Source organism: Thermobia domestica, chromosome 10 (genome assembly GCF_964235325.1).
Source record: "Thermobia domestica chromosome 10, izTheDome1.hap1.1, whole genome shotgun sequence".
Lineage (NCBI taxonomy): Eukaryota > Metazoa > Arthropoda > Insecta > Zygentoma > Lepismatidae > Thermobia > Thermobia domestica.
Genome location: NC_137463.1, coordinates 182,930,703 through 183,219,060, shown reverse-complemented (window position 1 = coordinate 183,219,060; position 288,358 = coordinate 182,930,703).

The following is a 288,358-nucleotide window of genomic DNA, read 5'->3' as shown; positions in this document are numbered from 1 at the left end:
ACATCAAAATAACTTTTTCGATATGTGGGGACGTGAAACTTGAAGTCATTGAAATCTCGAATTCGATTTTTATCACTATTACTACAATTTCTTCTTTCGTCGCTTGAACGTGAAAAAGAATAGGAATACAACGACACGTAAGGTGATAATTTGTAATTCCCAAAATTTAATGAGTTACGTTTAATGTGTTGCCATGCTAGAAAAAAAGCTTATGCCTGTTTGTTATATCATTTTAATATCAGTTTTTCACGCTACTATATAATGTAGAAATATGGTATGATTATCGTTCATATTCATGCTATCTTTTGGAAATATTCGTGTTCGGCATACATAGATCTGTATAATTTAGTTACGTTCAACGAAAGCATTCTTGCACTTGTGGATATGAAACAAAAAAAGAGATAGAGAAAGTCAATACTCTAAAAAGCAAAAAACACAAGCACACACACACATAAACGATAATTTAACATCAGGTCGATGTAACAAGGGGTAAGACTGGATAGGCTGTCAAGGTCGCGTATGTTCTTTTTCCTGTTCCAGACACACAAACCAGAAGTGAGTTGTCTGCTGTTCAAGAACGGGAAGTAACATACAAGACTATAAACTGAAAACAATAACTGTTTCCAATAGTACACGTATTCTAATACAGAATAAATACGTCAATTAAAGGATACTATCAATAAATTATTTCCTTATTATATTGTTTCGGTTCTTATTAACATCAAAATTATACACTTCCTATAATGTTTTGTAAAAAAAAAAAAAAATGGGATGGGATGGGATGGGATTCGATGTGGTGTAAAAATAATGAAATAACTACAAGTCCGCCACTCTATCCACCTAACCACGGAGGTTACGTTGTACTGCTTCTTTTTTTTTTTTAAGAAATAATCTTCATAACCATGGTCCGTATCGCTTCGAACCTTAAGATAAGAGTTTTTCTGTTTAATTCTATATTTTCGTACGACATCTTAGTTACAGAAGCTAATTTATATTTGGCAGGCAATCTACACACTAGGTTTTAACCAATAAATGCAACATTTTAGTCCACTATCCAACTCCTCGACTCCCCTACTGAATTCCCTCCGCAATCATGCTCTGCTACTGAAAAAATCCCTAGAAATCATCGTTGCCAGTATACACAAAACCGAGCATAATTTTGTTTTTTGCTTATATTTTTATTATTTTATTATATTTTTTGGAAATATCTCCTTAGATGGATTGCTTTCTATTATCTCCACATACTAATAACTGAATTTTACCTATAAACGTAAGGAAAATGGATTAAATACGAAAAATCTTCAGTTACAGTATACGCGCAATTTTTTTTGCTCATGGGAGTACAATACGAAACTAATGAAAAAATGAAATGAAATCTTTAAGTTTTACGTCCCACGGTTATGCCGGTTAGGCTAAAGGAGACGGTGATGATGAGAGATGAGGAAAATGGTGGAATGAAGAGTGGGAGGAAACCGGAGAACCCCGAGAAAACCCACGAGCACGGCGTTTGTCCACCACAAAGTCCACACGGCGCGAGCTGGGATCGAACCAGGGACCCCAAGCACCGGAGGTGAACGCTCTACCACTGAGCCACCGCGCCCGCCACGAAACTAATGAGAACTGCATATTGTCATACCAGAAAAATACAAATGCAGCGGAACCTCATGTTGAAATACAATTAAAATTGAAAGCTAATGAGATACCTGAGCATGGTGTGATTTCACCAGTGCGGCGATGTCCGGTTCAATCTACGTGATGCACATTATAAAGCCATTTAAAATACTCAATAACGTTTCCAACAACTGTTCATTTTTTTAAAAGAAAAATTACAAATCACTTTGTTTTTTTATCATATGATCCAAAATTAAGGAAATTATGAAGTCTTAATATTTTCGAATGGCCTCCATTTTGAAACAGTATGACGGATCGGATTCGATATTTTTAATATAAAGGAATTTATCAAATTTGGTTTTAATCCATTCGCTTTTAGGGAAGTCATTGTATGCACTATATATAAGAAATAGCTTCTACTATTATAGAAGTAGATGGATATCGTGAGATCTCCGCAATATGTGTATTAAAAATCCCACACAAGCTTATTACAAACCAGAAATTATAAGGAGGTCGCTGGCAAGAGGATGTTATATAATGGGGGTCGTGATAGGAATTAGGTTGAGAACCGCTGGTATAGAGTGTACACTGTCCTTTGTTTGCATCATAATTAGAGATCTGTACGAGAAGAGACGAGACAAGATTTAAAACTATATCGTCTCGAAACATATGCCTGTCTAATATTATCTCAATTTTCGAGTCGAGATATCTCGTTTCCGAGACGAGACAAAAATAATACACTTTAATATACCTAATAAAAATAGGAAGTGTGGCAAATCTGAAACTTTCTGATCAATCACCTCACAAGCTATGACGGACGTAAATGATAATCAAAATTACAAGAATGACGAACAATGTTTTTAACGAGGCAATGTTTTTCTGTGTTTTTGGGCTATCCGACTTTCAGATCATCAATTTTTTATACTTATGATTTTCCCTCCCCTACTCTTCCACGTTTTCAAAATGTTAACCTTGTCCGGGCAAGCTATTTTTGTAACGTAGACGTCAACTGGGGCCTTACCAACTCGATATGTTCATGACTTTAACTTCGACTAAAGATAGAAGAATTCAGAATTTCATCGAAATATTTATGGTTATTGAGAAATTCGAAAAAAAATGAAGCTACTGGGCCTGGGAGGCCCCGCTTGTCCGGATAAGGGTTAAAGTAAAAAATAATTCCGAATTTCTGTAAGTAATTATTTTATGTAGTCGTATCTTATTTAAATTGTTCAGTTTTGTTAAAAGATAGCAGTTCATTGTAACTTGTTAGATGTAGAAGAAGAATAGTCGAGTAGATACTTGAAACCATTGATTACCCTGATGAACCACTTCCTATATTCCTAATGGAAATTTAAATCGTTCCCATAATGCAACAAAAGTGACTTTGACACTACCGACTAGAGTTGTAACTAACTGCATCGTCTGATACTGGCAGTATGTAAGTGTATCATTGGCTAATTTTATCAGACTCACGCGCTCCGAATGATTTAATTCATTCTTGCTTTTAGTGCTTCGTAGTACCCAACTTCCTTGAGTGGCTGCGCCACAGTTTCTACAGTTTCAGCGGGAAGAGCAGCTGAAACCTCTTATACTCTACTGTATTATTACTTTATTATTACTTTATGCTTGAAACTGTGTAGAATAGTAGTCTGTTTAAGTGTGCGCGTAGCCTACAGCCACAAGACAGTGCATTTATCAAAGAACTTAAAAAGTTCGTTACTGAATTCTCTGTATGTCTGTCTATTTGTCCGTCTGTCTGTTATTTGCGATTTTTTCAATTTTGAACTGTGCATTTGATAGAGCTTCTAAAACTATCAGAGAAAGTGATTAAATTTTTCGCGTCACTCTTACCGTTCCCGAGATATTGGCCAAAACATGGCCGACTTCCAGAGATTTAAGGAGCTATATCTCGGGAACCGTAAGTCATAGAGAGATCATATTGGTGTTGTTCATTACCTAGGAGGATGGTGAACATTTTGGTACCAAACAATAACCGATGGCCACTGGCCAATTGGTCACTGGTTTGGCCAATGGCCAGTTGTATAGTGGCCACCAATCAATATCGGTATCAAAATGCGTACCATTCTCTTAGGTATTGACAAACCGCAATACCATATCTCTATGACTTACCATTCCCGTGATATTGGCCAAAAATGACAAATTTTTAGATATTTAAGGAGTCATAGCTCAGGAACCATAAGCTGTAGAGAGATGATATTGATGTTGCTCAATATCTAAGAAGATGGTGAACTTTTTAGTACCAAATAGTAACCGGTGGCCACTGGTTTGGCCAATGGCCAGTTGGCCAGTGGCCACTAATTAATATCGGTACCAAATTGTTTACCTTTCTCTTAGGTATTGATTAACATACATATAATTTCTCTATGACCTACCATTCCCTTGATATTGGCCAAAAGTGACCAATTTCTAGATATTTAACGAGCCGTGTAGCTCGGGAACAATTAGTTGTAGAGAGATGATATTGATGTTGACCTAAGAGGATGGAAAAGATTTTGGTACTAAATAGTAACCGGTGGCCACTGTCCAACTGAACCACTAGTTTGGCCAATGGCCAGTTGGCCATACCATCCTCTTAGGTATTGATTAACACCAAATTCATCATAGGAGGGGAGAAAATCTAGGAGTAAGTGCCTAGTTTTCGATACCTGAGTAGTAATATTAGTGATGATGTTAAGTGTGAAAGTGAAATAAAACCAAAATAGGAATGATGAAAGAAGCCTTTAGGAGGAAGAAAAAACTATTTTGTGGGATCTTGAACAAAGAGTTCAGAAAAACTCATATAATGCTTCGTGTGGAGTATTGTACTTTTGTGTCAGAAACATAGATATTATGCAAAAATTATGAAGAAAGGCTGTAAGCTTTCGAAATATGGATGTGAAGAAGAATGGAGAGAATTAACTGGGTAGAGCGAAAAATGAAATACAATGTTAGAAAAAGCAGGGGCGAAATAACAGTTTTAGATATTATTAAGAAGAGGAAGAGAAATTGGTTGGGACTTGGCTAAGAAGGAACTGTATAATGAGAGACATTTTAGAGACTATGGAGGCAGGAAAGAGAAAAAGGGGCGAAGAAGACTACAATTAATGGACGATATCAAAACAGAGAAATCTTACGTGAAGAAGAAGAGTTCAGCGGAAGACCGTGAAGCGTGGAAGCTTCTCTGCTACGGCAAATTACCTCCCAATAATGGCAGAATAACTCTGATGATGATGATACCTGTTTGAGATTTTCAGCTGTGGTGTGAGATACACAATTCACTTTACTTTTTTTTACTAATGTTTAATTTACTACGTAAGAGGATCACAAGAGTACATCTCGAGAACCACAGTTTGAGAAATCCTGCAATAAACCATTAATAAATACAAAATATTTAAAATTCAGCACTGAAGAGACCCGTATAGGGGAAAAAATACCTTTATATCTGTTACCAAATTACTTTCTTTTCTTGCTTATTTTAAAATATTAGCTGCATTGCAGCCTGTTTGAACTTGCACATTTTTTTATCCTTATTTCAGTTCCTTCCTGATTTGGATTCGTTCATTTTCTTCCCTCTTCTAACTCTCATTTTTCTCATCTCTCTCTTTTTTATATTTTCTTTTGAACCTTATTTCCTTCATTATTTTTAACTTGAGTAGCTTCAGACCTTCGCACATTATCAATTCTTCTTTCACTCTTCTTTCTTAAATTATAAAGGAGAAAAGAAAATGGTGATGACCAAAAACCCCTCTCTCTTTTCCCCTTTTAAGGATTCTATTATTTTTTTTAAAACAACTAAGATATTGGCTGAGGGGATTTTTTCTTAACTTGGGGGAAAACGGTGGGATTAAAGTAACCCTAATCCTAATAAGCTTACTTCAGAATTGTTGTCTTCTCAAGGCTGAATAACTTTTTTTATTGCTGTCGTACCTGTGATTATAGCACTGACTCATTTTTTTCTTCATAACTGCAATAGAATAATCCGGAACTGTTAGATTTAGTTCTCTTGAATTTTGTATAAAACTAAAGTGGAGGATACTGTTTCTCTCTTTCCATACAGTGATTACAATAGCGGATGAATTTTCATTCATTATGAATACCGTCTCGGGGTTAGGAGGGGGCACGGTGGTTCAGTGGTAGAGCTCTTAACTCTGGTGAATGGGATACCAGGTTCGATCTCCTGCCAGGTAAGTTTCTGGTACACAGTAGTATGTTGGGTTTTAGTGGTAAAAGAGATCGCATTAACGGTAACTTACGTAATTGTACTGGTTTCTGAGATGTTAACGTGGTATAGAAAGTGTCGTGTTGTTAAGTGGTACATGGGAAAGTAGGTTAGGATTTTCCTGTAAGGTGAATGGTGATTTTTACTCTTTTGCAATTTACTCGTTAATAAAATTGATTGTGATGTAATAATTTTTATTCGATCGCTTCCGTAGAAAGCTCAGCTTCTGTAATAATTTTTTAATTGATCGCTTCGATATAAAGCTCATTAGAACAGCTATGCTGTGATCATACAAAAAAATAAAATTAATCTCGAACCCAGCTTTTTAATTGGATGGTATCTTTTGTTCTCTCGTAATTTACTCGATGAACAATCTCTAATGGTGAACATATTAATTATTTGTTTTTTGCTACGATACGAAGGTCATTTACGTATAATGTAGACCAATCTTTGATTGTGATCGAATAACAAAGATGGGAGGGAATAAACTTTATTCATGCGGGAATTATTTTGTTGAGGTACGTATGAATAGCATATTAGTTGTTAAGAACTGGTAGAAGCTCGTACTTGTAACTGAAATTTTCGCGGGATTTTGGAACCCGGATGGATGGGCGGAAGTCGAAGATGGTGGCGTAGGTTATTGACCTTACTTGTATGTAATATCGCAGAATGCCAACGATGCAATAGAAAAGATGTTTGGTGCCGCGTAGGGTGAACACGTGATTACCTTGTGGGTATGAAAATTAAATACAGGTTATAAGAGAGAAAATATATAGACACATCATTCAGTCCTATGAGAAAAAGGGTCATTGCAATAGTAATATTGAAGCATCATCATCGGATGCTGAATCAGAAATATACGAATCATCGTCATATGAAGAATTTGATAATGAAGCAATAGAATCACCAGTGAAAACAGTTCCAGAAACCCCAACAGCATCTCCGCCTGTATTGTCAAGAAAAACTAGATTTTGGAGTTTAGACTGTTGTTGTAATAGTCAAAACGTGGACCGTGAATGTATAAAGAAGGATATTGAAAAATGAGATTTCAAGATACATTAATATGTGATGGTTGTAGAGAAGGATTCTATCATAATTATGCTCATGATTGTATGAATGTACCCCCAAAGTCATTGGAGACCCGTACATGGAGTATTATAGTAAGTCATAGCGTTGAACAAGATGTGTTTTACTTGTATGCAAAGACACATATATTGGAATATTAACAAGAGAAAAATTCTATGAAACATATGGAGAATTATTGAATGATACAGACTATCAACCGGAATTACTGGATGTTTTATTATGACAGACGGAAATCTGATATTTCAGAGTGAAAAAATGTTTTCGAATAGTGCTACTGTTTCATGTTTGTTATGTACTGCTGAAAATATTAATGTAAATTATGTATTAAAAGCAATAAAAGTACTCTTACGTAATAATAACCCAATTGAATGTGTGGAATGCAAATTAAATATTCTTCATGACTGTACTCATCTTCCTAATACTGGAACATTTGCGGCGAAGTACGTTTCTCTTGATAAAACTCTTAGTGAACTTTTTGAAGTGTTCGAAAAAGAACATAGTGAAATCTCATTTATTTGCTTTATGCGTAAAACTCGTGATCTTTTAAAAATACAGAATTTATTGGACAAATTATACCGTTCTTCATTCAACGCACAAATGAAATTTCACCATCCTTAAATCAATATATTATTGATATTCAAGATTTTAAAATGTCTGATAACGAATTTACTACTGTTAAGTTTTAGTTGCAGCAAATATTGATTTCTGCACAATGCATTAATTTCAATTATCTAATTATGATAGTACAAAATTTTGAAAATCAATCAATGGTGCAAAGTAACACTAATCGAAACCAAACTATTAACAACCGAAGCCAAGCCAATCATGTTCCAATCTGATATATCAATGTGCGTGAAGAATTTAGTCCTAATGTAACAAGTAATGATAGACTCAATTATACCGGTAATAGAACCGAACCCAATTAAAGAAGAAATAGAAATAGTAATCGTACATTTATAAATCAGGTAAACAGTACATCTAATTTTCTCAAATGGACTAGGTGGCAGAAATTCTCAAAATAGAAACCAAGGTAGCGTGGAAGCAAATAATACGCAGAACTGTATACAAGAGTGTGGTATGCAATGTAACTTAACGGAATTCTTTGGTAATATAACTTAAGCTAATGTTGTGGCGTCCGAGAAAAAGTATTCAATTGATTTTTGATTTATTTCACTTTAAATATCGTAATGATTTCATTTGTCATTCGCACTTTGATAAACAGATAATACAAATAATAGATACAGATAATATAAATAATGTTCTTAATGTAAATGAATACGAATTTTGCCTATCAAGGTTATGCTAACTATGCCTTAATAAATAAAAAGGATTATATTATATTCTAACCAACATAAACTTAGCTAGTTTTTAATATAATAATTTCTTTATTTGTATTATTCCGTTATATTAACCAAGTCTTCTTTTGTTTCAGTTTGAGTATTGTTATGATTTCTTTGTAATTCGCTTCACTTTTCAATATTGTGTTTTCAAAATCATTTGTAATTATCTTAATTATGCCCAAATGGAAGAAATACGTTATGCAACATTTCAATATACTTTAATTTAATTTGTCTATGAGCTCCGATAATATTGAATTAATCTATTTTAGGACCTAAATAATCAACAAAAGGATCCGTAAGTCCTCTTCGTAGATAATTTTATAGAATTAAAATGGATTTAATTATTAAATGAATGTAAGATTATTGTTGAGACAAAATAAAATTAATGTATATATGTATTATATTTTATATATGTGGGGGCTATTCGGAAAGTAAGGTAACCACGTATGTAAGATATGTAACGGTCCAGTTTTATTTCTTCAATTGAAATCAATTTAAGAAATCCTTGTCGGTGATATTTAAAGGGTGATATGTTTATGTACTGTACGATAAATTACACATATCACATCCACACCTAACGAACTATATGATTAAACCTATTTTACTGATTCACCCAGATATCATGGAGGAAAGAGAAATAAGACTTAACGAATCTTTTAGATGTTGCTTCTTATCTTACTCAATAGTACATGCTTTAATATGATAAATTTAACATCCTTTGTTCACATGTTAATGTAATGATATAATACTTAAATATTAGTACAATGAATTACTTACGTTAACTTGTTTCTGCAATAATTATTTGTCTACATGCTTGCTTGCTAAAGATCACACAATTTTGTCTTTGATCACACATAAACTGAGTAGCACTCTAAAACACTGTTAAGAGCATGTAAATTTTGTATATTAATTAATACGAGTGTTTTTCTAAAAACTATGAATAAATATGCTTTCCTAAAACAATGAATGAATACGCTTGCCTAGTTGCACTTCACAGCACATTGTCGAATGCACAGACATCACTTGAATAGAACACTGAAGACACTGTTTCCAGCCAATGGAAACACAATTCCCTAAAACTCACCAAAAATCACTAAAAGAAACACAAAGAATTCACTAAAACCACTAAACTATATACAAAAAATGAAGCTAATGTAAATAAAAATAATGCACATATGCAAGCTTATCCAGTCGGGAGCCATATATATAATGATATTGTATATCTGACATATTGTATGTCTGACATCTCTGAATTACTTTCATTTCTAATTGTAGCTATCTTGGGCCACGGTGCTTAAAGTTGCACAATATGTTATGAAGAAGAAGAAGAAAAAATGTAGAATATGTGTTGATATAGATATCATTCATGTAATGGTAGTGGCTATAACTAGAGATAATTGTGTTTTCGTGTTGCTATGACAAGAGAAAGATTATTATTCATAGAGTTTTGAGAATAAAAGTTAGTTGTTCTATATATTTGACGAGCCTATTTTCCAAGGTATGCAATTGTTAGTTTTTGCAATCAAGTGTAAAAATTAATGTACTGAATCGTGTTTACTTATTTAGTGATTCGAATTGTGGGCAGTATATGTTACAAAAGGAATCATAAATAACGTTACATATTTTCAGGAGGCATTAAGCAAAAGTTATCTTTACTGCGGTGTAACTTTACATGAAAAGTTACTTTATTGGGTAACATACGATCTAAACTTACAATGTCAATATGAAGACGTCCGTACATTTCAAAATATTTACTATTTATCACCTTATTAGCACGGTTTTGAAAACCAGCATTTCATTATCTAACTTATTAAAATGTTTTGCAGTATATTTATGCCACATGGTACATGCTAAATGTGTTTGAAAAGCATTATAAGGATAATTTAATAATGTTTCAATGTATTCCCGAGAAGGATAAGATGCTGATGAGATAGTCCCCTCTGAGGTTAATGTAGAAATAGGACGATATTCCCCATTAGTAGTTGCTTCAATAGCTGTTTGTGTCATTGGTATGGAAAAGAAATCAAATTCATTGACACAACAATCAAAACTGTCTGAATTTAGGAGTACTATACTTGTTTATATGTTTACGTTTTGTCGGTGATCCAGAGTACAATTGCAGGAGCCTTCCCTTTTTCGTGACCGTCTCTTACCACTACAAGTTAGGAACTGTCCAACTTTATTAATGGCTTTTGTCTTTAAACTATCACCAGCTTCTTTTACACCTGCGTGTACAGTTTCTTTAAAAGGATGATTTTCCAATACATCACCCGCAACTTTTATACCCGTTTGTAATGCCTTATGCTCTAAAGTTTTTGCACCTTGTTTAAGAAATGGCAAAGCAAAACGAAATAACCATTTAAAGAAACTACATATACCATGTCCCTTTTGAAATACAGGTCCTGAAAAATATGATATTCCACTTCCACGATGATAAAAAAGACGTCCTGATCTCATCTTTATTATTTAGCAGATGCTGCAGACCGTTTAAAATGTAGTGTTAAGGTCAGTGTCCCAGATCGAAATGGAAAATTTCGCACTACGTGATCTTTTAGTGGTATTTCGGTTGTGTTAAAACAAAATTTTGCAAATTGCATATAATGAATATCTTCAAAGGTAATGGTTTGAACTTTTCCGTACTAACATCAGAGATTGTTGCTTAGGTAATAATGGTGCTTTTGTGTCGGCTAAAATTGATATTGTATAATATCTGTATAAATAAAAATTTGATGTGGATATCCAATATCTACGTATGGTTGTTTGAATCCGCGACGTTCTTTAACAAGATCCGGTTTTTGAGAAAAAGACCTAATTGTAAAGCTAATGTAGGTGAGAATGTAACTGATTCAACAAGTTCATCACATTGAACATGTACAATATTTGAAAAACTAAATCTTATAAATCTAGATACGGTGTTTAATTCATCTATTAAATGATGAATGGTTGGATAATATGGAAAAATTTTTATTTTCATAGGCTCTGCGTTTTTAAATCTGTACCATATAACATTTTCATCTTCGGTAACACTATAACATGTTAATGGAATATATATTTCATATACCCTATGTACCAATCGAATTCTGATAATCGTATATTGTTTTTAATTGAATAATAAAATGTGTTGGACTATTTGTAGGATATACATTTGCATTAGAGTTTGAAACTAATGTAATGTAAAACTATCATCAACACTTTCAGAAATGATTTTCGTTTAAAGCGTAGTGACAAGTTCGAAGTACCAAAACGAAATGGTAATTTTAAACCGCGTTCATGTTTTAACTTTACTTCTATCATATCAAAATATTTCTTTTCAACTTTAACATAATGCGGTGTGTGAAACACAAAACATTTTACATGACCGTGTTTTACAATACATACACTAAGTTTTCGAGCTATCGGTCCTATATTTTGTTGTTTTACAATGTCAACGCATACAATAATTGCAATGGGAATATTATAATCTAAATTACACGGAAAGTTTCCATCAAATCAACATTTCTAACTTTTGTGTAAGCAACATTTTTAATATCATGTGTATTTTCATTAACAAATCCAAAAATACATTGTGATTTCTGTATAAAACCAGTCATACATTGATCTCCTAATTTTAAAGAATGTTTAATGACAATTTGATATTTTTTTGTAATTAATGTAGCATACGAACATTTTCAGGAATCAACTGAAGAATAGATTCAAAAGAAGTATAATATGGTGTTATTTGAATATGATGACGTTTAGCTTTATCATCGATAACACTAGTAATTATAATTTCATTTTCACCAACATTATAAAAACTCCTATTGTTATATTAATTAGTTAATTTGTGTTAATGTAACACCTCATTCCCCATCACTTAAATCAATAGATTGTGCTAATTAAACTCGAAATGAAGCTATAATATTATCATCATTATATTTACTACTTGCACTTGAAGGAAGAGTAACGTAAAAGTCGCGTGTAAAGTTTGAATTGATATTGAAGACTGAATGGAATCTGATCTAATCCACGAATTCATACTGGACGGATATCCCAACAATTTTACATACATCTAACCGTTTTTACGTTTTAATACTTTTTCAATTAGATAAGTTTCTTTGAATTTATAATTACTTTTTGTAATTCGTGTGCATAAAATATTCCTTTAATTTCTTCGCCACTCCAATCTTTTAATTTATAAGTGACAGGATTTGATTTAATACATTTATCAACAATAAAAATTCCCTGTGACCATTTAGGTAAATATCCTTCTTCTAATACATGTTTAACTTACAATCAGCAGGACTAAATATACAAGGTATATTCTTTTAGTTTAGTGTGTTTCCGTATAATGTTTGACACACTTGGTCAACATTGGAATCATTTACTTGTGCAGGTGCCATTTTAATACTTTAATGATGATGATTATAATTATTTGCAATTTGATCTAGGACATTAATATACCGATAAGTATTATTTGCAGTAAAGCAGCGATACAATTGTTCTTTTAATATTCTTATAAATCGTTCTGCTAAAGCACATTTAATTTCTGAATTAAAACCTTAATGATTTATTTCATATTGCTTAAGGATTATAAAATTCACCGCCTAAATCTATTTGTACGTTAAAGACGGGCATCTAGAAATTTTTAAAATTTTTGTTATTGCTTTTCCCATATTAGTATCTTTCTTTGTTTTTAAGGGAACAAAATATGCATAACGTGAAAAATATCAATACAACATAATATATATTTATAATTATTATTATACTTTGCAATATTTTGCATATCTGCTAAATCCATTTTTAATGTTTCATTTGGTGCACTAACATAATATTTTTACGTTCAAAAACTTTACAAGCTGGTGCATATAATGTATAAGCAGCTTGACAAGCTAACCATTTTTAATTTTCTTTTAGACAACTTTTATTTTACGATGTAATGTTTGTATACTTGATAAAGAATCAGAATTTGGATAATCATAATATATTTCAGATAATTTTGTAATTTTTGCATACTATATTCTTCCCATTGTTTAAATAAATTAGTTATTTGTGCACGGCTAGATGATTTTCTTCCTTTACGAGTACATTGTCTTTTACTACTACTACCACTAATATTCACTTTTGATGGTGGTGGGCTAATAGATGTACCAGTAAATTCTTTAGGAACATTAAGATCTTCTAATAAATTTTTAAATTGTTGTATACCTATAGGATTTCTTGAATATTTTCTTGTACGAACGTCATTTACTAAATCTATATTTGAACCTGGTACATTTTTCTTGGATAAGTACTATACCAAACTTATCCCACTGAATTTTATCAGAACTCTTCAGCTGTTTTAATAATAGATCTGTTTTCCTACGTAGTGTTTTCGGTACTGATTGTAAAACGTCTGATACAAATGGTAAAATAGAAGTATTCTTATCATGTTGGAAAGTTGACGATGGTGATGATTTTTCTTTTTCTTCTTCTTCCTGAATAACAGGTAATGTGTTAGGTTTATGTGAAGATGAAGTATTCTGTAAATAATGATGCAAAGCCTGTTGATATAATTGCCGGTTTTCTTGTACACTAAGATCATGACGTTTTAAAATATTATTCATTTCTTCATCTAAACGTGACTGATGTCTATGTATGGATTCAAGATTGGATTGAATTTCATGTATAGCATTTTCAGGAATTAAAATCATTTTACGTAATTCTGATATGGTTATCGATTAGAAATACTACTTCCTACTGCTGGAAGAGGTGGTCCGAAGATTAATGGTAGAAGCGCACCACCTTTTTGTAATAACTTCTTCTTTTTCTTTAATACAGGACACTGCTGAAATAAAGCACGTAAGATATTTTTGTCTACGTAAACGTTGCTTCTGACAAGAATTTAAAGGGGTGTTTGCATTTATTGTGTTTTAACTTCTGAGAAATTGTTTTTTAAATCGCCTGAAGCATTTTGTAAAATTTGTTTTCGTTTTGTACTCTTGCATTTGCACAGTGCACGGAGGGTGTTGGTGTGCTGTTTCTCCTTCAACATCTTGACTCAGACTAAACAAAAATTTGTGTATGAATTGTTTTACGTTAGCGTACATATACACGATTTCATTGGGAAAAATATTTGTACGTATTCGCAATCCATCGTTTGTTTTCTGTGTCAAGTCAAATAATAAATAAGTGTGAGGCTCACGTGTTACTTCTTCGAACACATTCACGACTCCCTTACTATATTGGGGCATAATTTGCTTAGCTAAACATTGTATTTGTAATTTGCCACGTGGATTTTTAAATACTATAACATAGTGTTCCTTTAAACTAATATCACGTGCATGTTTTCCTTTTGGAAATACATTTTGAATAACAAATATTACAGTCAAATTTTTATGATGTGCATACTTTGTTAATAAATTAGCAAAATCACCATTGCTTTCTGACATTAAATAATCATGTATTAATAATGAAATTTCTTTAATTTCATAATTATCCATATCCGGTACTGCTTCTACAAAACGCATTTTTGCATTTGCATCTAATTATGGTATTTCTGCCCCATAACACCATACAATATTATTAAATTTTACATTAAACATTTGATCACGATCATTAAATAATCGATTTAAAAACAGGTGTTTCCAGCTCTTGACGGACCAGCGATTAAAATAGTAGAGGGATGTTGAAACTTCAACATGTTGTTCTAAAATGAGTGCATACTATAGAGCATTTACTTTATATGCACACACATCCACACACAGAGTGAGAGGAAGGGAGAATGAGAGAGAGAGAGAGAAAGAAAACATAACTGAAATATTAGAATATTAAAGGTTTCGAGTTAATATAATCACACACTCATATACTTATATCCTTATATGCTTCTACAAGAACAGTTAAAATATATTAAGAATAAATAAGAAATAAATTCGGAAAAATAAAAAATATAAAAAATTAAAAGGGTCACAGCATGAAAAGAGACTATCATACAGCTCACATTCACTCGTTCGTGGGCCTATAACCGAAAGGTACATTTGCACATTTTCGTATGGGTGCATTGTCTGTCACGTCATGTTCGTCAAGACGTTTAATTTTTTGTTTACCTCACGGTGTGTCTTTGTCTCTGTACAGCTAAAGATGTGGAACCCTGGTCTACGAACGATACCACTTGGATTTTCTATTACTGTGGACTCTAATTGTCCAGACATTAATTTATAGAAACCCTCAAAGTTAATTTCCTGAGAGGTCCTATCGTTTAGTGTAATCCCCCAAATTTTGAGTATATGCCAAACATCCCCTTTGATTATTAGTTAGAATTATCCCGTAGTTCTTGGCCCCTAATTCCATAAATGTTGTAAACTTCCAACCTTCTGGAATTTCATCTGTTAGATCACCCAAATAGTTTCCAAGCGGTAACAAAGGTTCCTCATCTTTTTTATGTGAGAACACGATACTGTCGGTGTCACAGTAAATTGCTGTCTGGTCCTACAGTCGTCAGTAGTTCGCACAGTTTGTCTAGCCCACGAAGTAATAAATACGCTAGAATCACATTGGAAAAGTAGCGGCACGTTTTCAGTTTCAATATCTCTGTAAGTGATGGTCATCATTAATTGGGACCACTCTTTGAATTTCATAACGTTCCGTTGTTAAATACCTAAGAAACGTAACTTCATCACTAACGATTATTGCCTATGGGATATGTGAATGCGCTGACCCTATTAACCAAAGAATGAATTGAGCTTTAGTTTTTACATTGAATCAATTCCGGTTTCGTCCGAATTCTATCATAATTCAACTGTATGCCTTCATAGGCATAATATTCCTCGATGTTTCTTTGTTTGTCTTCTTCTGTTTTACAATAAACGGGAAAACCAGAGGCTTCCTGCTTCATCTGAAAGAAGGAATTCACATAAGTTCCGAAAAACTACCTGAATTTCCCTCTTCAGAACCCATGATTTCGAATTCCCATATTTCTTGTATATCCAGTATTTTGTAAACTTTTTGAAGAGAATGGCGTTACTCTGGAGTGCAATATGTCCTTGTGAGAGCACACTCAGCGTCACTTTGAGTACAATCGTTAGTGTTTTCCTCCTCCATACATGTACGGCAAAGACCGAAAAGTAATCAGACTCCCGCAAAGTACGGAAGTATCGGAAAATGTCTTATGGAGGTAATATAGTGTATTTTACTACACTATGAATGCTTTTCACATCTGGAAAGTCCGGCCCCGTATGTATCTTAGGTGAATTAACCGGCATAGCTTTACGTGTCGTGACATACGGTTAAAAGCTCGTGATATCTAAATAATTGATGACGTCATCACCCTTACTGTTGACGTAATAACGAAACACTTGAGTGCGGCTAACGTTGTAACAAATATTGGGAATAAAGAAATCAGGCAGATTAGTAAAACGTTCTTTAATAAACATTTGTACTTTCTTATCCGTCTTTACCATGTTATCCCAAAAGCAATCCCACATTTAATATAAGTTTATACTTATACTTTTCAGGTACTTACGGCGCAGCATTATTTGTTCGTATCTTTTTTTTCTCGTATTGTACGAGTCATGAGCGTCATGCCAAATGGCTTCGCGGTTAAGAGGAAAACAAAGCTTACAGGCATGCCAGTAACAATTCATAAAGTCGAAGGTAGCGTTGAGTACTTCGTGCCATCCATCGACCTTGTACCTACCAATATACCTTTCTCCACCTCTCCTAGCATGCTGGATTTCTATCCCAAGTTGTTCTTCCATATTCATAAACCATTGCATAGCTTTAGTACTATACTTGATCTTATGATGGAAACCCAACGCGGGAATAGTATTTTCAGGTAAATACAAGGTACGATATGTACGCATCGCAAGACTTGCAATGGCGGATGAAGTAATGAAAAATTATAAACCATTAGTTTTCTGTTCGATAATGTAGCTAAATTTGATGATCGCTTCTGCTAGAATTCTAACGTCATTCTCACAATAAGGGAGTATTTCCTTTTTGAGGTTAAACTCCCCGCCACTTAGCACACGTTCTTTGTGTCAGGCTTCCAATTGTTGTTTTTCTTCTGTGCTTCACGCCTCAGTGTCATAAAACTCAAGCGCGGGATAGGGATATAATTTTGATTTTCTTGTGTATTAAAAATATGGGAAATCTTCCTATAAATTTTGACTAAGGCTTAAAGTTTTGATTAATTTTGATAGTTTCACACCAAGGAAAAAAAGAATCTCTGAAAAAACGATTTTCAATGTTAATATTAAAAATTTTCTAAACCTGGATAAGTACAATGGGAATGATATGTTATTAGATTTCTAAGGCAGAGGAGGCCATCGTAGACCACTACTATTATGAGCAATGGCTACTATTTTGCTAAAGACAGGACGCTCTATTAACACATAATTAATAAAAGAAGTTAAAATCATAAAAGAAAACGAACGATTTCCAACATCATCACCGCACGTTTTACATCGATGCCTTTACTTATACAATTGTGACAGATATGCTGACAACACACGAGCACTACCTCATGTTCCCTTTCACCACGCTCATTCGGAGCCTTGAATTCCGTCTCTGTCATAGACGATGTACACAAATGTAATAGTATGTAAGAGCTTTTTTCTCCGAACAAAACATGTGGCTTATATCAACATACATACGACATGTCGAACAAAAATGTTCAACACACACGTGATGAGATTTTCGACGCCTGTTATCAAAGATGACACCACAATCAATGCAGATCTTAATATTATCACATACAGATCAACCCACATTATTAGTCTTCACATGATTCTCAAGACGTACACCCTCTTCAAACTTTCTATTGCATGCATCACATTTAATTTTCTTATTAGTATATTCGCGTTCGTGCTTGTGTTCGCGAATAGAACAATGAGTTTCACACTTATGTTTATAATAGTGACGATTATAACCTTCCAAACAATAATAACGGTACTTCCTGTTATTGAGGAATGTTTTTATATTGCGAATAGGTTCGAAATGGCCAACAGTGTCAAAGATAGTAAATGCAGATCTTATTTTCAGCTGGCTCTCCTGGATAACGAACTATGTATTCCAGGTTATTCCTTTTATGCTCCTCATAAATTACAATGTGATTGGAGAGCATCAACATCGCTAAAGTCACAGCCTCCCTTAATTTCAACGTTAACTTTGGCCTTCTCACAGAGAACTTCTGCTTTAACAAACCATGTAACAGTGTCTATTCTTTTTATGTTATATAAATCGTATTTTGCGCCGTGAAGCTTTACTTGCCACCAAACAATTGCAAAGGGAAAATAATAAACATTCTTATTTTCTATGCGTATTAAACACCTTTCCAAATAAATTTGGTGCTGTGAATATTTCTCAACTGCATTCGTTTTATTAGTTCTTCAGCTTCCATAATGCTGTCGGCAATGTGGAACCGAAAGAGTACTTCATGCCCCAAAGGGAACTCCTTATTTAAATTTAATAGACGTTCAATTGAGGTAAGGAACGTTCTAGCAGATAAATCGCTCTTTCTTCTCCATGGAATATGCACAGGCTTGTTATTTGTACTGTTACTGCCATCGATGTATAGCCCGATATAATCCGTGCGGAGCGGGGTGAATAACACATGTTTCAACGCAAAATCAATCAAGGCCAGTGGATAATCAATGCTTCTCACATCACCCACAGGTCTGATGGCAATTTCATGGCCAGTAAGATGAAACTAACGAACATTTTTCTGCTTTCTCTAACTTCGAAGTTACTACTACTGCGACTTGTATTACTAGCACTAATACTACTATTATTACGACTTGTAATATTACTATTATTGCTCCTATATACTACCAATGTTGGATCAGTGTCGTATGGCGGGCCAGACTGAGGATCAGATTGGTTCCCATATCCATGATTATTGTGTACACAATGTTGAGAAGGCGGGTTGTATACAGGATTTTCCCCTGGAACTGTTGCGTGGATCTAACCACAGCCTCGTCCTCATTTTCAACCAATCTTTTCATTTCTTTTGCACTGGAATTGAGATTACGAATTCCATCTAAATCATCTAAAAATGTTAAATCTTCATTAGTTAATTCATTGATATTATTACTCAAGTTATGACTTTCTTGAAGGGATTCGAGATGGGATTAAGCATTACTCCGAATCAAGCTGCGTCCTAAATCGAAAAAGTATGACAGCTCCGTATCCTTTATTCTGTCTACCTGACCTTCCCCACAAGATAATTAATATATAAGCTTTTTCCGAGCATGATAATAACTTTCATATGTACGGAAAAATCCGTGGACAAATAGATTTAAAATGTCCGCACTGGATACACAGTGCTGCAGAAATACTATGTCATTACCTTCGAAAACACGAAGGGCGCGAAGCAGTGCGCTCTCCCATCCCAGATGTTCTAGACTTTGCATCTCCATCATCCCTTTTCAGACGCTAAAAACTCTCGGATAATCGTTCAGGCCTTGCACCAACTTCTGAAGGTAGACTTCATCCACTACGTTCAGTTCTTCAGTTGGGCAGAAGAAATCCATCTAAAAAAGACAAATTGAAACAACTATTTTGAGTTATCAAGTTCACTTTAGTAATAATATTAAAAATCATTCACTTATTTTCAAGCAACAATTAAATATTGTGTAAAAAGAAAAAAGCAATCAACTATTTTCAAACTGCAGTTAAATATAGTGGATAAAGGATTAATTAGTTATTTTCAAGCTTCAGTTAAATAATAATACATATAAAAACGAAACAAAGCAATCAAATTACTTTATGAAGAATGGCTAAAATTTAAAACGTCTCACTCTGTTTACTAATACTGGTTAAAAGGAAGCCAAGAAAATTGCAAAATGTATGATTTCTTTTTTAAAAATTTAGTAACTATAAGAAATATAAAATACACACCTCTTAATCTCTAGTTATTCTCTGGTAAATACGTAAAAACAAGATGATGTGATCACGTCGGTAGTCCTAGCGATTAGCAATCAACAAAATGGTAGCCTCTCCTTAAAAACTAGATTCTTTTTTTCACTAGTGCTGCTCCCACTAATGCTTCATCAAGGATTAGCTCAATGTAATATAATAATAATAATGGATCTCATTAAAAAATCTTCTCTCCTTTAAAATTCTCTATATATTTAATAACAACTCCTTGAAACAACTGCAATTGGAAGTTGTTTCAATCTTTTAGATATGATCTCGTAAAAGGAAATGATATAAAAACCAGGTAAATAGCTATTATATCACCTCGTAACATATATGCCGACACTAATGGTAGTAGCGACACCTGGTGACAAATTTTTGAAGTACTGTTCAGTTTACTGTTAAGAGTTGATCAGCTCCGATGTCTGTGCGTATTATCTCCGTGTTGAGGTAGGTAAACACGTTTTGTGACGTAAAATTATTCTCTAATATGTAAATTTATTGTAACAAATGACCATTTTAAAAATTATCGTACCTAATGAGCATTTTAAAACAATTGCACGAATTTAATAATTAAAGGTGTTTGCGTTCCGCTTCTCCTCACATCCAATTATATACAAAATCTGGTATATATATACATATATATATAGTTTTAATTTTAATATTATTACATTCTTCATAGGATCACAAATAAATTTGTTCAGAACTTGTAATGAAGCGAATCAGCAAATTATTAGTGTACTCACACTGAGTGTTCGAGTAATTTAATAGCATTTGTCTTACTTCACATATAATATTGAACCCCTTCTTTCTTATAAACATAGTTTCTCTTTAGAATATCGAATAATTATGACTTTTTACTAACTTTTTAAAATAACGTTTTCTTACTTCTCTATTGGAGCCCTCCTAACAAATGGTTATTACGTTCCTCTCGAAAAATTCGGGGGTACACGACAATTACAGGGTGGGTGTCCCTATTACATAATCTGAGCTTTGTATCGAAGCGAAATAACAAATAATTATTATTTTCGGAACTATTTTAACAACGCACATGCTTTGGCATACAATCTAATACATAAACTGAGTTACCTTCGGCAAGCAAATCAACAAATATTGAAAGCAATCCGTAAAAAGACACAAACTGGTTAATGTACACATCTTCTCCGGTAAAAATTTAAGTTTGAACCTCGACGAAATCCATCGCTTCTTCTGCAGTAAAAGATTTCAGTTCTAATCCCAGCAAGAGCATCGATGCCGTAAAAGTTTACGATTTGGTCCCTGGCGGGGCAGCGTTTAGTGTTAAAACCTCCGGCAATAGCGCGTGTGATTTGCGCCTCTAGCGTGAGAAGCCCTAAGTTCAAGCCCGTGTACAAGCGTCTATCTATCGCGTCTTTACACTAAAAACCCAAGTTCAAAACCCGGATTCTGACCGCAAATCAGGCCGCCTCGTGCAGTAGGTCATATAGTTCACAACTTTGGTGTGAAATTAGCCGGCTCAAAGCTTAAACAGCAAAAATTATGTGGTTCAGTTCACTCCCAGAACATGTTGCTTGTTAAATATTAAACTAAAAATAAAATTGTTCATCAACCTTTTTCACCACCAATAGTTACTTTTCCTTAAGTATTTACTTAGCTATTAACAAATTGAAAATTGATTGGTAAAAAGTTTAGGTTCATGTCTCGTATAAACGTGATGTTGAACAATAAACTACATATAAATGTAATTCAACTCTTAGTTCCAGAATATACCATCCAGCTTATAAAACAAGAACTAGGTCAGACATAAAACATACATTTTTAAAAATACAAGAAATTCTCTATGATCGTGAGTTTTCTCGGGGGTTCTCCCATATCCTCTAGTTTTCTTCAGTTCAATATTTCATTCATTTCTCAAAGTTTAAGTTATTATTCCATAAGTGTATGCTAAGTTGCCTCTCAACAAAATAGCTTTATATTATGCAATGGGCTCTCCCCGTGGTTTTTCCCGGGGGTTTTCCGTTTCCTTCTACTATTTAGTCTATCAATGTTTCAAAGATACTATCACATTACCGCGTACATATGCATCATGTTATTTCTGAACAATATTTATACCATACAATAACTTTGTCCCTAGGTTTCCCCGCAGTTCTCCGGTTTCCTCCTGCTTTTTTCAGTCTCTCATTGTTTCAGATTGTAACATATTACAGCATATGCGTATGTTAAGTTGGTTCTCAACAATGTAGGTTTATAGTATAAAATGCGTTTGTCCTTGTGCTTTTCCCGCGGTTCTGTTTTCTCTACATTCCCATCCCACCAGTTTTTCAAAGATTATAACTTATTACTGTGTAAATATGTGCTACGCTACTTTTCTACAAGAGCTAGGCTTGTACCATACAATAACTTTGTCCCCTAGGTTTTCCTGGAGTTCTCTTGTTTCCCTTTACATTCACATTACACCGTTTTTCAATGATAGTACCTTATTACTGCGTACATATGCGCTAAGTTAATTCTAAACAAGTTAGATTTGTACCATATAATAACTGTGTCCGTGGGTTTTCCTGGGGTTCTCCCATTTATTCCACACTATTATTACATCATTTTTCAAAGATTATAACTTATTAATAAGTGCATATGTGCTAAGCTACTTCTCTACAAGCTAGGTTTATACCATACTATGCGTTTGTATCCATGGCTTCTCCTGGAGTTCTCCCATTTTCCCCAGATTCACATTCCATCAGTTTGTCAAAGATGCTACCTTATTACTGCAGAAATATGTGCTAAGTTGCTGCTCAACAAATTAAGTTTGTACTAAATAATTACATTATCCCTATGTTTTTCCCGGATTTCTTCCATTTACTCCCACATTATCATTTTACTATTCTTTCAAACACTGTAAACTCCCTCTTAATCCCTTTTCGTACAAAAAGAAGACAATAAAATAAGGTACAAAAAGAGAACAACTTACCTGCATCTTCTAAGTCGAAGAAAAAATAGAGTTTAATCACGTAATCAGGAAAAATATCGTAAGGAAAAAGGGAAGGAAGTCAGGGTTTATATAACTTTTTATTTCGTACATTGGGAGGTTATTCATCCAGCATCATTTACATTTTCTTTGCAAAAATTCATAGACGATTTCAAACATTACAAAATACAACTTTTCACATATTTCAAATTTTTAGTGCAAATGAGAGATTTCATTTGCATCTTGTCTGGAAAAAGATTTCAAACTGACATCTACTTGTTAATCTCCATTATTGCAGACATATTTTTCATAATTTGGAATTGCGATTCGCAGATAAATTGAATATTCAGTTCGCAGGTTGACAATTTATTTAAATGTAATGTGTTGATTACAAAGGGTGAGAGTATCATTTTATTAATGCATTAAAGTCAAAATTTATGTTCATCTACTTTCAACAACAACAAATTTTAGTCAACTTTCTACCAAGACGAAAGTTGGTTGCAACAAGGAATAAAAGTATGTAGGCCCAGTCATTGACAAAAAGCAGACACGTTCTCAATGATCGAGGAGGAAGGAACTGTCTGCGTCATCACTTTCTCATCACTTGTACATCACAAGTCGCTTTGTCCCCCTTCACTCCTAGCACACATCATACTGGGAGGTCAATCACATACACTATGCAGAAGGAGAAAGAGAGGGAGCGGGTGAATTAAAGAGCCCATTGACATCAGAGGAAAGTTTCATATGCATTTTTCCTCTAAGAGACACTGGAGACTAGCCAGATGGCAAGGTCACGTAGGTTATACTGACTTCACACAGAAACTCTTTCACTCACAACACTCAGTTTTTCCTGTTAGCTTTTAGTTAGTAGTAAGCAGCCAAGCAGCGAGGAGATCCATACCTGGGTGTTCAGAATATGCTTATGCATACGAAGTAATGCAATTTTATTATGATCACGCGTAGTGTTCTGAATATATAAAGCATATGGACAATAAAATGAATGAAGAAAGAAATAATTATTTCCACCTCACAAGTTCACACATTTTAGTACGATCACACTCATCGAGTGTTCGAATGAAATGCCCCTCCCAATATCATCCATAGCTTACTATGCTTCCTTTGCCCTGGGAGTCCCCCGTACGCTACCCATTTTAGTACGCTCACACAGTGTTCGAGTGAATTGTTAGGGGGGAGTTAAAATACAAGTTCACACATTTCCTCCTCCATGGTTAAACACTTACTGTGCACGCCTTTGACGTGTTAATTTTTATTCCTACGAAACATAATTTCTAATCCCACTCATTAAGGTTTCGATTCCCATTTTAGTACTCTTATACAAAGTGTTCAGAATTTAAACATTGGGAACCATTTGGGGAGGGCAGGAACCATTCTCTTTTTCTTTTTCTACAGGGGGTCATTTTTTACATTTGGGGGCTCAGGGCTGCAGGGGTCATTTTTACATTTGGGAACTAAGGGCTACAGGAGTTAATTTTTTACATTTGGGGACCCAGGTGATCATAAGAATCAATTTTTACAACTAATTTTTATACAGTACCTACAATCGAACCTGGAAAGTCAGGGAACAACGAGCTTTTTATTACGAAAGATTAAAAAATCCAGGGTTCTTCTGTGGGCCATTTTAACAATCATGGGACTATAGAAAGTCCCTACACAGGGGCACTCTTCAGGAATCCATCTCAAGCCATGGACCAAGCTCCGAATGACGTTAATGGTCATTCACATCCCAAATGTCATTGACATTTTAGAAATCAAGACCTACTTTTCAACCACTTACCACTTAACAACACGACACTTTCTATACCACGTTAATATCTAAGAAACCAGTACAATTACGTAATTTATCGTTAGTGCTGTCTCTTTTACCACTAATACCCAGCATATTACTGTGGACAATATCGTGTCTGTGGGTTTTCTCGTTTCCTCCCACTTACTCATCTCACCAATTCTTCTATGACCATTTACTTGCCTTGATCATCGTTTCCCTTAGCCCAAAAGATCATAATGGTGGGATGTTAAACTGAAATATTTCATCTCATTTTCATAAATATCGTCTCATTACTTGATCTAATAAATAAGGAAACGAACAACGTGTGAATGGCTCAATTTACCCAACTATGGGACACCAAATACCACTTTGGTAACATTACGCAGCATAATATAAATATTTTTGACTCGATTTTTTAAATGAAATGACGTAGTTTAAAATAATTTTGGCATGCCGAAAACAAAATGGGAAGTTAGATTATATACATCTCAAATCAGGATTTGTTTCTAACTCAACAGTAAGTGTACCGTCTTGTCAAAAAAAACTTTACCCTCCAATTTGATTTAATAAATCATATTCTAGCACCCGAATGTTGGAAATTCTAAAATTTTGGATTTGAAGAAAGATCTTAATTAGCTACCACAAATCCATACTTGTTTTGCATTAATTTCAATTGTGGGTAGGAGTACAGGGCTTCTGGTTAAAAGAGACGGGTGGCCATTTTTTAAACAAGCTTGTATATATACTGGGTGAATCACTTATCTTGAAACACCCTTGTAACTTTTCACCTTATGGACAAATATTACTGGAAGTTCGTACAACTGAAACAATATTATCATAAAGATCTATAGCCCAGTATTATGATAAACTCTTACGGCCTTATACAGAGTCGTTATGACGCATGATTAGTGTAATACTAACGAGTTTGATTAATATATATTTCCTGCAGTAGTCAGTCCTTTAGTATGATGCTAATCATACTTCAAAACGACTCTGCATAAGACTGTTAAACTTTTTTTGATTAACTAGTTATTCAAAAATGAATCACAGATGATTATTTTGATAGATGACATTAAGCTGAACAAAATTATATACTTTAGGATAAAGTTTCATGTGTAGTTTTCAAGAAAAATCGAGAAAAAGTAATTTTTATTGCGCTGAAAACATTTCTTTCAATTCTGCAATAGAAGGTTATTTATTTATGTAACACATAAATAAAACATACACTGTTAACTAGCAGATTGTTGTTTGACTTCTTCTAGTAGTGACACAGATACTCATAACAATGAAGCAATACTTCTAACAGTGATACAAAGAATTAATATTTCCAACAGTGACACATATAGCCCTTACAATGAATTAATATTCTAATAGTGACACAGATACCTCTAACAATGAACTAACACTTCTAACATTGACACAGATACCCCTAACAATGAATTTATACTTCTAACAGTGATACAGATACCCTAACAATGAATTAATACTTCTAACAGTGACACAGATACCCCCTAACAAAGAATTAATACTTCTAACAGTGACACAGATACCCCTAACAAAGAATTAATACTTCTAACAGTGACACAGCTCTAACAAAGAATTAATTCTTCTAACAGTGACACAGATAGCCCTAACAATGAATTAATACTTCTAATAGTAATACATATATCTCTAATAATGAATTAATACTTCTAACAGTGACACACATACCTCTAGCAATGCATTAATACTTCTAACAGTCACACACATATCCTTAACATTGAAGAAATACTTCTAACAGTGACACACGCACTCCTAACAGTGACATAAATATACTATTTGTAAATTGTAATTTTAGGTTAGTAAATTTCATTCCCCATTGAGTTCTACCGCTTTCAGTTTCAGTAAAGAGATAAGGGTTGAAACAGAATCAACTGATAAACCCATATCATAAAAACATTTCTAGTTACGGTTTTCCATTTTCTCTTTAGCACTTGAGGACAGACAAAAAGATAGGTTTGCCAAGTGACTTGTATTTTACCGGCTAACCGGTATTTTTGTGAGGCCCAAATATATTTCAAGATTTAAAATACAACTGTTCTTAATCTGTTTTGAGAATTATGAGCGCGTGCCGGTAATTTTATTTTCAGAGTTTACAATCCTACAAACAGAATAGTAATATTAAAAATTTTCGAATAATTTTTGTAAAAGGGAGAGTCGTCGTTGCCATAGAAACCACCGTTTCTTAATTTTGAACATACTAGATTCGATTGAAACGAGAAAACTTTTTATCGGACTTCTAAAGAGAATGAAATAAAATAACTAAATACATGACCGTGTTTATTACATCTAGGATTCCCAGTTACGACCCCCTTTTCAGTTTTATTAAAAAAAATAGAAGAAGAAGATGAAGAAAGGAAAAGGAAAATAGAAGAGGAAAGAGGTAAAGTAAGAAGGTAATAAAGAGGAAACTGTTACTGAATATTTTGAAAAAATATTGTAAAGAAAGTGAATAATTATCGAATTCCAATAGCTATTGGGTTAATATTTGGTATTCAGGTGATTGAGGGTAGACGCATGTTAACACATACATCCCCGATCTAGATCCATTTAACCCCAACTACTAAATTATCCCGATCTAGATCTGAGATAGACGAGAAAGTTTAAGTTTACAGTTTATTCAATATTTCCAGAAGTTCTAGACTAATATCCAATATTTGAAAAATAAAAGACGAAGTTGATGGCATGTTAGAATCGACCACAAAGAAAAAAAAATCAGAGTATTACATATTCGTAGAAGATTTTGACTCTCATAGTTCTCCCATGCTGATTATTCGTTCAGGCTACTTCAGTCCTTTTTACTTCCTTCATAGAGCCAACTTAAGTTAGTATTAACATTCAATGAGTTTAATTGATAACTACCATTAATTATAATAAATCACACATATATGTCAAAATAATGGATGCACTTAATAATGAACCTACATTTCACTCACACACACATTCATACAGGACAATGTATACTTCGGGTTGTATTTAGTTAAATTAAACTAACCTAGCTACATTACTATATACATTTATTACATTTCAATAAAAGAAAAATTAGTTGGACATAACAGGGAAAAACTTAATACATGGAAAGAATGTTTCATTAACATGCATAGAAATTCGCTAATTTTATCAAGACCAAATAACACATTTCTCTTCCTATATATATATTAAAAGTTGAATTACATAAAAGAGAATTTGACAAAAAAAAATGAAAGACAAAAATAAAAAAATTCAAAGATCAATACATTTAGGATTCAATGTAATGAATATATATATATATCGTTGCGGAAAAGAAAGAAAAAAAAATATAATTGGTTAATCATCCTTAAAAAAAAAATACTTTAATAGCATTTTATTAGGTCTCTGTCCCAAGAGGAGACATTTCGACGATTTTATGAGTCTTTGTTCTCACATCGATAATAGCTCCTTTTTCCAACTCTCTTTTGCACTGTGGTTTGTGTCCATGAGAGTGTTTAATTGTTTTTGTTTTAGCTATAGACAAATAGTCGCTTCATATCACATATATATGTATATTTCTCATTTCGTCACTCGACGCACTCAATATAAAATTTCAAAGTTTATCAAGGTTAAAAAAATTTTGAATCCAGTCACAGACATTGAGAACATATTTCCATATTCCGGTATTCACATTAAGTTATCAACTAAACTTCTCTTCATTAAATTTAAGACCCGTAATTTTCTTTATAGTATAGATCTTGTAGTCAAAAGATTCTAGTCACTGAATAGTTAAATTTCTGATCGTAGGGGAAGGATTCGTTTCAGAGTCTACTGATAGAAGATTCGTTGGTGGGGCACACTGTTTCGTAGGTTATTAATTTCACTTTGATCTTGCGAATAAATTTGGATGAGGATTAGGGTTATTTTATTTATCTTACGACCTGCTACTCGTTTTACTTACATGCGGTATTTAACATTATATTCAACTTTAATAGTTACAGACATCAGTAACCACTCAACAAAATGTAATTTATTACAATATACGCGGTAACACTATATGTCACAAATAGTTGGTAAAAGTCGGGTGTCAAACCTATGGCAACCTAAATAAAACCAGGGTAAATACCGAGCCCATTACATACATACTCGTATATATATATATATATGTTCATATTACTCAATACAATAAATTTTACTTTAATATCCATCGTAGTATTTTGTCGACGTTTAAATTCTACATAACCGTTCATATTCGACAAGTATTCATATTTTATAAATATTTATATTTTATTGGCTCAAAGACAAAAACAAAAACCCTGACTATCAAAAATTCACTTTTTTTTCCTCATAAGGTTGCAACATTGTAATTTATATGTATAAACCCGATAATCAATAATCATTTTCAACTTACTAAAGATCCGCGTAGATATATAAAAAATAGTTGGTGTTATTTAATGACATAAGAGGTGGAAATGCAACAAAATGAGCAGGCACGTAACTTTTAAAACTATGTAAGCACATATATAGATGTATAAAAAAAAATCAATGTTATTGGAAACTAGTGGGCCCAGACTACTAATACATACACACTATATGACCAATCAATAGAAATAAAAACCAGAAATCAGTTGTCAATGGATATAATTTGTATGATCCATGAATAACGAATGTTTCTAGGAATCCGAAAGCATAGTGTACCTTCCCGTCAATTTCTCCAGTGGTGGATTGAATATCGCGAAAATGGTCCTGAGATGTGCTGCAATACCTCCACGAATTGCATCCCTCGACGTCTCAGTTAGTACATACGATCGAAATAAGTGATATGGAATATTGTACATTTTCATGAGTTTCAGAAACCGGGGGGGGGGGAGAAGGTTGAAAAAGTAAAAAAAAAGAAAATCTCGAAGTAATGAAGACAGAGAGAGATAGAGAAGAAGGAAGACGAAGAATAGTGGCGCCAAAGACTTAAGTGAGAAATAACTAACGCTACAAAGACAAAAGTCGAATTTCTATCTCAACAAATCCATAGCCAAAATATTCTTAACATGCCAAAAGGGTGGTCTACTCAAATACGTAGACTCAAGGAACGCCCTGCTGCCAAGGATGCAAGTTCTGTGTCCATCAGATCCCAATCCCACAAGAATTTGGTTGTAAGATTGAAATCCGATCCCCGTATCCGGCCCAAACCAGCAGGTTCCCGGAAATCGTCCGGAAGGTTAGAGAAGGCGCTAATTTAGAATTTCAAGAAAAGAAAAAAAAATAATAATCATCCGACCTCTTGGAAACTAGAAGATTCCAGAATAGGGATGAAATTAGAGTAATAGCTAAGGTATCCCTAATTAGTAATTCGCCAAAATTAAAAAAAATTAAATAAATAAACTGAATTTTGGATCGGTGATTTCAATTACCGAAACATCACCGATGGCTACCCAGCGCAGACATGCCACCGTCTGGGACGTCGTTAATTTCCCTCATCTAATTAAACTAAGAAAAGACATGAAAAATACTTAAGGGGACTAGGGGTCGACGTCCGGGTACGCTAATGACATGAATATTAATTTAGTAGCAGTTAATTTAATCGGATAGTCCGAACTGAGTTATATGAACACTGCACAATAACTAAATAAGGTAAGCGACAAAAAAAAATCTCTGAGAGGCAATGAATGTTAAAGGTATAAATGACCGAAACCCGTACTTTTCGATGATCACAGAATATAGCAGTTGGTTTTCTTAATTATCATTTCTGTCAACCTTTAGAAGTAATTCCCACATGATGCTACCCTATCTATTGAAAGTTTTAAGATTCCGGGGCTGTTATCATGAGGTACATAAATGCAAAGTAAGACACAATTTCCCAACTACAATTTACTATTCAAGTAGCAAACTCGGTTGGATGAATGTACTGGTGTAGAAGTCAAAACGCGAGAGATTTCTTTTTAGTAAACGTATTCATATTTTCACTATATAACATACACTAGGCCTATCCATTTAACTATAGGGGTCATCATCTCATTCATATTTTATATCATATTATTAATATACCATTATATTCATTCATTATCTACTAATTTTCGCGCGAAGTAATATTTTATAGACACCCTATTTCGTACATTTTACACGCAGGCCATACACATATTTACATTACACAGTAATAAATATATATAATTATCACAATCTATCACGCTCAAACCACCACACGATCACATTCATCGAACCACGTACTCTTTGTCTCGAAACACCCAAATTGTATTTACTTCGCAGGTTTAAAACAAAAATCATACATGTATTTACTGAAAGTTAAGTTGTCAACGATTAATCTATTTGCTGATAAAACTAAAGCAACAATGGAATTTTCTACAGCCACGGGAAAAGAGAATTTAATACTACATTTTGAACCAAACAGTAACAGCATACGGGATTTACTTCTATTAAGAAAATAGGTATTCTTTATTTCAGCAGATATTTCAATTTCTACTGACCCTAGCAAGCTGAAATTTTTCGCACAGCAAGATCTCATGTTATTTTATACGAAGGTATACTCATCTGAACCGAAAACCATGTCCAATGAAAGTAATTTTTGAATAAATGACTAAAATCCAACAACCTAGATCACTAAGTTATGCGATGTCGTATTGTCAACAAACAATTGAGTACCGACACCGGACGCTGCGGCGCTGTAGTGGAGGCATAATTTACCGTGTACTGAAATCTATACTTGTACTCATTAATCAGAAATTTAATATTTACTCTGGTTTATTTCTGTTAGGAAAATGGTACTAAATTAACACATATTTATACACTGTCCTAACCGAAATTTCACACACTCACACAAGACTACTAACTACATACACCACTGCTAATACTATACATAAAACAACTAACTAAACCAAACATGCACCATTTAGTTACATGCATGTTGACAAAATAAATACTCCCTTCTGATATATACCGTCGGCTCTATTTAATTTAGAGGGGCAAAATGAGAAAGGTAAACACTAGGTCCAATTGACCTGACCAATTGTTTACATAATGACTACCAAAAGTTGATGCCCGGGGGGCACCTTAACGAGGTTTATGGAGGGACCCTTCCCCTGAAAGGGGAAAAGGCCCTAAAACGAACAATAACTAACCCATTCCCCCGCTAGAACCGGTTCAATTTAGAAAAGGGGATAGGAGCCCTTTTAAGCTAACTTAAGCTGCCATTATGATTATTTACAATACTATCAAACCTACTACATACATGCAATTACGAAATAAATAATAATAAATCACATTTACTTAATACACGACCAACATGCACTAATCAGGTCGTAATTTCCCTAATCCCTAATTGAATTTGAAAAGATAAAAAAAAAAAATCACTTTCCTATATTGTCTATCCTATCTGGGCAGCAAACATGGCTTCCTGCAAACCGAAATCCTGAATCAGATATTTTCCCCTGGTTTTGCAGTTCTTTCAACAAAAATATGGGTTTCCTGGCTCCTGATTGATCACACGACGTTTACGATGACATTTAGTCTAAATTTTACCTGTTTTACACTCGAAATCCACGTCTTTACCAGCCAGTATAGCGTAGTTGATTTCCACGGCTGTGCTCGTAGAGTCGTTCTTGATTATTCCGATAACATTGCGCCGAAAAAGCCAGAGGTAGGAGAATTCCTCCAATCAGAACGAAAACTTTAGCCGCGGAAATTACAAAGCGAATGGAAATTTGGTAAATCCAGATATAACCGGATCTGAAAGTGACTATGGACTACTGAGAGGGGGTGAGGGAAAAGGTTAGGTACCTGACTAAATTCTACATTGGTCTGAAATTAAGAAAATTTATATCCAATGACAGAACTATGTTTCGGTATGACGTCAGAATGGTAAACCTTGAAACTTTTCAACTTATATATCAGAAAATGGGATTTACACTTAATCAAAATGTAAATAAATATATTATACAGTGGGAATATGGTTATTAATGAAACCTTTCGATTCATTATATTTAATTCGAAGTAAAGGGAGTAAATAAATTGTGTAGCTAAACCGAAATTGAAGAAAAAAAAAATTACTAGGTACAGGGTGCGTAAAAAAAAATTGCCATTACTTTCAACTGTAATGGTACATTACAGTTTTCCCCGGCCCATTAACAAAATTTTGTTAGAATAACAAAATTTTGCTAATTGGGAATACTAACTAATGATGCTTGTTAAATTAACACACTCATTCATCCCATTCAAACGTTACCAGTCACTCTAGGACAGTGTATTATATCTACTTGGGGTATTGCGCAAGTAATTCACTACGTTTATCTTCTGTACAATTGAAAATCTTTAAATTTCGAAAATTGTGAGTTCCGATACTTTCACCTTTGAGATTATACAAAACAGCGCAGTTTTTTTTTTCAGTAGTGTTCATATAGCAATAGAACGGACAGAAGTTATAACTGAGAAATCGACAGAGACAATTCGTAAGGCTTCAGCCGTCGACTAGCATATCAGATGACATTAGGCCGCAGTTTCCCGTCTATCACTGCCATTTAATATTGTTCTAGGCTCACCGTTACCACGCACTTGCGAATGGATTGAATTCTGGGGTCGATTTACATTATTGTTACTATTATTGTTATTATTATTGCCCTGACTATTACCGTTCTCCCTTCTTCCGTACGTCCTGTTAAAATTCCTCCTGGCGTTATCGCCCCTATCCGGGTTCGATGCCATGTTGGTACGGTCATAGGGACGATAACTCCGGCGATTGTTGAACATGGGCCGATTCCTAAATAGTCGCCGGCCATTATTGTTGTTTTCTGAGCCATACCCACTAGGATAACGAGATCCAGCTTGGGTATAACTCAGGAAATCTGTCTGGCAACTTGCCGTTACCTTCGTCTTCGTCGGTTTTAGAATCTTTGCCTGTCGGGCGAAGTATCGTTTTGGTGGACCACCAACTTCCTTACCGCACAAGGCAGCTAACCGTGAGGTGACTTCTCGCACCGTCTGGCACAAGTGGGACGCTATGGCCCGGGACTCATCAGGTGGAAGAGCGTTAACAATAATATCTACCAGTTCGGCCTGAGAGGGATGTTCAGCTATCTGATAATATAGTTCGATAATTTTCCAAGCATAGTCCAAGAGGGATCCATACTTGGAGCGATCATACCGGAGTGATTGTAAGTTTCTTTTTTGGAGTCGTTCGATGTGCTCATTACAATATTCTTCTTTGAAAAGAATCAAAAAATCACCGAACGTCCGGATTTGGTATTTAACCGAGGCAAACCATGCGCCCGAAGCGGCGATCAAACATTTTTCAACTATTTGTAGGCGTTCTCCATCAGTAAGTTTGTACATGTCTAGATATTGCTGCAATCTTCGCAGAAAAACTCTAGGTAACCCGTTAGTAATGTTCCCATCGAAAGTGGGAAAACGTTCAATATCCCGGAGGGAAACTTTAGAGCTCATACTATACGGGGCAGGAAAAGAATCTAGTGGAATCAACGCATTATCCTGAGCGGTTGGGGTTGTCACCGGATTTGCCACCGACGGAGTGGTCACTGAACTGAACGCTCCCATATGACCAAGAGAGGTTTTATAGTTAGTATTGACCATGTAAGGTTCGAATTTAGGACCCACCACGGCAGTAACTGACGGTCCGGCACATCTCCTTTCCCCTCCTGGCAGCACGCTGTAAGATTGTACCATTCCAACGGTAGAGTGAGCATTTACGCTAGTGACTGTTGTAGTCACAACACTCGACTGCATCGGTACATCGAAATTACTCAACCATGATTTCGAGGTTGGCTGATGCGGGGGACAATACATGGTTGTGTCCCGTGCATCAGGCAACACTTGACTCTTTCCCGGGAGGACGTTACTCGTTTCTGGGAAATTTTTCCCTATAGAATCGCTATCAGGAAAAAGATAGGAGATGTCAGACTTGACGATTTCCAGTTTAGTAATCTTCCCCTTAATACTGTCTACCTCAGTTTGAATTCGACTAATTCTTTGATCAACCGACTCTAGTTTAGTGTCTATTGATAGGTCGGATATTACAACATTCAATTTACTTATTTCAGCCTGCTGCTGTTCAACCTTTCGTTCGATGTCACCAAATCTTTTGTTTGTACCCTCAAACCTTACATCTATTTCGTTTAGTTTCTCATTTGTTTCGTCTCTGAGCTGCTCGGTAGACTGTTGGGCCTGGTATCTAACCTGCTCCAGTTCAGTAGACGTTTGTTCTTTCAATTTACTAATCGAAGAAGCAAAGTCTAAACAAATCTGGTCAAATTTGTTGTTTAATACCTCGAATCGAGCATCGGTCTCTCGTTTCGAGGTATCAAACTTTTCATTTATTTCACGTCTCATTTCTGCATTATTTTGTTCCATGTTAGAAAATTTTTCATGCATCATTTCCATCATCTGGCGAATTAATGCAGACGTGTCAGACCCTCCAGATGACATTCCTTCCTTCGGGTTTGCCGTCTGATCCCGAGAATCACTGTGATTTTCATTTTTTTCCTCATCGTCGAGGTCAGATATCTCCGCTGGAGATATTTGGCCTCGGTCCTTTTCACAGTCCTCACAATATTTTTCTATTTCGCCGGTTTGCACCTTTTCTGCATTTTCCGCAGTATCATCTAAATTGGAACAAGCAAAGTGGATCCATTTTTGTCCACAACCGTTGCATCTAATTAATCTTCGCGGGGCGCGAGATCTTTTCTCTTTTTCATTTAATGTGCATTGAGTGCACGTGATTTCACACTCGCCCTGTGACACCACAACCTTTTTTGTTGCCATAGTTTTGAGACACTTTACACTTTACAAAAGACAAGATATATATATAGCAAAAATACACATATATTATAAAATACTTATTTGCTATCCAGACAAGTATTATTCATGACTTAAAGGACTCCCATTCTCTTTCCTTCCTTGAAACCCTTCTAGCGTTTAATTCTAATTTTAGAAAAATTTGGACACTCCTTCTCTTTCTCCCCCTTAGAAAAGGAAACAAAAATGACAAAGTAGCCAACGACTCTACTTATTTCATTTGACTATAAAATTTCTCTTATTAATTTCAATGTTGTAATCAATTCAACATGCCTTCAACCTCACTCTTTGACATTCTTAAAAAATTTCAAATCTATCGGTTGCCATTTAAACTGAGATCCGTTGCCATAACAACCATTCTTATCGCGGTTCACCAACTCAAACTGATTGGCATGATAACTGGTATTATTCAATAAGCATTTTCAGATCCGTTACCACAGTAAACATGGTTACCATAGCAACAGTCTTGTCACGTGTCGCCACTTTAAAACTGTAAAAGGGAGAGTCGTCGTTGCCATAGAAACCACCGTTTCTTAATTTTGAACATACTAGATTCGATTGAAACGAGAAAACTTTTTATCGGACTTCTAAAGAGAATGAAATAAAATAACTAAATACATGACCGTGTTTATTACATCTAGGATTCCCAGTTACGACCCCCTTTTCAGTTTTATTAAAAAAAATAGAAGAAGAAGATGAAGAAAGGAAAAGGAAAATAGAAGAGGAAAGAGGTAAAGTAAGAAGGTAATAAAGAGGAAACTGTTACTGAATATTTTGAAAAAATATTGTAAAGAAAGTGAATAATTATCGAATTCCAATAGCTATTGGGTTAATATTTGGTATTCAGGTGATTGAGGGTAGACGCATGTTAACACATACATCCCCGATCTAGATCCATTTAACCCCAACTACTAAATTATCCCGATCTAGATCTGAGATAGACGAGAAAGTTTAAGTTTACAGTTTATTCAATATTTCCAGAAGTTCTAGACTAATATCCAATATTTGAAAAATAAAAGACGAAGTTGATGGCATGTTAGAATCGACCACAAAGAAAAAAAAAATCAGAGTATTACATATTCGTAGAAGATTTTGACTCTCATAGTTCTCCCATGCTGATTATTCGTTCAGGCTACTTCAGTCCTTTTTACTTCCTTCATAGAGCCAACTTAAGTTAGTATTAACATTCAATGAGTTTAATTGATAACTACCATTAATTATAATAAATCACACATATATGTCAAAATAATGGATGCACTTAATAATGAACCTACATTTCACTCACACACACATTCATACAGGACAATGTATACTTCGGGTTGTATTTAGTTAAATTAAACTAACCTAACTACATTACTATATACATTTATTACATTTCAATAAAAGAAAAATTAGTTGGACATAACAGGGAAAAACTTAATACATGGAAAGAATGTTTCATTAACATGCATAGAAATTCGCTAATTTTATCAAGACCAAATAACACATTTCTCTTCCTATATATATATTAAAAGTTGAATTACATAAAAGAGAATTTGACAAAAAAAAAATGAAAGACAAAAATAAAAAAATTCAAAGATCAATACATTTAGGATTCAATGTAATGAATATATATATATCGTTGCGGAAAAGAAAGAAAAAAAAAATATAATTGGTTAATCATCCTTAAAAAAAAATACTTTAATAGCATTTTATTAGGTCTCTGTCCCAAGAGGAGACATTTCGACGATTTTATGAGTCTTTGTTCTCACATCGATAATAGCTCCTTTTTCCAACTCTCTTTTGCACTGTGGTTTGTGTCCATGAGAGTGTTTAATTGTTTTTGTTTTAGCTATAGACAAATAGTCGCTTCATATCACATATATATGTATATTTCTCATTTCGTCACTCGACGCACTCAATATAAAATTTCAAAGTTTATCAAGGTTAAAAAAATTTTGAATCCAGTCACAGACATTGAGAACATATTTCCATATTCCGGTATTCACATTATGTTATCAACTTAACTTCTCTTCATTAAATTTAAGACCCGTAATTTTCTTTATAGTATAGATCTTGTAGTCAAAAGATTCTAGTCACTGAATAGTTAAATTTCTGATCGTAGGGGAAGGATTCGTTTCAGAGTCTACTGATAGAAGATTCGTTGGTGGGGCACACTGTTTCGTAGGTTATTAATTTCACTTTGATCTTGCGAATAAATTTGGATGAGGATTAGGGTTATTTTATTTATCTTACGACCTGCTACTCGTTTTACTTACATGCGGTATTTAACATTATATTCAACTTTAATAGTTACAGACATCAGTAACCACTCAACAAAATGTAATTTATTACAATATACGCGGTAACACTATATGTCACAAATAGTTGGTAAAAGTCGGGTGTCAAACCTATGGCAACCTAAATAAAACCAGGGTAAATACCGAGCCCATTACATACATACTCGTATATATATATATATGTTCATATTACTCAATACAATAAATTTTACTTTAATATCCATCGTAGTATTTTGTCGACGTTTAAATTCTACATAACCGTTCATATTCGACAAGTATTCATATTTTATAAATATTTATATTTTATTGGCTCAAAGACAAAAACAAAAACCCTGACTATCAAAAATTCACTTTTTTTTCCTCATAAGGTTGCAACATTGTAATTTATATGTATAAACCCGATAATCAATAATCATTTTCAACTTACTAAAGATCCGCGTAGATATATAAAAAATAGTTGGTGTTATTTAATGACATAAGAGGTGGAAATGCAACAAAATGAGCAGGCACGTAACTTTTAAAACTATGTAAGCACATATATAGATGTATAAAAAAAATCAATGTTATTGGAAACTAGTGGGCCCAGACTACTAATACATACACACTATATGACCAATCAATAGAAATAAAAACCAGAAATCAGTTGTCAATGGATATAATTTGTATGATCCATGAATAACGAATGTTTCTAGGAATCCGAAAGCATAGTGTACCTTCCCGTCAATTTCTCCAGTGGTGGATTGAATATCGCGAAAATGGTCCTGAGATGTGCTGCAATACCTCCACGAATTGCATCCCTCGACGTCTCAGTTAGTACATACGATCGAAATAAGTGATATGGAATATTGTACATTTTCATGAGTTTCAGAAACCGGGGGGGGGGAGAAGGTTGAAAAAGTAAAAAAAAAGAAAATCTCGAAGTAATGAAGACAGAGAGAGATAGAGAAGAAGGAAGACGAAGAATAGTGGCGCCAAAGACTTAAGTGAGAAATAACTAACGCTACAAAGACAAAAGTCGAATTTCTATCTCAACAAATCCATAGCCAAAATATTCTTAACATGCCAAAAGGGTGGTCTACTCAAATACGTAGACTCAAGGAACGCCCTGCTGCCAAGGATGCAAGTTCTGTGTCCATCAGATCCCAATCCCACAAGAATTTGGTTGTAAGATTGAAATCCGATCCCCGTATCCGGCCCAAACCAGCAGGTTCCCGGAAATCGTCCGGAAGGTTAGAGAAGGCGCTAATTTAGAATTTCAAGAAAAGAAAAAAAAATAATAATCATCCGACCTCTTGGAAACTAGAAGATTCCAGAATAGGGATGAAATTAGAGTAATAGCTAAGGTATCCCTAATTAGTAATTCGCCAAAATTAAAAAAAATTAAATAAATAAACTGAATTTTGGATCGGTGATTTCAATTACCGAAACATCACCGATGGCTACCCAGCGCAGACATGCCACCGTCTGGGACGTCGTTAATTTCCCTCATCTAATTAAACTAAGAAAAGACATGAAAAATACTTAAGGGGACTAGGGGTCGACGTCCGGGTACGCTAATGACATGAATATTAATTTAGTAGCAGTTAATTTAATCGGATAGTCCGAACTGAGTTATATGAACACTGCACAATAACTAAATAAGGTAAGCGACAAAAAAAAATCTCTGAGAGGCAATGAATGTTAAAGGTATAAATGACCGAAACCCGTACTTTTCGATGATCACAGAATATAGCAGTTGGTTTTCTTAATTATCATTTCTGTCAACCTTTAGAAGTAATTCCCACATGATGCTACCCTATCTATTGAAAGTTTTAAGATTCCGGGGCTGTTATCATGAGGTACATAAATGCAAAGTAAGACACAATTTCCCAACTACAATTTACTATTCAAGTAGCAAACTCGGTTGGATGAATGTACTGGTGTAGAAGTCAAAACGCGAGAGATTTCTTTTTAGTAAACGTATTCATATTTTCACTATATAACATACACTAGGCCTATCCATTTAACTATAGGGGTCATCATCTCATTCATATTTTATATCATATTATTAATATACCATTATATTCATTCATTATCTACTAATTTTCGCGCGAAGTAATATTTTATAGACACCCTATTTCGTACATTTTACACGCAGGCCATACACATATTTACATTACACAGTAATAAATATATATAATTATCACAATCTATCACGCTCAAACCACCACACGATCACATTCATCGAACCACGTACTCTTTGTCTCGAAACACCCAAATTGTATTTACTTCGCAGGTTTAAAACAAAAATCATACATGTATTTACTGAAAGTTAAGTTGTCAACGATTAATCTATTTGCTGATAAAACTAAAGCAACAATGGAATTTTCTACAGCCACGGGAAAAGAGAATTTAATACTACATTTTGAACCAAACAGTAACAGCATACGGGATTTACTTCTATTAAGAAAATAGGTATTCTTTATTTCAGCAGATATTTCAATTTCTACTGACCCTAGCAAGCTGAAATTTTTCGCACAGCAAGATCTCATGTTATTTTATACGAAGGTATACTCATCTGAACCGAAAACCATGTCCAATGAAAGTAATTTTTGAATAAATGACTAAAATCCAACAACCTAGATCACTAAGTTATGCGATGTCGTATTGTCAACAAACAATTGAGTACCGACACCGGACGCTGCGGCGCTGTAGTGGAGGCATAATTTACCGTGTACTGAAATCTATACTTGTACTCATTAATCAGAAATTTAATATTTACTCTGGTTTATTTCTGTTAGGAAAATGGTACTAAATTGACACATATTTATACACTGTCCTAACCGAAATTTCACACACTCACACAAGACTACTAACTACATACACCACTGCTAATACTATACATAAAACAACTAACTAAACCAAACATGCACCATTTAGTTACATGCATGTTGACAAAATAAATACTCCCTTCTGATATATACCGTCGGCTCTATTTAATTTAGAGGGGCAAAATGAGAAAGGTAAACACTAGGTCCAATTGACCTGACCAATTGTTTACATAATGACTACCAAAAGTTGATGCCCGGGGGGCACCTTAACGAGGTTTATGGAGGGACCCTTCCCCTGAAAGGGGAAAAGGCCCTAAAACGAACAATAACTAACCCATTCCCCCGCTAGAACCGGTTCAATTTAGAAAAGGGGATAGGAGCCCTTTTAAGCTAACTTAAGCTGCCATTATGATTATTTACAATACTATCAAACCTACTACATACATGCAATTACGAAATAAATAATAATAAATCACATTTACTTAATACACGACCAACATGCACTAATCAGGTCGTAATTTCCCTAATCCCTAATTGAATTTGAAAAGATAAAAAAAAAAATCACTTTCCTATATTGTCTATCCTATCTGGGCAGCAAACATGGCTTCCTGCAAACCGAAATCCTGAATCAGATATTTTCCCCTGGTTTTGCAGTTCTTTCAACAAAAATATGGGTTTCCTGGCTCCTGATTGATCACACGACGTTTACGATGACATTTAGTCTAAATTTTACCTGTTTTACACTCGAAATCCACGTCTTTACCAGCCAGTATAGCGTAGTTGATTTCCACGGCTGTGCTCGTAGAGTCGTTCTTGATTATTCCGATAACATTGCGCCGAAAAAGCCAGAGGTAGGAGAATTCCTCCAATCAGAACGAAAACTTTAGCCGCGGAAATTACAAAGCGAATGGAAATTTGGTAAATCCAGATATAACCGGATCTGAAAGTGACTATGGACTACTGAGAGGGGGTGAGGGAAAAGGTTAGGTACCTGACTAAATTCTACATTGGTCTGAAATTAAGAAAATTTATATCCAATGACAGAACTATGTTTCGGTATGACGTCAGAATGGTAAACCTTGAAACTTTTCAACTTATATATCAGAAAATGGGATTTACACTTAATCAAAATGTAAATAAATATATTATACAGTGGGAATATGGTTATTAATGAAACCTTTCGATTCATTATATTTAATTCGAAGTAAAGGGAGTAAATAAATTGTGTAGCTAAACCGAAATTGAAGAAAAAAAAAATTACTAGGTACAGGGTGCGTAAAAAAAAATTGCCATTACTTTCAACTGTAATGGTACATTACAGTTTTCCCCGGCCCATTAACAAAATTTTGTTAGAATAACAAAATTTTGCTAATTGGGAATACTAACTAATGATGCTTGTTAAATTAACACACTCATTCATCCCATTCAAACGTTACCAGTCACTCTAGGACAGTGTATTATATCTACTTGGGGTATTGCGCAAGTAATTCACTACGTTTATCTTCTGTACAATTGAAAATCTTTAAATTTCGAAAATTGTGAGTTCCGATACTTTCACCTTTGAGATTATACAAAACAGCGCAGTTTTTTTTTTCAGTAGTGTTCATATAGCAATAGAACGGACAGAAGTTATAACTGAGAAATCGACAGAGACAATTCGTAAGGCTTCAGCCGTCGACTAGCATATCAGATGACATTAGGCCGCAGTTTCCCGTCTATCACTGCCATTTAATATTGTTCTAGGCTCACCGTTACCACGCACTTGCGAATGGATTGAATTCTGGGGTCGATTTACATTATTGTTACTATTATTGTTATTATTATTGCCCTGACTATTACCGTTCTCCCTTCTTCCGTACGTCCTGTTAAAATTCCTCCTGGCGTTATCGCCCCTATCCGGGTTCGATGCCATGTTGGTACGGTCATAGGGACGATAACTCCGGCGATTGTTGAACATGGGCCGATTCCTAAATAGTCGCCGGCCATTATTGTTGTTTTCTGAGCCATACCCACTAGGATAACGAGATCCAGCTTGGGTATAACTCAGGAAATCTGTCTGGCAACTTGCCGTTACCTTCGTCTTCGTCGGTTTTAGAATCTTTGCCTGTCGGGCGAAGTATCGTTTTGGTGGACCACCAACTTCCTTACCGCACAAGGCAGCTAACCGTGAGGTGACTTCTCGCACCGTCTGGCACAAGTGGGACGCTATGGCCCGGGACTCATCAGGTGGAAGAGCGTTAACAATAATATCTACCAGTTCGGCCTGAGAGGGATGTTCAGCTATCTGATAATATAGTTCGATAATTTTCCAAGCATAGTCCAAGAGGGATCCATACTTGGAGCGATCATACCGGAGTGATTGTAAGTTTCTTTTTTGGAGTCGTTCGATGTGCTCATTACAATATTCTTCTTTGAAAAGAATCAAAAAATCACCGAACGTCCGGATTTGGTATTTAACCGAGGCAAACCATGCGCCCGAAGCGGCGATCAAACATTTTTCAACTATTTGTAGGCGTTCTCCATCAGTAAGTTTGTACATGTCTAGATATTGCTGCAATCTTCGCAGAAAAACTCTAGGTAACCCGTTAGTAATGTTCCCATCGAAAGTGGGAAAACGTTCAATATCCCGGAGGGAAACTTTAGAGCTCATACTATACGGGGCAGGAAAAGAATCTAGTGGAATCAACGCATTATCCTGAGCGGTTGGGGTTGTCACCGGATTTGCCACCGACGGAGTGGTCACTGAACTGAACGCTCCCATATGACCAAGAGAGGTTTTATAGTTAGTATTGACCATGTAAGGTTCGAATTTAGGACCCACCACGGCAGTAACTGACGGTCCGGCACATCTCCTTTCCCCTCCTGGCAGCACGCTGTAAGATTGTACCATTCCAACGGTAGAGTGAGCATTTACGCTAGTGACTGTTGTAGTCACAACACTCGACTGCATCGGTACATCGAAATTACTCAACCATGATTTCGAGGTTGGCTGATGCGGGGGACAATACATGGTTGTGTCCCGTGCATCAGGCAACACTTGACTCTTTCCCGGGAGGACGTTACTCGTTTCTGGGAAATTTTTCCCTATAGAATCGCTATCAGGAAAAAGATAGGAGATGTCAGACTTGACGATTTCCAGTTTAGTAATCTTCCCCTTAATACTGTCTACCTCAGTTTGAATTCGACTAATTCTTTGATCAACCGACTCTAGTTTAGTGTCTATTGATAGGTCGGATATTACAACATTCAATTTACTTATTTCAGCCTGCTGCTGTTCAACCTTTCGTTCGATGTCACCAAATCTTTTGTTTGTACCCTCAAACCTTACATCTATTTCGTTTAGTTTCTCATTTGTTTCGTCTCTGAGCTGCTCGGTAGACTGTTGGGCCTGGTATCTAACCTGCTCCAGTTCAGTAGACGTTTGTTCTTTCAATTTACTAATCGAAGAAGCAAAGTCTAAACAAATCTGGTCAAATTTGTTGTTTAATACCTCGAATCGAGCATCGGTCTCTCGTTTCGAGGTATCAAACTTTTCATTTATTTCACGTCTCATTTCTGCATTATTTTGTTCCATGTTAGAAAATTTTTCATGCATCATTTCCATCATCTGGCGAATTAATGCAGACGTGTCAGACCCTCCAGATGACATTCCTTCCTTCGGGTTTGCCGTCTGATCCCGAGAATCACTGTGATTTTCATTTTTTTCCTCATCGTCGAGGTCAGATATCTCCGCTGGAGATATTTGGCCTCGGTCCTTTTCACAGTCCTCACAATATTTTTCTATTTCGCCGGTTTGCACCTTTTCTGCATTTTCCGCAGTATCATCTAAATTGGAACAAGCAAAGTGGATCCATTTTTGTCCACAACCGTTGCATCTAATTAATCTTCGCGGGGCGCGAGATCTTTTCTCTTTTTCATTTAATGTGCATTGAGTGCACGTGATTTCACACTCGCCCTGTGACACCACAACCTTTTTTGTTGCCATAGTTTTGAGACACTTTACACTTTACAAAAGACAAGATATATATATAGCAAAAATACACATATATTATAAAATACTTATTTGCTATCCAGACAAGTATTATTCATGACTTAAAGGACTCCCATTCTCTTTCCTTCCTTGAAACCCTTCTAGCGTTTAATTCTAATTTTAGAAAAATTTGGACACTCCTTCTCTTTCTCCCCCTTAGAAAAGGAAACAAAAATGACAAAGTAGCCAACGACTCTACTTATTTCATTTGACTATAAAATTTCTCTTATTAATTTCAATGTTGTAATCAATTCAACATGCCTTCAACCTCACTCTTTGACATTCTTAAAAAATTTCAAATCTATCGGTTGCCATTTAAACTGAGATCCGTTGCCATAACAACCATTCTTATCGCGGTTCACCAACTCAAACTGATTGGCATGATAACTGGTATTATTCAATAAGCATTTTCAGATCCGTTACCACAGTAAACATGGTTACCATAGCAACAGTCTTGTCACGTGTCGCCACTTTAAAACTGTAAAAGGGAGAGTCGTCGTTGCCATAGAAACCACCGTTTCTTAATTTTGAACATACTAGATTCGATTGAAACGAGAAAACTTTTTATCGGACTTCTAAAGAGAATGAAATAAAATAACTAAATACATGACCGTGTTTATTACATCTAGGATTCCCAGTTACGACCCCCTTTTCAGTTTTATTAAAAAAAATAGAAGAAGAAGATGAAGAAAGGAAAAGGAAAATAGAAGAGGAAAGAGGTAAAGTAAGAAGGTAATAAAGAGGAAACTGTTACTGAATATTTTGAAAAAATATTGTAAAGAAAGTGAATAATTATCGAATTCCAATAGCTATTGGGTTAATATTTGGTATTCAGGTGATTGAGGGTAGACGCATGTTAACACATACATCCCCGATCTAGATCCATTTAACCCCAACTACTAAATTATCCCGATCTAGATCTGAGATAGACGAGAAAGTTTAAGTTTACAGTTTATTCAATATTTCCAGAAGTTCTAGACTAATATCCAATATTTGAAAAATAAAAGACGAAGTTGATGGCATGTTAGAATCGACCACAAAGAAAAAAAAAATCAGAGTATTACATATTCGTAGAAGATTTTGACTCTCATAGTTCTCCCATGCTGATTATTCGTTCAGGCTACTTCAGTCCTTTTTACTTCCTTCATAGAGCCAACTTAAGTTAGTATTAACATTCAATGAGTTTAATTGATAACTACCATTAATTATAATAAATCACACATATATGTCAAAATAATGGATGCACTTAATAATGAACCTACATTTCACTCACACACACATTCATACAGGACAATGTATACTTCGGGTTGTATTTAGTTAAATTAAACTAACCTAACTACATTACTATATACATTTATTACATTTCAATAAAAGAAAAATTAGTTGGACATAACAGGGAAAAACTTAATACATGGAAAGAATGTTTCATTAACATGCATAGAAATTCGCTAATTTTATCAAGACCAAATAACACATTTCTCTTCCTATATATATATTAAAAGTTGAATTACATAAAAGAGAATTTGACAAAAAAAAAATGAAAGACAAAAATAAAAAAATTCAAAGATCAATACATTTAGGATTCAATGTAATGAATATATATATATCGTTGCGGAAAAGAAAGAAAAAAAAAATATAATTGGTTAATCATCCTTAAAAAAAAATACTTTAATAGCATTTTATTAGGTCTCTGTCCCAAGAGGAGACATTTCGACGATTTTATGAGTCTTTGTTCTCACATCGATAATAGCTCCTTTTTCCAACTCTCTTTTGCACTGTGGTTTGTGTCCATGAGAGTGTTTAATTGTTTTTGTTTTAGCTATAGACAAATAGTCGCTTCATATCACATATATATGTATATTTCTCATTTCGTCACTCGACGCACTCAATATAAAATTTCAAAGTTTATCAAGGTTAAAAAAATTTTGAATCCAGTCACAGACATTGAGAACATATTTCCATATTCCGGTATTCACATTATGTTATCAACTTAACTTCTCTTCATTAAATTTAAGACCCGTAATTTTCTTTATAGTATAGATCTTGTAGTCAAAAGATTCTAGTCACTGAATAGTTAAATTTCTGATCGTAGGGGAAGGATTCGTTTCAGAGTCTACTGATAGAAGATTCGTTGGTGGGGCACACTGTTTCGTAGGTTATTAATTTCACTTTGATCTTGCGAATAAATTTGGATGAGGATTAGGGTTATTTTATTTATCTTACGACCTGCTACTCGTTTTACTTACATGCGGTATTTAACATTATATTCAACTTTAATAGTTACAGACATCAGTAACCACTCAACAAAATGTAATTTATTACAATATACGCGGTAACACTATATGTCACAAATAGTTGGTAAAAGTCGGGTGTCAAACCTATGGCAACCTAAATAAAACCAGGGTAAATACCGAGCCCATTACATACATACTCGTATATATATATATATGTTCATATTACTCAATACAATAAATTTTACTTTAATATCCATCGTAGTATTTTGTCGACGTTTAAATTCTACATAACCGTTCATATTCGACAAGTATTCATATTTTATAAATATTTATATTTTATTGGCTCAAAGACAAAAACAAAAACCCTGACTATCAAAAATTCACTTTTTTTTCCTCATAAGGTTGCAACATTGTAATTTATATGTATAAACCCGATAATCAATAATCATTTTCAACTTACTAAAGATCCGCGTAGATATATAAAAAATAGTTGGTGTTATTTAATGACATAAGAGGTGGAAATGCAACAAAATGAGCAGGCACGTAACTTTTAAAACTATGTAAGCACATATATAGATGTATAAAAAAAATCAATGTTATTGGAAACTAGTGGGCCCAGACTACTAATACATACACACTATATGACCAATCAATAGAAATAAAAACCAGAAATCAGTTGTCAATGGATATAATTTGTATGATCCATGAATAACGAATGTTTCTAGGAATCCGAAAGCATAGTGTACCTTCCCGTCAATTTCTCCAGTGGTGGATTGAATATCGCGAAAATGGTCCTGAGATGTGCTGCAATACCTCCACGAATTGCATCCCTCGACGTCTCAGTTAGTACATACGATCGAAATAAGTGATATGGAATATTGTACATTTTCATGAGTTTCAGAAACCGGGGGGGGGGAGAAGGTTGAAAAAGTAAAAAAAAAGAAAATCTCGAAGTAATGAAGACAGAGAGAGATAGAGAAGAAGGAAGACGAAGAATAGTGGCGCCAAAGACTTAAGTGAGAAATAACTAACGCTACAAAGACAAAAGTCGAATTTCTATCTCAACAAATCCATAGCCAAAATATTCTTAACATGCCAAAAGGGTGGTCTACTCAAATACGTAGACTCAAGGAACGCCCTGCTGCCAAGGATGCAAGTTCTGTGTCCATCAGATCCCAATCCCACAAGAATTTGGTTGTAAGATTGAAATCCGATCCCCGTATCCGGCCCAAACCAGCAGGTTCCCGGAAATCGTCCGGAAGGTTAGAGAAGGCGCTAATTTAGAATTTCAAGAAAAGAAAAAAAAATAATAATCATCCGACCTCTTGGAAACTAGAAGATTCCAGAATAGGGATGAAATTAGAGTAATAGCTAAGGTATCCCTAATTAGTAATTCGCCAAAATTAAAAAAAATTAAATAAATAAACTGAATTTTGGATCGGTGATTTCAATTACCGAAACATCACCGATGGCTACCCAGCGCAGACATGCCACCGTCTGGGACGTCGTTAATTTCCCTCATCTAATTAAACTAAGAAAAGACATGAAAAATACTTAAGGGGACTAGGGGTCGACGTCCGGGTACGCTAATGACATGAATATTAATTTAGTAGCAGTTAATTTAATCGGATAGTCCGAACTGAGTTATATGAACACTGCACAATAACTAAATAAGGTAAGCGACAAAAAAAAATCTCTGAGAGGCAATGAATGTTAAAGGTATAAATGACCGAAACCCGTACTTTTCGATGATCACAGAATATAGCAGTTGGTTTTCTTAATTATCATTTCTGTCAACCTTTAGAAGTAATTCCCACATGATGCTACCCTATCTATTGAAAGTTTTAAGATTCCGGGGCTGTTATCATGAGGTACATAAATGCAAAGTAAGACACAATTTCCCAACTACAATTTACTATTCAAGTAGCAAACTCGGTTGGATGAATGTACTGGTGTAGAAGTCAAAACGCGAGAGATTTCTTTTTAGTAAACGTATTCATATTTTCACTATATAACATACACTAGGCCTATCCATTTAACTATAGGGGTCATCATCTCATTCATATTTTATATCATATTATTAATATACCATTATATTCATTCATTATCTACTAATTTTCGCGCGAAGTAATATTTTATAGACACCCTATTTCGTACATTTTACACGCAGGCCATACACATATTTACATTACACAGTAATAAATATATATAATTATCACAATCTATCACGCTCAAACCACCACACGATCACATTCATCGAACCACGTACTCTTTGTCTCGAAACACCCAAATTGTATTTACTTCGCAGGTTTAAAACAAAAATCATACATGTATTTACTGAAAGTTAAGTTGTCAACGATTAATCTATTTGCTGATAAAACTAAAGCAACAATGGAATTTTCTACAGCCACGGGAAAAGAGAATTTAATACTACATTTTGAACCAAACAGTAACAGCATACGGGATTTACTTCTATTAAGAAAATAGGTATTCTTTATTTCAGCAGATATTTCAATTTCTACTGACCCTAGCAAGCTGAAATTTTTCGCACAGCAAGATCTCATGTTATTTTATACGAAGGTATACTCATCTGAACCGAAAACCATGTCCAATGAAAGTAATTTTTGAATAAATGACTAAAATCCAACAACCTAGATCACTAAGTTATGCGATGTCGTATTGTCAACAAACAATTGAGTACCGACACCGGACGCTGCGGCGCTGTAGTGGAGGCATAATTTACCGTGTACTGAAATCTATACTTGTACTCATTAATCAGAAATTTAATATTTACTCTGGTTTATTTCTGTTAGGAAAATGGTACTAAATTGACACATATTTATACACTGTCCTAACCGAAATTTCACACACTCACACAAGACTACTAACTACATACACCACTGCTAATACTATACATAAAACAACTAACTAAACCAAACATGCACCATTTAGTTACATGCATGTTGACAAAATAAATACTCCCTTCTGATATATACCGTCGGCTCTATTTAATTTAGAGGGGCAAAATGAGAAAGGTAAACACTAGGTCCAATTGACCTGACCAATTGTTTACATAATGACTACCAAAAGTTGATGCCCGGGGGGCACCTTAACGAGGTTTATGGAGGGACCCTTCCCCTGAAAGGGGAAAAGGCCCTAAAACGAACAATAACTAACCCATTCCCCCGCTAGAACCGGTTCAATTTAGAAAAGGGGATAGGAGCCCTTTTAAGCTAACTTAAGCTGCCATTATGATTATTTACAATACTATCAAACCTACTACATACATGCAATTACGAAATAAATAATAATAAATCACATTTACTTAATACACGACCAACATGCACTAATCAGGTCGTAATTTCCCTAATCCCTAATTGAATTTGAAAAGATAAAAAAAAAAAATCACTTTCCTATATTGTCTATCCTATCTGGGCAGCAAACATGGCTTCCTGCAAACCGAAATCCTGAATCAGATATTTTCCCCTGGTTTTGCAGTTCTTTCAACAAAAATATGGGTTTCCTGGCTCCTGATTGATCACACGACGTTTACGATGACATTTAGTCTAAATTTTACCTGTTTTACACTCGAAATCCACGTCTTTACCAGCCAGTATAGCGTAGTTGATTTCCACGGCTGTGCTCGTAGAGTCGTTCTTGATTATTCCGATAACATTGCGCCGAAAAAGCCAGAGGTAGGAGAATTCCTCCAATCAGAACGAAAACTTTAGCCGCGGAAATTACAAAGCGAATGGAAATTTGGTAAATCCAGATATAACCGGATCTGAAAGTGACTATGGACTACTGAGAGGGGGTGAGGGAAAAGGTTAGGTACCTGACTAAATTCTACATTGGTCTGAAATTAAGAAAATTTATATCCAATGACAGAACTATGTTTCGGTATGACGTCAGAATGGTAAACCTTGAAACTTTTCAACTTATATATCAGAAAATGGGATTTACACTTAATCAAAATGTAAATAAATATATTATACAGTGGGAATATGGTTATTAATGAAACCTTTCGATTCATTATATTTAATTCGAAGTAAAGGGAGTAAATAAATTGTGTAGCTAAACCGAAATTGAAGAAAAAAAAATTACTAGGTACAGGGTGCGTAAAAAAAAATTGCCATTACTTTCAACTGTAATGGTACATTACATTTTTGTGTTATTAGAGTATTCAAATATCCATTTCCAATATTCGAACAATTACGGAATCAAGGTAGATAAGTTGTAGAGCACTCACCTCTGTTGTGAGGGATTCCTGGTTCGAACCCATGCCATATGAGTCTATGATAGACAATAATGTGTCTGTGAGATTTCTTGTGGTTCTCCTGTTTTCGCCTACCACATTTTTCGCCCACCACCGTTCACTTTTAGTAATTATCCGTCTCTCCTTTAGTCTAAAAAGCACGAACTTAGACTGTGAAACTAATATATCTATTTATTTCTCATATTAATTGCAATTGCTCTTTTTTTCTGACATGAACTGCTGAAATTGTAACGATATAACCTTCATCGCATAAGTAATATGTACGGAAGAGATAGTATACGTGTAGTTTAATGGAATTTATTATTAAACATATGATTTAGTAAGCAAAAGCAAAAGTAAAGTTTCCGTTGAATGAATGTTTATAATTATTAGAGCAACCTCATATATATAATTTTGGTTAGTTTTAAATTTGTTCGTTTCATTATTTATAACGGAACGTAAATATTATTCTAAATACCCCGTTTTCCACTTATGTATTAACATTTTACTCATAACAGTTTCTTTCATACCAATAAACTGAAATCAAATGCTCTTTAACAATATAATTTATTTTACAGTGAAGTTCGTAAAACAGTATAAAGTTATACAAGTAAGTGGTTCTCAACCTTTTCGAACCTCGCCCCCTTGAGTGAATGCAATTGTCCTGGGCGTTCCCCGTCACCTTAACTGATTTTACTGATTTTACTCATGCACAAATCTGAACGTAAGACTTGGACGGAGCAGTCTAAGAGCCATAAAAGATGTATTCAATTCTTAAAAACAGGCTTGAAGTATAGAAAGAAATTTTGTTTCTATAATTTGTCTTACTTACATGAACCATCTTCTCCATTATATCCCTTTCATCAAACTCCTCCTATAACGCCCCCTGGCGGGTTCTTAACATCCACATTGAGAACCACATATCCAAGTCACTCTCAATCTCTTAATCTGTAACATCCTGAAGAGGTTGGGTAAATTGGCAAGTTTTAGGTCAGCCTCTGTCAGTAACGTTTCGTTCAGGGATGTATAGTGTGTATACGGCGTATATTACACTCACCTGTATTACACACATACACTCATCTAGTCTTTTTATAATCTGGCGCATATTCATTTTAAATATAGTGGAGGTCGCGGTGGCTCAGTGGTAGAGCGTTCACCTCCGGTGCTTGGGCTTCTTGGTTCAATCCCAGCTCGCGCCGTGTGGACTTTGTGGTGGTCAAACACCGTGCTCGTTGGTTTTTCGGGGTTCTTTCGTTTCCTCCCACTTTCTTCATTCCAATATTTCATTGATTTCTCATCATCAGTGTCTCCTTTAGCCTAATCGGCATAACCGTGGGAGGTAAGACTTAAAAATTTCAATTCATTTCATTTTAAATATACGAAAGAATTAGTGTATATGGTGCGGATATACGCTATATTTTGAAAACTATTGAGCATATACTCATCGAAATTTCTAGCAAATTACGCCATTGGTTAGTTACTCTATCTGTGTGTCAGACATTTCAAAATCCAATTGGGTGTTAAAAAAAAAAAAAAAAAGCTTCTCTCAACTGAAATTGCTCTGATTCAGTGTGCACTGACCTTGAAAATGTTTGAATTGCTGTCCGGTTTCTTACAGAACTGCAGGCATATTTGAAAATTCTTAAGTTCGTTGCATCAACCAATTATACTGAAGTATCGATAATTAAGAAAATAATGTTTTGCTTTATTCTTTGTAGAAATGCCTAGCTTCTATTGTTGAAAATAAAATAAATAAATATATTTAATTCTTTGTTACAATAATTAAACTCATAATTAAAAAAGATAAAAATATGGTTTATTTAATATATTATGCTATTATTATTTTAAAAAAATTTGCTTTATTTATACTGTAAAAATTAGTTTTCTGAACCCTTAGGTAACCTAAACCTTTTTCAGAGTACAAACTATAAGCCTTAAGTGGGGGGCGCGGTGGCTCAGTGGTAGAGCGTTCACCTCCGGTGCTTGGGATCCCTGGTTCGATCCCAGCTCGCGCCGTGTGGATTTTGTGGTGGACAAACACAGTGCTCGTGGGTTTTCTCAGGGTTCTCCCGTTTCCTCCCACTTTATTTCCTTCCTCATCTCTCATCATCACCGTCTCCTTTAGCCTAACCGGCATAAACGTGGGACGTAAAACTTAAAGGTTTCATTTCATATAAGCCTGAAGTGTTGTTATGCTTTTGGATTGCTTTACTTTATTAAAGTATCATAGCTATTTTGTTATGTGACTCAGCAAGACATAAAAAATAATAAACAAATATGAATATCAGTACGGTATGCAAGTCGCTACTTCTTGAAATTCTACTAAAATAACTATGAATTTCTTTTAAATATTTGATTCATTTATGTCTGCACTAAATTGATTGATCAAACCAAAAAAATAATTAATTAATTAAATGAAAACAGTCTTGTAGTTATAATTTGTAATACTTCCATGCTTACATAATTGTTTTCGCATAAAGCATGCAATTAGTCTAATACAAAAATAGTTGTTCTTCAAAATCATTGAACATTTATTCAGGATATTGAACTAGGGATTCCATTAGACAGTTCGTTATATAAATACAATAAATTCGTAGTGCATTAAAATAGATTATAGGTACTAATTAATCAAAAACTCAACACGACATAATTCTGTTAATTATAGCATTTATGTATAAAATGCACGTGTGGTTTTTGTTTGTAATTAACATGGTATGTATTTTACTTGTTATTCAGAATATGTTAGATGACGCATATAAACATTCTTTTACAATAAATTTTAGCATTAATTTTGCTTTTTATATCGGCAGGCAATATTAACCCGTAGTTGTTCTATGAAATTTCTCTATTTCGCAATCGCTCTGGAAGACGTGGAATTTGGAACGGGAACGATAAGAAATTTTTAGATTTTTGTAGATGTGATAGATATATATTAATTATATTTGTATTGTTGCAGCTGTGGCAGGAAAATGCTAATTAATATTTACTGAGCATGAACAGAACTGTTTCATTACGTTCAATGACAGGCATTGAAGTATGCGTTATATCAATTGTACCTTATCTCAATTAGAAATGGGGAAAAAGGAAAGTTACCCTACACTCAATAACATTAATTCCTGCAAAACTATGTTTCATTTTTATATCTTTCTTTATATGCTGTTCTTTTTTTCTAGCGGTACGTAATAATGGGGGACGTTTTCCCTCAAGTGCTTTTTATTACAGTTTATGCAGCCTCTTTTATTTATTTATTTATTTATTTATTTATTGTATATGAATTGCATTTGTCAGTTTAAATCGATTTAAAGACTGAAATAACAGTACACGCCCTAATTTCTTTCAATTGTTTAGATTTTGAGACACCTTCGCAGCCAATCAGAAATCGTTCATGGTGAGTACCAGTACTTTTTTTTTTCAGAATTAAAATATTGCATATTATGATTGATACCATAGTGACTACTCACACATCTCACACTGTTAAGCTTAATTCAATACATGGACTTACTCTTACTATTTCTGAATTGCGCTCGTTTCTGGACCGAGTGTTAGTGCACGCGTCTTCCATGTACGGTGTCCTGAGTTCGATTCCTGGTCGGAGAGCCTCAAAATTTGGACACATTATGGTGCTTCAGATTCTACCTTAAACTGAAGGTCTGTAAATTCTTCTTGGAATAATAGAATATATAAAAGCTTTTACAGAAACAACGACAAAATATATTATATATAATATGCCTTTAATATAACTTTCCTTATACACATGATGCTCTCGAATAGTAATTTCAAATCTCCCAAAAATGTGTATAATAAATCTTTTAAACAGTGTCCAATACGATTTTGTCTGACAAAAATGTAACCAAAAGCCTACATAAACATTATTTCCATTCATCTTAAAAGTATCATAATCAGCAACTTTAAAAAAAGAAAAAGAAAAAAAAACACACCAGCTTCTGAATCTGCTAGTACAAATAAAGTTTAGTATAAACAATAGAAGGGATCACGGAAGATTTATGTATGGGGGTGTGGATAGCCAGGGTAAAAGTCGCAATTATCGCAGATAAATCCGTCCCGCTTAGACGTTACATCACACCGTTGTAGGTTTTCTGACATCTAACAGTCTTTCGTATATTTCATACGTACACAAAACAACGTAAGTTGCGTACGTCAACTATATGTCATATACGTCCATCTGTATGTGAGATCCTTACCGCCTATAGCTATACAGTCATACGGAAAGTACGTATAGAGGGAACACTTATACGGAAAGTATTATACGTTTTCAGTTATACATTTTCTGTAGAATATTACATATAGTCGTACGTTAAGAGGCCTAATCACTGCAAAATTAAAATACCGCTAATTTTAAAGTAATTATGTGATATCTTGAAATAGATAAAAGATAATCGAAATGTGGAACAAGATTGCCCTAGATAATATTATTTTGCATGAGGTATCGTTATCACGAGTCACCTAGTAGCCTTTTGTTTGCAGTCATTTCGAAACGCGAAAATAAATGCCGATTTTCAAAATGGCTGGAAATCGAAAGCAGACAAGTGAGTCGTGATAACGGTATCTCATGTAAAATAACATTGTTTAGGGCACTTTTGTTCCACATTTTGATTATATTTTATCTATTTGAAGATCTGTAAAATTAGCGGTATTTTAATTTCGCTGTAATAGGGCCTCTTAAGTCCAAAAACTGCAGGATTAACGCATGTAACCTAGGTTTTAACGTACGCCACATACGTTTTTAATCCATGTGTATGTTATTCGATTGGCTTTATTAGTAGTCTCAGTTATGATAATCGCTGCAGTCATCTGCTGCAAAATAATAATAATAAAAATAAAAAATAAAAAATCAGAAATTCGCTTACATGTATGAGATATGAGATATATATATATATAGATAGCCACCGTTAAGGTCACCAGTATCCGTTAATTTGTTAACACATTGACGTCATTAACGAACCCGGTCGAGGTAATTGCTCTATTTATTGCAAAAAAGAACATAATTTAAAAAAAATCACCTCTGTTGAAGAGTTATCGTGAGGAGCAACGGATGTACGGATGAATTAATAACACATTCTTGTAAGGTTCACTACACTATCCTAATAAATACAACGCTTCCGAACCAATACATTTCACTATTCAATAAGGTCCACGTCTCATGTAGTCTCAACGCTGAACACTAATCGAACCAATCAACTAAAAATAGATTAATTTTCTGCAAAAAAAAAGCACACTTTAAAACTTTTCTATTGGTACAACATATCGCAGTTTCTAAGAAAAAAAAAAACTTTTTCAAACAGTTCACTGTCTGCAAGATAACTTGTTATCGTTTAGCTTAATAGGCACTTATAACGTGTTATCAGTAAACAGAGCAAATGGCGGAGCAGCATTTAGATCTATAATATATCTGTCGGATTGTATAACTCCCAAAACGTATTATCACTGCAAAAATAATGCTAATCATAGATCCAATTTGCAAATTTCATATCTTAGGACTTTCTACGCATATCTCCAATACCTACAAACATTTCATGTTCTCTTCTCAGTGATATTAACTACCATATTTATTCTACTCCCATAATTAAACAATTTTCTTATTCTTTCTCAATCACATTAAGGTTTGGGATGGTGGTTCAGTATTAGATTGTTCAACAGTTCCTGGGTCAATTTCTGACCATCTGATTTTATGGTAGACAACGTTGGTCCAGTGTCTTTTTCTTCTATTGTGTTTTTTTTTTTTTTTTTTTTTTTTTGCCTATTTCTTGAGTCCATAATAATAGGAGAAAATGGTAGAACTCCGAGAAAATTGACATGGCCTGAAATTGAATTAGTATATCATCAGACAAGAACTAAGCGCCCGACCAATACACTACACGTCTTCTAGAAATACATATTGTAGTAATGGTAATTTAGGTATTATATAATTGTCTGCAACATTATTGTTATAACAAAGAATGGGTCTTCTTGAGAATCATAATTTTAGATATCATGGCATGGGAAATCATCACACACACACACACACGCATCTTATCATCGTAACACAGGTACCATGGAAAATATGCGTAAATATAATCAATAAAATATTAAGACCACTAACTATATTGTTAGTTATGGTTACTTTCTTATGAACCATGAATGTACCAAGAGAGTTTTCTTGTATCAGAAAAGAACCAAGCAAGTTTTGTATGTTGTATATGTATAAAAAATTCATTTAAATATGTAATGCAACTATTATAACACATGGACTGTTTTGTTTTCAAAAAATGGGTGAATAATATATATATTTCCGAAATTCTTAGAGAAAATGTACTTTTCGAACTTTCGTCAGGAGGAATGGGATAATGCAAAGAATTATTTTGTGTTTTCAGTTAGCTCGAAATCATATACCTGCTACAGTGTGAACTCTGAATTCGGCTCTGGCACACTGTATTTGAGACTATTTTCTCATTTCCATACCTTCTTTCTTCAAATAAGAATTTTAGGAATGATCCAAAAAACGGATCAAAAGATTACAATCTTGGCCAAGAAATTTAGGAATGATCCAAAAAATGCATCAAAAGATTGCGATCTTTGCTAATAATTAATTTTTGGATCAGGGGCCACAAAAATTTTTGAATGGCCTGTAAAACGAGTTTTCGTTTATTTTATTTTCTTTTTTTAGGGAATAAGAACGTCGTACTGAATTAAGTGATAGTTTGGGTTTGGTTACACTGTGTGTAGTTCTCCAGATATAAGACGTACAAAAATTTTTTTGAGTGAAATATATTGGATCTTTTGATCCAGAAAAGCTAATGTGAATACTTTCTAATCTTCTGAACAGGTTCAATTCCCATTGGATGGTTATCTCTGTTACAAACCCAAGTAATGATTCGGATCCCACTTTTAGGAATGTGTTCCGTATCACAGCTTCAGCGCGAAAAGGAACGCTAAATTAAACTTAATCAATCAACTAAAGGTGGGCAACGCGGACTTTTTGTCTATTTAGTGCTATTTAGCAAGTTGTTAGATAATTTTTCCCTCCGATTTCATACAGATACTCTACTCCTGATCTCTAATATCAAGTTTTTTTCATCTATGATACTCTATTCTGATTAGTGAATTAAAGAGTCGTCTACTGAATTTCTTCCATTTTTCTTCCTAGTTTTAATATGTTTTAGTTACTTTCTTTTCCTGTTCATTGTTCACACAACATTTTCCTTCAGCACGAAATCTTAAACATCTCAAATTTTCTTTTTTTCTATTGTCAGTGTTTCTTACTCATGTAGAGCTACACTCCGCACAAAGCCTTAAACAAATATTTTGCCTACTAGTGCACATGCTTTATTCGATAGTCTGTGGTCCTTTCACTCTATAATAGAATGCATTCTACATCTGTACCACTCGACGCGTAGTTCTCAAATCTTTTTTTTTTTACTTCATGCATTCAAGAATATTGTGCTACCTAAATACAGTATTTAAATTAGTGGTGGGCTCAAAAACCGATTTTTGAGTTTCCAGTTTTTAGAAAACCGAAACCGGTTTTCGAAACTTTTAAAGAAAAGGTTTTTCACCGAAACCGGTTTCGGTTTTCTCCAAAATCGGTTCGGTTTTCACCAAAACCGGTTATCGGTTTTCTCCAAAACCGTTCGATTTTGCACCGGATTCGGATCCGGTTTTCTCCAAAACTTGTTTCTGTTTTTCCAAAACTGTTTCTATTTCTGACCAGAATAGTGCTTCGTTGTTCTCCGGAAGCTGATTCTGTTACCACAGTACTCCGAACCGGTTTTTGGAGAAAACCGAAATGTCAGTTTTTCGGGTTTCGGGTTTCCTAGAAACCGGTTGCCGGTTTTTATAAAAACCAGTTTTGCCCTCCTTAACTTAAATCTGTCTCTCATCTCTTCTGGAGTACTTCACACTGTCAGGGAAAATTCTTTCTTCCTCTATTTTCTTCTTCAAACACACGAGGACTTTTGCCTGTTTTTATTTTCACATTGCGTTTAACTAGTGCTTCTTCCATGTTTTCCTTTTCTGCTATCAATATGTCTAATGCAAATATTTTTCGTTTTTAATCAAGTAATTCCATAACTTCTCATTCCTCTTTAATCCTTCACCCAACTTCTGGTTTTCAATTCTTCACACAACTTTTCGTTTTCAATCCTGAGTTCCCTCGTGGTTAGCATATGCGCCTTTGGTGTGGAAGGTTCGTTGGATGTTAAAATAAACGTCAAAATCGTTTCGAACTGTTCACAAAACTTATCGTTTTCAATCAATAACAGAATTTCTTGTTTTCCAGTATTCACAAACCTCTAATTTTTATCCAATTACACAACTTCTCGTTTATCGCGATCCTTTCTTTCTTAAGAGGGAAGAACTTTGCCCTTATTTTCTCTACATAAAATGTTGAACAAAATTAATATTTATTCGTATGGTTGTCTCGTGTCTGTCTCAATTTTCGCTGTTTCTCTGTTGGAGTAATTAATTACAATAGTAATACGTGTTCTTTTAATTTAAGTAGCCAAAAGATTACTATATTTTTCATTAATTAATTCGCAGTATTAAAATAAGAAGAAATTATTTTTAAAAAAACTCATGAAGGTCTGAAATTTATAGTTAGTGTATCGCAATTAGAAAGAGGAAGAAGAACAAGGAATCGCTGGAACTGTATTTGAGAACGTGTCTGATCCATGGCACAGTGGAAAAAAGAAAAGTGTCAAGGGAACACCTATCACAACTCCATTGCACACTATTAAAAAAATGAAAGAGAGAGAGAAAGACAAAAAAAATAGTTTTAAAAAATCACCCTCTTTTGTGTCATCAAGAATCATGCCGCCTGCTCGATTTTTAAAAACAGATTCGCCTCCTCTGTGAAGGGAGAAAAATAACACGAAAGGGAAGAAAGAATAATGTGGGAGGGGTGCGTGGAAATAGAAAGAAAATAAAAAAAACAAAAGAAGAGCGATCTGCACCATCCTTCTTCCTATCATTCTTTTGTCCTCTCATGGAAATGAACTTCTTTGGCTCAAATAAGAAGAAGAAGGAAAAGACACAAGAAGGAGAATACATGAGTTCCGGTTTATATAAGCTTTTTGTGGAAGGATTTAGAGTGTGGAAGAAAGTCAGGATTTGTGGAAGGTTAGAAAGCAATAGATAGAAAAGGAACAAAATGTTAGATATGACATATCAAAATACTCTTTTTTTTGTTCTGTAAATATTCACACTGACATAATACTTCTTTTTAAAGCGAGATTTCAAAACGAACTCAATAGTGATACATCTAGACAGCTATTTTTCTTGTGTTTTTCACGGATAAGAGAAATCATATTGTTGAAAAAGCTTGTAAAGGTATTGTTACTTTCTTCGCTTTTCTATGGTTTATTTCTATTGGTTTTCTATTGTTTATGTGTGAGTTTTGTTTGTTAATTACTTTAAGAGTGGCTGGATATAGACTGTTGTTTCAGAGATTACATAGAATCTCTTTTCGACATTAAGGGTACATGAAAATTGGACTTGACAGCTTAACATGGGATATGAGTCTTATGAAGTCTCACTGGAAGCTGAATGTTAACATTGACACAGGAAAACCAAAACATGCTGGAAATTAAAAGATTTGATTGCCTCGAGTTCAATTAATACTTTAAATTATTGACCTGTATTGATCTGAGCCAGACATGTCTAAGCTCACGTGTATGAATTCAACTGAGGGAAGCGAGTCCGAGTGCGAGTGAGGTAGAGCCTCATTGAGGCTAGTGAACGCCAATTCCGCAGAGGATAGTGCATCTGATGTAATGAGTTAAAGTTGATCTTTGGGACACTCCTTACAATTGAAATATCGGATAGAATGAGGCATCAGTAACGAAAATAAATATGGTATTCTGTTAAGAAGAATGTGATAAATGAGAAGAATAGGAGTATAAGCTGCCGATAAAAAAAGAGAAATTGATAGATTACCTCTGTCTTACAAATAGTGTCGAATCCTTTCTTCAAGTCGAATACTACGAGACACAATTGTTTGATTAAGGTACTCAATCACCGTAAATTGTCTAGAAGGTTACTTTCATGCCGAAACTCTATTTGAATAATTTGCGTTATAAAACAAAAGAATTTTCTTGGGACTTAACATACCTTAGATATACTTGGTTTTCTGCTTAGCCCTTCCCTCAAAAACGAAAAATGACCTTATTATTCTCTGTTTTTTATTATACTTATTAAAAATTATTATGCAAAACTTACAAGAATTTCACTTACACGACAAATGCTACTCACAATTTCAAATGAATTATTGGCCTTCCTGCTAGTCTAGTGTTTAGCATGCTCATCTTTGGTCAGTGATTATTTCAGGAGACCAGGGAGGCACCAATTGTGCTCAATGTTAGCAGTACTTTTGCAGTTCTTTTACCCCTTGTATATTGAAATCCCTAGGATATTTTTTCTGAAATCATCATTGTCTATTATGAATGTGGTCCCGGTTTCAAGTTCCTAAAGAAAGATATTGAATGCATTACGGTGTCGTGTATTTCACTATAAACTGTGAATTTACGTCTTATACATCCTTGATTCTAAAAGTAGATATTAAACTTCAACAAGCAAAGCAAAATATATCTTTAACGATCTTTCAACAATTTTATTGACTCTAATCAATGAAATTAACATTGCAACCATAAAGGAAATAGGAAATATGGCCCACCATACTTGAAACAGCATCTATTAATTAACAGCAAATTTCTCACAAGTGCAATTATTACGATTCACAATATCTTTAGACAAAACTATATTATACAAGTACTTTATTCAAATTTTACTTCTATTTTGAATTTCATGTTTGGGAAGATTTCGACAAGAAATGACAGAGTATTTCAAGGAACGGAAAAACAATTCTTTTACGAGTACCAATCAGAGTATGAAATGAAGAAAAAAATCCCGCGTTTGGAGAAAGCAAAATTTTATATAGGACCAAGGTTCTACGAAAGTTGTATTTTATAAACTATATTTGAATGAAATTACATGTATATAGATATAAACGAATATTGTAGATATTTGTGAATCCTATATCAATATTTTACATTGATTAGAAACTATGGATTCCCACTCGGTATGCTTATTATGTTTTTCGCTTTTTCTCCATCTTAAGACCGAAATAAAATGGGATGAAAAAGTGTCTAAGGAAACTCATTGCTATGCGTTGCAGCTTCAGCCTTTATACATCATTTGTTCTCATTTTCTACTTTAGAAAAAAAGACGCTTCACCGCTTACCAAAGGAGGGTCGTTATCGGTTACACAGATTGATTCCAACGGATCCATTCCTAACAGAAAAACGGAGAAAAATGAAGGCAGTTTTCTGCACTTTTATCTTTTCTCCCCTCGGCTTCTAATTTCCTTTTTATTTTACAGTTTTTTATAAATGTTCTTGACTGCCTCTCTCCCTTTTTTAAATGTCATACATCTTATGCATTTTAATTTTTAAAAATGGATAGAGCGTGTTACCATTAAGCGTATATAACTTACCTATTTAGTAAAGTTTTATCTGCCTCGTTTTCAGACGTGTGTTGCATAAAACAAACTAAAAGATGTAAAATATCGTGCGGAATTTATTTTAACCAATGAAATAGCTTGTTTCTTCTTTCCTGTTTTTTATCCTTCTTTTCTCTCTTTTCTTCATCCGGTATTTACTTGTCGCTTAATAGTCAGCACTCTTATCATCGATTTGCGTAGTACGGATTCAATTTACATTAAGAGCATGAGTGGTCTGGAATCCAAGTTCTATTTTCACATCTTATAGAAACTAAATGCAGAAATGCATGTTAAACTCTATATTTACATCTCCTAGAACCTTATTACAGAAATAGATGTTAAAATGTATATTCAAGTCTCATAGATCTTTAGTGAAGAAATATATGTTAAGCTTTATATTCATATGTCATAAAACCTTAGTGCAGAAATGCATGTGAAGCATTATACTCACGTGTAATAGAATCTTAGTACAGAAATAAATGTTGAGCTTTATCGGGTAAGCTTTACTAATGTATGAAAAATTATAGTTTGCGTATAAAATTTTGTGGACGAAACTTGGTAACCACAACCCCGCGGTCCACAATCTCGAGTGGCCAATACCTAGCCGTCTTGAAGTTCACGTGACTTTAACCTCCCCGCACAAAATTTTGCGGGCTAAATTACTTCTGTCAAAATTTCTTGTAGCCTCGCCGCCCAAAACCTCGCGGGCTAAAATATTGCAAGACGAAATCTCGTCCAGTGCGAATTCGTTCATATAGCAATTTGTTCAGTGTAGAATGTTCAAAATAGGCTGTATTTACTGTATACACATGTGTATACACATGAAATAGTGTATATAGTAAACCTCCATTAACGGATATTTCCATAATAGAAATAGATTTTTATTCTGATAAGAATATATATATTATTTCAGGACAGACCCTACTCTGTTTTACAGACACTCTCAGATATGGACACGATCAGTTCTGTCGCACCCTCTTTCCCCGCAACGTGTTACTAACATGTTATTTTATCTCTCCATATAGCTGAAGGGAACTATTCTCAATTCAAACGTACTTGCGTTTCTGTATTTTAAAAATACATCTCAGTTCAGTACAGTATACGGAAAAGTTATTTCGAATGGTTCAGACGTTTTCAGATAATGATGACATAGACAGCATCGATTTGAGTGTGGAGGGAAAAAGGTAGAAAATGCTTCCTTCCCTCTTTCCCAGTTGAATTTTCGAAAAAAAAAAAAAACCCTAGAACACCTTGGCACTTATTTTTTAATGAGGCATTCATATACTGAGTTTCATCTTCTAAACATAAGGAATTCATGATATACAAGATTTTTGACATTAGTTTTGAACCCCTATTAACTAAAATAAATTCGATGAACAAGATTTCTCCATATTGGGCTTATTTTACAATTATATCGTTTCATTTTGAACCGCGCTTCTCCTGTCTGCATTAAGCATTTTCGGATTATTATTACTGCTTTGAATTCAAACATTCTTATATAGCTATATTGCTGTGGCCAGGTCTTGTCTGTACGAGAATGCGGCCTGGGAGTTTTGGCTCAGCGAGATTTGTGCTGGGATGTTTCGTCTCCGTGGTTTTGTTCGTATATAACATAATAATACTGAAAAATCGTTGTGTGTGCATTTGCTTACCTTATGTATTCCAAATAACACTTGTGTAAAGTGGGTTGTATACCGTACAGGGGTTTATGCAGTACATCAAGGAATTTGTCTTTACCTGCATTTCTGAAATGTAATTGAAAGAGAGTACGTGTAACTATCTGCTCTTAGGATAGGCTTCAAACGCTGTTACCTCCAGAAATGTATCATTTTTCTTTTAAAAGCGGCATTTAATATACAACTTCAATCAATCAATGCTTTTATATTAGTCCAACGGAGCATCTCATCTCTTTAAAAAAATTGTCTTTAGCTTGTTTGATTTATTTTTCGTTTAACTTGATTTTTCTTTTTTGTTGCCCAGATAAGACTTTTCCTTTTTGTCGCAACCCTTGCCTACTAATAAGTAATTCATATGCCATAGATATTGGAAAGTAAATGGCGTGTCTGTAAGAACTCACAGCAAGTTACCATGTGTATATTGGTAAGCTTAAAGTGTCATCTAAAGTTATCATTCTTCTTCGGTTTTCAGTTAATAATAATAATAATAATAATAATAATAATAATAATAATAATAATAATAATAATAATAATAATAATAATAATAATAATAATAATAATACTGTCAATTGGTTTAGTTAACGTGTATGTTATTTTGGTACCTACATCACATGGATGAGGAATCCAATGGAAATGCACAGATCATTCTTATACCACAAAATGTGCGCACTAGTAGCTAATAGTGAGCTAATAAGATGTGTTTTACTCTTAACATATCCAACAGACTTTTGTAAACTTGCTTGAAAACTCTTTAAAAATATTTATTAATCACTATTACTTCATTATTTTATTTTGCTCTTTTTATTTCTGACATCTGGAAATCAAGGGAGAAGTAGATATGTGTATTTGTTTTAGAAATTGCATAAAAGTTCTCTTACTGTCTACTGTAAGTGTATAGATATGAATTGTTTTTCTTTTCGACGTCAATTTTTGACGTTACTTAATCTTTAAACTACGGCATATTTTGTTTTCAAAATACCCTGTTTCTTGTTTTAACTACGGAAATTTCGATTTCGAAATGGTACTACAGTAACTTTTTTAAAAACACGTTTTGTTTCATGTGTCTTCGATAAATAGGAGTGAAGAAATGGTCTTCTTTGTAAACCCTTACGAAAACGCTTTAAATGTAGTTTAAAGGTTAAAGGTAATTTACGTCCGTAGTTTAAAGGTTAAAGATTTACCTTCGTAGTTTAAGGGTTAAATCTATACGTAAATAATAACTTCTTACTCTTGATAAGGTCACTAAGCTAGAAGATCAGGAATTGGGTGTGCATGGAGCGTTCAGTTCACACGAGAATCAAGTCCACGTCTAGCCATTTTTGACATATTCCATCTTTAAGAACTATGCAAAGCTCCTTTCAGTAGATATCAATAGGTACGGTTTTCAAATAGTTAAACTTTTCCGTTTAATCACGTATTCCGTAGACATGTTATGTTATATTTTTTTTTACCGATTTTAAAAGAAGAAAATGTTTCTCAAAACTTGTTTATATATGTATGCATGTTGTGTCTATTTTGACGCATAACTTCGACATAGGTACACCAATTTTGATGATTTATTGTTGTTTTAAACAGCATATTTTCCCGATGATCTCATATAAATTTTATTAGGATATATTTTAATAATAGTCTTTGATTCTACACTCAATGGGTGTATTTTAAAAACTGTAATTAACCGACTTTAATATCCATATGTTCACACATAACTTTGACAGAGGTGCACCAATTTTGATTATTCTGTTTTTTTTTTCCTCCTTTGAAAGAGTATTCTTTCCTTGTGGTCCAACGTAAACTTCATTAGGATCTAACGGTCATCTAACGGTCATCTAACGGTCATGGAACTTCTCAACGGATGACAGTGTTCATTCATAATTGTGTATATGATCACGTATAAGTTCGATCTGGATGCACCGATTTTGATGATTCATTTTTTTATTTGGAAGAATGTTCTTTCCTCGTAGTAGTATCATATAAACTTCATTAGGATATAACGGTAATCTTCACAGCTAGACTCTCTACTCACAGCTAGCTAAACTCTTCAACGATTGACAGTGTTAATATCATGTTAATGTTCACATATACTTCCTTAATTCAATGATCTTATCTTTAGGCAGAGCGGAAATGAATCAGTTTGATTAGTTGATCAATGCCTTTGATTGACAATGTCATTCTTTGAATCCATGCCTAATTCCCGTTCTGTCTAATCTTTGGAGACAGGGAATTTTATGCAGGGAGGAATTTTTAAGGAAAATGCAGAACCGAAATGTTTGTCTCCTAGCGTGATTTTATGCAGATTCGAATTCATGTAGATATATAATGGCTGTAGTAACGAGGGCGGGAACAAAATCCAATTGGTCAAAATCGAAGAAAAATTCTGACAAGGCGGACAAAATCCAAGAGACAGAATCGTAAGAGTATATATTTGATGTACCAGTACATATCCTATACCATTATTTTTTTCCCTTCAATTGCTACATACTGTTATCTGTTATCTGTATTTTTTTTTATTTTACTGAGATAACTTTTCGCTTTCTTTTAAAATACTGAAAATACAATAAAACGTAAAAATGTTTCGTAACAGGTCAGATTGGCTTTAATTACTTCCACACACACCCATATGTAAAGTTCTGGCTCCTCCTGTTTATTATGCCTAAAATATCCATTAGTATAATTTTCCTATTGGTTTCTTTGGAGTTTAACGACCCATCAAACATCGAGATTACAAGAAACATGAGACGCACATCACATGAGCTTCCACGGGAAATCAAATCCTGTCATTCCCCATTGAAGGCACGGATATGAAGAAAACTATTTGGTCCATGGATCTGAAAAGAACATACTGAATACTATATAGGTGTTCAATGGGCATTCGTTGCTTTGAAGTTTAGCTTCCTTTCTCAATCAGTACTGAGGCTATACAAGATGTGGACTTACAGTTTACGTCAGAAACTGAACCATGATATGTTGGTATCCGAGATCATGCAGTGCTCTTCCACGAGGAATCGATCCCTAGACCGTGTACATCAAAGGCTCACATGCTAGCCATTAAATCAGCAGGAAAGGTATCCGCAGCTTTAGAATAGGGACTTTTTTCCTTAAGTTTTACGTTCTATCTCATATCACCTTAGCACCCAGAAAATGATATAAACCACTTGAAGAACAAATATTATAAGCAAGAATCTATACAAACTAAGTAAATACATATTAGGGTAGAAAATTTGTAAGAATTCGTTTTCTTTCTCATTCACTTTGTTCGTATCAACGATATGAATTATAGATGGTGATAAGCGTAATGGAAGTGAATCTCGGAGACACGCCGAGAAGTTAGTAGTGGTGGTAGTAGTGACAGAAAGAAATGCAGAGAATTAGAAGTGGGGCAGAGAAACTTTCGTAGAATGAGGGACTGTAAAAAGATAAAAAAGGGGGGAGGGGTGAACCATCATTAGCTTTGGCCTCCCACTCAATGCCTTGGAGGCGCTGAGTATATATATATATATATATATATATATATATTACACTTCACACTCACACAGTCTCATACATACAATTGCATCATTCTGGAAACTAGGGTGGGTTAAAGGGGGGCGTCGGCAGCAGTCAGAGAGAAAGAGGGACGGGAGAACTCCAATTGTAGTGAAATTCGGAACATTGTGTTAAAGTTAATGACAACACAAGTGTCGCATATATTTCACAAATTGCGTCTCGCGACTGATAATGGCGGACCCGTAATTCGAACAAATGACGCTGAGCGCGCGCTCAAATTAGATTCTCTTCCAATAAGGCCCTGGAAGGCATGGTCTGGCTAGGAACTTGTAATTCAATAACTACCCTCATTTTAGTACTTGGTAACATGTGTGTCTTTTTGTATTGATCCTTTTCCGGGAGCTGCTTTGCTACTGAGATGAGAGGAGGAAAGCTCTGAGAAGGGACTGGTGTTGCTGCATATAAGGGCAGCTACCCCTCTTTCGCCCTTGCCCTCTTTTAACCCTACAGACCCACCCCTCCGATCTCATCTTGACCTTTTTTACTTCCTTTTGGCTGGGACTCCCTTTCTATTTTCTAATATGTGCATATGGATGTATCTATATGTGTGTGTGAGGTTGTTAGGTTCACTTCTTTCCTTTGGCCGTACTCAGCCGGTTCTCTATTCACTTCCCTAGATCAGTGGCGGCATCATGCGGAGATGCCTCAAAACTGGCCAACGCGTTAGTCCGCGATCTTATATATATGAGGATCTATTGAAATAAGGCAGGAGGATGGGGAGGTTTGCGTTTCAGTGTAACAAACATTCGTACATATTACCCAAATTTGGTGTGCTTAATGTTCGCGAAAAAATTTATGAAATAAAGCAACTTAAAATTACTGCGACGCGTTTTTGAGTAAATAAACAAGTTAAAATACTATAGAACCATAATGAAGAGAATATGTATAGGTGTAGTACAGTAGTAACTCATAGCTATAAGAGCAATGTTAAAGAAAGAAAAAAAAAACCCAGAAAATTGACATAGCCCATATTGAAAGCAAGGTTTCATTTTACTATTTCTAAAAATGGAGCAAATTCCTCTTATCAGAGTGTGTCATCGATTAAATACAGCTCATTTGAACGCGTTTATTCAGTTAGTACTACAACACAGTTGTGATCTGTAGACTTGTTGATGACATGAAGCTAGAGTTATTGTGATAAAGCAATTATTAAATTCTAATTTTCTTCCTTTGTACAAAGTATGTAGTTCATTTAGAATTTAATGTCTTTTATTTTTATTTGTTTGTTTCTTTTGTTATGTATGTACGTGTGCTTGTATGTATCTGTGAAAAGTGATTAAAAGTAATTAATAAAAAATTTGGTGGCTCCCACTGCGAGGATCTCTGTCACTTGCCTGCCCGACGCTAATAGATGTCGCAAGGTGCGCTACCACTTGCTTCTATGACTCTATCTGCGGAATTGTTGTACATAACGAAGTTGTTGAATAATTATATGAAGATAGTATGGAGTGGACCGATTCAAAATAAATAAATACATTTGTTAGATGTAAACAACTAAAGCTTTTAAAGCACGGATTTAATTTTGAGTGTACAGCGGACCGAAGGCTTTGACGTAACGACTATAATAATTTTATTAAAAAAAAAACAAAACAGAAAGAGCTAACTATCATCAAAAGCAACTACTTCTTAAAAGTAGAAAATCGTACTACACACTCTACAGAGAAAAAGATGAGTGGAAAATTCTGCAAAATGTATTGAGGAAAAAAATTGAAAGTTCAACTGCCAGTATCTTTTTTCTTTGTTTTAATTCCTTTGTCAGTCTTTTTTCGAAAAGAGTACGGTATTGCCTCATTAGAGTTTGATTTTCCTCTGTCTTCTTTTTCTGCAAACCTTTCTCTTGATTTGTTGCAATTAAAGATTTCTCTTCCTTTGCTTTGTTGTGTCTCTTAATGCCTTCTTTCGCCTTTGACCCCTCCCCTTCCTCTTTACTTCTATTTCTTTGTCATTGTCCTTTTTTCCCCATTCGTTCCTTTTTCTCTCACCATTTAGCGGGTAAAGGAAATCCGATTGAGGGGGACCGTCAAAAGACGTTTCTTTAGCCAGATGAGGGATACATTTTTCCGAAAAAATAAAAAAAAATAAATTAAAATAATAAAAATAAATAAATTAAATAATAAAGAAATAAATTTCACATAGGGAAAAAGCAACTAAATATATGTTAAAAAATTTCTTCGAACTAAGATATCTATACTAGAAGACAGTACAGTCATGTCTAAAATGATTGTCACATATCTATAACTATCTTCTTGTAGGAATATATTTGATAATGATTTTGCAGAGTACTTTTAATACTGATACTATGTGTATGATCGGGCAATGTATAGTCCTGGTAAATTTCCTAGGAAAAGAATTATAAATACGAAAATTAGAATGAGTAAAACAAAATGTTGCTAAATGGACAAGAAAGTTTTATTGTTCTTATTTGCTGCTCTTTTGACGTGATATTTGCCACATACATGTCTTTGCCGATTATACACGTACTAACATTATAAGAAATACCGGACAAATTCGTTACCAAATTATATTCCTACAACAACATATTTATAGACATGCGACAATAATTTTGGACATGAGTGTACATACGGAATGCACACATAAAACATATTTTCAGGCAGCTGATATAGTTGCATGATCTGTAGTGCTACGTTTAGAATTGCTATATGGCAGTCTTAAAGAAGACAGACTTTGGAAAATGAAATAGTTTAGTTTAACGTCCCAGGATTGCGCCTGTTAGGCTAAGGGGAGACAGATGATTAAGGTAAATGAATGATGATGGAAGAATTGGTAGAATGAGAATGAGGAAGGAAATGGAATACCCCAAGAAACCCCATGGACACGATGTTGTTCATTACCAACTAACTTGGCCGGGATCCAACCATTGACCCCTAACACCAGAGGTAAGCGTTGTATCACTGAGCTACCGTGCCCTCCCAGAGACTTTTTAATTTTCACGGGAATATTAAATTTTTCCCGCAAAATTTATAATGACAGTTCTATAATTTATACAACTAAACTTTTACAATATCGATTTCGATAGCATTAAGATTCTTTCCTTGCGTTAACAGCTGGTCATGTTGTATTTGAACATTGCAACGATATTAACATTAATAAATAATTTCAAGATTTATAAACATATATTATACATTTATATTTATTTACTGTTACAACATGTATGAATCTCGAAGAAAAAGGTGAAATTAAAAAATAAATGATATTTTTTAAAACTTTAAGGTCCCAATTATGCCCTTTAGGCTAAAGAAGTCCTATGATTATAGAAAGTGAATTATTGTGAAGTTAAATTTTGTATAGTCTTCCACCAGCAATCGAATCCCAGACCATGCACAACAAAAATAAAGAGCTAGCTAGTTTTTTTTTTGGTAAAAAAAATGAAGTTCGTCTCAATTGAGACACTCGTCTCTACGGTCATTTCTTGTAAATTCTACATAATCCAAACCCAACAGGAACACGAACACAGAAATACCGAGTACAATATTAAAAATTCCAACGTCGCTACTACAGAAGGAGTCGAAATCTTAGGAGGTTTTACTTCACGATTTTCCGCCTAACGCTTCAGATCACTCGGTTACATCTACTGGTTGACCACTCGGTTAGTAGACCAGCGAGATCTTAAATCAGTTTTCTGTACAAATATTATTATTATTATTATTATTATTATTATTATTATTATTATTATTATTATTATTATTATTATTATTATTATTATTATTATTATTATTATTATTTTAAATATAAAATACCGGATATTTTTTTCTATGATTACTGATCTTCTCACAAAGAAAGCTTGATTACTGGTTTTCCCCCGTGGTAAATCATTATGCTTATTTTTCATTCTAATTTAAAAACAGAAGACAATTGCAATGAATTAGGTCTCACATTTTAAAAATACACTTTCTTTTTCGAAACGGAGCTCCTCCGTGGCTAAGCGGTTAGTGTACGCGCCATTGGCCTGGGAGACCCGGGTTCGTTTCCCGGCGGGAGCTCATGTGGTTCGGATTCCACGTTAATCAGTAGGTCCACGTCTCATGTAGCCTCGCTGCTGAAAGGGACGCTAAACTCAAAATCAACTCAACTTTTTCGAAAGCTGTATCCAACCTTTCACTAAGAAGGAAGATCACTAAATACCAAACAAATAAACAAATCACTTGTTCTTTTAAAACACAAATGTATGTAATTTGTATGCACGTTTGCTTTGTCGAAAGTATTGAATGATATTTTAAAATTTCAAGTTACGAAATAGTCTGGAACAACAAAGAAGCAACAATGGTCATAATAATGATAACAAATACTTTTTCAACATTAAAAATATACAGAAAATAGTAGAGATTCATAGTAATGTGAAATACAAATATACATTTTCCCCTGTGTTGCAATTTGATTCCTATAGAATTAGTAATATTGTTACAATTTCTTCACGGCACACCAGCAGCCAATTCGCGGCACACCGGTTCGGAAATGCTGAGCTATAGTCTGTAAACCCAAGGAAAGCATAGTCGTTAAGAGACATAAGATTAAAAGATTCAGGTAAATAAGAAAGGTAATAGTAAATGAGACATTATGATTTTTGTTGTAAGTATCAAAGCGTGAGCGCCCATTGGAAAATTTAAACGTCTTCCCTATGTATTTCTCTATAAGCTACCAGCACCTGTAGAAGTCTTGGCAAGTCTGTATCAATTCGAGAGAAAACATTAATTTGCTATCTTATACAAAGCCTAGAGTACAAGACGATTATTTATAAAAATATCTTGAAAAATCAATACCTATTGGTTTTGAATATATGGGGCTTATTTCTATAAATTACTAGTCCTGTAAGATGTTTTTTGCAAGTCGTGCTAAGAGAGTAAAATGTCCGGATTTTACTTCAGAACTGGTGGGACATAAGCAAACGCGCATTCTTCTGGAGATTATTTGAACCACTTCCATAGTGAATACTACGTTATAGCCCATATTTTGGCATTCAACCGAGCTTTTCCTTTTTAGGCACTTAGCACGGATTTAATTTTCAGTCTACAATTAATTTTGAAACTACGAGTTCTTCTAGATCTCTACCACTTCCGGGAGGGCAGGCTGGCTCAGTGATAGAGCGCTTACCTCTAGTGCGTGGGGTCCCTGGTTTGATTCCAGTAGAATTAGTGGTGGACAACATCGTGTCCATGGGTTTACTCTCATTTCCTCCAACATTTTCGTTCCACCAACTCTTCCATCATCCGTTCACTTACCTTAATCATCCATCTCCCTTAGCCTAACAGACAAAATTGTAGGACGTTAAATTAACAGACAGATTTTTGCCATTTCCGGTTTTAGTAGATTGGGGCGATCCCCACCCAGAAGATAAACCCATTTCAGAGTTTGAAGCTCTTAAAAGTAGCTCAAGGTAGCAGTATTACAATCCACCGCCCCCCACCCCACAGAAGTCCGTCCTGGATCCGCCCCTGCTTCTTGCTATATATTACCAAACTTTTGATACTCTGCATCTTGGGCAGAGTTGATGGTAATTCATCAACTTTATATAATCAAGACCAAGATCAAAACCGGGGTGGTCTTGGTCTTCGTGTTGGTCTTGCACATCCAGTCTTGGTCTTGCAATGGAACCCTTGGTCTTGGTCTTGGTCTTGCTTACAAGAGTCTTGCAAATTTCGCTCTTAATAAATTTTATGCTTTTCATAAGTAAATTTCACTCTGGATATAAGGGATAATAAATTCTACAATGCACCAATAGTAAAGGAAATACAATGTATGTTTCTAAATGTAATATAGATTACCTTTGTGTATGATGATAGTGTACAACATACGCGATTATCTTTAATTTTTTCCAATGAGTGTCCACGCTTCACTGCTTATAAGATAAATCACAACGTTTCGCAATCTTTTTATATATTTTTAACAGATCCAATACTCCACTGGTTCCCAAACTGGAGAAGCTATCTTTGAGATGCATATTTCTTTCACGCACTACCCTAGGCACCTGTTTTAAGTTGGTCACAAGGAAGTGATTGACGTTAGATTTACATCAAAGTTGCACAACCCGATGTGACGTAATGTCACGTGCAGTAGCGTACGCAGGAAATTATTTCGGGGGTCCAAACTCAATATGAGGATATTTTATATTAAAATTCCTAAAATTGTCCCTAAAATTAGGCTAAATTTACACAAAAGTTGAAATTTCGGGGGGTCCGGACCCCATGACCCACCCCCCTGCGTAAGTCCCTAGTCACGTGATATTATCATGGGGATCAAGGTGGAACAAAACTAGCCCTGCGGGTTTACAAACCCCTTCGCTCGCTGACGCTCGTTCAGCTATGTTTCGTAACGTAAGTAAATCACTTTTTATGCATTATATATTACTAGAAGTGCAAATGAGTATTATTTTTATCTTATTTTAATGATAAAAGAGTTATGTTACATGGCGAGAAACGGCTAACTTCAACCAATCAGAACCGAGTATTTAACTCCTATGGCTAGGGTCTAGTGTGATTAAAATATCATATGCCCCTGAGACACATGAAAAAAATCAAGACGGCACTTATTACTGAAATACCATGAATTGCAAAATTAGTTTTAAACTCTAAAGGCGTTAGATTTTTTTCTTTTCAACCTCGATTAGCTAATTTTTGTATCGAACAAACTTCCAATTAAATATTGAGTCTTTGGTTTACTGATTCCAATATGTACTCCATGGAGCAGAAACATGGACATTACGCAAAAGTGATGAAAAAGTGGAGGTTTTCGAAACGTGGGCATGGAGAAAAAGGGAGAGAATTAACAGGGTTGAACGCAAAACGAATGAGAAGGCCTTAGACGTAGTAGCAGTAGCAAAATAAAGAAGAATTTTAGACGTAATTAAGAGGAGGAACAGGTTGGGACATTGGCTGAAGAGGACCTGTATTATAATGGACATTCTAGAGGATATGGTGCAAGGAAAGGAAGGGAGAGGGCGAAGGAGACTGTACTTGAAGGAAGTTATTAAAACCGAAAATTGCTACGTCAAGACGAAGAGACTAGCTGAGAACCACCGTACATCGAAACTTCTCAGTTGCAGCAAGTGACTTGCCAATAATGCAAGAATAGCTATGATGAAGGCATGTTTAGCAATATTGGCCAAAAAGGAGAGAAAAAATTAAAATAATAATAATTATAATCAAACCAGGTTTAAAGAAATCTTCGAAGGACTCATCAAATTTACTTTTTTGCGCTCGCCCTTGCGGTTTTCACTTTGCAGATTTCTTCTTATTGGACGTTTGTGGCATTTTGTCAGCAGACTGCATGAGGCAAAGCAGCTGAAGGCTGAAGAATCCCTCTTTTGGTATATTTATACCAGGACGATTGGTATTAGTAATTAGATTTCTGGGCTTTCGGTATCTATGGCCATTTAGCCCGTTACGTATGAGGGATGACGTCCCTCAGCGAGCACACTATCCGGGAAAAGGGAAGGAAGAAAGGATTCGGAAAGGAAGGAAGCGGCATGGGACCTATATGTTAGGTACCACCCCGGCATTTGTCTGGTGTGACTGAAGAAAACCCAGGAAAATCTCAAGCAGGAGAGCTGGCCTGGAAAAGCTTTTTACACTTTTTCGACCGAGTGTCCCCACCGGGAATCGAACCTGGAGCCGAAGGCGAAATTATCCTAAGACGAGTCGACAAACTTTACGAACTTGAAGGTCAAAGAATTAAGTTTACTCCAGATAACACACACCTGTAAAATAGTGTCTGATTTCTCGATAAGTAATTCTCATAGCTCAGAAACGCAGGAACGCATCGTAATCCAGCACCAATGATACATTTCTTGATTTGCAACAAACTTTGATTAGAATGACACTTGTGTGGTTTGAAAACGAGTAATAACTACAGAAAACCCGAACAACCTATTCAGAAAATGAAATACTGTAGCTATATGCTACAGGAGCAGATCGACTTACACAGATTGCACAAACTACTGGGAACACATTCACTACAGCGGCATTTTCATTGATGCCAAGAAATTCAAGTGAAAAATGTGATGATTTTTACCCTTTTTACATTCCATAAAAAACTTCAAGTCGTACCGCCACTTGTGCAAGACTCTTGCGCAAGAGTCTTGGTCTTGGTCTTGGTCTTGCAGGTATGGTATTGGTCTTAGTCTTGGTCTCATTAAAACTCTTCAAGTGACATATGATAATATTCTTTACACCTGACAACGCTGATACATAGAACGAAGGAGGAAGGGAATATTTTAAAATGGGTTGCAAGTGATGTGCAGGAAAATTTGTTCTCTCTTCCTGGCTTCTGTTTTCTTCCCCAATTGACGAATGTATTGCTTTGCCTGGTGAATCCTTTTTCCTTCAACTTCAGAAAATCGACTTAAACTATTGCTTTTGCAAAAATCTTTTAAGCCTCAAACGGAAACACCACGGCAGAAATTTTAGGAAAGTGTTGCTGTTTTCACTGCTAGCTTCTCATTGTAAATAGTGCATATTTACAATGAAAGAGGGGTGCACCATCTAAATCAGGCCCTATATATAAGGTACGATCAAATATAATTTTATTAGAAACAAATTAATAAGCTTTATATGAAATTTGAATTAATCTTCAAAGTACTGTTCTTGGCTATAGCAATGCACTTATCTCAACGTTGAATCCATGACTGGAAGCATTTCTGGAAGGCTTCTTTTGGAAGGGTGTTCAACTGCTCTGTCGTAGCTCTCTCAATGTCAGGAATGGTGTCAAAATGTTTTCCTTTAAGCACGGTTCTAATATTTTGGAAGAGCCAGAAGTCGCATGATACGATATCTGCAGAGCGCAGCGTATGTGGACAGATAGAGATAATTTTTCTGTCAAAAACTTGCGGATCAAAAGCAAGGTGTGGCACGGCGTGTTTTTGCGGTGAAGAAGGACCCCATTTGCCCATTTAACCGGTGATTAAAATGCTTTTCACGGACCCATACGAGATGTTTATTTCTTCGAAAAGCTCTCGAATAGTCATTCGTCTGTTTGAACAAATCATTTGTGCCACTTTTTCACTAGCTTCATCTGTTTCTGACGTCAAAAGGCGTCTCTACCTTTGCTCGCTTTCAACCAACTCCTTGCCTCATTTGAATCGTTTATACCACTTGTTAACGAGCCTTTAATGCCACCGTTTCATCGTCATGCACTGATTTGGACATTTCCTGAGCTTCTTTTGCACATTTTTGCAGCTTAGAACAAAACTTATAGTTGGCGCGAGACACACACTCTTAGCACGTCCTCACTCTTCTGCGTCTCGAAGTCAACTAATATATCATAACTCGTTCCAACTCGGCACTGACTGTACCTAAGGTTTAGGCTACCGGGCTAACTAGTTGAAATAGATGCAACTGATAGATGGCACTGTGTAACTACAGTCACCTTACGTTTCGATCACACCTTATCTATATATAAGTAGAGATATGTAAGTTTTGGTAAACCAAACCCATAAAAAAATCAAGAATAACATTGTTCATACCAAACAGCAATATTTATGACTGAGTAGAACTGGCACTTTTCATGTCTTATGGTTGTCCTCGTTGATTTATTTTAAAATTTAACAATATAAAATATATTTAAAAAATAAACTAAAATATTATTAGTAAAAATAAATTTCTAATTCTCTTTAACTACAAAATTAAGTATATGAGACTAACATTTCATTTAATCTTATTATTATTAAATCGATTCACCTGTTCTTACTTAAATGTATTGCTGCTCTCTAGCTATACAGCGCTATACATACAGGACACGACACTCAGAGAGAGAGGCTACCCGCACAACAGACGTGGTTTAATGTCAGTATTTACTTGCAAATGGTTTTCGGAGCCAAGCAGGGGAAATGGTCCTTTGTTTGTTTTAGGTATACACCATTCTCTTTTGGGGGATTAGCCCTTATATCTCATGTCATGGTCCATAGACCGCGGGAAGCCTAGAAGGTGTAATGCGAGGTGTATTGACATAGGCGAAAAGACACACACATATACACGGTTAGTAGACAGATACACAAACACAATGTATATTAGGCAAAGCATACACAAAAACATATACATACTAAAATGTCAAATATAACAAGAAGGGGGAATATATGTAATGTTTCTCATTTTTCTTGCCGTTGGAAAAGCGGGAGTGATTGTAATGTTTTGCTACTAAAAGAGATTCGTTGTAATATAAAATAAAATTTTTGGCACTCCTCTACACAAGACTATGCATATAATACTTGAATAGAAGCAGATGTGGGAAACAAGGAAGAAACAGCAATCATCTGGTATAAAAAAGAAACAGGAAAGTTAATTTCTCGCGGAATACGGCAATAAAATGTGTTCTCATTTTAGCAGAAGTGGATAATTTAACCTCCGATCGTCTACTGTCTTTTTTTCCTATTCTTTCATCTTCCTTCCTAAACTCTCTCTCCCTCCTTTTTTAAAGCTTCTTCTCGCACTATACTACCATCAATTGTTTCATCCTCTTTTCCTCGTGTGCCTTTTTTTTAAACCATGTTTTGGGTTATAAAAAGAGATTTCAGGATTATCTGTAATACCTCCCTACGAGACAATTTTGCCTCCATATTTTTTCCTCTCTCAAACTCGACTTTCACTTGTTTTCTTGCTTTTTTCTTTTGTGTATATATATATGTTCCCCTTGCCTGTTCCGTTTTCCCGCTGTTTTATATCAATTCACCTACTTCATTCAATCTCACTGTTTTCCAGGTTTTCGCTCCTGGAACATATTGTTCTTTATTTTCTTTCTTCTTTCTCCCAGCTAGTGTTTTCTCTCTTAACAACACGACAACAAATTGAGTCGTGTAACGCGAGAGCAGCAATGAGGTCCCGCCAACAAGAAGGGACGACCGACAGCGCCAGCTAGTGGAAAGAAAAAGAAGTTCAATTCATTCTGTTACTATTGTCAACCTAGATGGCAATATTAAGCAAAACGAAAGAAAGTTGATGATCTTGTAAAAATCCGAGCCTTAATTTAAGCTTGATGAAATTAATTTGCTAAATTAATATTTAGATGATCCTTATTACGTTTGTTGCAACATGCACAAAGATACAAATTTATCATTCTTATTATTCGTTTCTTTATATACAGAACAAGAAAATTATAAGAGGGCATTTGGGATTACTTGCGTAGGGTTTCACACAATGGTCGAAGTGAGACGGTATGCGGTTGTATGGCATATCGCCTCTGGTTTTTCAGTAATGAGGACATACCGTCTCTGGTTTCTCAGTGATCAAGACAATATTTAAATAGCTGGTATGTTGAGTCAAAATCATAATAAAACACACCGCCTATGCTTTTTTCCACTTTGAACACTGGTTTCACATTTAGATAGTGTAGGGTTTCACATTTAGATAGATACAAAATACCTGAAATTATCCTTGATTTGTCTAATTTTATGTCTCTTTCAACATTTAATGAGCAACCACGAGGTATTATCACTTTGGAAGATTATACAACAAAGTATCTAACACATGTTACTGGAATATTACCCACTTGTCAGTAATAAAGTAAATGCATTGAATTTACTTCACCACTTAAATACTGTACGCAACTAGTGTTAATTTCCTTAGCAGAACAGACAGCTCTTTTGTGGTTAAGCGGTTAACATATGTGCCTTTGGCGTGGGAGACCCGAGTTCGATCCCCGGCGAGAGCTCATGTGATTCGGAATCCACTTTAATTAGTATGTGCTGTCTCATGTAGCCTCGCTGCTGAAAGGGACGTTAAACTCAAAATCAACTCAACCTTAGTACAACACGATCACTACTCACCCAAGGTCGGATCCAGGATTTTCTAAGGGAGATGCACCAATCACACGGAAACTCTTCAAAATGACATGTGATAATATTATTTATCCCTGATAACGCTGATACATAGAACGGGGGGAGGCAGTGTTTTAAAGAGGGTCGCAAGTAATTGCAGGAAAAAAGTTTTCCTCTCCTCCTGGTTTCTGTTTTCTTCCCTACTTGACAAATGTTATATTGTTTTGATTGGTTAATCCTTTTACTTCAACCTTCACAAAATCGAAGCTCTGCTTTCTCTTAAGCCCTAAACGGAAAAAATAACGCCAGAAAATTTCGGAAAGTGTTGCTATTTTCATTGCTAGCTCTTCATTTTAGATAGTGTATATTTACAACGAAGTGGAGGTGGACGTGCACCAGTGCACCCCCTCTAAATTCGACCCAGTACTCATCCAAGTTTTGCAGTTCTTTTAAAATCTATAATGAAAGCTACATGTATAAGCACACGAAGACTGTTGTGATATAATTTTATTTTTAATACCTTTACGTAAATGGGCATTGTTTGCAGCCTGAGTTAATACACTAATTAATGTCCTCATGTTTGGGTGATCAACCACTTTACGAAATCAATTTTATCCATTCTTAACAATATAAAGCACGGTGATTTGATAGTAAAGTGCGAATTTCTGGTATACAAGTTCGTCGTAGAGTCGATACTTACGCATTCAGTGGAAGAGGGAGCCTGAGCAAATTTATCCGAGGTAGAATATTTCCTCAAGTAAAAATAATCAAAATTCTCTATTGAATTCAATACACACTCAAACTTAAGATGACAATCATGCATGTGAACTTTCTGAAAATTCTCCAATGCTATTATCGAACTACTTTTTTACACTAACCAGGGGTAAAAGTGGATTTAAAAAAGTAGTTGGACGGTAGGTAGCGGCATGACATCTTGCCGTCTCCCTGCATATCTTTGCCCATTGTAAATTTTTTAGGAACTGGGGTGACGCCAGACTAATTTTCGGAGGTGGAGGAACGGCGTCCCTCTCCGTTCACCCGCACTTTTACCCCTGACACTAACAATATTATTTCACCATAATATTTTCCCGCATACCTTTGTTTTCTATAGCCAATGAAACAAACTCTTCATATGAACAGTTACTGAAGTGTTTTGAACTGAAGTGGTTCACTGAAGATATTTGAACAGGTGAATTAATATTTAAATCAACAATAAACAGCACAATATATCGGGCATGATGATACAGTTTTCAATTTGCAGATTATTGAATGAAATGAAATGAAATTTCTAGTTTCATCCCTCGTTTATGCCCTCTAGGCTGAGGGACGCATGATTAATTAAAGTGAATGGTTATCAAAAATCAGTGGAATGGGAGGGTATACCAGAGCAGTGAGAAAACTAACAGACACAATGTTGTGAACTACAAATTCTCATACCTTGGAATTGAACCAGAGACCCCTCGGTAGTGTTGCCACGAGACGAGAAGAGACGAGACTTCAGGTTGTCTCGTCTCGTGTCTCGTCTCGAAAAAATGTGCTCGTCCCGTCTCGTGTCTCGTCTCGAGAGATTCTGTCCCGTCTCGTCTCGTCTCGTTTGTCTCGTTTTGTCTCGTCTTGTCTCGTAAACATATAGCAGCATACCATAGGAACGAAAGTACAATGTAGCAGCCTGCACCATGCTAATCAAGATACAACTAAGTTACAAGTATTATCCAGAACACACAAGACAAGAAATGTCACGGTAGCTACACCGTGAAGCCTTCACCTCTGGTGTATGTGGTAGTCGGTTCGATCTCGGTTAGTGCCATGTGAGCTTCGTGGTGGACAAACATTGAATGTGTGTGGGGACCGCGGTGGCTCAGTGGTAGAGCGTTCACCTCTGGTGCTTGGGGTCTCGGGTTCGATCCCAGCACCGCCAAGTGAACTTTGTGGTGGACAAACACCGTGTGCGTGTGTTTTCTCGGGGTTCTCCCGTTTCCTCCCACTTTCTTTATTCCACCATTTCAATCATTACTCATCATCACTCTCTCCTTTAGCCTAACCGGCATAATCGTGAGACGTAAAACTCAAAGATTTCATTTCATTTTTCGAATGTGTGTGTTTTCTCGAAGTTGTCTAGTATCCTACCACTTTCTTCATTCCACTAATTTTCCCATCATCATCCATTCGGCCAAAGTTACCTAAAGGTCTTAAATACAAATTTAAATAAGCTCAAAAGGCAAGGACAAATAGTTTACAAGATAATATATGTTTGCTGTTAGTTGTCTGAGGCTTCTCGACCCTGTTTTTTTTTTTTTTTTTTTTCATTTTGAAACATTGAAATTTGTTTCACCAGTTTCAATACACGAATATACAGTAAATTGCTCATAGGTACGTCGAAGATGAAGACACTAATATCAAATAATGTTTACACGACAAACAAAGTTCGATGTAAAGGTGTCACCATCCCCGACACTATCGTATACTATCAGTCCACTTGCTTTATAGTGTCTGTATATATATATATATATATATATATATATATATATATATATATATATATATATATAGAGAGAGAGAGAGAGAGAGAGAGAGAGAGAGAGAGAGATGGAAAGATATATAGATAAATAGAGATAGATATGTGTGTACACTTTGATTTCATATATTCCTGCCTTTAGGTTTCACAGTGTTAACCCATACCAATCCAAAAACTACTTTCAATTTTAGCATGTTTAGATTTGTTGCAATTTTTTTTTTTAAAAAAGCTCAAAATCAAATAATTTTATTGAGTAATGGAAAGTATTTGATTGAAATTTTATATGTTACTGCACAGTAAGCTCTACTTAAAGTGCCATAGTAATGGGAGCTGAACGACACATCGGACGAAAGAATGCTTGGGGCCAGTCTTCACCTCCATGGTTCAAATCTGTTCCCATAACCGCGGGGTGTGTGCTACGATGTGGTGGTTAACCCATTTGTGTAACAAACTCATGACAGTACATCCAGATTAGCTAGTGGTCTAAAAAAAAGTTGATTTTGGGTGCCCATTTTGGATTAAAGTTTCTTATATTGTCGTGATCTATTCGCAAGCATACAACAAACATCTTGATACCAAGCCGAGCGGTTTGCGGCGATAGACCATTGAAGGCCTCGGGTTGAGTCCCGGAAGGGTCATGTGTACGGATTTTAACAGCATTTGTTTTTTCGTATTGTGTCAGGGGGGGATTGTACGGGATAAAAGGATTTCAGTCTGAAAAGATTGGAGAGAATATCCTCCCCAGGATACTTTCATGGGAGTAAGGAATTAGTAAAAATATAGGATATACATTTTATAGCAGATTTAAAAATATGGTTTGGGTATCCTATTTCTTTTCTGTAAATTATGTTCTTCAATGTTCGAATTTTGATCATTCTCATTATATTTTGTGCTTTCAACGGAGTTCCATGAATATTATACCAAATGTTGTTTACACTCTGCAAGAAACCATTTCTGAAGATAATTCAGGTCCTAATGAATATTATTCACTAGGAAAGGGAAGTATTCCCCTCCTCTCAACATGGAAGCAGAGGGCAATTTCGTACTCTGGTCATATCAAACATTTCCGCGTAACAAAACGAAGGTCCCCCTGTAAAACCTCTTCACCTAAAGTGTTATTATTAGTATCATAAATTTGCTGAAAGCAAACAATTTGAAGGGTTCGTCGATAATATCTTTGCTTTCTTTGTCCTTCGCCCGCCTTCCAAACGAAGAGGTGAATTTTACAACATGACTGCTGTATAATAAGCGAGCGATTGGTAAAATGGTAAAAGTGTGTTTTTATGTGTGTGTGTGTGAAAGAGAGAGAGAGAGAGAGAGAAGACAAAATTTTAGTTGCAAGATGACATACTTCAATTGCCGTTTTCGGTTCATATAGCAAAAAGAATGCCGCTACCAGAGAATAAAGACAAGTGTTCTCTTCCGCCATCTCAGCCAGAACTTTCCACTACAGCCTGTAATAAGTGTAGACCTTACCCAGTTTTCAAATTGAATAGATGGTGGTGGTAGTTCGGTTTCTTGACCTTGTAAAAATCTTCCCAGTCTTTGATTTTGTTTGTCATCATTCCAGTCAGAAATGAAAAAAATAAGAATTCCTCAGTTTACAGCAAGGGGAATTGGGGACAAGACATTAGGGAAGATATTCCTGGATGCTCATGTATCACGATTGTTTCATTCAATAGACAGAGGATACTTTTCTATGAAGGCTTTTCAACATGTTTTCTCACAAAGGAGATTTTCCTTTTGCAATCTATATGACTACTTGCAATTTCAATCTTATCCAAACCCGCCAGCGTTTTCATTTTCGAGACACGAGACATCCCGTCTCGTCTCGTTTTCGAGACGGGACAAATAGTCTGTCTCGTCTCGTGTCTCGTCCAAAAGGGTTCTGTCTCGTCTCGTGTCTCGTCTTGTTTACGAGACGAGACGAGACGAGACACGAGAAATGTCTCGTCTCGTGGCAACACTACCCCTCGGACCAGAGGTGAGCTCTCTATCACTGACCTACTGTGTCCTTTGAAGGTTTAAGCTATTCAAAAATTGCTTTTATGTTGTTTTTATTATTATTTCTTGCAAACCTCAGAAAACGTTCAAACGTACAATACTTTCACGGTCTAATATTTTGCAAGTGTGCCACTATATATGTATGTCAGAATACTATTTCGTGTGAAGTTGTTGAAAGAAGAAGTCAAAGTTTTAAAGTAATAACACATGTAATGTATGTATGCCGACAAATGTTCAATGCACACAGTTGAGTTGATTTTAAGTTTAACGTCCCGTTCAGCAGCGAGGCTATATGAGACGTGGACCTACTGATTAACGTGGAATCCGAACCACATGAGCTCCCGCCGGGAATCGAACCCGGGTTTCGCAAGCCGAGGGCGCGAACGCTAACCGCTTAGCCACAAACACGAACTTTCAAAACACTGGGAGTCAAGTTTTCAAAATAAAGTAAAGCCACATTTGTAATTGTAATATGGCGACTTAGATATTCTCAATTTGTGCGTCATTCATTTTTATTTTGAATTGATGTAGTAGTTAGACTATACCCTTGGGAGATGTTCGTATAGCTCGAGAGACCACACTGGCAAAACTTCATGGGTTAAGGAACATACCCTTGCGTTCTTTTGGATCTTGAAATTGTTAGATTTAGGTCAAGCTTCACGACACCGTGCGATCACTATAAGGAACATTTTTCTGAGAATTTTGATATGTATTATGTTGAAGACTAGTTCTACAACAAAGGTAGAAACATAATTATTGAAACAAAGGTAAAATTATTCGAATGAAACATTCTATCCTTTTTTTTAATAATGGGAGAAACGAATGGAATATTATATACTATCCGAATAAATTTAACTACAAGTATGCACTAAGAAATATATATATAGAAGCTTAGTACACCTTTCGACAGGTTTTGCCTTGACTGTTTTCCATGAACTATCTTTTTTTTTTTTTTTTTTTTTTTAGTTTAACGTCCTATGATTATACACCGAGGCTAAGTAGGACTCTGCTCACGAGATTGATGATAATGATGGAATAACGAGAGTGTGAGAAAACGGGAGAACGCCGACAAAAACCCACGCAGACGGTCTTTGTTCACAATAAAGCCCATTTGACGGGCGCTTGGATTGAACCCGGTTCCCCACACGGAGGAAGTAAGCATTCTATACCACTGAGCCACGGCGTCCTCGCCAGTAATAATTCCTTGCCGATAGTTTTATGAAACTTTTCGGTACATATATTCTTTAATGTCTAGAAAATATTTTACGTAGTACATACACTTAACGTTGAGATTAGAAAGACTCTTCTGTAACATGAAAGCTAGAAAATGATACTTTTAGTAGCCTCTCTCTGATGTACCCAAGATTAATATACTGTATGTTATTGAATTTAATGCGTACTTGCGATAAAAAGTGTTTTAAAAATTAGATTTGGCGGTGCAATGAATTCCAAGAAAAGAACTTGTGAAATTATGTTTTTCCATTACAGCACAAGAGAAATTCACGCTAATCAATTTATGTGCTTGGTACAATTTAAGGGAAAGTTCAACGTACAAAGGATACACAAATTGCGATAGCTCGTTCAAACCTCCAACTCACTCGGAATTTGTGTGTCGGTCTGACCATCTGTCTGTTCTACGTAACCTCCAGTGGAAACTTAACCGATTTTTAATTAAATTTGGTATTTATTTACTTACATGTTTCCAACCTTTCAAAATAAGTTTATTGTTTGGGGTTTCAATCCATCCAGAATATGGGGATAAAATAGGGTAAAAATTCACTTCACATTATTTACACATATACAAACAAAGAAAGTTTCCGGTATAATTACTATTTAAAATTTATTCCATTTTGAACAAACATACTCTATTTTCTTAAGTGTATACCAATCATATTGATTAGTTGTGGTTTGAAATCGATCAAAAATAAGCAGGAAAGCGGTGATAAGTTTTCTTTCCCGAAGTTTCAAAGGTTTATTTATTTATTTATTTTTCATGGATAACTTTCACCAAATCGGTTTGATTATGATACAATATGGTGTGTATTTTCATTCAGGCTTTTCAAATCGTCGAGACTGTTAAGGGGGTATGTTAAGCCAATCAAAAATGAGGTTGTAGGATTTACGTTCTCGCGATACTTTTAGTGTCACCTCCGTGATTAATCTTGTAAAAATTATTGGATTTTGACACAATATGATGTACGTCTATTAGTTCCGATTCCGTATATTGACCAGTACTTTTAAAGTCAAGAAAAGGTCTAAGAAAAGAGGTCTGCTATTGAACTACTAAATTATATTTCTACGTTCAGTTTGAAAGTAAACGTTATTAACAGTTTGTTTACAGTTTACAGAGATGCTACAAATTTTATAATGGTATAAAATATCCCCTCGCAGAATACCAATTTCGCTACCCTATCCACAGCTCAAACGAATACCATGTGGAAGATTTAGAATTTGGAACCCACTTACAGTGTGAATACAACTTCCAGACTGATCTTCCTTTGGAAAACTGCTGTTGCAGTTCTGGAGTACGTTCGGATATGCTGTATGCAGAGTAAGAAGATGAGATTATGACGACCCGCTGCTTACACTCACCTTATATATTTAAGAAGTTTATCACAAACTTAAGTTTATCTTTATTTTCAAAGTTTATTTTCTTAGTTAATAACCAAAGATTGGGTATTAGCGTGCGGGGTTATGATTTGTTTCGCCAGTGCTGGTACTGTTCGGTTTTGTTCTGGGAGTGTCCGAGCCGAAACGCTCTAATTTGAAACAATTATTCTGAACATAATAAACAACCCAAACAATTTTGTTAGATATAAAATGGTAGATTAGCTGTGGAAATGTATATTTGTAATGTTATATCAAGTCTATTTTTATTTCAGGTGCTATAGAAGTTGCAACACTTAACAAAATGGCAACGGATGCCGAAAAACACAAACTATGTGGTGGTATGCAGAACTAGGATCCATTATTGCAGTTCAATGACGTTTCTGTGTAGATTACCGAAGAAACTCTCAAGATACCAAGAGAATCAAAGCTTGGAAAGCAACGTTTCTAGAGACAGGTTGTTAAGAGGCATGCTGATGGACCATCAAGAACTTCAGAGGAGACTGTTAATCGCATTTCAGCTATGTTTGCAAGAAGTCTAAGAAATCCGTTCGAATGGCATCATGTGAGCTTGGTTTCTCTTAGATAAGACATTGATACCACACCGGCTCTTCCAGCAGGGCGGAGCACTCAACACTGACATGGGAAAGTTCGTAATGCATTGAGTGACAAATTCCCACAAGGTATGATATAAAAATAAATAAATCAGAAGGGGGAGAGTTTATTACATCCTGGTACCAAAAAGAGTGTGCAGCGGGAGTGTATTGCCACAAAGTGATGTGGATGAGGGTACAAAGAAGAATTTCATAAAAAAAAAAGCATGGAGGAAAGAATAGGAGACCTGAACACAAATGAAGAACAGAGGAAAAGAGATTTTAAAAAGTTCTGAACACAACTAAGGAGAAATGGATACAACGAATAGGATAGGGTGACAAGAAACAGAAGAAAAGAACAAAAAATGGTTCGGAATAGAAAGCCTAGGCAAAGAAACAGAAAAGATAAAGATAATGCTTCGGAAAGCAGGAATAAGGACGTACAGGAAAGAAGGAAACAGAATAATTGAACTGGTCAGAAAAACTAAGAGAAAAGCAATAGTTGAGAAAAACGAAAAGGGAGTAATATATAGAGTAGGATGCGCGGAGTGTAACAAAATTTACATAGGAGAAACAAAAAGGAAAATGCAAGAAAGGATTAAACAACACCAGAATGTTGTAAGATTGAGAAGGGATAACAATGCAATATATAGCATCAGAAAGAGACAAACCACAGAATAGGATGGGAAGGAGCAGAAGTCATAGAAGTAGAGAAGAGAACTTTGGTGAGAAAAAGGAAAGAAGCCACGGAGATTATGAAGGCAGGAGACAAGGTGATGAATTGGAATGCAGGATTCTCGATAAATAAAGAATGGGAGAAGATTCTGCTTAAAGAAGAAGAAATGAAAAGGAAGAAGAAAGAAAGAGAACAAACTAATAAGAAAAATAAGGATAATTAAAGGCAGAATGTATCCAACGAAAAAAGTAAACTTTTAAACTAATACACAATAAAACATTGAGCAAGGCTATTTGATAATATGTAAAAAAAAAAAAAAAAAACACTATACATAACAGTTATTGTGTTGAAACTGTTAGGTGATAGTGTTTTTTACATATTATCAAATAGCCTTGCTCAGTGTGTTATTGTGTATTAGTACAAAATGGAAACAAGGCCTGATAGAATAGTTATAAACTTTTAATTGAACACGTGTGCAGCTAAAAAGTGAAAGTGAAAACCACACAAGTGTTACTTTTTAATGAAGGAGCAGAGCCTAATTAAAAGTTGATCTCCGAAGAGTATATAAGAGGTGACCAACTCCCAAAGAGCCAGAAGAAGTGGAAGTCTGATGAAGACAGTTATTGTGTCGAAACTGTTACATGATTGTGTGTTTTGTTACATATTATCACATAATCTTGCTCAGTGTGTTGTGTTTTAGTACATACTGTCAATACAGTGGTGTCTTTCTTTCACCATTTTCATCTGTCTACGTGCCTCAGCTTGGCTAGCCTCCCTCTGGTCAATATACACTTAGTCTTACCGTACCATAATAGTAGTTGTGTGCCTTGGTTTTCCAAGGCATTACACTTTCCATCAAAGATTTGATTTTGTTCTTTTTTCTTTTTCTTTCTTTTTGTTTAAAGGTTTTGATTCAAATAAGCTTAGTTTTTTTTTATTATATATAATTTTCAATCAAGAAATTCCACATCCAACAGCAGGGCTGTCTGCATCACGAGACAAGACAGAGCTATTCCAATGAAATCAGATCCAGTTTCCGAGACCAGATACCACTTTCACTATTTTTTTTTTTGAGACGAGACAGTCTCGATTTTCGTCGAGCAACTCTAACCAAAAACTAACTAACTATAAAGCTTAGGAGACCAGAAGGTTCAATGAAGCGTTCACAAAAGCTCTCCATTAACTTCTGTCCTTAGCCAATTGGATCCAGTTTCTACTTTGTATTTCGATTTCTGTAAGACTCATCTTAATATTGTGCTCCCATCTGCGCTTAGGTCTTCCAAATGGTCGTTTTCATATTGGATTTCCAGTTAAAACTCTAGCTACTAGAAAGCAATATTCTCTCTAAAATTCAAAAAGGAAAAAAAGCAAATTCTTTCGTTTTGACCAGAAGAAGAAACCTCATTTTTTTTCGTTCATAAGATAAATGTTTTTTGGTGTTTTGGTTAGTCGCAAGAACGACCAAGACAAAAGAAGAGAAAAATACAAGACATTAAAAAAAAGAAAGGAAAACAACGAAAGAAATGACCCAACATAAGAAAAATTGTTGTGGGTTTTCCCCCTCTTGCTCCTATTCTGTACCAGTAGATCTTGGACCTCCTTTCGCAAGTTCTTTCTATTCTGAATGCTTGTACTTGTGGGACATGAATTTCCCCGTCATTTGCTTCGTACAATGTAAAAATTTACAAGAAAAGAGGGTAAAAAAAAATAAAAGAGAGAAATAAAACTTCTGGTATTGCAAGCAAGTAACCAAAGAGGATTTTTCTTTACCCTCTTCGGAAGAAGGAAATAGAAGGACAGAGAAGGAGATAATACAAAGAAAGAATCGGAATAAATAAATAGAACGACTCTACAATCATGGATTGCTCGTTGGTCTGGAAAGGCTCGCGAAGAATTTACTGAAATTTTTCAGCCCGCACTTGCCCTTTCTTTTCTTTCTTATTTTCCTCTTGTTCCTTCTATGTCCCTTGCTTACACATTTGAATAGTAAATGGTTCGAGAAGGGGAATCGAGAGACAAAGTCTAAACAAACGAAGGGAGTTCTTCCAAAAAGAAGGACTTTGTTCTTGTTTGAGTACTACAAGATACTCATACAAAGATACTATCCATAAAGTATTTACCTAGGTAAATTCTAACCATCAAATTTTGTGCTCATATTTTTTTCCTTTTCTACAATACTATTTCGTCACAACAGACAAAAGCAGATCTCGTCACAATTAAAGTATTAATTTAACAACACTGGCAGTTCTCTCTGGGGTAACTTACCAGGAAACAAAACTATAGGATATGTAGTGAGACAAGTGAGTTTTCCTGATTGAGAAAATAAAAATTTTATTCGCTGCGTTTACTTAATCTATAACATGTTTCTTCACTGTATTTTCCCCTAATTCTTATATTAAGTAGGAATTAGTGTCTTTTTTTTTTTTTTTTTTTTTTTTAAAGTTTCACTACGTCGTAATTTTAACTTCGATGGCTCATAACTCGGGAACTAGATCAGCCTTGCTAAGTCTACAGACTTATCTGTAAATCTACAGATTTTGCAAAGAAATATCGAAAGTAAGAATTTTACCATCTATTAAAACAGGGGTTCAAATAGTGATTTAATTATTGTCCATTCTAAAAGAAAAGTAGCTAAGCAATCAAGCAACTAACACTCGATATTGGGCAAAATCAGCTGCAAAAATCATGTCAAGCGTGACTTGACATATCGGACTAGAATCAGCAAGATTAAATGTCGAGTCCTACTTGACAAAAGATCGATAAGGACCAAACTATGCGATTAACATAAACACCGATTATTGTTTATGTTACTGAGATTTGAGATGCTTTTGAGTGTTGAAAGGAAAAATTGTTCGCACTGTTCTGTTTCAATATTGTTTAAAAAAAGTCCAACTGTGTTGAAGAAGTAACAGAAAGCTGAGATAAATGCAAATAATCATTACATATACCACGTTATCCAGATATTTTAATAAAAATACTGACACTTACAAATATTTTAGGTAGATCCACATGTATTTTAGCTTGACGACCTGGTGACGCTGCCAGGAATGATCACACGGAATAAATCCTATACACACTATGGACTAAGTAGATTAAGGTCTACCAAAATGAAAAATTGTGGTGAACGCTGAGAAAAATCCATTATCCGGACAGCGGTATATTGTACAAATGTATGGAATCCATATGTTTACTACGGAAATCCGAAACAGCATTCGTTATCCTTATGCTACATACATACAGACTTTTTCCTGTTTAGATGTTACATCAATGCCACTGCAGGATGTCTGACATCTAACAGTCTTACGTACGCGTATATTACATACATCAGCTACATATTACATATATCAGCTACATACTACAGACATCAGCTACATATTACATCAGCTACATATTACATACTTCCATCTGTATAAGATCCTTACCGACTACATACAGTTCTTGATTTCATACGGGAAGTACGTATAGATGGAACACTTAAAGTTTTCAGATATACGTTTACTCCAAGATGTTACGCATAATCGTATGTTAAGTACAAAAACTACAGAATTTACGCATGTAAACTACGTTGTTATGTACGCCACATACGTTTTATTTTTTCTCTGAGAAGATCAGGTTATTTTTGCAGACCGCGTACGATCTAAGAAGCGTCTGAAACCAGACCAAATAAACTCTTTTAATTTTCGTGCTGTGAGAAATTGGCCCTTAAGGCAAACATTAACTACCTGAGATGAATTGCTGTCCCTGCAAATAAGTTGCACGTGACTATCGATTCAATTTCTACATTTAATTTGTTGTGACACAAAGTTCTGTTTAAAATACGCGAAACTAAAACCATTTCATGTTTAAACTCAGGTATCGGCGCAAATGTAGTTAATGCACTCTGATTTCAGAAGTTCCAATTCTAATAGTATCATTAAGTGCTATAATATTAATATTATTTTTAATAATAATAATAATAGTAATATTTATTTATTTATTTATTTATTTATTTATTTATTTGCTATTTTACGTGGATATGAAATAATAAAAGCAATATATATGTGCAAAACTAGTGTGTACCTCACTCCCTGTGTGTGCAAAAGGCGTTTAAATGTGACATATATTTAATGTTATTTCTCGAGAAGTTTGCAACACTGACCTGCGGGTGGCATATCTTTCGTCTTCTTTTTTAGTGTTGAATTCAATTATGAAATACAATTTAGGTCGTTCTATTTAAAAAATCATAACTTTATATTGGGTTGGGAACACTGTTCATCCGGTGATATCAAGTAATGCATCTACCAATGTGCCCCTTTGTATAGTTGCTTCGTGCAAAGTTTCGCTTCTCTCTCTTTTTTAGTTTCTCCGTCATCAAGGTTTGACATTATAAATGACGCACCCGGTATATATATGGATATAATATTTATTTCTGGCAGCAGTTCGTGTCAAGTTGCTACTGTTTCTAATGCCTGCGAATTTTTCTCAGTATGAGATTGTTATTATTTCGGATTCGCTTCAGACAGCTCATATATGATACTGTTCTGAGTATTTTTTAAAAAAAATCAAAGAACGATAATCGATATTTAAACAATAAATCAAGGAAGAAAATGCTTGAAGGAAAGATGTATACAGCGTAAACAATTAATGTGTACAAAATAACTAAGGATAGATGCTTGAGATCAAAACAAGACGAAAAGTCCTCTGCAAATTTTCTAATGGCGGCGTAGTTACGAAGTTACAAGATGCTAAAAGCATGGGAAAATGAACTTACAGCCGCTTATTTTGAATACCAACAAGCACACTGCTGGCGCGTTCAATTAAATTTACAAAGAAGTCGTGCTTGCTCTTTCCAAAAATGCACATTGCAAAATTAAGTAAGTTGGAATAAAGGGAATCTCCAAAGGAATGGAGGGATTCCCCTTTTTTGAAAAGTAAAAGTAGGTCGAGATGAGCTTGTATTTAAGGAGCTCACAACAACACAATAGGCAACGTTTGAGTCAACTCGATATTTCAATTTACATTCCGCGATATATTTAGGATTTTGTGTCGTGTTGTGTGTGGTTGCATAAATTTTATTAACCATTACACTCAAGAAATATCATGCGTACTACGTAGTTACCGATAAAAGGAGTGGTTTTGTTACTCATTCCTATATATTATGTACACAGATACAATGTACAATAATAATGAGTAAAACCAGGGGAACGTGGTGGCCACTCAAAACAAGATATCCTTGTGTTTCGGGTATTCCTCCAGCACCTGTGTCTTACGTGGGCCAGCATTAGAGGAAATATTGGGCTGTGTACACCATAGAAGTGTTGCATTATCGGAGTATAACGTGATAATAGATTTCAGTCCGTCACAGATTATGCAGGAACACATATAGAAGTGTTTCTGCTCCCTAACATAATTCATCCCAGACCATAACTCCGGCACCGCCATAACGATCTCCTGTCACAAAATAAAAATAGTAACATATCCCTTGTCCACGTCAGATGTCCACGACTTGTAGAAGTCTTGACGGTGTTCGGATGTGATTGTAATGCCTGTATCAGGCCAACTTGTATGAAGTAACACATTATGTAGAGGTGTGTCCAGAATTTGTCTGCAGACAAGGATCCAAGAGCTAACGCAGAATCAATGTTGGTTGGAAACCGTCGACCAGTTGGTGCCAAATAGCAATCCTCGCGCTGAGCTGTCACACGTAGGCGACCTGCCCCATATTGTCTTTGAATGTTTTCATCTCCAAAGCCGTTAAATTACTCTACGAGCCACATTTAACTACACATCTATATTCCATTAACTTTGCCTCATTGCTAGTATTCGGATGATCCGAGCACTAGTAATTTCAAGCAGGTGCCTTCTTTGTGCCACCCTCTTTGTTTCCTATGTATTTGATATGTACTTAATCAAAGAAACATGCTGTACGTAACATCTCACTTCCAAGGTGACTTTTCACGTACGCACCACGCTCGTGAAGGCAACTATATCGCTCATGTTTACAATTTACGTCGTTTGATTGAGACAGGACATTATATTATATGACATTCACAAAATCACATTTCATTCCATGGTTTCTCGGGATAAAATAAATAAATAAGTGGACATGAGAGTATGGTTTCTCAGGGTTCTCTAGCTTTCTCCCACTTTATCGATTCCACCAATTCCTTCATAAGCGTTTGCTTAGATTTATCATCCATCTTGTTGAACATAGAGAGCAGAAAGTTCATTAAAGAACTTGTTTATTTTTCATCATAAAAATTAGAGTAGGACAAGTTTTGGGGAAAGAATCAACAAAAACTATCGATGAAACTATGCTTTGTGTAATAAAATCATAGATACTAGTACGTAAATCGTTTACTGGTTGATAGTTCAGTATTAAATAGATGTTGGGAGTAAGTAGTTGTCTTGTAAAACAAGTACTTCAGTCAAAGTGCATCTCTTCCTTTTGTCTCTGCCTATTGTTTGCTCTCTCTGTATTCTCCCTTTCCACTCTCTTGATCTCTGTTGAAATTTTCCTAAACTTCCCCTTCCTCCGCCCTGAAGCCCCAGGTCCGCCCAGGGGCTGCAACTCTACTGCTGCTTCTGCATGGAAGGAAGACTTGTTCTTATATACCAAAGCGCTCAGACCCCAAGACCTCGACATTAAATTTCCCATTATTATGTTTACAGACAGACGACCGAGCAAAACGTTCGCAATCATCCAACCGGCTTTTGTCGTCTTTTAGTTTGTCTCTTTCCAACTTGCTTCCAGTTGTATTCTTCTCTCTCTCTCTCTCTCTTTGTATAAATATGTGTATGTATGTCTGTTGAGTTCCAATTCTCTGTTTGAACATTGAAACTAATATACTATATGTGAATGTCGAAGCACCCCTCTGCAACAGGAAAGGAGCCCGAGGATCTAAGTACCCTTAATCTATTATGTCTGTCTGATAACACTGACACAACGATTCATATCGTATGTACTCGTAGTTTCCCTCGTAGTAAAAACTGAGAAAATTCTATATTTGTCAGGATTTCATAAAATAAATTGACACCGAAGTTTAATAAGAAAGAATTTTCAGTTTAATATGAAAACCTCAGCTAAACTCAGGAACACATTTAGAGATTGAATTTGCTTTCCACTCAGTTATTGGTGAACCCTTTTTCATATAATTTATTATGAAGAGACATAAATTAAATTTGAAAACCTTTTCGTGCTTCCAGCTGCATATACCACAACACATGAGTGTTGATCTAAGTGATACCAGGGGGTCCATGCCGCTTAAAGTTTGCTTGTATTCCTTAATATATGTATACCTTCCTTTGCATCTTTTGCTTGGATACTTGACAACGAAAGGCATATTTGAACGGTCTGCCTTATACAGAAATCACGTCATACAGAAATCACGCTGCTACCAGAGTATACTATAAACATCAAACGATCATAATAATTCATAATTTTACAAATAGAGATAATTTGACATGATGTAAAGGTAACAGTGATTTCAACGGCCCTTTTACAAGCTGTTACATTCGCAGTTTTTATGCAACCTGCAAAGTAGTTCAGAAATGTTGGTTGCCTATAATAAAGTCATATATAGAAAAGTGGCTATACATGGAATCGAGTAATCTTTCTTTTACTGCCTTTAGCAAAGTTATATTGCAATGATTTGAATTTCGAAGTTCTAGAATATTCTTAACATTTAACGGAAATAAAATGTCCAAAGATGAGACATAGGTATACCAATTGATAGATCTCATTAAGAAGAACAAAATAACAAACGTAAGTTTAAATTTTTATGCGTAGTTTTTGAGATAATCGGAAAAAACGGATTTTATGCTGCAAAAAAGAATATCGTTCGTTACAAGTAATAATTGATATTTTTATATTGCTAAAACAGATTATTTATTTATTTATTGTATACGTAAACAACACACTATTAAATAACGGACTGTACACTGTAAAAAGTCGTTGTGTTATTTCAACGACATGCCTATGTGTTAACACGATTGTGTTAAAATATAACACAAAAAAGGTGGTTAGAACAACTCACTCTCCATTTGGACTTGTGTGTCAAATGCTGGTAGTTGAAATGACACACTGCTTGTGTATTAAATTAACACAAATGTAGAATCTTCGGTGTTGTTTTCTGCATGATTGCCAAATATGTTGAGCATCTAACTATAAAGGCTGATGTGCTGAAGCTACAGACAAACACAGTAGAAAGAAATACTTAAACAAATTCAGGAATTCGCAAAATTTCAACATGCAAACCGCGCGATGTGTTCTCAATTGTTTTTACCTAATGTTTCTGAAGAAATATGTCAACAGCGAAAAACAACACCGTATTACTATGTCACTTCTACACTGCACTAGAGGTCACCAGTCAACACCGGGGATTCCAAAAATGGTGGAAAACAAGTTGAAACACGATTAAGAGGCAAAAGGATATAGGTAAGAGTTTCCGACGCTCACCGACGAGAAATGCTTCACAATAAATGTTGGGGAGGACGACAAAAAAAATCTAAGTGACATGTTCTGTAGTTTACTATTCTCATTTTAAAATTAGAATCTTCGGTAAGCGTAAGCATACACACTACAAGCTTTTCCAACACATGATTACATCAACACCGCACACGGAGTATTTCAACTAGTGCTCTCAACGGGTCGGGTTGAACACCGACCCGACCCGACCCGAGCTGACCCGATTGACCCGACCCGAGCTGACCCGACTGACCCGACCCGACAACCCGACCCGAGTAGCCTGACCCGACAACCCGACTCGAGCTGACTCGACTGACCCGACCCGACAACCCGACCCGAGTTGACCAGACCCGACCCGTTTGAGAGCACTATGGTCACGACACTGGGTGAACGCCAAACTGCACTCCCATTGGGAATTAAAACCGGACCACGTGTACCGAAGTCTTACACGTTAACCACTAGCTAGATCAAGCGGGGGATTTGTATATGCATCTTAATGAATATTTGGCACTTTTGAGGTTTGGTTATTTCTTTTTATAACTGATACCAGTGTCCGACGTGAGAGAAATTTGTTTTTTTCTTGCTTTAGTTCTATGTGACGAAATTTTTATTCAAGGTCAGTGTTCTCACCTGCTCGGGCGGCAGGGGATCTTCTCGGAAGGCAGTATCAAGAGTCTCTTGGCGGAGACAAAAGGAAATCGTTTAACTACAATGATAAGGGTTGAGGAAACGGGAGAACACCTGTGATTTTTCTAACCCTTCAACTTTCATTCCAAAATAGGTTCTTATGATTCCGTGACCCGCGCCACTTTGATTTTTCTTTCTCGGTAATTAAAACGTATTTTACAGTATATATAGTTGCAAGTAAGAAAATACATAATATGAATTTTGTAATTTAAAATTTAAAAATACAGTATGACAATTAATTATAAAGTACTAATTTTATTTCATCACTTTCAGCCCAACAAATGAAATTCAAACAATTCACACCCTAAGTCTTGATCATCAATACTGCGTCTTATTCTTTGTCTTGCAGTCAAGTCTTGGTCCTGCATTTCGTAGTCTTGGTAGTCTTTCATGCTATACAAGAGCTAAGAATGCTCGCCTTATCGGTACAAATGAAGACCAAGTGTGATTTTGATTATGGTCTTTCATACTATACGGAAAGCGAGAAAATATGCTCATCGCTACTTGGTGATCACCAAACCAAGGCCAAGAGCAAGATTACTATGCAATTCGTCTTGCATATCCAATCTTTATCTTATTCCTGTATCGATGTTTTTGGGCTTGGTGAAAAAAAATGAAATATTCAGTTTAAGGTCCCTCGATTCTGCACCGAGGCTAAGGGATATGGTGACCATGAGAAATGAATGAAATGGTGGAATGAAGAAAGTAGGAGGAAACAGAAGAACCTCGAGAAAACCCACTACAGTGCGTTTCTCCACCACAAAGCCCACTTAGCACAAGCTGGGATAGAACCATGGATACCATGCACTAGAGATGAATTCTCTACCACTGAGCCACCGCGGCCCCGCTTGGGCTTGGTCGTCCATATCCAATCTTTCTTTTGACCTTGCTTAAACAACTTCTAGTTTTGTTCTAAATCCAGACTCCATATTGGCGTAGATATTAATATTACAGTCGATTGGTAAAATCAATCTTCCACATTTAAAAATTAAAGTACATACAAGTACAAAAATAAGCATTTATTATAAAAACACTAGCTGCAAGTGTTCAAAATAGATTTATGGCTTCTATAAAATCAATTGAAAATTGCTATTTTTAATTAGGCACCTAGTGAAAAACAGCAGCTTTCGACTCCAGCCGAGTTTAAGCTCAACCTAAACTCAGTTGACCAAAGTGAACTGACCCGACCCGACAATCCGATCCGAGTTGACCGACCCGATCCGTAACCCAACTCGAGCTGACCCGACTGACCCGACCCGTTTGAGAGCACTAATTTCAACACCGAATTGGTGTCGTTGTAACACGGAAATGGAGTCAAATTAACACAAAAAACGGTGTTAATCTGGTGGTCTGACCTTGAATTTAACACAGGGAGTGTTGAATTAACACCAACACGGTGTTACTTATACAGCTCTGACTTTGAATTATGATTGTGTGTTGAAATAAGAAAATAATGTTGAAATAACACAGGGACTGTGTTATATTGATACTTGACATGGTGTAATATTAACACACTACACACTGTTACTTTCTTCGTGTTGGTGCAACACCACCACAAGTAACACTCAACACTTTTCCCCACGCTACCGACCTTAACATGGTGTCGAATCAACACCGAAAATACTAACACAGATCCGAATTTAACACAGCTCAACACCGGTTGTGTGTTAAAAACGTAACACATCCCCTATGTTAAACTCCAACACCGCGGGGGCTGTGTTGAACTAACACCGCATAGTGGTAGTTACGCTGGAACCACTGCTCTGTGTTAAAATTGAGTTGAATTAACACAACCATTTTTACTGTGTACTTATTTGGTGATGTGTCTTCTTTTAACGGTGACACACATTCCCCTAAGAGTGACACTCATATTACTTTCAATGATTGTTCACGAAAAGTAACTTTATTGAACATTGCCAATGACGGGAACTTTATTGAACATTACCGATGACGGGAACTTTATTGAACATTACCAATGTCGGGAAATTTATTGAACATTATCAATAAGGTAAGAGCGACAACATTTACTTTCACATCCGAAACCTTCGCACGTAGAACGTGAGTTAACTGTTCTTTCACTAATTATGCGCAGTACAATATTATCTTTCTTACGTAGGGAAATGGAGCTCATTCGTGGCTAAGCGGTTAACATACGCTCCTTTGGCGTGGGAGATCTGAGTTCTATTTCCGGCGGGATCTAACGTGGTTCTGATCCCACATTAAGCTATAGGTCCAAGTCTCACGAAGTCTTTCTGCTCAAAGGGACGCTAAACTGAAAATACAATCCAATTGACGTACGGGACAAAAATGGCAGATCACTCGTCTCTTGTGGAAAGGGTCTCTAATTCAATCCCAAGCGTGCATAATATTTATTTCATAATTATATATATATATATATATATATATATATATATATATATACAACATTTAGTCAATTTTGCTATTCATTTTTTTAGACTATAGACACTATATTAGAATTTAAGCAGAGTTCATTTCATTTTCATTTTCATTGCTATCTAAGAACATAAATTAATAGAGCGTCCCAACTTTCTCAGCGGTAATGATTTAAATCGCTTTTTTTCTTTTTAGATAAAATAAAGTATTAAACTCAATTAAAACTTATTTTCTGATTACTTGCTCCAGACGCATATGCACTAGCCACTAGACCAGCAATGAATTTTGTCTCATGTGTTAGATATTGTCCTTTCGCCATCCATTTCTCATCGTCCTATTTAACTCTTTGACCTAAAAGTAGTGTTCCCACGTAACGAGACAGACGAGAAATAATGTTTCCTCGTCTCGTGAACTTTGGTATGTCTCGTCTCAATTCAGGAAGAATTATTTCTTGTCTTGCTTCTCTAAAAGAAGTTTCTAATTTCGTCTCGAAAATTTCCAGTCTTGTTCGTCAATTTATATATAAAATTTATGTCCTGATTAAAAGAAGTATCTGAAAGTTTTCAGAATCCTTTCGCATCACGAGAGGTCTATGAATGATGTGATATAATAACATTTAAACACTTCCTTCGTACAATCACTTTAGCAAGTTATAACGTTTATACTAGGAATCATGTAACCAGTGGCGTATTTACGATTTTGTTTCGGGTGGGGCTTTGCTAACTTTTGAGGGGAGGGCTTTGCCTGAAAATATGAAAATTCTGCAAGATATTTCATATACTTTACTATAGTAAGATTTCTAGGGGACTTAAGCCCGGAACCCCGTCCCTAAATACGCCACTGCATGTAACACTAAAACAGTGCTTGAGACCTGAGACTTGACTGAACTTGTGGACAAGACTCGTGAAATTTCAAGTCTGGTCTAGTCTCGATTCTAATCTTGAAAATGAAACAAAAACTATCATATCTTCTTGACGAAAATTGAGACACGAATCGATAGCCGTAGCCAACACTATTCATTTCTCGTTGTTCTCCTTGGGGAGCACGGTGGTTCAGTGGAAGAACACTTACCTCTGGTGTGTGGGGTCCCTGGTTCGATCCCAAACCAAGTAAGTTTGTGGTGAACAACATCGTGTCCGCGGGCTTTCTCTGGGTGCTCCCGTTTCCTCCCATATTCTTATTCCACTAATTCTTCCATCATCATTCACTTGCCTTAATCAGCCGTCTCCCTTAGCCTAAAAGACATAATCGTGGGACGTTAAACTGAAAGATGCCATTTCTTCGTTCTCTTTAACGTAAAGGGTACAATAGTGGGATAAATAAATAAAAGAAAAAACATAAATATACTTCTGAACTTTACTGAATAATACAATACAAAAAAGAAAGGGAAGAAAGATAATTGAGTAACGAAAGAAGTCAGAAAAAAGCTTGAACAATGTTAGTATACATACGATTCACTTGATGGATGGTTTCGTTATCAACTGCTATATCTCATTTCTCTCGCAGGGAGTTTTAGATATGCCACCATTCGCGTGATCCATCCATTAATCATGACACCAGTCTTATTTACTTTTTTTTTCTCCCTAGAAGTTCTGCTTTCTTTCTTGAACAGCGAAATAAAAGATTAGCAGGAGACTGGAGATGCTTCACAAGGAATTTCTGGGCCACCACCATCACCCAACAAGGTTAACTCAACGAATGCTTTGTGTAAAGTTTTTTTTAGGAAGAAAAAGAAGAAAGTATTGTAAAAAAAATGTGAAGACTTGCTAGTAGAGCATGCACCAACTCGAACACCTCAGAAGCCAGATTCAGTAGTTGTAGTACAACTCAATCTGTGATGGATGGTCTTCAGCAGTGTTGAGGAAATTCCCCAGATTGGTCACGATTAGCTTGGACCATGGTAACAGGTTCCCTCTTCTTCCGTCTTCTCACTCTTTATCACACACACACACATACAGCAAAGATATACGCACGGTTTCTATACAATAGATCTTTCTCTCTCTTTTTCCTTCCAGCATTCAACCCAGTTTTGGGATTCTGAAACGAAGGAAGGAAGTTAAAAAAAAAAAAAAATGGCAACTGCAAGCAATAAATGGACTTTCATGTGGACAACGTCGTCCGTGACGAACGGTCTGTCTCCTTTCATCAAATGGCCAATAGATGTCTTGACCGTCAAATGTCGATTTTCATCACCCTTCGGTTGGTTCATTCGTATGCAGCAAATAATCTCTCTCAATCTCCCCCGCCCCCAATCCATATCAATCTTGGCTTCCTTATTATTCGTTCGTTGTAAAAAGGGACAAAAGAGAGAGAAAAAAGTTTTGAATTAAACATGTTCATACAGAGAGGATGAAACACTCTGTGAAGACTTTATGCATTCTGGTATACATTAGTTGATACGAGTGTACTGAATAATTTAGCTGATACGTTATTTTGTGTTAACTATGGTGTCATAGTTTTGTGTTCACAATCCATTACTATTATCCCACATAAGTAATGATCTTGTTTTCAAATCGGACTTCCTCATATGCTAATGGAATATGATGCTTCTCCTTGTTCACTTTGTAGAGCAATGGTTCTGAAACTTTTATAATTAGCATGCTATTTCGTCGAGTAGAAATTTTGTAGCATATTCTATACACTAATGGCTAGACTAGTGTGACATGTATGATCTGTCAGGAAAGTAAATGTACACCTATTTTTCGAGTCTGGCATTCCTGCGCTCCATCCGTGGAGAGTATGAGAATTAAATCAATCAAATGTTTACTGAGGGGCAAAAAGAAAAGCTTAATCTGAATAAGACATTGCAGAGGGGCACAAGCTGTGAATACGAATAGTGCATTGTGTAAATAAAGGACGACACCGAAAGAGAAAGCCAGAAACAGCTGTTAAACTTACAAAAAAAAGAGTAAAAATTGTCGAAGTGGGAACATAAAACACAAACACAACAAATACGCCGACAACTAAACGATTACCATGCCATGTTCTTGGTGTAGTGGTTAAGGTGCTGGCTTACAAATGCAAAGGACGCAAGTTCAAATCCTCGGCAAGGACATTTTTAAAAATTTTTGTTAATAATACATACAACTCATGAGAGATGGTAAAAGAGGTCGTATTTAGTTTTTCGTAGCAATTATTATTGGTAATGTTTAGTACTGATAACACTTTTTGTCTTTGCGTATTGCTTTTATTCTTTTCTTCATTTCCAAAGAGAAGAATATCCGAACAAATGCCACCAAAATTCCTATATTTTGAATGTAAACGCCATTTGCAATTAGTAAAGAATAAAAATTGAACGTTCCGAAGTAGCTGCAAAAAGTAAAAGGAAAAACATGGAAGTGGACCATACTCATGGTTATTAAAAATACAATTTCTACATGCCTTACACCTCCCGACCACGTTTCTACGTTAGCAAGTAAGAGGCTTGTGTTTAGGTTAGGTTGGTCAATACGTTTTGCAAAGGGGCCCGGTTTAGCTCTGACGCACCACAGGTGCGAGAAGGGAGAAAAACACTTTTTCTCTCTCCCTCTGTGTGTCTATTTATCTATCTATTTGTGTATATATATAACGCTATTTGTGAATGCCATAACCACCCTAATTTTCAGCGGATTGAGACGAAACTTGGCACAAACATTAATTGTTGAAATATCTTGATGAGTTCGTTAACCAGAATAATCAGTTGAAAATGTTCAAAATGGTGGCCCTTCAAACTCTTAAAAAGTTCCAAGGGAACCAAATTTCGCCCATAAATAGGTATTCAGAAAGTTTGAATAAATTTTCCTCTTTTACTGAAATATTTGTGTGCAGAAACTTATTGAAATATTGGACCCGATTAATAGCCTAAAGAATGTTCACGCCCTTTCGCTACGGTCAGTTTTTTTTTTTTTTTTTTTTTTGCAGGAGGGGGTTATCTTCCTATTGGAACAAGATGATTGTTACTGATGATATGAAATTACACATTGAAAGTGAAGTAACTTGTGTAACGTATTATTTGAAAGAATAATATAATAAATGTGCATTCCTCTAACACAGAGAACTCATGTATTTCGAGTTCGGGAGCCTGAATGGCGAGGAGTGTTATTTGATTTGCTTTTTAGTAACACATTGCATTGCAAATAAAGGTAGGCAACATTAGTGGTAAGTAAAACAACAATAATAATAATAATAATAATAATAATAATAATAATAATAATAATAATAATAATAATAATAATAATAATAATAGGTGTTGTTTGTGGCAAGGCAATATCTTCCTCAGTTCTTCTTCAAACGTAATGATTGTAACGCCATATCTCCCTTACAAACAAAATATTAGCAATTTATATCGAGAGAACGGGAAACTGTAGAGCGATGGGAGCAACGTTGGACAGTATGCACCCATAGTACTCAGAAAAATAAGCGATTTCAATGCAAAATGAACGAAGAGTCATTGTCATGGGTACTCATGGGGCCACGGCAGAGCCCTCTTTAGGCAAAATGTCGATAGCTTATATCGAGAAAACAGGAGGTGATACTGGGATGGGACCAACCTTGGACACCGTGGACCCATAAGGCGCATCGAAAAAATTAGGGAGGCGGGCGCCAGCCAGCCTTACTTATTTCCACATAATAATATAAAATTATATTGTCGAAATACACACACGAGTTAGCTACTAATATTTCATATTATTATTATTATTATTATTATTATTATTATTATTATTATTATTATTATTATTATTATTATTATTATTATTATTATTATTATTATTATCTACAGCGTCTTTTCATTACGTGAGCATGTTTGACATGAAACCAAAGAGAAAATCCATCCTGTAGCGAAAAGAAACAATACTTTCTCTCAAATGGATAAAATATCAAGCCGAGATTGATTCGAACTCGCATGAACGGCGCGAAAAGCCAGTGCTTTGTCCACTATTTTTTAACTGACTCACCGAACGCGTTTCAGTAACTTACTTATTGCTAATTTTACTTGCTTCACTCGTTTAACTTGCTTTTTCTAATAACTTATAACGACAGGGACACGAACACTGAAACATCGAGAACAGTTAAAAATGATAGATGCTCTCCCGCCGAGAATCGAACCCGAGATTCCATACACACAAGGCTCACGTGCTAGCCTCTAGACCAGCGGCGATGGTAACGCTCACTTCCTGTGTCGTTAGGGATTACGACCACTGTCTTGCCAGCTATCACTTCTGTGGGTTGTATACTATGATCACATGTTTCTTCTTTGGTGGAAGAGTAAAACCTACATTATATGTAATACATGAGGTATTTAGACCTACATGCTCTTCATATAATGTAATAAAAGGGTCATGGTGTCGGATTTTAATACATGACGTATTGCAGTATACAACATGCTTTGCATTACTTGTTTGTTTGTAGACAGCTTCTAGCTTAGTGTTCTGAAAGGTTGTGTATAAACTAGGGATAGCCCGTTCCGGAATTATTAGTTTTCGGACTCCCGAAAGTAAAGCCGGACAAATTCCGGAATTCGGAAAATTCCAATTTTGTAATAATTTCGGAATTCGGAAAAATCCGGAATTTAGAAATTTCTGATTTCGTTAACATTCCGGAATTCGGAAAATCCGGATTTTTTCGGAAAGTCGGAGTTTTTCACAATTCCGGAATTTTCTAAATTCCGGATTCTTTCCGAGTTCCGAAATTCTTCTGAATTCCGGACTATAACTGAATTCCATAATTTTGCGAAATCCGGAAAGTGAAAGTTCCGCTTCCGAAAAATGAATTTATTTTGGTTAATATGAATCGTGGCGGAAATAAGTCTTTGACCAGGTAATGGCGACTGCTTTGAAAGAAATGGGGAGTATGAGAATTCAATCTGTCATATTTGTAGTTTCGTGTGGAGAAAGAACGAACTTGTGAACCAGTGGTTTAAGAAAAACTCAAGTTATTAATATAAACTTTGCCGACTTCATAAAAGAAATACGAAAGACATTTTGAATCGAAATATATAACATACAAGTTTGCAAGCGGAGACAAAGAAACCTAACGTAACCAGACTAAAGACGGATCGTTTACCGCGTAGCGATCGCGGTTCAGTGGTCAAGGTGCTTCTGCGAATGCACGTTGCAATTTTTTTTCTTACTTTAGAATTTTTGATGGCGATTGATCAGCGATAACATACGTTTTATTATATTCAGATATTTGAATACTCGGATGTTTCAATACTTGAACTATCAAATCTTCAGGAATAATAATAGTAATAATAATTATTATTATTATATCGTAGAAGATTAAAATCTAGAAGCTAAATTATCGCTCAGGTCATACCGTTACAAGGAGAAACGTGACATTTGGAAAGAATATTTCGGTTTGGTTTAATGTTGCTCACGAGAAGAGGAGTTTGTCATCTCGTTTCTAAAACAAATAAAATAACATGAGAATTAACATTTTACATTCGAGACGGGTCAGGGCTAAATCAAAATTTTCGTCTCTCTTTGGAGATGAGAATCGAGACGAGACGAAAAGTATCGTAAACATTTCCCGTTTTGTCTCGATACTCGAAATAGTGTATGTCCATTCTTTAAGTAACAATTGCTCTGTAGACTGAATCTCATAGGCTATTTCGTTACATTGTATTTCAGAGCTCATTGAATTATGCTCTGTGTAGGTATTTTTGTAGCAAAGCTTTTATATTTACCTCTGCATATTCTAAAAATTAGTTTATTATATGTCTTACTGTCGCGTGATATTCAGTTATATTTATTACAGTTATTTTCCTCAAAACATACTTTCTACATGCAACTTCAATAAAAGGTTCTAGTTTAAAATGTTGGTAGTTGCAGAGGTGTGTCTTGAAGGTACGGAACCCTTTCCCCGAAATCTCTAATTTTAAGTAAGTTTTGCCAAATTTCAGGGCAAGTTTAAAACTACTACTACTACTACTACTACTACTACTACTACTACTACTACTACTACTACTACTACTATTATTATTATTATTATTATTATTATTATTATTATTATTATTATTATTATTATTATTATTATTATTATTATTATTATTATTATTATATCAACTCCATGTATAATCTTTAAAAGATATACGGTTTGTATCTGAATAGTAAAAGCTAATTGACTGTCGATCTCGGTCGTCTGGAAGTCTTAAGGAGGCAAGGACATCGGTCACGTTCTGGGTTTGAGTTCCAAAGGGGCAAGTATTCGGGCTCGAGCAAAAAATTGTTAAAAGTTGTAGGCTTCATCCAAACATATTCAAAACAGCTGGGACCGGGTTTGGGCTTCTCAACGGCTCGAGCGGCTCGGCTTACAGCTCATTCAATATCGAACCGAATCGAGAAGTGAGCCGAGCCAACAGCTCACCACACCGAGCCGATTTGAGCCATCGGCTTAGTTGAGCTGAGTCGAAACGTGCTGATGAACTAGTTTCAACTTAGCTGGCTCGAACCGGTTCACATGAGCCGAGTAGGTGACCCATCCCAACCGAAATAGCTCGAGCCATCGGCTCAATTGAGCTGAGTCGATGACTTGTTCCAACTAAGCCGGCTCGGGTCATCGGCTCATCCCAACCGAGCCGACTCGAGCTGTTCGCTCAGTTGATACGAGCCGAGCCGGTTGATATCACTACCCGAGCTGGTCTTCTGCTTGGGCTCAAGAATTCGACCGTGCAGATCTCAGCCTTGATTTTAAGAACTACAGTATATAATTATATTGGTGATTACGACATTTGAGGCTGTCTCGTAATAATAATAAACTCTTGTCTTCTCGTTATCTAGACGAGACGAGATACACTAAAATTGCCCCACGAGATGCACTAAAATTACGAGATGAGACGCACCTCTGTCGTGAGCAACACTAAAAGTATTCCACATTACTGCTTACATTTCTCATGGCTTTTGCTTTCCAGTCTGATCAGGCCAATATTTCAAAACGAGTTAAAACGAGCTGAACGAGTGAGAGAGCCATTATCAAACTCAACTCAACTCGAAACTAGACCTCGAAAACAGCGACTTGGCTCGGAACTCAATTCAAGAAAATTACCTTTGACTCGACTCAAATTGTACTCGAGTTGAATTGAATTTTGGCTCGACTTGTGCTCATCCCTATTCGTGTTTGTATTTTATGTTTCCACTTCAACAATGTCTACTCTTTTTTCTCCTTTTACCTGCTGTATCTGGATTTCTCTTTCGGTGTCGTCCTTTATTTACACCGTGCACTATTCTTATTCCCAGCTTGTGACCCGCTTCAATGTCTTATTCAGTTTAGGCTTTTCTTCTTACATTGACTTGACATGTGATTGATTTAATTCTCACTTTCCGCGCACGACCGATGAAAATGTTTTATTATTATTATTATTATTATTATTATTATTATTATTATTATTATTATTATTATTATTATTATTATTATTATTATACTATTGAACTTGCACGGCGAAATTACTGTATAATACGATATCATTTCTGTAATTTTACTCCATTGTATGCTATTTAGTTTATTAATGGGCACTAAATTGTCTCCAGATCAACGAATAAATTAACTACGGCATGCACTTTGGTGGAAATATCATTGCAATAAGATTATTGGTTCGTTCCAAACATGTTCATGTAATGATATTTCCACCAAAGTGCATGCCGTAGTTAATTTATTCGTTGATCTGGAGACAATTTAGTGCCCATTAATAAATTAAATAACATACAATGGAATAAAATTACTGAAATGATATCGTATTATACAGTAATTTCGCCGTGCAAGTTCAATAGTATAATAATAATAATAATAATAATAATAATAATAATAATAATAATAATAATAATAATAATAATAATAATAATAATAATAATAAAACATTTTCATCGGTCGTGCGCGGAAAGTGAGAATTAAATCAATCACATGTCAAGTCAATGTAAGGAGAAAAGCCTAAACTGAATAAGACATTGAAGCGGGTCACAAGCTGGGAATAAGAATAGTGCATGGTGTTAATAAAGGACGACACCGACAGAGAAATCCAGAAACAATAGGTAAACGAAAAAAAAAGAGTAGAAATTGTTGAAGTGGAAACAAAATACAAATACGAATAGGGATGAGCAGGAGTCGAGCCAAAATTCGACTCGACTCGAGTTCAATCCGAGTCGAGTCAAAGGTATTTTTCTTGTAGTACTTAAAATTATACTGTAGTTCTTAAAATTAAGGCTGAGACCTGCACGGTCGAATTCTTGAGCTCAAGGTGAAGACCAACTCGGGTAGTGATATCAACCGGCTTGGCTCGTATCAACTGAGCGAAGTTGTTGTATTACTATACATCTGCTTCCGCCCCTGTCAAATCTGGTCGATCTCGTTGACGCGACATATTTGCTTTTTTATACCCCTTTCTTCGTTTACTGAACAAAACAGTAACTATTCTGAAATATACTACTGCGCATGCCTCGCAGATAAATATTTCTGATGCCAATAGTTTCCGTTTTGTCCAAGGAATGTTCTTTTTCTTATTCCCAGCATGACCCTTTTATTACATTATATGAAGAGCATGTAGGTCTAAATATCTCATGTATTACATATAATGTAGGTTTTACTCTTGCAGTAGAGAAGAAACATGTGATCATAGTATACAACCCACAGAAGTGATAGCTGGCAAGACAGTGGTCGTAATCCCTAACGACACAGGGAGAGAGTGGTGCCCTTCCCGCTGGTCTAGTCGCTAGCACGTGCGCCTTTGGTGTATGGAGTTCCGGGTTCGATTCCCGGCGGGAGAGCATCTATGATTTTTAACTGTTCTCGATGTTTCTGTGTTCGTGTCTCTGTCGTTATAAGTTATTAGAAAAAGCAAGTTAAACGAGTGAAGCAAATAAAATTAGCAATAAGTAAGTTACTGAAACACGTTCAGTGAGTCAGTTAAAAAAAAAGTGGACAAAGCACTTGCTTTTCGCGCCGTCCATGCTAGTTCGAATTAATCTCGGCTTGATTTTTTATCCATTTGAGAGAAAGTATTGTTTGTTTTCGCTACAGGTAGTCCACTCTTTTCGTATTTTTTGCTGTCGTTCACAGTTAAAGTAACTGACTATTCTTTCTACGAATGATGGATCTTCTCTTTGGCTTCATGTCAAACAGGCACACGTAATGAAAAGACGCTGTCGATAATAATAATAATAATAATAATAATATGAAATATTAGTAGCTAACTCGTGTGTGTATTTCGACAACATAATTTTATATTATTATGTGGAAATAAGTAAGGCTGGCTGGCGCCCCCCCCCCCTATTTTTTTCGATGCGCTTTATGGGTCCACGGTGTCCAAAGTTGGTCCCATCCCAGTATCACCTCTCGATATAAGTTATTGACACTTTGCCTAAAGAGGGCTCTGCCCTGGCCCCATGAGTACCCATGACAATGACTTTTCGTTCCTTTTGCATTGAAATCGCTTACTTTTCTGAGTACTATGAGTGCATACTGTCCAACGTTGCTCCCATCGCTCTACAGTTTCTCGTTCTCTCGATATAAATTGCTAATATTTTGTTTGTAAGGGAGATATGGCGTTACAATCATTACGTTTGAAGAAGAATTGATTAAGATATTACCTTGCCACAAACAACACCTATTATTATTATTATTATTATTATTATTATTATTATTATTATTATTATATTTACCACTAATGGTGCCTACCTTTATTTGCAATGCAATGTGTTACTAAAAAGCAAATCAAATAACACTCCTCGCCATTCAGGCTCCCGAACTCGAAATACATGATTTACAGTTCTCTGTGTTAGAGGAATGCACATTTATTATATTATTCTTTCAAATAACACGTTACACAAGTTACTTCACTTTCAATGTGTAATTTCATATCATCAGTAACAATCATCTTGTTCCGATAGGAAAATAACCCCCTTCTGCAAAAAAAAAAAAAAAAAAAAAAAACTGACCGTAGCGAAAGGGCGTGAACATTCTTTAGGCTATTAATCGGGTCCAATATTTCAATAAGTTTCTGCACACAAATATTTCAGTAAAAGAGGAAAATTTATTCAAACTTTCTGAATACCTATTTATGGGCGAAATTTGGTTCCCTTGGAACTTTTTAAGAGTTTGAAGGGCCACCATTTTGAACATTTTCATCTGATTATTCTGGTTAACGAACTCATCAAGATATTTCAACAATTAATGTTTGTGCCAAGTTTCGCCTCAATCCGCTGAAAATTAGGGTGGTTATGGCATTCACAAATAGCGTTATATATATACACAAATAGATAAATAAGTAGACACACAGAGGGAGAGAGAAAAAGTGTTTTTCTCCCTTCTCGCACCTGTGGTGCGTCAGAGCTAAACCGGGCCCCTTTGCAAAACGTATTGACCAACCTAACCTAAACACAAACCTCTTACTTGCTAACGTAGAAACGTGGTCGGGAGGTGTAAGGCATGTAGAAATTGTATTTTTAATAACCATGAGTATGGTCCACTTCCATGTTTTTCTTTTTACTTTTTGCAGCTACATCGGAACGTTCAATTTTTATTCTTCACTAATCGCAAATGGCGTTTACATTCAAAATATGAGGAATTTTGGTGGCATTTGTTCGGATATTCTTCTCTTTGGAAATGAAGAAAAGAATAAAAGCAATACGCAAAGACAAAAAGTATTATCAGTACTAAACATTACCAATAATAATTGCTACGAAAAACTAAATACGACCTCTTTTACCATCTGTCATGAGTTGTATGTATTATTAACAAAAATTTTTAAAATGTCCTCGCTTAAGATTCGAACTTGCGTCCTTTACATTTGTAAGCCAGCACCTTAACCACTACACCAAGATCATGGCATGGTGACCGTTTAGTTGTCGGCGTATTTGTTGTGTTTGTGTTTTATGTCCCCACTTCGACAATTTTTACTCTTTTTTTGTAAGTTTAACAGCTGTTTCTGGCTTTCTCTTTCGGTGTCGTCCTTTATTTACGCAATGCACTATTCGTATTCACAGCTTGTGCCCCTCTGCAATGTCTTATTCAGCTTAAGCTTTTCTTTTTGCCCCTCAGTAAACATTTGATTGATTTAATTCTCATACTCTCCACGGATGGAGCGCAGGAATGCCAGACTCGAAAAATAGGTGTACATTTACTTTCCTGACAGATCATACTACTATGAGCAAAATAAATGACGCGTCTCTTTATTTTGAAGTTTTTTGAAAATATCTCCGTTTTCTTTATATGTTCGAAATTTCGGAAGGTTTCCCCAGCAGGACAGGTTAATAACAAACCCGTTTTTAATATTTGTGTTAGGTATTAGCTTAAAATAAAGAAATTAGAAGCAAAAAACATTAAATCGACAGAAATCTCGAGAATTACCAACTCTGCTAAAGTGGGAAATTTTCAAGAACGCGAGGGAATTCTGCAGTTCAACACGAAGCAGCGACATCTATGTCATTGAGAGAAGCGTGAATTAGATCTACAAACGAAAATTTTAACGAAATATTTCTAGTATGTCTTATTATATGCATTATCAGCGAACTCCAAATATATGAATCTATGCTAAGTATTAACGTATAGATAGTGCAAATAGTGGAAATTACCTATGGAAAAAGACGAATTGTTAGCCCAATCGTAATGAAAAATCGTCTTTACTGTAGAACAGGTTCAGCTTACGTAACAAAGCAAATAGCTCAGTTAGATAAAGCAACGAGTTTGTATACCGAAGGTAGACGGTTCGAATCCCGTGGAAGTACTGTTGTCATTTTTATCACTAAGGTTATTTTATTTATTTTTTATTTGGGAAAGAATCAAAATGTAACATATGTGTAAAACTCATGACGATACCAAAAAAAAAAGTTTGGATATTTTGATAACAGATTTCCCTATTAAATGTTTAATTTTCTCTATAAATATTTGTCTTAAATTGAAATTGTTTTGAATTTACTACATAAGGAAATTTGCCCGAAGGAGGAGAACTCAAGTAATTGATATTCTATGTAAAAGCAACCTATTGTAGAATGATGATGGTTCTTACCTTCAGCACATAATCTTAACGTTAGAGAGTCAGAGAGAGAAAAATCCTGTTTTTCCTCCTTTATGACCACTCATCTTAAAGCTCTATCTATAATGATTCGTGTCACATAATTTCGGCTCTCCAAAGACATTCATATTTATTATTATTATTATTATTATTATTATTATTATTATTATTATTATTATTATTATTCCTGAATATGAGCCAGAGCCCACTCTGAAAAATTGCATCTGGCGTTCTGAGTGAAAGTTCTATGGGATTATTAGAAAAATATATTCCCGTTTCCACGCTGATGGTAGAATTTCTTAAACAGTTATTGAATTACGTTCGAAAGGTAGGCGTAAATAGCGCCCCCGCAACAATGTGGCGTGGGGACCGCACAAGCTGCAAGGCCAAAAAATATACAGAAAGTACGCCGGGGCGGAGCAGGCCAAATTTTCACACGGGCAAAGTGACTTTTTGGCGCCCTTCCCTTAGCAGTAGCCTATATTTTACATTTTATCATAGTGTTTTTAATAGTTTAAACCAGGAGCGTCATTTCAGATTTTGCTTTGGGGGGGGCAAGACCTCTTGATATAAGTAAAATTTCGCGTTTTTCACTGATTTACTACTATTCTAATGATAAAATCTATATACATCTCAAACTCAGGGGGGGCAAATGCCCCTCCCTGCCCTCCCTAAATGAAGCCCCTGTTTTAAACCCATTTTCAAAAAGAAATCCGTTACCTAGGAAAACTTCACAAAGAATATGGCCCGCTATAAACAATACCAACTCCACCCCCTCTGGTCTAGTGGCTAGCACGCCTGCCCTCTGTGGTACCGGGTCCAATTCCCGGTGGATTACTGTTGAACGATAAAAGTGGTTCGGATTCCACTATAATTAGTATCCACATCTCCCTTGCCCATTAAGGCATAACCGTGGAACGCTAAACTCAAGCAAACAAACAAACAATACTTAATTCCCGGCACTCTTTATTCTACATGCCATCTCTCAATTTTTCGATACAGCCCCCTTAGTACTATGAAACTCTCTTCTTCCATAGTGAAATGTAAAAAGATCATATAATTGCCACTACTTTACAAGAATATAAACCAAAAACGTCAGTAGAAAGCACATTGTAAAATTTACTTTTTGAGGCTCGTTTTGGTGCCCCTCTTTCTCTGGCACCCCGGGCAGTCGCCCGGCCCTTAGTCCGCCCTTGAAAGTACGGACGCATAACTAAGGACTGCGGAGGAGAGGTTAATCTTCATGTTATGCCACTGGTTTGACGTGTTTGAAATGTTCAGTAAGTGATCGGTTAGTGAAATAATTTCGACGGTTACTGATGTATAAAGTTTAGCTAAGACAAAGCTACCTAACCAAATACATTTGATATCGCGATGTCACAATTTGATTTTTCCTCACATAAAAAAGATAAAAACAATAGTAATAAAAACCCTCACTCGTACTGGGCTCCTAACTAACTAACAACCTAATTCGTACAGACTAGTTGCTCTGACCAACTGAGTTTCGATTTCTTACGTGAGAGAAGTCTGTTATATTAAGAGGCATGCTTTTCATTATCAAAACTGTTCGAAGTAATACGAACATGGCTTAAGAACAGAGACGGAACTGAATTACCACTCGATTGACCTTGAGGGCAAATCACCAAAGCGTAGCTATAAACGTAAGTTCCATCATGCATTTCTCTGGAGTTGTGTTCAGTATTCCTATCTGCCAGTCATGCTTGTTCGTAGGAGTAATATGTTACAAACCTAACCTTTCGATAGAGCACAATGACAGAGAATCAGAGGAAAGAAACTCTTGCCATTGTAAACGTGGGATACCACACTGTGCAATAAAACTGACGCGTCTCCTTGAAGTGATATTTCATCGAAAATAACTCGTTTTCCTTTATATAGTCTATCCGAAGTTTTTGAGGGTTTCAAAATGAGGAAATGTTACTGACAAACAAGAACGCATTTATGGGTGGGTCTAGGGGGTCCGGACCCCCTCTGAAACCCCAACTTTTCTGTAAATTTAGCCTAATTTTGTGGATTATCTTTTAAAATTTTATTATAATTTATCCTAATATTGAAGTCGGACCCCTCCCGAAATAAATTACTGCATACGTGTCTCTGACAATTTTCAATATATTCGTTAAATAATAAAGTAAAATAACTAAATTAGGAGCAAAAAGCTTTAACACGGGCTAACTTTTGTCTACTACCAATATTGCTAGAAGGGATATTAATAGCAAAAACTGCTAGTCAATGCTAAACCTTGGAACGTCATTCCGAACAACAAGTCTATTATTGAGAACTACATATGAAACATGTTATTAAAACTTATCCAGCTTTTATCTGGCATGAAATTATTATATACACCAAAATTCACTCTCCTAAAATGTGTATCTAAACAATGTACGAAGCAATGAAAATTTTTTATCGAAATATTTGGGCAGGAAACTCTAACAGCCAGCCATTTTATTTAAATCGTAATAAACCCTGTAACCGTACGTTAACGTGAGGACAAAGCTTGGTCCATTGGTAAATTGTTTGAAGAATAAAAACTCAATGTTCGTAGGTTCGAATCTATCCAGTCACCACAACATTTTATTCTTATGTGTAACGATGAAATAAGAAAAAATGTATAACCGTTAAGACAAAACTTCAACCAAGTCTGAAGAGAACAATACTAAAATAGTAACACAATGACGTCAACCAAAAATTATTTCATGCAGCGTTTGGACGAAATTACAGCTGTTAGCAATTGCAGAAATAAAAACAGGCTGATAGCTGTAATGCAATCTAGACTTCTGAATGCATTTACTTCCTGAAAACTTCCGTCTCGTCATTGGTATGCCGTTAATCATTGTAAAACCTTTCAATTGGAAGTGAAATGACACAAACTAAAACAGTTTTAAATCAATAAATAATGTTTATGTGTAAAAGTAGGTGTCTTTTATCTGTAGTTCTGAGTTCCTTTTACTTTGAAGTGACAAATGAGAGAAGAAAGTATGGTGTTCGAAAAAAAAATCAAATTTGAGATTTCAACGAATTTATACGTATTATAGCCCCTAACACTGAAAAAGTTATTTTTCGATACATGTCTATCTGTTCGTCCGTCCGTTCGCTACACTTTTCTGTGCACTCGCCTAGAGGCCATACCGTTCAACTTATCTGCACCAAATTTTAGTTTAAGATTTTCATAGTATTTCCTATAGTTTTTTTTATTTCCCTCCTACTCCCAAAACAAGGGTAGTTTCCTGTACGATGAAAATAGAAAAAAGATATTTTCTCATAACTGGCTCTAACGATCTTGTTTTCTTTCTTTTTTTATAAATCAATATTTAATTAGCAACCCTATTTTGTGGTATAAGGCATTTATCTGAGAAAAATCTACAAGGGGTAGTTTATACTAAGGGGGTGAGTTTTTTCTCAGTGATTTTCTCAAAATGGACTCAAATGTTTTCGTTCATATTTCATAAATAAAGATTTCATTAATAAGTTATCAATATGGCATAACTCGTTTGTCCTAAAAAAATGCGAGGGGTAGTTTATTCTTGGTGGAGTGTTGTCTGGGCGATTTTCTCAAAAACGACTCAAAAGAGTTTATTCATATTTCAAAAATAAATATTTCGTTAATAACCGAACAATATGGCAAAACTCGTTTGTCCTGAAAAAATATGCGAGGGGTAGTTTACTCTTGGGGGTGTTTTTCCTCCACGGTTTTCTCAAAAATGAGTCAAGCAATTTTGTTCGTACTCAGAAATAAATATTTCATTAAAAACCTAGTAATATGGAATAACTCGCTTACCCTGAAAGAATCCTCAAGAGATAGTTTATTCGGGGAGTTATTTTTCCCTCATGATTTTCTCAAAAATTACTCGGACAATTTTATTGATGATTCATAAATAAGTATTTCATTAATAACCCTATATTTTAGTATAAGTCATTTCTATGAAAAACAATTACAACGGATAGTTTATTTTTGGGGTCAAGGTTATTTCCCCGACAATTTTCTCGAACGACAGGCGATTTTGTTCAAATTTCGCAAATAAATATTTCATTAATAACCAAAAGTATATCTTGACTCATTGTTCGAAACAATTCACAAGAGGTAGGTTACTCTTCACGTGTTCTTTTTGAACGACTTTCCCAAAGTGACTCATTTGATTTTTTTCATATTTCATAAACAATGATTGCATTAATTGGTCTATTATATGTCTAATGAAAATGTGCTCAAAGTGTGAGTTAGTTTTGTAGTGTGGATTTTCTTCAATCGAAGTTTTTTATTCGATAATCTGACATTCGATGTATTTGAATAATACGATAATTTTATTCGCATTATCCAAATACACACTTCAGTAACAAGTGCGGCCTAACACAGTTAAGAAATTGAATTGAAAAAGTTTAGTGCGGTGGCCCTGCAATTGAATATTTTTTGAGAAACTCCCTAGCTTTTTGTGGTAAACTTAGGCTTTTCTTTTTCGAGCGACAAAAGAGAGAAGAAAATATAGTGATTATGAAAATAATATCAAATTCAGATTTCAACGGATTTACATGTTTCATGGCGTCTACATACCGAAAATGTGACTTTTCGACACCCGTCCTTCCGGTCCGTCCGTTCGGCACACTTTTATATGCACTCGCCTAGAGGCCATACCGTTCAACTTATCTACACCAAATTTTAAACGTAGGGTTTACTTAGTATTCTTACAGGAGCTTTTCCATTTTTTCCTACCACCTAAAATAAGTGTGGTTTACAAACAGCCGAAAATCGAAAAACGCTATTTTCTCAAAAATGGTTTTAACAATTTTGTTTATTTTTCATTAATCAATATTTAATTAACAACCCTATATTGCAGTATCAGATATTTCTCTTAGAAAAATTTACAAGGGGTAGTTTATTCTTGGAGGTGACTTTTTCTCGACGATTTTCTCAGAAAAGACCCTGGCGAATTTTGTACACACTTCATAAATAAATATTTGACCTTACAACACGGTATAAGTCAATTGACCTGAAAAATATATGAGTAGTAGTTTATTCTTGGACTTGAATTTATTCTCAGTGAGTTTCTCAAACACGACCAGTTGGCAACCCTGTATCTCGACAACGAAGCTGAATTCGAAAACTGCAAGAGGACCATTTGTCTCCTTTTGATGTCACGAATCACCTCCCGAAGTTTGTGGACATCTTTCAGGTTCACCCTTAATGAAGCTTCTTTTCGAAAAGTTAACTATTAACTTTAGGCATTGTTTATCTTTTTTTAAATCACAAATGTTGTTATTAATTTTAAGGCAGAGAACTACTTCTGAGAGAATAGATCTTGAAAGATAATATTAAAACTTAGACTTTTGTTTTCGAGACATTCCAGACAAGACGAGACATTTTACAAGCTATCTCGTATCCAAAACATTTGCCTCGTATTATCTTGGATGTCACAAAGCGCGTCTTGTCTCTTTCTCGAGACATGTCTTATCTCGTGCGCATTCGTTAACACTTGGAAAGGATTATCTTTCTACTCAAAGCATTGTTTTTATAATGGTTTCATATTTATGATAATTGCTGTCCACATAAATTACAGTCCTTTCAGTTGAATTAATTTTTATTATTATTATTATTGAAATTGCAATATCTAGTTTAACGTTGGTCGATTATGCACCTACGCTAAGGGAGAATGATGATGAATGAAATGGTGAAATGAAAAAAGTGGGAGGAAAATGGAAAATCTCAAGAAAACACATACCCATGCACACGGTATTTGTCCACCTGAAATTTCACTTGGCGCGAACTGGAATCGAGCCACGGACCCCATGCACCAAAGGTGAATGCTCTATTATTATTATTATTATTATTATTATTATTATTATTAATAATAATAATAATAATAATAATAATAATAATAATAATAATAATAATAATAATAATAATAATAATAATAATAATAATTGTAGCGAGCTCAACGGGTTTCAACCGTTCGACTTAACCAACGTTTGGGTGCCTATTCGTTCGTCGGCTCCATGAGAACTTCTCATAAAAGACATTTCATTTTAATGAAACTAGTAAGTGCCTTCTTTTAGCTCTGCGAAGTAACTATTGCTTGGAATATGAATCTGCAAAACATACGAGGTAAAATTAACCAAATGGTGCAAGTTTCCACTTATATATACAAAACAATTTTGCAATATCAACTACGTGAATCTTGTCCCATAAAGAAGCCGAAACCCCTACACCGAAGAGCCCTCCGAGATTTGATCATTGTCCACACGGACTGAAATTGTCATTTGAAGCCAAGGCTTTAATATGAAGCCAATAATTTCTTTAAAATAGACGGAAAATTCGGAAGTTATAAGCATTTTCATACTTTTGCCTTTTCTTATAAGGGAGCCGTATCCCCCTACACTGAAGATCCCCCCCCCCCGGAGATTTGATCATTGTCCACTCGGACTGAATTTGTCATTTCAAACCAACACTTTAATACGAAGCAAAATATTTCTTTAAAATAGACGAAAAATTCGAAAGTTATAAACATGTTAATAATTTTGCCTTTTCTCATAAGGGGGCCGTATTAGCCTACACTGAAGAGCCCCACGAGATTTGATGATTGACCACTTGGACTGAAATTCTCATTTGAAACCATAACTTTTAATATGAAGCCAAAAATTAAACTTTTACATCAATTTAAACTGACTGGGTTCCGGTTCCCCCCACTATTGTTTAGTTTAGTTAAGTGGTAATTTGTGACAGCTTCACATCATCAAAAGAATGTTTCACTTTAACTCCCCTCCCCCAGGAGTTCGTGCTGGATCCACCACTGGAATCAATAGACACTCTTCCTATTCTTTTTGTCACCCTTGATTGTGTAGGGGCTCCCTCGTACAAATAAAGAAGCGGTAATATTACAATCAAGGGGCGCTATATATTAGGTATTTTTTTAGTTACCTACCCCTAACCGCACAGGGCCATCTTTCGTAGAATAAAAAATATTACGTGATATTCCAATCATGAAAGGGGAGAGGATGCTGTAAATATATTTCTTATTCATTTTGTCTGTCCTGCTTATCAAAAATTACTTTCTGTTGGAAGGGTACTGAAATGAGAGGGGCAAAATAAAAAGTCGTACCCCCTCCTACATGGTTGCTCAAATAAGTACTAAAGAAATCATTTTAAACTAAGATATTTAAGATTTAAACTAGGAAACTAAGATATCCTTACATTATGTAAGGATGGCATATTCAGGATTATTATTATTATTATTATTATTATTATTATTATTATTATTATTATTATTATTATTATTATTATTATTATTATTATTATTTGAATGTTTTTGGAGCACCGAAATTTTGTGAGACGAACAGTGATATGTAGAGGTTTAAGATGGGTGGTCATAGAGGAGGAAAAACCAGGATTTTTCTCTGTCTGACTCTCTAACGTAAAGATTATGTGTTGAAGGTAAGAAGCATCATCATTCTACAATAGGTTGCTTTTACGTAGAATATCAATTACTTGAGTTCTCCTCCTTCGGTCTACTTACCTTATGTAGTAAATTCAAAACAATTTCAATTCAATACAAATACATTGTAAAACTTTTCCGTAATTAAACATCTAGGGAAAATTAAACATTTAATAGGGACATCTGTTATCAAAATATCCAAACACGTAGATAGAAGAGTATCTAGTGAGAAACTGGGAAACATTCGTTATGCGCCAGCGAGCATATGGTGAGCAGTGAGCACAGGGGAAATAATTACGAAACTGTTTGCAAACAAAATTAGGGACGCTAATGCAAGTGCGACAACGGCATTTTTTTCTTTTTTTGGTATCGTCATGAGTTTTACACATACGTTACAATTTAATTCTTTCCCACATAAAAAAATAAATAAAATAACCGTAGTGTAGAGATAAAAATGACAACGGCACTTCAATGGGATCGAACCCGCTACCTTCAGGATACAGACTCATTGCTTTAACTAACTGAGCTATTTGTTTTTTTTACGTGAACTGAGCCTGTTCCGGTAAAGACGATATTTCATTACGATCGTCATACCAATTCGTCCTTTTCCATAGATAATTTCCACTATTTGCTCTATCTTTATGTTAATACTTAGCATATATTCATATATTTGGAGTTTGCAGATAATGCATATAATAAGACATACTAGAAATATTCGTTAAAAGTTTAGTTTGTAGATTTAATCCACATTTCTCTCAATGACATAGATGTCGCTGCTTCGTGTTGAAATGCAGAATTCCCTCGTGTTCTTGAAAATTTCCCACTTTAGCAGAGTTGGTAATTCTCGAGATTTCTGTCGATTTAATGTTTTTTGCTTCTAATTTCTTTATTTTAAGCTAATATCTAACACAAATATTAAAAACGGGTTTGTTATTAACCTGTCCTGCTGGGGAAACCTTCCGAAATTTCGAACATATAAAGAAAACGGAAATATTTTCAAAAAACTTCAAAATAAAGAGACGCGTCATTTATTTTGCTCATGGTAGTACATATTGTGATATTTATTCAACGATTTGAACTCAAAAAGCGAGTTGGAAGACTTTAAAAAAAAGTGTACAGTAGAATATATCGCAAAATTCAATAATTATAATAAGCCAAACCACTCTACAATATTATTAACGTTTGAGGAAAGTTAAAAAAATGTCCAGAGATAAACAATCGATAAATCTCAGTAAACTGACAAAATTAATTTATGTGGATGTAAGACCTCATACAGTTTTCGAAATAAAATCGAGAAAAACGAACTATTTGTGTTCTCTCATGTGCGTGCTTTTCGAAGAAATTAAAAAAAAAAAAAAAAAGAAGAATGTTCATGGCGTTAAGAAGAATATCGTTCATTCCAAATTGGTTGCAACTGAAAACTTTTATTCTTTTGGAATAGATAGGATGGGGGTTGGTGAAATGTTGGTGGCTTTGCCATCCTTCCATCCACATAATAGCCTACCTTGAATACAAGTTAATATGCAAGTTTAGTACCTTAGTAGGTACCATTACAAATGTAGGTTCCTTTAGATTAACGTGACTTCTTTTTTCATGTTTAAAGCAATTTTGGTAGAGACTCAAGCAAGATTTACAGATTTTGAGTGTATGACCGTCATATGAAGCTTTTGTTTCTTCAGAAAAAGTCTGCAAAGGATATTAACGCTGAGATGTCCCAAACATTAGAGGAGTAGTGTCTTTCCCAGAGCACCATCAAAACCTAGATATCTCTTTCAAAGACCGACCATTTCACCGTTCAAGAGAGCCTCACAGTAGTTGCACTGCAACTTCAACCAACTTCAACCAAACCGGCAACAAGTGGTTCTGTCCATGAATTGATCATTTAGGACAAGTGAAAGTAAGAGAAAAAAGAACAACAGATATTGTACATCTCACGAGAATATATTGAGTTCATTATCAGTTGCTTACTGGACATACACAAGATTTCAGGGAAGTGGGTGACAAAATATGTGAACGGCGATCAGAAGAACGATCGAGTTGAAGCATCTAAGCCAGTTTTGACCTACCTTCAGGCTAATTCTTCGATTCTTTTTGACCGATTAATGAATAAACCTGAAATCTAGCTTCATATCTATGATTCTGAGACCAAAGATCATTCAATGGAGTGGCGCAACTCCGGGTCTCCGTGGCCAAAGAACTATCACACCCAGAACTCAGCAATGAAGGTCATGGAATCAATTTTGTGGGACAAACACGGTATATTGTTAACGTATTACCCACCTCCGAACTCTAGTATCCTAACCTGGTGGATAAGCTGGATGATTCTATTAAGGCGAAACGCTACGGAAAGTTACCGAAAACGACTCTAATTTCCACGACAATTGTTCATTTCACACAAGGTTCGTTGCGGCTACCAAATTGAACACTGCGGGTTCCAATTTGTCTATCATCTCTCCTATTCGCCTAATCTGGCTCTCCCTGATTATCATTTGTTTCCTTTAGTTCCAAAGCGTGATCCAGGGTTTATTTAAATATTGACAATTTGATACTTAGGGAAGTCATATTCAGTTCCTAAACGTGTTTGAAACTCTTATTCATTGCAGAAATCAACAACAAGTGTAATCTTACCTTTAAAATGCCTGTGGGACATATTGCTCTGTGCGGAATGACGACACCCACTCAGAAGAGGATATTTTCCTCCATCCTCTCTGGCGAAGTAGCGTGCTACTGTAATCCAAAACTTTAGGTGATGGGGAACGGCATCTACCGAGCCGAATTCTGGCCCTGGTCATGGTTCAGAGTCCAAATGAATAGTAGGTTCTGTCATTCATAGCCTTGATATTACATTTGGACGAGAAAGACAAAAAACTTAATTTTCATCTTTTCCTTTTTGTTTAAACCATATAAACATTTTAGGTAAGGATCCATGAAACTAAGGAAGAGAGATTACGATAGTAAGAATATCGGACGCGGATGTCTGTACATGTTCTTTTTTCTCTTTTAATATTACACTTTGTTCATTATCTATTGTTAAATAATATTGTGCTTAAATTTTCTCTAACCAAATATGATCATATACCTTTATCATATGCATAACGAAACTCTAGAGGGAAGACAATGCTAAATCATCAAAAGTCTGAGCTCTTGTTTTCAAATACATTGGCTTTATCTTCCTTTTGTTTGCTTTGAAAAATTTAGTGTTTTTTGGTGGAAGTGGTTGTCCAATGGAAGAGAAATAGGAATCATTGTCCGGTCACAGAGCCCTGTAATCCTTTTTCTTTTGTTTTTCCTCTCTATTCCACCGAATGGGATTCTTGACGAAGCGGTCAGCCCTGCGGATCTTGAGTGCTGGAACTTCGTAGCCAACGGAGAATGGTTGTCCAGCGGACGAGGCGCCACTGGAAAAGATTGAAACAACCTTCGGCCCATTTCTCTCTCAATTCAATTTCCGTGATTGACCATCACTCAGGTCACCTCCACCCTTACTCTTCCTGCTTTTCTCCTCTAACTACACCCAAACCCAGTTTTTGCACCATCCTCTCTCTCTCTCCTTCTCATGCTCCTAAGCTATCTTCTCGTGTCATCCTCTAGAGTCGAAAACATCTCATCCAAAGTCTCTCCTCCAAAAACTCAACCTACAGCAATTCATCCCCTCCTCTCTCTCTCTCATACATGTATACACTCCTTCCACTTTTGCCACATGCTCGCCCAGGCCACTCAAGCCAATGTTCTCCCTTGTCACCTTCATTTTGTGTGTGTGTGAGTGTGTGCTGTTCCTCCTACCTTCTTTTTTTTTAATCTAATGAAATAACAACAAACAAAAAACGAGAGAAGGCAAGGAAAACACAACGCCTCTCCTCCTCCTCCTCAAAGTTTATTAGTGATGCTTCCTGAGTCGCCTGCACGAATCACCGGAACTGATTCTTGAAACTGGGAACACAACTACGAAGAGTTTCTTTTCAATAAAACGCTTAGAGTGTTTGATCCAACATGATTCCATAATTTCATTCATCTGAAATAACCGATTCTTCCAACTTAAACATTAATATTGGTTGGAATTTGGTCAAAGTTAATAAGACAAACAAGAAAATAATTATACATGAATCAATTCAAACATTCAAACAGGTGACATAAACTGCCTTTTTGGATAATATTGTAAAGTTGTATTCAAAATAAGAATAAAATAACTGCAGAATTTATTTGTCGTGGAGAAAACTCAGTGGTTGTGTGGTATATTAATATATATATTCAGGGCCGGATCCAGGACTGTCTGAGGGGAGGTGTACCAATAACTACCAAAATAAACAATCACACTGAAACTCTTCAAAGTGACATGTGACAATGTTCTTTACCCTTGACAACGCTGATGCATAGAACTGAGGAAAATATTTTAAAGAGGGTCGCACTAATTGCAGGAAAAAAATTCTCTCCTCCTGGCTTCTGTTTTCTCCCCTACTTGACAAATGCTATATTGTTTGCTTGGTGAATTCCTTTCCATAAACCTTTCGAAAATCGACTTAAACTATTGCTTTTGCAAGCTCTGCTTTGTTTAAAGCCCCAAACGGAAACGTGATGGCAGAAAGTTTCAGAAAGTGTTGCTATTTTCATTGATAGTTTCTCATTTTAGATAGTGTATATCAGTAGCGGTTCGTAGTCTGTAGAAGTACCGGTTGCAATATCAAAGGTATGTAGATACGCGCAAACGTTTCCATCCCCCAGCGTTCTTGAGTTTTATCCAAAAAAATATTCAGGAAATATGAAGAGGAAAGTCTTTTTAAGCTATATTTGTATATTTATTGATTAAAGTGTATTCTCTAATATTGATTTAATATATAAGCTATTTTCTTTATTTGAAACAACCACTATCAATGTACGTTCCTAAACTACTTATATAACCAGGTACAAAATTTCTATACTCGTGTTATTGAATAAGAGATAAATCGAATATATAGTATGTGCTGTAAGCCATGAATGATGGCGTTAACCCCGAAAGTAGAAAAAAAGCAAGGAAATTGCATATATTCAAGCATGCAGTTAAACAAAAATTATTTAATTAAATAAACTATGCATTATTTTAAAATAAAAGGTCTTTCTTCGTTCTTTCCGAGCTTCAAATTTTTCTGACTTCATTGAAATCTGAAATGCTCCTCGCCAAGTTTTTTCTCAATAAAAAGCATCGCTACCGCAAATATTTTCCGCTTTATTCTCTTTAGGGTACAGAAACACGCATCTCCTCCGACAATACGCATTTTGTTAGCATTTCTTTGTATGAATATAAGGTACAAAAAGTCCTTTTCAGTAACCACGTATTTTTGTCTGCTGTTCTACTATAAAGAAACATGAAATCTAAGATGTTTTCCTTCGAAAATAACAATAAAAAATAGTTTAACATTCCAACAAATTAGGCTAAAGAAGACAGATGATTATTGAAAGTGAATGATTTGAGATTATTTTTTATGCTTTTCGCCGGAAATCGAACACGGGATCATGTGCATGAAAGAGACAGAGCTAGGAATTAGACCAGTGGTAGGACTTTTTCTCCTTCGAGACATGATTTACTAAATATTAATATTTGGAATGATTTGTTAGTTTTCAATCGATGGGAATTAACCGTGAACTCGAAATCACTGAATTTGATGCTGAAAATATCTTGAATATAGGAATTTCTCTTTTGGGAATGGTAGGTATATATCTCAAAGCAGAAAGAAAGAACGAACTGCGATTGCAAGGACTAGATATTTCTGCTATTATCAATGTTCATTTGCTTTGATTTGGTTTACTATTCATTCTATGCATCATATTACATGTATGTTTGACTATTGTGTCTTCTTTATTTCAGTTCTTAACTGTAATGATGTTTTAAATTGGAGAAATTTTGTGAAAACAAAATCAAGCAACCTTTTAAACACAAAAATAATATGTATACTTCTGTGCATAGTAAGATTATTATTCTTTCAGTGTCACAAATTATTTCCTATATTCTAAATTACTTGCGGCCCCTGGTTCGATCCCAGGTCGCGTCAAGTGGGCTTCGTGTTGTACGAACACCGTGTACGTGTATTTCCTCCCACTTTCTTCATTCCAACATTTCATTCATTCTCATCATCTTCTTTAGCATATGGCCATAAAAAGTATTGATGAGAAATTAATTACAAATTACTTAACTGGGTAGAGTTGGAAGAAATATCATAAATACAGTATTAAGTCCCGTTGACTACATTTATACTTCAGTTTTTCATTAGACATACTTCCTGGTGTTCCATGTTGGAGCATGGCTGCTAATATGACAATAACCCCCCCCCAGGAAAAAGGAAAACATCTTGCTTGAAAGAGAACCGATAGGGACAGTTCTTGAGGCAGTAAACGTTCTTAAAAACTGCACCGATACGAGCACAAAATTAAAATACAGAATTATTTTATATCTTGATAATTCCTCTGTTTTAATTATAATGAATATTTAGAACCACAACCACCCAACTTTGGGAGGGCAAAACTCCCCCGATATTAAGAAAGAAAGAAACAATACTACCACCAGACGCGTATTTGTTCTTTGCGAGTTGTTTTGTGAATAACTTCTTTCTTCCAAGCGTCTGTATGTTACCCTATCAATTGAGTCAAGCGTTGTCAAGCGGAGGAATTCGTAACTATTACAGAAGCTGACGATGCACCAGTTGCGGAAGGAGCTGCAACTGCAAGCAGGCACCCCATGTTAAGAGATAGGCGCTCGCCGCTATGTGCTCAACGTTACTGCTTCCAGTGGCAACGCTCGCTGCAACTGGAAATGTAAATCTCTCTCTTTCTTTCAGTTTTTTTAATTCAATTTTTTAGAAATGCATCAATACTGTCTTGCGCTCAAGAGCAAAGGTTTATTTTTTACTGATACACTACTTTAATACCTAAAAATATCTTTAGTATTAAAAAATATCCGGTTGCACAACCATGCAACATATAGTACAAGCCACCACTGGTGTACAAAAAAGTACTTACAAAAAAGTGGGTGCACATGCACCTTTTCACCCTCTCAATCCGGCCCTGGTAATGATTTTTGTTAAGAGAAATTACTTTATAGAATGCACTAGTCTGGTCACATGATTATTAGGCTGAGTGAAGACTCTTGAGTGAAATGACGTCGGTAAAGACTATCCACCCATACTATACCTATCGCACGGAATCGAAGCATGGTATGGAAACTTAAGTGGCTAGCTTAAATATAAGCTCCTCGTTCTTCACAAGAAGCGAATAATAATAAAAAGAAATGAACATTTCCTTGCGCATACAGAACAGCTAGTCCACGAACTGAACATACTAAAATTAGATAAACTTTATTTTTATAGGATAAATTGCCTAATGTACAGAATCTTCAAGAAAGATGCAATTATATTTTTCAGCACAATTTGTTGAAATAAAGCACTCAGTTAGTACAAGTGCAAAGGCCAACAAAGAACTTGAAAAACCAAGACTATAAATTATGCTATCAAAAGTAAAATGCCAATTTATTATGGTCTGGAACACTCTATCACTTAGTATCAGAGAGGTACAAACTTTAGCAAATTAAGAAAAAACAACTGAAAGAGTATTTGAAAATTGAGACAATGCCATGTTAGTGTGTTATTATTATTATTATTATTATTATTATTATTATTATTATTATTATTATTATTATTATTATTATTATTATTAAGTTATTAAGTATTTATAACCTCATGTAATTTTGTGTTACCTACATATATTAAGTATTTACCCGCCATCCTATAATATGTAAGTAATTTCTGAAAGGGTGAACCAGAAAAAGCGGAAGTTCGGCCTCTCCCTGAATCGTTTATAAAGATTGTTAAATAACTGTTTTCTAATTATATACATATTAATAAATTCTATACTATATGACTACAAGCAAAGGAAGAAAATCTAACCGAATGTTCTAACTTTTGTACACATGAGATAAGGTTTCTTCTCTTAGCTTGTGAGGGCTTGGTGGCTCAGTGGTAAAGCGCTTACCTCTGGTATGTAGAGTCTCTGATTCGATCCCCAGTCAAGTAGGTTTGTGGTGAACACCTCGTCACTGGGTTTTCTCGGGGTGCACCCATTCCTTCCCTTAATCTTATTTCACCACCAATTTTCCCATCATTATTCAGTTGCCTTAATCGTTCGCTTCCTTTAGTCTAAAAGTCATATCGTGGAACTTTAAACAAATATTTAATTTAATTTTATCATTTACTCGTAGTCTGTAGCCATAAAATTTTAATTTTTACTTACATTATTTCCAGCAAGATTAGCCACTAATGAAGTTTAAATATTTATTGATAACTAGCAGCGTTCACCCCGCTTCGCTGCGGTCACCCCGGAACGCAATAAACTTTGTTACTTAGATAATTTTTACTTTTTCGCTTTCAAGTGATATGATAAAAACCATAGAAGATTGCAGTAAATGTTAACATTATATCGCCTGTCATTTATGTTAACCCGCCCCGCTTCGCTGCGGTCACCCCGGAACGCAATAAACTTTGTTACTTAGATAATTTTTACTTTTTCGCTTTCAAGTGATATGATAAAAACCATAGTAGATTGCACTAATGTTAACATTATATCGCCTGTCATTTATGTTAACCCGCCGAGTGACACGGTCATGCGGGTTGCATATAAATACGTTTATTTTTACCTATGATGAACTAACAAAGGATTTGTACGTTATGGACACTTGAATGGTCAATTATCTCAAGACACTGGTAATTAAAAATTAAAGTGATATGATAAAAACCATCTAGGGTCCAAATCCTAATAACCCCCCAAAAATGAAAGAAATTGGTTCAGCCGTATTAGCGTGATGAGGGAACAAAGGATTTGTACGTTCTCTTTTATATATAAGATTTGAATTAATCTTGGAAACAATTCTGACTTAATTCAGACAGTTTGCGTTTCGTATTCAAGCGAGCTGTTAAGTTTTTGCATTAATTAACACTATACAAAGTTTAAAAATTCATAAATTACAATTTCATGGTTTTAATTTTGATATACTACAGTGTTTTTAGCTCCATAAAAAATAACTCGTATTTTTCTATTTATGTTCGAAAATTAATCATCAGAATTTACCCACAAAACATGTCATTTGGTTTAACTTAATATGATGCATGGATTGATTAATTTATTATCTCTTGATATATCTATTGTTAAAAAATATAAAGTTTAATAGTTAATTATAATTTCGGGCTATATCTCATTAACTATACGGTATACTTTCACCCTATTAGAGTCTTAGAATTAGGATTAGGAACTAATTTATGGGCTTTTAGCGTCTATGGCCATGTTTGCTCGTCACGTATGAGGGATAGCGTCTTTCGATGATCATACTGTCCAAGGGAACGGACGGAAGAGGCCTGGAACCTATTGTTAGGTACTACCGGGCGAGCCCCTGCACTGTGGGTGAGCCCCTGCACTTACCCATATCATTTTGTTCAGTCAATTGGAATCTGTCAATAGATTTCATTGTTAGACATTTTAAAACACTAATTATATTGTAGAAATCACCAATAATTTTTAAGTACGAAAAAAAAAAATTAGCTTGCTAACACTGTACTTTCCCAGAAAATATTTGTTTCAGCAAAATAAAAGAAAAACATATTATTTGCGACAAACTACCCATTATTGTACCAGAATCGATCATTTCTTTTTCAATTACCATTATTACTACACATGAAAAATTATTCTCAAGCATTTTATCTTGTTGAGCGCATTATGAACTAAACTGATACAAATTTTATATTTGGAGAATATTTTAACTAAAAAAATAAATTGAAAAGTTAATGATAATTTTAATGTCATATTATGTACTGTCCTCTTTCTATTGTTATAATGAGTTGATTTTGAGTTTAACGCCCCTTTCAGCAGCGATGCTATATAAGACGTGGACCTACTGATTAACGTGGAATCCGAACCACATGAGCTCCCGCCGGGAATCGAAGCCGGGTCCCCCACGCCAAAGGCGCATTCGCTAACCGCTTAGCCACGAAGGAGCTCTATTCCTATAATGAAGAGCTTAATCAGAGCATATCTGAGTAACAGTTTCACTTCAATAAATAGCGTTGTTCTCGTTCACCTTTGTTTTAGGCTTCCAAATCATGCTATATATTATAGTTCATTTGAGACAACTTGTCCTTTCTGACAATTCCTTTCCTCTGTTTTTTTTTCCCCTTCCTACATGTGGTCATAACAATCAGGCAAGAAGTGTTTAACCACGTTCAGCCAATTATAGTGGCTCTTTTCTCTCGTTCTACAATGGTAAACATTCCACCCTTTCTGCACGTTGCCAATTTGTATATAAACAAATGCATATTGTTTTATTGAAATGTCAACCTGAGTTGTAGACTTGTTGGTTATTGAGAGCATTCTGTTTAATTCTCTTTTGTATTACTTAATTTTATAAAACTGAGGTTTACTTGCAGTAAATAATTTCGCGTTTCAATACCTAACGCAAACGCTGGTAACACAGCATTGAGCACCACGTGCGCGCAGCGAGCTGTCAGAAGGGACAAGTAGTATCAAATGCAGTTTAAGTATTGGAAATCTTATAGAAAGGATTTGTCCGTTCGTCCGTCTGTCAGAGTAGATATTAGAGCAAAAACCTTAAGAGATATCGAGAAGTTTTTTTTTTCAATCGTTTCAGAGTTCCGAAAATAGGTTTCATTTCCAAGCCTCTCTTCCAACTGGAAGTGGTTCAAAGTAGCCATTTTTTTTTTGTTTCAACGTTTACCGCCACAGAACGAAAAAAGTTAATGGATAGAGAGAAGTATTTTCTTGCAAACGAACCAGCGCCTCAAGAGAACATATAATGACTACGTACAGTCAGCGACAAAAGTTCCTTCCATTTGCTAATATTTATTTTGGGTGTAACGGTGGTATAGCTGGAACGTACAACGGTAGTATGGCTGGAACGTACAGAAAATTACATTCTTTTTAATTTACTGAAAACTGTATTCAAATTGTCCTTTCATTCTAAAGTTATTTAGGAAATTAATTTCATCACAAGGAAAAAAAAATGTTGCTGACTGTACAACACTCCACCACAACCTGAAGTGGGTCAAATTTATTATTACTTTCGATTTCCGTAGTAAAAAAAGGATAAAAGATATCAATAAGCTTTTTTTTTTTGCAATCAATTCACCTTTCTAAGAATAGATTCCGTTTTTTCATTAGCCCTCTATTTAAACCGAAGGTTCAAATTAATCATTTTTGATTTCAACATATATCATTATAGAACATTAACGATCACAGATAGCGACAGTAGTTGAATTTACTACTACTTCTTGTTTCAATATAGATTTCTTATCGAGCAAGAACTGTAAGAGATATCGAGAAGTGTTTTATATTTATTTTTCAATCAATTCCGCGTGCAAAGAATAGGTTCTGTCTTGCCTCCTTTCAAACCGAAAGTGGTTCAAATTTGCAATTTTTTTTCCAATCTTAATCAACATGGAACAAATACAGTACGGGATAGCGAGTAATAGCTTTTTTGATATTGATTCAGCGTCTGAGGATCATGTTCTACGTTTGATCTTGTTCCTTTATTTAAGTAATTGTAGATGTACTACTTGAAGTTTGAGAATTGAATTCACATAGTTTGCATTCACATTTAGTTCACACTGAGAAACTAAACTCACTTATTTAGGTTTAGAAATTAATATTTTTTCTCAATTTTCTCGAAAACTACGCATGAGATTTTGCAGTCACGCACCACTTTGTTCAGCTCAATAAGGTTTATCAATCAATCAATCAATATATATATATATACAGGGTGGGCCATTTTAATTAATCCACGGAAATATCTGAAAAATGATAAAACATAGAAGAAATGTTTCAAGTACACGTTATATATTGCTAAGGGGGAAACCCAATTCCGCCAAAAGTACCCCTCCCCACCCCCCGTAAATGGGGGTAACGGGGGGTAACTTTGAAATGTCAAATGGGAACATGGGTCGAGTAATACCTCGTTCGAAAGGTCTTGGAAAACTAAGTAACACTGTATCAAAAGATGTTCCATATTGTGCACCGGTTTCAAAATGGCCGCCATAATATGGTTCGGAAACTCCAGTACCCGTAGTATGAAAACCATGGAAGGTAAATGAATGGAACAAAATTGAAATACGTAAATATCATAGGGCATATCGAATGATGTAATCCCTGTGATCCCAATGGCCTCCCTGAAGGGGTCTTGTGGGCTAACTTCAAAATTTCAAATAGTAACATGAGTCGAGTGGTACCTCGTTCGATAAATCTTGCAAAATCTAACATATTGCAGGAGAAAACGATTGATGTGAAATGGCAGTGTTCTCAAAAGGCCGCCGAAACATAGTACCCGTGTCAGAGAAAAGGTTTAGTACCGGTAGTATGAAAGCGATTGGACATAAATCAACAAAAGAAAAACTGGAGTAGCTAACTGACGTAAGGCACATCGAGAGGTGTTGTCGGGGTGACTCCAAGGGCCAACTGAAAGGTATCCGGGGCCAACTTGAAAATTTCAATAGCAGCTTGAAGCGAGTAACATCACGTTACATAGACAAATTAATATCAAACAGCTTCTGTAAGAAAATTTTCGACATGAGACACCGTTTTCAAAATGATCGCAAAGACATGGTGACTGTGTCTAAGAAACGTCTAGTGCCCATAGTATGAATACGGTAAGACATAAATGAAAATAACGAAAATTAAATAGGAAAACCACGGAGGCGTTCCAAGGCTCGAGAATAATACAACAGAGATAAAAATATTAGAGTAAAATTGCCATAATGTATAGAGAGAAATCCAAGTCCTGCAAAATAATCTTTCCCTGCGCTCTGTATGTGAGTGGGGTGGAAAGTAAAGTGAAAGTTCAGACGAGAACTCTACTTTAATTCGTAAATTAAGGCTAACCTTACAAATAGGTATGGTGTGGTTGAAATATTTGTTTGTAAGGATGACGCTGTAGGGACTAAAAAAAGAGAAACTTTTATGCAATGCGTGCTGGTTATTCAGAAAGCATTTCGGGGATATACGTACACACCGTTTCGTCCCTCAAGCTCACAATATGACATGAATGCTAATAGTTAATGAAAATGTAACTGTGGGCATCCGCGTTAACTTAGTGCATCAATTCTCTATGCATGAAGTCTGATTTCCAAACAGCATTGGGTAGGTCAAGCGTACGGCCGAACCGTTGTCCGGTCGGACATTGAAATTTTGAAGTTAGGCCACAAGACCCCTTCAGGGAGGCCATTGGGATCACAGGGATTACATCATTCGATATGCCCTATGATATTTACGTATTTCAATTTTGTTCCATTCATTTACCTTCCATGGTTTTCATACTGCGGGTACTGGAGTTTCCAAACCATATTATGGCGGCCATTTTGAAACTAGTGCACAATATGAAACATCTTTTGGTACAGCGTTACTTAGTTTTCCAAGACCTTTCGAACGAGGTATTACTCGACCCATGTTCCCATTTGACATTTCAAAGTTACCCCCTGTTACCCCCATTTACGAGGGGCGGGGAGGGGTACTTTTGGCGGAATTGGGTTTCCCCCTTAGCAATATATAACGTGTACTTGAAACATTTCTTCTATGTTTTATCATTTTTCAGATATTTCCGTGGATTAATTAAAATGGCCCACCCTGTATATATATATATATATCACCTTTGGACACTTTTCTTTTGTAATAAGGATTTATGATAAGCTCATTCCCAGTGTTTCTGAATTTTTAACATACCCAAGTTACTGGTACGCGTGAACATAGTTCCACTGAGTTTAATAATTCTTGTGTGTTTGTGGGAGGCCGCGGTGGCTCAGTGGTAGAGCGTTCACCTCTGGTGCATGGGATCCCCGGTTCGATTCCAGCTAGCGTCAAATGAGCTTTGTGGTAGACAAGCACAGAGTGTGTGGGTTTTCTCGAGGTTCCCCCGTTTCCTCCCACTTTCTTCATTCCACCACTTCAGTCATTTCTCATCACGACCGTCTCCTTTAGCCTAGCTGGCATAAGCGTGGGACGTAAAACTCAATGATTTCATTTCATTTCTTTCGTGTTTGTTTATTTGATATTTATTCCTGGAGGTCTCATACAAACTTCATGAAGATCTAACAATATTTTTTGCTAGCTGGAAAATAAAGCTCCGTAATGACTGACAGTGTTCATGTCATAATTGTTCGTATAATCTTGAATAACCTCAACATAATTGCATGAATTTTGCAGGGGCGAATCCCGGGGGGTGATCGGGACGGATGACCCCCAGGAGAGGAAACTTTCTTATTTTATTTATAAATAAAACCCATCCTAGAGTCTTACAAATAGCTCTAAGTAGCAGTATTACAACCCACCACCTCCCCCCAAAAGTCTGTCCTGGATCCGCTCCTGGGACTTCGGATTTCTATTCTATTTTAGCTTGAATAGAGAATGTCTTCTCTCGCAGTGGTTTCATAAACTTCATTACGATCTAGTGATAGTCTTTGGTGCTAGACTATACAGTTCTTCAACGGTTGACAGTGTTAATATCGTTACTAAGCGACTTCGTTCTGTGCATTTTTACGCATAACTTCCAAACATGTTTCAATTTTGATTATTCTTTTTCTTTCAGTTTTAAAGATTACACTTTCTCGTAGATTCCACGTAAATTTCGTCGTAATCTAATGAAAGTCTTTATCGTTATATTATGAAACACTTCAACAGATGATAGTGTTGATATCGTGTGTAAGTTCACGTATAATTCGGTGACACGTAGATTGACTTATGATCACGCATGTTTCTCAGACCGACACATTTTATAGGAAGTTATTGTTCTACGTTCAGTTCAGATATCTAACTAAAAGACTGGAGGTAACAAATCTGGAAAAAGAAATAAATTAAAATGAAAACTAAATTCAAGGACACTAAAAAAACAGAAAAGAAAAAACTTAAAAGAAAAATGTATTAACCGACTTCAACAAAAATAATAATAAAATAGAAAATAATAAAAGTGCTAAAAGATAGAAAATATTAAGTGCTTAAAAGCTGAAAATAATTAATTAAATAAAAAAAAGTCTGTGTCAAGCCAAACAAATTAATTAGCCAAACAATGCCTAATATATAATTAGTTTGGACAGTGATTTTGCCAGGTAAATTTACCTCAAGCAAACCTCCTATTAAATGTAAAAATATCAAACTGTTTACCAGATTTTTACATGCACATTTGTACTACAGTCCTTCCCAGCAAAAACTGATCATTGACCTGGAGCAATATTCATAACATCCTTCTCTCTACTAATATTAATACTTTATGGTAGACGATCATAAATTACCTTGTTCCTACACAGGTAAAGTTACAACTTATTGGTGTATTTCTGGTAAACCAATATCCTTACTGTAATCAACCTGATACAATTGACATATTTTGATCTATGCTCACTCTGCTTCTATTTGGGCTCATGTACAATAAATAAATACATAAATAAATAAATAAATAAAAATAAAAATACAAGAAAATAAGTGTCATTTGTCCACTATGTCTAATACATTGATCGAAATTATATGTACTTTCCCAGCAATATCGGTTTTAATCGTTTACGAAAGACAACCCTATAATTTGGTTAATTGGTCAAACAATATATTATATAATGGAGAATTATCTCTGTGGTAACAAAGATGCTTATATTGTTTTCCTTTTAAAAATGCCTGTAAACAGTCTGTTAATCTAGAACGAAAATATTTTGCTCATTACTTACAAATATTATGTACTGAATATATGAAGTAAGACGTAATAACACTTTCTAATTCTTCTTCAAATGAAAATAATTGAATAAAAAAATTAAAAGTAGTCGAGCGTGTTAAGGCATTATCCTACTGATAAGTGGATCCGCGTGGTTCGAATCCTGTCAATTCCGTCCAAACTTTTTTTTTTCTTATTCTCCTGAACGTACTCGATTAACTAATTCTCTCAGTAAAATTAGATAGCTACTTGGTGAAATGAACGAAGTTTTAACTACCAAAGTGATATTCAATTGCAGTAACTTGGTGTTCGACATGCTTACATACTGACAAAGCAACTTGGTTACTAGCAACCGAATTTTGGCTAATTTAACACTGCAAATATTCTCAGTGTTAAAGGGTTGCATACGGGCTATGTAAAATACCATGTTTATGTGCAACCTTTATAGAATATAACATTGGTGCACGGAAGCTTCTCAGTTGCAGCAAGGGACTGTGTCAACAAAGGCAGAAAATATTTACTATGATGATGATGACGTGTAAGAGTAATCATGCAACATTTCGAGGTTGTACGCCTAATATATGTAGTTACAAAGATCTGGTAATGAGTGAATCAGTGGAATTAGTTTTATATGTATAAATTTTACAACATAATACACATTCTTACACATCCTTCATTCCACCATTTCATTCATTTCTTATTATCACCGTCTCCTTTAGCCTACACGGCACAACAGTGGGGCGTAAAACTGAAAGTACACAGTTAGCTGATTAAGACAGAGGAATTTCCTTCGTTCTACTATGATTTTTTCTATGGCTGAGGGATAAATGTGTTCTATCTACACATGTAGCACAAGTTTATATCTCCAGTTGGAGTACGTATGAGTCTTATGTTAAAATGTAGGTTCAAGTTTCATATAGTGTTAGAGCTGATAAGAAACGTGAGATTACAAAGAATGAAGTTAACTGAAAGTTGACAGTGTGCAGACAAGTTAATAGAAGATGCCTTCCAAGTTAATAGAAACCTGCCTTCGTTTATTTGCTTGGTTGATTTGAGATTAGTGTTCCTCGCTTTTTAGTACCGATGCTATATGAGACAATGAACTACAGTTTAAAGTGAGATCCGAAACACTATCTGGATTGAATCTGACCCAAGTACCTACACCGGAAATCAAAGCCAGGTCCACTCTCAATGAAAAGCATACGCTTTAGCAACTCTGCTATGAAGGGACAATTCGACGGCTTAGTGTCAAAGGAACGTATTTACAAAATTTGTTTTTTTGAGATACGAACATTTCTGACATTATCAGAGCTCCAATGTTTCTTTCTGTAAAATTATTATCTCTTCCTGTACTAGCAGGAGCCATTACAATACTTTTAACTGACCAACTTCTATCTTTAGCGGATTAGACCGTTAACATTAAATGACTGTAACCCCTAAGTCAAACTTCCTTGTTAAATATGGTTGATCAAATAAAAAGCATTTTGGATTATCAAAAACTAAAATCAAATACGAAAAAAAAAAAAAAAAACATTTCTTTGCGCGATTCTGAAAAACTAACTTCTTGTAGATACGTTCCTATGACACTAAGCCGTCGAATTGACTTTGTGCAACTTTATATAAAGTTGAACGATCATAATTACTTCCAAATGCTGTTGGCCTAAGTCTGCTTTTTTAAAGAAAGGTAAACAATATAAGACTCAATTTAAATTTACCCAATCATAGAACGGTGGCCTGTTCTTTGCCGCGACTCGTTGTTTGCCACGATTTTGCCACAGTATTTGCATTTCGATCTTATCAGATCTCATTATCTTGAAGATTCATAAACACCTGGATCCCTTGGACCAAGTGGTAAGTGTTCTCGTCTTATGGACGAAAGAGGTCTCATTAGACTCGCTCCTGAAAGACAATATTAAGCTCCAAACAAATGAGCACAAACATCATTAATATCACAATAACTTAGTAAATTGATATAATTGTATTTTCTCATTGATATAATTCATATATAATATATATAATTGAAGTTCTTAATATAACCTCCTGTTACATAGTGTTCTGTTTCCGTTATGTTACGCGACTAAAGAACTAGATTTTACATATTTAAAAAAATGAAATGAAATATTTCAGTTTTAAGTCCCACGATTATGTCATGTAAACTAAAGGATATGATGATGATGAGAATGAATGAAAATGGTGTATTGAAGAAAGTGGGGGAAACAGAAGAACCCCACTCATGGTGCCTTGTCCACTACAAAGCATTGTGGATTCTTATAGAAGCCGCCCAGGACTATGAACCAAATAGAATATAATGGGAAGTTACAATCATCTATCTATTTCATGCTTCTGGGTGCATAAATTCTACTCTATAGTATATTAAGTCTATAGAAAGCCTGCTGTGGGATATTAGAAACGGGTTAGAAATTGCAGAAGGGCTATGTGGCATCAACTTCGAGGTTCGTAAATTAACATATATACATGTGTTACAGTTGACATTTTGTAACTTTTTCTATTTACGACCGCCTGAACTATTAAGTATTTAGGGGCAAAGGGGCTCAGCGGTAAAGCATTCATCTCTGGGGCTTGAGGCCTCCGGTTAGATTCCAGCTCGCGCGAAGTAGACTTTGTGTATATCTCATTAGAAAATGAAATGAAATCTTTCAGTTTACGTCGGCCGGCTAAGTTAACGGAGACGGTGATGATGATAAATGAAGGCAATGGTGGAATGAATAAAACGGGGAAAAAAACGGGAGAACCCTGAGAAAACCTACGCACACGGTGTTTGTCCATCACAAAGTCCACTTGGAACGAGCAGGAATCGAACCAGGGCCCGTGCAAAAGAGGTAAACGCTCTACCACTGAGTCACCGCGTATATCTCAATAGAATTAGAATATACAGATTCATTAAAACATAAATTAATAAGCGATCGAGTACTGTCTAATGTCAAAGGTCAAAGTCAGAGGATACGAAATGGAACATTCAGATATAATTTAAATTTTGAGAAAACTAAAATACTACAAAATACCTTTGGAGAGAAATGTCTAATGAATACTCAAAACTATGTTACGGAACAGAAGCAGTAACCGTGTATGGGACCGTTTGTATTATATGTATTCTGTTTATAAACATAATAGATCTGATTGTTATACTATAGTCATCTGGCAACCCTCAGTTTATGAGTCAATTTTGTATAGATCTTCACGATTGTGATATAAGATAAGCCAGAGAGAACAATACCGTGGCAAACAACACATAATCCATAAAACTGATGGCAATCCTTTACCCCTTTATGAAAAATGAGAATATCTCAAAAACTGCAAATCACGGTGAAAAGTTATGTGTTGTGGCATGAACTCTCTGTAACTATCTGTCTTTTTCTCTCTGATATACAATATGAATTATGTAGAGAAAAATAGTAAGCGTTAGAGTTTTTCACAACTCATCCATTCTACATTTTTTTTAGCTGATTAACTTAATAGGTTTTCCTACAAAAAGATTGATTTTTAATATTAGTAAATGTAATTTCAATCACATTATTAACATCTAGTCATCGATAATTGAAGGAAAATTGAATTACAAAAGGATTAAGGTATCCATAATGGTTTTGAGCAGCATTCGTATTAGAAAAAAAAAAAGATTCAAAATCACCGGAACTGGAACCAGAGTCGGAAAACCGGAACCTTTTCTCTTCTTGTTACACAACTTATTATTTTTTTACTTTACTTTTTTTTTTTTTTTTTTTTGCTTTAAAGGTCTGTGCTGCTTGGATCTCAGTGTTAGTGTTTGCTGCTTCTGTATGCTCTCTCATTGGCTGATTCTCTTTGTACCTCATCTCCCCTCCTTCCCCTAGAGTAGTTTCTTATCCAAAGCATCGACTGGCCTCGTCGTTCCTTATTTTTCCTTAAAAAAAAAAAAAAAAAAAAACCGGCTCCGCCACTGACTAACCTAATAATAAAGGACCAGCAGAAATCGTGGCCCTAAATCAGGCTCCGGACCACACACTTCACCTCATTTCGCTAATGGACACTGGTGGCCATAATCACAAGACTGGGGACACTCCCTGAGGGAAATAATTCCTGTCTCTCTCGGTGCCGCCCTTAAACTCAAGTTTCTAACATCCATAAACAATGGGTCATCGTCTAAGATATTAAACCATTTGGTTGGTGCTCTACCCTTCTGAATCTCGTTCTTTACATACATACATTATATTAGAAAAAGGACGAAAGTCCTTTCTACTCCTTCAGCTTATACTTTCCAGCAATAGATTTTGAGGTCGTATCTTTTCCTTAATACATTTTCTATACGGCCATGAAGTATGTAAACGGTGTTTGTTCCCGCCTGCGACTTGATAGTCGAAAAGTAAAGTAATAAAAGGGTAGTTATGATCATGTGAAGCACTTGTGCTTCATGTAACGGAAAGAGGAAGACTATTATATCAGAAACTGGGAGAAAGAGCAGTAAAAATAAAACTAATTGGAGATATAATTCAAAATCGTGGGCTGCCTTTAAATGCATGTAAACTGTCGACGCCATATTGAAATTTCGATCCAATAGATTTCCGTGAATAAAAACAAAGTGATATCCCTTTCAGTTTGAACTTCCTGGCTACTTTGATAGGGGGGAAATACTGAGCTTTAAACATTTCTCCTTTTTAACAATGGAAGGATGAAGGGGATGGATGGATGTAGTAATATGTTTTATAATGTATTTCGCTTTTAAACACTACATGCTTTTGTAAAATGAAATCTTTCAGTTTTACGTCCCATGGTTATGCCGGTTAGGTTAAAGGAGACGATGATGATGAGAGATGAATGCAATGGTGAAACAAATAAAGTGTAAGGAAATGGGAGAACCTCGAGAAAATCCACACACATGGTGTTTGTCTACCACAAAGTCCACTTGGCGCGAGCGTGGATCGAACCAGGGACCCCGCGCACCAGAGGCGAATGCTTTATTACTGAGCCACTACGGTCCCTACTACACGCTTTTCTGTTGCACTATCATACATAGCTGTAATATAATTGAAAAATGACTAAATTTTTTGTATTATTTTAATGTTTATAATCTCTATATTACAATACTGGGTTTATATGTTTGTCCGCAGTTCTTTCGATAATGATATATCGAAAACCACAAGTGCTAGAAACGTGCCGTTTTCACTGGTCGATTCCAAATTTTGAGTAGATTGTCCAGTTCTCATTCAAATTTTCAAAAATCATGTCATTATTGTTCTATTCAACATTTTAGGGGCGGTTTTGAGCCCAGAAGATTAACATTGTTGCAGGCCAAAACTACGGTGTTACGCAACCAGTAGAGAAGTTATGTATGGCGGGTTGATGGACATTGCAGGCGCTTTGCTTAAATCTGAATGGCGAAACCTACTGTATGCTGGCAACTTCAAAGGCCTCAAGACACGCAATGAGGCGTGCTCGGACCAATATGGATTTATTAGAAAAAAAACATATTTCCACTTGATATCGTGTTACTTCTACAAGTTTGCTACAAACTCACTCCAACATCTATACATAGCAATTCACTTCCTTTGTGAGTCTCCTATCCTTTGCTTGTGTGAGTAAGGAGACCTGCACAGTGGGAAGGAGACTCATGTTATAACAGAACGATGCCCTGAATAGACAGCGCAGGTTCAGCTAGTTATTATTATTTTAAGTATTTGAAACAAGATAGAAACAAATTAAACAATCATGCAATTTTCTAAAAAATAAAAAGGATAAAGATAAGAACAATAAACAATTAATTTTGTACAGGTTAATAGTAAAATCCGACAACTTCCGGATCTGAAGACTGTCGGATTTTGGAAGTTTTAATTGCTGTAAATACATGATATGTCAAAAAATGTATATGTACTTTTTCTTACAAAATTTACTTTTCAAACCTACAAAAGTTAATTCTTTTGAAAAAAAAAAGTAATGTGATAATTTCTTAACAGGTAGCAGCAAAATCGTCGGTCTAGCTGTGTCAACCCAGTTAGTAGCAAGAGAGTGACATCAACGTGGCACACGGACGTTTGAGCTTTGAAGAGCGGAAACAGATTATTAAGTAATGCTAGAAGTTCGAGAATGTTGCTGCCGTTCAGAAACAATGTAGACATGAGTATGGACTAACCTTCAAGACTAACAATTACAGATATATGAGACAAATTTGAAGTTCATGTAACAGTGTATCATATGAAGAAATGTTGATCAACACGACCTTGTACGGTTACAATTGTTAAATCCTCATTTGCGGCACTGGAACTCGTTCAGCGTTTACCATAACAATCTTCAAGGCAAAGATGTAAGTAAGAGTAGCTTGCTACGCATACTGAAAAAAGGTAAGTTGCTTGTGTACATTCTAAGGCTGGTGGAACAGCTAAGTGCTGACGATCCAGATCACAGGGTATAATTTTGTAAGCTCAGCAGGTGTTTACACGAGAACTGGGATTTATGGGTAGCATTGTTTGGTCTTACGAAGCCCAATTCAAAATAAATAGAACTGTCAATAGATACTGTTGTGTGTACTGGACTGATGACTGTATTTCGTTGCACTTGCGAAAATAGGTTTTATAATGCAAATAGAAGAGTGAAAGGGGTATCGTTTCCTTAATACATTTTCTATATGGCCATGAACTATGTAAACGGTGTTTGGTCTCGCCTACGATTTGATAGTCGAAACGGAAAGTGATAAAGGGGTAGTTATGATCAGGTGAAGCACTCGTGCTTTATGTTACGGAAACAGTGAGCTAGTATATTAGAAATTGGGGGAAAGAGCAATAAAAATACAACTAATTAAAGACATAATTGAAAATAGTGAGTCAATTTTAAATACACAAGAAATGCTATATTTATGAAACTTTGGGGGCCGCGGTGGCTCAGTGGTAGAGCGTTCACCTCTGGTGCTTGGGGACCCGAGTTCGATCTCAGCCCGCCACGTGAACTTTGTGGTGGACAAACACCGTGTGTGTGGATTTCCTCGGGTTTTCCCGTTTCTTCCCACTTTCTTCATTCCACCATTTAATTTATTTCTCATCATCACCGTCTCCTTTAGCCTAGCCGGCATAACCGTGGGACTATAAAGATTTCATTAAAATTTTCATTTATGAAACTTTAACTAACTTGCGGCACATCAACGCATGCTCCATTACCCTAATAATTTTATTTCTGTCTTTTAACATCAAGAGGCAATTTTTCCGCACGATTAGAAATAAAAACAGAGCACTCAACCTTTTAGTTCCCCCTTACTTACTGTATAGTGGTTTAAAGAAAACGAACGCACACTGTTTACGTTTTACACCACCTATTTTCTCTGCTGAATCCATAGCGGAACTTTGCAACAGCAAATAAATGATAACATTAAAAGAAATGTCTGTTAGCAGGTATGTCTATTAGCAGGTGCAACTAAGACAACAACTGATTGTCAAGTATAGTGCCATCAAAATGTAAATGGCTTCTCCAGAAAAGAAAAAATGAAATGAAATCTGAGTTTTATGTCCCACGGTTATGCCGGTACTCTACCACTGAGCCACCGCGGCCCCCTTCCCCAGAAAAGAGTGGCGCGCCAATGCAGTAAATATGAAAGTGCTCTCCGAAATCTATATAAAACCGGATTATCGACGGCTGGATTTTTAAATGACAGCCAATAGTAGAAAAACAAAATTATTCAAAACTAATTTTCAGTTGGTAAAAGTACTTTAACCCTTCAGACTCAGAAATTCAGGCACTATATATAAAACTATTTGGAGCTCTGATAGAAAATGAAATAAACCATCAGTAACAACCTTAGGAAAATAATAAATAATTAGACTCCAATGACTATCTTTCCAGCTCAAGAAAAAATAGAATTTTTAAAGAAAAATAGTTATCTTTTCTTTCAACATAAATACTGAAGTAAACTAGCGGTAGACTATCATTCTATTTTGAAGAGGGCAAATTTGAGAAACACACACCTTTTAGCAAATTGTATGTAAATCTTGCTCCTCTCCCCTGGCAAAACCTAAATAATGTTACTGCTCTACTTACAGAGACAAAAGTAGACTCAGAAATCGAGGAGGCAGATGACTCTCTCTTACCTTCGAAATTTAGTTATATCTTTAACAATTGATATATAAACAAGATAATTTCTGTTGCTTTAAATTGGTTCAAATTAGTTTTAATTGTCGACATACTATTATGAGCACATTTTAATATGGACTATGAAAAAAAAAATCACGAGGAATAAAATAACAAAATGTCAAGCACTGGCAGATGCAGCAAAAATAGAATAATAGACAAATTCTGACCAAAGCATATAATATCTAATAAATAATAGCGTTATAGTTTCGGCAAAGTAACTTTACCTTCCTCAGACACATTATGAAATACAATTTCTAAGACCACACCTTATATATATCTCAGAAAATGAGAGGAGCTCATATCTCTGAACCAATACATTGTGTAAGATCCTTCCTTTCATTATTAACAATTTCTAATTGATTACATATTTATTGACATAGAAAGAGCGATGTAGATGAAAGAACTAAACAGAATTTTATTAGAAACATAGAGAAAAGGATAACGATGATAGTGATGAAGAGAAGAGAAAGGAAGACGTAGAGCAGTTCTATGGTTTATTAGTGCAGAATGGATATAGTGAAGCTAGATTGAAGATGAATAGCAAGAAAGAAGAGGGAAGAAGAGAGAAGAAAGTGAAAGGAGATACAGGAGAAGAAAATAAAAGATGGTTTGGAATAGAGAGCATAAGAGATAAATTGAAGTCCTGAAGAACTTACTAAAAAAAAAAAAGACTAGTATGGACATACATAAAAGGGAGCAGAAGAATGAATGTTAGATGCATTGAAAAATAACAAAATTAAGAAAATAGAGATTTAACTAACTGATGAACGAATTGTATATAAAATTAAATGCAAAGAATGTGTTATGAGTTATATAGGGGAAACAGGAAAGAGGTTGGAACAAACAATTAAACAACACGAGGAGGACGTTAGATTGAAGAGGAATAGTAACGCAATATTTAAACATGTGAAGAACACAGGACATGAAACAGACTGGAGAAGTATAGAAGGGAATGGAAAGAGAGAAAAGACGCATTATAAGAAAATGGAAAGAAGCGGAATGGATGTGAAATGAAAAAAAGAGAGAAATTTACGAAATGAAAGAGTGGACTAAATATACATAACGTATGGAGAAAGATATTGGATAAAGCAAGTAAGAAAGAAAAGGTAAAACAGGTGTTTCCAGTAGCAGATAGCCAATTAAAACTTTAAGGTTCTCGAAAGTGAAAGTCGTTCATTAAAATAACACAAGTGTGCCAATTAAAAGGTTAAGATTTCAAGTGTAAGTGGTACCATTAAAAGTTGCAAATATGTAATCAATTAGAAATTCTTAAAAATGAAAGGATGGGTCTTATTGGTTCTTAAATATGATCTCTTCTCACTTTCTGAGACATGAAAGTTGTAGTCTTAGAAATTGTATTTGATAATGATTCTGAAAAGGCAAAGATACTTTGCCGAAACTGTAACGCTAATATTGATTAGATAGTATATGCTTTGGTCAGAATTTGTTTTTTATTCTATACAAATTCTAAGAAGTTCCAAAACTAAAATGAGTGATATACACCAAAAATACTTCGTTTTTGTTTACGGTGCACAACAGAACGTTAAGAACTATGACCACTCCCATGAAAAAAACTCTATAGCCTTATTCAATTGCGGTGCAAACCGATGAATATGTAATTCAACTTTCTTGGAGGTAAAATATCGAAACATTTTGAAATACCAACAAATATTAAAATATCGAAAAAGTAAAGCTGAAATATTCGCTCTTCGCATAAAAAAAAAAAAAAAAGAAGGCTTATGAAAAATATTTGAAAGGTATTTGAATCGAAACTAAGTGATAAAACTCAGTTAGACCCAAATGCTCACTACGTTCAAAAATTCACTTGAAGTAGTGCTGCGGTCATTCTTTGTAAAAATAAATAAAAAGTAAAATATCTTCTCCCTTAAGATACGCACTGCAACCAAAATGTAATGATAAAAGTCCCAGGTCAACCCAACTATTAACTTTGTTTAAACGTTTCAACTCTTTCTCAATTTTCTTTCATTTCATGAATACAAAATGGTAAATTAAAAATACTCAAATTTTCGAAAACGTTGGAATATGTGTTCAAGTATTTTTTAATAAGGAATTTATATGTTGAATTTCACCTCCCTAATTTCGTAAGACATTCTACTTTTGGCATACATTTTACACTTTTCCACTTTAGTATACATATTTCATTGAAAATGACATGATGAAATCCTGGTTTGAGATAGACGTTCGCTTTTGTTATAATTATTCAAAATTTCATTTGAAAATGTTCAGCCCCCCCCCCCCCTGATGTGATCATTAACATGATCACTTCCATTTTTATTTACTTAGATTTTCATATTTAAAATTTCGATCGATACATCGAAATATCGTAAGCCCTAACTAGGTCTTGTATTATGGTCTGTTTATTCATCAAAGGAGCCAACAGCTCGGAATATATTTATACGTAATAAAAGGTACCAGAGTTAGAGCGTTTGACTCATATCCACATGGTTCCGGGTTCAATTCCCGGCTGGTGCACCCCAATTTCCAGCGTCCAGCCAGCGTTGTGAAAAGCTGTGGAGTCACGTGAATAACAGACTTGACGGCCACCAGTCCCGAGATAGAGCGACGCAACGCACTGGTCCCATGTCTGTTGCTAGACAGGATGTAGTTATACAGGATGCAGGTCGCTAACAGATAGCATTAGAGTGGCTCAAACAAGCAAAGGGCTGTCACGCCAGTGGTTTTAAATAAAAGACCCGAGCCTTCATAACCTTAGTGTTAATAAAGTGATAGTAGAGAGTAGTATGTATTCAAACTAACAACCACTGTTTAATAAATATTTATAGAAAACTGCTTGCAGAACAGCCATGTAATCAAGCAGGGTATAGTTATTATGCATGAAACATACACCAATAGGCAATACAAACCAACCAGTGTTGCAGTGTTTCTGTTCACATCAAACCATTAACCAAAATTCTGATAATAATAGTTTATTATTGATAGAATGCATCCCTTACTCTCTTGAGTATTAAAAAAAAAAAAAAAAACGTTCTGGACAAATATCAGGATACGTTTTACTGCGACTGTTTAAAATAGTAATATCGACTTCGAGTGAAGATAGAATATATGTACTTAAAATATATATTAAAAGTAAACACACACAGTTTATTTACCTATTGATGGGAGGTGAAAGGTTATTGTTTGTACTTCGCAACCGTGACGAGGATTCTACCCCATACGGATTGTAACCCATTCTATCTGGAAACTACTCCACTCCCCTAGTTTCGTCAAAATAATGCTGATATGGACGATTTAGATCCATATGTGCTTCCCTTGCTGTTTCAGTGTAAACTATCTTTTCAGCTACCTTTGAAGCTTTGTAATATATAAAAATAAATTATCTACGGAATCGTTTTTTAAATTACGGTATCATACTTTACTGTATATTTTATGAAGTTAGTTAAATTTTATGAATAACGTAGTAGAAATTGCAGATCTTACTCTTTCAATTCACACAAAGATCGCATATCCAACATAGATGCATAGATATGTATTCTAGTCTGTGATTACTTTAGAAATTTTCAAGTAGATTTGTACAGATCGATTCGTTAGTACCGTCGTCGTGTGTTAGAGGTGTTAGTGTTTACCAAGTTTCCAGTTTTTCGCAGTTTTCTATCTGTATGTATTGTAGTTTGTGGTACAATAAATGTTAATAAAAAGAGTTTTGAATAGGATGCCAAGTTTTGTATACAAAACCCTTCAGCTAGGTGTGAGCATACCTGTTGATAATACTTACTGCAAATTTTGACACTGAAAGTACATATGTTAACAAAATAAATCACACATAAGACATGCAATAACGTATTTATTGAGAGCATGTCATGTACAAAAAAAGCATACAGAAATGTTCTATTATAGTCACCAATAATATTTAGTTCATTGAATAGAACACAATAGATTTGGTCTTAGCGCAAAACATTAAACATAAGTTGTAATTTGAATATGATTTTACATGGCTTTAGGATAAATATAAAACTTCTCAAGGTACAATTCTCAATAAAGATTTCATTTGGTTTAATTTTAAGTTTAGCGTTCCGTTCAACAGGGAGGCTATATGAGATATGGACCTACGGTTTTAACGTGTAATCCGAACCACATAAACTCCCGTCGGGAATCGAACCTGGGTCTCCCGCAGCAAAGGCGCGTCCGCTGCCCGCTTAGCCACGAGGAAAATCATTTGTTAATAAAGAAAATAGGGTCAGTTTTTAATTACAATAGTCTACATCCTTGACGGCCAAATAACGGTCCGGATCCGGCCTCGGATTATGTTTCATTCAGCAAACAGATAAAAACGATAAATATAGTTGGCTATCATAAAATATGTGAATCGAGACTTGACTTTTAACTGTAGAGATACTTTCTTGTAACTTTTTTTTTTTTTTTTTTTTTACCAAGCCAATTCTACAAGATAAGAACGTTGATAAAAGACCAACTTTTAGAAATATACAGATTTCATATATTTACGCGTACTTTCAAAAAATACGCAAAACAGAAAAAGGATTTAGAAAATTTACGACGTATGCAAGTTCAGTGAGCCAACGCTTCATTAGGGACCAAAAATTGGCCTCAAATATGGTTCTTATTTTACCCGGCTCGCAGTGGATTATAAATTGGCCCACACTGGTCGATATCATAGAGATTTTTTTTAACCATTTATATACAATAAAACCTGTTAACGTTGCCACTTCTCTAAGTTGACCTCTTTTCAACTTAACCACAAGACGTATATTGATTATTATTTTATAGGTTGAAACTTGGCCACATTGAAGCAACGTTATTCTTACGCTGTTAATGTGAAACTTACCTCTATGTGTTGGACACCTGCGTAGACTTTGTTTTCTACAAACCCTTTCAGAACCTATTTAATTGGTGTCTTTCAGAAGGTCAGTGAACTCGTCCATTAAAAGTAACTTCTCCAAAAATACAGCAGATTGTGGTACCCTATATTGCTTTTATGACTATTGTCGGCATAGTCTATTTATAAAATACAACTTAATATATTTGTAGTAATTAGTAGTTGCACAAAAAATAACTATTTTCTGTAAGTTGGACATTTGTCCAAGATTGCCATTTTCCAAGAGAACAGAGGTTCTTTGGTTGTGGTGTTGTAATATAGACTTGAAGCTTCCTAGCTATATATACTATAATTAAAATCTCATAAACGGTCACTACTAGTGTTGTATAAGCTGTTATTTATCTTTTCATAAATGCTTTTTTGTTGTTATTGTTTACGAAAATTTTCATGAAAAGGGCGCAGAGTGAAGAACAAGAAGCTATGAAAACTCTTCTTGAAGCAAACCCAGACATGGATTTAAAAGTCACTCAACTACACAACTAACCACTATAGAAAACGTATTAGAGGAAAATGGAGTAAATAGGACCTGTGGGGCAAAATGCTGCAACAAACTATAGGTTACATTGCTGTTATACATAGTATTTTGCTTTCTTGTATTTCAATTTGTGATTACGCCAGTGAGTATTTATCTCTAAGTCTTTGTCTTCTAGGCCTTCGTGTATTGATGTTTCAGTTCTCTTTTTCCGTTGCTGTTTTAGGAGCAGCTCTAAAAGCCTCTTAGAGGCTTATACCAAAACTTGAAATCAATCGACGTCTATGTCCTAAAACAGTGTTCATTAGTCTCTAGGCTGAAAACCGCTGGATTTACGATCGATCTAGTAAAACCGTACGAAGTACCACCGTCATTCTCTAAGCTTCTATCTCTTCTCATCGTCTCTCTCTCTCTCTCATTTTCTCCTTACCAACTTCCTCCTATCGTTTCTATCCCTCTTCTTTCTTTTCGTTGTGTTTCGCAGCCAGATGTTAAATTCCAAGTGTGGCAAGTTAATTAAATAGAGGTAGGTGTCATATTGAAGAGATATTTAATGTGACACAAAGGGTTGTTCGCTTGTCGAAGCTATGACAAGGGGGAAAACATCCTATCTCTCCCTCCTCTCCACGTACTGTCTTCTACACTTCGCTACCTCTCCTTCTCTTCTTCTCCACCTCCCTCTTTCGCTTACTCTTCATTCCATTCGAGAGGCTCAAGTTTTGCATTGAAGGCGCGCGGCACTTTCTGAGAATGATGATGTGGGCTTCTACGAACAAAAATGCTTACCTACTAAGTTCTCAGCTCCAAGCTGATATTCAAAGTGTGTGTATAATATATTGTATATACATACATTGAATATGGGCCATTGCTATTCCATTGTTTTAATTATTAGTAACCTGCACATTAGAAAGAAAAAGATATATGTATGTTACTACAACAATAATACAGGAAGAAATATTTAATGCACACTAATACTCTATAAAAGATTTACAGTGACTGAGTCATGAACATAAAAGCCATACTTTTACAGCTAGAAGCGTGAAATTTTGTTAGAAAATTCCTTTCGTCATGAAAACAACGAATAGAAAAAAATATTTCTTGAGCTACGTATCCTAAGTGAGTAAAGTGGTTTACCAAGAACTTACGAACCTCTGTAGTAATTATTTATTATACTTACTTCTGAGCATTACCGGAATCTGTGGCTAAGCCCGCTACGTATGATGGATAACATCCCTTGGAGAGCACGCTATACGGGAAAGAGAGAAGGTGAAGGAAACGACCTGGGATCTATATGTTAGGTACCATTTCGGTATTTGCCAGGTATGAATGAAGAAAACCCAGGAAAAGTCTTACTCAGGATAGCCACCCTGAGACTAAGCTGAAAGACATCATATTGAATTCAATACCGAGAGAAGACGTAAAAATCTTCCACTCAAATCCAGTAGAACAGTGGACGACATGTTTCTCAGATCAGCAGATATAGAGGATAGTCACGTTTGATGATATCGATGGAAGTCGGAAAACTTTTACCAGACCACCTAGAGTAAATTATGCTAACCGTATGAAAATAGATAGCCTTGTTCAAACGGACATTAACCAATCTGATCTTGTGTTAGTGCTAGGAAGTATAATAAACATTCCATCTAATGCGTTTACCTATCTCCAGCCGAATAGTTTTCAAACAAGAACTATCAACGAAGAAAGGCGAAATAGTAACAACAATAACAACTGATGAAATAATCGACCGAGGAATCAAACTGTAGGACCGAATAGTAATTAGAGGAACTCTAAATCCAGTGAAAAATCCTGGAAAAACCTCACTCAGGATAGCTGCTCCTAAAAAAAAGATCTCACAACTTTTCGACCGAATGCCCCCATCTGGATCAAGTAGTTGGAAAGGTGAAGGTTGACATACAAACTCTTCATTAAAAATAATTGAAAACTGTGTCGACAATTTCAAAAATTCCACTTGTAAAGGAACAAAGAGGTTAATCTCTACAATATTCAAATTTCCAGTTTTATATTCGTTAAAACTTACTTTTTTCTGTGCGAAAAACGGGTACTCCTGCTAATTTTAGGATATATTGATGTCGTTAAATTACATTGAGAACATCTTAATTAAAATATATATATACTGTATTTTAATATCTACAACTTCAAATATCAGTAGGGGGCGCGGTGGCTCAGTGGTAGAGCGTTCACCTCCGGTGCTTGGGGCCCCTGGTTCGACTTTGTGGTGGACAAACACCGTGCTCGTGGGTTTTCTCGGGGATATCCCGTTTCCTCCCACTTTCTTCATTCCACTATTTCACTCATCCCTCATCATCACCGTCTCCTTTAGCCTAACCGACATAAACGTGAGACGTAAAACTTAAAGATTTCATTTCATTTTTTCAAATATCAGTAAACGTAGATAACTCTTTTATTTGAGGAAGTTTGATTGATGTATCTTTATGTACAGTATATAAACATCGATCTAACTTATAAAGGAACAAGTGTGTTATACAGAATCTCCCCCCTCCAGAAAAAGAAAGAAAAAAGAAAGATAGTGAATTATGTGGGTGCTTTAGAAAGTAATGCTTCCAAGCCCACTACTTGGCCCAATAGTACTACAAACACTCTGAACTGTTTATCATAATACACTGATGTTTAACCTATAGAATGTCATTTGTTTCACCTTCCTATCTCTTCTCATTCCAGAGTAATAGAGCAATCCATGGTATCCAGTAGTGACGTCAGGTTGAAATAGCGGGCTGTCATTGAATTTCTGACTACGGAAGATTGTGCGCCCAGGAACATTCATTGCCGCCGATGAGTTGTTGTAGATACACCATTACGACCCGGAAACGAAGTGTCAATCTATGGAGTACCGTCACGTGTCCTCTCCTGTGTCAAAATAAATAAAATAAAATATAAAATAAAATAAAATAAAATAAAAGTTGTCCCATCTGCTGGCAAAGTGTGTTGACATTCTCTCATCCTGTCTATAGTCCGGATCTTGAGCCCTGTGACTTTTAACTCTTCCCCAAACTTAAGGACGCGGAGGTGGACGCAGCAGTTCGGCAATTGCGTCGCTAGCAGCCACCACAATTCTTCGCCGAAAAACCTTGTTTCGCGTTGGCGCATGTGTGTTGCCCGTAATGAGGACTATGTTAAAAAAAATGATGCCACCATTTGTAGCTGACATTGCAAGCTTTTCACTGATACCTGTATTGGTGCTATCTATCAAACACAAACAAAGGTATCACCTTGGAGTTATTACTTTCTGAAACACCCCCGTAAATACCCAGGGTAATGGATATTCACAAATAAGTATCTATAAATCTATTTATATAGACAGTTATTATAAAGAAGCACAAGATTTATAATGTAGTTGAAAGTAAATCAACAAATAATATTTATTTTACCTTTTTGTTCTGTTTCAAACACGAAAATCGGGTTGTGGCTATAAAAGACTTAGACAAGAGGAGGGTTTAGTGAGGGTAATTAAGAATATAAACAACATAATGAATAGTCTTTCCTCTTGTATTTTAATGAGTGGTCACCCACAAGCAAACGAGTGGAGGTGAGATATTTCTTGCTGTTAAAGAATAATGACCAACCACAAGAATCCATTGAAGACATTGTGCGAGAAGGGGTTAAAATTTAAAGAGGGTGGAGAGTGAGAAATTGTAACCTAAAAAGTAAAAGAAAAACAAATGTTTATATGAATGTGGGTAGATTTTGTAAACATACGGTCAACAGAAATGTGGACGCTCCCCATCGTGCAGTAACATTATCAGTAGCTGTGTGGCTTCGTAGCAAAAGGTTTAACGTATAATAAACAATGATAATATTAAGGGTTTTAAAAAGGGGAGACAAAAGGAAATACTAGGATATAGTTAGATAAAAAGAAATGAAAAAAGTGATAGGGGAGGGCATGTTAAGTATCCTTAAATCCGATTTTATCCTAACGAATATTTAACGTGGTTTCTCTGCGTTTGACCACGTTTTTTTTTTAAAAATAAAAAAATAAAATAAAGCAAAGACTAAAGTAAAAAAAGAATGCCAGTTTTTCATTCTTAATTGTTCGTGGTTTGAGAAAAGTTTTAGTTATTTTTTCCTTGCAGGGATATTTCAAGATAATCTGCACTTTTTTGTTTATTTTTCAGTGTGAAAAAAAAAAAACTTTGTTAAGGGATGAAAATAATCGGTTCAAGCCATGCATTCAAAGGGGGGGGGAGGAATTAATGTAATGTTCTCCTTTTTCGAAAAAAAATAGAAAAAAGGAACGATGGAAAGAGAAGAAAGGTTTTTAAAAAAGGACGATCACGGTCTGAAAAATAAGTGAGGTATTCTATGTTTGAGGTAGTATGTGTGTGTGATTCTAATTCCTCTGATTCGACGTGGCAGAATAGGTGAGGAGGGTCAATTTGAAGGAGAGGGGGCTAAGGGTGTAAGAGAAATTCATGCAGTGTTACCACTACAACTACACACACAGACACACATATACATATATAGAGGGAAGGATGTACTCAAAGTCATGGTGAATATTTAATCCGCGCGGTCGTGTAGTGATGAATGTTGTTTGTCTGGATTGAGGCTTTGTCTCGGTTAGTCAGGTTTGGTCGTGTGGCGCCACCGCGGCCGCAGGGAGGAATTAACGGAAGAGAGAAGCGCCGCTTCCGGTATAAATATCTGTCAATCTCAGCTGACTTGACTTCAGCTCTGGTCTCTACCCTCCTCCTATTCTCCCGTTTACACCACCCTCCCCTTCCCCCTGTCCTAATGCTCGTACGTACGAGTTAGATAGGACAGTGAAGTGACCGTATAGGTCCATCATTTGCTCCAATTCCAGAGACACACGTTTTGCAAAACGAGAAAAAAAAATACAAATGGAAACTCATCACTACAATAATGAACTGTTCTCTTTCTTTCAAAGAAAAAAAAAAAACTCAAATTCATTACCAATGTAAGTTAAAAGAACTACAAAAATTTATATGATGTTATAGAACACTGCTCTTTAATTTTATGGGTTGAAACGCTGATAAAGTTTGACATAGTCTTACGCCTTGCCTCTTTTTTCATTTAGGCTATATTAAGGTATTTGAACTCTATTAAATGAATTTTTTAATTACAGTCTATGCATTCAAAAACACGAAATGCAATAAATTCTGTAGGCACATTTCGTCGTCACTGTAAACTTTATACTGAATATTGCTGAAATTTAGTCTTAAGTATAGTTTAAGTATATAACATATTTCATAACGAGGAACTACATAATTTATACGGTTTACCAAACATTGTTAGGGTAATCAAGTCTAGGAGCCTCAGGTGGGCAGGCCATGTAGCCAGAATGGAAGAAAATAGGAACGCTTTCAAAGTCTTAACTGGAAGACCAATCGGAAAACGACCATTAGGAAGACCTAGGCGCAGATGGGAGGATAATATTAAGATGGATCTCGCAGAAATAGGAATACAAAGTAGAAACTTGATCCAGTTGGCTGAGGACAGAAGTCAGTGGAGAGCTTTTGTGAAGGCGGCATTGAACCTGAGGATTCCACAGTTAGTTAGTCAGTTAGTAACTAGCTCTGTTATATTTTTATTTATTGTTAATTTTGTAAATTTCATTCACCTAAATTAGGGATGACCAGAACCAATTCCTGGTGGAACCGATTTTCGGCTCTGAACGGATCCGGTTCCGGAACCAGTTCTTCGGATCCAGGTCTGGGAACCGTTTTTTCGGATCCAGGTCTGGAACCGGTTCCGCAACTGGTTCTACAAACCGGATTTCCAAGAACCGGTTCATCACGGAACCGGAACTTTGTGGCCATGCCTACGCTAAACCCTAAATGCTGGCAGGCTGTGAACTAGATGAAATGGTGGAAGCGACAGGCAGGCGGCGGCGGTTTGTCTCATTTGGGTAACAAACTACGTAACTGGCAAACTCATTGGCTAAACAGGCAAACTGGCAAACTTATTTGGCTAAACACCCACTGGTGAACCAAAAGTTTTTTCTGGGGGCACAAGCGGGTCTGGGCGGGGAGGGCAGAAGCGCATGGTCCTCTTTGCAGTATTTAGAAGGTGAACTTTGTGCCTCCTTTACGGATCTTTAGGGGCTTTCGGTTCCTAAGATTCGGTTCTGTAACTGGGTTTTCGGATCCAGGTCTGGAACCGGTTCTGAACACCAGATCTCCAAGAACCGGTTCTGCCGAAACTGGAACTTTGTGGCCATCCCTAATCTAAATGAGCATGTATAGCTCACATTAATTTGTAGTGAAACTTATACATTTTATGTATCTAACCAAGCACGTAAATCGCTTATTTCAATGAATCTCGTAATCTAAATGAGCAAGTAAAACACTCTTATTTTCATAAGATCCATTAGTCTCCATTTTGATATGGGCTAAATGTCACATTCATATAATTTTACCGGTACTATTGTAAACCTGTAATTAGTTTCAATTAATGTTTTCGATTTTCCTGCTTTATATTTCTTAACATTGTATGTTCTGTATCAATTCATCAATTTGCTTTACATGCATTTCTGTTTGCGTTTATGTTCACTTGTCAACTCAATTAATATGTACGATATTACACTTATTTGAAGATAGCAAGACGGTAGATGTCCAGTCATTTGCTTTCTACTTGACAACATTATCTCTATAGTAGTAAAAAAAAAAAAAAAAAAAGTAATTGAATAAACAAAGAGAAATCGGGAATATACTGAAAGAAGTTCCGAAATTGTAACTGTACAGAAAATGACATAAATGAGTAGATGAAATATCGGAAGAAGATAGCTGTTTAATTACATTCTTTGGGATAAAAGTAAAGATAATTTAATACAGCAAATTCTGAATCTTATTGAAATTTGGAAGGTGCATGTAGAAAATAATTAAACCAAGCCACTTGACATAACAGCCTTTTTTTGTACGCTAGAGCCGCTCCAACACCATCTGTTAACTACCAGCTGAACTACGTCCATCTAACGACAAACACATAGTCAGTGTGCTGCGTCACACTGTCTCTAAAGGCGTATCAGGAACTTTCAATACTTAGTGGTAGTCATATCTTTTATTCCCGTGACTCCCCAATCTACCTCACGACGGTAGGTGGACGCCGAAAATTGGAAAGCAAACATAAGTGCAACGCTCTAACCAACAGACTACTCTTATCCCCTTAATATGTAATTACCGGTGAATGATGTGTATTAAAATATGTCAGTAAGCTTGTATACGTTCCTGCAGCTCCTTCAGTACGTAGTGATCCCGAATTTTACTGTGTAGTAAGCCCGAGCACAAGTATCTAAATACCGTTGCGAAATTATTAAGCGCGACCGTCTTTGAAGGATGTGTGAGCCTGAACTCGAGTAATCGTGAATCTCAATGAGAATAAGAGCGCAAAGTCCACTGAAGGTAATGAACACTAGTCCGTAAGCTGTACGTGTAACTATTTTGAACGTTAAAGCAAAGGTTTAAATGAAAAGAAAGGCAATAAACATTCCAAGTTGATATATGGAGAAGTAAATGTTTTGTGCCAACAATTAATAGCGGACAAGAAAGAAACCAATCAGGTTAAGTGATGCTCACTTGTTTCTCGTCTTCACAGAGCCACGAGAACAAAGATAGCTGTGGACAAATCCTCTGTATTATAACATCCTTGGCTGCTCTGATGTCGTCATTCTATGTGGACACCACAAACAAGAAGCCAACCGTGGACGATGAAGTTGGTATATTAAAAGTGTAGAAGTTGCTGTAATAACACATTCATGATGATATATACCTATATTTTCTTTTTTAAAAAATGGCGGTTACATACAATACAACAAATGCAATCCAAGTTCTAAGTAGATTACCACAGAATAGCGCACATAGGCTTATGAACATTACTCTTATCCGGAAAAAACAAAACCTATTCAAGATACCGCAATATCATCATCAGAATCAGAGGCAAAAATAAACTCACCAATAATAACTGAGCCCCGACCTCTGTACGAAAGAATGGAACATAAATATAAATTGGCCAAACTAGAGGATAAACAAATTCTAACAGTAGCATTTAGACAGATTATCAGAGATTTACACGAAAAAGGAAGAACCATTACATATCCTGTACTGGAAGAAGTAGACAGAATGGAGCTCAGAATATATGATCTACCTGCAAATGCTTGGGAATTAATTGATTTGATTGATGAGGCATTTGAAAGAAGAGGAATATACTGGAACATTGATAACGTATACAAACAAATGGTAAACGCCCACGGTAGATTATACTTTGATTTTAGTAAAACGGGAACGGAAGCAATGGTACACACCAAATATGCATAAAACATCCAAAACCTTAAGATTTTTGCAAAATAACGCCCATAGGTCAAAAATTGCAACGATGGAACTAAGAAGATACGCAGAAATAAATAATATAGACATATTAATGATTCAAGAACCTTACTTAATAAAGAACAAATTGGCAGCTTTCCCAGCGACTGCAAGAATTATTTATGGAGGAGATGAGCCAAAGGCTGTCATTGCTATCATGAATAGAGATCTCGAAATCCTAAAAATATCACAACACTGTGACGATTGGAACGTTTGTATAGAAATTTCATATGGACATGTTAGCTTCTGGCTCATAAATTCTTATTTTCAATATAGCATAAAAACTCAAGTATTTTTACAAAAACTACAAGACTTAATCTGGAAACATCCTAACAAAAAGTTTATTTTATCGGCAGATGTAAACGCTAAATCCACTGCCTGGGGTTCACCTACCACAGATATAAGAGGTGAGGCCGTTGAAGATTTTATACAGCAAAATGGATTATTACTACTAAACAGGGGAAATAAACCAACATTTGTGGGCCCCAGAGGGGAATCGTTCATAGATGTTACGTTATGTACTCTGGGCTTAGAAAATACGATAAGTAATTGGACAGTCCACGACAGAATAACTATAAGTGACCATGAAGTAATATCTTTTGATTTGAAAATAGGCGAAATAGAAGCCCATAATGAGACAACAAATATTCAGAAAACAGACTGGGAATTGTTCGAGAAAAAACTTATCTTACCTCAGATAGAAGATTCAGAAAATGTGAATGGACTTGCTTTACAAATTGAAAAAGCCACTAGGCTAGCTTTACAGGAATCGACACCAAAATGTAATCCAAAACCTGAACACAGCGAATTCTGGACTCCTAAATTAGAGCGCCTAAAGAAAATTCTAAAAGCTAAAAGAAAAAGTTATCAATCAGCTTTATCAGCTTTATCGCCAATAATCAAACAGAGAAGATTAATCATATATAGAACTGCGAAACAAGAATATACTGAAGAATTGCTTGAATCTAAGAAAAGAAGCTGGGAGAGATTTCTAAGAAAAAACATAGAACTGGATCCATGGGGCCTACCATATAAACTAATAATGCAAAAAATAAACTCAACGACATTATCAACTATAAAAAATAATGACGGTTCTTACACCCAAACTTGGGAAGAAACCATACAGAAACTATCTAGCAAATTTTTTCCAAGGGACTTACAAGATAATGAAAATGAAAATCAACGCAAAATAAGAAGAGAATTTGAGAACATTCAACCCGTAGAAGTCTTACACGATATTCAGGAGATAACAAATACCGAAGTAGAAGAAATTATAAGAAAACTAAAAACAGGAAAAGCTCCAGGCTTGGATGGCATAAAAAATGAAATTTACAAAAATAAGAAAAGTATTTGGATTCCATACTTTACAAGAATGTTTAATTTTTTACTCAGAAAACAGGAATTCCCAACCATTTGGAAAGAAGCTAAATTAATAATATTGTTAAAAGGACAAGATAAAGACCCAACCGATGTAAGTTCGTACCGTTCTATCTGTCTACTCAGAAACATCGCGAAAATTTTTGAAAAAGTAATAGCTAGTAGAATTAATAATGTTAGGAACATTGAAAATGATAAACTACAATTTGGCTTTAGGCCCGGCAAATCGACAGAAGATGCTCTCAACACCTTTGTAGAACAAATTAGAAGAAGCTGTTCAGTAAATAAATACGCGTTGGCATTATTTGTGGATATCGAAGGCGCGTTTGACAATCTTTGGATTCCTTCATTAATTCAAAATCTCATCAAAATAAATATACCGGAGTATTTATTAAACATTATTAAGAATTACTTTACAGATAGAAAAATATTAATTAAAGGTGAAAAAGGGAATATTGTAGTTAAGACAGAGAAAGGATGCCCCCAAGGATCGATCTTGGGACCGTTGTTGTGGGACATAGAATTGCAGCCCTGTCTGGAAATTCTAAATAGTAAAGAAGAAATAGACCGAGTAGTGGCTTTTGCTGACGACATTGCAATTATCATCTCAGCTAATTCACGAAGAGAATTAGAAATTAAAGCAGAATTAGTCATTAATATCTTACAAAATTGGAGTAACAAAAGTAAGCTAAGGCTATCTGCGAAGAAAACAAAGTATATGTTGTTCGGTACACAACTGCGTAGGAATCCAACAATCAAATTAGGAACTAATACGATAAAAAGGGAAGCAGAATTCAAATACTTGGGTATACACATTGACGAAAAACTAAATTTTGGGCCACATATAAGATATATAGTAGACAGGGGTCATAAAGTTGCAAACAAGCTAATATCGATAGCAAATACCACGTACAAACTACCAAGGAAAATAATTAAATTATATCAAGAAACTTTATTAAGTGCAACAATGGCATATGCTTCAAGCGTGTGGGCCCACAGATTGTTGGAAAATAATACCTTAAAACAAAATGTCGATAGACCTCAAAGGAATTTAATAATAAGATTAAGTGGAGCATTCAGTACGACACTGCTTATTACGTTAAATGTTTTGTTAGGAGTCAAACCATTAAGTTTAATTATCAGGAAAAGAGCTGCAATTTATTGGTTAAAAAAATCAAACATGGGGAAAGTACAAGAATTACTAAGCACTCAAAGTAAAACGGTCGAAGATATAGAAAACGAACTAATAAAAATTTGGAACAAAAATTGGCAAGAAACCAATGTCTCACGTAGATTGTATAATATAATACCAAAAATTGATATTCGTCTCAAATGGCAGCACTTTGACCCCAACCCAGGACTGATACATTATCTCTCAGGACACGGGCCATATGAACAATACCTGTACAGAATGGGTTTGAAAGAACATCCCAGATGCCAATGCCAAGAACTAGGCACGCCGGAACACCATATTCTATGGTGTCCCCTCTTGGAAGATCAATTACAGGGAAGAGATGACATCAGAACAAAAGAAATAGGGGAAGTCTTAGCTAAGGAAGAGGACTACAAAATATTAAGTAGAATAGCAAAGGAATATTCTGATCTAAGAAAACAATTATATAAAAGGCAACAAGAATAAGAGAAAGACTTTTTGGAAATGTGATACAGGAATAAACAAAATGTAAAAGAAAACACTAAGGAATGAAAATGAATGTGTCCGAGTGCAAATGAGAATCTTCCAGGACCGGAGTTTTTGCTCCAGGAACGCTGGATTTCCGCGTGCCCCGGAAGAATAGTGTGAATGTGCGCTCGACGCATCCCCGGCATCCAGCCGGATTGGAACTCCGGATGTGTTGAGCGGGTGTGCACGGAAATAGGTGGTGGGAAATAGCGTAAACTTCAAAACAAAGCAAAAATAGCATATACATAACATACACTAAAGATCCTATGCACAACAAAAGCCAATTACTCGGTAAATGTCATACAGTGTCCACCTCGAACCTTGTTCGTGTAGGTGTCAACACCGGTCCCAGCGCTCACGGCGGCAGGACACAACTGACCAGGGCCTGCACTAAGTGCTCCGAGTGGGTCCTGGACCTCAAACCGTTGCACTGAGGACCAGAACCATAGAAGTCAATTGTGGAAAACTGAAATGACTAACACGGCTTAGGATCAATAAGGAAATCAAAGTTTGCGTGATCGCAGAAAAGTGAATGGGTGTTGTAGTGTGCAGTGTGGTGATAGTGGTATGTTGTTTTTATTACGGAAAAGTTGTGTTTTCACACACAGGAGTGTGTAGTGCTTATTTAAGCGTGCAATATTTAAATGTAAGTGTACAATAATGATGCTGAGTTCAGTGGTGCAAATATTATCATCCTCTATTAGAAGAATGTAGTGAAAATTTATTTTTAAAAAAATCACACAGGAGGAAACCTAAATTTAAAAAAATGTCAAAAATAAAATAGGTGGAAAGCCTATCATACAGGTGAAACCTAAATCCAATGAAGATGATACAAAAAATAGGTGGAAGGTTATTATATAGGTGGAAAGCCTATCATACAGGTGGAAGGCCATCACAGGTGAAATCTAAATCTAATGAAGATGATGATAGTACAAAAATAGGTGGAAAGCTAATCATACAGGAGAAACCTGACTCAATAAGGAAGATGATCATAAAAACTAGGTGGAAAGCCTATCATACAGGTGAAACCTAGACCTATGAAGATGATGATAAACATACGAGAAAGGCTAAGTATGATAAAAGGAACGAGGATGAAACAATTGAAGACTAGAGTAAGCTAAACTTGACTCGAGAATAGAATAGAATAGGAAAATTAGAAGATGATTAAAATATTAGGTAGTTAGGAGTTTATATTAAAAAAAAATCTTTTTTTTCTTTTTTTTTCTTTGTTGATTTTGTCTAAATTTTATTTTGTTGTTTCTTAGTGTTGTGGTTTCGTCCATTTTTCCTATCCCTCGTCCCTGTCCTCCCTTGTCCAAATTGAAAACCAAATGAATGATGAAAAATAATAAAGCAAAGAAGATTGCAATGATGATAGCCCTGTTTCGGTTAAACTTTCAGGTGCCGAAACTGAAAGGCGCGATCTGAGCAAAAAAAAAAAAAAAAAAATCCAGTGACGTCTGACTTATGAGGTTAATAATCTCAATTATAGAAGAAACGCAAGTATTTGTATATGATGAATATAAGCGTCGACAAATAACAAGCAAAATTATTTTCTATTGAGATTAATTAAGAATAACGAAACTATATTGACTGATTGAAACGATGGGTAACTAAAAAAAACATGGACGTTTTCTATATGTATTTCATATTTCATTTATCACGTATCAGTTATGTGTATGAGAATGATTATCTCGTAATTGAAGAGTGTGTTATATTTAAAATGTTCTGCATAACCTTATTGAAGTATATACGTTCATATTATAAAATATGTTTTCGATAACTAATCTGCAAATTAACCTATGTTATGGAGGAATGTCTCATCGGATTAGAAGGATATATGCATGATGCGATGAGTTCGTTTGTTTGTAATAATCATATCAACTATTCTGACAATCATAGATGTTAAATTGCTGGATTGTACTATGATTCTTTCAAAACGATGATAACATAATTAATTTAATGGCATTATGTCCAATAAACTTCATATTTCATGATAAAATATTTTGTTTATTAAAAGTATTGTTTCCCCGATGGCAGTTAGATATTAGACGTAATGCCATTTGATTAATTATGTTATCAATGTTTTGAAAGATCGGTTTGGAATATGTGAAACACTTTCTCTAACATTCAGGGAAAAATAATGTTCAAAATGCATAAAATATCATTTTATTGCTTTCAGCGCTCTGCAATCATTGACTGATCCGAATCTTTTTACTAATGTCCCAGTTTGCGCCAGGGAACATTCAAGATTGTGAATACAACAGAAAAAGAATATTATAAAATAACTGACCATCATCAAGGATCCCCTAAAATGGTTAGTGTGTACGTTATACATATAACTTAAATCTCTCCTGTATTTATAACAAAACTTGTAGTTTTCATTTATCTGTATTTATCATACATTTACAATGAATCTTGTAAATGCTATGATTCTAAACGATCATGTATAACTTTTTTTGTATTTGTAGTGAATCTTATAAATATTATGTATCTAATGGAACATTATATCTCTTACACATATTTACGAGGGTAGGTTGATAAGTTCTCAGCCTTCCCAGGTTCAAACAAAGCTAGATATAAACGTTATATACGTTTATGAGGCTTATAATTTGTGAAGCTACTGTGCAAAATTTAGTTTGACTAAACCAATTTTAAATTTGTTGTTTTCAGATCCAAAGAGAAGATGTCAGCCCACGTCCTAGTAATTAGTAAATTTGAACACCATGCATTCATCAAGTACCTCTTCCTAAAGAGAATCTCGACGAAGGCGATCCATAACGACCTTGTCACGACATTGGGGGACAAGGAACCATCGTATGCTACTGTGAAGAAATGGGCAGTGAACTTCAAACGTGCGCAGTTTGGTCTGAACGATGATCCAAGGTGTGGCAGACCAATTTCAGTGACCTCTCCCGAGATGATTGACGCCATTCACCGGATGATTCTCGATAATTGCCGAATCCCGCTCAAACAGATAGAGGACACATTGGGCATTAGTCGTGAACAAGTGTGGAAAGTTATCCATGAAGACTTTTGTATGAGGAAGATCGCGGCAAAATGGATTCTGAAACTTTTGAACGCAGATCAGAAGCGTGAACGGGTAAAGGCAAGTAAGGCAGTCCTGTTCCAATTTCAGGCGGATAAGGCAATTTTTTTGCGGTTTGCGGAGCATTCATCCGACTTCTATTTGTTTGGCCTGCAAGCACTGCAGCAGCGATGTGAAAAGTGCATTGCACTATCCGACTTCTATTTGTTTGGCCTGCAAGCACAGCAGCAGCGATGTGAAAAGTGCATTGCACTACAAGGGGAATATGTTGAATAAAAGCACCAAGCTTCGCTTCCTATCTACTTGTTTTCTTGGGGATGAGAACTTATCAACCCACCCTCGTATTGTGAATTTTGTAAATCTCATCCATCCAAACGAACAATATAATTTGTCATGGAGATTGTAAATCTCTTATAGTTAAATAAGCATATGAATATATGATATATTTGAGACTAATCATGTAAATATGAAGTATTTGAAGAAGCATGTATAACTCTCATGAGTTTCCAGCGGTTCTTTGAATTTCACGTATCCAAATGAGCATGTAAATCTATAAATTATTTACAATGTATCTTGTAAATGTTATGTAACTAAATGATCGCGTATATCTCTCACATATTTACGATGAATCGTGTGGATATTGTTTATATAAATGAGCATGTGCTATATTTCTTTTATGTATTTATAAAAAAAATATTGTAAGTCTCAAGTATTTCGATAATCATTTTACTATCATACGTTTACAAAATACTTTACAAATTTCAAGTACTTAAAAGGTCATGAAAATTTTGAGTTTTCAAATATTTCATAAACCATGTATTGCGTGTATGTTATAAAATGCAGATAGATCTACTTGGTTCTGCTGAAAGATACATGAATATTCTTTATCATTATTTTGAAACAGTATTAGTGATTAATAACTGAAATTGCATAATTAAGGGATTAAATTTTTTTACCATTTTCAGGTGTTAGAACTTAGAATATATATATATATATATATATATATATATATATATATATATATATATATATATATATATAGATAGATAGATAGATAGATAGATAGATAGATAGATAGATAGTGGCGGATCCAGGATATGATGAAGGGAGGGGTTAACCATAGTTTGCAGCTTTACCCAGTGTAAAACAGAATTGAAGCTCATTTTATGTAGTGTATACCTGAGCGTCAAGGGGGGCTATAGCCCCTATAGTCCCCTTGGATCCGCGCCTGTATATATATGATAACTACCTTTATACAATTCTGTTTGCTAGCACCATAGGATTGTAAAATACGAATATTGAGATAAAATGCATGCAAATGAATATGTAATTTCTTTCAAGCCATGGCATTTTAAAATGGGATATTTCACATTTACAATGCTTTATTCCTCCGAAAGGAAGCGTTTTAGATCCATGTTTATTAGATGTTTACCTTTGATATTAAGGATCATCTCTTGGAGTTTGGTCATGGAATATGATTTGGAGTATGGAATTTGTAAACATATATTATGCGTATTTGTGTACGCTTATATATATTGAAACTATATGAGTTGGAAATCTGATTTATAATTTTATAATTTCATTTAATTCAGAAAGTTAAACAAGTAAATTTTTGTATATCTACAAAATAAGAGAAGACTAGGTAAAGGCATTATTTAATTATGTCAGAAATTTTTCAGTGTTTCCATCGTACTTGGTTTATATCATTCCATGAGTTTGCACTTTCTCGTTTTAGAATTGGAATCGTACTATTAAATTAATTGTATATAAAAGCTGTGAATTCAGTTTTAAAGTAAAATGATGTTTCAATAAACACAGCACGCAAATTACTATGTTATCTATGTTCAAAAATACAAAATAGAAAATACTCCAAATATATTTGATGCAATGCAGATAGACAGAGCAGTTTAACTTATTCCATCATAGTAGGTCATTTTCTATTCATACAGAAAAGTTATAATAAATTAATTGCAAACACAAATTGGTACTATAGTAAAAGCCAAATCTAAAAACATCAAAATTTGAGAATTTATTTTAAAATGCTCTCTTGTCCTGAGTTCAATGTTTTGTTATTATTGTCCCTTTCCACAAAGTTTAAACAAAAAATGTTATGCTGGGCGTCTCCAAATTGTGCAGGGCTAAAACTTTGTCATCTTAACATTTTTGCCTAAAACCACTTGAAAGAGGTGAAATCAGGGCCTACAGTAGCAATATTTTTGGACACTGAAGACATGTTTAGGAAGAGGAAGCAACTGACGTAGTCTGAACTTGTATCTGTATGTAGTCCGGGGTCATACGTTTATACTCTAAAATTTACAGATGTATTACATTTACTAAATTAAGTTAAATTAAATGGGGAATGTAGATCAAACAAAAGGACAACAGTCTCTTGCGTGAGTTGACAGTTTAAACAGTAATCATGTTTGAATATCATTGATATAGCAAACAAAAATGGGCACATACGGACTGTTTGCCAAGCATGCATTTTGACTTTTCTCGCCTTCTGCTGATAGCGGCATTCTTCACCAGTGCTGCTGTGGGTCAAGGTCCGTCGACCCTACTGTTCCTTTCCTCTTTTAAGGTCGCGTCATAACTACCCTTCTTTGAAAACCGAAGATGCAGTAAAATTGTGACGTCACGGCGGGAGCAGAAACAGCTTTCGCCCAAGGTCCTTGTCATACACCCTTGCTTGTTTCTTTGATTTTTGCAGGAAAGTGAGTGATTCTTGCTTTCCTGTATTAAGAAAACATTAATTACTGTAGTGCTCGTGTTAGCCTATAAGCATGTCGAATTGTACACTAAGTACTTGTCACAATTATAGTAGAAATACTACGGGTTCCAAAGTTATTTATCATGCATTTCCCTCGGATCCTTTGCGGAAAGTTTGGCAAAAGAAATGCTGTCGGAAAGACATCTTTAAAGTAGAAAACGCCAGCGTCTGTTCCGATAATTTTATTCCCGAAGCTTATGGACATAATTTAAAATGTGAGCTTCTAAATATTCTACCCAAGAAAAAGTTTAAACAAGATGTGCCTTCACTAAACTTACCATTACCATACGGAACCGTGTTCATGTAAATAGTGAAATAATTAAATGTACGGAAATTAGGTGTTTAAAGAAAAAACAAATCAGACATTGGGGTGCAGCCAGATGAAATAACTATTGTGACTGAAACAAAAAATAACTCTTTGTTTATGTTATTTTCCGTTTGTTCTGTGGAGAGTGAGGGACATAAACCAAAAGAAGAGCTCTCCTTTTTGCGTAAAGAGAACGAAAAACTGAAGTCTAACAGTGTGTACAAAGCCAAAATAATATGTTTACAAACGAAGTTAAAAGAATTGGAAAGCAAATATAATAAAGAATTAATTTCAAAGGCCAGTTCTAAAATATAATATTGTGATCGTTTCAATAAAGTGGTTAATAACCGGGTGATGATATATTACGAAAAAGTTTTACACTAGGCCAAGTATATATGCTAATAAATGGCAAGAAAAAACTAAGACGGATTGATTAAGATATCATTCGTGCATTAACGCAACACGCCTCATTGATCAATTATACAATCATCTGCGGTTATAAGTTCAAATCCCCGTACCCAATGTGGCAACATTTCGACGTTGTATGCAAAATTACCGTTTTTTTTTTTTCTGGTATTCTTACCCCAGTTTTGAAAATGTTGACTTAGCAAGGGCGCTACTTAAAGAGTGTGGAAACATTTTCGGTGCTTATATTTGATGAATTGAATGTTAATAGGCGCGTATGCTATGACCAAGAGGTTTATTTATTTTTAGGACCACACAGAAATGTCCAGGTGGCAATGATTCGAGTCTTAATAGATATGTGGAAACAGTCAGTGCATTATGATTTCGATAAGACTATGAAAAGTAAAAACATTACTCTTCGAAATCATATCGAAAGTTGAAGTCTCAGGATTCAAGATAGTTGCGATTCTTTCGAAGTTCAATGGTGGCAATATGAGGCTATGTGGTGGTCTCGTTTCACCTTCTTCCAGGTGGATGGAAGCAATAAAATAGTATAAAGTTATATTTCGAACATTTCACAAAAAACTGTGAATCGAAGAAAAGAAAAAGAATGTGATTGGCCGACCGTTTTATGTCCTAAGAAAGACAATTCCCTCTTGAAACTATTCGACAAGCCTAAGACATACTTCAGAATTCGGTTTTTGAATAGAAAAACACAGGAACTCCGCAGGAGGAATGTTCTTTAAGATAGTGGATGCAAAGCTATTCTTCAAGTGCTACTCAATGCTATAGTGAGTACACATTGTATCTGTATGTAGTCTATTTTTATTGCATTTAAAAATGTGTTTTCCTTTGCAAATCGCTACGGCGGAACATAGGCTTAGCGCACGATATTTGTCCCTGCTTCACCGCGGTGACGTCACACTACAGCTGGAGAAAGTGGCTACGCAGAAACAGGGAGTTATGAAGGGACCTGTAAAAGCGCGGAACAGTAGGGTCGACGGACCTTGGCTGTGGGTGATAAGACAGTGAGTCACAACTAGAGGAAAGAAATTAGTTTGAGAGCCTTGACTGGACTATCCATTCATCCTACTTTATTTTACTTCACAACAACGAATTTCCAGTTGAATTTGTGAACAGAATACCTTCTGGAGTATGACGTCATCGCTTTGTTGTGTGTTATGGTATACTAAAGGACTAACTATTCCCAAAATTTCAGATATTTTTATCCAGGCCCATTGGAGATATTGGACAGTGAAATATGGCAAATAAGAATAATTCCCTAATTTTATGATATTTTTTCAGGCCTTTGGGAGTAGCTACAGGTCTGCAAATTTGAGTACAAACGTATGACTCCGGACTACATGCATATACAAATTCAGACCTCTACGTTAGTTGCTTCCTCTTCCTAAATATGTCTTCAATGTCCAAAAATGTTGCTACTGTAGGCCCTGATTTCACCCCTTTCAAATTGTTTTAGGCAAAATTGCTAAGAGGACAAAGTTTTAGCTCTGCACAAGTTGGAGACGCCCAGCAATTTTCAATCTGCTAGGACAAATACATGCTGAGGTATTCAAAACAACGTAAACGCCTGAAATCGAGAAAACGCAAAATGGCGGCAGAAGCTGCGTCGCTAGGAGATATTTTAAGAAATAATTAATTGTGGTTTTGAAGTACCCTGATACAGTATAAACCAAGATGCAAATAACCACTCGCCCGGGGCGAGTAGTTCGTAAGTGCGGGCGAGTTTTTAATATCACTATTAGGCTATTTATTTCAAACTGTAAAGACTGGGATGTGGCCTAGTAGCATTTTTGGTGGGACTAGTATGATTTTGTTGCTTATTTGCATCCCTGGTATAAACATTCATGAAAAAATTACATTTTTTTTTAAAAAAAAGGTCGAGCGTTAATTTTTCTATTTTCTCGATCACTTGGCATGTATTGACCCATTATCTTTTTGTTGTAAAGAAAAAAAGTGAAATAGTGTTTGAAATAATAGTGTAGCAGTTCTACCAAATAATATCAATAAATATTGTATTAGTCTTATAATGTTTAAAGGTATAGTTGTCATGCCTATTTCGCACGCCTACTTTTTTTTTTATTTCCTTACTACCGGATACACATCTTTTAAAAATGCACTAAACTGACAGAAAACTAACATTGCACAGCTATATAAGTCCAGAAACGAAAATGACAATATTTTGTACAATTTCTTATCAATAAAAGCAGTAGAAGCTTGTGTTCAATCTTATTCTTTTCTTTTGACAGTATTGTTATTTTTAATATAATATTTCCAGTTGGTTTATCTGAAGGTGTAATTAGCTCAATACTATCAAAACACTAAATAACAACTTACAATATAGAAATTTTTGTACTGGCTCCCTCATTTACTATTGTTGCATTGCAGCTAATATAAATCAGCAATGTATATAGCTGCTGTATATGTAGAGGATATGACTATACTGCAGATAATAATGCGAATGCTGGTAGAAACAACTCGTAATACAAATATATTTCTTTACTCTGTTTCTAGGCTTCAGTTTTTTTTCGCTTAGTAAATTTGCAAACAAAAGTCCGAAGTCCATTTCGGCAACCACTGAAGAATGTGTATAGCGTTCATGCAGCCGCAGATGACTCGCTTCTAGCCTTTGATATTAAATTCTCCATGATTAGAACTTAGGAGAAAGCTGTCCCTTACAGTAGCGTAAACGAGAAGTGACAATGGATGGTAGCGTCTATTGTACTCCAGCAGAATATCAGAGTGTGACAATTTCACGGTTGTTGTTTCTCTTATGGAAATGAAGTGTTCAGTAAACATATTGTTATTACTAGAACAATGGGCTCGTTGTCTAAAATGAATTTTTTTCTTTCACTCATTTTCTCTATACACAAGTTAACATGATCTTGCTAGGTTTACTCACAATACAATTACAGTGACCTAGCATCTCAGTTTACTTCACCCTCAAACTATTTTTAATTTTCAGACTCCCTCCAAATAATTGTTAAAACTGGATTAAGTACAGAGTTATAAAGATATATGTAGCACTTTTTAGGACGGTGCAGTTAATTCTCATCACGCCTTTAACTTGGATTATATTGCACATATACTATTCAGAACGAAAATATATGCAAAATTTAATGCTGAGTATTATCAACATATAGAATTTACTTGAAACCTTTACATCAAATTTACATCGAATCTTTATTACATTCGATGCAGATTAGCCAATTGTAATTAAGAATGATACTACGGAAATAGAAGAGATAATCATTCGGTGCAAGCATGTACGAGTTGTTTCATTATATTTTGTAGAGCTAATTTCTTTATCTTTCTTTCTTAGAAAACATTCAATTACTGATTTACTGACCAAATATAAACCCATAGACCAAATTAATCCATTATAGAAGACTTTGTCTATAATTCCAGTCTCGCATTTGATTTGACAAGAACTAGAGCTGACAAACTCCATACATTTCAAGGCTACAGGAATAATCAAATCTAATTTTTCTCATAAGGCGTCAGCAGGGATGAAAATAACCAACAAAAGTTTACTTGCCCAAGAAAAAAAAAGCACAATAGTAATCATTTACTTACTTTCGATATTTTAATAGTGATATTAAAAACTCCCCCGCATCGATGAACCCACCGAGCATTCACGTTACGAAATTTCAGTTTATCATGCACTACATCATACACTGTATCCTACGCAATGTAGAACCACCTTCGACAATGGCCTAAGATACATTTGTCTGTCATTCCGAATTGCCTCTTCAACTGTTCCGGGGTAAGTGGTAATATTTGCATCCCTGAAGTACAGGGGTGTGAGAATGGAGCTCTCAAACTCTTTTACCGAAGTTAATAAGTATTATCTAAAACGATTGTAAAAAGTAAATTAATTAATTTAAAAAACGCGAACCGAAGTACTCACTTTATATTTGCTCCGATTTTTTTTCAGACTTACTGTTTTTCAATTACAGTAGGATGCTGATAATCCGAACGTCAAAAATCCGAACGCGGTCTCTAGAAGCTTCTTACATTTTATCTTAGCGCTAGCGATTAAAAAAAAAAAAAAAAAAAAAAAAAAAAAAAAAAAAAAAAAAGATTGTCCGTTGGCGTTGTATGAAGTCTGCGTTTTACGAAATCTCATTCATATGAAATTGTTTGTCATGCATATTTTTATTTTTATTTTCCCTTGGGCCTATACAAGTTAAGTTTTAAGTGTGAGTTACAAGAACATTATAATCTAGTGTACGAGCAGGTTCTTCCGAAACATTAAATGTAAGTAGCCTTAGGTACGGTATTGTAATTAATGTATGTACTGTATAACCACTGTGTCGATAAAAGAGCATACCGTACAGTATATTTAAGCCTAAATTGCATTTTCTTGGTCATTTTCGAAAATCCGACCAATTTGAAAATCCGGACTACCTGTGGTCCCAATTAGTTCGGATTTTAGGGGGATTTAGGATTTAGATTTCTGGGCTTTCAGCATCTATGGGGCCATTTAGCCCGTCACGTTTGAGGGATGATGTCCGTCGGCGAGTGCACTATCCGGGGAAAGGGAAGGAAGAAAGAAGTGGGGAAGAAAGGAAGCGGCCTGGAACCTATAAGTTAGGTACCACTCCGGCATTTGCCTGGTGTGAATGAGGAAAACCCAGGGTGGCTGACCTGAAAAAGCGTTATACACTTTTTCGACCGAGTGGCCCCACCGCGAATCCAACCCGGGACCGCTCGCACCGAAGGCGAGAGCGTTAGCGACTACGCTACGCGGGGCCACATAGTTCGGATTTTCGACTTCCTACTGTATATTTACAGCCATGAATATAACAGGCACTTATAAAAGTCTGCACTGCAAGTCTTAGAACTAACTTCATCTACCTATAATATATAAAAGAGTTCCAAAATCTTCGAGACTGACAATCAGTGTTTCACATTCAGACATCTCCGTAATTTCAAAGCTACAAGTTGTCGAGAGCGATGAAGGATAGATGCCAAACAGGTAAAAACTAAAGTTCGTTCAACGTTTCATCTAAAGTACAAGACTACAATCACTGTGCCTATTCGTTCACCGAAGTCGCTATTCGCTAGTACATTGTGAACTCTAGATTGATCAACACCCATATCATTCTTCAAAGACAATTTCAACAAGCAAGTAGCGTGAGTATTTTTAATGCTATCAGATACTTAAATATGACCACTGTTGTTAACTCAGATCTCTCCTTCAAAGATTAAGTTTTTATCTCTCATTTCTTGGGTTCAAACTTCTCATTCTCATTTTCTGTCCATAACTATGATTAGTACCGTTACACTTTTAAATTAACTTATTAGTATTTGTAATGATATTTCAAACTTATATCTTGTCTGTAAATAATTTACAAATATCAACCTCATAACTTTACGTTTCATTTATATTTAGAAATGTTGATTACCTCCAGTTCTAACAGTAACAAAAAAAAAAAAAATGTCGCTGAGTTGCTTTTCTAAAAATATAAAAGTAAATCAGACAATATTTTCAAGTTCTGAAACAAGACAAAAGTAGACTATTCAGATTGAGAACATTTCACTTGAGAAAACAAATTACTAAAGATATACCTGTATCCTCTCAACATTATCGGCAATCAGATAGTGAAACTCAGTACTTCATTAGATACGCAATTCTCCAAGCGTATCTAATGAAGTAGGTGAAACACAGTGCAATTATTGTATATCATAAAACCTCTTTTATCGTAAAATCTATTGTAAGAAATCAAATTGTCAACTAAAAAAAATCAATTTCCAACATGTCAGTATTTTAAAAAAGGACCTTTTATTTCTTTTAGAAAAATAACCCATACAATAAAGCAATTTTTTTTTATCTCTGGCTCCTGAACTTGAAGTACTATCCCAGTATTTGCCTAGCGTGTTTTGAGTGAAACTCAGGATGACTGGCTCAGGAATTTGAACCATAAATGTAATTTTATTCCTATTCTGAATTACATCAAATTATCCACCTCTTTATTACTCTTGAAAATTGTGTACTTCCTTCTTTCAAGAAATTGAAATATAAGAAGAGTGTCAATGGTGCACGATATAGTACAGGACTTCACGGATTCCTTGTGCATCATTTTTCTTTCTTTCTTTTTTTATTATTTTTAAGTTTATTTCAATATCTCATGATTATGCATCGGGCTAAGGGAGACTGTGAAGATATGGATAATAATGGTGGCATGTCGAAAGTGGTAGGAAACGGGAGAACCCGAGAAAACCCATACATACGATGTTTGTCCACCACAAAGGGCACTTGGCGCGAGCTGAGATCGAAGGAGGAACCTGCTCAAGAGGTGACCCACCGCACTCAAACAAGAGAATTCCATAGTTTCATGTGTAGTAGAACATATATCCTTAAATGGTATTTTAAGTAGGAATATGACTTTAAATATACGTACAAAATTTAATAAAACCTAATATTGGCCAATAAAACTCACTGGACTAGGAAAAAAAAAAACTTATTTTTTTTTACAACCTTGGTGGCCATAGTTGATTCAGTTCGTAAGAGTTTACAAGCGTCGAACAGGTAACGAAAAAATAACTTTGATGAAATGAAATATTTAGTTTACTGCCCAGTGTAGACTAAAGGAGACGTATAATAAGCTGTGGTAGTACTATAAAGGTTCACGTACTTGAGGTTTCAATTTTGTCCGGTTGATGTCAACCGCTGAAGGAGGTTTACTGTACTTAATGGCACTGTGTGTAACTTCTATTACCTTTATTTCAATAGTGGAAAATGGGATATGTACCGTTAAATCTCTGTTACCGATGACCCTGGTTAAATCCCAACTTGCGCCGTGTGGACTTCATGGTGGACAAACACCGTGCTCGTGGGTTTTCTCGGGGTTCTCCCATTTCCTCCCACTTTCTTCATTCCAACATTTCACTCATCTCTCATCATCACCGTCTCCTTTAGCCTAACCGGCATAACCGTGGGACGTAAAACTTAAAGATTTCATTTTATTTCATTTTCTCTGTTACCGATGAAGATGTTAACTTGGTCGAAATAGTTGCTCTAGCAATCTACTGGTATAGAAAAAAAAAAAAGCTTTGGTTCTAGAGTGTGGAGTACGGTACAAGTTAAAATCACTGTTTCCCGTTAAGATATTAATGGATTGAAACCATTAACAAATTCGGCCTAAATAACTGACTTATTTATTTATTACTCAAATATTAGAAAATAACTCACCTCCCTTTAGGGGAGGAGCCAGGGGTCCTCCATGTGCACCCCCTGATCCTTTGGATTTATTTTTATATTACTTACAGTCCAAGGAAAATTTTAAGCCATGTTCCCAAAAAAGAAAACTGGCTCTACTATAAAATAGCGGGCCTTTCTTTTTAACTTTTATAAGACCAGCAGGTATTTCACGGAAAGCGTAGACCTTCACTTTGACGGTCCTAGAGATTCCCCTAATTATCACAGGGTCATGAATAATACCTCGTTGGAAAGCTTATTTTACGTAGACTCCAATGAGGTAACAAGTGAGGAGATTGTGCATTATATGTAGAAGAATAAGAGGAAGTAACCCCGCAAAAAATCTGAAAAAAGACGTTTTCTGGAAATCGTAGAATGCTGGCAACAGTTGCTACCATCGTACGCAGGCAAAATCACTCTAATGTATACACTGTACGTTGGTGTCAATAATATTAAAAATCAAATACATTGGTGCAATAGAAAGCGAGTTAAAAATTCGATACTTGTCAGTACTGAGGACCGCCCTGAATAAGGTTTTTTAAGGGCTAGAAATGGTACTCACATTGATGACTCTGGTGATCTCCCTATTTAACACAGGACCATGAACTACATTTTGTTGCAAACTTTTTTCAACACAGAGTCCAGCGAGGTAACATTTGTACAGATTGTAGGATGTTTGTAGAAGAAGAGGAAGAAGAAGCTCAAGAAATTGAAATATAAATTGGGCACAACTGCACCGGCAACACTTGCAATTATCTTACGCAAACAAAATTACACTAATGCGTACATTATATTTTTATATTAACAGTATCCAAAAATTATAGACATTGATGCAATAGAAAGCAGGATAACAGCTGTATACTCGTTAGTACTGACGATCGCCCTGTATGAGGCGTTTGAAGGCCTGAATATGACAGGTGTAGGGTTGGAGTGAAGGGCCAAGTTGTTGGTGCCAGGTGTGGAGTTGGCAAAAACGGCAATGTGATTAACGCCACTTAGTTTAACTGTTTAAGAAAAAACATTTGAAGATTTGTTGTTGGTAAGTAGATATATGTTGCGTTTGGGTAGAGAAATGGATGGTGACGAATTAGGTTCAGATTGGCCTCAGTCTAAGAAGAGAAAAACTGCTGAAGATTCTCAAAAGTGTATTATTCATTTTAAGAACTGTAAAGGTGGACATTTCACTCATATTTTGAAATTACCCAATGCGCAAGAACGGATTGATAAGTTACTGGAAGTGAAAAGTAATAGACAATTACAAACGTCACCAACAGAAAGACTTGATGAGATCTGTTCCCAAATTCCAGATACTGTGCAAGAAAGAGATGGTTATCACAGGGAGTGTTATCAAAAATTTACCAAAAACCTTGATCGACTTAAAGCTCAAACATCTACCTCCTCAGTCCAAGATGAGAAGAGTCACTCAACGCCACGACGATCACAGTCTAAAGATCGAATCCTCTTCCACCCTGATTGCATTTTCTGTAATGTAGCTGAACCTAAACGCATTTTTAAGAATAAAGCCAGAACAAGTGAAAAAACATCTCTCTTCGAGTATGGTGGTGGAAACACTGTTCTAATGTGTGCTGAAGCGAAAGGTGATGAAAAGCTTTTAAAGAGAATCAGAAATGTTGATTTATATGCAGTTAAAGCCAGATTTCATCCATCTTGTAGAAAGTCCTACTGTAATATTGATACCCACTGGAGAACTAAGAATGAAGAACAAAAGCTGATACAAATGCAGATGGAGGAAGCACACAAAAATGCTTTTGAAATAGTTCTTGAAGAGGTTAGAATGAAAGTCATACAACTCAAATTGATTATGAAACTTAAAGATTTGAATGGTTTGTACATTGCAGAATTAGAAAAGTCAAATTGTCGGAATCCAAATCATAGATCCGAAAAACTAAAGGCAAAATTATTGAAACATGAAATCAGCCAACACATCTCATTTACTCAGAGCAAGTGTTTTCAAGCTGTCCTTGTTTACAGTAAGTCCCTTGATATTGATACCGCAGTCCAAATGGCTTTTCAACTAGGATCAGAAAATAGCATTGAGAATGCGGCCAGAAATCTTCATGATTCTATCATTAGAACATTCAGAGCGGAAGGAGACCTTAAGTGGCCACCAACGGCAAAAGAACTTGACCAAGATGTCAAACTTCCGAAGAACTTGGGAAATTTTCTGTCCATTGTCATATCCAACAGAAAGGAACAGCAAAGTGATAAAACCAAGAAACTTATTTCTTCAATAGGCCAAGACATCTGCCGGGCCACAACCAATGGACAATGGAAGATGCCAAAGCATGTGTTACTCTGCATGAGTCTTAGACATTTATTTCGAAGCAAGGAACTAATAACCCTCCTCAACAAACTGGGTCATTGTGAATCGTATTGGTTTAGTTTAGAGGCAGAGACTGCAATGGCTAATGAGGTTTTGAGCAAATCTTCTGTTGTATCTGATGCTATTGTAATGAGGCCAAGTGGGAAATTTCTTTTTCATTCTGAGTTTGATAATTTTGACCAGCATGTGAATGAATTGACGGGTGCTAGCTCTGTTCATACAGCTCATGGAATAATGCTGCAGGAAGTAGAGGAAGATGACATCAGAAGTGAATGTATCAAAGATACAGAAGTGAGGACCAAACAGAGAAACTTGAATTTAACAATTAACCATGAGTTACCTGATTGCTTTGTGCACATTCGAAACAGTCCTAAGTTAGTCATGCATCAAATTCATTATTCAGAGGGGGAATCAGCTTTCTCAAAAAGTCTTCAAAACAACTTGTGTTGGGTGTGGCTAAGATCTCAGGAAACATCTGATTTGAATAAAATACCTGGATGGAGTGGATTTCAGTCAATCGCTGGTGAGCCACCCAAGAAGCTCACAATCATAGGTTACTATCCAGTCATTTACAAGCCAATCACAGACTACAGTACAGTGAAGGAATGTTTGAGATTAGCAGAAGAAGCTTCTCAAGCTGTTGGGCAAGATTATGTAATCACAACCTTTGACTTAGGAAGATCAGCAACTGAAAGAGGGCACAAGAAAGTATTGCGAGTAATAGAAGCTTTTGAAGGTTACATGAATCCCTTTGACATTAAAGAAGATCGGTGTGTGCATGAAAGCATTTCCATTAATTTGGAACTCTCCTTTGGAATACAGGAAGCACATAATTCTTTTAGGCACCTTTCATTTAACATGTGCCTATTTCTCAGTTATAGGAAAGAAAATGACAGGGTCAGGTTTAGATGATGTTATGATAGAAGCTGGATTAATGACATCGGGATCGATGAAAGGAGTATTGAGTGGCAAGAACTACAGTAGAGCTATGCACTGCTATAAAATAGTTCTTGAAGCTTTGGAAAGAATGCTTCTCAAAACCTTTCAGTTTAATAAAAAAGATGATTTGAATATGTTGGAAAATTTGCAAGATTATTTTAAGCAAGCACTATTGGAACCCAATCATGACAGCATTAATTTGATCATGCAGAATGAAAAAGTTGCTCACTTTTGTAAAGAATATCAAGATTTCAGACAGGAAGTTAAAAAGGGATCACTTGGTAAAACAGCTCAGTTCTGGGTGTCATTTATGGATCATGTGTGGCTGGTTTTGCAACTTCATGAAGCTGTTAAGAAAAATGACTTTTATCTGTATGCAGAGTGTTTACATTTAATGTCACCTTTGTTCTTTAGCTACTCTGCTCAAAACTATGCACGATATACTACAATGTTTTCAGTTATGATAGCTAACATTGAACATACTCACCCAGGTGCAAAGGAACTGTTAAAAATGGGTGCTTTCAGTGTTGCGAGGATTATGGTTCCAGGGTGTAGAACAGATGTAGATAAAACCATGGAAGAAACATTCATGAAGCATGCAAAGTCAAGAGGAGGTGCTGGAGGTAGTGGAGTAGGGTTGACCGGAATCACAAGGAACTATGGTGCATACCAAAGATGGATACTGACAACATATATGCGTTCGGAAATGTTAGGAGCAATTTTGCATATGGCTGGTATCAAAAGTAGAAAAGGAAATATTCATTGAGACTTAGGAAGATCAGCAACTGAAAGAGGGCACAAGAAAGTATTGCGAGTAATAGAAGCTTTTGAAGGTTACATGAATCCCTTTGACATTAAAGAAGATCGGTTATATGTAATATCTTCAGGTGTTTCTGTGTCTCCAAATATTGAGGAAGATATTCTTCAAGCTGAACAGCTAGGGAAAGGTGCCAGAGATACTTTTGTAGAAGAGCGACTGAAAAAGAATGAGAAATTTTTTGAGAGCATCAAAAAACTGAACTTAAAAACTATGGCAGACATGCAAATTAGTGTCAAGGTGGCAACAAGTACAAACAAAGTTATAGAGTACAGACATCAAGGAAATATTCTATCTCAGCTACTAGTGAAGGCACAAGAAAAAGACATGAAGATAGATTTGAAACAGCTTATGACATATTCTTTGTCATCAATACCATACAGCATCGGTACCACTAATGGATTTCTTGCCAAGACCAACAAAGCCAAGTCGTTTTTGTACTTTGCAAAAGATGTTTGTGATGAGGCTTTTTCCCCTGATCCAAAAATGTTGACTGTCGAAGATGGTAATGCATACTTTCACATTTTGAAAGAAATTCCACCAACTTTCAAGGACATAGCTTTGAAGATTTTCCATATGACTTCTAAACAAGTTGATGTCATCTTCAGTACTGATATGTACAGCAAGATATCGGTAAAAGCTTTGGAAAGAAAACGAAGAGGAGAAGCAGAAAAGTTGATTGGGTCAGGCCCGAAATCCAAGAAACGTAAAGACTGGAAATTGTTTTTGAAAAATGAAGAAAATAAGCAACAGTTAGTAAATGTTATGCATGATGTTTGGTCAACAGAGAAAGAAGTAAAGGATTTGATAGGAACTCGCAATTTTATTTCAGTAAAGAATGGTGAAGCTTTCAATCTCTCTGTTTCCAAAGAAGCCGTATTGATACCAGAACTGACGTCAACCAAGAAGAAACAGATACGAGAGTCATTATCTATTGCATGTATGCTGCTGAAATGGGTTACGAGGAAGTGAGAGTTAAAAGTCCTGATAGTGACATTTTTTGGATATTGCTTGCTCATGCAAGTAACATCAGATGCAAAATATTGTTTCAATCAGGATATGGTAACAAGAAAAGGTTACTCAATATTAGTAAACTGTCAGAGGATTATGGTGCTGAGAAGTGTTCTGCTTTACTGGGGCTTCATGCCTTTAGTGGGTGTGATTCAACAAGTCCCTTCAATGGAAAAGGAAAGATCAAACCTTTAAAAATGCTGCTCTCTCAGAAGTATCAATCTTATCTTGCAGCTTTCCGAAAACTTGGAGCATCACGGACTGTATACGACACACTAGTTTCACTCCTAGAGGAATTTACATGCGCTCTTTATGGATCTAGAAAATGTTCCTCAATTGATGAACTTAGGCTGCTCATAGTAAAAAACAAATGCCAAGGCAAAGATCTCACCCTTTCAATGGAAGCAAACGTTGACTTTTCCATGTTACCGCCCTCAAAGGCCTGTTTAATTGAACACATAAAGAGATCCAACTATCAGGCCCGGATTTGGAGACTGGCCAATACAAGACTTCAAGAAATCCCAAACCCTTGGGAAGGTCATGGCTGGAATAAAAATGGGGAACCCGTTTGGTGTGCTCCCAATAAAATTCTTCCTCCAGTTTTAACAGATGTATTGAAAGATTTTGACTGTGGAGAGTCAGTGGAAGAAGGTGATGAAACAGGTGAAAGTCCTAATGTACTTTTTACTGATGATATATTGCTGGAAATTCTCAGTGATGAAAGTGATAGTGATTGTGACAGTGATGAAAGTTTTGGCGAATTACTTTGCACAAGTGCACACAATTTGATTTGTCCATTTCGTGTATATGAAATAAAATTTGGTTTTAGGATTTTGACAGTGTATATATTTTAATATTAAAAAATCGTAAGACTTCTACAATGCACTTAATTTAAACTATGAGAGAATTGAGTACTAAAAGTTTTGTTGTTACTTCAATGTCAACTGCATATTATAAAAAAAACTTTAGATGAAAGATTTACTACAAGAAGTGATTGGCCCGTTGCTAAATACACTTTTTGCACTGCGAAACCTTTTCAGTTATAAAAGTGATAGTGATTGTGAAAGTGATTGCGTTTGGTGAATAACTGCAGAAGTGCCCTAATTTGATTTGTCTATTTGTACAGTGAAGATTTCGTTTTATCTTCTTCGGCAGCATATACAGGTACATTGCATCTTACTCCTATAAAAATAATTAAACTAACATGCACTGTAAGGGTTGGTAACGCCAGAAATTATCATTTTTTTTTTCTCTTCGATACTAATAGCGTAGCATTCTAATTGCAATCTAAAGGCTATATTCCCCCCCTCCAATTGGGCAAAGTAACTATTTTTTTAAAATCAGAATTGTTATTGGAAGATATGAAACGTAATAACGAAGATTCATGTGCGTAGTTCTAATAAAAGGGGGAGAATATTGGGGGGTAATAGGAGTTGTTTTGTAAGTCTAATAAAAATGGTCTGAAAGAAATTTGAGGTTCTGATTTTTTTCTCACGTTATATTTTGCTGATCTCTATGATTGTTGCATATGTTTGACATATCTATCTAGAGCATACGCAGAAAATATTTCGTTGACGTGCAGCTAGTGCAATGGTTGCCAATTGCCCACGAATCTTAGAATTTTCAGAATTTTTCAAAAAAATTCAGGTTTTTTCTTCTTCTTCTTCTAGGAATGAAGCACGAAAGGTGGAAGCATTACCCCGTTGGAATCTGTGTTCCATACGCTTTTCAATGATGTATCATTTATGACGATGCGATATTTAGGGGGGGAATAAATCCATCAAAGTGAAGGTTAACTATTTTCTTTATTTTGCAGGCAGATGTACATAGGCTCTACTAAATAAAGGCAATTCTTTAGGTGTAGAGCTAGTTTGTTTTCTTGGGAACATAGCTATAAATTTTCTTTAGACTATGAAGATTTAAAAAAGTATGGTCTCATAGAATCAGGGAGGGGTGCACATGGAGGACCCCTGGCTCCCCGACTACTTCAAGAGTTATCGTGTAGAGTTACAGGTGCTAACAACACAATCTAATTAAGTTCCACTTCCGTGATCCTAATATGGATGAGTGATGATGAACGAATGCGAGGAAGATTTCATAGTCACTGTTAGGATTATGCATATTATAGTCAATGTTAGCTTGTTAGGACTATATAGTCACAGTCACTGTTAGGACTACGTATATCACAATTATTGTTAGGTCAATAAATATCACAATCACTGTTAGGAGCATGTTTGTCACCGTTAGAAGAAGACAAACGGCAATATAAAACTAAATATTAACGGTATACTTTTTTATATATAGTAAACAAATAAAGAAATAAATGAAATATTTCAGTTTAACACTCCTTGATTATATCCTTTAGGGTAAGGAAGACGATTATTAAGGCAAGTGAATGATGATGAAGGAATTCGCGGAATAAGAGAGTGGAAGGAAGTTGGAGTATCCCGAGAAAATCCACGGGCATGATGTTATCCATCACAAACTTACTTGGCCAGGGATTGAATCAGGGACACAAGCACCAGAGGTAAACGCCCTACCACTGAGCCACCATGCCCCCCCTTAAATACATAAATATGTGTTCCAAAGACAACTCTTTGACATATAGAAAACAACTTCATTTACAAGAATTTCATGTATTGGTGGTACCAAGAAATAAAAATAAGGAAATAATACGCGCGTAGGATCAATAAATAACACACAATGATTTGCGTAGAACTGGGTTTAATAGGAAACACATCAATAATACGAAAGGTTCATACTAAACCTACTTTTCAACATAGTTGAAAAGTCTTTGAACACATTTTTCCTATCGTGGCACAAGTTTGAGAGTATAGCCATCTGCCCACAAATGATTCAATTTTGTAGTCGGAGAAACATTGATCGGCCAAGAATTTCTTCATCAGGCGAAAAAGATTATAGTAAGTCTGAAGATACCATAACAGGGCTGAACGGCGCGTGCTTGGTCATCTCCCACCTAAACTGCTCGAGTTTTTCACTAACAGAAGTAGCAACATGGCGGTGTACATTCTCATGTACGAGATTGGTATTTGCAGCATCGAATGCTAGGACTTTCGTTAAGAAGCGCACAATGTAACTTTCCCCATGATGTTCAATACGATGTAGCATTCACAGTGGAAATGTGTGTTAGAAAATCCACCAATAGAACTCCTTGCACATACCCGAGTAAAGTCACTAGTACTTTAATTGGAGATTCAATCACCTCGAATTCCTTTTTTGATGAGGGGTCAGTAGTTTCCATTTCATGGATTGGCACTTTGTAGCGGTACACCAAGAACTCATCATCTGTAACATCTTCCAGAAAAGCATGCCCTTCTTCAGTGCACTGTACCAGGTAGTTCAGGAATGTAATCATCCACTGTTCCTCATGTTTGTAACTCTCAAACAAATAGTAAATAACTAAATAAATAAAATAATAAAATTGGCTGAAAAAAAAACATTTTTGTATCTACCCAGAAATAAATAAATAAAAGAAAATGTAATTACGCATCTGACTTATGTATTGTATGACGTTCACCTTCCCTTGATTGAAGTGTGCCCAAATGCATTGCAAGTTTAACCAGTCACAGACCTGTTTGGGCCCCCACAGAAGTGCGCCTGGCAACCCGCAAAACATTCGTGCACTCCACTATCATGTGAGAACGCTGAACTCAAACGGGGTAATGTGTGAAAAATTTCTTTGATTCTGCTCAACGACCGAAAGAAAGAATAAAAGTAAAAATAAATAAATTTTGAAAAGGTTGTTATGTCTACTTTTGGGTTCCCCTCAAACGCCATCTGTACCGTTTTACTTTCAGTTGATCTTTTCACTATAATTATTACAGACCGTTGTTACTAAATCTACCCTTGTACTATTTGAACGTACCTAAAATTCCCTAAACTACTGGGTTTTCTCTGTATTTATTTGAAATGAAAACATTAGGTTTCAAATTTTATCCATTTAATTGGTATCTCAAGAAAATCTTAAATAAAATAAAAAAAAGTAATGTGTACAGTTATGCTACATTTCTTTTGTTCAGCTGCACAGTATGCTCACCTTCCAGTGGCGTAGCAGCTGCCCCCGCAACCCCCGCAGTGCGGGGGCCCCGAGGTATAGGGGGCCCCGAAGTCTTGCGATGAATAAATATTTAAAGAAGTAGAACTTCAACCTTATTTCTGTCGGCTTTACAACTAGGGCCCCTTCTCTATACTTTGCGGGGGGGGGGCGCAAAAGTGTGCTACGCCACTGTCACCTTCTCTATCTGCATTACATTTGCTATATTGAACATTACTACATGTTCTTTACCACAAAATAAAAAAAAATCATTTTTACAAAAGTTCGCTTTCAAATCTTTAAAAAAAAAATATCCAAATTGTTACTACATCGTCCCGGTTACTTATTAGAATCATCATGAATCACAGCATTCAGTTTTATATTTTATATATACTGCAGGGAATTAAACATCCTGCCCCTTCAGGTTTTGTGTGCTATAATACTTATTTTGGTCATCAATTATTCATTATAAGTTACTCAAGCAGGAATACTCAGCTGCTATCCCAACATTCATTAAATTTGCACACATCAACATTACATTCTTACCCTAACTTAACCTAAACTTAACCTACGCACAAGTACATACATAAACAAAACACAAAATATCACACTATATAGATATATATGCACATATTAAGTATAGGGACGTGCCAGAAAGCGAAAACGGATATCTTTAATTTCCATCATTTTATGTCTAATTTAGCGTTAAAAGCAAAAATCTTTCAAGGTGAACAGCAAACTGATGTTTCAAATAAAAGTATCGAAGATGGGATACGAACTTCGTGCCATCAGTGACGTGGTGCAGCTGTGCACACAATAAATTTTCATTTCTTTCGAGAGTGTATAAAATATTACTACACTATAGATATTTCAGAACACGTTACTACCGAATTCTCAAATTTTCCTTTGTATGAATCATTACGGTACTACCTAATTAATTTGGTACAGGACTATATTAAGTAAATTTTGTTACGCAAGCCTAAAGAGATATCGAAATTTCTATGGATTTAGTTACCTTCTACATTGCATACGAAAATAAGAGACTGTATGTTATGTACATTTTCGATACCCCTCCCCCCCTTTTCCAAAGAGAAACTGTTGGCTTACATGTGAATGATCGAAAAGTAGCTCTGTAGGGAACGGGGTTCTTTACTCGCACATCGTGCAAATGGTAACTATCACTAACATAACTTCTTGATCGTCAAACTGTACTGTAAAGTAATATGAATTTGGTTCACTAACCTGGTTTCCTGTTTACACTTTCCAAACCATGGTGATACTCACGATTTCAAACACAAAATATTTAGAACTAATTTTACACCAAAAGAAAAATATCTGTGTTCCACTCCTCGGACATCGAACCTGGACCTAGGATGATTGGGCTTCACTTTACTCCAGTATTCTGCCTCTATACATACTTTCCCGTTTTAATTAGGTGAAGATGAGTGTTCATAATTTTTCCATTTCTACTGTTCGCTAACTGCAAACAAAAATTGTAGACACAAAAAATTATAATCTTCCTCCGAAGATGCCAATTTATCACAGCAGCGTTACGACGCCATGAGGCCGTCAGCAAGGAAGCACCAACTTCCTATTTTGTCCTCGTTTCGTTCCGTCACTTGGTCCTTTGTGGTTTTTTATAACCAACTTGAACGTTCACCACTTTGGCTTTCTTTCGAAGTTAATTTTTTCACTTAAAATCATCCAAAATCTTTTATATTTCGCCGAAAATTATTCACACTAATAAAATCTGTACCATCCACTATGGATGCTACTCTTCAAGGCGTCTGTCTCACAAAGATGATTACGGGGATTGGCTGATAAATCTCGACAACAATAGGATGAACAAATCGTGATTTAAGATGAAAAATACCGACCAATTAACTTTTGACACCTGATAATTCTTCGTTTACGTCAGATGATGCATGTAGAAGAAAGTAATGTTCGATTTAAAGGACTTTTTAAGAATTTATGTTAAGATGGCCGAAAATATAGAAACCAGAAATTATTAAAATTTACGTAGAAAATTATAAAACTTTTATAGATGACTTCTAACTTCAGAATTCGATAGGAAAATGTTCTGAAGACATGAAAAACACTGAAATATGAAGTTTTTACCACAAAAAATCATAAAACAGAAGAAAATATACAAAATGACACAAAAATCAATATACCACAATTCTACGAACTAAACTAACCTAACCAAGACACCATTTTTCCTAATGACACGAAATACGACCAAAAAATAAAATTTTTATATCATTAAATACACGTCTATCTACAATATCTAATTTATATATATAGGGTGTTCCAAATTTTTCGTCACATGATACCTGTCATCTTGGGAGGTATCATGTTTGTGAGATTGTTTGTCACCCACCGAGCATTCACGTTACGAAATTTAAGTTTGTCATGCACTACATCATACGCTGTACCGTACGCAATGTAGTAAAACGTTCGACAATGGTCGAAGATACATTTCTGTCACTCCGAATTGCCTCTTCAACGAACATTCATTCTGTTTACTTGATGCTGTTATTGGGCGGCTAGCATGTTGGGAAATCCGATAAATTTACGCGGACCTCTACAAACAATTTGTAGCACCTGGAGATGTTACCATTCATACAGTTACAGATTCCTCTATAGTATATTTTTCTCTGTTGCACACCATTTGCGCATGGATTTCACTAGGGATTTACCCTTTTACCCACAAAAATGAACTACACCTCTCTACTCTCTACTAGTAGATGATTGTAACACACGTGACATCTTTGCTCAGCAGTTCATGTTCCTACCAATAGAGGTGTACCCGATCGACCACCTGCCAACAACAGTTCGACCTTCAGAGTACTTCTCTTTCAATTTTCACGAATCATATCAGTGTAATATCTAGTGAAAAATTGTGTATGTTAATTATTGATGCGTCCTCGTATTTCGTTTGAATTAGTTAGTACACAATATTACATAAGTCTGTGAGACCAATCAGAGAAGGATACAACAACTAAGTGAAAGTTTAAAGAAACAGCTAGAAGAAGTAATGAGAAAACTAAATAACGGTTTAAACATTAATTAGAAAATAATGGAAAACTCTTAAAAGTTTGAAGAATAAATTACCAAAAGTTGGGAGAATGATTAGCAAAAGACTGGAAAATTTCTCCAAATTTATCTTGAAAATCGTTTCCAATAATAACAAAGAATATGGAGTACTACTTTTACATTACCTTACGCAATCATTCCATTTCGAAATTCCTTTTTTTTTTTAATTTTTTACTTTTTCTTTCTGTTATTATGTTTATCTTCTACAGTGCTTCCGGAGGGAATATAGGAAGACTCAGACAAAAAAAGGAAGCAAAGTTAGAAAGAAGGCTTTCTGGTATACCTTTACTGTTTGGTAGTAGTAGTAGTATTATATGCGTCAGGATGCAATGCTTTCAGTACAAGGCCAAACGAGGCAGGATCAGAGATCTTTTGATTGTGTATGTGTGTGTGTGTGTGTGTTGGCCCGCGAACTTTCCTGTTTACTAATTGAATATCTTCCTCTTACAAGAAGATAGGGCTTCTCCCGGAAGCTCGTCTGACCCATCTGGGGATTAAGGGGGTCCGCCACATTTCCTCCTGATGCAAAATTCATGGTATACTCTGTATTTTTTCTTCTCTTGTTCCATCTTTTTCCTCGTCTATCTACCTTCTTCTTTTTTGTACTTTCTTTTTCTATTCTTTCTTGCTCCTCTATCCTAGCTCCTTTCTCAAGCTCTCGCTTCGATCTCTCCCTGTCTAGCCTCATTTCCTGCTTTACCAGTGCAAAGTGCATAACGAATAAGACATGAGGAACAACCGGTAAAAGAGAAGAAAGAGTAAAAAAGAGCAGCAACTTGTCTGCTGTTCACTTAAACCTTACACTGTATGAGTACCTGTACGTAGGGAAGTGACCTGATTCTTTTATATATATATATAATAAAGACGTCACTAAGTATATTTAATTGACTGTCGAAGAAGTAACAGTAGCTCAACTCTCAGCGCCAGTTTTTGGTTCGAATTAGGATTGCGAATATGTAATGGAATAGGTGCGCACCCACGGGGAGTCCACCGAGCCGGATGCCCCTCCCCAAAAAACTTCCTAACTCAACATACACACTTTCTCAATAAAACTAGGTCCTATACTAGTTTAACAGGAAAGTGATTGATGTAGCATGAAAATTTGATCTTACACTTCATCTGTACTCTTTCTCTTAAAAAAAAAAAAAATCTAGTTCTCTCACTTTCTTTCTGAAAATATAGATGGAAGTATTTTACAATTACTCATCGTCATGTCCAGTGTAGAATAATACCCATAGACGTAGTGGCTTGTAGTATTTGGACTCCTTCCAGAAAAATTTTCTAGGTACGCGTCTTTAGTGAAATATCATGTTGATTGAACCTATTTTTTGAGCTTTTACCTAATTTCTGATTTCCAAGCTATGCTTTCCATAAATATGCAAAGTTCTATAGAAGTAGTGTTGACCACGTGACGCGATTCTCCTCTTATAAATTTTGTAAAAGTATTATCTCGTCTCAATTCACGAAGGATTCTTTCTCGTCTCGTTTCGATCCTAGAAGGATTCTTTCTCGTCTCAATCTTAGAAGGATTTTTTCTCGTCTCCTCTCAATGCTCGAAGGATTCTTTCTCGTCTCGTCTCCTTTTTGTGAATTTATGCACTTATTTTTGAAATTGGTCTTGGTAGAATTTTGCCCTTAATAATAGGAAAATCAAATTTTATATAGGGGTAACTATTGAATCGTTAGCATTAATTAAATAAAGCATACATATTACCTGCGTTCCTTAATTAGCGATCGTACCCAAATGACTCAAAAGTTGTTCATAGCACAGGACTGCAAGTAATTGATTTTGACAATTCAAAATTTCAGAGTGTATGGTAAGAATAAAGACCACTTTTTGGTCATTTTAGACATACAGGTTGTATCCCAGGATTAGTATTAGGAATTAGATTTCTGGGTTTTCGACATCTATGTCCATGTTAGCTCGTCACGCATGAGTGATTACGTCCCTTGGCGATCCCACTATCCGAGGAAGGGAAAGGAAGTAAGCGACTTGGAACCTGTATGGCAAGTTCCACCCCAGCATTTCCCTGATGTGAATGAGGAAATCCCAGGAAAGCCTCACTAAGGTGGCTGGCCTGAAAAGAGTTTTTTACACTTTTTCGGGGAGTATCCCCACTGGGAAGGGTATGTCCCAAAAGTCATGAAATATGTTTTTTTGAAAAGAAGCTTTATTAACAAGATTTGTACAAAGGGTTAATATTCTTCAAAGTACTGTCCACGGGCATCTACACAAATTTTGCACCGACTCTTCTATGCCCGGTGTGCCCCCTCGAAGAAATCGACGGGAATCTCCTGTAAAGGTGTTGTCTCAGTCGCTTGGATAGACTCAATGCTGTCAAAATGGAGTCCTTTGAGTACTTTCTTGATCTTGGGGAGCAAAAAGAAGTTGGTCGGAGTGAGGTCGGGACTGTAGGATGGCTATGGCAGCGTTGCCACGTTTTGCTTCGGCAGAACTCCCGGACGAGCGGAGACGTGTGGCTGGGAATATTGTTGTGATACAATAGCTAGTTAGCGGCGATGTCTTTTCACATGCGGATTACCCTTTTCTGTAGCGAATCATGAGTTTCTGCAGCGATTTTGTCGAGTTTTGTGTAGAACTTGATTTCCCAACCTTGTTGGAAAGTATCCACCAAGTGACGTGGTTTCTAAACAGGGGTGCACTAAATCAGCGATCCTGACTCTATCAATGCTCGCAGTAGACTGACCTAGCTGCGCTGCAAAGCTGAGTGTCCAGCCCACCTAACTCAATATGCCCGAACGTGCTGTGATTTGTTGGAGCGCGGCAAGCATGGTTTTTGAGACACACCTTATATTTCGTCTTTAACACCTCTATCTGAAGCTCCTTTTAAAGCTTAACAGATTCAAGTCCAGACATTGTAAATAACACTTATAGTATAAAACAAAATAGTATTAACTTCTTGTTTTACTTAATAGAAGCGTACCGTACAAACTGCGTGCCTTTTTTTTAAAAAAAAAAAGACTTTGGTAATTGGACTTCATTTCCTTTTCTTTAAGCGTAGCATACGCGTATATGAAATGAACCGATATTAACTAAACATTTGACATATTATAAGTAATATAACAGAAATAATAGTACACAATTGATCAAACATTAGTAAAAAAGCATTAAGCAATTTAATGCTCAATTACGGTTGCATAAGTAATTTATGCCTAATCTACGGTGTATGTATGGAAATGACCATTAAATTGTAGAGATGTGTTTAGGTAAAGAATGTTATGAAAATTGTGTAAGTACGACATAGAAGAAGAGGAAATATTTTAGTTAATGTAATTTGTTGTTGTTTTGAGTTTTAAAACCGTTCTGAGTTATTATTTTTTGTTTACTTCGTTATATTTAGTTTTAATTGTATAAATTAACGGTAATAGTATACAACAGCTCCTCATCGTGTTCCGTACTCGAGGATAGTTCATACTCTTGCACCACGTACAGAAATGGTGGTATGTCATGTATAAGTGGTAATAGAACACACAAGAAACCCAGATAATGTTGTACTCACACTGGAATATGCAGTATGAGTACACCGTGATCTGCGTTTCTTATGTGTGCTATTAAACTTCTACATGAAATACCATCACGTTTGTACGTAATGCAAAAGTAAGAACTATCCACGAGCACAAGACATGCAATATGCGTTCAAGTCCCTCCCCCCCACACACATAGTGAAATATAAAGTACAAGGGCACTACAGAGGCGCACATAAAGTGCACCGTACTCGAGGATAGTTGAAACTCTTGCACCACGTACAGAAATGGTGGTATGTCATGTACAAGTTTCAGTCAATAAGTAAATGAAAGTCGCTTTGTTACCCCGTTTTCAAGTTCCTAGATCCTCAATGAATAATCCGTAAAAAACTGAACTTCGTGAGTCTTCGGGAAATGATGAGGACCTGTTGTATACTATATCCAATTAACTATTATAATATTGTTGCGATGGTTTTACTTTAATGCACAGTGCAGATTAAGTTTTAACGTACCACCCTTAGTGATAGCAATAATTTAAATTTTTAAAATTACATAAATCGTATAATGATATACAAGATAAAGGTTTGGGATATAACGATGGTTTAACTTCAGACCTTCAGTATTTCTTATGTAATCTATTTATAATTAAAAAATCAACTCAACATATACTATGTGTTCAAATGATGTTAAGCTATATAGGAAATAAAGTAAGAATTATGACGTCTTAAACATTAAAATTTACATTCAAACCATATTTATAACTGGAGTATGACTCACATATCGGACAATGTTTAGCAGAAGTTGTTCAGCTATTTGTTCTAAACAATGTTATAATTTCGGTAGTTTCTGTTCATATTAGGTTAGTTTAGGTTAGCTTAGCTTAGGTTAGGTTAGGTTTGGTTAGTTTGTTAGATGTTAATGTAGGGTCCGTAATTTAAAAAAAAAATATATTATATATATATAGAATTTCGCTTATATCTATTTTAATAGGTTAGTTTAGGTTACTTTAGGTCAGTTAAGGTTAGGTTTGATTAGTTTGTTAGATGTTAGTGTAGGGTCCATAATTTTCAATATATATATATATATATATATATATATATATATATATATATATATATATATATATATATATATATATATATATATATATATATACAGGGTGGTTCAGTAATGTTGGACAGCCCTGAATAAATCGGAAACCAGAAGAGATATTAGCAATAGTGTGGTGGATCCAGATACTTGTGGAAGGGGGACGTCTTTTGAGGTACCACACAATGTTACCAGGTCAACAGTGTTGCCAGCTCAGTACAAAGTTGTATTTTTTTAAATGGAACATATAGAAGTTTATGCCATCAAAAGAATTAGTACAGAATGTGAATACCAACAAGCCAAAGCACATCTGTCAGTGTTGCCAAATAAGGAAGTTATAAAGCTTCAAAGAACAAGAAATTAAAGTGTCCGTAGGGCAAAACTAGCAAAAAGGCAAGAAAAATAATACTACGGAATGAAAAGGAGTAACAGAAAGAGTAAACCAAAGAACGCACAGCATCCAGTGAGTAACAGGGTTGCCAAAGCAAAGGGGGAAAAATTGAAAATTTTGCAGTTGCTATAGGAGGAAAAGTGCCCATATGACATAATGCTGGAAACACCATAGAAAGTCTATGTAAGAGTCAGGAATCCTAATCGCGTTTGTTTGAAAGCGATATCTCTAACCGTTTTCGAGATACACCAAAGGTGTGCGGGGTTTGCAACACTGCATAATTGATTTGACGATTAGACCCGTGTGTTCTTACATTTTGTTGGGCGTATCATTTTCATTACTCGTTCCTGTAGTTTGGAGGGCGAGGGAATTATTATGCAGTGTTGCAAACTCCGCACAGCTTTGGTGTATCTCGGAAACGGTTAGAGATATTGCTTTCGAACAAACGCTATTAGGATTCCTGAATCTTACATAGACTTTCTATGGTGTTTCCAGCATTATGTCATATGGGCACTTTTCCTCCTATAGCAACTGCAAAATTTTCAATTTTTTCCCCCTTTGCTGTGGCAACCCTGTTACTCACTGGATGCTGTACGTTCTTTGGTTTACTCTTTCGGTTACTTCTTTTCATTCCGTAGTATTATTTTTCTTGCCTTTTTGCTAGTTTTGCTCTACGGACACTTTAATTTCTTGATCTTTGAAGCTTTATAACTTCCTTATTTGGCAACACTGACAGGTGCGGTTTCGCTTGTTGGTATTCACATTCTGTACTAATTCTTTTGATGGCATAAACTTCTATATGTTCCATTTAAAAAAATACAACTTTGTACTGAGCTGGCAACACTGTTGACCTGGTAACATTGTGTGGTACCTCAAAGGACGTCCCCCTTCCACAAGTATCTGGATCCACCAAATTCTTGCTAATATCTCTTCTGGTTTCCGATTTATTCAGGGCTGTCCAACATTACTGAACCACCCTGTATATATAGGATTTCGCTTATTTCTATTTTAATAGGTTGGTTTAGGTTAGGTTAGATTTGGTTAGATTATGTTAACCCTACAATGCATGATTTTTTAATTTTCTGCGAAAAAAATCAGCTAGAGAAAACAAAAATGAATAACGAAAGTACGCTTAATAGAGCCAACTATGCGGAAACTGTGGAATTACAACTAGCTTCGAAGTTCCCAATCTGGTTCAACATGCATTAGCAACTACATACCATTATGTAGGGAAGCACAGATTATTTACCACTATGACCAATATCTGCCTCACTATGCATTGTTAGGTTAAGTCTAAGTAGGCCGATTGCATCTTCCATTTCTCCTGTAAATTTTGCATTTTTTTTTTTTTTTTACATGTTTCTGGACCCCTTCTGCTAAACATTTACTCACATATCTTATAAGGTTGATAAATGCTCTATCATTGTATTTACAACTCATTTATAAATTTCCAATCAATTTATAATTTTTATACAGTAGACCCTGCTTTACGAACTTAATCCGTTCCAAAATTATTGTTCCCATATTGAAACTAATGTAAATATAAATTATCCGTTCCAGCCACATAAATATGATACTGTATGTATTTGTTTTCTTTTTACATTGTTAAGTGTTATTCTGTGATAAAGATAGAATGAAAGTAACATTATCTTTTTAAATATAAATAAGTAACACTAGACTAAAAAACACAGAAAGTGGAAAAAAAATTAACCAAAAACTAGTTTTTGTATACCGTGAAATCGCGGGTACTGGCGTTTATACATCTTCGTATCCCGAAATATTATTCGTAAACTGAGGAAAAGTTGTCCATAAATATTGTTCGTAAACCAATTTATGATAAATGACTTTTTCCAAACTTAAGATTTACTTGGATAATCTTAGAACCCTATTTTATCAGAAAACCGGCGCCTCCCCCCAAACTTAAAAGAAGTCCTTACTGAAAATTCTTCTTTCCGTCGCACAAAATGAATTTTCCGAAAGTTATCGTAACGAATCTTTCGCAAGTATGATCGGGATGCAACAAACCTTTTTCGTACACCCAAAGACACTGGCGCAAATCCCGCGGGGATGAGGGGAACTGTCCCCCCAATAATCGGATTTGAAATATTATTTTTTTTGGGGGGGGGGGGAGAAATATGATGATTTCTGTTCGACTTCCACAAAGTAAAGTTAGATGAAATTGATGTCCCACCAGAATAAGCCTCAAATCTGATTACCTCCCAGTGTTGAAGACAACTCTGCTCTCTTGATCTCCACAGCATTGTTTTCCACTTAAATATTCGCTTAAAAAAAGTTTATGGGAACGGTCTTACCCGCCCGCCCACCAAGTGTTAAAGATAGATTTGCGATGCTGCGCAAAGATGTTAGGAAAAATCAAAGGCTACTGATTCCTCGCATAAATTTCATAGAAATCTTTAGTCCACTGCAGTGATTTCCTAAGATTCTTTTGACAGAAAACAAAAAAAAAAAAAAAAAAAGAAAAGAAAAAAGAAAAATGGAAGAAAGAAAACAAACAAACCCAGCACAGGAAACAGTAGCAATAAGATATCCCTTTCTCCCATAACTACAGTTTCACCAATATCACGAAAATATTTTAAGTCAAAATCAATTAACGCGTGCACATTTCACTATGGTTACTACATGTATAATATCTTAAGACCTCTGGCGTCCAATTCCCCCGAAAGATTCTATTAAGGGAAACAGAAATAATCCCAGCTATTAAGCTTGGTCGGTTAATGATAAGTTAAGCAGCTCAAAGTGTTATAATCAGTATGTCTAAAGAATCATCCCTAGCCTGTTTAGCTTTCTGTGTTACAGACATTAAATATGAGGGTGTAAATGCAAAAGTGGCAATCTACACTCGGCCGAATTTTTCAGGTCAAGCGATTAATTGATATCTCGTAAACCTCATAAGATTTTAACGTACAGACTTTTTGGTATAGTAGATCGTAGCAATATTAAAGGGTTGAACATAAATTTTCCCCCGAGAAAGTCCCTCGTTTTTTTGTCAAAATTGGAGATTGCAAGTTTTGAAGATGAACGTGGACTAGTGCACTAGTACAGACTTGTTGACTAATTACAAACTAGTGAGGAAGTTTGGAACGATTCCAGGCAAACGACACGGTCGCCATGGCAACGTCTGACGCCAGCTGACCTCTGATTGGCTGAAGTGGAGATTGTCACTTTTGAACCGCACCGGGTAGTGGAGATTGCAAGTTTTGAAAAAGTCCTTATATTCTCCTTCAGTTGTTACTGGGAAGATGTAGGTTTTGATCCAAACAGACTTCACCGCTCGGTCGGGGATACTTAAAACCAATACAGTACCACCTCTAACTCAATTTTTCAAAAAAAAAAAAAAAAAAATGGAGATTGCCACTTTTGCATCTATATCCCTCATATATTTTAAATTGAATATTAGGTCCGTATTTTAAGAAACAATAATCTTTGTGACGCCAAATTTTGTGAGGTCATTTAAGACGATTTAAAAGTTATTTCCGGTCTTAAAAGTTGTATTTCTGGTCTCACAAATCTCGCAGCCACATCCTCGCTGGTCGAAATTTTGTGGCCGAAAAATCGCTGGCCACAATTTTGCGTGGCCGAAATCTCCCCGGCCAATATCTGTTATGGCACTAGGTGGGAGACACCTTACCCCCGGTAGCTGAAAAATCACCCTTTTTCCAGGGCCTCCTGAGAGCAAGAACTCAATTTTCCAGTGTCGCACGATACGTGGTGCCACTTATATCGCACAGATATGGAAAATCGAATACCCCCCAAACTCGTTCTCTTTTACGAGGGTGTATTCGTTCACTTTTATGACCCCTTTTTTCAACCCTTATATAACATAGCAAAAATTACGTAAGACTATAAACACAGAGACTACAAACACATATTGTAGCAGCACTCCTATGTAACATAGCAAAGACTACTAACATAACAGAGAATAATGAGGGTATACTCGTTCCCTTTCATGAGCACTTTTTCCGACCCCTATTTAACACAGCAGAGATTACATAAGACTATAAACCAATAGCAGGCGTGTACACGTTCTCTTTTTCAACCTCTATATAGCATAGCAGAAATTACATAAGACTATAAACAGAGATTACGAACATCTATTTTCGCAACCCCTAAAAAAGAAAGGTTACGACCACCTTTTTAACCCTTATGTAACATAGCCTAGGAGTGTACTTGTTCTCTTTTACGACCACTTTTTCCAACCCCTATTTAACACGCAGGGGTGTACTCGTTCCCTTTTATGAGAACATTTTCCAACCCCTATGTAACAGCAGAGATTACATAAGACTATGAGCATATATTACAACCCCTATTTAACACAGCAGAGAAAGAACCAATAGCAGAGGTGTACTCGTTCTCTTTTTCAATCCCTATTTTAACATAGCAAAATTACTTAAAACTACGAACACATAGCAGAGCTAATAAAAGGGTACGGCACCTTTTTAACCTTATCTAACATAGCAAAGGCTACTAACATAATAGGGGTGTACTCGTTCCCTTTTATCAACCCCTATGTAACATAGCAGAAATTACACAAGTTTTCATCAACTACTCATGTCCCAAAAGTACTGACCATCGAGGGCAAAATACAAATATTTAAATCCTGGACTTGACAGTGATCTTGAAAATGTTGTAGTTGGGATAGGTGGACTTGACACTCTTATGTCATACCTTGGAACAATAGGTCATTACGATATCAGAAAATGGCCTGGAAGATTTGTGGGCTACGGTTTATGCAACAAATTCACGGTTGTGTTCATGATGAATGGTCGTGCATTTTCACGAGCAGTGAGAGCTCACATTCTAACGTTTATTGCTCTGATGAAACATATGGACAGCTTTCAGCCAAATAAATGAAAGTATTGTCAACAACCTAAAAACTAAATTTTCACTCTTTATGAATGGTCCCACAACAACAGAGGAATATTTTCTTAGCAGCAGGGAAATGACATCGTTCCAAGAATAGCTGATTCATGTATGAAGGCTGAAGAAGTTGGGCGTACAGCTAGATTCTGGTTGCAGTATTTTGAGCAAGTGAAAATTATGTTACTGTTTATTATACCTGAAAAGATTGGAGACTGGCAATTACATTTACTTGCCACAAAGCTCACACTGCCTTACTTGCATGCAGCGGGTCGCATAAATTATGTCAAGTGTGCACATTTATATCTCCAGCAAATGGAGGACTTAGAAACAAGAATGGATCCAATTGAGTACGAGAAATTTATGTGGTTTCTTTACAATCCGTAGAAGTGACTCTTTTGGGAGTGGAGTGTGGACTGATATGGTAATTGAGCAATGTTTTATGCGCCCAATGAAGATATGAAGAGGATTAAAACAGGGTAGAGACATTACAAAGAGTACTCTAGCACGGTGGATACTGACGACGACAGTTTGTGTGGATGTACATGAAGAAGTTGAATAATTTCGTGGTATATACTCCTCTTCGACAAAACAACATATTGAACTTCGTGAGTCTCGGCAAAGTCATGATAGACAGAACATTAACACCTTTCAACAACAGCTTGACGCTCATTCACCGTTTGCAGCACAAGATGACTCTGAAGACCTCATATGTGTAGTTAATGATCTTGAATCAAATGAAGCAACAAGCTGTGATCGAGCAAAAGAAGTAGGAACTGGCATAATAAATAAGATGTGTCGCGAGAATTTTGGCGATTTAAAGCTGCGGCGTAAAGATCGTGCTACTCCAAGTTCGGCATCGAGAAATACCAATAAAATTGTTGAAAATGTGCTGGAGATCAACCCTCTTCAGTTGTTCAGTCGCATAGTTTGTGTTTTGAAGTCTCAAGCTGATCTTTCAAAGTATTTGTCATAATTATTAGAAACTTTTCCGCCAGCTCTCTTCGATGAATTCTCAATGAGAAAAACACAAAAAGTCAAAGTTGTTCGTAATTGAAGACATCGTGACCTGTGTAGACTGTTCTACTAACTAGAAGATTGTCGTTGATGGTGGATTTTTACTGGATCGTGCGATTTGGCCTTCAACAACACCAGAAGCTGCTATTATGTACGGCAACCTATGCGAGAGACATATCGAATATGTGCAAAAGAAAATCTTTTCATCAGCAACAATTATTGTTTTTGTTAGAAATGATTCCACAAGTACAAAAGCACTAGAAAGAGAACATCGATCATGAAAAAGACATCGGCTTCCATTGCTTGTCTGGCAGAATTGAAAGTAATTGTGAAACAGGGGAAATTTCTAAGAAACTCCAAAAACAAGAACAGATCTATTTCAATTGACAGACTAAATGATCAAGACAGGAATTGAAGTAGAACAAGCAGAAGGTGGTTCCGAACTCTTAATAGTGTTAGCTGAGTATGAGATTTCCCACAAATACCAAAAAAATTGTCACTGTCGTAGGCACAGACGTAGATTTACTCGATATCCTGATGGCTAGGACAGCATCTTAAACTCCAGGTTTCTTCTTTATGCCAAGCTCCAGCTCCAGACCAAATAAATGTTTTGACATTTCAACGATTCAGAATAAACTTGTGACACTGAAGGACGGCATTCTCTTCCTCCACGCCTTGACAGGCTGTGATGCAACATCAGCTCTGTACAAGAAAGGAAAGAAAAGTCCATTTAAACTACTTCAGAAGAACTCTGAACTTTTGGAATTGGTAAAAGCGTTTAATGAACCCAACACACAATCTGAAACCATAACCAAAATTTTTGGAAATGTTCCTTGTAAGCTTAGGAAACTCTTGTGACGGCCTAAACGAACTTCGTAGTGTTCTCCCTTCAGAACTAGTGTCTCGGTCCCCAATCGACTTCAGAGAATTTCCAGCTAGCAACGCTACCTCCAACAGAGGCTACTGTTTGTCAGCACTCGCTGAGGGTCAAGTACAGCAGTGGCTAATGAATCATGTTGATCCACTCGACAGGGAATGGAGTCTGAAACGAGGACAATTACGTCCCATTTCAACTAATCTAGAAGCTGCACCATCTGAACTTCTTACTTTGATCATATGTACTTGCAACATTACTGCAAACAACAACTCTTCAACTGAATGTGAAAGTCGTTCTGCTAGTCTGCAATGTTCTCAAATGTGTAAAACCTGTCTTGGGATTAAGTGAAAATACATAAATTGTTTATGAATCTGAGAACGAAGTTAAAAATGTAGAAAACTTTTCCGTTTCTTAATGACGTATACATAAGGTACATAATAAGGTATATAATAAATCTTATATAGAATCTACACCAAGTTACGTAAAGACAAAGCAAATACCTCGTTTTAAAGCTCATAAAAATATCTTCAACTTTTATTTAAACAATTTTCCTAATTTCTAATTTGTCTTCTAATATAATTGCCTCCTAACATAAAACGTTGATATTTGATTTGACATTTTCAATAAATATAACCAATTTAAAGCTATCAAAGTTGAAGTTTTACAAGATAAGTATCATAAAAACTTAATTTTAGTCCTTCCTGTATGCATATATACTTGATACGTATCCAAATTATCATAAAGAAAAAAGTTCTTATCGCCTAAAGTCGTCAAGTTGAATTTTGTCCGCCATTTTGAGAGGAAGCACGCGTCGGAGAGTAGGGAACTTGTGGTATGTCAAAGTAAATTAACAAAGGAAATTATTCTAAAAAATTCAGCTTTATGGGAATTTTTTCTCAACTTTTTTCTAAAATGTCTGGACTAAAATGCAGTATGTCATTGCGTTCATTTGGATGGTTGAAATTACAGTCCAATACAAGACAGGGCGATATTAGGAGTTGCACCTGTATACTAAATTTATTAAAGTTCATGCCGTTATTTTTAAACGCAAATGATTTTTTTCTTTCATGTGTCTATGTGTTTCTAATTTGTTCTTGTTGAAGAAAATCACGATTGCACTTGTGTGACAAGACTCTATTGCGAGCCGCTCCTCTTTCGATTTATGTTGGTGTTTTGTAACTTTTCATGTGATTCCGCGAAACAAAAATGGGTACACTTGGCAACGTTGCACATTGGTAAGGCATTCTGTGAAACAGGAAGTAGGCCAATTCGAGCACAGCAAAAAGCCATACTAAATAAAGGATTGTTTGTCTTATTAGTAAATCTTCGCACTCGAAGAACACAACAAGCTCAAGTTTCTCAGTGATGACGTCACTATGAAGGAAACGAGGTCCTGCACATGGGATAAAGCCTATTTGGTAAAAGTAAAGTTGAAATGATGATGCCAATGTGAGGTCGAGTGAATTTGATGGCAGAATTAGCGTGAAGTTGAGTGAGGTTAATCCACAATGCGTATCTTTGGAAGGGGAAGACCACTAGCGATGTAATTGGATGCATCGAAAAGTAGGTAGAAAGTTTTTCAGACAGTGAAGAAAGTGTATGTAGAATTCACTAATTTAGGATAAGTTTGAACAACGTGAACTGGTCAATGGTAAATTCAAGCCCGGAGATCAGCATAATTTGTAGAATGGGAGATGAAAATTTGAAAGTGGAGATTTTTTGGAATATTTCCTACATTGTCACAGTTAAGAATTATAACCACTACTACCAAATACTACCTCAGCCATTGCTATTAACCAGGCGTACACTAACGAACTAGATAAAACTAATTTGCGATTTCAAATGGTAGACGCCTTTATTATTATTATCTGGCATAAAACTTCATTACACTAAACGCTCGTTCAACATAATATAATGAGAATATACTGCATTAATTTCAACAGTTTTTGTGATCTGCTTTCTTGAAAAACACTCTCGCTAACATACAATAATTGCATTATTGTTATTTATATTAATTATTTCAAGACAGAAAAGTCATTTTATAATCCATTTCTGTGGAAACACTTATATATCCATGCATTTCTCATAACTTGTTAAGTCTCTATTGGTGTAGTGAGATATCATAAGGTCTATTACATAAAAGATGCTCAAGCCATCGGTAAGTATAGCATACATGCTATTTATAAGACATAAAAGGCATATATATATATATATATATATATATATATATATATATATATATATATATATATATATATACCTTAAACTTGGGTTACTTGGAAAATCTGAGGCTATTTGGAAAACTGATATGTTTGTGTTATTTGTGTTAATAGTGATAGAACTATGACAGATGCATCGTTTTCTTCCAAAACAATTAAACTAATGTGTAGGCACCTAAAAGAAATAATATGGTTGGTCATAAGTGTTGTGTCTTATTTATAGACTAGTCTAAAAATTCTCACAATAATTTACGTTATTTTGTGTTTTTTCAATTTTCTGTAAATTGTCCCTGTGTTTCCGTAATGAAAAGTGATTTTTACCGGGTTGTGCTAAATATCATTGCTTTCAGAAATTTCCTAATGAGACGAATTAGTTTTACATTTCCACTTACTTTCTGGGACAATCTGTGGCCATTTTCTTATTTCCTTCCGTTTTTCTACTAAAATGATGACGTTCATCAGAGGATAGACAGTATTGAAGTTTTGCCTGAATCTACCTACAACCGCAGAGAACAAGTTGGTTTTCTATATGACTTTGCAGCAAAGAATTTCAATATGTGAATTTTTGTCCTTATCGTACATTATTATTATTACAACAGTACCATATGATATTTTTGCAAAGAGTTAACGTAAATGTACATTTGTAAAAATGGTAGCAGTTAATTTTGTAAATTAATGTAAGGCAATTACTCATCTAATACATACACAAATTTCACAAAACTATGTAGGGCATGTTTCAGTGTCTTAAAGAAATCTCAAAAACTTACGCGTTTATTGGCATTTGCCAAAATTTAAATTATATTGTTTGAAAAACTACCCTTTATAAAAGCATACTACAAAAACATTCTTTTACTGATTCTGTATGCTTTCACGAAGACAAGTTACCACTGTAGTTCAGATTGGTTCAATAATTTATTGTGCTTAGCTAAAAGGTTGCGAAATAAAAAACCTTTTGGGTCAATCCATACGAAGTGGTCCAGAGGTGGTTGCTCCACCATCTACGAAAATTATAAAAATTTGAATGTGACGAACCTTGTGTATGAGAAGGTCAATAACCTTATTCACGTTGTCGTATATACAAGTATTCCTGAATAGCGGCCGTCTTTGTTGTGGGTAGAGTGCAAGTCTTTGCATTTGCAAGTGTTTACAAAAACTACAGTTACTCAGGACGTACGTATCAGACAAACACCAGACAGAAACGAATGTTTAGAAGAGAGACTTAGGTATATGAACAACATACACTCTTGCTTCTAAATAAATATGCAGGTTTGTTGTAAAAAGTTTGAAGAAAAATCTACACCTATGATACTTCAGACACCGTAGATTTATGAGGGCCCGAAAGTTGAAGTTTGTGATTTTGATGCTATTTTTGAGGCGTAATATCTCAGGAGGGCAAAGTGCAAAAAAATCCTGCTTAGGCCACAAAGAAATTCTGTGTGTGAATAAACTATCTGAAAAAAATCATGACTGATATTACATGGAGAAAAAACTGAGAACATGGTAAAAACGCGAAGAAAGCACGCGCGTGACGATGATCGTAACCCGAAAAAAAAAATGTTTTGAAATGTTTCATGCTGGATTTCAAAAACTACGCATGGTTCAGCAATTAGGCCCGCTTTTGTTTGTGTTCAGTTGTGCAAAAGCTTGCGGTGGCGTTTGTTCCATTTTTCTAGCTCCATTTTTATTGCCATGTCTACAGGGTGGACAATTTATCTTTACCATCCACTATAACGGGAAAACAAAAAAAGAGAGAAAAGCGAAACTTTGCACGAGAGGGAAACGTTTATGTATGTATTAATCTGAAAGACCCAACAAACAGTGTTGTCAAGCCAATATAAAGTTAGATATTTTCAAATGGCATTACGTCAGGTTATTACATATTTCAAATCAACGTGTAAAAGGTAAACCTTAACCCTTTTACATTATGATGGCACAACACCTGTGCCATGACGTCGACCTTCGGAATTTGCTTTATAAGTCTCTAGTAAAGCTTTTTAGACCGTTTTTTTTTTTTTTTTTTTTGCATTCATTCAAATATGAAAGCATCATAGAACATATTTTATGGGCATTTTGCAGCCTCGCATACTCTGTCTGGAGGCTGTGATGTCACAAACATGGACGATGGGTTTTAAAAAGTGTATATTTGAGAAGTTTTTTTCAAAAACTCCATGACACATTACTATTTACCCTAGAACCATGGTTTGTACCTCATTGGTTATATGGGGGCGCGGTGGCTCAGTGGTAGAGCGTTCACCTCTGGTGCTTGGGGTCCCGGGTTCGATCCCAGCCCCCGCCAAGTGAACTTTGTGGTGGACAAACACCGTGCTCGTGAGATTTCTCGGGGTTCTCCCGTTTCCTCCCACTTTCTTCATTCCCCCATTTCACTCCTCTCTCATCATCACCGTCTCCTTTCGCCTAACCGGCATAACCGTGGGACGTAAAACTTAAAGATTTCATTTCATTTTCATTTTCATTGGTTTTATGAAACAGGTTTTCAAAATGTACCACTAAAATTTCCCTATCGTGTACCAGAAGTGGGAAAATTTCGTCCAAAATGGAAAAAAGGGAAATTTTTAAAGAAAAATTTCCCTTTTCCCCATTTTTCTCTTTACAGGTACACGATAGCGAAATGTGAGTGGTTCAATTTGAAAGGTATGACAGTATGACTCATGTTGCTAGAGTCAACAGACGTGTGTCAAAAAAATCTCAATTTCTTTATTTTTTCATTTTTTACAAATTTTTAGTCAATTACTTTAGTAAAGTATCTACAGTATTATCACTATTTATTCTAAAGTCATGATACGTACCTCGTTTTCTTTGGCATGAACCAGTCTTTTGAGATATTTTGGGGCTCTGTGGGTTGACACAGGGGCCGGCCAGAGGGGCCCTAAATCGGGGGGAAAGGGATTTTTTGACAAAAATTTCCATTTTTCGCAAATTTTCTCCACTATGGTACAAGTTAGAGACATGCGAGTGATACCGTTTAAAAGACTGGTTTTGGCCAAACAAAACGCTGTATCAATCATGTCTCTAACATAATTAGGGATAAGTCAGTAAATTTTTATATAAAAATGGGTTATCCATTGCTCACATAGGGGAAAGCTGATACTGTTTGCACATGGGGCTTTTTTTTTTCCTCTCTTATATTTCAAGACAACATTGAAACTTCGTACAGTTATTACACATAGTATGTAATATGTTTAAAATGTTTTGGGGCTCTGTGGGTTGACAGGGGCCGGCCAGAGGGGCCCAAAATCGGGGAAAAAGGTATTTTTTGACAAAAATTTACATTTTTTGCAAATTTTCTCCACTATGGTACATGCTAGAGACATGCAAGTGGTACCGTTGGAAAGACTGGTTCATGGCAAAGAAAACGAGATATAATTCATGTTCCCACAATGAACAGTCTTGATGATGATGATATAGAAATTCACTAAAAAGGTATTAAGGGAAAATATGTAAATCGGCTGTAGCATCAAAACTATTCATCCCAGGGCCACTTTTTGTATCTCATTCTCTGCACCATAAAGCAAAGTTTTTTTTAGTAGCATTCACATGATCGTATCATATACCATAAGGAAGATATTCGCGTTAAAAATGGGATTTTTTAAAAAAGAAAATTCCTTTTTCCCACTTTGAGCGAAAATTTCCCGCATTTGGTACATTTTAGGGAATTTTACGGACACAGTTGAAAACACTGCTTTACTAGAAAACAAAGCATGATCATACGATAAATAGTCTTGACGCAATAGATGATTGCGTGAAAGTCTACAAAATTCCTAAAAAAAAAAGCCATAATTTAAAATGGGTAAATATCACATTTATTATTCAGTGTTGCAAACTAAGGATCTTATAGTATCACAAACATCCATAGTTCGGTAGCCTCTAACGCAAATGTAGCATAACGGAGATGCACAGGATAATGCTCATCGAAAGTGCTTTAGTGTTGGATACCATGGTCATGGTATGACTTGTTTCGAATGAATAGGAAGAAAGTTATCAAGAGTTGAAAATTTTAATTTTATTTGAAAGCCTTTATTTCGAAAAAATACTTAGATAAGTATCATATCTAGTTACTTGTGTGGTTTGTAATGGATATGTGAACTATTTTGCCGTTTACAGCACTTCGATATCTCAAACCGTTCCGGAGATATAATAAACATTCCTGAAGTTTGCAACACTGTTTAAATCGTGTAATTGCGAGAACTTGTTGTAATCACAGCTACTAAAAGTTATTACTGTAATGCTATAGAAGAGGAGGGAAACATCAATTATTTTAAATATTTTCCAGAAATACGCCATTTTCAGCAGGATAGGATAGATGTAACGTAACCTTGTTAACACTTAACTTCCGTAACTGGGATTGGATTTCAATGATACTTTGCTGATGCATTAAGTGTCTTAAAACCGCGGTCCAGTTCGACAATGGGTGTCATGGGTGCAAAGGGAAGCTAACCCCCTTACCATATAGACGTGGCAATGATCATGGAGTTAGCAAGACCGAACAAAGGCCACTAGCAAGCTTTTGTACAACTGAACACAAACAAAAGTGGACCTAATTGCTGCACCATGCGTAGTTTTTGAGATCTAGCATGAAACATATCCAAACATTTAATTTTTTTCTGGGCTATGACCATCTTCAAGTATCTGCTTTCTTCGCATGTTTACCATGTCCTTACTTTTTTCTCTATGTAATATCAGTCATTATTTTTTGCAATAGTTTATTCACATACATAATTACTTTGTGGCGTAAGCAGCAAATTTTAGCACTTTGCCCTCCTGAGATGCCCCAACCATGACATCAAAATCACAAAATTCAACTTTTATTTTTCGGACCCCCGCAAATCTATGGTGCCTGTAGTATCATAGGTGTGGATATTTCTGCAGACTATTAACATGCAATAGTATTCAGCACAAAACTTATGAACTCCGTACTTTATGCCTTTTCAAATTACAGGCCCATTATAAGTGTAATCTTCTGCACTTTTTCTAGTGATTTCATGTATTGGTTTGTAACCTGCATGTTTATTTAGAAACAAGAGTGTATATTTTCCGTGTACCTCAGTGTCTCTTCTAAACATTCGTTTTGGTTTGGTGTCCGTCTGATTTGTACGTCCTGAGCAACTATAGTTTTCGTAAACAATTGCAAATACAAAAAATGTCACTCCACCGACAACTAAGATGGCCGCCATTCAGGAATACTTGAATATACAACAACGTGAATTGCTTTATTGACCTTCTCATACACAAGATTCGTCGCACTCAAATTTTTATAGTTTTTGGAGATGGTCGAGCAACTATTTTCGCCATCTTTGGACCACTTCAGATGGATTGACCTTTTTTAAAAAAAAAAAAAAAATATTTAAAACAGCCTAGGAACACATTACTATGAAAGAAACATAGACATGTTGCATATCAATGTTTTCAGGAAAGTACAATCTTACAAGTGGTTCTCTCCAAATAGTAACGTCTTCCACACAGCTTTTACTACTATGAAAAAACATATATTTTCCCAAGTAGCCGAAAAGCGGGGCTACTTGAAACCAGCACATTTTGGCTCCTGGGAGGCTTCAGTTTCAGTAAAATTTTGTTATGACTGCAGGAAAAGGTAACATGGATTAAGCTCTAGAAACATCACAAGAAGAAGAAAAATTAATTGCAATAAATGAGAAGGGGTAGTATGAAATAAAAACTTTCCAAGTAACCCCAGTTTACGGTATATAAAATCATAGGTAATATAACATTTAAACCTGTAGATTTAATTTGTTTGCCTGTACAGTCGTAGGTTGTATTAGGTACCTGAGAATTCCGAGAGGCGCCAGGAGATCTGGTAAGTCTATCGGTAGGAATCATAACAGTGAATGTACTCGCTTCGAATATATGTTGCACAATCTGAATCGAAAATTAGTATAATGTTAGAGAACATGAAGAAAAGCTATGAAAAGATCATGACATAAAAATAAATGTGAAAACTCATGAAATGTTGAGCATTGCACTGTAAGAAGCAGAAACGTAGACATTACACAATAGTGATAAGGAAGAGTAATAATTCTAGGAAATGTGTATGTTGTTTAGAAAGAAGAATCTTAGGTGGAAGAATAAGTTAACTTAAAAAGGTTAGAATACTTCTGGAGACAATAGAATCAATCCATCTGAAGAGGTCCAAAGGTAGTGAAAATGGTTGCTCGATCATCTCCGAAAATTATAAAAAATGGTGATGTCAGTTTTGGAAATAGGCGTACTTCGAATGCGCACTTGTACCTTTTGGACACGGCCATAGTTTACTTTCCACGCTTGTTATCCTGTCACATAGCTTGAGCATAATCTTCTCTTTGAGTCCTCAGGAAATCCTTATAGTTTGCAGTTTTTGTGCTATGATTGTAGTCTCTTGAGCTATATTTCTTAGGCATTTTCACCTACCTAATGCTAGCGAACACAGATATAAAGGAACAATACAAATGAATAAGGTTATAATTGAATCTGTTCTTTTCTCACCAATCAATACCCAGCACTAACGCCTTATCGGCGGTGCAAATTACAAAGAGTAGAGTAGAAAATAAGCAATATAAGTTTAAAAGAAACGTGATCAAATGTAGTAGACAAATAGTAATAGAATTTCTGGACACGTTTTATCAAGAAATAAATAAGTATTCAGTCATAATAATCATCTTAAGTTTCCTCTCCATCAATGTGTTAGACATATTTTATGTATAATTGAGAAATTTGCTATAGTCAGTGAGCGCAGCCATTTTGGAGGCACTGGAAATTTATTTCAAATGCTTTCATTGGTACATAGTTTCTTTCAAACTTTCTCATTGGCAAATTTTATTGCCCATAAATAAGAATAGAGTGTCATTACTAGTATTTAATATCTATTTACTTTGCTTGTACATATATGCGAGCGCCATATGTTGGGTAGCAATAGAAGTAAGAAATAATGCAATGTAGTTTTAGCTTATTCTTTTATCGTTTTCCTTAAGAGTCGGGTAAGGAGACCAGGTGCAAAACTGACACTCAGCTAATTCTATAGAATGTAATATACGAACATTTTGCATATACAATACAAGATCCATTCAATAAATAATCGAACAATGAAACAAGATGACAGCAACCTTGCACCTTGCACCAACGTAGAGCAGCGACGTTTCATTAGGTTTCTGTTAGCTGAAGGATTGAAACCAATCGAAATTCACCGTAGGTTGACAACACAATATGGGGAAAGTGTTTAAGTCAAACACAAGTGTACTGGTGGACAGACAAAGTGTCACAAGTGTTGAAGAATCGCCACGCCCAGGACGCTTTGTCTGTGAACTCACGAAGAACAACATTGCGAGAGTTGATACAGGAAAACAGGCGTATTACGGTACTGATATTGCAGGAAAGATGAACATTAGTGCCGGATCTGCCCACTATATTGCACTATCATCCGATGGTGAGTTTCGATTAGTTTCAACCCTTCAGCTAACAGAAATCTAATGAAACTCCGTTGCTCTACGTTGGTGCAAAGTTGTTGCCATCTTGTTTCATTGTTTGCCAGCATCCTGTTCATGGGCGGCGGTAATTTTGTCAACGGAAAATTTGTCAATGTAACTTCGTTACGGTAATTTTGTCATAAAAATATTAGCATGTAGGTAATTTCATCACCTGAAATGTTGTCACGATAATTTTATCCCTGGTGTTTTTCTAGAACATAATATAAGTACAATGAATGAACTCGAAAATATATATTAAATAAAAAGTTACGTATTTTAGATATTGTATTTGAGATAAGTGAAAAGTTTCCGGTAATTCTATTACAGAAATATTATCATATAGGGAATATGTCACGGTTATTTTTCATCTTTGCTGAACTCAATAGAAAGATAAGCAAACAACCGAAAAAGTTTATGTTATGTTAATGAAACTTGGAAAACAATTCAGTTGGTTCTGAACTCTGCAAAATCGAAGTTTCGGATTCTCGATGCAAGAACAAACACCAGTAGAAGAAAATAATGCCAACTTAAGCAAATGCTAAAGTCACAGGTAATACGAGGCAGTAATGGATCTATATATCACTATTTACAAATATTAGGTTTCGACAATATCAAAATTTCAGAACAGAAAATAACAAACAAATATGGGAAGATACTCCAATCCGTTCATTTTCTCGCAAAATAGACGAAAATGTTCATCGTTCATTTACATTTTCTGAGCCCAAGCTCTTGAACCTTCCTCCACGTCAACTAAGTCAGGTGAAAAGAGCGACCTTTTTTTAAAGAGCCATTGAAAGAAGAATATTATATTTCAACTCCAAATAAACATTGACAAATAGTTATTGGATATATGTTAAGATAACAAAATTATATAAAGAAAGGAAAAACGTATAAATATTTCTGGAAGTTTCCTCTAAATATAATCTTATGTAGCTATCGAGAAGCGAAACATACTGGACGACAACTTCCCAATGGCTCCTAAAAAATTTCTTCAAGTTTATTATTTGAGTTCCGATAGGTAAGACTTTTACTAGGTGTACTCCCTAATGCAGAAGAAGACGCAAAGTTCATATGAAGAACTGTATCGTGCGTGGTACATCAGTACAGTAAATTTGGTGAATATCCGGACCTCGTAACTATGGTTATGAATTTCGAGATATCGGCAATGCAGGCTGTAAAACAACTTCTGGAAATTCAAATCTTGTACAGCGTTGCTTTCTTCACTTGACTCAGTGAACGTGGAGGAAGATCCAAGAGCTTGGAGTCACAGAACGCTACAAGAATAATGAAAATTTTCATCTATTTTGCGGAAAATGAACGGATTGGTATTTCTTCCTTATAGTAGATGTGCATTGAGGAATACAAATATTTAGGAACGAGGCTTCGGGGGAAGAGCTGGAACTTCTAGACTATTTTGATAGTACTTACGTGTCCGGCACGTTTCGGCGTGTTAAAGCTCGGTCTGGGAATATTCGTTTACGCAATGTGTTCCCTCTATATTCCCCAGACACTAAGCAACCCTGAACACCAATCCTAAGATAAGTAATGTTTGTAAATCGTGGAACTAGAAGTTTTATCATCTGGTAGGAATGTCCCACAAAACTATTTGGAAGTTTATTAATGGAATTCAACAAGTTGAAACAAGGTTTCAACTGTGCTTCAAGAAGCTCTGGGTCAACCACCAAAACAGAAAACTAAAAGAGTGTTTCAAACTTTGCAGAAACGGCTCCAGTCTTTGCGCTTAACGTATAATACTTAAACTAAAAGTTTGAAAGAATTTTTTGCTTGTTCTTTCCTATAATGTTATGCATAATAGAAAATGAAAATGTAAAACACTTCTTGTATTATAACAAGTTATATTTTGTTTGCTATTTACTGTTCTGAAATTTTGGTATTGGTAAAACCTAATATTTGTAAATAGTATATAAACCCATTAGGGGCCAATTTTGCCTGTGCTTTTAACATTTGCTGAAGCTAGCATTATGTTGTTCTACTAGTGTTTGTTGTTGCGTCGAGTATCCGAAACTTCGATTTTGCAGAGTGTAACATCAACTGAATTGCTTTCCAAGTTTGATTAAGATAAAGTAAACTGTTTTGGTCTTACAAGGGAACCTTCCGAAAATGATAGTTGCACTGAAAGATGTGACCTATGACAATTGAAAGAGCTGTAACAGAGATGAGCATTCCCAAAATATTAGCTGCCCATAGCAATAGGTTCAAGAAATATAAGGAGTGGAAGTTCGGGAAACAGAAAAGTTGGACAAGGGGGAAAAGTGCAAATTCCACAAAAAACGAGGGCACGGCAAAATACAATGCTGACAAGTGATGTATAGAAAGGGACTTGCCCCAATAGGGAACAAATGAAGGCCACCAGTGGGGTTAACAGTGTTGCCAACTGCAATGAAAAGTACATGTTTGCAAAGAGCACTATATGAAGTGAGTGCAATATTCGGTGTCAACATGTCATGTAGAACATAAGATATGACGAGTATAATCAGTGGTACAATCTAACAAAAGAAAATAAAAAAACAAGTACGAAAAATACCGAAAATACGGAGTTGGCCATAATGCGCCACATTTGATCAGTAGCTGTGCATATTAGAATGAACAAAACAAAAAAAGCATCAACTATGCAGGAAACCGACGTACCTAGAATCGAAAAGAAAAACGAGTTCTAAAGTTGGCAACACTGATCATGAAAATCCAGACAGTTCTAATATAGTTAGGCCACTCGCTTCACAAAAAGAAAATTCCAGCAACAGGCATTAGCCTTCGCATCATTTGTGCATGCTCGTCAACATTTTACGTGCAGTTGTTCGATGAGACAATGCTCCAAACAGAATATACATTTGCAGTGAGCACAGTTGAATACTGCCAATCCGTTACACATGGTACAATGATAGCCTGTGAATGTCTCGAAACAGTACGTTAGAGAACTTGTGCAGATACTCACTTTAACATTTGGTCCCGCGAGAATTTTCTGAAACTTCAAGCCTTAACCCATTACCAGTTTACGGCATGTTTATTCAAGCCTTTGGTTATGTATGATTTCTACAGGTGTGGATATGTGATAGAGATACCACCAAAGATTCCGACAAGTCTAGAGTACTGTTTCGAGACATTCACAGGCTATCATTGTACCATGTGTAACGGGTTGGCAGTATTCCGTTGTGCTCATTGCAAATGTATCTTCTGTTTGGACCATTGTCTCATCGAACAATTGCACGTAAAATGTTGACGAGCATGCACAAATGATGCGAAGGCTAATGCCTGTTGCCGGAATTTTCTTTTTGTATAGCGAGTGGCCTAACTATATTAGAACTGTCTGGATTTTCATGATCAGTGTTGCCAACTTTGGAACTAGATTTTCTTTTCGATTCTAGGTATGTCGGTTTCCTGCATAGTTGATGCTTTCTTGTTTTGTTCATTCTAATATGCACAGCTCGTGATCAAATGAGGCGCAATATGGCCAACTCCGTCTTTTCCGTATTTTTCGTACTTTTGTTTTTTTCTATTTTCTATTGTTAGATTGTACCACTGATTATACACGTCATATCTTATGTTCTACATGACATGTTGACACCGAATATTGCACTCACTTCATATAGTGCTCTTTGCAAAACATGTACATTTCATTGCAGTTGGCAACACTGTTAACCCCACTGGTGGCCTTCATTTGTTCCCTATTGGGGCAAGTCTCTTTCTATACATCACTTGTCAGCATTGTATTTTGCCGTGCCCTCGTTTTTTGCGGAATTTGCACTTTTCCCCCCTTGTCCAACCTCGATGTTTCCCGAACTTTCACTCCTTATATTTCTTGAACCTATTGCTATGGGCAGCTAATTTTTGGGGAATGCTCATCTCTGTTACAACTCTTTCAATTGGTATAGGTCACATCTTTCATTGCAACTATCATTTTCGGAAGGTTCCCTTGTTAGGTGAAAAAATAACCTTGACAAAATTTCTTACATGCTAATTTTTTGGTGACAAAATTTCAGATGAAATTACTATGTCAAAATTTCCGGTGACGAAATTACCTATATGCTGATATTTGGACAAAATTACCGGTGACGAAATTATCATGACAAAATTTCCGGTGGCGGAATCTCCGGTGACGAAATTAATTAAGTTCCCTGTTCATGAGGTAATCGTGCCAGTCCCGGAATGCTGTAAATTCCGGATTTGGTGGAGTGCACCATGAACTTAACGTAGGTGACTCCTTAAGTAACCTACGTTACTATGGGCAACGGAATAAGTCTCTGTGATCCATTAACCCTGTTCGTGTAAAGAAAATCGTAGACTCACAGTGAAATAGCTATTGTATCAATACTATTCATTGGAGAGTCATGATTTATAGTTCATTCCCTTCAGGATGAAACAAACTTTCCAGAGGTGCTATGTATTGACGCTCATGACGAACTTGTATAGCTAAAATTGGGAGAATGTCGAGAAAATTCCCTCCAAAAATCCCTCTCATCAACTTTGGCCACCTATGGAGTAGCTGCGGGTAAAAGCACACAATCCAAATGTATCTCGAAAAATACTATAGGGGTAAGAAATGGGTGTACCAGTTTCATTCCGATAGACGGAATAGGTATGAGTGAAAGGTTGTATGCCAATATGCTCTCTATACACGAAACAGAACCTATGGCTTCACGTATAAAGATACCGTAATATAAAAAATATAGGCGTCGTACTATTTATCCTAATAGCAAGATTTGTAGAACGTTCTCTGTACAATGAAGCAAGCGTTTCAGTACTTATCACGCATATTGTTTCGTGATATGTAGAGAGGGGAAATTGGGGATAAGTGGTAAAACTGTCTTCCAAAAGAACCCTATTATGAAGTTGTGCGTCCTCTGAAGAGACACTGGAGTCAGTCTGCAAATTAAAGGAAATTTTATAAGGTGATAAATGCACATCCGAGAAAATTAACATTGAGAAGTTCACAACTTATGGGAGACATTCAATTCTTCAGAGTGGGATTTCCTTCTCATTCCCATTAGCCCAGTCAATAAAGGTTTTTGCAAGGAAAAAATTTGGGTAAAGCTGATTTTCTCCCAAGTGATAGACCACTATGAGGGGAACATTTTCCCAAAAGTACCCGCCCCTCCCCCTGGAGCTTTCCCCTCCACGCCCCCTCAAAGTTAAAAAATGGCCGTTTTAGAAAAAAGGCCATATCTTCAAAACTAATGGACATATTGACATGCTTCTTTTTTTCTCGTAATCTGTGAAATGTGCTATACAATTTCGTATTCCTTAAAGTTTTTCATAAACTAATGGTTTCTTGGCAATTTTAACCTAAAGAGTAAAAAATGAAAAAATCGCCCGTGCCATTTTGTTTTTCCTCTTTATATGTCCTTAGTGAGTTGTGATATGGAAAAATGTTTCAAATAAATCTTAAAGATCATAAAATTATCTTTCCAACGGTGTATATGTTACTCTTAAAATTAGCCATGTAGCGAGGTAAGTTTGAAGACGAGCGGGCTCAAATTTTCGCCTCAAATATCAGTAACTATGTTTCATTTCGAAAAAAAATAATAGTAACAAAGTTTTTTTTTTAAATAATAAACCACTGCATCATTAGAAAAGCATTTTTGTTTGGTCCTGCCTCCCCTGTGAAGCTTTAACACTTACTCTATCCCCATTACCATTCCAAATTTAAAAATAAGCGTTTCTGACAAAAGGTATTATCTCCAAAACTATTCAACACACTGATAATTTTCACATTCTGTTTTATTCTTAAAAAATGATAAAATTATTTTATTTTATTTTCTATTCTTTTTATAAATCTAATAATTTCTAGATAAACAAATAAACTATAAAAAATTGAAATATTTTGTTTGCTCTTCCTTTCCTTATTTTTTGCCTTAGATCTCCTCAGTCAATTAGCATATGAAATTATATCTAGAACATTTTTTATTATGTTTACATCTTAATTTTGAACATGTCCCCTATGCTTACTGCAGTATTTTCAACCTAATCTTAAGTAGCTATACAGTATACTATTTAATTTTCGGATGATGATTCTACAAGTTCTTCCTGTGAATTTAGGCAAGACAGCCCACTACAGTGCTCACACATTGCAGAGCAATCTATTTTAGCTATTTTACGTTTACAGTATTGGCCCTATCCTTGCTTACACGAACATGATATTATATACAGAAGCTCGTCTGGTGCAAATGGCTTGGATGTGGGAATAGGTTTCAATGTCTTTATGGAGCGTCCGTTTTCTTTAATTAATTCTATCCTCCAACCCCATTCTCTGTCAGGAAGTTTACTTCCTAACCATTTCTGTACTTGCAAAAATACTCTGAGCGAGTGTTCATTACTTCAGAAGTTGGAGGTAGTTTGGCCAGGTCAAAGTTAGATCTTAGTGAACTTCTCTTTGTCAAAGACAAAAATCTGTGGTATCGGGCTTCATTCAAATTTGAGTATTTTCCCAAACCATACAAAGCCAAAACTAATTTTTCACCTGTAGATAATATTTCCCCTTTAGATTTTGAAATATCCAAAAACACTCTGGCCCAGTTTTGAAATTCCGGTGATTTGAGCATATCTATTACTTTTAATTTGCCCATACCATAAAAACACGATGTCGTGTCACATCCTGTAAATGCATGACAGAACAAAAGTAGTTGCCGGCAATCTCCAAACTTTTCAATCAATGTTTCGATCCTGAAGTACCGTGTGTTCGGAGTCACACCAACTTTCTCTTTACAGAAGTAAACAGAAGCACTTTCTTTCTCAGGAGACAAAGCAGTAAGTAAGACTACCAGGTCAGTATCAGATCCTACAACAATAACTTTTGAAGCAGTTTTCATCTATTGAATGGCCGTCGTTACAATGTCAACATCTGCGTCTTCCTCTGCTGTTATTACAGTCAATCCCCGTTTCACGAGTTCAGACCCCAGAGCCAACGATAATCTCTTCTTATTGTTTCTATTACGTAAGAACTCGTCTTTTCCCGTGGCACAGACTGTGTTTTGACAAAAAATTATGTCTTGTGAAAATTTTTTCGCCGCTCTCCTGTTTTGTTCTTCATTTTTCGTGGTAGGGTCACTAGGGTAACCATCAAAAACAACGATAGATTTTTGACCATATTTATTAAGAACATGTGTACAATAGTTCTCTAAGACAGCCCCAAAGGTACAATTTTTTGGCCATGGCAGATGGTGAAGAAGAAACCCTCCGTCTACAATATATGTTGCATCCTTTACATCTACTTCTTCGATGATTCCTTCTTCAAAAACTTTAATCAAGGATGATTTTGTACCTTTTCGAAGAGAAACTTCATCAAACAGAGCTGGTGGGCATACTGCCAATTCATATTCGAAATATGTCTTTAATTTGCTGTCGCTATCACAGACACAATATCCGATTAAAAGGCTGTTGAGAATTGATATTGACCTCTTTTGATCTTACTCTTGCTGACTTCTGTGCTGCCTGTGTCTTCACCATATCTTTTCTGTGCAGTTTGAGTTCTTGGAAAATTTTACCTTTAATTTTGTTTATGGTAGACAAACCGACATCGTATGCTTGATCATAGTTTATTGAATCATCACAAACAAACCCGGTGGCCAAAGAGACCAGATCACCAGACAACTTTGTAAAAGAATTGTGTTCTTGTAACCAAGCTGTAAACTTCTGTAAGTCTGACAAGTCTTTCTTCTTTCTGGATTCTCGTAGTTCAACGTGCTGTTCGCTAAACTGCATTGCTGTTCCGAAAAAATCTTCTACAGCCTCATGGACTTTGAGAAAGAATGGTGTTCCAAGTACCCATTTTGAAAGAGTATTGTCAGTAATGCCACGGCCATGTGTCAGTCCTCCAACAGATTTCATGGGTCGCATCAAATCTTGTTCTATCCGCATATCAGACCACGTTTTGTCCAGTACTTGCCTTTCCGCCTAATAGTGAAGAATCCTTTCTCCTTAAAAAGAACTAGTTCTTGATTTGTGAGTTTTGATTCAAGTTTGCACATCTCTTGTGCATACAAGTGGGCGGATTTAGCATAGGGGAGATGTCCGGCAGCATGAAAATATGGGAGCATTTGAATTGTTGTATTCAGATGTAAATCCCAGTTTCCTGATCTTTCTGCAAAGATAAACAGCATTATAAGGTCAATGCACCTAAGGAGATTAACCTACAGCTTAATTGTTTTGCTTAAAGTTCTAATTTCCTGCAAGAAATCGTTAAATTTGCTCAAAGCTTCTTTAACAGCTGGTTCTTCTAGAACATCTTGTTCATTAAAACCCTGTTCAAGAAGATCTTTAGAAATATTTTCCAAATATGCAAGAGAGCCATTTATTTCAGGAAAACTGCTCTTCATCACTTTAACAATCGCACAAGCAGTAAGGCTATATGCTCGGACAGCTCTTGCGTATGTGTGACCATTCAACATGTGGTTCACAGTCAGTTTACCGTAAACTATAGCCCATAGGTCTTCCAAACCACTCCCCTCCATTATCTTTCCAATAGCACCCATAAAAGACACTAATAGATGGAATCCTTCTAGCCTCAGAATAATTTTTGACACTTCACTGGTGGGATTTGCTGACGCTACAATTTCAGCCGCCTTTAAAAACAATGGTTGATCGAACGTAACAATACAGGCACGGCGTTGCTTCTGACATTATTCTGCAGCATAACTGAGAGCAGAGAAAATTGTTGATGGATTGCTAGGACCCATGTTTATAAAGGGAATTCCTAATATATATGTATCCTCACAATCTTCTCTTCTACTCATTACGGAGGTCATGAATCCATTCCACCCAGGCTGCATATCTGCGCCTGCAATCCACAAAACATTCATTGGAAATATGGGGTGTACCGTTCGACATTCAATTCCTCTGGTAACTTTCAAGTCATTAAAATCTTCCACAAAAATATTGGAGAGCCCACTACGGTGACTTTTTTTTTTTTGGCATAGGAAAGAATACGAATAGTTTCAGGATTAAATGTTCCCAACGGAGTTCGCTTCACCTCCACTTCTGTTTTAACACATTTACTTGGTGTTATGCATTTTATCCCTCCCATCGCGTGGAATGTGTTTAATCCGTCTAGTGTTCGTACGTTAACATCTGCATTGTCAAATACATATTGGATGAGTCCTTCATCATTTACCTTAGGCGATCCAGCATTTATGAGAGACTTCATGTATACAGATACTTCATTGTATGAGACGCAAACACCCATTGATGCTAGAAGATCAATAAGATGTTTTGATCCATATAACCTATGCAGTGTTAATCCCAAACCTGTTTGAATGGGAGATAAAAACGATCTTGGTCTCACAGCAGAAATTATTGCGTGATTTATTACTGCACATTTTCGTTCATTTTTCTTCGTATCTGGAGCTCCTTTCTTTTCTGTTACTCTATTAGTAAAACATTTAAGAGTCTCTGGAACAAGATTTTCCCCTCCACTTCTGATGTCATCAACACTTGGATATTTCTGAAAATCGTACATCATTTTCTGTATATCCTCTCTAATAATGTCTGCAGCTACTAACACTATTCTCATACGCTCTGTAGCAGGATCTGTGTCTCTATCTCTGTACCACTGATCAATCAGTTTGTTAGCTTTATCAGATAAACATAGAACATTTTGTTGTTCTTTTATATTTGACATGAATAAACGATTCTTAAAATGCTCCTTAAGAAGGTTCTTCAAGTGTTTATCTGTGTACGTTTCCTGGAGACCGGAAAATTCCGTTAAAAGGTTCTGTAGTTCCTTTATTGTGTACTGGCATTCGTCACTATTTTCTATATGTTCACATAATCTAGAAAATGCTTCGTTCAACTCTGATTTTGGCCTACCAAACGACCCGTGATCATGTTTGGTAGTTCTACAAAAATCTCTGTAACAGTATTTGTGATACCTTGATTCAGGAGCTATAAGGTCGCTAACACTGAGAAGCCTGGCCTTTACTTTCTGTCCCCAGGTATCGTTTCTTTCTTCACACTTTTTCAGCATGTTTTCTCTTATTTCAATTGTCGTTACAATGTGAATAGGTTTCCTTCGGTTTGAAGGTGCTTTTGTGTCAATTTCTGCCGGTTTTGCACAAAGAAAACAATCTTTTCTAAAGTCAAATTTCACTTCCGAACTCCTCAAAACCGAAGATGCCATTGAAGATGGATTACTTTCGTATTTATCTGATTTTCTAATAGCAGCGTTAATACTCGAAGGTCGAGTATAATTTTGCCTGCATCTTTTATGAACTGTAATATTTTGTTTTCCTTCCAACTTTTCACGAAGCCCATCGTTGAGCTTTAAGCTACTTTCAATAATCGTTTTCAGCCCCTTTTCAACTATTACGGTATCTCCTTCCAATTCATCCCCACAAATAATACATGAGAAACTTGAACTGGCCATTGTTATCAAACATACAAGCTATAAAAATATTTATAAGCCTAAAATAAACAGTAATATGGTGACAGGTTAATTACATAACCTTATCGCACTCAAGATTAATTAGGCCTAGTTGTTTTTATTAGGATTATTTACAATTCAAAACGTTTGGGGGAGTTCTTTTATTAAGGTTACTTAGAATGAAAAAAATATTTTTCTTTTATTATTAAACAGCTTTAGATGGGAAATCTATCCTGCAATATAGCACAAAGTATTTCACAGAGACGCTGAACACAAACACCTAGCTCACCAGTTGTTATGACTCAACTGACTCGTTTGTTCTTCACGAAGTCTGATAAAGATTGAGTGGAAGGGGGCAGTGTTGCCAACAACGTGAACAATAATGTCGCTACACATACAGCCTATACATAGTCTAAACATACTGCAAAAGTCAATAGAAACATTAATTTTAATAAAGTAATGCTCATTTAGTCATTTAACCACATTAAAACTACATTTTTTATATATATTTTCTTATTAATACCGAAATCATATGACACAACTACAAAACTTCTTTTGATGGATGACGCTCATTTTTAACTTTAGAATGGGAAGGGGGTAAGGCGGGAGATCCAGAGGAGAGAAGGGATATCACGAAAATGCTTTTCTAACAATGCAGTGGTTTATTATTTGAAAAACAAAAAGCTTTGTCTTTTTTTTTTTTTCGAAATGAAACAGTGACTGATATTTGAGGCAAAAATTTGAGCCCGCTCGTCTTCAAACTTACCTCGCTACATGGATAATTTTAAGAGTAACCCCCACAATATATACACCGTTGGAAAGATAATTTTATGCTCTTTAAGATTTATTTGAAACATTCTTCCATATCACAACTCACTAAGGAAATATAAGAGGAAAAACAAAATGGCGCGGGCGATTTTTTTCATTTTTTACTCTTTAGGTTAAAATTGCCAAGAAACCATTAGGTTTATGAAAAACTTTAAGGAATACGAAATTGTATAGCACATTTCACAGATTACGAGAAAAAAAGAAGCATGTCAATATGTCCATTAGTTTTGAAGATATGGCCTTTTTCCTAAAACGGCCATTTTTTAACTTTGAGGGGGCGTGGAGGGGAAAGCTCCAGGGGGAGGGGTGGGACTTTTGGGAAAATGTTCCTCTCATAGTGGTCTATCACTTGGGAGAAAATCAGCTTTACCCAAGTTTTTTCCGAACTTTGATGTTTTTTTTTACCTTCATTGACTGGGCTACATGGCAAGTCGCACACTGGTAGGAATACACAATTAAAATGTACCTTGAAAAATACTAGACAGTATAGGAATAGGAAGTATATTCTTAAAACAAGGGAGAAAATATAGTATGACACCGCAAGAACAGAATAGAGTACAAAAGGGCATGAGCGAGATTGTTGGTGGATACGGTGGGTTTATTCTAATATAACTGTAGCACAATTGCTGTTTGAAACGCTTGCTTCATTCTGCAGAGAATGAGGTACAAATCTTGGTATCAGAGTAAATAGTACTATGTTTATATTTTTATATTATGTTCTCTTTATAGGTCAGGTCATAGGTTCGGTTTCATATGTACAGAGGGTATTGGTTTACAGCCTATTCGGTCTATGAAAACGAAACTTGGTACACCCATTTCTTATCCCCTATAGTACTTTTCGAGATATATTTGGATTGTATGCTTTTACCCGCAGCTATTCCATAGGGGGCCAAAGTTGATGAGAGGGATTTCTAGAGGAAATTTTCCCGACATTCTCCCAATTTTACCTATACAAGTTCGTCATGAGCGCCAATACATAGCACCTCTGGAAAGTTTGTTTCATCATGAAGGGAATGAACTATAAATCATGACTCTCCAATGAATAGTATTGATACAATAGCTATTTCACTGTGAGTCTACGATTTTCTTTACACGAACAGGATTAATGGATCCCAGAGACTTATTCCGTTGCCCATAGTACATAAGTTTTAGTGCATAAATATATCTTTGTTATGTTTATTGAATAGACTATGTTTGATTCGGATGTCCGGATGACACGTTCATGTCCGTTCCTTGACAGTCAAAACTGATAACAGGATCTCCTCATCCACTAGCCGCAGGTATTGGTCGGCGTTCAATATACCGTGGATAAGGAATGTATCAATAACACTATAATACGACATTTTTTATTTGCTTAATAATGTTTTCTAATGTATTTTGGAAACAAAACACGAATGTTCGATTAGTTTCTTCATATAACGTACAAGTTTCCACGAAAAACACCATCTTTATGCATTTGTATCCCGTAAGAAACAACGCTTGCTCTTCAGCGCTTGATAAGAGTGATATCTTTACCAATGTAGCATTGGTATTAAAAGAAACCTTAAGCTTAATCATGTAGTTTTAAATTTATTACATAACAACCATCGTGCTGGCACCACTTACAAACAAGCGTTGAGATCTGGTTTGTGCTGTACAACATGAAGGTTATGCTTTGCAATTGCAGAGGTTTATATAAAATTTTAACGTCTGTGTTGGGTTTACTCTCACGTGAGCTGCCAGCGCGAGAAGCCCAGTGTTCACTTTGATTATAGCCAGCATGGAAAGACATGAATAAGATGTATTCTGCAAATAAAGTTATACCTTCCTTTCTTCCTTTTTTATTAACTCTTAGATGAACTCGCGACAAAGTTGACAAGTACATCATTTTTGACGAATACAATTAGATTTTAGGGCTGTTTTGTGTTTAATTTTTTGCCCATTAAAGTAAGTTAATGTAATTTCTTCTTTACCTTTTAAATGGCAGAGGCGCGCATTTTGTGTGAGGTGGGCGGCCGGCATTTGCTTTTAAGAGAAGGCTGTATTGATCGAGAATATAAAATATGTGTAAGGTTCTTCGTGAAATGGGCCAGCATCTGCATTCCTCAACGAAACCATGTTCGCCAAGAGATTTAAAATATCATTCGCCATAGATACCGTCGAAATTAAGTGGTCATTTTTCATGAAGATGTCATTCTGATTTTCCCAACGTGGTCTAACTAATTAACTGTATGGCCTATGGAACCAGGAGGTTCAATGCCGCATTTACAAAGGCTCTCCACTGACTTCTATTTTTAACCAACTAGATCCAGTTTCTACTTTGTATTCCTATTTCTGCGAGATCCATCTTAATATTGTCCACCCATTTCCATCTGAGTGTTTTTAACGGTTGTTTTCTGATTGGACTCCCAGTTAAGACTTTGAAAGCGTCCCTACTTTCTTCCGTTCTGGCCACATGACCTGCCCACTTGAGCCTTCTAGATTTGATGACCCTAACAATGTTTGGTAAACGGTATAAATTTTGTAGTTCCTCGTTATCAAGTTTCCGCCATTCTCGGTCTCCGTTCCTCTTTAATTCGAATGTTTGTCTCAGGATCTTGTTCTCAAATACCTTCAGTCTACGTTCTTCCCTCAGAGTACGCGACCAAGTCTCGCAACCATACAGGACAACAGGTATGGTTATCGTTTTATATATTTGAGGCTTCAAATTCATGGACAGAATTCATGACGACAAGAGATTTTGAACTGAATAATAACTCGAATTCCCTGCTATTAACAACTTTTAATTTCTTCGTGAATATGGTTTTCGTCCTTTAATATTTATCCTGGGTATTTGAAAGTAGCCATTTTATCAAAAGTATTATTTGATATTTTAACATATCCATAATTTGCCATATTACTATACCGATGAACTTTTTCTGCATTTATTTCTAAACCCGTGCAAGCTTTCAACAAGGCCTCGGTATTTCTTTCTGTTGTTCCCCTATCAGCCCCTATTAAATTTAATCAACATACGCCATAAGCCGGTGAATACAATTTAGCTCTGGTAGGCCCTGGTTGTTGTATTTGATTTTCCTTATAGAGTCCTTCAGAACAAAGTTGAAAATATTTGTGGCAACGCATCTCTTGTTTCAGGCCGTTCTCGTTGACGTGAAAGCCCGTTGACGAGAATTTTCTTCCCCGTTTTACTTTGGAATTCATTTAAACATATCTTAATTAAACTAATTAGCTTTTCCAATGTTCCAAATTATGTAAGAATGTTGTATAATGTTCCTCTCCTAACGAGTCGTAAGGCTTTGTAAAATCACTGCTTTGTAAGGCACTGTATTTCCAATTGTTTTCGAGTATTTGTCGAATGGTAAATATCTGGTCGATAGTTGACCGATTTCGTCTAAATACGCACTGATAATTCCAATAATATGATCTGTGTATGGTGTCAATCTTGGTAATAGAATGTTAGAGAGAATTTTAAAGAATATTGACAGAAGGGAAATGTCTAGATAATTATTTCAATCAGTTTTGTGGCCTTTCTTGTGAATTGGAAGAATAAATGACTCTTTCCACTCTTGTGGCAATTCCTCCTTGTTCCAAAAAAGAAGAATGAATTTGTGTATCTAGTTTTCCCTCCAGCTAAAATTAACTCAGTCGGCATTTCGTCTACACCCAGAAATTTGTGTTTCTTTAGTTTCTTTAGGTTCTGAAATATATGGTTCTACTGTGTGCATTTCACTTTCTCCACGAATATTAGTTTTTGGTTTCGTATGAAGCAAATCGTCAAAGAAATCTTTCTATCTATTTATGAAGCTATCTGTAACAGTGAGAACTGTCCTGTCGGCTTTCTTTAATATAGAAGCACGAGGTTGATAGCCCTTCTTAAATTCGTTGATCCCCTTAAACAGTCCGAATGCTTTTGTTTTTACTAATATCTTCAAGTTGGTTAATTTTAGCTTTTGAAAATTACGTTTAGTATCCGAAGTTCCGTGCCTGATACCTACGAAATTTGTTATATCATTCGGATTTTGTAGCCAACACAATTTTGCTTTTTTTCTCTTTTCTTCAAGTTTAATACATTCTTGACGAACCATGGTTTGTTCTTACGTATTTCATCGTGTCCCAATTTGTTGAAATTTGGGTTGAAATCTGTGAAACACTAGTGCACTCCGAATCTTCTAAGCCGAGAATCTATTCGAAACTTCAATCTGGTATTCCTCTCTCACCTGACTCTCCTCTAATTTCTTGAAATTAAATCTCTCCGTTTTCAGACATTGAATATTTCCTTTATTTAACGATGATTTCTCTCTTATTATCGCTGCTAGCAGGTAGTGATTAGTATCGCAGTTAGCTCTTCTAACCGACTGAACATCATTATGCTAGGTTGTCTTTTTCAATCCACTGAAACGTGATCAATTTGATAATGTTTTTTTTTTTCGTGAGTTCCAAGTATTTTTATGAACGTCGCGATGTGGGAATTATGTACTCTTCATCATAAACTCTTTGGATATTGCAAAGTTCACGAGTCTAACAGCGTTGTCATTAATTTCGTTATGCAGACATTTGTTCTCTACAATCGGTCTGAAAATATCCTCTCGTCCTATCTTAGCATTGAAATCCCCCGATAGAATTTTCATATGATATCGCAGGAGTTGGTCAAATATCCGTTTCACTTCTTCGTAAAAACTGTCTTTTATATCATCATCCTTATCTCCCGTTGGGCATGTATACTTAAAACGATAATATCACACCACAGACCCTTAAGAGTAATAAAAGAAAGTGCTGCACATTAACAAATGCAGAATCAGAAATCATTAACAAATTTAATCTGCTTAATTGCTGATATTATTCGTTTGTGAACAAAAAGCCCTGTTTCTAATTGGTGATTTTTGTTTCCTTTATCGTAAAAGAACTTAAAATTTACAGACTTCATAATTCTAGTTCCTTCCTACCTATAAATAACTTCCTGAACTCCTACTCGGTCCATCCTGTATTTCTCAAACTCACTCATTACGGATTTTAACGCACTTGCCCTACACAGACTTCTAATATTCCATCTTCCAAATCTCATGTCCATTTTATGTTGCTGAAGTCATGTCAAGTTATCAGTCCTGGTCCAAAGCTTCTGAACAAGTGTCTTTTTTACAGGATGAGGTTTTATTAGCCTCAGGCCAAACTTCCAAGCTGGCGGACCACTCCTTGTCGTCAGAAAAAGAATGTGACCTTTCTATACCTCCTAATAATGCAACATGGGCCCCTAGGGTCTAAGCCATACTTAAAAAGAGAAAACTACTGGAAGTTAATGCACCTAAGTCCTACGTCAGGTTATTTTTCCAGTCATAGCTGCTGAATATGTTATATCGTAATGTTAACTACTATAAAACCATTATTTTCTGTATACCAAATATTAACAGTAATAAAAGCTGACTCAAAAATGTCTCTGCCTGTCTTCTTGACCCCCAAGTAATTAATGCTGTCGTCATCATAATGTCTGATCATATAGATTTAATTTCAATTCATATGTATATTTGTATTATGTACGTAACAATTCCTTTTTATTAACTAATACTGTTAAAATATATTTACGTTATTCAACAATTACTTCCCTAGCAATGACATTATCTATGTATATTAAAGTTCAGAAGGTGTAACGCCGTTGGCCTCCTAACGCTTAGACCTGCTCATCACTGGGAGTGTGGTAAGAGGATAGCCAATCACAACCCGCCAATCACCGCGCTCAGCGAACCACGAGTAACCAAGCTGGCAACTCCTCATAAATGTCACAACAACTTTTTGCGGGAAACCAACGATGTTATATCTTCCGTATTATAAGCTTGTTGTTTTTTGTTTGACTATTTTACTTATTTATTATAGGAGATGTTAGGGCAGGACTATAGAAGTAGCACTGTCAGCAATGCAACAGAATTGAGTTACAATTCTAATGCTGTCAACAATGCTTCTGAAACAAACTACAGTTCTAATGCTGTTGTCACCAATGCTTCAGAAACAAGCTACAGTTCTAATGCTGTTGTCACCAATGCTTCAGAAACAAGCTACAGTTCTAATGCTGTCGTCACCAATGCTTCAGAAACAAGCTACAGTTCTAATGCTGTTGTCACCAATGCTTCAGAAACAAGCTACAGTTCTAATGCTGTTGTCACCAATGCTTCAGAAACAAGCTACAGTTCTAATGGTGTTGCCACCAATGCTTCAGAAACAAGCTACAGTTCTAATGGTGTTGCCACCAATGCTTCAGAAACAAGCTACAGTTCTAATGCTGTTGTCACCAATGCTTCAGAAACAAGCTACAGTTCTAATGCTGTTGTCATCAATGCTTCAGAAACAAGCTACAGTTCTAATGCTGTCGTCACCAATGCTTCAGAAACAAGCTACAGTTCTAATGCTGTCGTCACCAATGCTTCAGAAACAAGCTACAGTTCTAATGCTGTTGTCACCAATGCTTCAGAAACAAGCTACAGTTCTAATGCTGTCGTCACCAATGCTTCAGAAACAAGCTACAGTTCTAATGCTGTTGTCACCAATGCTTCAGAAACAAGCTACAGTTCTAATGCTGTTGCCACCAATGCTTCAGAAACAAGCTACAGTTCTAATGCTGTTGTCACCAATGTTTCAGAAACAAGCTACAGTTCTAATGCTGTTGTCATCAATGCTTCAGAAACAAGCTACAGTTCTAATGCTGTTGTCACCAATGCTTCAGAAACAAGCTACAGTTCTAATGCTGTTGTCACCAATGCTTCAGAAACAAGCTACAGTTCTAATGCTGTTGTCACCAATGCTTCAGAAACAAGCTACAGTTCTAATGCTGCTGTCACCAATGCTTCAGAAACAAGCTACAGTTCTAATGCTGCTGTCACCAATGCTTCAGAAACAAGCTACAGTTCTAATGCTGTCATGATATATTCCACAGAAGAAAAACAAAAGCCATACAGTGTAATGTTTCGATCGTCACTGGAGAAAGAAACGAAACAGGAACTTGTTGATAGACTGTTAGTTGCATTTCGAGAGAACTTAAAGATTTTCGTTTGGACAAACCAAAATATTCGTATTTTCTATGAAAACATAAAGATTTCCAGGTTTTTGTCACGAGTAATGGAAATAAGTGTAAAGCCTCTTGTTTTGTTGGGAACTGTCGTAGTAAGCTGTAAAATATTGTGTACCGTAAAAGATGACTTATCATACTTGGTGGGAAACAACTTTGTTGCGACCAAGGTAAGACGTGGCAACAAAGAATTGAGTGATGCCGAAATTTCCGTTCTTAAAATGAACATTCAAAAATGTCATCACCGTGTTGAAAACAAGTTTCATAATACCAAAGAGGAATGTTGTTCTTCTTTGAGGACTCCTCTTCCTCCGATCAATTTAGTCTCAGCTGCTGATAATATGACCCAGTCTAAAATTCACCCAGATACTTCCGGTATTGTCATGACATCAACTGGACATGTTCAATATCAAGCTGAGAATTTTGGCCAACATTCGATTTCAATTTTTTCTCCAAAAAATTCAGCATCTTCTCCAGGTTTGCAAAACACAGCGGTTAACAGAGATAGAAAATTAATTTGCGCTAATGAAACATATTCGACATTGGTTGAAGCTGTACAAAAAATAAAGAAGAATATTTCTTACGCAACAGACACATCAGTGAATCATGTTGGTTCTTCATACAATATAAATTCTCCAAAACCTGCTAATTACGTTCGATATGAACTCAGTCTAGTGAAACCACTCGAATACGAGATAAATCCTTTGCCACATTCTGGTAGCAACGACGCATTTGACAGTGACATTCTACAAATAATAGACTTGTACCCGACAGAACATGACTTCATTATGTCATCTAAAAGCAAAGTGTCAACATATGCAGGTGTAAATAAAAAGAAACGAGGTAGAAACACTGAAGATAAGAGCAAGGAAAAGATAGAGAACGAGAACATTCTGCTGTTCGTGGAAGTATCTGATCAACTATTACCGCTTATAATCCAAAGAAAAAGATGGAACCAACTATTGAGAGAGGCTAAACCTGCAACATCAGTCTATCCAGAAAAACTAAACCCACTTTTACAAATATTCCGGAAAAATCTTCAGGATGTTTTGAAAGAAGCAGAAGACTTGTCAGTTCTTTTGGAGTCTGAACCTCCAGTTGAGAAAGAATACCAGCAGTTGAATATAATAAGAGCTCTGAACTTATTCAGTAAGGGTGAATGTCGTGACGTCACCGCTGAAGCTGGAAAACTGCTTTCGAAATATTACAACAGTCTCTATACATATGTACATAAAAGAAGCCAAATCATGAAGAAGAAACTAAACTGGCTAGGACATCTTCCAGAAAAAGCTAATATGCGCAGAGAAGATATTGACAGAGAAGTAACTCGTCTGACTTCTCACATTAATTCGTCCACTATCTCTTGTATTAAGCTGGTGAGATCTCTCATTCCAGACACAGATGCAGAACAGTCTACCCGAGGTCAGTGCAAAATTATCAAGACGTGGTACAAACAACAGAACCAAGTTGTTCGTAACATCGTAAAAGAATTAAAATCTATGTATGGAGTACCAAGAAGCGTAGCTCTGCGCAATAGATTCAACATCATTATGAGACCGATCTCACGCTTCATGCGGTCAGTCGGCGAGCACTGCCACTGCTTGTCTGGCCCACTCTCCGATTACTGAATCTCCGAATCATAAATAAAACAAAAAAAAAAACAAAAAAAACAAAAAAAACAAAAAACAAACAAAAAAACACTTTAGTAATTTTAAAAAAATCATCAAGTTTCTTATCTCCGGTAGTATTGTGTAATTTCAACGTGGGTGATCTACTTTTGTCATGGCCAATTTTACCCACGAATATTAATTTTCCTAAAAAAAAAAAAAAATACACATTTTGACTCGCCCTCAGCAATGGGAGATGGTCTACTTGTGTGGATCAACTTGTCTCCGATCCAAGATATTTAGGTCGAGATTTGCTACTGAAGTCAACAGTTTATCGTGTTAAGTAAAGAGGCTATCAAATTACCAGGTATTAAAATATTTGTTTTTCGACGAGTGAATGGATTGTTGCTTCAATTTTGTTATTTTCCTGCCTCCAATCAATCCGTCGCTCACAACGAGTAGAAACTGCCTTTGAAGCTGCAAAAGAAGAAACTAAAATTGTTCCAGAGGAAGAAGAGCTTCGAGTGAGTGGTGAAAATAATGATTCCAAGCAGCTTCCGCCACTCCATATTTGGCTTATTTTTTCTCCGAAAAAAAATCAAGTTTTTCCTATGCACATTTTTCAATTAGTTATTAGTGTGAATATATTCTTCGCTGTAATTTCAGCATGGGTGATCTACTCTGTCATGACTAATTTCACCCTTGTAATATTAACTTCTCTACAAAAAAAGAAAGAAAAACACACGTTTTGACTCACCCTCAGCAATGCGAGATGGTCCACTTGTATGGATCAACTTGTCTACAATCCAAGATATTTAGGTCGAAATTTGCTACTGAAGTCAACAGTTTATGGTGTTAAGTAAAGAGGCTATCAAATTACCAGGTATTAAAATATTTGTTTTTCGACGAGTGAATGGATTGTTGCTTCAATTTTGTTATTTTCCTGCCTCCAATCAATCCGTCGCTCACAACGAGTAGAAACTGCCTTTGAAGCTGCAAAAGAAGAAACTAAAATTGTTCCAGAGGAAGAAGAGCTTCGAGTGAGTGGTGAAAATAATGACTCCAAGCAGCTTCCGCCACTCTATATTTGGCTTATTTTTTCTCCGAAAAAAAATCAAGTTTTTCCTATGCACATTTTTCAATTAGTTATTAGTGTGAATATATTCTTCGCTGTAATTTCAGCATGGGTGATCTACTCTGTCATGATCAATTTCACCCTTGTAATATTAATTTCCCTACAAAAAAGAAAGAAAAATGTACAACACGTTTTGACTCGCCCTCAGCAATGCGAGATGGTCTACTTGTGTGGATCAACTTGTCTCCAATCCAAGATATTTAGGTCGAGATTTGCTACTGAAGTTAACAGTTTATCGTGTTAAGTACAGAGGCTATCAAATTACCAGGTATTAAAATACTTGTTTTTCGACGAGTGAATGGATTGTTCCCTTCAATTTTGTATCTTTCCTGCCTCCGATCAATTCGTCGCTCACAACGAGTAGAAACTGCCTTTGAAGCTGCAAAAGAAGAAACTAAAATTGTTCCAGAGGAAGAAGAGCTTCGAGTGAGTGGTGAAAATAGACTCCACGCAGCTTCTGCCGCTCTACATTTGGCTTATTCTTAGAAGATATTGTTGCTTGACTATTTACTTATATAACACAGCGAAGAATGTAATCCATAGAATATTAAGTAAATAAAATTATCAAGTACACCTGTTATTCAGAGATGTGTTCATTTACTTGTATTCGATAATGCAGATTTAAGCACTAACTTCGCTGAACCTGAAGCGATTAGTATTGCGACAAAGCGAGAAATTTATCCTCTGATCGAAATGAAATGAAATCTTTTCGTTTAACGTCCTATGATTATACCCTTTAAGGTGAGGGAGACAGACGGTGATTAAAGCAAGTGAATGATGATGAGAGAATTTGGTGGAATGAGAAAGTGAGAGGAAACGGGAGTAACATGAGAAAACTCACGGACACGATTTTATCCACCAAAAACTTGCTAGACCGGGAATCGAACTAGGCACTCCACTCACCAGAGCTAAGTGCTCTACCACTTAAGAGTCTTCATCCCGGCGAAATTAAAATACCGCTAATTTTACAGTAATTAGGTGATATCTTTAAATAGATAAAAGATAATCGAAATGTGGAATAAGAGCGCCCTAGACAATATTATTTTACATGAGAAACCGTTATCACGACTCACTTATCTGCTTTCGATTTCAAGCCATTTTGAAAATTGGCATTTATTTTCGCGTTTCTAAACAACTGAAAACGGAAAGCCACTAGGTGACTTGTGATAACGGTACCTCACGCAAAATAATGTTGTCTAGGGTGCTCTTGTTCCATATTTCAATTATTTTTTTATCTATTTGAAGATATCACATAATTACTGTAAAATTAGCGGTATTTTAATTTCGCCGGTATGAAGACTCTTAAGCCACAGTGCCTCCCTATCATATCCTCGAGATAACAGAAGAATCGGGACAAGATGTATATTTTTAAATTCGAGAATGACAATTCTCATCTCGTTTTGAAGACGAAACAAGAAATTTCTAGAATCTCGTGAGCAACACTAGTGCATGCAAGTTTTAGAGCTCAAACATTGTTCTCGTGTTACATGACTTATAGTATATAGTATACAGGGTGTTTCAAGACAACACCGACAACGTTTGGGAGATGATTTCTCACACCAAGATAAGACAAAAAGTATAGACCAACCTGGGTGCAAAAATACTTCCTTTCGGAGTTATAGGCTGCCGCAAACATTGCAAAATGAAATTTAAAGGTCTATAGCTCCAAAATTATGGGTCATACCGAAATCGGGTCAAGACTTCTCTTAGGAACTAGTATGTGCCCTGGGCCGCGGTGGCTCAGTGGTAGAGCGTTCACCTCTGGTGCTTGGGGTCCCGGGTTCGATCCCAGCCTCCGCCAAGTGAACTTATAGGTGGACAAACATCATGCGCGTGGGTTTTCTCGGGATTCTCCCGTTTCCTCCCACTTTCTCCATTCCACCATTTCATTCATTAATCATCATCACCGTCTCCTTTAGCCTAACCGGCATAACCGTGGGACGTAAAACAAAGATTTCATTTTTAGTATGTGCCCTATCCAAATATCCAAGTTTCAGAATTCTGCGGTACTTCCGCAACAATTTTTATAGAGATAATTGGTGGGTATTTCAAATTATATGCCCGTAGCCAAACTCCCTTTTTGAAAATTGTTGCGTGAGTACGACAGGATTCTGAAACACGTATTTTAGGATAGTGCACATATTTCTTCCCATAGTTTTGGAGCTATTGACCTTTAAAGTTCATTTTTTTTTCATGTTTTCGGCAGCCTATAACTCCGAAAGGAAGCATTTGTGCACCCAGGTTGGACTATACTTTTTGTCTTATCTTGGTGTAAGGAATCATCTCCCAAACGTTGTCAGTGTTGTTTTGAAACACGCTGTATACATAAAAACTATACATTGATAACGCAATGACTTCATCAACGTTTAAAGATATTCAAGTGATTACACAATATACTCCAAAAATAATGAGTTGAGAATGCCCCCAGAACGAACTTAAAAAGAATTATTTTTTCTTATTAACTTCTACAGGCTTTATATCAATTGTTCTCTGTACTTTATTATTACACTCATTAAACAATTTTTGTAATTTATCTATAAATTTATAATTTCCTTGAGTTCTAATTTTTTCCATGTGTTTGTGTGTGCGTGTGTTTCTATTCCGTTCAAACGTTCTACGATATGTTGTTTTACGAAGACACATGCTCAAAATGGAGAGCTCAAAATTGAAAAATTCGCAAAATAAAACGTCTCTCTATGACATACGGTTCCCGAGATCCGAATCGCAACTTTTTGGCCAATATCTGTGGAACGGTAGCCAGTTAGCCACTGGCCACCGATTATTCTTGGTACCTAAACGTTTACCATCCTCTTAGGTATTGATCAACACCAATATGATCTCTCTATGACTTAGGGTTCCCGAGATATGGCTTCTTAAATCCCCAGAAGTCAGAACATTTTTAGCCAATATCTCGGGAACGGTAAGAGTGCCGCAAAAAATTCCATCACTTCTTTCAAATAGTTTTTGATGCTCTGTCGAATGAAGGGTTCAAAATTGAAAACTTCGCAAGTAACACACACACACACACACACACACACACATATATATATATATATATATATATATATATATATATATATATATATATATATATATATATATATATATATATATATATATATATAGATGGTGATCAGAAAAATGGAAACACCTGTAGTTGGCAACAAGTCAGATATATGGGTTGGCAGTGGTGTCGTGGCGCCTGCAGCGCCGGACCGCTGGTGGTGGTGTGTTAGGTCAGTCTCCATACTACGTCAGGCGCAGTGGAACAGCAGTGTCCAGTGGTTGCAGCAGACGAAGGTAGTGTAAAATGGAAGACCTCTCAGATTTTCAAAGAGGGCAAATTGTTGGTGCGCGGTTATGTGGAGTGAGTGTGACGGCAGTGGCTACTGTGTTAGGTGTGTCGCGTGGGACAGTGTCGAAGGTGATGACGGCCTACACAACACACGGGAAAACCACATCGGGGAAGCGGAACAGTGGGCGGAAGAAAATCATGAGTGACAGGTCACGCCAGGTATTAAAGCGCATTGTCACGCAGAACCGTCGTGCCACTGCGGAGCAAGTGACGGAGGAAATCAATCAGCACCTCCCCCACGCTGTTTCGACAATCACAGTCCGCCGCGAATTACATGACATGAACTTACGGGGTCGTGTTGCACGAGCCAAACCGCTCATCAGAGAACGTAACGCTTTCGCACGCCGCAAATGGTGCCGCGACCATGCAACTTGGACCGTTCAGGACTGGAAACGTGTGATATGGTCGGATGAGTCATTCTTCACCGTATTCCCAACCACGGGCTGTGTTTATGTGTGGAGAACGCCCAAAGAAGCTTATGATCTGCAGTGTCTCCGCCCAACGGTGAAACATGGCGGCGGCTCGGTGATGCTGTGGGCCGCCATATCATGGTTTTCATTTGGTTCTGTGGTCACACTTAGCGGACGAATCACTGCCAACGATTATGTCGCAATTTTAGGAGACCACTTCCATCCTATAGTCCGGATGTTGTTCCCAGACAATGACGCCATAATGCACCCATTCACACAGCTGGCGTTGTTGCAGAGTGGTTTGAGGAACATGAAGTTCAACACCTCCCCTGGCCCGCCCAATCCCCAGATCTCAACATAATTGAACATCTGTGGTCCGTCTTGGAAACACGACTCCGGCGACGATTTCCACCTCCATCCTCTCTCACAGAACTGGCCGATGTCCTGCACGAGGAATGGTGTAAAATTCCACTTGCTACCATTCACGACCTCTATGCCTCCATCCTACGTCGCATCAAGGCTGTTCTGAAGGCGAAAGGTGGCCCGACACCATATTAATCTGGTAAGTTGCAATTTCGTTCAGGTGTTTCCATTTTTCTGATCACCATCTGTATATATATATATATATATATATATATATATATAAATATATATAAGGGCGGATCCAGGGGGGGGGCTACGGGGCTATAGCCCCCCCTTGACGCTCAGGTTTACACTGGATAAAATGGGCTTCAATTCTGCTTTACACTGGATAAAACGGCAAATTATGGTTTAGCCCCTCAGTTGATCATATCCTGGATCCGCCACTGTATATATATATATATATATATATATATATAATTCAGTAACGAACTATTTTAAGTTCGTTCAAAATCGTTTAAATGTTATATTACTGATAAAAAAAAGAACCATGACAAGGAGAACCAAATGTTGCGACACAACTTAACTATCGGGATGCTGACACCACAAGATTTCATGAGCGTGGTCGATTACCCAAAACTCACATTGACCAAGTCCATGTTTCTACATGTCGTCGATTCAACACAAAGTTCTCAAACTTGCTCCTGAGCTTGCTAACCTTTGTCAGATAAACGAACCGAAAGGAGACTCACCTGACTTTTCCTTGTTGTAACATCGTTTCGTGGGTAAACGAACGAAACGGACAATGTCTTGCAGTAGCCTGACTATGAGGGGCCAATGAGGTCGAACCAATTGAGAGAAGCAATTGATCTAACAAAGCAAATTAAAAGCGTCGCGTGTGAGACTGTTAAAGGGTGAAGGTTCTAAAGGTCGCTACCACTGTTTATTATAAATTACAAGTACAAAGACTTCTTCAATAACAGCAAAGCAATAGTTAATTCATCTTTCAATGTAAAGTCAGCTAGCGACGTACAACAGAATATTGGTGTTAAAAACATCAGGCAGTGAACTATTGAAGGCTGCTTGGCTTCCATTGAAGACTGGTTGAATTTCCACATGAAATAAACATGTTCTAGCTGTTTTTACTTCATATCTCGTAACATGGCCTTCCTCCAAAATGTCGAATCGGAAGGAGACGAATCCTTGCAGAATTCTGACGTTTCAACAACAAAGATCTGTGGAATCGTAGAAAAAAAAAGATTTAAGTTCTTAAGATGGGATAGATGCTGTAAGATAAAATTCTTATCACTGGACCATGAAGAATACGATGAGCTGATCTGCAATTAATTGTCCAAGTCGCTGACAGATAGGGATGCGCACGAGACAAGATTTGTGGCTGTCTCGACTCGAAAATGTGCTGTAAAAGTGATGTCTCGACTCGAAAAATGTATGTTTCTCTATTGGAAGAGCCGTGTCTCGACTCGAATTTTGTCAGGAAAATCCTGTTTCGACTCGTCTCATGCGCATCCCTACTGACAGATGGAGGATGCATGTCAGTGCTGGCTAACTGCAAAATCCAGAACACACACATGATGCAGGTGACAGTCAAACTAGTAATCATGGCTGCTCGTGAGCACAGTGCTTGTGAAAAAGCCGGTAAACTCGTGTGATAATTCCTTAAAGAAAAAGGCAGAAGGTAAGTCCACAATTTTGTTTTTCAATAAAGTAATAAATTATCGTCAGAGTACAATCCTTTAAACACACACTAAGACTGTAGCAATGTAGGTGAGATTAACAACAGCTTCCAGTCTATAGAGTTGCTTTAAGGAAGCAGGATAAAATGTTATGCTACCAGAAGAATGTTACCAAGTGTAAATGAAATTGAGAGACTAAAATGATAGGTGTAGAGAACAAAATAATGTACCAGTAAAAAAAATAAAAAAAAAATAAAAATAAAATGTAGAGTGGAATTGAAGCAATTATCAGATCTGCAAGAAAAGACTTAAACAAAATAAGGTACTGTAAGTATAAAAGTGAACTCGGTCATACACACTGACCTAATACCAAAATTAAAGTTCTCAAAAGGGTTACGAAGTCATACGAATGGGTCACTGGGTTCAAAACAATACTCTTTAGGGTCCATAATCACTAACAAAAAAAAAAGACACTACCTAGAAAATTAGACAAAAACAAAACAAGCGAAATAACTAAGAAAAATAATGGTAGGCTTAATTAACAAACTATGGAATCGAACATACAAAAAAAAAAAAATCCCTATTGCTATCGATAAGGGGGAATAATTTAATATATTCAAAGAATTAAAGACAGGACAGCACAGAAGGGTTTAGAATTTAATTACTTTCTGAAAACGAAATAAGTTTTGTTTCATATTTACCTCAAACAGGTAATGCATCGAGCCAAGCTTTCTAGATATCGGCGCCCTAGCCACTCGCCGATCAAAAGTAATTAAATCCAAAACAAAGGTCGTCACCAAATCTAATTGCAAAGGGCAATATAAATAGTACTTCAAGAAGAACATAAGCAGCAAATATCACACATTATATAGGTCATCAAAATTTGCATAAAATCCAAAAATACATAAGCACAGTAAACACTGATAGGTCAGCTTCATAAACAATAGACTAATCCATTTACACAACAAATTATGTCTTCAAAATAATTACTAAAATTGAAAATTAAATTCTTTAAAATCAACTGAGTTAAAATTCCACAAGTCAAAAGTCAAAATTAAATTACTGCCTCAAAATAATAAATTGCATTGAAAGTATACTTAATTGAAAAAGCAAACATTTTTCTAATGCATAATAAAGTTACGAAAGACGTTAAAATTCGCAAAAGGCACTAATAAAATTAAATTCAGAATAGCAATTCAAATAGCAACAAAAATAAACAATGCATGAAAAAAGTGCATCGATAAACATATAACTTAAATATTAATTAACAACAGGTCAAAATCACGAAATAAAATTTATATATATATATATATATATATATATATATATATATATATATATATATATATATATATATATATATATATATAATTTCAAATATTATATACATATAATATAGGCTATATTATCTCATAGATTCAAAACAAACATAGAGATCGAATAATCATAAATGTAAACTAGATAAAATAGCTCAAGATGAAACAGGCTATACAAGTTAATTTAACTTCTCATATAAATAGAATGGTGCAACACAAATGAAAGAATAATTCATGCAAAGGGTAAACAAAATATATTACCTCAAAATTAATAATAATAATAATAATAATAATAATAATAATAATAATAATAATAATAATAATAATAATAGAATATGTAGCATAATTCAAACTAAATAGGAGTGTCAATTATTCTTAATCAAAAACACAAAATAAATAGTGACTCCAAACCATTGTGTATACCATTACAAATAACCTGTTATTTCTTCAAGCATAGAACACACACAAAACATATCCCGAAAAATCATATTAATTAACATCGTTATAATAAAGACGTTATAAACGGCGGCACACTCTACTTCGCCAAAAACATTTGAACCACTCTGGTCCAAAAAAACATAAATAAATGCAAGCCCAAAACTTGGCTAACAGTGAAGAACATGGGGAAATTGCTTGAGGAAACGACGAATAAGAGACGATATCGGGAGGTGGCACCCTGGGCAAAAAATTTGCACTCCTTCGCGGTCCACCCATTGCTCCCGTGCACAATTAACACAAAAACTAAACACAAGGCTACGCATGCCGGACACTTTTCCTTTCCTCTGAAAATGTTTTGGAATCAGGTGTTTACACTAGGCAATCTAGTCGTATTCGCTAGGCAATCTGATCGAATCGACCACAGAAAATAGATCGTCTTTCGATTCAGTTGCTAGTCGATTAGTCGCTTTCGATCAACAAGCGATTAAGTTGAAGTCCTGTTTACACGGTCGATTAAGTTGAAAGTGACGTCAATTCAACTGAATCGAACGCAAATCGACTAAGTGTAAACACCCCATAATACTGCACCTTCGGCATCCTAGCCCATGTCTTTGATTCATCCGAAGCCACTTGCTCTAGCTTCAAGTCTGTCTAATTGGTCAATAGATATCCTATTGCAAACAGATACTCATTTAACGAATAAACTCAGTAACATAGCCCAAGTTTCTAACTCATTAAAATATGATTTTTGCATAATATATATATATATATATATAGATAGATAGATAGATAGATAAATAAAATATATATATATAGATATAAAAATCTATATATAATAAATAAAAATAAAAGTGACTATGACTGATCTTTATCAAGTTTGCAATATAGATGCGGTTCTAGCATGAGATGGTTTTTGTAATTCCATTTTGAAGGTGCAACTTACGGGAGGGGGAAGGAAGACCTCCATAAATATGATCGAAAATGACCGATGTTAGTTCGAATAAATAGTTTTTGGAGTCACTGAGATGAACAGTATAACAGCCTTCAACTTAATAATACTAATTACACTTTTTTTCTGTTATTCTTTTCTATTTTCTTTTTATCAAATCTCTCATGACAGGATGGATGGATGGTCATCGGAAGCTTGCAATTCGGAGTAATCATCAGACTTCGACTTGAAGAACAAGTTCGGCAAGAGTAGTGGGCCCATCAAACAGTTGAAGTTCCTTTATTTAAAAAAAAAAAAAAAAACCTATCTAAAAGTTTCTAAGAATAAAAATAATTGAAATTTCCTTGTACCTAATTTCATGCATTTATTTAGCATCCAAATCGAAATGTACGAAACACTCATGCAACCTAGATCATATGCTCAGGTACAACTAACATATTCATGCACATAAACCATGCAGATAACTTCCTTGCATTAGTTAACTTTATACATCTTACATTTGCAGGCATCAGCATGCTTTCTCTTAATGACAAGAGACACACATAGGACTACATGTTATGGGGCGTTTACACTTAGACGATTTGCGTTCGATTCAGTTGAATTGACGTCACTTTCAACTTAATCGACCGTGTAAACAGGACTTCAACTTAATCGATTGTTGATCGAAGGCGACTAATCGACTGGCAACTGAATTGAAAGACGTTCTATTTTCTGTGGTTGAAATAATTGAACACATCCATCGATCTGATTCGGCCTAGTTGCTTCGATTTAGTGGCAAATGCAGCGAGTCGATTTAGTCGTGCGACTGAATCAACCAAGTGTAAACGCCCCACTAGCAACCAGACTTCGAGAATTACATGCTGATCAAGTTACCTTAAATCCATATATATATAGAAAAGAATATCCAAAATCAGACCATATGTTTCGCAGAAGATTAATTACTGTAGATTATATTCATGTAATCTTAAAAGAAATTCATTCCGACGTAGCTTCACTTTTAGTAACATATTATGTAATGTAACTTTATACCAGTGTGCGAATTATATAATCTATATTGCGGGGGGATAAAATTAGGCCAACAGGACGTAAAGTCTGATGGTGCAATAATGCTAAATGAGACAATAATACCTTACCCCCCACATACATAAGTATATATATAAATATGGCATCTGTAATAAATAAGAGATTTATTAATTCAATAAATCTACTGACAATAACTATGTACACTCATGTCCAAAATTATTGTCGCATATCTATAATTGTCTGATTGTAAGAATATAATTTGATAATGATTTTGCAGGGTATTTTTAATACTGATACTATGTGTATAATCAGTATATTTGTATATTTGTCATCAATTTCATAGGAAAAGAATTATAAATACGAAAATTAGAATGAGTAAAAGAAAATGTTGCTAAATGGACAAGAAAGTTTTATTTTTGTTTTATTGTTCTTATTTACTGCTCTTTTGACATTAAATTTGCCGATTATATACATACTAACATTATAAGAAATACCGGGCGTCAAATTATACTCCTAGAACAACATATTTATAGACAGGCGACAATAATTTTGGACATGGGTGTACGTATATATTGTCTGACATGCACACACTACACCTAACCTATCTGAACTTGTTTAAATGTTGTACTCACTCTTGACCCTGTAGCTCTCTAAGGTTTATTTACTTAATAATTCGGCCATGATAGTCATGATCACAAGCATATGTTAATATTTCCACTCATATTGAAATCTTCCACTTCGCGTTATTACACACAGCTTGCAAAAGAAAACCTACTTCAGTATTATGAAAACCACTGAAATTATCGGTTAAACCGGACATACTTTTTTTTTTTAAAAAAAATGTAGGTATTAGCCTATCATACGAGAAATGGATTGTTGCTGGGACCCGATTTCTGGCATCAAGGTCAAATCAAAGGCCAAATATTTAAAAACTCTAAATTCAAATTTCGAGCTTGAGCTTCTACTCCCCACTAAAGCTGCGCTCTTCATGCTTTTTTTTTTTCAAATATCGATTTCATGACGGAGCTCAAGTGGATTCACTATGTGCTACGTTATTCAAATTAAGTAAAACATTACATTGAAGTTTGGGCCGCGGTGGCTCAGTGGTAGAGCGTTCACCTCTGGTTCTTAGGGTTCCGGGTTCGAACCCAGCCCCCGCCAAGTGAGCTTTGTGGTGGACGAACACCGTGTACGTGGGTTTTCTCGGGATTCTCCCACTTCCTTCATTCCACATTTCATTCATTACTCATCATCACCGTCTCCTTTAGCCTAACCGGCATAAGCGTGGGACGTAAAACTCAAAGATTTTATTTCATTTTTTTCATTTACATTGAAGTTTTCCAGACAACATTATTGGCATGGACAGCACACTGTGCACCAAAAGGAAAGATGAAAAAATGAAGAGTTAACTTTAAAAAGCCCGCTCCAGTTGAAGTACTTATACAGGCACGGACAATGACACAGAGAACCAATTGTATTATAGAAAATGCTGAAAAAGATCTTCAATTATGCGCTTACTCACCTTTACTAACATGTCTGTTCACTAGGGGCGTATCCGCAGCGTGTACATTAACATATAGCCACGAGAGAATACCAGATTTTGAGTGCAGTAAATTGTAAACTGTAAAAGGCAGTGATTACTATGCTAATTACCATAAATTAAATGCAATTCTTGAGTTGCATACACGCAAACTACTAGAGAATGAGGACCATGCGCTAACAAAGAATAAAATGGAAAATGAAATATAACAAAAATTAAAATTAGATGATAAATGATACAAATGTTGAGGATGAATATGACATATCCAATCTTCGCCAAGTATGGTGGAAGAAGTTATTTGTTTCTTCTTCTTGGCCAACCGCTAACAGCATTTATAAATCCGTATGTGATTTTGTTATACGCAATTAGTACATTCAAGTTTACGAACGATGACGAACTGAAGGCAAGTGTACGAAGGTCAACCGTAACAACCGTAGTCATAATAAAATAGTTCAACTAAACAACGTTGAAAATAGTGGATAATTAGGTGGTAAGTGGAAATGACTAAAACTGAATAGTTTACATCGCTCGTTTTGAAATACAGTTAGAAGATTAAACTTACAAGAAATGACAAAAATCAGTGAAATTTGGCGTTATACTAACAAGGAACATCACCCAATTGTCCGGCTCCGAATTCAATGAAATTTTTCTAGCTGATAGAGGACATATATGTATTATTTGTGATGATAGAAATTTTTGCCATGGTGCATGTTTTCTATTTTTTTATAATTTTTAGGAGTTGTGATGTGGTTATTAGACATTACTGCAGAAGTCTCTTACAACCTTTGTAAACGGAGCGTTAATTAAAAGAACAACCATGTAGATACATATAAGGCCTAGGGGGAAGTTGTATGGTAGGTATGACCTTGACGGCAGCCATCTTGAAATCCGCCATTTTGAATTAAGGTCAAGTTTTTTAAATGGGAATACGGTAATATGATACATAACTTCGGGCTAGAATTTAATCAGAAAGACAATGGTGAAGCTAGTTTTGAGATACATCCATTTGGGAAAAAGTAACAGGCACTTAATTGTTCACTTACTACGTGCGAAAGTCCCTTACCTCCGCTTCTAACCCGCGTATTAATGATAATGAGTGGATAAAAACTTCAGTAATATATATTATGCATAGAGGGAAATGATACGGTAAGAAATTCTTGACGGCAGCCATCTTGAAATCCGCCATTTTGAATTAAAGTGAAGTTTGAGAAATTAAAATTATAGCATGTGACACCTCATTTTAATAGCAAATTTTCCCAGAAAGCCAATGGTATGCTTACTTTTGTTCTATAGTTAACTAGTATGTTTTAAGATTCCAACTGGCACTTCGCAATTGTTGCCGCTCATGCTTTCTAAATTTATGACTTCTTGGGAAAATTTATTATTAAAATGAGGTGTCACATGCTATGGTTTTCATTTTTCAAACTTCACTTTAATTCAAAATGGCGGATTTCAAGATGGCTGCCGTCAAGGATACCCTTACCGTATCACTTCCCTCTAGGCATAATATGTATTACTGAAGTTTTTATCCACTCATTATCATTTATATGCGGGTTAGAAGCGGAGGTAAGGGACTTTCGCACGTAGTAAGTGAACAATTAAGTGCCTGTTACTTTTTCTCAAATGGGTGTATCTCAAAACTAGTTTCATCATTGTCTTCCTGATTAAATTCTAGCCCGAAGTTATGTATCATATTACCGTATTCCCATTTAAAAAACTTGACCTTAATTCAAAATGGCGGATTTCAAGATGGCTGCCGTCAAGGTCATACCCACCATACAACTTCCCCCTAGGCCTTATATGTATCTACATGGTTGTTCTTTTAATTAACGCTCCGTTTACAAAGGTTAGTAAGAGACTTCTGCAGTAATCTCTAATAACCACATCGCAACTCTTAAAAATTATATATATATATATAAAAATAGAAAACATGCACCATGGCAAAAATTTCTATCATCACAAATAATACATATATGTCCCCTATCAGCTAGAAAAATTTCATTGAAATCGGAGCCGGACAATTGGGTGATGTCCCTTGTAAGCATAGTTTGGGGAGGAAGCGAGCATCCCCGGTGGGGATACTTCAGCTAATTTCTTTGGGGGGAACAAAATGCGATTGAGGGGGAAAATTCTCCTCATCCCCGCACCCTGCCTTATACCATTTCATTAAATTCATATCTTTTAATGTTGGAAAAACATAGTTGATCATATTCTTAATTCTCCCTTTTAATATGCACTTGTAGCGTGGTGATTAACTTTTAGATTCTCCTTAAGCTGAAACAGAATTTCTGACATTTTGTCTGATGCTAATAATTTATTTTAATGACTACATAGATATAAATAAAGACTCAGCCGTAGTAAATTGCATGATGAGTAAACTATTGTATTATAATCATAATCATGGATAATTTAGCTATGAAGTTCAGCATTCTAACATATCGAACATCGACGGAGATTTAAGGTATTCAATGCTTAATTACGTTTTTGAACATTTTTACCACAAAATTCATTTAACTTAAAAAAGATTTGTTACGATAATTTCAGTTATAACACGATATTACTTTTGAATTACTTAAATTACAAAATGAATAGTATGTCAAACTTCTCTTATCATGTACAGATCTTGATATATATATATGTTATCTTCACAACAACCCATTAGAAGAAAAAGAAGTATGCCTACTCAGTATTTAAAGAGATGACATGGTCTTTAATACATAAAGCTTATAAGCACGAATGCAAAATTCTAATGAAATTAATGCATTAAAATGACATTCAATAATCCGAATTTGACAAATAAAACGTGCAAATAATTAAAATTGAATGCAACTATTTAGACAAAATAAATAAAACTGGAACAGAGTAAACAGTCTGTTACAAGAGTAACACTTCCGATACCGTTTAAATCCAAATTCAGCCTCGCAATTTCTGAGAGGGGGAAGGAGTGAGCAATCTTAGAGAGTGAAGTAAAAAAGCTTTTCGAAAAATAGTTATATAGTTAGTCTTTTTAATAATATTATTCACATAATGTAAGTTGATTCAGTAACTAGGAACGAGTTTCGAGTCGAGTCAAAGGCAATTTTCTTTGTATATAAGTATATGCAATATATGTATATGTAGTGCTCCTCTAATATAAGTATACGTAGTGCTTATCATCAAGGCTGAGACCTGCAAGGTCGAATTTTTGAGCCTAAGGAAAAGCTCAAACCAGTTAGTGATATTAACCGGCTCGGCTCGGTTCAACTGTGTGGACACCTTGAGCCGGTTCGGTTGGATGTGAGCTATCGACTCAGCTTAATTGAGCTGACGGCTCTCTTGAGATGATCTTTCAGCTGGGTTCGGCCTGGTTGGGATGAGCCATCGGCTGGAGCCGGCTCAGTTGGGATGTTTTAGTTTTGCTCATCCGGGCCGAGCAGTTTTGAACATGTTGAGCCGGCGTCCTATAACTTTTAACAATTTTTGGGCCGAACCCGAATATTTGCTCCTCCGGAATTCAAACCCAGAACCTGATGAGCGATGTCCTTGCCTCCTAGACTCTACGACTACCGAGGTCGGCAGTCACCTAGTTGTTAGTATTCAGATACAAACCGCCCACCTTTCACGTTAATACACAGTTTTGTAATAATAATAATAATAATAATAATAATAATAATAATAATAATAATAATAATAATAATAATAATAATAATAATAATAGGTAGTAGTAGTTGTTGTTGTTGTAGATCATTGATAATAATTATATTGTCTATATAGAATACTTTAAGAGAGTACTTGAAACTATACACAGGATTTGGCTCGTTTTCGCTAGACTCGACCTGAATTCGAGTCGCGTTTCGAGTTGAGCTGGAGGAAGTTTTCCGAGCCGAGTTCTAGAGTCGTGCTCAAAGATGTCTGTTCTGAGTCGAGTCGAGTTTCAAATGAAACTTGCTCGTGCCCATCTCTATCAATAACGTTTAGTGAAATTTCCATTGGAGAGTTCCTCATAAACAAACTTTGTCAACGCGTTAGAGCTGTCACTATCTCCTGGTTTTGACGGATATTTGTGAAATTTTCGAAAAAAACATCTACTACTAATCAGTTTTTATAACTATACTTGTAACTAAAAAAAATCTTTAAAATGGCATAGGATCTACAGCACATTGAAAATATTGTAATATAACAAATATTAATAAGCCCTTAAGGTTTTTAAATATGCAGAAGTTTCTTTTACTGGCCATACATTTTGTAGAAAATACATGTTCACTGCTACAGAAATTGTGGAGTGTATCTAAAATTGACAGCCGTAACTTAACTAAAATTGCTACTTTACTTTTGTTTGTATAGTCATTACGCACTCCAGGAGCAAACATTGCACGACGAGGCTTTGGAGGGAAGCCACATGAGTAAAAATTAAAATTTTATTGCCACAAGTCAAAGGAAGAAGATTTTGTACAGCATTAGAGAGCTGTATGCAAGAATGAGTACCAACATATTGATTTTGACAGATATTATCAAAATTTTCAAGAAACAGAATTTTCTACCGAGAAACACGTGCTACAGTATAAGTGTACTTGTAACTTAAGAAAAACTTTTAAAACAAAATAAGATCTAACTTAATCTAAGCTAAAAAAAAAAAGGACTTGGGCAGGGTTTGAACCCTCACCAAAAAAAATTTTCATTACTAGGCAATTGCGCTAGCACACTCGGCTACAAGGGCTGACAGGAGCAAATCTTTGATTTCTTCTACATGTAAGCTATGTGCCAAGAAACGGATAACGCCAACCAATCAGAACCATGTATTTAGTTCCTACTTCCGGGAGCATTACTTCCCTGAGTGAGTCCTCTCAATAAAGGACCTGACAAATACAGAGAAAAAAAAGATAACGTGCAGTTTGACAAGCTGCCTCCAAAATAGATACGTAAATAAATCACGACTTTTAAGGTAAAAGTAATTATGTACTTACAGAATAATACCTATTTTATTGACGCATATACAATTCATACACTAACCATTGCCTAGATCAGCAGTGTGCAACTTGGAACAGTAGGCGGGCCAATCACAGAGCACTAAACGGCGTCGCGGGCCTCACTGTAGGTATATCATTTGTACGACAATTGAATAGTATAGTATCAAATGATGGAACATGTTCATCGTAATTTACATCACACTAACACAAAACAACTGTTATACTGGTAACCAAAATATGTACTCACTAAAGAGGAGCAGAATAATGTATTTAGAACTTTGTCAGTACATTTAGTAATCCTTGTACCGAGAGAAGTTTCCCCCCAAGTACCTGCGCTTGCCAAGTACTTGTCTTGAGGGCGTTACCACGTTTCGCACTGTGATCGATGGAAAATTTCTAGTTCACTCTAACAGGTTTTGTAAAAAAGGAAATTATAATAATTATTGTTTTCAATAACTGACCAGCGGGACGGAAGACAGGGTTAGACGGGCCGCATATGAGCCGCGAGCCAGCTGTTGCACACCGCTGGCATAGATTTATAATCATCATCATAAATATTCTGTCCTTACTGGTAGGTCACTTGCAGCAGCTAAACATCTTCCATGCTCCACGGTCCTCCGCTAACCTCTTCGTCTTCACGTATGATCTTTCCGTTTTTGTATCAGCCATTAATTATGGTCTCCTTCGCCCCCTCTCTCTCTTTTCTGCCACCATCCCTCTAGGACGTCCCTCATGATACAATTTCTTCTTAGGCAATGTCCCAACCGGTTTTCTTCCTCTTCTAACAACATCTAAACGTGTTCTTTTCTCCTCCACCATTTCTAACACCCTCTCATTTGTTTTCACTCGACCCAGCTAATTCTTTCCATTATTCTCCACATCCACATTTCGAAGGCTTCCAGTCGTTTTCATCACTTTTATATAATGTCCACGTTTAAGCTCATACAGTACAACACTCCACACGAAGCATTTTATGAGTCTATTTCTCAACTCTTTATTCAAGGTCACACATAACAGAATTTTCTTCCTCCTAAAGGCTTCTTTTGCCATTAATATCCTTGCTTTTATTTCAAGTTCGAACTTCATATCATTACTAAGAATATACCCAGATATCGGAAACTATTCACTTGTTCTATTTTCTCTCCTCTTACTTTTGTATTTGACACAGACCTCTTCGTTCCAATCACCATGGCTTTTGTCTTTCTAGCATTTAATTTCATCCCATATTCTTCAAAGCCCATCCTCAGGTTTTCTAACATTTTATTGATTTCCTTTTCAGATACTGCAACAAGCGCCATATTGTCTGCAAAACTTATGCATCTAATCATTCTACCTCCTACCGAAATGCCGTCATCATCATGTAAACTCTTTTTCACTATCTCTTCTAGCTAGACATTAAATAGTGTTGTGGAGAGGCAGCTTTCTTGTCTAACTCCCCTTCCAATTGCACTCCCTTCCATCAGTTCTTCCCCTATCCTAACACTTACTTGTTGGTTCATGTATAAGTTTCTTACGAGTCTTCGATCTTTCCATTCCAACCCTATATTCTTTAGAACTCCCAACAATAATTCCCAATTCACGCGGTTAAAAGTCTTTTCTAGATCAATAAATACAACATACACTTCTTTCCTTTTTCTACAAATGTTTCACCGATCTTTCTTAATAATCCAATAGCAGCTCCTGTGCCCTTCCCTCTTCTGAACCCGAACTGCCCCTCCTCAGCTTCTTCATTTGTTCTTCCATATAACTTTCTGTTCAGTATTCGGAGCAAAATTTTAGGTGCATGAGATATGAGACTAATAATTCTATAATCCTCACATCTCTTTGGGTTCGATTTCTTAGCTATCGATATCATGATCGTCTTCAGAAAGTTTTTTGGCCACTCTCCTGTTTCATGTATTTCATTGCATAGTCGGAACAATCTTCTCTTTCCCTTGTCTCCCATATTTTTAATAAATTCGATTGGTATATTATCTATTCCGGTTGCCCTTCCATTACTAATCTCGTATATAGTCTTCTCTAACTCATCCCGAAGAATACTAAATTTTTTATCATCTTCGCCTACTTCATTAGGCTACATGATTTATCCCTACTCTCATATAAGTCTTCAACGTATTCTTTCCACCTTCCTATGATCTCATTTCTCTCGCTGACTACCTTCCCATTCTTATTTTCTACTGCCATCATAATATCCCTTTGTTTCATACGAAATTCCATAGATTTCACGTCCTTGTACATTTCCTTACATTTCCCAACTCTTTCTAATTTTCTATAGCCTCGCATTTTCTTTTGTAAAAGTCTTCCCTCGCACTGTCTGTTTCTCTCCGTAATTCAATATTTAACTTTCTGTAAATCTTTCTGCAATCCTCTGTATCAACCTATTTCTACGTCTTCCTTTCTATCATTTTCTGCAACATCTGCTCTGTAACCCATGGTTTCTTAGCCGTTTTGTGTTCTCGGTAACCTACTGCTTCTTCTGCAGCCTGCTGTAAGCAAAATTTAATGTTTCCACCTGGGCCTATTACCGATTTTTTGTTTACGTGTCTTGATATAATATCGACAAGGTTAATCACATTTCGGCTATTATTGGGACATATAGATAGAAAAATGGCATCTGTTTCTCGACAGATTCCATTTAGAATCCAGGTTTGCGATTCCATTCTGACGATGTATTTTCTACAACCAAACAAACCTTCATCGATCTCAACAGTGTACCTTTCTCCACCAATTACTTCAGATGAGTGTCGCACAATAATTTCCAAGCACACTTCTCTACAAAAGGTGAGCAAGTCACTAACAGTATTATGTGATAATTTATCTGCAAACAAACATTTTTGAATAATACTGTATTATCATAACTATGAATTTGTGTTATATAGCAATATGCAAGTAATTACGCCTGCCTTATTTCAAGATTTAGATGTACTCCAAAAAAATGAATTTCTTCTAATAGATACCATTTTCTTATAATATGAACACGAACAATGATAACAAATGAATTATAATGTAAATCTTCCACTCTTCTCCTTGTGAGCTTTTAAAGTTAATTCATTTTGACAGCTTTTACGTATTTTATCAAATTTAAGTAATCCAGTTGATACACAAAATCTGTATGTTGTACATTCATCTTGAAGAATTTGCGTCGATAATGTGAAAAGTTTATAGTTTTTGATTTGTTTTAAATCAAAGGCTTCTTTAACTCTACAATATTCATTTTGTTTATTTAAAATATGACAATCGATAAATAAAATAACATGAAAAAATAAATAACTTTTGTATTTCCTAACTAGAAATTTATTATCGTAATCATAAACCGTTACAGCAATTGGCTTGTTTCGAATTAAAAACAAAACAAAACAAATGAATAATGATTTTTTCTTTATACGATTTCGATTCATCATGAACTATACATTGTTCAGCGTAAGCTCTAAACTCCGATAAACAAGATATTTGTATCTTTCCGCTTGTCACAAATACGATTGGCTAGTGATGTATCACTCCCACTCCCCACGGGGAGGAGCAAATTATGCACGTGCATTTTTGACAATACTGTCTAGTGTTGTCCAGATACTTACAGCAGCAGCAGAAAAGAAAGAAAAGACACTCGAAAGATTAAAAAAAGTATTTGAATTTCGCTCGTAAACAATTGTTGCTTAGTGAGTAAAGGTTTGCCTTGTTGGTGTTTCACCACAACACTCGCGGAACCGGGATTCATGCCAGTCATCTTTCAGACTTTAAAAGCAGAACACCCGTCCACAGTTGAGTTGGCGCCATAATTACTGCGCATGCTTAGTGTTTATTTCTATTGTTTCATTAGCAACACTCGATTGCAGTATTATTAGATAATCCGTATTATATTTTTGTCATTTATAATAATATTGCAGTTTTATATGAAGCTTCATAGTAAAAGTAATAATGCAATCACATGAACTATTTTGCGGAGGAGTACAAGCGCCGGTCGGACAACAGCAAATCAAAGAGATTTAGTTTAACGTGGCTTTGTTTATCGCAGTTTAGACCTTACGCCGAACAATGTATAATATGAATCGTTAGAATTAATACGATTCGTTAAAAATCACTGGGAGTAGCGGGCTATACTCAATCCAAAATCTAAAACTGAACTTCCATTTTAATATAAAATCTTGAAAAGAAACATTGGCAAATGTCAAGAATGCCTAAGTTTCATGTTTTAAGAAGAAAAAGAAAGGGTGCCTATAGTTACATTGAACCGTACATTATGTCTTGTTGTCTTTTCGAAAACCTTCCCACACATATCACCTACATTCTTATATTTCGAACAGCCTTCATGTAACCAGCGTTCGCACATAATACACCGTATGCAGACGTGTTCACTTCATATTTCATTATAATTTTCACCACATCCAAAAACATTGTTTTTATCATATCACTCCATATCATCACTGTTAGCACATAAAGAATACAAGGGAAAAAAGGAGGCAAGTCAAGAAATGGTCGAAAATGAGTTAACAGCAAAATAACGTAGCCTGAAAGGTGTAGTTTGAATGGACTAAATCCCATAGTAAGAAGAAGGTTAGTCACTAAGAAATTAATGCTAAAGAGTTTGCCTACAGGAGAAAAAGTAGGCAAGTCAATGGAAATCAGGCAATTGTGGAAAATTATTTTTAAAATACTGACTTATCTCCTTTTTCCCCTGTACTCTTCATATATTATCGATTGATCATCTTTGGATGAAAATGAAGATCTTATCGGAATGCTGTTTTTCTTCTTTCTTGCAGTCGATTTGTTGCATTTATTCTTCTTCTTGCTGTTCCTCTGTAAGCTGATGTGTACATCTGAAATAAGTACTCATGTAAAACCGTTCTACTTTTCCAAGCAGGTTTCATTTGTTTTAGAGAAGAGACTGGTGATAATTGAATTCAATATTTTGGAACGAATTTTTTGGAAAGTTTCATCTAGCATCTGAGTTACCACCACCAATAATAATAATAATAATAATAATAATAATAATAATAATAATAATAATAATAATAATAATAATAATAATAATAATAATAATAATAATAATAATAATAACCAACCAGAGCCAACCAACAGAGATTGTCAGCGGATGAACATCATTTTTATTTTTTTATAACAATGTCGCTTCCTTGCGTTTGGAAAGTAATGTTAAATCTAATTACCTCTGAATCAATCCATTCTAAGTGATCAAGCATGTGATTCTCGACCATCTCCAAAAATTATAACTTTTTCATGAATGTTTATCCTATATCAGGGTACTTCAAAACCACAATTAATTATTTTATACAACATCCCATGGCAACACTGCGGCTGCCGCCGTTTTTCGTTTTTTTCGATTTTAGGCTTTTACGTTGTTTTGAATATCTCAGCATTTATTTGTCCTACCAAATTGAAAATTGCTGGACGTCTCCAACTCGTGCAGAGCTAAAACTTTAATCTCTTAACGTTTTTGCCTAAAACCACTTGAAGGGGGTGAAATCAGGATAGTATCAACATTTTTGAACATTGAAGACATGTTTTTGAAGAGGAAACAACTGACGTAGAGCTCTGAATTTGTGTGTGTATGTAGTCCGGGATCATAAGTTAGTGCACAAAAATTTACAGACCTGTAGCTGCTCGCAAAGGACTGAAAAAATCGTAAATTTGGGGAATTATGCCAATTTGGCATGTTTCACTGTCCAATATCTCCAATGGGCCTGGATAAAAAATCTGAAATTTTGGGAATAGTTAGTCCTTTAGTATACCATAACACAAGACAAAGGGCGTTTTGTGTTTTTGAGCAAAAGGGGGTCAAAGTATTAAGTAATGACGTCATACTCTAGGAGGTGTTTTGTTCATAAATTCAACTGGAAATTTGTTGTTGTGAAGTAAAATAAAATAGGATGAATGGTTAGTCCAGTAAAGGGTCTCAAGCTCCTTTCTTTCCTTTAGTTGTAATACTGTCTTATCACACCCACAACAGCACTGGTGAAGAGTGCCGCTATGAGCAGGAGGCGAGGGAGGTCAAAATGCACACTAGACTAAAAAAAAAAAAAAGTCCATAAGTACTCTTTCCTCTTGCTGCTTGCTTTATCAATGATATTCAAACATGTTTATTCTTGTTTTAATTGTGAATTCATGCAGGAGACTGTTGTCCTTTCGTTTGATCTACATTCCGCAGTCAGTGTTTACAACGGGTAAGTGTTCACTTACTTGGGAATGTAGATGAAACGAAAGACAACAGTCTCCTGCATGAGTTGACAGTTAAAACAAGAATAAACATGATTGAATATCATTGACATAGCAAGAAGTTGGAGCAAGGAGTACTTACGGACATTTTTGTCAAGTGTGCATTTTGACTTCCCTCGCCTTCTGCTGATAGCCGCATTCTTCACCAGTGCTGTTGTGGGTGTGATAAGACAGTGTTACAACTAGAGGAAAGAAAGAAGCTTGAGGCCCTTTACTGACTAACCATTCATCCTATTTTATTTTACTTCACAACAACAAATTTCCAGTTGAATTTATGAACAAAACACCTCCTATAGTATGACGTCATTACTTAATACTTAACCCCCTTCTGATCAAAAGCACAAAACAAGCTTTGTTGTGTGTTATGGCGTATTTCCACAAATTTACGATTTTTTAGGCCTTTGGAAGCAGCTACAGGTCTGTAAATTTCTGTGTATTAACTTATGATCCCTTACTACATACACACACAAATTTAGAGCTCTACGTCAGTTGTTTCCTCTTCAAAACATGTCTCCAGTATCCAAAAATGTTGCTACTATAGACCCTGATTTCACCCCTTCAAGTGGTTTAGGCAAAAATGTTAAGAGATCAAAGTTTTAGCTCTGCACGAGTTGGAGACGTCCAGCAAATTTCAATTTGGTAGGACAAATAAATGCCGAGATCTTCAAAACAACGTAAACGCCTAAAATTGAAGAAACGCAAAATGGCGGCAGCCACTGTTTCGCCATGGGATGTTGTAAAAAATAGTTAACTGTGGTTTTGAAGTACCCTGATATAGGATAAACATTCATGAAAAAATTAGATTTTTTCTAAAAGGTCGAGCAGTAATTTTTCTTTTTTGTCGATCACTTTGCATGGATTGACCCCTCTAAATCTACAAATCTTAAAATAAGGTAAAAATACTTAAAGAAGCAGGAGAAAAAATTGAAACATTAAAAGTGATTTTGTCCTAGTCTTTCCCCCTCTTTTCCAGACAATACAAACAATAACTTGGGACAGATTAACCATTTACCTACGTGGTCCATCTCTCCCAGAATGCCAGTGGTTCGTCTATTCCGAGTTTAATTGTTGCAGTTTCCGAACGCCTGAAACTTCATTGTTTTCATTTTTTTTTCTTTTGGAAAGAAGAATAGGAAAATTGACTCTTATCAATTCAATATATTTCTGGAGAATTATAGATTTCTCCTGCCTCTTAGAGGGTTACGCCCTCTCTGTGGCATGTGATTTTCTATACAAAAGTAGTTTTTCAAAGAATGGGATGGGCTAAGTGAAGTTTGATTAGTTACATCGGTATTTGTGCATCAGTTTTGAGAAGGGTTATAGCATCATTTTCATTTTTTTATTTTTGCACTTTATTTATTTACATTTATATTTTTATGATAAGGTACACAAAATAAGTTAGTACAATGAAAATACAACATGTGAATATACAACGAAGGATAAATAAATTAAATAAGGCAAAAAATGATAAATACAGGTTATCACGTGAATAGCGAAATATAATTGAGGAGAAAAAAGGTGCAAATGTGCAAGAATACCAGTATAATGTGGGAGAGTGCTGGTGTGAAAATGTACGATAATGAAAATGAAAGATGAGATGAAGTGCCGTCACATCACAAACAGATAGAAATTAGTCAGACAGATGCAGGTTAAATCTTCTGTCCCGGGGTGACTCGGGACTAATGATCACAGGGGGAAGCCCTTGTTAGTTGTGAGGATCTCTGTGTTAAGATGGAAAAACATTAGGAATATGAGCATGAATGATATAAATGGCATAAATGTCGCGTTCTGCTACTGTGAGGTCTGCATGGCGGACATACAAGGAAATGAGTATATTCAATGGGGTATGCTTGTAACGATATGCGGCATCAGTGAGAGCATCAGTTCGAAGAATATCCAAGAATAGTGGATGGCCCGTTTTAATGCGAGATGTAATGTACCGATTTCGAAGTTGTGCAATATGGTCTGTGATCTTCGGAAAGTCGATATATTCATACGTGAGCCACGTAGGATACGGAAGTTTAATCCGATGAGCTAGTCAAATAGCATGACGCTCCAATATGCTAAGTTTTTCGTAGAAGGAAGTAGAAGCATTGCACCAGGCCGTATGTCCGAAAGTAAGAATAGGTTGGAGAAACATCTTATAAGTATGGAGTAAGACATCGGGTTTGAGGCCCCAAGATGTGCCTGTAAGACGACGTAAAAGATTTAATCGAATAGTAGCCTTAGCTCTCAGTTTTTGCAAGTGTGCATTCCAAGTCAGTTTTGAATCAAAGACGACGCTCAAGTACGTAGCAGTGTTGGTAGGGCGTAAAAGATACCCATCGACAGTTACCCGCAAGAGTGTTGGATTTCGGTAGACCCTGGAACGTCTGTTAGGTGGTAGGAAGACCAGTGCTTGCGTTTTGTCATTGTTGATAGTTAAATGCCATTTCTGGCACCACTTGATAAAGTTATCGAGAGTTGTTTGTAGGGCACGGCTAATATGCTGGACAGTGCTGCCAAGTGCAAGAAAAGCTGTATCGTCTGCATATTGGAAAGTGAAAACATTACGTGGTACTGAAGGAATGTCGGAAGCGTAAAGAATATATAATAATGGGCTGAGGGCAGATCCCTGTGGAACTCCAGTAAGTGGAAATATAGGCCAAGAGAGTGTATTACCAACTGCGACATACGCAATCCGATTTGTAATGTATAATAGATTAACCTTAAATAGCAGATGGGAAGTTTAAATGACTGCAGTTTTTGAATTAGACCATAGTGCCAAACTTTATCGAAAGCCTTCTCCAAGTTCATTAGAATGAGGCAGGAAGGAAAACCTTTGTTAAACTGATTTGTAATTAAGGTGCTGAGACGTAGGAGTTGATCGTGGATGGAGAATCTAGGCCGAAATCCTGCTTGATGAATAGGTAGGAGCCTAGTAGTTTCAAGGTATTTATGAAGTCGGCAGACAAGAATTTTTTCCAAGAGCTTGCTGAATACAGAGGTGAGTTGGATTGGTCTGTATGAAGAAACAGAATGTACAGGCTTATTTGGTTTATGAAATATGCAAACTTTTGACACTTTCCAGTCAGGCGGATAGAAACCAGTTTGAAGTATGAAAGTATATATTGTTGCCAGGATGAGCAGAAATGAGTATGGAGCTTCTTTTATGTGTCGATAAGAGATATTGTCAATCCCAGGTGCAATATCTCTTCTTCCTCTTTAATGCAGTATGGAGTTCATCTGTAGTAATGGGTGCAGTGAGTGGATGATCCGAATCAATGACATGATTTGCTGAAGGTTGTAAAGCGGGAATGCAAGAGAGGTCTTTTCGTTCAGAGTGTTTAGAGGCCGCTGTTGGTGTAAAAACAGTCTGGAGCTGTGAAGCAAAGACGTTTGCTTTTTCTTCGTCGGAGAACAGAGGAATGCCATCTGCAACTAACGGGTAGTTTATTGTGGTGTTCTTGCTAGTCAGTTGATGAAATCGCTTCCAGTAGCGAGATGGATGCGCTTCCTCGGATAAGTTGTTACATGTTTTGATCCAATTGCGGCGTTTATATGCAACAAGGTAGCTATGAACAGCTCGTTGCCATTGGCGGTGCTGCCGAAGACATGCCTCATTCCCGGTTCGATAATATTCCCGAAGATGATTTCGGGCTTTCTGGATGAGCGTGAGATATGATGGTGGTAGGGCCGGTTTATGAGGGTGTACTTGCTGCGTCGGAATGTGCTGATGGGTACTGGTTTGAATTGCTGTTGTAATAGTAGAAGGACAGGAAGCAAGTTCAGTTTCAGTAGTTGGAGACTTTATGCTAGAAATAGAGTGTTCTAGGTCTTCCCGGAAATGAGGCCAATTCGCTTTATCATACCTCGGGACTAAACGAGGTGCATGTACAGAGCGTGGGGGTTGTCCCCGAGTGAATGTTAATTTAACTGGATGGTGATCACTGCCAATAGAATCGAGTACTGCAAGCTGGCAATCGTCAAGGAGATTCATAGAGGTAATGACGATATCCGTGTGGTTTGACTAATAGGTCTGGTGTGTGCAGGCAAAATATGAAGATGGAGCTGAAGATTGTTACTTATGTACTCCTGAAAGTCGGATTTTTCGCGATTAGTTCGACTATGAATATTAATGTCCGCCATGATTATAATATTTCGAAAATTATTGGCTATGTATCGGGAATAATCTAATGGTATAGGTTGACGTGGTCTGACATAGATTGTACTAAAATTGATAATGATTGATGGAAAGTATATGCTGATTAGTAGATACTCTGAGAGATTAGCTAAAGCATGTGGAGTATATGCTCGAACTGGATACTTAGAAAGATATCCTATTGCTACTCCTCCTTGGGCCCGTTGAGCTTCATCTTGGAAGTCGCAGCGCTTTAGTTCATATCCAGGAATACGAGCAAACATACTCGGTTTTAAGGCGGTTTCGTTTAAAGCAAAAACATTAATTTGATCTTCTAGTAATAAAGTTTCTAGTAATAGTTTATGTTGACAAAAAGATCGAATATTGACAAAAAGAAAGGTAATCCCCATTATGAAGAAGACTGTGCAGATGGTTTTAAACAGCGGTTTCCAGGGTTCCAATGTGAAAATGCACATAATTATTAGAGTAAGTTGCATGAAGAGTAATGTTAAAAATTGATTTAGCAGCAGAAGTAATGTGTTGAATAATAAGAGCTCGCTGGAAAGGAAAGATGTTTTGTAGCACCAGGCTAACGTAGCGTATGAGGTCTTCGACAGTTAGCGGAGGAAATATTGATTGTGTAGGTGGTGTGGTTTTGTCGGCTGTTTTTAATGGGACAGTTAGTTCCGGATGCTCAGGTGTGGGTGCTGGTTTACCCTTACACCGATAACTATATGTAGGGTGAAGCCCGCTGCCACATGTATTGCATTTTGGTGGTCCTTTTAAGTTGGGACAGGTTTTAGTGTCATGAAGCCCAGAGCAGTAACCACATTTAGGTTGATTACGACAATTGGCCGTAGTGTGGTCATTATATAACTGACACTTTTCGCAACGAATTGGCAGAGGACCCTGCGTTCTAGATGGTTCGACGCGATGAATTTTCTTGTATATGGGTGCACCAAATCTCAGAAGATAGTCGATAGAATCTTGCCGTTGCGATAGAATTCGTACCATATATGTTGGTCCATTATTATTGCGAATACGAATACATTTTTCAACTGAAATCCCCTCTTGTGCTAATTCTTCTTGAATTTCGTCATCAGTTAAATCGGGAGAGACACCCGTAATAACAACCGACAGGTAAGGTGGCTTTCTAGGAGGTGGCTGCTGTTTAGGTCGCTTATCGGTGAGTTTGGTAAGCTTAGCGTTCTTGCCAAAAATTTCGTAAGAAACTTTATTTCGGACTGTAATACCAAAATTCGGATCTTTAGACTTCAAGATATAGCCATTTTTGGTTTTGACTATTTGAACTAGGGTGTCACGTACCCGAGGAACATACTTTACGATTTGCAGAAAAATCATTTTAGGGTTTGTGTACTTAACATCAAAATCAGTAAGAATGTAATGAAAGAGAGTGGCGTGAGATGAAATAGTAGGAGATACAGCAGACGATACACCTGTATGTTGTCGTTGATCTACTTCGATGTCCATTGATGCTACTGATGATCGAGACCTGATGCGTTTCGCGGATTACGTAGATTCGTTAGATGGATGCCTATCTCGCGATACAGTAATTGGTTCATGCCCCCAAGAAAAGTGTCGGGTACGAGTGCGACTGGGTTGACCGATGCGTGGAGGTTGTGATAATGAAGTACTGGGAATAGGAGATATCGCTGGTAAGCCCGAGTGTCTACCAAGATTCGTTTGTCCATTGATATTGCCAGAGTCTGCCATCGTGATAATACAGCCTAGGACCGTAGCCCAAATGAAGGGGAAAATGAAAAAGATGATGAAATGAGGTTCAAAAGACAAGGTACCCTCCGAAAGTGAAAACTTCCGTCAACCCTCTGAGTGCCGTATGTGTGCTGTGCTCACAAATGCGTATTTCAACACTTGGTCCTCGCTAGCACATTAACCAACACAGGAGAGGTTAGACTCCTTGATTCAGTATGAAATATCGCATTGTTTTCATTAACACATTCTTCTATGATGAAACGAGCTAGTAAAGAACAGGGGCGAAGAAATCTATATCAAGAACGTAGAATATTGATTTCAGTGAAATGTGGTGAAGAAAATGAGCTAGCTGAAATAAAAGATCTCATCTCCTTAAGAAATGTGGGGTCTGCTTGACGAAAACACAGTGTATAGTATACATCCATCGTGACAATACATTAATATTCATGCTGCACTCTGGTGAATATTTTAAGAATTATGGACCTGGTTCATCTCACTCAGGGGGTTCATTTCTAGGATATATATATATAGGGTGTTTTAAAACAACACTGACAACGTTGGGGAGGTAATTCCTGACTCCAATATAAGACAAAAAGTAGAGACCAACCTGGGCAAGGAATCCGATTTCTCTGTAAATTTGGGGGGCCCATTCAAATGCAGAAGGTATATATATAAGGATTTTAAGACATATTGCATTCAAATTATGCCAGATATTGTATATTCATGAATACAGTAAAGGGACACACATGAGTGTTGGGGGACAGTGCCCCCAGAATCGGCGCCCTTGAACCTGGGTGCACAAATACTTCCTTTCGGAGAAACAGGCTACCGAAAACATGAAAAAATCAACTTTAAAATCCATAACTCCAAAACTATGGGACCTACCGGTACCTTAGTCGGATCAAGACTTCACTTAGGAACTAGTATATGCTCTATCTAAATATCCATGTTTCAGAATCCTGTGATACTTCCGCAACAATTTTTATAGAGGTAGTTGGTGTGTACTTCAAATTATATGCCCATAGTCAAACTCTCTCTATAAAAAATGTTTCGTGAATATCTTAGGACTCTGAAAAATGTATTTTTGGATAGGGCACATCGCACATGTTAGTTCCTAAGTGAAGTCTTGACCCGACTACAGTAGGTTCCACAGTTTTGGAGCTGTGGGCTTTTAATTTCATTTTTTCATGTTTTCGGCAGCCTATAACTCAGAAAGGAAGCATTTGTGCACCCAGGCTGGTCAATACTTTTCATCTTATCTTTCTGCCAGGAATCACCTCCAAATATTGTCGGTGTTGTTTTGAAACACCCAGTATATATATATATATATTAGGGTGTCCCTTATTTAGGGTAATTTCGTGTTGCGATACACACAACCGCTAAATGCAATCTATGTGACTGTAAGCACTCATTAGTGAAATAGCAGTTTTCTACAAGAACGTTAACGCTTGCAGACTTGACAATGTCATGAAATGACATTTCTACATTACAGTTTAGAATGTCCAACCGTGATAACGGAGAAAGTAAAAGAGAGGGAGAAACGAAACTTTGCAAGAAGCAAATAGAGAAAGGACATCTGCCAGTGTATTGACGAGCATCATCGGATGAACAGTGTTGCCAACCCAATATAAATATATGTTTTTGTAAATCGAATAACCTAAATTGGATATCATTACTGCAAACAACAATGAAAATAAAAGCAAAAGGGATGGTAAACGCAGATCAGTGTTGCAAACATCTTCGAGAAATAACGTGAAATATATGTTAAATACAAATGTTGTGGCGCACGCAGGGAGTGAGGTACTCTCGTTTTATACACCTTAAATTAAATATTGACGATAACTGTTTACGCCCATTTCAAGACTAGAAGGTCCGTTGAACAGGGTTGTCATCAACAAAAGAGAAAAGTTGAGATTGGAAGAGGTACAATAACTCGGAAAAGGTCACTTGTGCTGTATGGTTTAAAACCTAATGCAAGGCGGTAGAGCATGAGGAGCAGAGCCGTGGTTATGTGAGATCGATAATTCATGTATTAACCGAGATATTCTGCATCTTGTTAAAGCTGAGAAGTAAGGTTTTTAAAAGATGGCAACGCTGGGTACCCTAACGGCGTTTGAGTCAAACCATCTGAAGTGATCCAAAGATGGAGAAAATGGTTGCTCGACCATCTCCGAAAATTATAGAAATTGGAGTGTGAAGAACCTTGTGTGTGAGAAGGTTAATAACATCATTTACGTTGTCGTATGTACAAGTGTTCCTAAATGGCGGCCATCTTTATTGTCGGTGGAGTGCCATGTTTTGTATTTTCAAACATTTACGAAAACTACAGTTGCTAAGGACATACGTCACAGACGAACTCCAAACAAAAACAAATGTTTAGAGGAGAGACAGAGGCACACGGCGAACATACACTCTTAATTCTAAATAAATATTCGGGGTTGCAAACCAATACATGAAATCACTAGAAGAAGTACAGAAAATTACACTTTTAATGGAGCTGTACTTTGGAATGGCATAAAGTGGGGGGTTCATAAGTTTTATGCTGAATACTATTGTATGTAAAGAGTGTGCAGAAATATTCACAGCTATGATATTATTGGCACCATAGATTTATGGGGGTCCGAAAGTTGAAGTTTGTGATTTTGATGTAATATCTCAGGAGGGCAAAGTGCTAAAAATTGCTACTTATGCCACAAAGTAATTCTGTATGTGAATAAACTATTGCAAAGAAATCATGACTGATATTACATGGTGAAAACGAGAAGAAAGCAAGTGTGTGACGATGGTCGTAGCCCGGAAAAATTTAAATGTTTGGAAATGTTTCATGCTAGATCTCAAAAACTACGCATGGGTCAGGAATTAATCCCGCTTTTGTTTGTGTTCAGTGTGCAAAAGCTTGCAAGTGGCGTTTGTTCCATCTTTCTAGCTCCATGATCATTGCCACGTCTATATGGTGAGGGGGTTAGCTCCCCTTTGCACCCACGACACCCATCGTCGAATGGGACCGCAGTATTTAGACACTTAATGTATCAGCAAAGTATCATTGAAACTTATTTCCAGTTACGGAAGTTAATATGTTCACAAGGTTGCGTTACATCTATGTATCCTATCCTGCTGAAAATGGCGTATTTCTGGGAAATATTTAAAATCATTGTTTGTTTCCCTTCTCTTCTATAGCATTATAACAATAGCCTTTCGTAAATGTAGTTACAAGTTCTCGCAATTACATAATTTAAGAAGTGTTGCAAACTTTAGCAATGTTTTTTTAATCATATCTACGGAACAGTTTGAGATATGGAAGTGCTGTAAACGGCAAAATAGTTTACACATACATTACAAACAACACAAATAACTAAATATGATACTTATCTCAACATTTTTTCGAAATAAATGCTTTCAAAAGTATTTAAATTTTCAAGCCCTAGTAACTTCGTTCCTATCTATTCGAAACAAGTCATGCTATGATCATGGTACCCTACACTAAAGTACTTTTGATGTGCGTTATCCTGTGCATTTCTGTTATGCTGCGTTTGCGTTAGAGACTTCCGAACTTTAGATGTTTGTAATACTATAACATCCTTAGTTTGCAGCACTGAATAATAAAAATGGTATTTTATGTTTACGTTTCACACGCTGATTTGAAATATGTAATAATCTGATGTAATGCCATTTGAAAAAATATAACTATACATTGGGTTGGCAACGCTGTTCGTTGAGTGTTTTTGTTTAATACATACAGAGATGTCTCCCTTCTCATAGTTATTTCGTGCAAAATTTCGTTTTTTCTCTTTTTGGTTTGTCTGTTATAGCGGATAGTCAAGATAAATTGTCCATCCTGCACACGTGGCAATGATCATGGAGCTAGAAAGATAAAACAAACGCCAGTCGCGAACTTTTGCACAACTGAACACAAACAAAAGCGGGATTAATTCGCGAACCATCTGTAGTTTTTGACATCTAGCATGAAACATATCCAAACATTTAAATTTTTCTGGGCTACGACCATCGTCACGCGCGTGCTTTCTTCGCGTTTTCACCATGTCCTTACTTTCTTCTCCATGTATTATCAGTCATGATTTTTTTGTTACTTTGTGGCGTAAGCAGCAATTTTTAGCACTTTGCCCTCCTGAGATATTACGCCCCAAAAATAGCATCAAAATCACTAACTTCAACTTTCGGACCCCCATAAATCTACGTTGCCAGTAGTATCATAGCCGTGGGTATTTCTGCAGATTCTTTACATGCAATAGTATTCAGGGTAAAACTTATGAGCTCCCCACTTCATGCCATTAAAAATTACAGTCCCTTTAAAAGTGTAATTTTCTGTACCTTTTCTAGTGATTTTATGTATTGGTTTGCAACTCTGCATATTTATTTAGAACCAAGCGTGTATATTATTCGTGTACCTCAGTCTCTCCTCTAAACATTCGTTTTTGTTTGGAGTTCGTCTGAAACGTATGTCCTTAGCAACTGTAGTATTCGTAAACGCTTGCAAATGCAAAAAATCGCACTCCACCGACAACAAAGATGGCCACCATTCAGGAACACTTGTACATACGATAACGTGAATGATATTATTGACCTTCTCATACACAAGGTTTTTCTCACTCCAATTTCTATAATTTTCGGAGATGGTCGAGCAACCACATCTGGACTACTTTGTATGGATTGACCCGTTTGTATTTAATACATGTTTCACCTTATTTCTCGAAAAGTTTGCAACACTGATCTGCGTTTACCATTTCTTTTGTCTTTATTTTCATTGTTACTTTATAACGAGATACTTTGTATCGTTTAATAATTACCTGTACCTTGGGCAGAAAGTGCTCATACTCAAGCACTATACTTGATATAATGTTAATTTAAAATAACAAAAGAAGAATGTTTTTAATATATGTAAGAAATATACATTATTGTATAATTAGTTGCTATGTAGTTGTTGATAGATACCTAATCAACATGTATGTTTGCAAGACAGTTTGAGTGAAAATACGTTAAAAGAGTATCAACTAATAAACCATTTAATACCGATCATCGACTTGTAATTTCGATAGAAAAGGTGAGAATAATAGTGTATATAATTATTGAAGATATTTTTATGTGTAAACAATTACTACTACTCAAGATTTACTTATATCATTAGCCGAACCAGGTTGACGACTACCTTTGGTAAGCACGTTATATAAAAATTTTGGTTTACCTCACCCGGGAACTTGTAAATTCAATTCCCGAAGTTAAGTAAGGGTGAATTTACTTCTGCAAAAAAGTTAATGACTACGAACTTGACAAGACTGAGAAGTGGTAGAATAATCTCAAGAAATATGAACGGGGAAACAATAGAAAAAGAAATCAGTGATAGTGATAATGGTGAACAAAGTGCAGCACCAGGAATGGCACTAGAAGACCGAATATTACTACTCTTACAACGGCAAGAACAAAGCCGAAAAGAAGATATGGAAGCCATAAAGCAGACGATGGAGCAGAACTCAGATGAGACGAAACAATTTATTCTTCAGGCGATGAATGACATCACCTCGCAGTTTGACGAAAAGTTAAAAAGAATATCTGAGGATTGTCAAGATAGTCACAGCCATCTAATCCAAGAAGTCAGTGGTGTAAAAAGGGATTTAGAAGCAATAGAATCTTCTGTACGTCAACAAAAAATCCAGGTCACGGATAACTCCAATCAGATACGTGCGAACACGCAGTTGATAGCTATCTTACAAGAGGAAATTAGGACACTACAGATCAAGGACAACACGTACCCCAACAACACGAGTAATGATCGTGTGGAATTCCCTTGTTCGCCAGAGATGACCTCGCCTTCACCCGTATCTGATGAGGACATTATTTTGGAAGAAAATCATCCGAGGAGTTCAGATGGGCGGAAAAGAGACGGTGTAACTACACATCACACCATAGATAGGAATTGTCACTCAAGAAGAACACGGAATGATAAAAGGAAGGTAAAGTTAAGCGTAAAGATGAGTGAAATACGTGCCATGAGTAAGTTCAGTGGTAAGTGTAATGAGAATGCTACTTCTTTCCTAGAAAAATTTCAGGACGAGTGCAATATAATGTGTATAGATAGATCACAATATATGAAATTAATCCCTCATTTATTACTCCCACCATGTTCTTTATGGTTTAAAGCAGTACGAGATCACGTTAGTACGTATGAGGAGTTTAAAGCAGCGCTAATCGCAAATTATGAAAATGACTTTTTGCTTGCAAATAGAGATGCCACGATTAGAAACCAACATTTCAATCCTCGCTTGCACAAATCCGTTGTCGAGTTTGTTGTAAATACATACAATGAATTAAAAGTCGTAAATCCATTGCAATCAGAATCTAGAATCATAGCATCAATTCGAAATTTGTTACCGTTCAAGTTACAACAGATCCTGTTTTCTACACAGTGTATGAGTTTCAACCACTTATTAATGCTTGTTCAATGTTAGAAACTCAATACCATGCTCTGAATCAACAAGCAGGAGTAGGTAAAAGTAAAAATAATTCAGATCATTTTGTACCTGTTCGGAATGTAAATATCCGTAGTGCGAACGATACGGAACACAACCCAAATCGAGTGAATTTAAGCAATCAGAACGAGCAAAGTAGGCAAAGATATGTTGGGAATCAACTTAACCTAACCAATCGTGATAACAATTATGTCAGATCACTTAATCGGAGTAGACTTAAAAACAGTCAAAATACATGGCGAAATTCTAGGAATGCTATCAATCCTATGGATAGACATAATCGTAGTGCAAGAAATGGCACTTCATATCAAAATCAAAGTCATGACGCAATACATGTACAAAATAATGTGAGACATAATAACGATTGTGCAGTACAATGTACTTTATTAGAATCATATGCAAATACGAATTTAAGCTGACTACAATTGATGAAGTAAGGGTTAGACCCATATCAGCTATAGATTCTCATGAATATTTATTTTATTTTTATTCAATTTAATTTTCTTTAATTCTCATTAACCAATTATAATTTTCAAATGATTTTAATTCTGTCTTGTTAATGTGAAGAATTATAATTCGATTTATAATTGATTAAAGGCAAAGGTTATTTATATTATATGGAGTTGTGTTGAGAATTTGTTGTCAAAGATTATGTTAAGAATAAGGTTCATTCTATTAAGCTATTTATCCGACGACTGTCTTTATGCGCTACCTTACATATTACTCGAATAAGATTCTTCTATATTCTGACGCTTTATTGATACAATGTATATTTTAAAACATCATCTAATGTAGTTATTATATAATGCGCCCTGGAAAGATCAAACATTTTTTCCTTTACATCACCGTTTGTAATAATGATTGAAACTGTTAATCATTGAGATTTATGTTTTAAAAAGTAATTTGCCTTTTACCGATTTTGACTTCGCACCCTTCATTGATTAGATTATTAAGCGACGACGTTTTTATAATAAAAGATAAATGATAATGGAAGGAAAGATTTATTATAAATGTATTTATATATATGAAGCTTAATGAAGATATATATACGAGGGTCGATCAAAATGTAAAGGACATAAGTAATGTAATACCATTATTGTAAACGGACCAGTGGTTCTTAAATATAAAAGCCGAGCTCGCTTGTAACTTTTATATTCAGTCCCATCGTCGGGCGACATTTTTATATAACGAGATACTTTGTATCGTTTAATCATTACCTGTACCTTGGGCAGAAAGTGCTCATACTCAAGCACTATACTTGATATAATGTTAATTTAAAATAACAAAAGAAGAATGTTTTTAATATATGTAAGAAATATACATTATTGTATAATTAGTTGCTATGTAGTTGTTGATAGATACCTAATCAACATGTATGTTTGCAAGACAGTTTGAGTGAAAATACGTTAAAAGAGTATCAACTAATAAACCATTTAATACCGATCATCGACTTGTAATTTCGATAGAAAAGGTGAGAATAATAGTGTATATAATTATTGAAGATATTTTTATGTGTAAACAATTACTACCACTCAAGATTTACTTATATCATTAGCCGAACCAGGTTGACGACTACCTTTGGTGAGTCGTTGTAACTTCCAATAATGATATCCAATTTAGGTGATTCGATTTACAAAAACACATCTTTCTCTTGCGCTGGCACCCCTATTTACCCGATGATGTTCGTCAATACACAGGCAGGTGTCCTTCTTTCTTTAGTTGCTTCGTGCAAACTTTCGTTTCTCTGTCACTTTTGGTTTCTTCGTTATCACTTTTGGATATTCTAAACGATATTATAATATGGAAACGTCATTTCGAGACTTTGTCGTCAAGTTGACACGGGTTAACGTTCTCGTAGAAAGCTGCTATTTCACTAATGGGTGTTTACGGTCACATAAAATACATTTGCGGGGTGTGCGTATCGAAACACGAAATTACCTTAAATAAGAGACATCCTAATATATAATTATTTGGCAAGGATAATTCAGAGGGTTACGTAAAGCTAAAAGCTATTGAACTTTTTACAGTAAGGAAAGCTGCATCTCAGTTTGACTTATGCAACCATCAATGATTTGCTGCTATACAGGTTGCATATAGAGAAAAACATATTTTAAACGATAAAGTCACCGTTAGTCACGAAGATATTTACGAATTGAATCCAGTAACGAATCCGACCGAAATAATCTCTCTAGTTATTTATTGTGGAAAACAAAAGTCAAAACATTGCTTTCGTTTAGGTATTATTGTGTGGAGTAAAGGACTGACGGACGTACTAATAGTATAATCTTGTAAGTCTCACTACATAGTAATGGCTGTTAATGTCCCGCCAATAATAAATCATGGGATATTTCAGAACGATTCAGGGACAACCATATAGATGGATCAACATATGTTGACGTTATAATAACGATACCGTATTTAAAAGTTGTGAAAACAGGTTAGATCATTTACTATGAGATTGCGGGACGATTTTCGAGAAGATACAAGTTAGGGCTATATCACTCCTTTCACCTGTAAACTTAGCAGTGTCTCTATAACTTTAATAGTGAGAAATATAGATGGCATTGTCTGTGTCCCTTGTTCCGCAGCTACCTGAAACAAATAAAGCTTCACCCTCCCCAGTACCCTGCTGCCCCCTCACTCTTAATTTGAATTCTTCACTCGGGTGTACTTCATACGATAGGTTTCTTTGGAAACACGAGCAGGCCTCAGTCGTTGCTATGGTGAAACAGCCATTCTCGGCCCTGACTCAGCGTACCATCTTCTTTTCCCTTCTTATGCTTCAAAACACACACACACATACACATTGAAGTGCTTCTAAGAATGGACATACATTTCTTGTTAGTAATTTAATGACATAAATCCTTATCAAATTGTAAGACTGGTTACATATATAAACTACAACTCAGGACAAATAGTTACGAACTAAAGAAAATAAAGATTATAAAAGAAATGATTGGAGAAGCTGTTGGTGTTTAGCATCCCTTGCATCATCGTAATTATGCGAGACAATCTAAAGATTAAGGTGGTATCCGAACCACCATAATGTGTTCAAATTTGTAAGACTCTCCATCCTTGAATCGAACTCAAAACCCTGTGCCCCAAAGACGACCGCACTAGCCATTTTACCAGCGGGAAGGTGGAGTATGTTCGATACATTGATCTTTCGTCACAATAACGTGTGACAGAGACTATCGCTAGTAGGGAAAGATTTCAGTCCCGCTCGTTTGCCAAAGAACATGACTTGTTTCCTAATACTCTGTCCTTAATACAAAAAGTACCAAGTCTGTATCTGCTACTTGTAATACTAAGGAGATGAAGTGTCAAATTTGCCCATACGTTTTACAAGTGATTTTTGGGGTTGTCTACTGAACTTAGCATTTAAACTAAACTAATGGTGGGATCCATGTAAAAACTTTTGAAGTAATTCTACTTTACACTTATCTTAAATGGTTATATATATGACATTATTTACAATATTAAAGCACTTAAGCGTGTTATGTTCAATCTAACCTTCGGTTTTAGCTTGCGGTGTAAATATGTATTTAAGTCTACTTTTAGAATACAATTTATCACACTCTTGTAAGTTTCAGTGTTCAAATAAGAGACAAAAGTAACATCTTTAAAAAAATGTAGATTTTAGACTAAAAAGAAATTTGACGAAAACAAAGATGGGTTTATCTTGTACGAGTGGAGGGCCAAATCTGCCCACAGGGAATGAATTGTTTTAAAAAAATAAAATAGTCGGTATTATAATATAAAACTAGCGAAAGTGAAGACTAAGTCCAAACGAATAATATAAAAAGTCATGATTTCAGAGGAAACACTTTACCCTCCATCAAAATTTGAAACTTGAATGCACGAGCGAAATCCCCCCCCCCATCCCATGATATTTAATGCACCTTACTTCGGGCTTCCTAACCTTAAGTTGAATGTTGTCATTTTGTACTGCTCTTCATTTCTAAACCACCCTTCACTTTGTACTCCACGCATCTATAATGTTCAAATTTTGTAAAATGCTCTGGGTCTCCACCACGTGCATAAAAGTGGAAATTTTATTAGAAGATCCAAATTCTGTGAGGGGGCGACAATCGTAATCACTACCATCTTTTAATCACATCGCACGAGAACAAACAACCGTGACTCACGCGATATAAAATTTATTATGTGGAACGTGTAATTATTAATTTCTTAAATTTATATATATATATATATATATATATATATATATATATATATATATATATATATATATATATATATATATATATATATATATATATATATATATATATATAACTTATATAGAATGTTGTGCTAATGAGTATTATTGATAATAAAGTTTACTCTACATATTGTGCCAATAAAGCATCATAGATCTTGGTGATTACGACTAGTACACAAAGTACAGTATAACGGAAGCTTGATATAATGCCAATTAGGTTAAGTTTCTGCCAAATTGATGGTTATGGAATACAGGAATTTTGAAATATTTTAGTCATTAATTCATATTTTATAATTTTCTTTTATATGGCTGCATAATGATGTCGAAGAAGGTCCTAAGCCCAGAAGGAACTTACTAGCTAAACATCGAGGTTTTTTTTATACCTTCCATTACAAAGTTTGATTTTCTATGAATTACGAATATTTAATAATATATCACCTGTGTGTATTTACTAATTACTACAATTATATTACCAGATTGTAGTCAATTGTATTTGATCCCCTTTTTCATATGTTTTAAATCCAAGATTTGATTTTTCGAAGAAACTTAACTTGTTTTCTCAATTCTGAGTTTCACCTTCACCTTCACCTATCGAGAGGTGTTGCATTATCAGAGTGCAGACATAGTCTGTTTCACCCATATCCTTGGAATTGTAAGCGGAGTAACATTGTGTTTGCTGCTTAGTAGGTGTGCTTTGACTTTTTCCGGTGGAAATTGAAAAATGAGAACTGGAATAGTCATTCCCTCTTGTTGGAATATATGAGTGGTGTTAATTCCGTTGCCTATGTGGGAAATACAGAGCTAAGATTTTCTAGTGAAATTCTTTTTTTTTCACCGGAAAATGAAATATAAAAGAAAAAATGATATTATTAACCAGGTAATGATTAAAGTAAATTAAAGGACAAGTCCATTGTCTTGAAAAAAAAAAAACATAATTAAATGTTTCAGGATATCCAAATCATTGTGCGTCAAAATTTGTTTGATGGTGAAGGGTCCATAACCTTAGCGTTTATTTAGCTCTTCCATAACTTGAGTTCTATTTTTAGATAACAAAGGACATTGAAATATGAGATGATTCAGAGTTCCAACCTTTTCGTTGCACCAACAGAGAGATGAATCTCTCCGATGAATTTTGTACAGAAGATATGGAGTAATTGCAGTGTTGAAACGAAGTCTATAATATAATATGATTTTTGACCGTGACCAAGTGCGAAGTGCATTCCAGCTGGATGATTGTAAATGGTTAGTTTGCCAATAGTATGTTCCTGGTCCACTTCTGATTTTATGTTTCCAAAGGACTGTTTGCTCCGCGATTATCTGGTCAATGTAAACTAAAAAATTGAGAGGTGATAATTTTATATTGGCTGAAATACCAGAGTTACGAGATTTTTTGGATAAATCATCGACAAATTTATTCGGTTTTATGTCAACATCACTTAGGACGTGGATAAAATCTATGATATGACCCATTTCAATTAATTTTCGATAAATGGATTTTATGTTTAGTACTGTCCAAGTAGATTTAATTGTCCAATGAACAGAAGAAGGTGCTTGTAACACACTGTAGGAATCCGTGCAGATACATGCATGCCGGATATTGTTACGTTGAATGAGTAGTAAGGCTTCTGAGTTTTCAAATCCATATAGAATCACTTTTATTTTTTTAATTTTATATTCTTATTTAAATTTTAAATTTTTTTCTTCTTCTTGTAATAAAGAAAATCATTTCGCCATTTGGCACTTAGCAATGACAATTCAGATTTTTCCGATACAGATATAGAACAAGGTAACATATTTAATAATTAAATATAAAGCTCAAGATTTATCTAAAATTAAAAAGGTACTAAATGTTATTATTTTTTAAAATAGCAAACCCAAGCAAATCTGCTCTTTCACAAACAATGAGTAGTGAAGAAATAAACAAAATACCAATAAAGCTGTTATGGTCAGTTTACGGGGCATAACAGTACTTCTAGGGTTCAGACAATAAAAGTAACCATTTCGCTGAGACTTAGGTAAAATAACAGAGATTGTCACTACATCTTCCCCAGTGTTTCTTTCAGAAACAATGTTCCAGGGGCACTCTTAGTATTCCGGGGGCAGTGCTGGTACTATTTTATTTATTATTATATTATAGACGTATTATTTTGGTCTCCTCCGGGGGAGAATCTCAGAGCTCTGGGGGGCAGTGCACCTCAAAAACATGTCTGGAATAAACACTGATCTGCACTGGTTACAAAGAAACAAATATCCAGTCTTATCTGAAATTCATGAGTTAAACTCTTGCGAAACAATCATAACAAATGTAGGAATGTAAGATTAAATCACGTGTAGGAATCTTTTTCTATTCAGCCTTTTAACACTAACGTTCATTCATATACGCACGCATCGGATATTATGCACACATTGGAGGAGTTTCATAAATCTAGGACCATGGAAAAACAAAACATCCAGTTTGCTAACCATGTTCAATATGGCCTTCGCTGATTATCATAAAAAATAAAGACGGTCTTTCCGATCTTTAATAACATGTCGGTTGAAAAATATTTGAAATAATTTCACTCCGATAGGATATGATTTTCCCCTGAGATGACTTACTACGTTTTCGGTCAATCCATACGAAGTGAACCAGGGGTGGTTGCTCGACCATCTCCGAAAATTCTAAAAAATTATGTGTGACGAACCTTGTGTATGAGAAAGTCAATAACATCATTCAGGTTGTAGTATGTACGAGTGTTCCTGAATGGCGGTGATCTTTGTTGTCGGTGGAGTGCCAATTTTTGCATTTGCAAGCGTTTACGAAAACTACAGTTGCTCAGGATATGTGAATCAGACGAACAGAAAAAAAAGAAAACGAATGTTTAGGGGAGACATTAAGGTATACGGCGAATATGAACTTTCGCGTCTAAATAAATACATAGGGTTGCAAACCAATACACGAAATCACCAGGAAAACTAGAGAAAATTACACTTTTAAACGGGCTGTATTTTGGAATGGCATAAAGAGGCATAAATACTATTGTATCTAAAGAGTTTGTAGAAATATCCACAGCTATGATACTATTTTTTTTTATACTAATACCGTAGATTTATGAGGGTCTGAAAGTTGAAGTTTGTGATTTTGATGTCTTTGTTGGGGCCTAAAATCTCAGGAAGGCAAAGTACTAAAAATTGCTGCTTATGTCACAAAGTAATTCAGTATGTGAATAAAGTATTGCAAAAAAATCATGACTGATATTACATAGAGAAAAAAGTGAGGACGTAAAAACGCGAAGAAAGCACCGGCGTGACGATGGTCGGAGCTCGGAAAAATTTGAATGTTTGGATATGTTTCATGCTAGATCTCAAAAACTATGCATGGTGCAGCTATTAGGCCCGCTTTTGTTTGTAATCAGTTATGCAAAAGCTTGTGAGTGGCCTATGTTCCATCTTTCTAGCTCCATGATCATTACCACGTCTATATGGTAAGGAAGTTAGCTCTCCCTTGCATCCATGACACATATCGCGAACTGGTCCGGTATTAAGGCATTTAATGTATCAGCAAAGTGTCATTCAAATCCAATCCAAGTTACGGGAGTTAATATGTTCAGAAGGTTGCATTATATAGGATAGATAAGCTTTCAGCTACCTGGGAACTACCCAAACCCCCGTGTTTGCTTGGCCTACGGCTTCGAACCTCTAAAACCTACAATTCTACAAAATTTCAGGTTTCTTTTCGTATTTCAACTATCTAAGAGATAAGATTTTGTATCACAAGAAAACACCCATTTAAATAATATGGGAATTACTTCATCCTCCAATAGATACCTTAAAAACTAAAAATATTCCCTTTTGGCAATTTTCCTCTGGGTTAGTCCCGGAAGTCTACAAGCATGCCAAATTTCATCATTCTAATCCTGCCGGAAGTGCCTAACATTTTGGGGTGTAGAAGATGACCCATATAAGTAACATTGGAAAGTCTTTCGGTTCCCCATAAAATCTCTGTATGGTTGAAAATCTTTATATTTTGTCATTTACTTAAGTAATGCTAACGGCAACATACCGAATTTAAAGTTTTTCTTCCATTTCCAATTACATAAAATATGAGTTTATAAGTCCAAAAAGGGCCCATTTAAATAACAGAGAATTTCTTCATCCTCCCTTTAGAACCCCTAAAAATTAAAAATATTAACGTTTGGCAATTTTCCTGTAGGTTAGTAGTTGAAAGCTACAATCATGCTAAATTTCGCCTTTCCACGTCAATCGGAAGTACCCTTTTCTTTTATATCAGTTCATGTAGTTCTATATTTAGTTAGGATAGATGTAACGTATTAACTTTGAACATATTAACTTCCGTAACTTGGATTGGATTTCAATATCACTTTGCTGATACACTGAGTGCCTTAATACCGCGGTCCAGTTCGACGATGGGTGTCGTGGGTACAAGGGGGGAGCTAACCCCCTTACCATATAGACGTGGCAATGATCATGGAGCTAGAAAGTTGACACAAATGCCACTTGCAAGCTTTTGCACAACTGAACACAAGCAAAAGTGGACCTCATAGCTGCACCATGCATAGTTTTTGAGATCTAGTATGAAACATCTCCAAACATTTAAATTTTTCCGAGCTACGACCATCGTCACGCCGGTACTTTCTTCGCGTTTTTACCATGTCTTCACTTTTCTCTCTATGTAATATCAGTCATCATTTTTTTGCAATACTTTACTCACATAGAGAATTACTTTGTGGCATAAGCAGCAAGTTTTAGTACTTTGCCCTCTTGAGATATTAGGCCACAAAAATGGCATTAAAATCACAAACTTCAACTTTCAGACCCCCATAAATCTACGGTATCAGTAGTATCATAGCTGTGGATATTTCTACAGAATCTTTACATACAATAGTATTCAGCACAAAACTTATGAACCTTCCCTCTATGCCATTCCAAAATACAGGCCGTTTAAAAGTGAATTTTCTCTAGATTTTCTGGTGATTTCATGTATTGGTTAGCAAACCTGTATATTTATATCAACGCGAAAGTTTATACTCACCGTGCACCTTAGTGTCTCCTCTAAACATTCGTTTTTGTTTAGTGTTCGGGTGATTCCTGAGCAACTGTAATTTTCGTAAACGATTGCAATGCAAAATTTGGCATTCCACCGATTACAAAATTGGCCACCATTCAGGAACATTTGTACATACGACAACATGAATGATGTTATTGACCTTCTCATACACACGGTTCGTCACACTCAAATTTTTATAATTTTTGGAGATGGAGATGGAGGTCGAGCAACCATTTTTAGAATTTCTGGACCACTTCAGATGGATTGACCCTTTTGTATTTTCTCACTGTGCACGACTGTCTTCAACAAAAATGGCATCAAAGATTCACAAATAAGAACCAAAGAATGTAAATAATCTGATCTTCTGGGATTCATTCGACTAGTCTTTGTCGATCAATCCAATATCCACAAAGGTTTGTAAAAGTTGCGTCTTTTGCAGAGTGTGGGATTCATTTATGGTATTTCAGGGATTTTGTCTTTTCACGTAGTTGGTGGATCAGTAGATAGACTTTCGGGGTCTCGACATTACAACTTACCTAGTTACCTGTTCAAGTGCTCGGTGACCGGCTGCGAAATTGTTCTATCATAGATTTCTTTACCGTCGTATTTTCGAACTAATTTGCAAATGTAATAAGCGGTAATTCGAGTGAAATCGATTAAATTCATGGTCACTTTCCCTCTAACTGTAAATCCCAACAAGTGAGATCACTTGGCTCCCATCCCAACAAGTGAGAGAATGGTCAAAACTCAATGACATCATTAAATCTTTGGGAATTCATACAAACAAAAGAAAGAAAATAGGTTATTCTTAATGGATTTAGATTTATGCAATATCCATCAATATGATTTTACTTTTATCATCACTTCTTTTAATGTTATTATAATAATTACATACTCTGAAGAATTCTTACGTTACTGCTGGGACGAGAGTAGATTAGCAACAGTAGTTACGTGTAATTGATCAAAATGAACTAGCAATATTGAGAAGCTAGTTTTGATTTTATATTTAGACAAGTATTTTATCTTTTTGTAGTTGTTTAGGTCTATAGTGAGATGATTTTGTTTTTGGGAAAACAACAAGCATCCACCATCCTTCGACATCATTATCCACTATTTTCATCAATTTTTATAATAAAATTATTACAAAAGAATTATCTATAACAAAATTCACTGATATGAGTGGCTGAAACTTAGGTCTGCACCTAAAAATCTAAAATCTCAATTAAGGGTAAGACAGAAGAGTATAGAAAATTACGACCTGATAAATCAGAGTTTTGAATTTACATTTAATACACGTTGAAATATGGACAATTTATAATATTAACTGAATTTTTTAAATATGTTGATAATATAGAACATGTCAGTCATCAAAATAACAAATAATTTGATACAATTTAGACTTTAGTACCGGCTTCTTGTGCTTATGTCTGCAATTTTAGAGGGATCTGTTTCTCAAAGCAACAAGTCTTGTAATATATTTTTTTTTACAAGTTCTAAATATCATGAAGTACAAATTCTATAATTAAAGTCGTTTCTAAATAGCATTGCTATTTGTCATGGTTTCATGATACGTAATATTGTACAATATTTCGCTTTGAAACATTTTACGCAGGCCGTAACTTGTGGGGGCAAGGGGCAACTGCCCCCCAGGGAAGCTTCCCGTCGTTCGAGGGAGGCCCATTTTAAGGCAAAATTTTCTTACTGTATATACGATACGAACACGAAATCATAAATGAAGCATCAAACAGGTTCACTACATTACAAAAACAAAAGGTAAATAAAACAAAAATGAATCGTGGGCCCATTTCTACATATATTAGGGGCAATAGAAATAATATTTATTCTTATGACTTTGAGATTTGTCAATATTGTTCCCTTAATTAATTCGTCAAGTATGGAACAGTCGTGGGGAGTAACTACCGGCCCCACCACAGACCTTGCCGTGCGGAAGGGCCCACAGGCTCCGGGGGGGCCTATAAGGAGTAAGAGAAAGATGGAAAGAGGGACCCAATAATTAGGAAAAACTTTTCTAGGGGCCCAAATACGCGTATTAATGCTTCCCCCCCAGAGGAAAATCTGAGTTACGACGTAGATTTTACGCCAGTATTACAAGACTAGTAATTTGGAGAAATAGGCCACATGGTGGTGTAAACTAATGAATAACAGTAAGAAATAGAATAGTTTGTATTTATAGTGGGTTGGACATTGTGTCCAAGAAATAATGACCTCGTTAGGTAAGTGCCACATTTTCTAATTAGATAATTACTTTAAAGAGATGTGATATTTCAGATTTTGTAGTGAGTACGCTGCCATTGTATTATTATTATTATTATTATTATTATTATTATTATTATTATTATTATTATTATTATTATTATTATTATTATTATTATGCCTTTTGGCAGGTCTTGGGACTAATGATGTTTTATTTATTTATTTATTTAGGTTTAGGCTTGGTAATGTTTCTTCCATGTTTCTCAATCTTCGGCTTCTTAGTTTAACTCCCAATATCTTTTTCTATTCTTCAAGTCATCTATGCGTACTTTTTTTTCTTTTTTACCCACGTGAAACCCTAGCCAACCGTTTCAATTTCGTAACAAGCAAGTGGGTGAAGGTAGATTTTCATCGAAGTTGCACCACCAGAGTGTGACGTAATGTCACGTGGTATTATCATGGGGCTCAAGGTGGAACAAAACGAGCTCTGAGGAACTTCTAACCCCCTTCGGTCGCTGACGCTCGCTCAGCTATGTAAATTACTTTTTATGCATTGCATATTACGTACAAGGCCAAATGAGTATTATTTATCTTATTGTAATGATAAAAGTGTTATGAAAATTTAAAAAAAAATCTCTCCTTGAGCCGGATTTGAACGAACTTTATTACTAGCCCGTTAGCTAGCACTCTCAGTTACGAGGAGCGAGAGCAGCTGGCGTTTGATTTGTGCTATATGTATGCTACATGGAGAGAAATAGATAACTTTCAACCAATCAGAACCATGTATTATCTCCTATGGCTAGGATCAGGCGTGATTTAAATATATGCGTCATCTATCAGTTATGTTCTTCCTATTGGCTTTCCTTCCATCTGTCAAGACAACTTCTTCGCAAAATGTGTCCAATCCAATTTGCCTTCCTACGAAGGAAGCTGGCTAAAAACGTCCTCTTCTATCCCATCCGTTTTAAAAACTTTTCGTTTGTTGCTCTCTCTGTCCATTTTATCTTCTCTGTCTTTCTCCAAAATTACAGTTTGAAGCTCTCTAAATATTTATTCTCTAACTTCCGTAACCACCAAGTCTCTGAACCGTGCATTCTAATGCTCCACATATAGCACTAGACCAACTTCACTCTTAACTAACAAGACTTAATATTGGACTAAGGAAGAAGTTGGTCAAGTGCTACAATATTATATGTATAAAAATAATGAGAAGATTGTGTGATGGGTACGCTGATAATACCAAATATACTGGTATATAATACAGTTGTTTGGAGGGTTATTTTCGTTTAATTTAATTTTTTTAAACTATAGGCCTAATATTGTTCAAGGTTCAAGAATGGATTAATCAGTAAATCATATCAAGTTGAACAAAATTGAAGAATTCTGAGTGTAAATTTTCATGCCTAATTTCTGAGAAAATTGAAAAAATCCAATTTTTATGGCGTTTAATAGTTGTAGTTCGTTGGCCGTGGCGTATTTAGGATTTTTTTTGGGGGGGGCTATGCACAACATGTGAATAAGTACTTACTTTTGCTTTTGGGTGCCGACAAATTTTAATGAAGTTGTTTATATAAGAAATTTATTTCGTGGGGGCTTGAGCCCGATAGTCACCCCCCTAAATACGCCACTTCCCGTTGGCAAACTGATGCAGTTGATAATTTTTATTCTACTTGTAGCAGATTATCTATTTGTGTACTGTACATAAAAAATACATTGTTAACTCTGGAAATTGCATCTATTATATTTTTATTTTTCTTAACAGTGATCTACATACTACTACTAACAGTGACACATACTTCTAACAGTGTTGCACATAGTTTCAAGAGTGTCACACCTTGCATAATAAGACTGAATTACGAACCTCGTGAACTATTACATGCCTTTGCAATATTGGTAAAGGCCAACACCAATTATGAATTGTTATGTACTATTTTTGGTTTAATATTTAGTTTCAAATAAAGTGGATAGTATCCGCAGAACGAAGGCTTGATTTTAAAACATTAAATACGTACTTTTTAACAATGAGAGCAATCAGTGTCGTCGTTCTGTCGAAAGAACCGGCAGTAGCTTAGTAGGAGTATTTCCATATAGAGTGAAGTCTTTTCAGGAATTCTTGTTCAGTTATCGAAAACTGGCGTCTGATAGGTATCTATACATGTCAACAAAATGGAGGGATAGTCTATTCGCAAATCGTTGCAGTATTCTTTTACACTGTTTCTAGACAACCAAAGCCACTGACTGCACTATTACCAGTATTTGAGAATTGAATAATCTGTCAAATATTTGAAGTACAATTATATTTTATCATTTGGACATTAGATATACGATACAAATCATATTGTTAAAATTTAACGATTATGACATGTTAAACATTGTAAGTTTATTCCCAGAGCTACTGTCTCTGTTGTTGTAAAGCCTTTATCAATAGAGTTTCCAACGAACCACGTGTTCTGTCTAGCCGTTAGTCCCCATTTTTCCTTGACCGTACAGTAGTTGCGAAAATAATAACAGCCGAGATATTAACGGTTGTGTCCTTGAGAAATGAAGGTTAGTGACAAAATTGCATATACTTAACATTAAATAATTACTTTGAGTGTATTATGCGTTGCAAGTATGATCATTCAGCTCCATTTCACATCTCAAATTGCTGATAGTGTAGGTGAAAGTAGGTCTTGCCTACATTGATTGGCAACCAAATTAACAAAAGACTATAATTCGCCGCAGCCGAATTGCAATTTGACGTGAGCCAATGAGATTCCAACACACTGTTGCCAAATTTCACGACGAGAAATTTGTTTTTAGCGACATGTTGGCAAGGTTCGCAAGGCATAAGACAATTACGAATGAAATATAAATTTAGGGTTTGGATATTTGAAATATAAAAGTTTGGATATTTATATAAATTTAGGGTTTCTAGCTTTTTTTTATTTGTCAGTCATTATATTATAATCTATATCATGGATTCCCTTAAGTATATATCTTATTGAATTTTGTCCTCTTTATATACGTATTGTTCAACGCTCTTTAAAGAATACTCAAAAACCGGTATTAATTAGTTACATAGTCTACGTGTTAGTGAAATCATTTGATATTAATGAAAGGCAAGTGTGTGTAATTTTAATTTGACTAATGAATTTCCTTTGCGCCAGGTGCAGTTCACACGCAATATTTGTATATTTAAAAGACAAATTAATATATTGAACAGCAATTTTCAAACTACAGTTCGATAAATAATGAATAAATATAAGGGTCGCAAAATTATTGTATAAGACTTAACTGCTCCATGTGATTTAGTGACTTTTATGGGTGTAAGAAACAGCTATTCTGAAAATTAAGATAAAACATCAAGTAGCTTATGTCATTCTACACTATATGATTTGGTAAAACGATATTAAATTTTTGTATTCAAGTGAGAACGAAGCTTGACTCATTTTTAGAATTGAGACTTAAGTGAATCGTCATTGTGAGCGGACTTGGGAAGAAAAAAGTCAATGAGTCAAATTTATTTCCTTAGTATAGAAACGTTTGTTTTGTACCTGAAATATCATAAGAATTTTCAATACCTTTCTGGGTTCTGTGAAGCTCGAGTAGGTCAAGACGTGGGCACCGATTCTGGGAGACCGAGTTGACCCAACTCTCTCCAAAGTTTGCTTGTGTCCCCCGGAATCTGGATATATGTATATCTCAATCTTTGCTTGAATATTTGACAATTAAACACTCCACCTGAACGCAACCCCCTTCCCAAAATTATGCAGAAACTAGTGGCTCTGGTTCCAGACTGGAAAAGACTGAGAGATTTTGACATGTAGTTTTATGAAATATTAATAAAGGATTTTGAACCGTAAGTGTAAACTCCCATTAATTGCTTGAATCTGAGTAGAATTAAATGAGCTAAAAATCATAGCCAGCACAGATCTGTCTATTATGGGATCCCAGCAATATAAATATTTGTTGTTTCGAGCTGATAAACTCTTGAAGGCATCATAACCACTGCCTTTGTTATCGAGAACACATCCAAATGAAGGAAAAGGTTGTAGCCAGAGAGCGAGATCTGACGTGTGGTGGAAGAGCATTGTTTCGTATCGCAATACATGTAACCTTTACAGTGTTGTTTATTCATACTATTTTCATGTAATTTGATTAGATCTTTGCTATTCACGAATCCTTAACATAAACATTGTAGTATTTGACAGATTTCGTCAATTTTCTGAATCATTGAATTTGTGTGGATTGAATAAACTGTAGTGGATTAGTACAACCACAAAACACAGATTATATATTTCATCGAATACAACATCGGCGCTAAAAACGTTTTAGGAACAGAGCCGTGATCCAACAACTAATAGAATATGTTCGTTGCCAATCAAGATTAAGTTTTCCTTGCATATGTGAGCATGTTTGTGGAATAGATCACTTTTATGTTGCAGGAGTAACAGCAGAATTCAAATCACTGATTTCTTTGGTGCTCGTTCAATTTATCCATCTCCTCATCTATTCTAGTTCCCCAAATAGTCGAATTATTAACGCAGAGTTCCTTTGTAATCTCTCATGCCATTTTCTGCGAATCTGCTTCTATAATCATCTTCAATTCGTAGTCGCCAATAACAGAACGAGATCTGTTATCTTTCTTGTCTTTCAAGCATGAGATTCCGCTAAAGAATTTTTGGAACGGCGTTGCATTTTATAGGTCTATTTGCTGATACTGTCTTAATTTACCCCGCTCATTTGATAATGTTTCGAACTGTTTGGGTTCCTCTGCGACCAAGTTGCGAAAATCGTGGTTTGGTATTTTATTGTCTCAGGTCTGAAAACAGACGAAAGCACAGATCCAATGATGTACTACAATGTACAGAGCATAAGCTTTCTAATGATATTAACAAGGTATACAGGCATGTTTTAGCCACAATTATGTGCCAAAATAGAAGAAAACGAATTCCTGCATGAAATTAGAGCAAACGAACCCAGCAGGACACTGCAATATTCTATTAGTTATGCAGTCCGTCAGAAAATGAAATCATTGGAAGATTCAACGGTAATTTCAAGTTTATAAGGGGTACCGTCAAACAAGTTTGAAATCGCAATCAAAGAAGAAGAAAAAATCAGGGAGGTGTTAAAGTACATTTCGGACGAAAATGAAAATATATAAAGTTAACCAAGAAAGTTTTGTCGCTTTTTATGGAGGCCTGTGTTCAATTGACCCTCACACCGTGAGTTGAATGCAAATGGAGATAAGACGAAGGTCAGTTGTTGTTGGGAATAAATCCAACATACTACCTGGTTGTGGCAGTTCAGTTACACCGTGAACTTGAGAAAGGACAGAGTGAACATGGACCTCCACAGAGCGTCATAACTGCGTGTATGCTGTATGAGTTTAAACTGGGGTCAAACGCTGCTGCAGCGGAGCGGAAAATATGCCAGGACATTGTACCGTCTGATTATCACCTGTTCCATTCCTTGGACAATCACCTTAGGGGACACCAGTTCAAATCCCAAGTAGGGGTGCAAAATGCACTGATATAAGAACTTTCTTGGTTACCTATATATTACTACTTTCTTGCAAAGAGGAAGTGACATAACATATGAACACTAAGATGAATTATAAGGTAATTTGCGATGTCTATTAGTAGTGTATTCTCAATGAACAATTCAGATTTTTTTTAAAAAGTAGATGAACATGCTATAATAAGTTTTTAACTTCAACATTCTGTGCTATTTTAAAGCATACAGCATCATTAATTGGAATCATAAAAGCCTTTCTAATATTTATATCTATCTGCGAGTAAGTAAAGAGACAATACTAATTCCTTTGTTATTGATGAAGGATTGATTTGGTCGATAAGAGAGGTCTTTCCCGTTAGAATATTTTATTCTTCTGCACTTTATGCGAAAATCTGTCTGTTACTAAGATGGGGTGGTGATGGTGGAGGGAAGTTAGTGGGAGCACACCATCCAGTGCTGTATTTCCCTAAGAGCGAGGAGAGATAGACAGTTGAAGAGCTTTAAACACCAATGTCCAGCTGAGAAGCCTCCGTGTCACATCTCGAGTTTCCACACACACACCTCTCACCCATACCCTTTCCACTTATACCTTACAAGAGAGAGTTTTCCGGGAGTGGATTTGAAAATTGATTCCACTCGGAAAATGCGATTCTTTCTTTCTTTTCTGTCTTTCAACATATATAGTCCATACACTTTTGCCAGCCAGTCGCTTCACTGGTCCCCCTTGAAACTGTCCAAGCGGACGAAAAGAGTGGCTGAGGGTAAGAGAGACTGCTCCTATGCCTGTGTCTGACTATGTATGTATGTATATGTTTATGTGTGTGTGTGTGTGTATGTGCGATGGAACGGTGGAAAGGGGGGGGGGGTTGAGCTGAGTTTTTTAGGAGTATACATGTGTGTGTGAGAGATAGGAATTGGTAGTCGTGCTAGTAAGAGAGAAGGGTCAGATCGACCGAACTGCTGATTTCCAAGTCCACTTCTCGCTCGTGGGTATTTCGCCAGAAGGTTTCGTGAACGGACATCGAAAAAGAATTTTCAAGCTACGAACGACAGATCGAAAAAAAAAAACGAGAAAAAACAGCAAAAAGGATAGAAGAGAACGAAAGCTTGCTGGAGGACTGACTAGTTCAGGGTTAGGGAAGAGAGTGGAAAAAGTTTTTAAAAAAGTTCCGTAGTGCTAGGGATGAGGTAAAACGGCCTGTAACCGAGATGAAAAAAAAATTAAAAAAGAAATGTAGTATCGAAAAGTGGGGAGAGTATAGATATTCACATACATAGTAGATGTATGTAGTCTGATTGCTCTGTGCTTGTTGGCTGGAGGAGATGCATCTACACGGACGCCTACTGGAAAGCTGGACGACCGTTCGTTAGATTGACTGTCCCTACCGCACATCTGTGCCACACTTTCTTCAGAAAAGGCTTGTCAAATACCGGAAATAAAATTAATTCTGTATTTATACTCATCTAGTAAATTTAGATTATTCGGTTTAATCTCGTGATCTATCAAAGATTTCCTCTTGTCTATAAATGTGGTACTTAAAAAAATGCTAATTTTAAGGCTAATCTTGCAAGAAATTAGGTCTAAACTAGCTGAGCCTGCGCTCTCTACACAGTGCATCATTCACATATGAGCATGAATCTCCTTGTCATTCCTTACAACATCCTTACATGTCCCTTTATAGACACAAGTGAAAGACGTCTTGATAAAAATTGGCAAGGAGTGCCGTAAAAGGGAGTTTTTTTTTTCAATATCTCTCACCGTTTGCAAGTTAGAGCCTACTTCTGGTTGGAGTTTCTAATTCATGTGTGATCAGTGATTTCTTTCAGTGATATATGGTGTTCACTGGGCAAAGCACTCCAAACAATAAAGATTCATCTTAGCCTGAAGAAATGGTTATCCTTCGTTTTTCATTATCATTTGGCCATGAAACAAACGTCAGAGAGATAAATAACCGCTACATTCAACTATGTTGTGTTGGAATGTATAAGTCATAGGATATGATGCTTTACTTTAAAAAAAAAAGAAAAGAAAAGAAATCACCACTTCCAGTTACCCCTAAAAAAGGTAATAAAGAAATAACGGCCACTTTTTTTAAATATTCAATTAGACTGGACAATCTACACAAAATTTGAAATCGACCAGCGAAACGGCACTTTTTTTTTTTTAAAGCATTTGTGGTTTTTCAAGATCTCATTGTCGAAAGGATTGGAGACAAACCTAACATTTTAGTAGGTTACTAGCTGAATCTGCGCTATCTTCACAGCGTATCATTCACATCTCGTTGTCATTCCTCACATCTGTATATGTCCCTTTACAGACACAAGTGAAGAACCTCTTGATAAAATTCGGCAAGGGGTATCATAAACGAGAGATCTTTTCGATTATTTTTTTTTAAATATCTCTTTACACTTTTTCGACCGAGTGCCCCACCGGGAATCGAGCACGGAACCGTTCGCACCTGAGGCGAGAGCGTTGAGAGTAATCATAACAATGTACGGTAATAGAAAAATACGTATATTATGATGGTTTATTCTAGACATATTCCTTTTATTCTTTTTGGCACATATGCACATTCTAATTTTGTAGTTCTTGCATAGTATCCTCTACCGCGTGTTAATGAGCTACAAATATTTCCCCCGGAACAAAAGATGTTTTGAGAAAATCTTAAGAGAATTCATATCTTAAAACCTCCGCTACCTTTCGACAAGCCGTCAGGTGCCAATAGTTGACAATTAAGATGGTTAGTTTTCACCTTGAATTACTAAAGCTTCCCATTGATGAAAGGAGCCGCTATAGCTAAGGGTTTTACCAAAAGAGACAGGGTAAACAAATACGTACAGTCATTTCCTGAATTCCTGTACGTGATTTTTCTTATTCGCATCTTCCTTCACCACCCCTTTATCAGGATAGTCTTCTGGCCATTGACCTTCAAGAACAAATCGTGGTAATCAATGTTTTTTTTTTGTCCTCAGACATAAATACAAAACATCTACCTCGGGAATACGAAAGAGTTAAGAAAAATAACAAAACGGTATTTTGCGTAGCCAAGATACGCATGTAAATTTATCGTTATCGTCATAGGGTAAACATGCTTCAATGCGGCCAACTTCCAACATCTGTATCATCTACTATCTGTTAGGTGGCCAACTTACAGAGTAATAAGCAACCTAGGTCTTATGGGAAAATGCAGATTCAAGACGAACCAGGCCAAGATAAGCAGGTGACCAACTTAGAGAGGTGGCCAAGTTTACTGGTTTTACTGTAAATCGCAACGTTTCGTAATCTTTTTTATATTTTTTAACAGATCCAATTCTCCACTGGTTGTTCTCAAATTGGGGATTCTATCCTTGAGACGCATGAAAGAAAATCAAGACGGCGCAGATTATTGAAATACTACGAATTATACAATTATTTTTACACTCTAAAAGCATAAGATTTTTTTTTCTTTTCAACCACGATTAGCTTATCTTTGTATTGAACACACTTTCGATTAAATATTGAGATTTTGTTTTACTGATTCCAATATGTACTCTATGCTTCAGAAACATGGGCATAACGCCGAAGCAATGAAAAAATTGGATGCTTTCGGAACGTGGGCATGGAGGAAAAAAGGAGAGATTTAGGTGGGAACGGAAAACGAATGGGTTAGAAACAGTAGCAGTAGGCGAGAAAAGAAGAATTTTAGATGTAATTAAGAGGAGGAAGAGGAATTGGATGGGACATTGACTGAGGAGGAACTGTATTATGACGTGTTAGAGGATGTGGTGGAAGGAAAGAGAGGGAGAGGACGAAAAGATTGTAGTTGAAGGAAGGTATTAAAACAGAAATTTGCTGCGTTAAGACGAAGAGATTAGCTCAGATCACCACACATCAAAGCTTCTCAGTTCCAGCAAGTGACCTGCCAAGAATGGTAGAATAGCTATGATAATGATGATGATGATATGTTTAGTAATATTGGCCAAAAAGAGAGAAAAACTAAAATAATAATGATTATAATCAAATCTCTTAATATTTGAGAATAATTTGAGTGAAAACTGAAAACGACTCAACTGTTCATGTCTTCTGTGTAAACTCAATTTATACAAATACTTTTGGCCTATATTAGAAATACAAATTAACGCCATCAAATTATAAGTTATTTGAAATAACTCTGCAAAATCAATCTCACATTCCTCGATGTACGCTATACCTAAGAAGGCTAAAAGTTATTTGATAAACAATTATTCAACGTATAAGCATCCACTCATGAAATTAAGCTTGCCGTCACATTCACTAAGTTTTTGTCAATGTCATAAAAATGTTACTTTGATATTAATTTTTTGAGTATACATTAAAAATTTCAAACAGATGCTTAAGCCTCGGAGCCAAGTCCATATCTATATAATTGGCACCTATGGTGTACGGAATTGCCGAAATTCAATACTACATTTCTCTTTAGTTTTGAAAGAACACCACTTAAAAGGTTATGAAATAAAATGAAATATCTAGTTTAACGTCCCACGATTATATACCGAGGCTAAAGGAGACGGTGATGATGAGAAATATATGAAATGGTAGAATGAAAAAAGTAGGGGGAAATAGGAAAACCCAGAGAAAACCCACGCACACGGTGTTTGCCCACCAGAAAAGCACACATGGCGAAAGCTGGTATCGAACCACAGGTGAACGATCTACCACTGAGCCGGTACTTGTGCAAGACTCTTGGTCTTGGTTTTGGTCTTGCAGGTATAGTCTTGGTCTTGCACCCCTTGATCTTGGTTTTGGTGTTGCACCGGGATTCCTGGTCTCGGTTTTGGTCTTGGTCTTGCATGCAAGGCTCTTGCACAAACTGCAAGACCAATACTCTTGCGCTCATCACTAATCTACACAAAATTTGGAATCGATCTGTGAAAACGGCACGCTTCTAGCACTGGTAGTTTCCGAGATCTCAATGTCGAAAGGATTGGGGACAAACATATAAATCTAGCATTTCAATATATATATAGATTATACTTCTTTATGACTTTCATTGATTTTCTTAAGGAATGGAAAACGATTAATGAAAAGAACGGAACAATATTGGTTGTAATCAGAAGAGGAAGAAAAACTGATTGAGTCATTGTCTGCAAACAGTGATGGTATGAGTCAGTACTTTTGGCCGAGTCATCCAAGTCTGTGTCTTACTTCTCAGACTCGTTCTGACCGAGTACTGGAGACACCCGGTGACCTAGATACAACCGATGACCTAAAAAGAAGCCAAAATGTAAGCTCTACAGCATTATAGTAAAATGTTATAGTGGATTAATGATGTCCACTACTCGTGCTTCAATATTTAGGTGTTTGATTCCTGGTGTGACATTTCTTAATGTTTTATTGGAACTTTATATTAGATTCATAATCATTCCTTATAGACATTCCTTATCTAAGGTACAATGTCTTGACTATTTCAAATATAATTTCTTGTTAATTTGTTTATCCCACATTAAAAAATAATATAGCACTTTTGTACACGTGATTCTGTACATAAAACTGCATGTAAATGAATGTTATTTCTGTGTAAAAATGGCCCAGTAAAATATTAATTAAGTCTGAAAATCGATAAATCGAGACAATATGCGTCCCGACGAATGTCCGGTAGGGACGTGGGACAAATAAGTCAGAAATCGGTACAGTACCGACAGAATCGGGACGGTTGGTAACCCTGGTAAGAACCTCAAACTTGTCTGTTGGACTTTGTTTATCTAAAGCTTTCTAAAACTGCCTTACTGTCCCCAAAATCTGAGATTCAGGGTGGGGTTGGGGGCGGCTGCCTCCTACCCCACTGATGTCCCTGTCTAGCTGCTGTCATATGAAACTATCCTACGCCATTTTACGTGTTTTTTTAGTTACATTTATTTCGGACTCTTGACTGCTAAGATATTACGTTTTGAAATAGAATTCATTTCCTGAGTAAAACTGAACCTTATTGAAAATGGACTTGGATCCATTGTGCTCTGAACGCTTCAAACATTACTTTTCTTCAATTAATTATTGGCTAGAGAAAAGGAACCAATTACATAGACTTGCAGAAAATATTCTAAAGTTAACACAACGCGAAGTGTGCTCCAAATATTACTTTTAGAAAATTTATTATTTTAAAATAATTTTATTAGCATCAGTGTTCTGAAATAGTAATGAAATTTTGCAACTAAAATCTCACCCGCCTCACAATGCGTGAGTTTAGCCCCTGAGGACATAACTAGAAAATTTTCAGAAACAGTAACTTTGAAATGACTTGTCTTAGGGCAAAAATAGCCGCACAAGCGTATTTCTGGAAAAATTCTAACCTTAAAACATGTAAAATGATTCCCTTTGCATTTGAAATTTCGAATTGCAATCAAAGATGGCCGTCATGATGCTTGATAGCACCATTTCAAAATCTACCTAAAGAGCTTATTACAACCAAGAAACCACTTATGAGAGTTACTGGCAACAGGGTGTAATAAGAGGGGGTCGTAATATGAAAAAAGTTGAGAATTACTAATCTATACTGTAGTATTCTGTACGCAACACATTGTAGTCTTAACATGGATAAAATAAATGAAAAGGTCGGTTACAAGCAGTGGTGCTATTCAGCCGGTTCCGATCGATTAGCTAGAACCGGTTGTTAAATATTCCGAGTTCGCAGAACCGTTTGTTATAACCAGACATAATAATAAATTTTACCCAGTTATACTCAGGGACAGTAAGTTTTAGTTTAACTATCTTTGTTTTTAGAAATTCTCACAGCTAAAGGGTTAAACATATGATTCCGAGAAACAAAGTACAAGCGATTTATTTCTTAATCTCAAATGCTCAGATATCAAGAATGAAAACTGGGATCACATGAGAGTAGTGATAAGGGTTATTTAGGTCTACGTATATTTGAAACGCATACATATTATCAACACTTGCCGATCCATTGCTGGATTAAGGTCTTTCCAATACTTTTTAACAACCAACTATGTTGGGTAATTTGTTTCCTAGATATTTGCAGTAGTACCTAATTTCGTCACACCACCTTGTATTAGAATGCTGTGTAGGTCCCTTCTTGTGACTTGTGGTATCTAGTAAAAAACCGCTTTTGTCTACCTTGTACGGTTTGTTCCCTAAGAGAGTTATATCTATTTTCTACCTATTCATCTACTCTCTCTCTCTCTCTCTCTCTCTCTCTCTCTCTCTCTCTCTCTCTCTATATATATATATATATATATATATATATATATATATATATATATATATATATATATATATATATATATATATATATATATCTTATATATAAAAGAGAACGCACAAATCCTTTGTTCCCTCATCACGCTAATACGGCTGAACCAATTTCTTTCATTTTTGGGGGGTTATTAGGATTTGGACCCTAGATGGTTTTTATCATATCACTTTAATTTTTAATTACCAGTGTCTTGAGATAATTGACCATTCAAGTGTCCATAACGTACAAATCCTTTGTTAGTTCATCATAGGTAAAAATAAACGTATTTATATGCAACCCGCATGACCGTGTCACTCGGCGGGTTAACATAAATGACAGGCGATATAATGTTAACATTTACTGCAATCTACTATGGTTTTTATCATATCACTTGAAAGCGAAAAAGTAAAAATTATCTAAGTAACAAAGTTTATTGCGTTCCGGGGTGACCGCAGCGAAGCGGGGCGGGTTAACATAAATGACAGGCGATATAATGTTAACATTTACTGC